The sequence below is a fragment of the Lepidochelys olivacea genome (assembly GCF_965140295.1).
Source record: "Lepidochelys olivacea isolate rLepOli2 genome assembly, chromosome: 21".
NCBI lineage: Eukaryota > Metazoa > Chordata > Testudines > Cheloniidae > Lepidochelys > Lepidochelys olivacea.
The window spans coordinates 13,761,099-14,025,269 of NC_140431.1; the positions used below are offsets into that span (position 1 = coordinate 13,761,099).

The window sequence follows — 264,171 nt, forward strand, 5'->3', positions numbered from 1 at the left end:
GCTTTTGTTCCCATTCAGAAGGAAACAAGTTCTAAAATACAGAAGTTTCCCACAAACCAGAAATCCTGAATTTTGGCCAGCTCTCATTCTAAGCCCCTCTAACGCTGACAAATCACAGCCAGTTTTCCCCAGAGCGCTGAAGGAGTCACTCGGAGGGGCTGGGATTGCTATGTGCTAGTTCACATCCAAACTACCGACACTCCACGCCAGCCGATGACAAAGCCGGAACGTATGGCCTGCTATCGATCTGCTGAAGATGTTAAGTTGAACTGAATTTATTTTACATACCTAATGCTAGGCCCATTTCTCTTATCCTCACTCCTGGCTGGGATAAGGCAAGTCCTCTCATTAAACACAGGGAGATATACCTGCCTCTGGGGAGACATGCAGCAGGACATCTCCATAAGGCAGCGTGTGTGTATGCATACATGTGCATTATACCTGGAAGATGGCTGACGGGTGCGTTCTCTGTGCTTTGCAGGGAGAGAGGAGAGCCTTGAGGCAATGGATTAGCTCCCTGCGGAAGGCAGTCTGGGTGCAGGCATAGAGATACATGTTCACAGCTGAGTTGGTCAGTTCCAGCATAGTACCAATGTCCACCGCAATGTTAATAGCCTTAGAGTAATCCTGTCTCTCTATGTCATAATGGCAGGTCCTGAGAATAATCTGCGTGACAAACCTGGTGGCGCCCAGATAAGCGAATGTCATCGAGACAGTCACAAGGAGGAGGATGGATTTCTTCTTCTGGTACCTGAATTGGGTCCCAGAGTTCACTCGGTGGAGCCCTCCGGCCATCACACAGTGCACTTTGTTGCTGAGGACGATCTGCCTGAGGGTCAGGCTGTTCAAGGTGAAGATGATGACATAAGGGACAATGTTGACGAGTGAGGTCTGAAACCAAACCAGCCCCTCAACGTAAGAGCTGGGAAGGTCAGGGTTAAATTTGCAGACCGCCCGCGCCGTCCCATTCACCCTTTCCGATCTGTTGGACCAATAATACGGGATAGCCACTAGGTAGCTGCAGACGTGAACCAGGGCGATAGTGTAGAGCGTGCGTCTCCGGGAGCACAGCTTTGCCTTCAGCTTAAAGGTGTTGATAGCCACGAAGCGCTCGACGGTGAAGGACACCACCAGCCAGACGGAGGCGTTGACTGCACCGTAATTGAAGACATCCCGGAGGGTGCACCAGGGGTCCCGGTACCAGAACGGCTCCGTGCTGTAGCATTTCAGGATCATCTCCACGAGAATGATGAGAACGAGAACCACGGTGTCAGCCAAGGACATCGCCATCAGGTGGTAGCGGCTGGAGGCAGAGATCAAGCAGTCCCTCCGCCAGAAGATCACGAAGGTCATGACGTTTGCTGAAAGAGACATTTCCACAGCTGTTTGAGTTGGAAGCAAACCCATCTTCCCCCCCACTCTGCTGCAGCTGAGCCCTAGGGCCAACAGAACAGCACAGCACAGACCTATGCTGTGACCCAAGATCCCCTCAATGCCACTTGGCAAGCGGGTTACAGGAATGTCCTGATTCCGGTGCATACATCCTGGTTCACCACAGAATGTCAGGGGGGGCTTAAATGAAAGCCAGGGTGGCCCTAGTCATTAATATTGCTGTGAAATGTGTGTATAGATACGACGTAAGGGGTTATGTACGTCGGCTGCAAATATTTTCACAGAGTCTTTATTAAGGCACGAGTCACCAACAGAGGTGAAGAACCAGGTTTTCGGTCAGACAAGAGATGTTTATTCGCCAGTCTCTCCGTTGGGATGGAAATTAAACAAACACAATGGATACTCAGGAAGTCAACAAAGAGATGCGAAGTCACCAGGTAAGACAAGCCACAGGTGGTTAGCCTGTCTCAGAACACAGGCAATCAAACTGGGTTGTAAACAGAGGCAAAGGAGACACCCCGTGACACTGCACCTAGGAAGTAAATGGACAGCGTGTCCATTCATGAAAACAGGATCTCAGCCAAGTTTGGCTGAAAAACTGCAGAAGCTGTTGGATGAGAAATTTCTTTAGACAGGAGGTTAACTTGTTAGTTAAGTTTGGTCTCTAGAAAGCATGTTATGATTTTGTTTGATATGAAATCATTTGTTTCCAAGATCCTCACTCGCTGTCACTTGAATGTTGAATCTTTGATCAGAAACTTATTCTTGTTCTCACTAGAAATAGATCTAAACGCTGTGGGATTAAGCAAAGTGCTGGACCAGAGCTGAATCTAGTCAGCAAGGAGCCTGGAAGCTCTGCGAACCCCGGCTTCTGAGCTATATCTGGAAGCCCTGGGGTCCCAGATTCGGGGTGGGGGGGAGGCTGCCCTGGAGCCACAGACCCTGCAAGCCATGGTGGGACAGCAGACCTGGTATTTCTCTGAGTAGCCAGTGGCAGGGGCTGGACATCACAGGGGAATGCGTCAAAGGGGGTTGGGGACTGCTGCACCTATTGTTAACTTGCAAGGCAGTACAAGGGCTGGTACAGCCCAGAGGAGAGTGCAGGAATGTCTGGCAGGCTGGTGGCGTCAGGGAGCTGTCACCCAGCTAAGCACAAGCAAGAGTCCTTCACGCTACAGGCTGAGGATACCAACATGACTGACAGTCCTGGGTACCCTGAGAACCATCACATATGTTGTGAAACAAGCTGACAGCTTATACCACCAGCCACGTGGGGTCCCAACACCCTTCACACCTCATTTACACACGGAAATTGACTAGCATAGCCAGAGCAAAGTAAGCTCCTCTTCATCCCCCTTCTAACCCATGTGGGCACTCATTCCCAGCTAGCTATTGCAGACCACCGTTTCACAGTAGCGATTCTGGTCAGTTTGCACACGTAGACATGCCCTGAGGCAAACAGGCCCAAGAGAGGGTGCTGCTGTTTGTCTGGAGAGAGATTCCTGCCCGGTTGTATTACAGATGACCGGCAAATGGGAAACCAATGTCTTAGCTTCATCCAGAAAGAAGCAAAAGAGGGAAGGAGAGAGGCTGCTTGTTTGTGCATTAAAAATTCAAGTTTTTGTCCATGCTGTAACTCCATAGGCAAATGGAAAACTGAGGAGATGATAATATCACAAGAGACAGGAGAAAGCAAGCTAAGTAACAGAGGGGAAGGGATTTTTAGCCAGACAGGCTAAGTGTTGTTATGGTTAATTAACCCTTTTTCAACTCCAATGCCTAACAAACATGTAGGAAAAGACAGTATACGTTAAAGATTCAACACCGCCTGCATTTAAATGGTAAGAAAGCACCCAATATACAGCTGAGATCCCACAGAGAAGTCCTCTAGCAAAATCAAGGGATTAACATTCTTGACATTTTAAAGGGCTTGTCTACACAGGGGAAACTGAGCAGCATAACAATTCTGTGATTTTAGCTGTTAGTTACTGTGGAATAACTATGCCGGTCAAGTTCTCACCCAGATAGACAAGATCTAATGCTTTAAAGAAGTTCCTTTTCATTATAAAGATTTAAAAGTTTATCTATAATAAAGAAGCAAAAAGAGACAAACCCAGTCGTTTAAAAATCCTTTTCAGGTCACATTTAACAGGGCAGCAGCAGCATTGATCTCTACATCACGTAATTCAAAAAGAGACAGAGGATGACTCCAACAAAGCGAGAATTTCAATGGGAATTTTGCTACTGACTTCAATGGAGCCAAGATTTCACCCAGAAATTTTTAAAGTTCTTATTAAAAATTGAGGATGGTGCAGAAAATGTTTGCAGCAAAAGAAATCAAGAGGTTCATATTTTTTTTTTGTGCCCCAGCTGTTCTCCTGTTCCCAGAGCATCTTCATCTCCTGTGGCACTTAGAAACCCGGGGTTCAGTCTGGAACATGCTCAGAAGTGATCTTCCATTCCATAGCTAGAGCTAGTCAGAAAAAAAACACTCCCCAAAATTCAAAGTTGTTTCCCCAGGTTTGAAATAGCGTGTCCAGGTGTCCACATTTCAAAAAGGAAGTTGAAACACCGGAAAGGGCTTAGAAAAGAGCTACTGCGAGTTAACTTAGATATGGGAAACTTGCCGTACAGGTAGAGATTTCAGAAGCACGGTCTATTTAGGGTAGCAGAGGGAAGATTAAGAAACCACTTGATCAGGGTCTACAAGTACCTATACATGAAAATGATTTCTGATAGTAGTGAGCTCTTTAACCTAGCAGACAAAGGCATGACAAAAATCTAGTGGCTCGAAGTTGAAGCTAGACAAATAGAGACTGAATATAAAATGCACCTTTTTGACAGCAAAAGTAACTCACCTAGGGAGTTGGTGGATTCTCCATCCCTAGAAGTCTTTAAGTCAAGACTGGGTGTGTCTCTCTAAAAGCCCTGTTCCAGGGCAACCAGAAGCTATGAGATGGATGCAGGATCACAATTTTTCCTTTCAGCTTTAAAACGTATGAAGATGACTATCCAGCCACACCCCTCCTGCCCCGCATACTCACATGGGATCCCGATTATGGCCAGAAGCGGGTAAAAAACTTTCTGTAGCGTTATCATCCAATGATCCTGAGTCATTTTCGAGGACAGCCCTGCTTTCCCGAGATCTCAAACAACTGCTAACTAGTTCACCAGCCCCAGGACAAGGAGCAGGTTGTCTGTCAGAGTTTTGTTCTCAGCTTATCTTTCTAATAAGCCCTCTTGAAACAAAATTACTGTCTTTTAATTTACAGCTGCGGCTAGAAACCCCATGTTAATGATTACCTGGCTGGACAAAGAAAGGGGAACGTGAAGAGGCAGATGGAACTGTTAGATCAGTACAAATTAAACAGGATCTGTTACAGAGCCAGGCACATGGGCAGCGGGTATAATAGGCCAGGGGAGGTTAAGCCACCACCGACCTGCCACTGGATGCCTGGGCCATGGTGGCCCCACCTAGGCTTCCCCTCTTCCGGTCCCTACTCTTCCCCTTCCCAAAGGCCCCCCCATCGCCCCCCACTGCCTGGCTGAGTCCCTCCTCTTCCCCCCTCCGCTCCCCACGTCCCTCCTCTCCTTCACCCCCTTTCCCCTGCAAGTCCCCCCCGCCTGCCTGCCACTCACCGCTCACCGCGTCCCTGTCGGGTCCCTGTCGGCGGTGGGGTTCTCACGGGGGTGGGGGTGGAGGAGAGGAGGGACATGGAGAGCACAAGCAGCGGGGCCTGAGGGGAAGGGGTGTGTGGAGGAGAGATGCGGGGAGTAGTGTGGTTCTCATGGGGGTGGGAAGAGGAGGAATGCAGCAAGTGGGGCGGGGGAGCAGCGAGCGGTGGCGGGGTCTGGGGCAGAGTGTGGGCATGGCTGTGGATGGAAGAGGAGGAACAGGGAACTGGCCTCCCCCAGGGGAAGCTTCACCAGCCACCCGTGGCCATGAATAAGTAACAGTTGGGGTCCAAAGCCATGCAGAAGCTTCTCCCTTGAACAGCAGCAGAGCAGGAAGTAGGCAGGCCATTCAGCCGGTTTTGAGGCGAACAATCTGCTTTTGAGGTGCATTGTGCCCTGGCCAGTACAGAGCCAAAACCGGACGCGGTCTTGTCCAGTACCAGCCAGGGAAGCCGTTTCGAAGAGTGCGTCGCTCCACTCCCGCCGGTGGGACCTGGCACGCATCGTGCATGAGGGCATGCTGGCGGGGGCGGAGCATGGCGCGCTTCAAAAGGGCATCCTGATGCAGCAAGCCCATGTGCCGGGAGGGGCAGGGTCACGCTGGCAGGGGTGGGCCCATAGTATTCCCAGCAGTACCGGACTGGCCAGTATTCTGGGAATGCGGGAGTGGCCCCCTAGCAGGCAGCATGGCCTTGTGCTGGAGAACTAGGGTGGGAGATGTGTGGGTTCAATGTGTGACCACACTGAAAATCTGGCCCTTTGCGTCTTGGCCAAAGGCATTTAGGCACCTAGTGGGATTTTCAAAACTGCCTCTGCAGGTCAGGTACCTAACTCCTATTGACTGCAGAAGGGATTTAGGCACCTAACCTGTTTAGCTGATTGTGAAGACCCCACTAGTCGCCTCTGGCCCTTTGTCTCTCCATCCCTAAAACAGGCTCAGGGGTGCTTCCTTCCTCAGCCCACCCCTTGTCTGCATGTGCTCTTGGGGCAGAAATCACCTCTTATCCTATGTTCATACCATGCTGACAGAATGCTAGCATTGTAATATTTACAGCAGCAAAGCTGGAAAGGGGCATCGTGGGCCTGGGGAGAGATGGACACCCCCTCTAAAGGGTTGTAGGCCTGGAATTCTTACTGATCTATTCCCCTTGCCGGAGGGGAGCAACTGCTAGGAGCATTTTCAGCTTCTCTTGCCTCCCACCATTACAGGGATTTTCAGGCAGGCAGGCAGCGGAGGACAGAGAAATGGAGAAGGGGAGTAGTGGTATAACACTTTGTATATCAGGAGGGGCCTGAGGTGCTAGGCACTGCATTCACTCAGAGGACAGCCCTGCCTGAGTGCTCACAATCCAAGCCCCCAGTTCTGCTCCAACAAGCTGCTCAGCACAAGCTTGCCTAGGGCTCCTTCTCCCCAGCGGCCAGTTCTCTGGCATGCACTGACCTCTGCAGGCCAGCACCATTACTGCCTTTGGGGTCTCAACACCTCTCCGCTCCCTGACGCACGGGGGGGGGGGGGTGGTGTCTCCCCCAGAACGACAGGAAGGGCAACGTCTCCCAGCACTGAGGGATCTACTCTCTGCAGCAGCAAATGGCTCAAGGTCACCAACAAATGCTGCATGATCGCATTGTGGGTGGGTGAGTGCAGAGAAGAGCCCCAAATGATGCTGCCCAGCTGTGCCTGCCGGGGAGGGGAGTGGTGGGTTTGATTGTCCCCCTAATGCAGTCCTGGCTGGTGGAGGGGGCAGGCTGGACTCCAGACTCTGCCCCCTGCTGTTCTACCCTAGCACTTCAGCTTAAAAACTAGGGCAGCTGCACGCACTGCTGATGCTTCTGTGCTCTTCACAATCCGTATGGACTATCCCCATGCACAAGCTGGGAACCGAACCTAGATCAAATCTCAGCCCCGCTGTCCCTCCTAAAGAACCTGCCATATCCGAGGACTCGGCTGTACGCACACACAGAAACCATGGGCGATCCATTACACACCCTCCTCCGGTAACCGGTCCAAAGGACAATAGGTGCTGGACCAGCCACTGCTCCCCCCTGCACCTCTTCCTGTTGCAGCAGTCACACAACGACGATACTGGGTTTTCCTTTTCTTGTGAGAAAAACGTAACGTTCCCATTTTAGGTGAACCCCAAACTAATGGGGGGGGGTGTCTGTGAGATTTTTTTGGTTCAACAACTGAACCCTCTTCGACTACCCAGCAGCACTCTGCCACTTTGTAACCGACTTCCTATTTGCCTCGCAACAGCCCCCAGCCTGCATTAGATGGGGATGCATCCCCAACTTAACGAGAGAGCTTCGGTCAGCAGGAAACATCTCATCAATCAGCACGCCCCCAGGGCTCTCTCCAGCTGGGAAGTTGCGATTTGTACACGGCTGGTCTGGCGCCAGCTCTCAGGGGATACAATAAAGGAGCTGACAGCTAATAGCCTTCCAGTAAGTAACATCTTGGACAAGTCTCATGGCTTTGGGCAGCACTAATAGAGAAACAGGAAGCATTATCCAGAGAGCTCTCAGAATGATAAAAGAGGGACGCTCCCCTTAGGAGAGAACGCAGGGTAAGTTTAAGGATTCAATTTAAATTTTTAATCCCTGGTAAACCTCAGTTTCTCCGACACACAGAAATTGATGAAAAGCTATCCAGTAATAACAGCTGGCAAGCGTTGTCTGCCCCGCTCGTAGCACCTGTAGTGAGCTGCTGTCACTGGACCCGGGGCTGCACGGGGAGCCCTCCGCAGCTCCACTGTCATGCCCCCCTCACCCACCGACTGGGAGCGTGATAGCCATCCCTGGGTGGGAACCATTCAGCAGTAGCTAGCCTCCCTCTCAGCTGGGGGCCCATCCTCCTCCTGGTGGCCCTGACCGGAGGTCTCTGCTCCACCAGGCCAGGCCCGCAGCCTCCCTTCCACCCTGCGCCTGTGTATCTTGGGCCCCTCGGTGTGGCCGGGAGCCCGCTATGGCGACTGCCCTAATTCAAGGCCCTATTAATTTCCCACGACTGTGAAAATTAAGTAGATAAAAAACAGAGGAAAAAAGCTTAAAAATCTATATTAAATTGCCAACATTAAAAAAAAAAAGAATCCAATTCTGCCAAGCCTAGATGACATTTTATGATGGGTCAGAGTGAGGTTCCATTGCCCCAGTTACTAGCCTTCGGAGAGTTGTTCTTGGAGACGTGCTGTACATGTGCAGTCCACTCTGAGCTGGCAGGTGCCCTGTGTACACTTATTGGAAATTTTCCCTCCCCGGTACTTGACAGGGGGGCGCAAAGGGGGGTGCGGAAGAGTGGTATGATTGGCTCCGATGCTGGGAATTGGGGAGCCAATCTCCAATTCAGAGGTGGATGAGTCACCCTGTGCACACCAAGGGGGTGTCTGAGAACAGCGCCGAGTCGGCGAAGTGTGTAGAGCAGCCAACTTGGCAGGCTTCCCCTTCAACAGGGCTGATGGGCATGAAGTCTGAAGCACAAGAGGTTGTCACAGCACCAAGTACTGCATCAACAACCCTGGTGCAAGACAACCTTGGGTTGCTGCACTACTGCAGATGTAGAAGGTGCAAGCTTTGGGCCCTGGACTTGACGGAGCCTAGCTCAGCGCTGCAGTCAATGGTGCCCATCGTGGCACCACCTGAGAAGAGGAGTGCTTGCATTTTGGAATCCACATGCTTATTAGATTTCGGTGTTGGTGATCTTCCTCCCTCGGGGCCCTGGAGAGGGTGAGCCGCGCTGGGTCTTAGGCAGCAGAGGAGGTGCACGCCTAACAGAAGCCCTTAGCGCTGAGTCAGGATGACTGGGTTCTTAAGAAAGTCTCAGGGTTGCATCCATAAGCAAAAGCTTCAGCCTGGCTTCAATCTTTTTTTAGTCCTTGGCTTAGAGTCTTTGCAATATTAGCAACGATCCCAAATATGAGCTTTCCCCAAACCCTTCAAGCAGTGTGAGGGTGGGTTGCTTGAGGGCATCAGCCTAGAAAAGAAACGCAGGGCTTGAAGCCCGGTGACCGAGACGTCCCTCGTACTGAAAACCAGAAACCCCAGATCTGGGGCCTGAAAAAGGAAAGTGCTACAGATGGGATTAGTTACTAGATACTAAGTAACTATAAAACTGGCTAACTATTTACAAGAAATTTACAAAGAGCCGTACACAGAGTACCTGCTAAGGCAAGCCAAGGAATTCCAGTGACTCTCATAGATGGTAAGAAGGAACTGAATGGGGCTTTGGGGCTGCTGGGTCCTTTATACCAGCTCACAGTGGCGTGTGAGAGCAAAGGGCTCTTAAGCTTCCCCAACGAGTACGACTGAGGGAAACGGGAGCATGCACAGGACGCACACGCACCAAGAGAGGAGTGCACACGTGCAATCAGCTGAAGAAAAACTACTGAGGTAAAGCTTAGAGCCAGGGCCATTGGAATGCAACTGGCCATCATGGCATATTTCATGAACCAACAGTTTAAACTACAAATGAACAGGGTAGATTGTCCAACGAGGGTGGAACCAAAATACTGAGCAGAGCATTTTGGTTTGAAAACAACTTTGCCCATTATCCTCTTAATTATAGACACACAGGAAAGGTGAAGAGGGAACGTCTGAGGTTTTGCCATGAATAGAATCAAATAGGGGATGCAATACCAGAGTGAATCTGGCACAGAAAGGTACTTGGGACAGATAAGCTAATCTGTGGTGATTTAAGTGACTTACAGAAACAAGCGAAAAACTCCAGCACTGGTACAGTTACATAGGACACATGCACCCGTTTGGGCATTTACATACTGGATTCAAGTTGGGAAGGGATAATCCCCATTCTTCCCCCGCCTCGACCCAACCTATCCCATTTGATCTATCCCAGCAGCCTCCTTCAAGGACAGGCTGTTGCATTCACTGTGGATCACACAGAGAAGTACTTCTTGCCTCTACCCTGCACAACACAAGATTTGGTTTGAAATAGGACAGATAAATTAACTGGGCTCACCTCCACTGATAAGCTACAAAGCAGAATACCCGGTTCCCATCAGTAGTTACTTCAGGCCATCAGCTCATCCTGCACCCAGCCCCCGTCACACACACTCATGCAGGTATACTTTGCAGTGAGACAGAACCGTCCCTATGGTCTGCAGGGCCAGGGAAGCTATTATCTCAAATCCCTTCAGGCTTAAAATCAGAGGATCGTAGGTGGAATTATGAAGCTCTTCTTCTTGTCATAAGATGCATGATACAGTAACTCACCACTTAACGTCCTCTCGCTTAACGTTGTTTCCATCTTACGTCCCTGCTCAATTACAGAACATGCTCCATTGAAAGTTCTGCAATGCTTCGCTATAACATCATTTGGCTGCCTTCTTTGTCCATAGCTGGCAGCCCCCCATCAGCTCCCTGATGCCCTCCCCTCGACAGCGCCTCCCGCCCGCCAGCAGACCCCGTGGATCAGTGCCCGCCCCCTCCTCCCGCCCACAGCTATCAGTTGGCTTGTGGCGTTCAGGAGGGAATGGGGAGGAGTGAGGACTCAGCATGCAGGCTCCCTCTCCTGCCTCCCAAATGCCGCAAACCAGCCGATTGCTGCGGGCAGGAGGCAGGGTAGGGAGGGGGGAGGAGCGAGGACACGGCGTGCAGAGTAAAGGGGGGGAAGAAGAGGCAGGTGAAGGGTGGGGGCTTGGGGGAAGGGGTGGAGTGGGCGGGCTGAGGGTTGAGTCCCCCACCCCTGGTGCTTGCAGAGTAGGGGAAGCTGCCGCTGCTTGTGCACAACGTGCTTCTCCCAGCCCACAGCACCTTCAGCCTCCTTGCCTGCCTCACTGTCCCCAGTGCCAGGGGCTGGGCCTGCATGGGGTAAGGTGGGGGCACCTCCCAACTATAGTACTGTACTGTTCGGCAAAAAAACCTATTTCCCTGGAACCTAACCTCCCCTTTACATACATTCTTACGGGAAATTGGATTCGCTTAACATTGTTTCACTTAAAGTCACATTTTTCAGGAACAAAACTATGTTAATTGAGGAGTTACTGTACTTGCCCACGGTTCTGCATAAAACTCACACTCCCATCCATTTTGGGTATTGTGGTGCTGCAACTCCAGATACGCTGAAGTAGACACAGTATCCTGCTTAGCCCTCTCACACCACCAAGTCGAGCCGGAAGGGTTGGGTTTATTTTTCCCAGGTAGTTAATTTGTCTGCTGGGAACTGGATACTTCCTCTTTGCTGCTAATAGCTTTCCCACAGTCACTAGCTCCAAACACTGTTCACTCAGCTCACAGACAATCTTATTCTTCTGATGCCCGAAGTCCGAGCACTTACTGACTGATGCGGTTAGTTTTTGTTTCATGCCCACATGCTATGAGAGCCTTTCCATTATGTGCGTTTTAGATTCTCTTTCTTAAAGAGAGCATCAGGATTCAAACTTTTGTAAGTGTTTCTTTGCCTTATCACCACACACACTTAATTTAAATGCAAGCTGTAAAGGCAATCTCTTTGTTTGATCATTTATGCCTTTATTGTGCTCAAGCAGATTAAAGAGTGAAGCATGATGGTCACTGCTATTTTCCTTGCTGCATCAGTATAGCATAATGCTGCTGCATTTGAGTTTGGTCAAGCTACAGTAAGACAAACACTGATTTCATTGACACGGTCTGAAAATCTCTGACCACACTGGATCTGGAAGCAAGCTTTCCGCTTCCTTTGTGCAACAGAACACAGGACGACTTTCGTTAACATCAAAAGGATTTTAAATGAACAGTTTCATGGTGCTCCTTTCAAATCATAAAATGTGAACTTTACATAAAAATGTGTTTACAAATCATTTCCATTTACACTCGATTCTGCTCATTACTGGCTGAAAATTATATACAGAGACTGGCATTGGAGCTTCACTCATTTGTAAGGAGATTGGAGAATTTATTCAGGAAATAAAAACAGGATTTCTCAGTTCCTAGACATTCTCTTCTGCCTGTCATGGCTACTCACAGATGCAGTAGGAGCATGCTAAGCTTTCAGGGAAAAGGGGTACTGCGGATGCCACCAATCCAAGAGACGGACACTGTGCACAGGGTCCAGGACAACTTGTACTCCTTGGTCAAGTCGGGGCTTCTTGCCATTCCGGACAGGAGAATCCTGGAACACCATCCTCACTCTGTGATGTCTCATGTCAGTGCTCACATTTATTGTGAACTGCAGGGAAGAAAATTGGCAATTTCCTTATTAGACATCTATGTATTACTTCCAGAAAATGCCTAGTTTCCCTTCAAATACTATCTACTACTGTGAATGCTGATCCCTGATTCTTATTGGACAAACATTTTCTTTGTGCTGTTTTACAATTAAACTTTATATTTTCAAATACTTTTTTTTTTTTTAATTGAGGGCCTCCAAAAAGCATGCTTTTTACAAAAAAGATACCAGAAAGATATCGTTAAAAACTGAAAGATCAACCAACTCTCTTCTAAAGTTAAAATAAATGTTATTTGGAGCTTTGATCTTATGGAAGTGCAAAGGCGAGAGAACTTGGACACTATTCTCCAGTTCTACCTTGAATACCCATAAGTCATCTAGGATGTTTTAGGTGCTGCTGATTAAGACTCCTAGGCACCATGGTAATACAAATCCTCATCCTTCCTTCCCCCAGGAATGGAGCACATTTCGTTGAACACAGTTGTCAGTCCCTTCTAGTTGGACCTTGAGGGCTGGTGCCATGAGTCTACACCAACCATGAGAGAGTTTAGTGACTTGCAGAAACTAAACTGAAGAAATCCTTGAGTGACGGCCTCAATGCACTACGGAAATGCATATTAGTCAGTCTGTTGGTGCAGCAAGATTTACGGACAAGCAGTAATGACCAGACCATTTTCTTAGCACATTTCTATGGCGCTTACGTGCGGATTTCTTAACACTTACCAAGGTAAATATCATACCCATGACTACTGGCAGGAAGATGAAGTTGAGGGTGGTGATCTGCAGCAGACAGCAGTCCTGATCAGGATTTGTGTGAACATCCTCATACTGAACAGGTGGCTGAAGACCTCTGCAACAGTTACTCTTCAATCTGGGAGGCTTGACAGAAAGAGACCGGTTCATTCAACTAAACTGAAGCCAACCAGAAATTTCACTTCATGCCTAGAGACCATCCTGGCTCAGCAGCGGATTCCTGCCTAACGCCCACCTGTTCAGGCAAAAGGGTTCCATGTTCAATGAAAACCCTGGGATGGAGGGTTTGCAAGACTGTCTCTTTGAAGACAGACTTCAGAGGTCCTGATAGGGTGCTCAGTATTATACGTTTATCCTGAGTCTGGCTAAAGGAGGGTTTCACAAAGATTACCGTCACCTCCTGATCATAGAATATCAGGGTTGGAAGGAACCTCAGGAGGTATCTAGTCCAACCCCCTGCTCAAAGCAGGACCAACCCCAACTAAATCATCCCAGCCAGGGCTTTGTCAAGCTGGGTGTTAAAAACCTCTAAGAAAGGAGATTCCAACTCCCCCCTAGGTAACCCATTCCAGTGCTTCACCACCTCCTAGTGAAAAAGTTTTTCCTAATATCCAAGGAAATTAAAAAGGGTTGGTTTTGTTAGCTTCAGAAAGGCTTTCCGTGTGAAGAGACGAAAGACATTTATGCAAAACATTTAGAACTTGGATCCCTAAATGCAGGCCACTAAATCAAAAGGGACTGGGGTCATCACAACCCCCCCACTGAAGGTATCTGGAGCTGCAGATACTCAGTAACTTGGGTCAGGGGAAGGCAAATCAACAACCTAAATATGGATGCAGGGATTGAATCCTTTAGACACTCAAGACTGAAAATGACTGCCTGTTTTAAAGTGGTAAGAATTGCCTCCTGCTCCGCGTTTCCTACTCAGCAGCTCCACCAGCGCCTTACCTGACCACCTCTGCATTTGGCAATATGTATTTCTTTTACTGTGAGATCGGATATTCCTTGATCTACTGCACCCATCAACAACAACTTCAGACGAAAAAGCATTACAGCTTCAAAACCTGGCCGCCCTGACATTTCAATGGCAAGTGGTTAGCTTTCATACCTGCTTTTTGAATTTGAAGTTAAATTCCCACATAGGTTCTCGTCTGTTCCCTTCAATCTTTCTGCACCAGAAAAGCACACACTGATATGGAAAAAAAAAATACAGGTTATGAGACCCTTAGAGTTAATTATTCCATTTTTTAGTGAATTTCAACACAGGCAAAGAACTCAAACTACAGACCACAGGAGCAGCTGAAGAGATGGGAGCAATCTGGTCCCATTACCTACATTAACGCATACCTGAGAGACAAGGTGGGTGAAGTAATATCTTTTACTGGACCACCCACCTTCTCTCTAAGATCCTGGGACCAACACAGCTACAACTACACTGCAAACCTGGCATTTTCCATTTGCCAGTCAGAAGGTGGCAACCTCACTCTACCAGAGGGTGACCCAGCACTTGGGCTCTTGCCAGATGAGCAGTACTTCCTGTTCCGCTCACCCATTCCATATAGAAGAGAAAAACAGAATGGACTTTGCTCCTCTACATACTACATGGAACAGCCAAATTGAATGGATAACATCTCAGGTCAATGTATGCATTCAGATCATTCGGAATAGAGCAGGAGTGAGGAAGAGCAAACAGCAGACTGGGGAAGGAGAAAGCAAAGAGGCAAATGTTAAAAGCGACTGGACAGAGCTGACAAAGCAGGGCAGGGGGGGAGAGGGCACATCCTATGGAGATGTGCATCTGTAGCACCCAGCGGTCATACTCCCCTCCATTAGGGCAATGTATTAGTATTTCAAAAACACAAAGCAAAGCTTTGGCTGTGCAGTTCAACCAGTGGCCCAGAACACTGCTTCTTTTCTAAAGGCGGATGAATACATGGGGTCCGATGCCTCATTGCCTCTATGCCAGAGGCAACCAAACCCTGGATCTCCTGGCAAAAGTATCTCAGGTATTCTATAGTGTAATCTCTGACTGTCACACCTTTATACAGCCGTAGAGCTGTGGGATTCTATGTCCCGGCATGCAATGCTCCAAGAAATAGGAGTGTCTTAGCAGAACTACTGTATTCAAGTGGGGGGAGGTTGAATAGAGCCCAATATCTATAAGCGGTCAGTGACTGGAAGCTGCAGTCATCTGACAGCCATTCAGTAGCCAGTAAGGAGACAGCCTGACAAATCTCAGTCCAGTTGCCAGAAAGCAAGTGTCCAAGTCACAAAAGATACCTTCCATAACAACTGACCTTAAGTGGGCCTGCTAACAGCCTCAGAAGGAAGGGAAAGAATGGCATGAGTCATGGAGAAAACTGCCCTCTCACTCAGAGATGGTCTTTCTGGGTCAGAGTTAAGGCCTCTTCTGGGTCAATGTGGGGAAACCTCTCTGCCAATGCTGTACCTGCTAGCTGCAGTCACTAACACTGTCAAATCTGAGAGGCCGCACCAGCACGAATTGCTTTCATGGACACAAAAAACAAGGGCTGATGCAATCTGCACCATTTTAAGGCAATTTAATTCTAGTTGGGGTGAGGGACTCATCTGACCCCTCTTGGCACCAAGCCTGGGTCACTCCTACTGTGTGGCTTTGCAGTGAGACAAGGCCTTTCACTTCATTGCTAGATCATATTCACAGGGGGCAGGAGTGCGAGAAAGATCTCTGCAGTGGTGAATCCCCGAGAGGTGAAGCACCAAGCTGCAGAGCAGTTAAGCTCAGGAGCACGGGCTGAATGATCTCCCCACCCGGGCAGCAGCAAACAGTTCTAACCAATTACAAGACTGACTGCTCCCTGGATCATGCTTAGCAGGGGGCAGGCAGCAGATACAGCTGGCCTTAATTCCATTCACAGCAGAGTTTGCCGTTCGCCTTCTGAGTACATCTACACTGCAGCGAGAGAAGTAATTCCCAGGGTGGGCAGACCTACATACGCTTGCTGGAGTTAAGCTAGCATGCTGAAAACAACAGCGTGGCCATGGTGGCAGCTTAGGCTAGCTGTCCAGGTACCTACCTACCACCTCTGACTGAGTTACACTCAGGGGGTTAGCCACTCCTGCCACATGACAACACAACCACTCTGCTATTTTAGCCTGCTAGTTTGATCAGAGCCAGTGTGTGTACGTCTAGAGACCCAGAGCCAGCGCGTGCCCTTACAGACACAGCTTCAACTAACAGCTCATGTGATCATGGCAAGTAGTTAAGCACAAAACAGTAAGTACCTCCTAAGGGGCAGAGGATGTCATCCACGTGTCAGCCGTCCTGCCCTTCAGATGTGCAACGTATGGCCTGCCGCTCCACCAAAAATAATGGGGGTGTCTTTAAAGGGCAAACACTTCTGCTGACACCACAACGGCTCCAGTGTCCCACACAAGCTACACTAGGGAAAGAAGAAAGGAAATTAAAGAGGAAAAGCTGGATTCAGTAATATAGGGGTCTGATTCTCCCTTCACTGCATGCACAGTTTACACGAGCATCACCCATCAGTGTTAACAGACCCCTAAGGGTCTAACCAAAACCCATGAAAGCAAGGAATCGCAGAGGAAACGTAAGGTCCCATTCAATGTACACCATTGTGCTTAGGCATTGCAGCACATGGAACAAAGAGGACACAGTCTGGAGTCTTGGAGGCCAGACGTACAAGGCCATTTTTATGCTTTGATGGATTGAAGTCAGACCTCTACTGTTATTCTAACAAAGGCTTATCACCATTTAATTTCCTTTTTTAAGTGAATGGTAATAAAAAAGTATTACATGCAAGGAATCTTTACAAAACTATTAGTATGGTAGAAGCACCAAGAGTGGGCACCAAAGCCGTTATGATGTGAACGTGAATGAATACCAGACACAGACCCTTCCACTGGGGGCGGAGGGGGGTCTCCTAATCAGACCTATAGATGGATGGGATGACAGGTGGTTAGATTCAGAAGGACTGAGACTAGACCAGGAGGTTAGTGGAACTGCAGGGTTTTTTCCTTCTTTTTAAGGAAGACATTGCCTGAATGGGATATTCGGGCAAAGAACTAATAGTTCAGGGAGCAAACAGGTGCAGAGGACTTGTGCACAAAAGGCTGCAAACGCTCCTTAACCCTGACCTGCAGCACGACCTACCTGTTGCTTCTGGCTGTTCTCAGTCTTATCTCAGGGCAACTTGCCACTTTGGCAGTGTCTTCATGTGGGGAGGGACAGAAGCAGCAGGGATGTCAGAAAGCAAAGAAATGGATTTGTTGTATTTTACATAGAGAAGTGATACTCAGACCTCAGGGGTTCAGGAGCCAAATTACCCATCAACATTACCCAAAAGAGCCACCACCGTGTGAATTCGTTATTTCATTTACTATTTACTCCCACAGCAAAATGACTGTGGGTATTCTACAGTTTGTTAACATAGGAAAAGCATCCTGATTGGTTAATAATTAAATGATACAGAGTTTTAACATCATGTACGGCAAGAGACACATTAAAGAACCACCCGTAGCTTGGCTCCCAAGCCCCAGTCTGAGTATCCCTGGTATAAAGCGTCCAACTGAAACTCCACCCTTTGAGACCGAAAACCACGTGTCAGCCAATAGTAAATTAAAGCCAGGCTAGAAACAGACAGAATGAGGGGTTCATGATAAACAGTGACTAAAGAGGGCAAGATACACAAATGCTCCAAGCAAGGACTGCAGTGTGGTTTTGCCCAAAGACACAGCAGACAATTCCTCCCCAGCTTCCCTGCCCACTGCACAGCCACACCCCAAAGCAGGCACTTGCTTCTCAGACTAACTCTCCATCTCACAACACTTCCCCCTTCAGAGAAACCGAGGACAATGGTCCGCAGGAGCGCGGTGTGAAAGGACTCTCCTTTTAGAGGCTGTCAGAGGCACTTGTGATGCTCTGCCACTGCCCCAGAAGAAACATTCCAAAATAATTACAAAATAGTTACAACAGTGCAAGTAGTAGACAAAAATGCCTACTTAGCTCAAACTCCTTTTGCAGCCTGGGTCGTGTACAGGCGGGAAGGGGACAATTGTGGATTGTGTCAGTGACAGGGCTTCCATCAGTGTAAAACGACATTTTCCTAATTTGTATTACTGGAGTGCTTAGGAGCCCGAGTAACACACCAGGACCTCATTGTGCTAGGGGCTGTACAAACACATGTAATTGATAAAGCTTCAGAAGTCAGACTCTTCCTAGCTTCCTATGTATGTCACTGATCCAGTGCATGTATTTCACTAGGGTCCAACTGAATGAGATTTATTTCTCTGAAAGGGGAACAACAAAAAGCAGAGAGAGTGTACCAGCTGAACACAGTTTAGTTCACTACCCCAAACACTGCTACTTACTTTGGAATTCTTTAAAGTGCTGGGGGTAGTCTCTGGAATAGCCGGATTCTTGGAGACACGAGAAGCAAAAGGTTCATACATGTGGTATAACGAACGGATGACACATGCACGGAGGCAGTGCAGCCTTTCCATCGATTCTGGCCGTAAACGGAGAGGCAGGTACGCATCCAGAGTGTAGTGCCTAAAGGGAACAGGGACAAACCCAACACCCCTTGAAAAGCCATAGCTGTACTGGATTTCAAGTAAATCTCAGGGCGCAACAAAATAAGTGTTAAAGAAGGTGACTGAACAAAGGGGTCAAACTCTGCTTTTATACCACATCACCCCCTGACATCTCTTGGCTGTCACACTGCCCCTTCACATACAGCTGGTGTCCAGAGCACCTGCAGCCATCTTCAGATTCTGCAAGGGCACCATACTGTTTCTGCATTAGATGGCTGCCAGCCTCAAAAGGTGACTTCGCACCATGATGTGCCAAGGCTGCAGAGTGAGACTTACCAAGGTCTCTAGTATCTTTACTGTGTGGCACAGAGAACAAAGAGGTTGAGAAGCAAGCACAGAAAACAAGGAAGAGTACAAATAGGGAAAGAACGCTGATTTTGTCTGACAAACAACATGCTTAGTAACAGGAATAAATGTCAATCTTCCCAGTGAAAAAGGAGAGTCAAGGATGTGAATGGAGGAAGGAGCTTGAACTTCTGCATCGTGAGTGGACACCTATATGCTCTCCATCCATTCCCTTCTCCTCCTTCTGTACCATCTCCCACTTCTACCATCTTTCTGGCTGCCCCTAAAACCCGGTTCAGTCAGATACAATGCTTTTATTTTCATTAAGTCCTGCTCCTTGTTAATTTATGGGCAGATCACCACAACTAATGCCTGAGACCAAGAGGCAAAACACCACCCAAAAAATTAACCCTTCAAAATCACGCAATGCCATCACTTTCCTGTATGCATTGTGAGAGCTTTGCACCCAAGACGTGCTCTTATGGGCATGACATTCTTTTGAGTGTTTAGGCCTTGGCAATTCGAGCTCACCATATTTTTAAACCTTGGATTAGACATAGAGGAAGATTACAAAATAGTCGTTATTTTCAGACTGCGAAACAGACCGGCTAGAGAGCAAATCTCTTAAGAAATACTATTTAAAGTTCTCCAAACAGCAACATTTAATAGAAACAGCCCAGATGAGGATATAGGATGCCAATCACCACCTGTTATAGAATGGCAAAGATTTCAGAGGTAAACATGCCGCAGCCACCTTCAAAAAGAACTATGTTCCAATGTCTAGCATGACTGACCCAATGAGGAGATAGATCCCTATTAATAACTCTGTAGCAAATTCTGCCCAGACACTGCTGGACATGCACAAACACCATAGAGTATGTTTACAAACTCTTCGTGGTCGCACCTTCTGTAGAGTCTGGTCCAAAAGGCAGCAGTGCAAGTGACAGTCCAGGCTTTTCTGCAAATCAGAGAAAATGTCACTGTATCTTCTGGACGTATGTAGGCGGCCAGCAACAGCCAGATGTCAATGGGATAATCCTCTCCAACAGCCTCATCAGGGTTTTCTAAGCGTAACAAACACACATTAGTGTAACATAGCTCAGGCATTATGAACCTTAAGGCAAGCAAATTGAGCTGATTGGCTCCTCTCTGTTTGGCACTATTCTGCAAGTGCGCCACAACCTGCCAGTTGCACTAGTTAGCGAGCAGCACGAACACACACACACACTGTAAACGACATGGCTGTGGGACAGCACAGAGGCCACGTTAGCCAAAGACAGGCTCAGTCCGTACGTTTTCAATGCAACCGCTCGTTTACAGTAGCTCATCATGAAGAAACTTAAGGTTAGGGCACCTGAACTTCCAAGATATTGTTACCCCATGGAGACTACCGCTCCCTTTGGGTCAGTTCTTTGTTTTTAAGAGGCATCAAAGCAGCATTATGGAGCACTGGTATCTGTTACAGCAAATCTCATACAACGTTAACTTTCCCAAACGACTGGGAAACAAGTGTCTGAGGATGGACCATTTTTACATACTAAGGCCAGGTCTAGACTCTACACTATGTAGGGTATATGTACGTTGTTCAGAGGTATGAAAAATCCACACCCCCGAGTGACTCAGTTATACTAATCTAACCCCTGGTGTAGACAGCACTATGGATGAGAGAACTTCTCACAGGCCTGGAGTACCTATGATGACAGGAGAAGCTCTCCCATCAGCTTGGCAGCATCTTCACTAAAAAGCTTTTTAAGTGTAGACCCACCTATAGGCCCCACTGGTGCTTCAGGGGACCTTTGGGATTTCACTGTCAGCATAAACAAAATGTAGAAAGAGAAAGAAATGCATTCGTTACTGGAGCCTCATTTGAAGTTTCCCTTTTTGACAGTCATTATCTCTTGTGTAACCCACCTTTAAAAGGTGCTTTGTTTTATCTACATTTCAATTACAACTTCCAAGAAAGCAAACGCTTCCAGGAAGAAGAAAAGGAGTACTTGTGGCACCTTAGAGACTAACCAATTTATTTGAGCATAAGCTTTCTGTAGCTCACGAAAGCTTATGCTCAAATAAATTGGTTAGTCTCTAAGGTGCCACAAGTCCTCCTTTTCTTTTTGCGAATACAGACTAACACGGCTGTTACTCCGCTTCCAGGAAGGCTTCTCTACTCATTAACAACCCATTTCCACTCACAGTGCTCCCAAAACTTTTCCACTGGACTAAAGTTTCACATACTTGTTTAATTCCAAATGCACCTAGAAATATCTGTGCACAAAGCACATATATTTTTCCAACAATCTAATACTATCAACGCTGATGGATTTTGCTCAAGTTTTAAAAGTTAAGACACAGATAGCTCAAATAGATTCTACAGGCCTTACTCAGCATTGAGAAATGTGGGAGAGAACTTTCATTTGGATGTAATAAGGGTAGGTAAAAACTGATGATTAATTTAATTTTAAAAATTCTATTTGGGGATTTAAAAAAGGAATAAATACAGGTTTTTGGTTTTTTTTTTTAAAAGATCCTATTTAAAATTAAATTTGAAATTGACAACCCGTGTTAAGGCCTAAACTTTTTAAAATATGTCAAAATTATTTAAATTAAACAAAAAATATTAAGCTGTACATATTTGCTACCAAGTTTTAAAGAATGTCAAGTCACTGGCTGAGCACCTGGAACCAAAGTTTGTTAAAATAAGAACAGAAGAATATAAGAATGACCATGTTGGGTCAGACCAAAGGTCCATCTAGCCCAGTATCCTGTCTTCCGACAGTGGCCAATGCCAGGTGCCCCAGAGGAAATGAACAGAACAGGTAATCATCAAGTGATCCATCCCCTGTCACTCATTCCCAGCTTCTGGCAAACGGAGGCTAAACCAGCTTTTGACATTGCAGGTGCCTTATTGCAGGTCCAGAGAGAGTATTTTCTTCATTTCAGTTTATTCAACCAGTTCAGTTCAATTATTAGTTCATTCAAAGTTGTGACATTGGTTGGGAGTTGAAAAAACTGGAGAGCTTGTTTTCTACTTCCCCTCTAGGAATAAAAAAAACTAGATGTGAGAGGGTATGATCTACTAGCTCTAAAACCCTGAAGGACATGACGACCAGAAACAATCAGTTCAATTCATTAACTACATTGTACTTCCTTGTTTAATAAATGAGTTTTAAATGTAGAATGTTTTGATAACCTTTTTAATCATTCACCATTTTCTACCATGATAAATGTAAAAATTAAGAATCAGAATAAATATAAGTTACGCTATATATTTGTTAAAAAAAATGCGTATATAGTGCATCTTCCCAGTAAGCAAAAAGCACCAAATTTAGTATAAAGTCTATACTTAGTTGCAAATGAACTTATTTTAATGTTTATCAACTAATAAGCATGAACTTTTTTTAGGAAAATAACTAAGAAGTACAAAGGCAAAACATGATTAAAAGCAATGATTAAAAAAATAAAATCTAGGCTTCTCCCGCTTGTTGATTTAAATCACAATTTAAATCTGTCCACCCTGGATGTAATGAACGCCCCGTTAGGTTGGGGCTAAAAAGGTATAGGGCCCAAAGATTTCAGACCTAATCTGTGGCTAATCCTCAAGGAGAGGTAGAAGTTGGGGAAGAATGACAGCCTTGAAATTCAAACTCATGTCTGAAAATCCAAGCGATCTTGGCTCTTTCATTGACTTATGTCACTTTGGGCTTCAGCATGTTTTTTCTTCTTTATGATGATAAAGGAGCATAGTAAAAAAAAGCTGCTTTTTTTACCTTAGAAGTTCAGGTCCTCTGTAGGCTAAAATACTGAGCGCCCCACAGTCGTTAAGATATTTATCCTCACTTACCCCTGGTGACACAGGGAGGTGCGACTATTCCCATCGTTAAGGCCATGAGAAAGCTGTTTGCATTTTTTGGTTCAAAAGTTGCGGCCACACTTTGTTAAAGTTGCAGTTACCTATCTGGAATATTTCCAGCACCTTTTCCCAAGGCATGCAGCCTACCTTCCAAAGCAGGGCAGCAGCACATAAATACACTGGCTGTCCCGCTTGGCTCCCAAAGGCAAGAATGACGAGGAGTGGCTGGTCTCTTGGCCTTAATTTTGTCATCTCTAAAACTGGGAACTGTTTCTTAGGTTACCGGAGTGCTGTAAAGCTAAATTCATTATTATTTGTAAAATGCTTTCAGATTCCCAGATGGAAAGAGCCACATAAGTCAATTTCTTTAAAATTAACTATGTTATTTTATAAAAACTTACAATTTTCCTCACAATTGTATGCAATTAAATTCTGATTGAATTTCAGCTAGGATATGACCCATTGCACTGTGAAGTTGCATAATCCTGCATCCACAGCATTGCAGCTATATAGCTTATCTACGCTGTGGTGCAACTTATATCCTACCGAGCTGCATAAAATAGAATTGCTGAAGCACTGCTTTACTCAGAAGTGACTGTTTAAAAAAAAAACAAAAAACCTGGGTCCTTTGCTCCAAATTTGCTCAGTTGACCCTCAAAAAAAATCATCCTAACATCTTTTAATGAACTGCTAACCTCGCAAACTCAGGCTCGGATCTGAGAGTCAAGCTGGGTTCTTTCAAGCTAGTGCATTGTTGCCAGCAATAAGGATTATGCAGAGCAAATGCTGCTCTCAGTTACAGGTATACAATTCTGTGTCTTCCATGGGGTTGCACAGATGTAATTGAAATTGTAATTTGAAGACAATGAAGTTGGACCTGATAATCAAACTTAGTTGATAGCTCTGCTGAAGATGAACGAGCCTGAGCTGTGTTAATTCTGTAAGGCTAACAAAAACTAAAAAAAAAGAAGTTAAAATATAACTTTAGCGGCAAATCAACATGACTAATTCCAATACACACTGGGGCTAGCCTGCTGGAAGGTAGTGTCAGTTTACAGTCACTTTTCTGGCTATAACTGCACTTGCAAGGATGGTGTCCCTAGCCTCTCTTTGCCAGAAGCTGGTAATGAATGACAGGGAATGGATCATTTGATGATTAACTGTTCTGTTCATTCCCCCTGGGGCACCTGGTACTGGCCACAGTCGGAAGACAGGATACTGGGCTAGATGGACCTTTGGTCAGACCCGGTATGGCCGTTCTTATGTTCTTAATATGAACATTAATCTCTCCACAATGCCCATTTATAGATTTCAATCATTGCTTAAACTGCTAAATATGTAGCTCAAGAACAAAAGTTGCAGAGTTAATGTTGCTAATGGAACCCCTCTCTTTTGCATTTCTGGAATGCTTTCGCATTTACAACATGACGGGTGATATCCAAACAGGGAAGACATTGGGCTTGTGCTTCGTGATATAAAAGCACCCAATTCTTCCACCAAGGGATAAGCGGTTTTGGCTTGCTTTGTACATTAGCAGGACGCAGTCTCCTGGAACACTGCTCAGAGCTAGGAGAACATCCCAAGAAACATGAGAATGGAATCTGTGCAAGTGACAAGGGCAGCAATTTTTAGCCCGACTGTTTAAGTCTGTTTTTGTTAACAGACTATTTAACTTACATTCCTAATAAACTGAAAGATAAGCTCTGTGTGAAAGATACAACACCCTATACCAGCTGTCAGAGCTCTCACTCCTGTTCTCTAGTCATTCAAGGAATCCTCTCACAAGAACAGGTAACACACTTTATACAAACAATTCACCAATCGCCACCCTTTATTTTTCTTTAGAAAAAAAAAGGGGGGGTGCTCTCCTGAGACATCAAAATAATAAATAAGGTACAACGTTTTTCTCTTTGCAGGTCTCCTTTCATGTGCCATAACTGTAGGATTTTATATAGCGTTTCAGGAGAGTTTGTATCTGCAGCACACACATGGTCAAAATCAACCAGTTAGGCATGATTCAATCAACTGCAACAGTCCACCTTCAGTAAGAAAGGGGAGATGACACTCAGGATTGTGGAACCACATCTCCTACCTAGCATTCCTTTGGTTAAGCTTTTGTGCAAATGACTGCATGCATGCACACATACCCAAACACACTCCACTGAACTCTTCGAAGAGACACATTGCTGATCTGTAAATAGCTTGGCAAATGCAGAAGATGATCCCAGGAAGGACCCTGCAGAGCTGACTGGGTGAGTGAAGGAGTCCTACCTTTGTGCCTCTTGCTTTTCTTTTTTCTAGAGGCAGTTCTCTCGTTGGTGCTTTCCTTAACATCCATTTCATCACTACTGTCACAGGATTCCCCAGTCACGGAGAGCACCTCCTCAGCAGGAACACATGAGGCTTCCAAACCACAGAGGGATTTTACTAGAACCAGAAGAAATAGATTTTACACACACACACACACTATGAGAAGTAACATGAGCTGATTAGGATCTACGAGGGCTGGCTGCAGTTGTCTGAGAGGCATCTACATGAGCAATTTTTGCTAATATACTAGAAAGGATATTTCTTCTGATGCTGTAAGAGTGGATGCTTAGTAACGATCCCAATGGCATACCTAAAGTAATGGGGAGTTATGAATGAATCCACCAGCTCCTCTGACAGATCTAACTGATCTTCCGCATATGACAGACTTTCCTGTCCTGTGGACCCCTTTCTGCCATTTTCAGTTTTGCAAGGACCATACATCATCTCTAAAATGCCTGAATTCATGTTCTATTTTCCTATATGACAACAGACAGGATGTACTGCCACTAAGAGAAGACAAAGGAGTGTGCATGGCTAAAGATGCAGGAGAGATTGTGATGGTATAAACTGTATTAAAGCTCTTGTAATTTATCAGCAATTTAATCCCACCAGGTTTCTTTCACCAGTACAGAAACCCATTATTATAACCCATGCCCATAATCAGAGTACATAACCCATGGAAGGCTCACTCTTCAGTAAGGGAGATCAATACCTGCAAGACTGGGACAGTCTAAAGAATTAAGATGATATGGAACTGTCAGAGTAATCCACCAGGACCCAAGTAAGGGATGCTGTTTAAATCCTAACAGGAAGGGGAGACAGAGAGAAAGGAGATTGTGCTGTCTTACAGCACAAAGGATGTGGAAGTGAGACGGATCATGCCTGGGGAGCTGTCACTCAAAGAGGGAGTTTTTAGAAGGGATCCCTTGGGGTTGGAAGAGGAGAGTCTCTCAAATATAAAAAGGGACTGGTTGGAGGAACAAATTACCTGATAATACATTTGTGTTTACTTCCTCAACTGTTTGGACAGTGGTTGTGACAGATACTGCAACCAGATGCAACATCTTTGAAGACCATATTGTATTAAATTTACGAATGTTCTATCTATCATTGTGGGCCAGGGATTCCATTCAACTTCATAGGAAGAAGGTTACCACAACTCCTCTACAAACTAACAAACCTGCCCCTAGGCTTCAGAGCCAGAGCTCCAGCCCAAGCCTCAACTTCAAAGCCCTGTCCACACAGCTATTTATAGACTGTAAGCTCACCTCTAGCCCAAGTCTGTTGACCCAGGCTGCGGGGCTCACTTCTATGAGCTGTGTAGAAATACCCAGTGAGTGCACAGGGACAGCAGCCTATCCCCCAGTTAGGAGGAGAGGGATGTGGGTCCCAGTCCATAGACAGGTGAAGACTAGAGACTTGAAACTTCTGTGGTTGTTCCTTATAGTTACCATGAAATTATGACAGTTGTAAAAAGATTTACCTTGCAGTCTATTTAGTAGGATGCCAGTAACTTTTAAAAAAAAAAAGTGGTCACATTTCTTTCTGAAATGTATGTTTGTTTGTAGAGGTATTTGTAGCACAAAGTTACTCTAACTGAAAAAAAAGAAAGAAAACAGCTCTCCTTTTTTCAATTTATTTTGTACATTTGACAGCACTTTGGATGCAGACAGTGCCATGGTTTCTTCTGTAGAGGGGGAAATTATTCTGACTACGTGTGGATCTTTCACAGCAACAGGGAGAGGGAAAAAAAGCTATATATAAAAAAGATAAATGTGATTGCTGGGGACTTGGGGGGCGGGGTCTAGCCCACATGAACTACACAGAACTCTCTTTTAAGAGTGGAAGTTTACATTTAATGCATCCCCATGCTGTCAGCTTTCACGTTTTCTTGTCTGTAGTCTATGTTTTAATGTTCCTGCATCTCTTTATTTTGATATCTGCTCCATGTCTCTTAGGGCTTATCTACATGAGGAAATTTTTTCAGCATTACTATATCAGAATAGCTCCCTGTGTGGACACTTATTACAGAATAAAAGTGCATTTTTGTGATTTAGCTTATGTCACACTGGAAGCGTATAACTACAGTGGTATAATTATATCGGTAAATTTCTCCATGTGAACAAGTCCTTAGTTTTTGTTATTAGTGTCAATAAATAGTCTCACTCTACATATGTGACCATTTACATTTAAGAATGGGAGGTTGACTCAGACAGGTTTTCAGCTACTCTGAGCAATGAAAACAAAGAGCAGATGTTGGCAGCATAGACTATTGATTGCAACAGCTCTCTGAGAAACTGCCTAACTAGACAAACAGATTCAGCAATCAAAAAGACATCAAAACACACCCTCAAAAAAGTAAGACATCACCTGTAACTCGGAAAAGGAATTTCAGCAGCATTAGCTTAAACACCCACACCCCACCCAGGATTTTTCACTATAAAATTTGATGTAAACTGGCAAAGCATTAGAGATTTCTTGAAACTATATTCTCAGCTTCAGTTAAGAGAGAAGTAGAGTTCTTCCAACACCAGACACAAGATGTTCCTTCCTGTCTAAGGAATCTGTAGATCTAGGTTTTATTTCCAACTCTGTCACAGATTTCCTGTGCAACCTCTTGAGTAAATTACTTAGACCTGGTCTACACTACAAAATTAAGTTAGCTTAACTACACCGCTCAGGGGTATGAAAAACCCACATCCCTGAGCAGCGTAGTTAAGCCAACCTAACCCCAGTATAGACAATGCTGTGTCAACAGAAGAATGTTTCCGTTGAGCTAGCTACGGCCTCTCAGGAAGGTGGATTACCTATGCCGACAGAAGCCCGTCCTTTGGCATAGGTGGCGTCTATGCTGCAGTGACATAGCTGTAGAGCGACAGTGTAGACAAGGCTTTACATCGCCAGCTGTGTGGGGCAGGGTCTGTCTTTTTGTTCTATGTTTGTACAGCACTTAGCACAAGGGGGCCGTGATCCATGCCTGGGCCGCCGAGGCTTTACTGCAACACAAATACTACAAAACTCAGGACCAAATTTTCCAAAGAAGCTCAGCTCCCATTGAGGCACCAAAATAAGTATCCAGATTTTCAGAGGGCTGCAGGTGCCGCCCCCACAACCCGCACGGTGCAGGCGTTTGACTGGCCAGCGGGAGCCAGAGGAGGGAGCAGTGCACAGCCCAGGTGGTGGGATCTCTGGACAGACTCACCTTCCTGCAGCACCGCGTTGGCCACCGCTTTTTTCATGCGTCCGGATTTGACGATGGCAGGGTCGGAGTTGGCGTAATCCGCCACGGTCACTAGCGGGGTGAGAGAAAGGAGAGGTGTCAGGGAACGGGAGGGGGCTGCCTGGCAACTGGGGTGAGGGGTCCCCAGAGACGGGGCTTTGAACACCACACGGGGAAAGGGGCCTGACGGGGTAGTGAGGGAGGGAGCTTGACCCAGTGAATGTGCACACCTCCTGCTGGGCCCATCAAGGTCCTGGCGCCCCCCCCGGGACAGGGAAAGGGTGGGGGGGCTCAGTCGGGGCCGGAAGTCAGGAGCCCCCCCCCCAGAACAGGAGAAGGGTGGGGGGGGTCAGTCAGGGGCCAGGCATCCCCCCCCTGACAAGGGAAGGGGGGGCTCAGTCGGGGCCGGAAGTCAGGAGCCCCCCCCCCGGAACAGGAGAAGGGTGGGGGGGGTCAGTCAGAGGCCAGGTGTCCCCCCCCGGACAAGGGAAGGGGGGGCTCAGTCGGGGCCAGAAGTCAGGAACCCCCCCCGGAACAGGAGAAGGGTGGGGGGGTCAGTCGCGGGCCGGGCGCCCCCCCCGGGACAGGAGAAGGGTGGGGGGGGGTCAGTCAGGGGCCAGGCGTCCCCCCCCCGGACAAGGGAAGGGGGGGCTCAGTCGGGGCCGGAAGTCAGGAGCCCCCCCCGGAACAGGAGAAGGGTGGGGGGGGTCAGTCGCGGGCCGGGACAGGGAAAGGCTGTGGGGGGGTCAGTCGGGGGCCGGGGAGGGCCGGAAGTCGGGCGCCGTCCCCCCCCCCAGGACAGGCGAAGGGGGGTCAGTCGGGAGCCGGGACAGGTGGCTCGGGGGGGGCGGGGGGGCGGCTGCCGGGGGGGGGGGGGCCCCGGGGCCCTCACCCCGCTCGGAGCAGACGTCATCGGCCCGGAACTGGGGGCGCTTGCGGGCCCCTCTCCTGCGCATGTCGGCGGCGCGCGGCGCGGGGGTCGCTGCGGGGCGGCTCCGCGGGGCCATGTCCCGGGCGGGAGCGGGGGCCGCGCGCTCCGCACCCCCCCCTGCGCCCGGCTCCGCGCCGCGGCCTGCTCCGGCCCCTCTCGCGAGAGCGGCCCGGCCCTCCGCGCGCTCTGACGTCCTCCGGCCGCCGGGGGCGTGGCAGCGCGTAGCCCCGCCCCTGCCCCGCCCCGCCCCCCGGTGCGGGCCCGGGCCCTGCTCCCGCGCCCGCTCCCCCTCGTGGAGACAGGGGGCAACTGTAGCCTGGAGTCTCTGCTCGGTGCCCCCGACCGGTTCCCTCCGCCTGACCCTCTGATTGAGGGGAAGAGCGAGAGACCCCAGCCCAGCCGCTGGCGCTGTGGGGACCATCATCACTGTCACCTGGGAGGGGTCCTATCACACGTGGGTGTAACCCCCCCCGCCCCGCACCACTGCCCGCCCGCCCCACACCGCCCCGCACCGCCCACCCCCGCCCACCCCCGCACCGCCCCGCACCGCCCACCCCCGCCCGCCCCGCAACACCCACCCCCCCGCCCACCCCGCACCGCCCGCCCCGCACCACCCACCCCCGCACCGCCCGCCCCGCAGCCGGGCCCATCTTGCCGGGCGCTCTCAGGAGAGGGCTAATCGGTGACTCTGGCCGCGGCACTAGGACACTCGAGGGGGTGGAAGACCTCGACTGTCCAGGAAGGTGTCCCCCCCCGGGCTCTGGGCCCAGGCTAGGCTGAACACTTCTCCCTCCTGAAGGCTGCTGTGTCGGACCTTCTGTTTGCTTTTGTTTTGTTGCACAGTTTTGCTTTATCCTCTTTGGTGATTCTTTGTAAGTGTTACACAAATAAAATTCTTTTCTGCTTCAAAAAAAAAAAAAACTGTACCGTGGAGAGCACGGGGGGGGGGGCACAGAGCCCCTGGCACGCGGGGGGGGACACGGAGCCCCTGGCATGGGGGGGAGACACAGAGCCCCTGGCATGGGAGAAGGTTTGGGGGGGGACACAGAGCCCCTGGCATGCGGGGGGGGAGGGGACACAGATCCCCTGGTGGGGGTGGGCGCGGGGACAGAGCCCCTGGCCTGGGGGAGGGGGATGGAGCCCCTGGCATGGGGAAAGGTCTGGGGGGGGGACACAGAGCCCCTGGCATGCGGGGGACACAGATCCCCTGGCGGGGGGGGGGGGCAGGGACAGAGCCCCTGGCCTGGGGGAGGGGGATGGAGCCCCTGGCATGGGGAAAGGTCTGGGGGGGGGGACACAGAGCCCCTGGCGGGGGGGGGCGCGGGGACGGAGCCCCTGGCATGGGGAAAGGTGTGGGGGGGACACAGAGCCCCTGGCATGCGGGGAGAGGGAGGGAAGCCACCTTGGTCAGCAGGGAAGATGCGATGTGAGCTGTCTACACTGAGCAAACAGGCCCTTCATACAGTTTCGGAACCCCAGTGTGGCTCTCAGGCCAAAAAGTTTGCCCACCCCGGCTGTAGTGTCACCGTAGCCTATGGGGTCTGTGATTTACTACTCTGACAGAAGACTCCTTTCTGTTGCTGTAGAGTCTCCACTCCAGCGCTGCCTCTCTAGTGTTTCTAGAGTGGATGTAGCCTTAGATTGGTTTAAATGGTGCAAGCTAAACAGATAGACCCAGTTTAGGCTGATACTAAACTATCCCGGCTATTTGTTTTAGGATTGAGTCCAATGCTGGGTGCTTTCGTGTGACAATCAAAGAAACGGTGCCACCTTGTGGTGAGCAAATTATTAAAACTTGTATTTTACAGGTGACGGGCAAAGGAAAAGAAAGGTTAGGGATAACATTTTCAAAAGGACCCAAATAGCCTGAGCCCCACTGGCTTCAGGAGGCGCTTATGGTCCTACCTGCCGAAGTCACTTTTTCAAATGGGACTTACGCTGCTAAGTGTCTTCGGTGTTGTTGACAATTTTTTGCCCTCGGACTGTGCCATTTACAGTAGTACCAAACCATTCTCAGGTTCAGGATCCCCTTGTCGTAGGTGTCTGCACAGTGGAGTCCTGGTCCATGACAAGGGCTCCTCAGTGCTATGGTAATACAAATAATAGGTAACAATAATAAGGTGTGACAGGTTGGTGTTTCTGTTTTTCTTACATATGAAATGCAGGTCTTGTCTACCCTGGAATACTCTGGCAAGTGAGAACTAGTGAAAATAGACAAAAGGCGGAAGTCTGAGCAACTGAGAGGGGAAGGCGTATTTTAGTCATATTGTTCAAATCCTGTTGTCTTGTATGGTTTTGGTGACACCAGTGTCCAATGGCCATTTTGGAGAAAGGCTATTCGACACCTCTGCCCCACCCCAGTTGAAGTGTGGGAGCACACAATACATAGCCTCTGAGACGCCAAGAAGTCCTTTAGCCCAGTGCTTCTCAAGCTATCTGATGTGGGGGACCGGCAGTTTTTTTTCCCAACGTGCGCGCAGACCGGCAGCTGATGGCTCGCAGACCGGCACCGGTCTGCGGACCACCACTTTGAGTAGCACTGCTCTAGCAGAATTAGGGAACAGAAGACTTGACAATCCTGATATGTACAAGGTAAAAAAGAGGGGGGAGGGAGAATGACCATGCTTTCTCTGTAAACCACTGTGTTCCATATGATTTCTTGTCTGCCCCTGTTTCTCAGGATGGTTTCTTTGTGATTGTCTAATATGTTGTTCCCTGCAAAGGAGAGAGAGACTCAACAGGAGCTATTGGCAGAGCTGGGGAAGGAAGGAAGTGCCATGCTTAGAGAAGCAGTATGGCCCAGTGGTTAGGGCACTGCTCTAGTTCTTGAAAGACTTGAATTCAGTTCCCTGCTCCACCACAGACTTTATGTGTGACCTTGGGTAAGTAATTTAGCCTCCCTGTGTTTTCCAGCTGTACAATGGGAATAATAGAGAGACAAGGTGGGTGAAGTAATCTCTTTTATTGGACCAGCTTCTGTTGGTGAGAGAGGCAAGAGGCTCTTTCTGAAACAGAGCTCTGTGTAGCTTGAAAGCTTGTCTCTCTCACCAGCAGAAGTTGATCTAATGAAAGGTTTTACTTCACCCACCTTGTCTTTTTAATATCCCGGGACTAACACGGCTACAACAGTGCATCCAGCAGTGGGAATAACAGCCCTTCCCTGCCACACACTTTAATGCATTGAAGTTTGTGAAGTGCTCAGATATTACGGTAATGGAGGCCAGCTAAGTACCCAAGATAGACAGTTCCTGGGGATTCAGTGTCCCTTGTTGCTAGGTCTCCCAGCAAAACGTGGCACATTAGAACTAGGGTATTTATGTAACATATTGTGGATGAATATGAATGTGCAGGGAAAGGGCGTGTCTGGGTGTTTGCAAATTACATTTCAACCCTGACAGACACTTGGAGAGGAGCCTGCAAGCGTGTCAGCCGGGGGTATCATACTTTGGGAAGGGCACAGCCCAGACCCATCGATCTAGGCCCAGACATTGGAATTTTACCTGTGACTGATGGCCTGATCCTCCATCCCTAAAGAGCTAATATGCTGCTGTGGTGGTGGTGGTGGTCCTCCCCTTCCTGGGGTCAGGCCACACGCACTGGGAGGAGGAGGATTGAAATGACCCAGCAGGCTGCACATTCAGCCAGGCTTCCCTTTAGCAGGTGAAGAGTGCAGTACAGAGGGAGGAAACACCCTCCCCATCAGCCCCCTCAGTGGCTCTCATCTGCCCTGGGTGTGGTGGAGACTGGGTGGGCCATAGGTCACCTCTGGCCTTCAGTGCTTTGTTCCCTTGGAAGGGAACAGGTAAGGTCTTTGCTTCCCTTCCTGGGGAGGGGCAAGACTCAAGCTCCCACTTAGACTTCTGGTGGAGCTCCTGGCCCCCCACACTGGCCCTTGCAAAGGGGAAGTAGGTGACCACTCCTCCTCTGGACTTTGCCTGTCCCTCTCCATGGGGCTGCCATCCCCCACAGCCCCAGTAGCCTGCTAGCTGGTAGGGAAGGGGGGGGGGGGCTGAGAAATCAGGAGATACTGTGTGAATTTTTAAATAGGAGTTTAAAAAATCACCAACAGGTTGGGTCCACAATCCATAACCCTGCCCCCCCAATCCCGGATAGAGGAATGGCGGGTCGCAAAGGGGATGGCCACATGGGGCATAGAAGGCTTGTTAACAGGAGTGGATCAGGGCCTGCCCTTCCCTGACTTGAGGCACACTTGGGACAAGTCCTCCGGCTGGGGCTTGAAGGCTGGGAGGGAGCCAGGGACCTACCCTGCCCCCCACTGGCTGGGGCCCTGTGCTGTCAAGAAGGGGGGCTAGTATACAAAGCCTCTATGGGACCTGGAAGGCAGAGGGGCTGGGGCAGGGGCGGGGCTACGCCTTGATGAAATGCAGGGGGCGGGGCTTGGGGAGCAGGGCGGGGCGGAGGGGAGTCAGGCAGGGGGCGTGGCTCGAGGCCGAGGGGGCGGGGCTCGGCTCGGCCGGCGCTGCGGCGAGGCGGAGGCAGGCGGGGAGCTGCTCAGCTGGCTCCTGCGTCCGCCGCATCTCCGGGAGCCGGTGAGTGATCGCGGGCGGGGGACCCTTTCTCTCGGGGGGCACCGCCCCGACCCCCGCGATCTCTGAGCCGGGGGGGGGCAGACTGCCCTGGGGGACCCTTTCGGGGGGCACACGGCTCCGAGGGAAGAAAAGGGTCTCTGAGCCCGGGCCCCCTCTTATCGGGGGAGGGGGCAGACTGCCCTGGGGGACCCTTTCTCTCGGGGGGCTCAGTGCTCCAGGGATCTCCGAGCCGGCCCCCACCGTGCTTTCGGGGGGAACACTGCTCTGGGGGGGCCCCTTTCTGTTGGGTGGAAGGACACATTGTCCTGGGGGGTCTCAGAGCCGGGGGGCTCCCTCTTACCGGGGGGGGGGGCTTTTCTCTGGGGCGGCACACTGCTCCAGTGCTTTCCGCACTGGGATGTCCTGTCATGTCCTCATCATGCCCCCCTTCCTACTAGCCTTCCTGCTGCCGGGAGCCCAGGGGGATACAGCCCCTCTCTGCAGTGAGTGAGCAGCGGTGTGGAGGCTCCATCTGGCCCTGAATTTTCCTGCCAGTTTTGGAGGCTTTTTCCACCCTCTTTTCCTGTACTGAGGTCAAGTGGGCTCTCTCCCACGTTGCTGTGTGAAACGCTCACACGGGCAAACAGGGAGCCAGGCTAGCTGCACCCCCACGAGGGTGAAACTGACTGGACATGCAGTGCTGGCGAAGGCAGGCGATAACACAAGACTAGAAGGGGAAAAATTATTCCCCACCCTCTCCCAGGTGGCATTAAATACAACATGAAACCATGGAGGTGAACTGCTTTCAGGCGGCAGTGTGACTCTTCAAGTGACACTGTCCCTTAGACTTGATTTGGGTGCTTTTAACCCCTGTCCCCTCGGGCACTGGGGCATCTCCGCTGGGGCATTGTCCGCATTTGATGGCAATGTTTCAGAGTCGCAGCCGTGTTAGCCTGTATTCGCAAAAAGAAAAGGAGGACTTGTGGCACCTTAGAGACTAACCAATTTATTTGAGCATGAGCTTTCGTGAGCTACAGCTCACTTCATCGGATGCATACCGTGGAAACTGCAGCAGACATTATATACGCACAGAGATCATGAAACAATACCTCCTCCCACCCCACTGTCCTAAATTGGTTAGTCTCTAAGGTGCCACAAGTCCTCCTTTTCTTTTTGCAAATTTATTAGAGCATAAGCTTCCGTGAGCTACAGCTCACTTCACTGGATGCATTCCGATGAAGCGAGCTGTAGCTCACGGAAGCTTATGCTCAAATAAATTGGTTAGTCTCTAAGGTGCCACAAGTCCTCCTGTTCTATTTGATGGAAATGAAACTGAGAGCCAGGGTCATCTGCGTAGGAACAGAGGCATTGCCATTCTAGGTCAGACCCAAGGTCCATCTTGTCCAAAGTCCCGTCTCTAGCAGTGATCCCATATCAGATGCTTCTGAGGAAGCTGTAAGAGTACCATAGTAGTCAGAGGTGATCCGTCATCAAAGCCTAAGTGTCTCGTAGTGAAGTAGGGCTAGGAACCAGGTGGGCTTGCTGTGGGTACCTCTCTCAAATCTTTGGGCTTTATCTGAGAAGAATGAGTGAAGCCAGCTTACCGTAACTCCATCATCCCTGTAGGTGAGCCCTCAGGGCTTCATGGTCAACAGTGTCTAATGTTAGCAACAGATCCAACAATCCTGGGAGATTTTCAGCTTTTGTGTCTACGAGGATGTCTCCTATCTGACCTGCCTCTGTACCTTATTCTGGTTTTGAGTCTAAATTGGGTGGGGGCTAGAGGATTGGTAGAGACCAGGTGCCACTGATGTGCCACCAGTTTCTCAATAATGGGTCTTTCAAAGGGACTGTTCAAGGCAGGAAGCTGACAAGATTGTTCACACCAAGAAATGGATTCTGGGGCAGCGGCTGCCCTGGTTTGTTCTCAGAGTGTTTGGGGCTAGTTTATCAAGGTGTGGATGGTAGTTGGCTGAAATTTGCTAAGATTTGCACAGGTTCCACAGTTGGATGGTGTCCTGGGAACTTACTGGGCCCAGGACATCTTAACTGAGACGGTCTTCACTAATCCCACTTTCCAGAGGGGAAGAAGTTGAGGGGGTGGAGATGATAGCAGCAAGGTTGCTATGCCTTTGATGAGTCTGCCTAGGCTGGACATGGAGTCTCAGGTGGCACCAAAGACCACATGAGAGAACTTTAAGGTTTTCATGATGGACGTGAGATCTTGTTATCTGCATGGGTATTATTGGAGACTCCAGTGCCAGACTGGACAGCAGCTCTTATTGTTCTGCTAAGGAAGCCAGTGAACTTCTTGGGATGGTCCTATTGCCACTCGCTTAGCAGGCGTGTGGGCTCAGATGGCTCTACCTCTTTGGTGGGGTACCTCCGTGTGGTGTGAGAGGAGGCCATATCATCTCATCTCATTGAGCAGCCCCTGGACTGAGCTGCTCTGGTCCTGTACTGGTGGTGGTTTCCCGCCAGGTCTCGGTGTGATACAGGCTAAGCTGTGTGTTTCCTGTGGATGCTGCTGCTTTTATTGACTGAACTTGTCTTGCTTTGCTTGTTCCTGAGAATCAGGCTGCTGATCCCGTTTTGCCACAGAGATCAGACAGGATAGTCTCGGGAGGGGTCTGGAGAAAGTGTCTGCCCTTGGTCCCTTGCTGGGATATTTGCCTCTGTCTACTGGGGGAGGAGGGAACAGGGTTGGCTTGGTGTGTCTGTTCTCAGGCTTTGTCCTTCTGCAATCTGTCAGAAGCCTGGGTTTCAGTGAACCTCCTGGCCCCTTGCTGGTACAGCGCTCTGGAGGAGTGTGGATGTGCCTGAGTACACAATGGCTGTGCGGGGGGGAAGTTGAGGAAGAGAGGATAAGTCCTGGGGAGAGCGGGGGTGGGTTCGTGGGTTATAAGGTCCCTGGTGGCTCATGTCACCATGGCATATTGCAAAAGAGATTGGCTTCCTTGCCAGAGTCCAGCCACAGAGATGGGAATTTTGGGAGGAGAGGAACAGAGATCGAGCCCTGGAGCCCGTGATCCTGTTTTAAGGCCACCTAACCCAGGTGTCTAGTGCATGGGGACTTTGATGCAGGTACTGCAGCTGTTGGAGATGGGGCAGGAGGAGATGTGTTTAAAAAAAAAATTATGAACAAATGTCTGGCACCACTGTCATCATCTGGCACAATTTACCCTGGTAAAGTTCTGGTTTAATCTTCTCCAGAGAAGAAATATTAGATTCTTCAGCACACAGTGAGAGCCTCAAATCTTGTCTTCTAAAAGAAGGGGTTTTCTACTTTGGAATATCTGATCTTCTCTCCCCTGCCACCGCCTCAGATAACTTGCAAACATGGACTGGGAAATCTCTGAGCCATTAATTGAAGGGGTGGCATGTTGAATCCTCAGCAGAGCTTTTCCTTCAAGTGTTTGAGCTAAATGTGTGAACAGAATCAGGGTTTAAATGGTCAGGGGGCTGCTGCGCGCACAGGCTTCCGCTGAGGTGACTAATGGCGTGAGTTAAAACCGATGTAGTTATTTTGGTGCAAGCTGTGTGGGTATTCGTGGAATAAAAGTAGCTACAGAGAACGGAGGCCTTGTCTGAACACGGAAGTTGCACTGGTAGAACAAAAACTGGTTTAAAATGTAGCTTGAGCCAAACAGGTGCAAACCCTTGTGTGTACTCTCTGATGTTGGTTTAACTAGTGCCTGTGAGGCTATACACAGAAATAGCGAAATGGGTTTTCATTCACACTTGTTATTTCAGTGCAATGTTGTGTGTGGACCAGTTCTATTTGTCCATCCTCCTCCCCCGTCACACACCCCTCTCGCTATCTAATCCATCATATTTATGGTGATGCGGGACATGGAATATATTGCAGATCGTGAGGTGCTCAGATACATCATTATGAGAGGCCGGGTGGTGCTGTTACCAACCCTGCCATGCGCAGACCAGCTCCAGCAAGGGGGCACTTTGAGCTGAGCGCGGTAATTGGACAGGCCGCTGTCATCGGCCCAACGCAGGGCCAGCTGATGGGCATGTGCTGTGGCAGGGTGACAAGATGCGAGAGCGGGGCTGGCTCCTGTGTGCTCTCATCTGCGGGGTGCTGCCGAAGCCGCTAGCTGACTGCGATCGTGATGCTACCCCAAGTGCTGCTGTGTAATGCTCTGTGCCCCTGCAGTGGCTGGTTGGGAAGTGGCTCCCCTGAGCGAGCGCCGGTGGGTGACGTTGATTGCTGCATTGGTGGAGCGCTTGGCTGCCCCCAGGTGAGTGCAATTTCAGGGCAGGAAATGCCAAACTGTGCACCCAGCTCTCTCTCTGGGGGAGGTGATCTTGTGCCCTGAGCAGATAACTGCCTCTGTCTGACGTCCTGAAATAGCAAGCCCTCTGCTGCGTGGCTGGGGAGGAGGCGAGGCTGCTGCTGGGATTGTGTGCTCCAGTTTCCCATGATAGAAAGGGTCAATCGCCTTGGCGGGGCTCACGTTGCGCAGCTCTGTAAGAGAAGCCGACCTCTGTTCAGAACTGCCGCCCGCCAGCCTGGTGCTGTGCGGAGAGAGGGCTCTGCTTTCATTCTTGGCTTGCAGTGAGCAAAGCCCAGACTTCTTTCCCCTCCCCGAAGCATAACTCAAGACATGGCTAATACATGGGGATGGGGCAAATCTGATCTGCTGGGGCCTTGACGTCCCTGTTATACCCATGGGATTTCTGTACCCCGTAACACATCCGAGAGATACGCTCACTTAAAGAGGAGTCCTCTTCATGGCCGGGGGGATGGGCTTGGGCATCAGATACACTGAGCCCTAGCTGCTGCTTTGAGCCTGCTGTGCCCCATCGGCGAATCTTGGCAGTCAGTGGCTTTTCCTGTCCGGAAGTTGCTAGTCAGATCCCATCTGCTGTGTGGGCACGGACACAGATTTCTACCTGTCGGTTAGTTTTCTGCATCAGGGAACAGCATCCCCTTGTCCGGGCTCTTCCTTCGTAAATCAGGGAAAGAGCTTGTAGTATTGCTGGGGAATGAGCATCGCGAGAGCTCCCCCGGGGGTACCTGAATTTCCAAACCATGCCCTAGTCTGACTCCCCATTCTTCTTACTGTTGTCCTAATGCCCAGAAGCCCCAGGCATGGACCAGGCCCCCCTTGTGCTAGTGCTCTACAGGCACAGATCAAAGACCGCCCCTGCTCCAAAGAGCTGACAATCCAAGTAATGCATCAGTCTTTTCTATAGCCCGGTGCTTGGCATCCGTAAGAGCTCTCTGTTTAGTACCTCCTGCTGCTTCTCTCCCCTGTGAAGAGTCAGAAAAGGCACCCGAGCTTTCTTGGCTGCGGCTGGTTCAAGCCGCCTGCTGATTTAGATCTAAGAGGGAGCGACTTGCTTTTCCTGAGCTGTTCAGGCCAGTGGTTCTCAGCCAGGGGTATGCATCAACTCATCGAGAGATTTGCCTAGTTTTACAACAGGTGACATAAACAGCACTAGTGAAGTCAGTACAAACTAAAAAAAGAACAGGAGGACTTGTGGCACCTTAGAGACTAACCAATTTATTTGAGCATAAGCTTTCGTGGGCTACAGCTCACTTCATCGGATGCATTCAGTGGAAAATACAGTGGGGAAATTTATATACACAGAGAACATGAAACAATGGGTGTTACCATACACACTGTAACCAGAGTGATCAGGTAAGGTGAACTATTACTAGCAGGTGAAAGGGGGTGGGTGGGGCGGGGAACCTTTTGGAGTGATAATCAAGGTGGGCCATTTCCAGCAGTTGACAAGAACGTCCGAGGAACAGTTGGGGGGAGGGGGGAATAAACAAGGGGAAATAGTTTTACTTTGTGTAATGACCCATCCACTCCCAGTCTCTATTCAAGCCTAAGTTAATTGTATCCAGTTTGCAAATTAATTCCAGTTCAGCAGTCTCTCCTTGGAGTCTGTTTTTGAATTTTTTTTATTGAGGAATTGCCACTTTTAGGTCTGTAATCGAGCGACCAAAGAGATTGAAGTGTTCTCCGACTGTTTTTTAAATGTTATAATGTTACAAACTAAAGTTTCACACAGATAACGACTTGTTTATACTGCTCTATGTATGATACACTGAAATGTAAGCACACTATTTATATTCCAGTTGATTTATTTTATACTTGTATGGTAAAAATGAGAAAGGAAGCAATTTTTCAGTAACAGTGGCTGTTACACTTTTGTATTTGTATGTCTGATTTTGTAAGCAAGTAGTTTTTAAGTGAGGTGAAACTTGTGTGTGTGTGTGTGGGGGGGGGGGGGTTAGCATGATGCTGGTCCAACTCCACACCACCTCTGCCTGGGTTAGGGATTCCCTGGAGGGTGGAGAAGGCGTCACATGCTGCAGGACCAGCTTCCTGCAGAATAGTGAGATGGGTTCAGGCAGCCTCGTTGTGGGGCATTGAGGTGCCATGAGAAAGGACCTGGGGATTACAGTGGATGAGAAGCTGGATATGAATCAGCAGTGTGCCCAAGAAGGCCAACAGCATATTGGGCTGTATTAGTAGGAGCATTGCCAGCAGATCAAGGGAAGTGATTCTTCCCCTCTATTCAGCACTGGTGAGTACTGTGTCTAGTTTTGGTACCCCCCACTACAGAAAGGATGTGGACAAATTGGAGAGAGTCCACTGGAGGGCAACAAAAATGATTAGGGGGCTGGGGCACATGACTTATGAGGAGAGGCTGAAGGAACTGGGCTTCTTCAGTCTGCAGAAGAAAAGAGTGAGAGGGGATTTGATAGCAGCCTTCAACTACCTGAAGGGGGGTCCAAACAGGATGGAGCTGGGCTGTTCTCAGTGGTGGCAGATGACAGAACAAGGAGCAGTGGTCTCAAGTTGCAGTGCGGGAGGTCTAGGTTGGGTATTAGGAAACACTATTTCACAAGGAGGGTAGTGAAGCACTGGAATGGGTTCCCTAGAGAGGTGGTGGAATCTCCATCCTTAGAGGTTTTTAAGGCCTGGCTTGACAAAGCCCTGGCTGGGATGATTTAGTTGGGATTGGTCCTGCTTTGAGCTAGACTAGATGGCCTCCTGAGGTCTCTTCCAACCCTAATCTTCTATGATTCTATGAGGCAAGTGGCTTGCTTCAGAAAAGGGTCCATGCTTGGGTGTGCTAGACCTTCAGGTGGGGAGAGTAGCTAGCCCTCCCCATGTCCTCAGTCAGGGAAGAGCCCACTAAAGAGCACTACGTTCGAGGAGCAGACGGCACGGGAACGGCAACATCCATCAGCAAGGCGGGGCGGGAAGCACAGGGCATCACTTTCCCCCTTCCAGCCCCAATGCTCCTTCTTTGAGGCAGGACCATTTCAAGAACTGCCTCAGTGCACCTCTTCCCACCCTGTCCTAATTGCCCTAGCACTGGTGATGGGTGCGGCTGGAGGCTCTTGGCTCTCCTTAGCCACCCTCTCTTCTCCTTGCTGCTGCAGTTGGGGCCCCTTCCTGCTTTCCTTGAGCACCTGTCTTTGTGTGTCTTCCAAAGATTTCTTTGCACTCCTCTCAGGCCCTGCACAACCTTCTCTTCCCAGCCCCTGCACACTCTGCTGCTGGTTTTGGTCGGCTACCTTGCAGGAGATGGTGTAGCTGAGGTGATGCTGAATATCTTGTCGCCTTGTTGGATTTTGATCCCCACCCGCCTCCCCGCATGCAATGCTGTGAAGTCGTTTTTGGTACCATCTCCGATGAGCTGCCTTCGCTCCCTTTCAGTTCTCCTACCCCTCGGGGAAAGGGAAGTGTTAAGTGTGAGAGCCACATGGACAGATCTTGCTTTTCTCTCCGGCTGGGTTGCTGCTAGAATTTCTTTCCCCTGAAACTTCCCACAGTTGCTACCATGGGCATGGTTCCGTCAGGGGAGCCCTGGTGCGGAGCGGTTGCTGGCAGTCTACCTGTTGTGGAATGAACAGCAATGGTGATCGCTGGTGCCTAGAGGCTGAATTCAGCACCTTCCTTTGGTACTCCTCCTCCGGAGACCTGCTGGAGCTGTGCCGTGTGTGAGGCTGCCTGGATGGGGCCAGCTTGGTCACCTTCCTGTGGACTGACTTGACTGCAGTGCAGTTCTTTGCAGTTCTCTTGGCTGGGTGCACAGTGCATGTCAGTAACATTTCCTGCCCCCACCTGAGGGTGGCATTGCTGTGTCAGTTAGGGCTCTGCCCCAGAGCGGCCTAACATGATGCAGTCAAATGGCTGCTGCCTTCTGGTATCTGCTTACTTGCTTATCTTGGTATTTTGTTAGCTGGGGTGTGGCGTAGGCTTGTCTACACTTTAAACTCTGCAGTGGCATAGCTGTAGGTACTCCACCTCCCCAAGAGGCGGTAGCTAGGTCGATAGAAGAATTCTTCGGTCAACCTAGCACTGTCTACGTGGGGACGTAGGTTGGCTTAACTATGCCCTGAACAATGTAGTTACACTGACCTAATTTTCTTGTGTAGACCAGGCCTTGCAAAGGCAACTGTCTACCCAGTGGAGAATAATAGATGGCCTACTGCCATTGCACACCTTGTAGTCAAAAGGGGATTGAATGCCTGCCCCTCCATCTGTGCTTCTCACTTCCCTCGCCCTCTTGTTGAGATGCAGTTGGCACACTTAGCTTTGCAAGGTGAAGGACTCTCACGTCTAGCCAGGCTTTGCAGACAGACGGGAGGGGAGGGCACGCAGGGCTGAAGGATGCTTTGCACCACACATGATCCTCTCCAGCTGAGCTCATTTTGGACCTCAAGATGTGTGGCTGGAAACACGGGTATAAAGCTGGCAGTAGACTGGATTTCCCCACGTACTGGTGCTCTGTGAACAGTTACAGTTGGCAAAGTGCTGCTCTGATCTGCAGTATGGCTCTGGGGATAGCACAGGGGATGGGTGAAATGGGGACCAGCTGAAGTTGGGAAGGAAGACTTGAAGAGGGGGAGGGCTAGGGGATGTGATGCCTGAGCCCCTGAATGACTCTATGGTGTTAAACAGAATTTTCGCTGTTGCTTAGCTGCCTTCTCCCGTCTCAGAGGATCTTGCAGCATTAAACAATGGTTGCGGAGAAGTCCTGGAGGTTCCTTCTGCTTAGAAACAGTTGTCTTCAATACTCTCTCCTTGACTGGGCTGCAAAGGGTGGTTCCAGGCTCTTGCTGGTATTGTCTGGCTTTTAATGTGGTGGTTTTGTGTTCAGAGTGAAGATGTGCAGAGAACAAAGCTCCCACTTCCCTGCTGATCCTAGCGACCCTGGACCTTTCCAGGGAGCGGGGCCCATCGTCCACCATGCACGTGTGGTACTTGTCGTCGTCCCCCCCCCCCCCGAGTCATCAGCGTTGGAGAGGAGGTGTAGTTGGCCTGTATGGCTTCGGAGGGGTGGGGGCAGGGGCAGGGAACTCCATGCTTTGAAAGGGCTCCTCCATTCTCGCCTCCCAGTTGGCGGTCAGTCTGCAAATGTCACCTGAGCTCGACGAACTCGCTGAAGAGTGAGGGAGTCCCTGGTGTGGCTTAGTTCTGAGATCTTCTCCTTGGAGGTAGGCTGCTGTGTTTATGACTTTCAAGATGAACCAGCTGCCCTGATCAACCTGGGGCCTTGTCTTCTCCAAAATGTAGAGACTTTGGCTCTTTAGTCAGTCATAAAAATTACCAGACCCTTCCCACCTCTAAGCTCTTCTCTGGACTTCCTCCAGAAGGTGTCCTCCTGCAAGGCAAGGTGCCCCAACTGGACTCAGTCTTCCAGGGTGCGGCGTCTCCCTGTTCTTCTGTAGCTGTAAAATACCTTCTCTCCTCTTGTTTATAATAATGGTTGTTTTGCCGCAGCCAAGTAACCTGTTACATCTCTGCCGCTACTGTGCAGGGGCAGGATGACCCAGTGGTTAAGATGCTAGCCTGCGGCTCAGGAGACTCTGGTGCAATTCCCTTCTTTGCCACAGACTCCTTGTGGGACTTGTGGGCCCGTCACTTAGCCTCCGTGCATCTGTAAAACAGCACTGCCCAGCTCGTAGGGGTGCGTGAGGGCACATATGCTAAAGACTGTGAAGTGCTCAGATCCTGCAGTCAGGGGGACCTCAGAGAGCAATGCATTCTTGCTCTTCATGGTGCTGAGAATCAGATTCTTACATCCTTCTGGTTGCCCAGAAATGCCAGTTTTTTTTTACCTACCAATGCAAAAGATTCCCTTGGGATTTTTTAGCTTAGTAAAAGGCATCACCTCTCCTATTTCCTGCCCTGCCATCCCCTGGCACCGGAATCTTTCCGACAACTATCCACTAATGATAACAGAGGTGTTAACGATATTTCTATCTTTAGTGTTCCTGACAAACTGAAAGTTGAGTCACAGCCCTGCTGTTGAAAGAACAGGAGGACTTGTGGCACCTTCGAGACTAACGAATTTATTTGAGCATAAGCTTTCGTGAGCTACAGCTCACTTCATTGGCTGCCCTGCTGTTGATAGCCATTGATAAACCAAGCAGAAAGTAACCTGCCTTGCCTCAGCCCCAGAGATTATCCCCAGTCCCCTGTGACTTCTTCATAGTACTGCTCTTATAACAAACTCTTGCTTTGGTTATTTAACCTGCCTGCTCCCCATAGACATGGTCTGAGACAGTCGATTCACGTGTTCGAGGGTGATGGTCGCCTTTCCCCTCTTACCTTTAAAGCTTTGGACAGAGAAAGTATTTCGCTCTCCGTTATTGTGATTCCTCTCAGGCTGTGTTGGGGGAAATAACTTGATCAACTGGGTTTTGTTTAACTTTAGTCACCGGGTTTTAAAAATGACCTGATTTAGAGCAAAGTGTGTCTTTTGTGCTTTGTAGCTTAGAAATGACTTGGCTCTCTCTCTCTTTGTTTATTTTTTTTTTTGCACTTTCTCTCGAAAGTAATTTTAAATCTTAAAAAAACAATCAAAAGTATTAGCGTTCGCAGTTACTTCATGTTCTCTGCGGGTGCTGGCATCTCTTCAGCACATGGCCAATAAATTGAATTCTAAGAGCCCTGCAGTGAGTGGCCCAGGCATGCACTCTGAAGCCTGTTCCACACACACGCACGCTCTCTCGAACCTGAAAATACCGGCACTTTAATTATCAAATGACTTGGCTCTTGCACAGCCACCATTTTGTGTTTTACTGTTGCCGTGAAGCTTAGCACGGTACATCTGCTACCGTGTGAAGGGCCATGTCAGGGGTGGGCAAACTTTTTGGCCCGAGGGCCACATCTGGGTGGGGAAATTGCTTGCAGGCCTGGGGCAGGGGATTGGGGCATGGGGGCGGAGTGCGGTGTGTGGGAGGGGGTGCGGTGTGTAGGAAGGGGCTCAGGGCAAGGGGTTGGGGCAGAGGAGCGGTGTGGGGTGTAGGAGGGGGCTCAGGGCAGGAGGTTGAGGTGCAGGAGGGGTGTGGGGTACAGGAGGGGGCTCAGGGCAGGGGGTTGGGGTACAGGAGGCATGCGGGATGCGGCAGGGTGCTCAGGGCAAGGAGTTGGGGTACAGGAGGGGGCTCAGGACAGGGGGTTGGGGTGCAGGAGGGGTGCGGGATGTGGCAGGGTGCTCAGGGCAGGGAGTTGGGGTGCAGGAGGGGGCTCAGGGCAGGGAGTTGGGGTGCAGGAAGGGCACAGGGTGCAGACGGGGGCTCAGGACAGGGAGTTGAGGTGCAGGAGGTGTGCAGGGTGCAGGCAGGGGGCTCAGGGCAGGGAGTTGGGGTGCAGGAGGGGTGTGGGGTGCAGGCAGGGGGCTCAGGGCAGGGAGTTGGGGTGCAGGAGGGGTGTGGGGTGCAGGCAGGGGGCTCAAGGCAGGGAGTTGGGGTGCAGGATGCAGCAGGGGGCTCAGGGCAGGGAATTGGGGTGCAGGAGGGGTGTGGGGTGCAGGCAGGGGGCTCAAGGCAGGGAGTTGGGGTGCAGGATGCGGCAGGGGGCTCAGGGCAGGGAGTTGGGGTGCAGGAGGGGGCTCAGGGCAGGGAGTTGGGGTGCAGGAGGGGCACAGGGTGCAGACGGGGGCTCAGGGCAGGGAGTTGAGGTGCAGGAGGTGTGCAAGGTGCAAGCAGGGGGCTCAGGGCAGGGAGTTGGGGTGCAGGAGGGGTGTGGGGTGCAGTTGGGGCTCAGGGCAGGGAGTTGGGGTGCAGGATGCGGCAGGGGGCTCAGGGCAGGGAGTTGGGGTGCAGGAGGGGTGTGGGGTGCAGGCAGGGGGCTCAAGGCAGGGAGTTGGGGTGCAGGATGCGGCAGGGGGCTCAGGGCAGGGAGTTGGGGTGCAGGAGGGGTGTGGGATGCAGGCAGGGGGCTCAGGGCAGGGAATTGGGGTGCAGGAGGGGTGTGGGGTGCAGGCAGGGGGCTCAAGGCAGGGAGTTGGGGTGCAGAATGCGGCAGGGGGCTCAGGGCAGGGAGTTGAGGTGCAGGAGGGGCACAGGGTGCAGACGGGGGCTCAGGGCAGGGAGTTGAGGTGCAGGAGGTGTGCAGGATGTGGCAGGGGGCTCAGGGCAGGGAGTTGGGGTGCAGGAGGGGTGTGGGGTGCAGGCAGGGGGCTCAGGGCAGGGAGTTGGGGTGCAGGAGGGGCACAGGGTGCAGACGGGGTCTCAGGGCAGGGAGTTGAGGTGCAGGAGGGGTGCAGGGTGCAGGCAGGGGGCTCAGGGCAGGGAGTTGGGGTGCAGGGTGCAGGCAGGGGGCTCAGGGCAGGGAGTTGGGGTGCAGGAGGGGTGTGGGGTGCAGGCAGGGGGCTCAGGGCAGGGAGTTGGGGTGCAGGAGGGGTGTGGGGTGCAGGCAGGGGGCTCAGGGCAGGGAGTTGGGGTGCAGGAGGGGTGTGGGGTGCAGGCAGGGGGCTCAGGGCAGGGAGTTGGGGTGCAGGATGCGGCAGGGGGCTCAGGGCAGGGAGTTGGGGTGCAGGAGGGGTGTGGGGTGCAGGCAGGGGGCTCAGGGCAGGGAGTTGGGGTGCAGGAGAGGTGTGGGGTGCAGGCAGGGGGCTCAGGGCAGGGAGTTGGGGTGCAGGAGGGGTGCGGGGTGCAGGCAGGGGGCTCAGGGCAGGGAGTTGGGGTGCAGGAGGGGTGTGGGGTGCAGGCAGGGGGCTCAGGGCAGGGAGTTGGGGTGCAGGGTGCAGGCAGGGGGCTCAGGGCAGGGAGTTGGGGTGCAGGAGGGGTGTGGGGTGCAGGCAGGGGGCTCAGGGCAGGGAGTTGGGGTGCAGGAGGGGTGCGGGGTGCAGGCAGGGGGCTCAGGGCAGGGAGTTGGGGTGCAGGAGGGGTGTGGGGTGCAGGCAGGGGGCTCAGGGCAGGGAGTTGGGGTGCAGGGTGGGTTCAGGCTCCAGCCCGGCGCTGCTGACCTAGAGCGGCCCCGGGGTGGTAGCTGCGTGCCCCGGCCCCAGCGCCGCACCACTCCGGGGAGCAGCCGGCACCACGTCCCTGTGTGGCCCCCTGGCGGGGGAAGGGGGGTGGCACAGAGCTCTGTGTGTTTCCCTCTCCTGTGGGTACCTCCCCCGAAGCTCCCATTGGCTGTGGTACCCTGTTCCTGGCCAATGGGAGCTTTGGGGGAGGTACCCGCAGGCAGGAGCCGTGTGCGGAGCTCTGTGCCCCCCCACTCCCAGGGGCTGCCGGGACATGGCGTGGTCGCTTCCCAGAGCAGTGCGGCCCCATGGGGGTGGCAATCCCACGAGCCGGATCCAAAGCCCCGAGAGGCCGTAGTTTGCCCACCCCTGGGCCACATCCTGCTCTCTGTATCTAGTACTTCAATAATGCACTAGCTCTAGCCATCAGCACAGACTGTTTATTATTTGTATGATCGTAGTACCTAGGAGCCCCAGTGCTGGCCCGCGATCCCATTGTGCTAGGCGCTGTACAAACACGGAGCAAGCAGACGGGCCCTGCCCCATGGGTCTGATTTGGTGCCGCGCCTCCAGGAGGTTCAGTCCACCAGGAGTGGGGAAAAGATCGCTTTGTGCCTTCTGGGCTGTACCATGAGCCAGTATGGCCCCGGCCTAAGTTTAGAGCAGCCCCCCAGTAATCCATCCTGTGCTGTGGCCCAGTCCAGAATCCCCACAGCGTGATGCTCTGAGCTTGTCCCCCACGCCAGAGCTTGTGAGGAGCAGTGGCATCTGCTGTGTCTGGAAATTCTGCCTTGGCTAGCTGCAGCCCAGTGCCAGCCCCCGTGTGCTGTGAGGGCACTGCGTAGGGGTTGGAGCAGGGGACAGAATCTGCTCCATGGCTCCAGCTCTATCCAGTGGGAAGAGCAAAGGCTGTAGCTCTCTTGAGCTCTGCAAGGCAGGGAAAATCAGGGCAGGGAGAGAGGAAGAGTTTACCGGAGGGCCTGGGTTGCGGGGGGATGAGTGGTGGTGGGGCAAAGCTGAGGGTCTTGTAAAGGTCAAGTTCCTAACTGGCTTTTCTTGAATAAGCAGACAAAACCATCACACACTTTAAAATGTTGTTCAAGGAACATCGCACTGAAAAACCCCAACCAAAATCCCATGCCTTTAAGCCACGTGCATGGAGAGTTCAGAGAAGGTAAATATTCACAGCTCATCCAGCCTCGACTCTGGCATCGCCTGTCCACCATCACCACCTGTTGCACGAGGATACGCTTGTGTCTGAGCTTTGGAAGTCACGGACTAAAAATGCCGTGTATCACATTCTATACGCATTGACTAGCTGGCCATTGTATCATGCGTGATACCATTGTAGTCTGACACCTTTCTCGCCATAGTAAATAAGTAATGTGCTAGCCTGGCTTGAGGTCTGTGGATTGGATGAAGGTGGATATGTGGTTGTATCTGGATGGCTGGTCTCCAGTGCTCAATGTAAGGGGAAGGTGAATGGTATACTGAGGTTTCCAGTTGGCAAACGGAGGATGGATGAGTGGATTGGGTCTCTTAGCTAATGGTGGATGAGTAGAAGGATATTGTCCTTGACCATGTGTGGAGAACTAGATGGGTTCTTGGCTGTAGCAGCTTGCTGTGGTGACAGGTTGAGAGTCTGGCATGTGACAGAAGTGCTGGGGTCTGTGGCCCAAGCCAAGTGGGTGTACTTGAGGGTGCTCTCTGGGCCATGTATGGTGGGTAATAACTTGAGGATTCATAGCCCATATTGGAACTACATGTGATGGCTGGAGTGAGCAGGTTTCTGGACAATGTTAAAAGCTGGGTGTGCATATGGGGCAAAGCTAAGATGACATGCATATGATATTGCAGATGGGTTCAGTTATTTTAGAGACTGTATGAACTGGGAGGATATTTGGCTGTTTCTCTGTTTGTTTCCATAGTGATAAATGTTTGGTGTTTAAAAATGGTAACATTCATCTTAACTTGACTATCAAGTATCAACCTTAAAGGGTTTTGCTGTTTGTACAGCGCCTAGCACGATGGGGGCCTGGGCCATGAATGGGGCTCATAGGTGCTACCACAACACAAATAGAAGAGGCACAAACTTTAACTGACATGATCTTGGGTCCCCTGGGTCCTGGGGATTGAAGGAGTCCACACAGTCCCCACGAGGCAAGGAAACTCCGGGTACTTCATCTTTTAATCTTTAACGGTGGGTAGCTGGCTGAAACATACCTGGCATCACAGTAACCCCTTGCTGTGTGCAGGTTCTTATCGTGGTGGGATCTGGATCCTGCCATCTGGGAGCAATTCTCCTGTGAAAGGAGAGGATCCAGTGGCTGGAAATTGAAGCTAGACACACTCAAACAGCGACTAAGGTGTAGCGAGGGTGACAAACCGTTGGTACAAGTTACCACGGATTCTCCATGAGTTGGGCACCTGGAAATGAGACTGGATGTCTTCCAAATGCTCTGCTCGCGCTCAGCCACAATTGAAGGCTTGATGCAGGAATCCGTGGGAGGAATTCTCTGGCCTGTGTTATGCAGGTGGCCAGACCAGATGATCACAAAGTCCCTTTTGGGCCTTAATTTATAGGGGTCCTATGTTGGCAGAGAGACAAGCTTGCTAGAAATAATGAGCATTTGCCCCACTCCCTGGCCTCTTCTGGGGTTCGTTGGCCTGCATGGACAGTAGTGGGCTGGGGGACAGAAAAGCCTGAATAGGTATGGAGCCCTCCTCATTCCAACTTTGATCACAAATGAGGCTGCAAAGAGGAGTGTGAAACCTGTCTGAGGGTTTCACTGGGTGGCTGTTGCATCCGGCAGGACTCAGATACTCCCTGGAATGCTAAATAGCTCTGAATGAGTTCAGACGAAGCGTGGCCACCCAAAATAGCTCTGGTGGAGGAAGCGGACGTGATTAGGAAGGTGAGGCTCACTGCGATAATTGTATCATGCAGCTTTTTTCCTTGACTCTACAGAATGAGCTGACAAGGGCTTTTATCTCACTTAGGTGCTTATCTGCCCCCTGTTACCGTAGTATCTGAGCAGCTCGCAGCCCTTACTGTATTTATCCACCCAGCACATCTGTGCGGTCGGGCTGTGATGTTATTCCCACTTTACAGGTGGGGAACTGTGCCACAGAGGGGGTAAGTGACTCACTCAAGGGCACAGAGGAAGTCTGTGGCAAAGCAAAGAATCTAACCTGGGTCTCAAGTCCCAGACGAGCACCCTAACCACTAGGCCATCCTTCTGCCCAAGCAATGTGCAATATACTATGGCCCTCGGCGCTGCTATCTGCCTTGAGCACCTCCATGGCGGATGTCCTGCATCAGTTTGGAGAAGGCCTCCTTTGTGGAGGCCTGAATTTCCAGGAACAGTAGGTTCCTCGGTGGTACCAATATCTTAGTAAAGAGGCTGGTCTGAGTCTGTTCCCCCAGTCCCTCCTGGGGCTAGCTCACATGAGACATTCCCTCTGGCTGCTTCCCCCAACCTCTTGGTGCCCAGGGCTGCAGATGCCAGCTCCCTGCTCAGTGGCTTCTCTAGACTCTTCTGTAACTTGGACCCTTTTCACCCCTCCCAGCCTTCCCTGCCGTGCGGCCATCCCCTCCACCTGGCCTGGTGTCAGTCTTCCTCGGCTGCTGGCTCTCGGGTGTGGGCAATGACGCGGCTTACCAGGGGCGCTGGAACAATGTGTACGGTGGGGGATGCTGCGAGCCATTGAACCAGACTGTCAACCCTGGATAGGATGGAAACCACGTCAAGCCCAGGGGTGCGGCAGCCCCCTTAGTTCCAGCACCTACTGCTTCCCTTTGGACAGGCTCCTGTTGCAGCTGCCAGGCAGCCTGTCCCCCTGCTGCACCCAGTAGCCTCTCTCCCCTGGCACCAGCTCCTTGTTCTCCAGCAGCACCCTTCCCCTAGCCTCCCTGTGTGGCTCGCTCTCTGGCTTGGGCATGTGGAATGTTTGTCACGGCAGTACTTAAACATAGGAGCTCGGAGGGCTCCTGCATGGTCTCTGGGGTGGCTCTGCCCAACCACTTCCTTCTCCTTGTCTCTGCCCCCCGCCCCATTATTTGCATTGCTGATAGTACCCGGGATCCCAGTCATGGATCTGCTGTGCCAGGCGCTGCACAAACACAGAAGAAAAAGGCAGTTGCCTGTGGAGCTTGGTCTCGTCGCACTGCCGTTTCCTCGAGCAGCTTCCCTTCCTGCCCCTTGAGGTCTCCGTACCTTGCTTCTCCTGCCATGGTCCTGCACCTCTAGCCCCACAGAGGCGACTGGGACCCAATTGTCACTCGCTGCCTCTGCCCTTGGCCTGCTGGGCCTTTCTTCAAGGTAAATTGGGAGTTTGCCCAGGGGTCGTGACTGGCTTCCTAAAGGGTCCGGCGTGGTCTGTTTGACCCCATTGGCCTTGGTGACCGGGGTCTGAGCTTTCAGAGCAAATCCTAGGGGAGAGGTTAGAAAATCCCTCTGCTCCTACAGATCCTCCACAGATTTGGATGAATGCTAGACTCTCCTTAAGGGAGGCTGCTGGGGGGAGAGCATCCGGCAGCCAGTCCTGCGGATCTGTGGTGTGCCAGATCTTTCCCTGTGAGTGTATGCTGGGTGTGTTGAGGGGGTGGATTTGCTAGCTGCAGTTTCTGGCTGGTATGAATCTGGCTAACAGCTAGCATGGACTGCGAGCCAGGGAGGAGAGGGGTGAGAAATGGGGGGGCTGGGGAAGGAGAATGAGGGGGCACGTCCGTGCAGGTGGCTGCGGCTCGCTGCGCTGTGATGGAAGCAGGCAGGCAGTCGGTTCTGGGTTCTAAAGGGCATGGCAGAGCCGCGGCTCAGCTGCTAGCTTGCCAAAGGGGCTCCGTGCTCGGGGCATCCCTGCCAACGGGGATAGTGGCGAGTGCTCTTCCTGACTGAGGGAAGGGCTCCTTCGCTGCATGGGGACCTGCCTGCGTCTTTGCGGGGCTGGGTTCACTTTGCCTGCCTCCGCTGAAGGGGAGAGTCCTGTGAGCCACAGAGGAGCTTCCAGCGAGGTCCTGCGGACGGGAAGTCGGCTCTGGGTACCGCTGTGGCTTTGGCTGGTTTGTTTTCCTTTGTACATTTTAACACTGTAAGATGGTGAAGTGGGTTATAAAGAGCCCTGCCACTGTGCAGCTGCGTCTCTCATCGCAGGGTTGCTCTGGCTGCCTTCACCTCGCGCTTGTCGAGATCTGTTAAAAAAAAAAAAATGCTCGTATTGTCGGATACAGTACAGAGCAAGATGGTCTGAACCCGGGGCGTGCTCTGAGAGTTTGAACAATGAGGCAACCCCACAGGCTGTGTCTGCCTCCAGTGCTGAGCTGATGGGAGGAGAGGGAGGGGTTGTGGGGTGTGTGTGTTTTTATGAAATCCCTTCAAGTCTCCCAGGCTGAGAATTGTATCCACAAATGCAGCTTGTGAGCATCTGGGGAAGAGGTGATGGAGATGCAACGGGGAAGGGAGCCGGCGATGGGAAATCTAAGCTGTTGCTGTGTGTAGCCACTGTTTGCAGCTTGGGCGGAGCTGGGTGTGTGTGTTTGTGTGGGGGGGAATCATCAGATTTAGTAAGAAAAACAGGAGGGTTTCTTGGTAAGAATGAGTAAAATGGGAGAGTAAATTGGCCAGGGTCTAATAATGTCTCTCTGTTTGTTTGTCTGCTGGGTAGGAGCTGGAATGAGGGTGGTCTGTGAGAACTCCTCCCTCCGGTGTGGGCACCTGCTGTACAGCATGCTGCTTGCCAGGGCCAGGTCAGATTTCACAGCATCAGCTGGGCTGCAGGGTTGTGGCAAACTGTCTTTCCTTTGTGCCTGTGGATTCACAGATAAACGTACTGTCTCTGTTTCTCTGCAAATCATGTTACAGGGAGGGACCATGGCCGGGGGGTAGGGGGGTTAGTCAGGAGCTTGTCGTGGTTGGGGGTCTCTTCCCAGCTCTGCTACTGTCTCCACACAAAAGTCTTAAAGGGCAATTGTTCCCTGAAAAGTGACCGTATAACGGGCCTCCCCAGGGTCTTGTCTCTCTCCCTGGGTATGTCTATGCAGCTCGTGAAGGTGTGGTCATAGTACAGATAAGCATACCCGTGCAAGCTTTAATCTAGATAAGGTGGCATGGGCTAGCAACCAGAGTCCAAGCCTGCCAGGGACCCTGGATATAAACTCCAGTTGCTAGTCCGTGCTGAAGCCCATCTTACCATAGCTACACTCCCTTTGTTATCTGTGCTAAGTAGAGGAGAGCTGGCATGGGTATGGCTACCTGTGCTTCAATCACACCTTCACTTGCAGTGTAGCCGTTACCCACTGAGAGAGAGAGAGAGAGAGAGAGAGACACACACAGTCTAGCTGCCAGCCCTACAGACTTCCCGGGATCGGAGACTCACGCTGGTGTACATTAGCTGAGAGGTGTACATTAGCTGTCCTCACTGCAACTCATGCATCCACTAACATGCTCCAATTTGGTGGGAAAAGATGGGATGAATCCAGTGATATAAGTTTCTGAAGTCTGCCCCTTGCACACTTAAACAAATCTGCGGTCCTGCTGAAGGGTGTCTACTTTAAATGCCCTCGGTAAAGCAAAAATCCCTCCATTCTTGTCTCCCTAAGTGACCGGATAAAACAGGTGGGCCTTATATCATGCCATGAAAGTCAAAGACTGAGACGGATGGGAGAACAAGGCTGAGGGCCCTTCACAAAGTACCCAGTCAAATGTGAAGACTGTTAGCAAATGCTCTCTGGTTTATATGGACCATTGTGGTGGTAGATTTGGAGAGAAGTGGCATGTGAACCGCTGGAATGCATGCCATTTGAGGCTTCATAGCTCTCAACCACCAACACTGTGTTTAGCATGGTTTCCTTTGTCCTCTAGACGTTAAGACTGTAATAGTCAGTATCACTCTTTTCTTTTTCCGAAGATCAGTACTACATTTGCTGATTTCCTGTCGTCTTGTTAGCACTTCAACAGGCTTGTCAGCCAGCTTGTCAGTTTTCGGATGGGCATTATCCAGTGTGGCTGACTTTAGATGTTCTGAGCTTCCCAGTTGTATCCTCTCTTCACTTGCTATTTTTAGATAGTCTGGACAAGTAGGGTTTAAGAAAAGTTATCTCTAGAAGAAGACTAGTTTGAAGGAGTTCAGTGGCCCAGCCATGTTCTCCCCCCTCCGCATTTATTAATGGTCCAGTTTTCTCCCTTGTGGTATCCTTTCCTTCATATCTTCTTGTCACTTAGCGAAAAGGCCCAAAAGTTTTCTTTTTCGGCTGCCTTAATTCAGTCTGCAGGGATGAAATACTTAATGATGGTCCTTGTCTGATTGTGTCACCCTTGTGTTTTAATTGCCAGGTTTTTTTTTTTTTTTTTTAAGAACCTTGTGTCTTTGAGGACGAATCATGAAGCCACACCAGGCTGGTCTGTCTATACTAAGGAAAATGCATTATGTGGCTGCTTTCCTAGTAATATTACCTAGCTCTCTAGGTGCTTTTCATCCGTAGATCTCAAAGCACTTTACAAAGAAGGTCCGTATCCTCATCCTCATTCTACATATGGCAAAACTGAGGCACTGATAGGGCAGTGATTTGCCCAGTTTCACCCAGCAGGCCTGTGGCAGAGCTGGGAATAGAAACCAGATCTTCTGAGTACTAGGTCAATGCTCTTTCTACTAGGCCACACTGCCTCAACTGTGTTCCCTCCCACCAAGCTAAATGCAGTCGTTTTTTTGGATCCTGGACTGTGACAGACATGGTGTGTTTTGAAATGTGCCAGCTGATCGTGGATCGGTGGCTATGTTTCAGCAATACATCTGCCATCTTCCGTACACATTACGTGTTTTAGTTACGTGATGCATTTTCCCTGTATAGCCAGGGCTGTTCGCTGCTGCTTGTTCTCTATTAGAATTCTCATTGTGCCCTAATTGAGACCCAGCCCATGTCATGGGATTTCCCTGGGCCTTTCCTCTACTGGAGGATTGTTCGTCTTCTTCCCATTGCACCTGACTCGCCAATGACATTTCCTGGTCTGATCCCCTTGAACTGTGCACAGTCAGGCATGGGACCAGAGCTGTGCAAGTAGCTGCAGACCTTGGAGCCAAGCTTCTCCGTTACTCACACTTGCATTGAGTTCTCACGATGGCTGGAAGCCAAGGTGGACCTTCCTTGGTCAGGACAACACCTCCTGGATCATGAGTCTGAAGAACCTTTTTCTGCATGAGCATAGAGCCCAATCTTCATCACCACTGGCTTTGGGTGCCCGATTCTGGAGACACCTTAAGGTGCCCAGGGTGGGCTCCAAAAAAAACCCAGAGGCTCCCAAACACACCTGGCTGCTTCTGAAAAATGTGGACTCTGTGTTCTGCCATTTAGGGTACACTTGGAGCTTTGCTTTCTGGTCTTCTCCAGACCCGTGTATGGGGCTTGGCCTACGCTTAAGTTAGGATGGCACAGCTACATAAGTGAGGGTAGCCCCTAGTGTAGATGCAGCTGTGTTGATGGAAGAATGCTTCCCTCGATGTAGCTACCGTCATTTGGGGCGCGGTGTTCCCACAGCAATGGAAAAACCCCTTCCATCAGTGTAGGCTGGCATCGCGAATCTGGGAGAGTCCCCACAGGGTAGACATACCCTGTGTCTGTCGGGGAGTTACACGCTGGGGAGAGCCATTGCCTGTCGCAGAATGAGGTATAACGAGCGCTGTGTGCATGGGCTCTCAGGGCGTACAGGGAGACTGTGTTCTCGTGGGAAAGAGCTTCGCACGGTGCAGGCCCACAAAATGATCCCAAGTCGCGTTTCTCTTGTTTGTCTCCTACTTGCACGTCCGCTCTTGCAGTGCAGCCCTGGCCGGCCGGTGCTCAGGGTGGCTGGATGGGAACGGGCAGGAAAGGTGGTATAGTGGGTAGGCTGCTGGTCCGTGACGCGAGAGACGTGGTTTCAATTCCTGACTTAGTCACAGGCCCTTGGGCAAGTCATTTAATCCGGCCTGTGCCTCTGTGCCCCATCTGTGAAAGGAGGGGAGCAGCCCTGCCCTGGCTCACGAGTTTCTACACCAAAGACGCCCAGGTGCTTGCTCACTACGGTGGTGGTGGCTGTCGCACTCCCTAGGTAGACGCCCCTCTCGCTTGCTGCCCTTGGAGCAAAGCACTGGATGGCATTGGTGCTGTACTGAGGGGGGTGGCATTAATCTGGGGGAAGAAGAGCTGGGGAGGGGGGGCACTGTGCACCCTGGCTGACTGATGGAAATCTAATACCTCCACCACCTCAGCAGAGGCTGAGTGGAGCCTGCCGTGTCACTGGTGCCTAACGAGCACGGCCGTGATGGAGACCACCCTGGTACATCCTGCTGTCACAGCACCAGGGGTTGGCAACCCCTAGCGTAATGGCTGTGCTGGCGTCTGTGTTACAACCTCCCCCATCCCGTTCAGGGAGGCTACCCCCCTGCCCCGTCCCTTCTGCCTGAAGCTCCGCCCCCACAGGGGCCAGAGGAAGCCTGAGCCCCCCCACCACGGCCAGAGGAGCCACCCCAAGCCCATGCACCGGCCCACCTGCCTGGAGGAGCTGCCCAGAGCTCTGGCTGCCCGGAGAAGCTGCCCCAATCCCTGCCACAGCCCCGCACCCCCAGAGTCACTGGTTCCCCGCCACCCGAGTTTCTTTCTAGGGGTGTCAGGACTATGTGCCTGGAGAGCTTTTCCTTGGGGTTTTGACCCCAGTGATCCGTTGCTTGTTAGCTTTGGTAGATGCAGATAGTCCAGGTGACTCATTGCTGACCCACGAGGGATCGAACAGGGACGTCCGCAGCTGAAAGCAAGAGTGGCTACAGCTTGAGCTACAGAGCCGAAGTGCTCTATCTGGGGGCTATAACCACTCACGCTTTGTGTGTCGGGCGCAGAAGGGGACCTTGTAACACACCCACCAATGGGTTCTCCTAGGACTAACTGCAGCCCCGGCTGCCTCTGCAGTGTTTCCTTCTCCAAAGTCTGCAGTTGTCTTCACTAGTCTGTGCAGCACGACAGTCTTGATTTGGCATCTAGACCTGAGGCTCGCTTTAGGACAGCAGTTCTGCCACCTTGGTCTACTCTGAACTCTTCGGTGCACCTTCCTGGGGGTTCTGTTCCTGCTAGAATCCCGGAAGTGGGGGCATGCAGATACCACTGTGAAGAGGGGTTGCCCACCTTAACTATGGCACACTTAGAGCATTGTCTCTTGCCTCTGTGTCGTCTCACTCCCCACCAGTCTTCCCTTCTCCTTGGAGTCCTGCTTTGATAGGAATTGGGGCTTCAGTGGCAGGAGCTGAGGCAGCTGGGGACCACCTGGCTTCTTAGAACCTCATGGTTCTGACTGGGATGTTCTTGTGGTCCCAATATCTTCTGCTGTTCTAGACGATGACACCAAGCTGGTGGGGAGAGGGGCTGCAAGCACTTTGGAGGACAGGGTTAGAATTCAGAACGGCCTCAACAAATTGGAGAATTGGTCTGAAATCAACAAGATGAAATTCAATAAAGAAAAGTGTAAAGTACTTCACTTTGGAAGGAAAAAATCAACTACACAAATACAACATGGGGAATAACTGGCTAGTACTAGTGAAAAGGAGCTGGGGGTTGCCATGGCTCACAAATTGAACGGGTCACCAGTGCGATGCTGTTGCGGAAAAGGCAAATGTAATTCCGGGATATGTTAATAGGAGTGTTGTATGTGGGACGCAGGAGGTAACCGTGCTGCTCCACTTGTCACTGGTGAGGCCCCAGCTGGAGTACTGTGTCCAGATGTGATTAGAAAGAGGTTAACAAATTGGAGAGAGTCCAGAGGAGAGCAACAAAAATTATCAGAGGTTTGGAAAATGTGACCTATGATGACAGGCTGACGGGACTGGGCATGTTTAGTCCTGAGACGAGAAGGCTGAAGGGGAACATATTTCTTCAACTATGTGAAAGGTTGTTATAAAAAGGACAGTGATCTATTGTTCGTGGCCACTGAGGGCAGGACAAGAAGGAATTAGCTTAGCTTGCAGCAAAGGCTAGTTAGATAGGATTTTCAGAAAAGCTTTCAAACTCCCAAGGTAGTTCAGTGCTGGAACAGGTGACCTAGGGAGGTCGTGAAATCCCCAGAACTGGAGTTTTTTAAGACCAGCCTGGACAAACCTCTGTCAGGGGTTTTGGCCCTGCCTCAGTGCAGGGGGCTGGACTTGATGACCTCTCAGGGTCCCTTGCAGCCCCACATCTGTGTTTCTAGGATTCTGTGAGTCTCCATACAGAACCCATCAAGGAAGAGCCCAACCTCACAATGCCACTTGTGACTGCAGACAGGTGCCTGAAGGAGCTCTGCACTGGCCCATGGCATAGGGAGTCAGGGATGGATGTGGCAGGGGAATGACACAATCTGAAGTGGAAGAGTATGAAAGCTGCAGCCGTCCTGCTAGCTGGTGACATTGTGTGTTGCTGGATGGGGCTGGAGTGATGGGGTCTCTGCCCTTGGAGTTTGGCATGGGAGGGGCATGGTAATGTTGAAGCTATTCTGAGCTGTCCTCTGTAGGCAGACCGACAGGCAGAGCTGAGCCGATGGGTAGTATAGCATGGACCAGGGCACAGCCGCTCTGGTGCCTCCAGATAGAGCCAGCCTCTAAGGGCTTTTTAGCTGGGGAGTGATGTGGACTCTGGATGACTGGCTAGAGGATCTGCTCAGGGCTGACCCCGGGGAGCGCTGGGCTTGGGAGATCACGGCCAGGCTGCAGAACTCACTGAATTAGTTTAGCTCTGTGGAGCTGACATTTTAGGAGGGAGCTGAATGGAAATTGAGCTGAGCTAATAGCCAGCGCTGCCTTTTGTGGTATGAACAGCTCTGAATCGCGCTCCTCCTGGGAAAGGGAAGGGGCCTCCTTTGAATCTCGGCAGCACGGCTGCAAACCATGCTGCTCTTCAGATTTTTGGAGTGTTTTCAAGTTGACCCCCTTCATCTCGCTGAAGGTCAGCGCTGCTCTTTCAAATCCTGGTGCCTCAAATCCTCCCTAAAAATAGGGAAACGATGCCAAATCGCAGCATTCCCATGAGCTGCTTGCGCTGCTCCCCTCTCCCTCTGCTCCGCTTCCTCTGGCTTCACGTGCCCGTTCAAGGGAACCCATGCAAAACACAATGAGAAGGCGATATTCAGCTTGCCCAGCTACATGCTCAAGCCGGGAATCAATGAGGCTAAAGTTGCATCCTTAACTCTGCCCTGTGCATCACCCTGCAGGCTTTAATGACATGCTTACAATTTCTCGATTGATGAGGGGAGTTTCTCCCGCAATCTTGGGCACTCCGTGTGTGTCTAGCAGCAATATGTATTCCAGGCAGGCTCTGTGGAAGTCAGTTAGGTACACGTACACGCTGCTGTTTACTTAAAAGCTTTTATCGGTTGCATCTCTAGGACATTGTTTGGGCCAGCGATACAGGGGCATCCTGTAAATTGCAGTGTGGCTACTGGTGCTGTTTCCCCTCCTCTGTTGGGTCTCCTGCTTGTCCCCAGGCCTTGATGCCTTTTTAGCCAGCCTTCTTTTGTGTATGGCACAGCTGGCAGTGATGCCAATATCACCTAGTGCTTTTCAGCCACAGACCTCCAAGCCCTCCACAAAGGAGGTAATGGCTGCAGCTCAGAATGGCAGAATGCATGCTCCAGATATCCAGGTTGAATTTCTTTTGATGACAAGCAGGTGCTTTCCAAGAGGGTGGATCTACAGAGGCAGCTTCTAAGCCTGCCGAACGAACGAAGTGTTCGTGTCATGTGGCTGCAGACAAGAGTGAGCGTCTCTTAGAATCATAGAATATCAGGGTTGGAAGGGACCTCAGGAGGTCATCTAGTCCTACCCCCTGCTCAAAGCAGGACCGATCCCCAATTAAATCACTCTTCAGTTGTCTCCTCCTGCCCCAGTGGCAATTCTGTGTCCCGATCACAGGGCTCTTATCCAAAGGCTGGTTGTCTCAGAGGAAACCTGGCTAGGAAGCGTGGCCCTGCCCCCGGCACGAGGGTTGAGGAGGGGTGCTGGGTATGCGTTCGTGCTGAGGAGTAAATTCTCCAGCAAGCTGGTGGTTAAGGGCTTGGAGGGAGAAGTCATTCTCTCTTCTGTACCTGGCTGCCTCTTGAAGACCAGAAGGCGTGTGTGAAGGCAGTGCTGTCTGTAGACGGTTCACCTCTCCAATGCCTTAGGCAGCACCTGGTGTTGGTTCCTGTTCATGCCGTCGGCTAATGCAGCTAAATCCCTGTGCTGGAAAGCTACTTTCTGCAGTCAGTGCTGCATCTCCTGTAAGGATACGGGCGTGTAGTGGGGGGAGTTGCCACTCCTGCCTAGCCCAGATACCGATCTATTCTTGACTCTTTACTGGGTTGTTGGTGTGTGAAGCAGCTGCCCATGGGTGCAGCATGCTGGAACAGGTCTGGCTTTGAGCTAGGGTCTGGCTGTCTGAACAGCCTTTGGAAAAGGCACCAACATGGGATGACCAGTGCCTCCAGGGGCTGTTTTTTCCCTCACTTGTGGCTGATGGCAACAAGTGCCTGTCTCCATTCTGTGACCCAAAAGGGGCCAGTGGACGACAAAAAACAGCATTTCAGAAGCCAGATTGAGGAACGCTCTTACGTAGGGTCTGAGAGTTTCCGTGGTGTCTGATTCGATGGACCCACGTAGTCCAACGGACTATGGTTCTGTCGAAACTTCTCTGCCCAGCTCTAGATTATCCCCCGTGTCTGGAGTTGCTGCAGAACCTGTCGAGGCTGCTTCGGTGTCTGCCAGCTTGAGAGATTTTCTCTGGGCCTTGCTCCTCCCTGGAATTTTTGCCCCCTTCGGCCCTATGGGTTAGTGGAAGTTGGGTGGCGGGGGGGAGAAGAGCACTGCATGGATCCTAGTGACCCCGTTCTGGGTCTGTGAGTTCTTGTGGATGTGGTACATCGGCCGGAGGGAAGATAGCGGGGAAAGCATCATAAAGCTGTCATGACTTAAGGGAGAGCTCCCTTCACTGGCTGGCTACCAGTTCACTCCTTTGGATTCGGAGAAGGCACCCATGATGCCTGTTACAGAATTATAACTATTGGAAATCCCAGTGGATCTGGGCTGCTGTTCTTGGGGCTGGGACACTTGGAAGTTAAAATGCAGTACAAAAACCTCCTCTCTTTTGGGAAATATTGTGAGCATGGCCTGTGTGCCTGCAGTCAGCAGTGCCATGGCAATGGTGTGTGTGTGCGTGTGAGTGTGTGGTGACAGCCTGCTAGTAGCAGGGCTCCGTGTGACCCAAGACCCCCTTCATGCCAACTGGCAAGTGGGTTGCAGGAATATCTCGATTCTGATATGTACATCCTGGTTCACCACAGACTGTCATGTGAGGTCTCCTGAACTGTGTACAGATGCTATGTGAGGAATGATGTACGTATACCGAAAGTATCTTCATGTCTGTGTCACAGCAGAGGTGGTGTCAGAGATGTTTATTCGCCAGTCTCTGTCAGAATGCAAACTAAGCATCATAAGCAAACACAATGGATACCCACTTACGTGCGGAGGCAGCGGAAAGAGATGTGAAGCCAACAGGGAATCAGCACACAGGAAAATAAGCCATGGGGGGCTATCCTGTCTGAGTACAGAGGGTGAACTTCGGTGAGCATAAGTAGAAGGTAAAGAAGACGACACCCCTGCACCTAGGAAGTAAACGGAAAGCATGTTTGCATTCATGAAAACAGGATCACAGCCAGCCTTGGCTGGAAACGCTGCAGAAGATTTTTGGTGAACGAAGACTTCTTTAGACAGAAAGCTAACTTGTTTGTTTAGTGTCCAGAAAGCTGTCACACTCTGGGGGTGTAGCTCACCACAGTAAGTGTCTATCTCAGGGCAGACTCTCAGGAAACAGGGCAGACACCCCAAATTGGTGGTGTGCTCTATAATCAGATTTCACCAAACCAGTAACAAATCTGAACTCCTGGATCATTATACCAGTCTTACCATGGAGTCACAGACGGTCCCCTTAGACTCTCCAGCCTGTCTTGCCACCCAGACAAACTGGACTTTTTGGTGAAATGGTCACTTATACCAAAAATCACACCACATTCAGGTTGCTTCAAGTCCCAAGAGACCAGTCACTTACCCCCAGATCAACTGAAACTCGAGATCTTACACCAAAAACAACACTGGTAGCCAGTTCTATAGTAAACTAACTAAAGGTTTATTAGCTAAGAAAAGGAAATGAGTTACTGGGAGGTTAAAGCAGGTAAAATATATACACAGGTGAGTCAGTCTATAACTCCAAATGGTAGCAGAGATGTAGTCATCTGCCAGCTTCTCAAAAGTCTCTCAGGGCTACCCAGAATAACTCTTTCTCATTCAGTTATTCTGCCCTGTAAGAATCCAGACAGTCCGGAGATGAAAGCTCTTTCCCTGAATTCATTCTCATAGCTGCTTCTCAGAGAAAACAAGCCGACAGGGTCACTACCCACGTGGGCTCTTCCTCTGATGACGGAGAGTGAGGAATGCACTTGGAGTCTTTGACCTCCGATCATCACACAGAATAATCATTTGCTTTGAAATTAGCACTTTTCTATTAAACTTCTTCAGTTGCCTTCCACAAGGCTTCTTTTTCATCTGGTGGGTTATTTAGTTACTTTGGTGTACACACAATGGAAATGTTTGCCATTACATTATACAGGTAAGTGAAAACAATGCCAGTAACATCCCATTAGTTTTCATGAAGTTTAAATACCAAATACACTCTTATACATTGAACAATCACTTTTATCTAAACTAATACACAAGTCAAGTGGCCTGGGGCTTTGGCATGAGCCAGCATCGCAAAAGCATGTGATGATTTTGTTTTATCTGTAACTGTTTGTTTCCGGTATCTGTGCTCACTGTCTCTTGAGTCTTTGGTAATGCATACATCCTTGTTTTCACTATCAGTGTATCTCAGTGCTGTGACGTTGAGCAAGGTGCTGATCGTGAATTGAATCAGACGACCTGGTGTGGGCACTGTTCCCTTAGGGACAGTAGACCTGCTATTTCTGTGAGTGTTCAGTGCATAAAGGGCTGGACACTACAGGGGATTGCTCCAAAGGGGCTCGGGAACTGGGGTGCACCTGTTGTTAACCTGCAAGACAAAGTAAAGGCTGGTCTAGCCCAGAGGGGAGTGTATGAGTGGCTAACAGGCTGGTGGCATCAGGGAGCTGACACCCAAATGAGCATGAGCAAGACTCCATCTTGCCGGAGGTGGGTGGGGGGAGGAGGGGTAACCAAGGTGACTCTCAGTCCTGGGTGCCCTGAGAACCATCACACTCTGAACTCTGTCCCAAGCTTTGTGCATTTTGTGACACTCCAGTGCAACAGAGATTGGGCGTGGTTTCTCATGAATTGCCGAAGAGAGTGAAGGGGAGTATTCTCCCCTTGTTTCTTGCTCTGCCTGCACTGCAGCCTTTCAGCCTGCTTCAGAATTTTGTGCTGAAAATGCCTGGTTTTGTGTACAGTAGTTGGTTGGGGGTGTGGGGGAGAGATGGAGGATTGGTGGCTGGGTAGGGGACAGTTGTGGTTTCTCATGTCTGCAAAAGCGTGGGAGGCTGCCTGGCCATGTGGGATCAGCATGTGAGCTGGATGCTAAAATGATCAGCAGTGAAATAATTACCAATGTTGATGCAAAAATTTGTATCCTCTCTCACCTCCTGGAGCTGAATGGGGCAGTTCACACCTCTCAGTTCACATGTGCTGCCTTTCGTTTGCATTTAAAAGGTTTCTCCTCAACCCTGGGACCCTTTTAGTGAAAGCTTCCATTGGGGCACAATCCTCTGGCAAAGAGTAGATTCTGTGTCAAATTCCATGCAGGGAAATTACCTTCTTTGTTTGTCTGAAGTGGTAAACACCGAGCAATTCACTCTCTCATAAAGGCACAACTGATTTGAATGTCAGTTTGAATGATATTCCACCATCTGTGTGCTTCCTGATGTCCAGTTCCTAGATCTGTTATCACAGAAAGGGCAAGGAGCAGAAGGTGGGACCGACTTGTGTTCTTTCCTGTCTCTGAACTATGTATTTTGTTGTTTTCTCTGCTGTAGGTCCTAAATCTGATGGTAGTGGGTTTGGGTATTATGATGGATTAGATCTTGCTTTGCTAACCTCTTTGACACATCTCTATAGAAGCTTTTAAAAGTGTGTCATCAGCCCTTTAAAGAATCTGAGTTCCATCTTGTGCAAGTGTGAGATCAGCTCTTTGAGTCTATTGCTATTAGAAAACCGGCCTTTTAGTGATAGACTCAAGTAGCTCAATCTATTTAGCTTAACAAAGAGACGGTTAAGGGGTGGCTTGATTCGCCTGTGAGTACCTACATGGGGAATGAATATTCAATAATGGGCTCTTCAGTCTAACAAAAGTATAATACGACCCAGTGGCTGGAAGTTGAAGCCAGACAAGTTCAGACTGGAAATAAAGCGAACATCTTTAATGGTGACAGTAATTAGCCATTGGAACAGTTTACCAAGGCTTGTGGCGGATTCTCCATCACTGGCCATTTTAGAATCCAGATGGGATGTTATTTTTCCTCAAAGATGGGCTCTAGGGATTACTTGGGGGCAGTTCTCTGGCCTGTTTTATACAGAAGGTCAGACTAGATGATCATAATGGCCCCTTCTGGTCTTGGAGTCTATGAATTCTGCCAAATGGCCACAAACAGCCCTCAAACTGGGAATTTGCCTGTAAAATTGGGGAAATGGGCTCCCTGATTCACTGATCCCCAGGGGGGTCAGACAGGGGGCCATTCTCCTCCATACCCAGGGTTGCACACCTGGCTGAGGGCAGTGTGGGGATCTCCTATCTTTTTTTGAAGCAGCCAAAATAGTAGCTGGCTGAGGCAACGTACCAGAGCAGACAGGGTCAATAGTCTAATCTGGCTCACGAGTGAGGCAGGCTAGTGGGCTGAAGGCCGAGGGGCCGTAGAGCCATGCAGGGTGACTCTGGTGTGGAGAGCTAGTGTCTGTTCCTTGCCCCCAGGTACCTTTTGAAATGTCACATTCCTAAGAAGTCCCTTTATGGCTGCTCGCTCGCTGTGTCACTTGTCATCAGCCGCAGAGCTGGGATAACTAGACCTGGCACCCAGCTGACTGGAATCTCCTCCCTGTCTGATAAGCCTGCTGGCACCGCTGGACGTTCGCAGGAAGTGACAGCACAGAATTGCTCCTGCTTGGTTATCAGGGCAGTTGGGGTCATGCCTGGTATTTCTCTCCATCATTGCCCTTTGTCCGCTTGGCATGTGGTGACATTGGCCCCACTCTCTGTCCTCTTCAGCAGAGCATTACGCTCACTGAGACCAGGTATCTGCTCTTCTCCTGCTGTCGCAGATCAGCACCTCTATTCGCCCCGTGGTCTCTCCAGGCTTCTCAGCCATCACCTCTCTTGGGCAGAGACCCGCATCCCTTCCCCCCCCCCCCCCCCGCGACTAGGCTGTTAAAGCTGTACAGCTCCCTGTTTTAGACTGTGATATCCCCAGGCTGCCTACACAGCTAGGGTCTGCCCTTTGCTTTCTCTCCAGAGGCTATGCCCTGTGTATTGCCAGCAGCTATATGTTGCCGCACGGCTCTTTCTGAGCAAGTACGTTTATTCTTAATGCAAAAAAAAAAATATTAAAAACAATGAGAGAACCTACAAGCATGCTAAAAAGATTTCCACCGCATGCTTATTGTCCCAAAAGTCCATTCTTGTCTAGCACACTGTCAGTAGAGTCCAGGGGTCAGCAACCTTTCAGAAGTGGTGTGCCGAGTCTTCATTTATTGACTCTAATTTAAGGTTTCGCGTGCCGGTCATACATTTTAACGTTTTTAGAGGGTCTCTCTCTATAAGTCTATCTTATGGAACTAAACTATTGTTGTATGTAAAGTAAACAAGGTCTCTAAAATGTTTAAGAAGCTTCATTTAAAATTAAATTAAAATGCAGATCTTATCAGTTTAGTGCAGTGGTTCTTAACCTGGGGTGCACGCAACCCCTGGGGGTGCGAGATGCCCTTTCTGGGGGTGCGAGACATGCGAGATTTTTTTTTTAGAAGGTAAATCATCAAAAACACAAATTAAGCGCAGGCACATAAATAGAACTACTTTCTTTCATCAAACCGATGTATTTATTAACATTATACATGTTTTAACAATTACTGTAGTATACAAAGTTTTCAAGTTTTTAAGCTAATTGTAGTGTAATTTTTGATGAGGCCTGCAGAGCACTGGGCCCAGGCCAGGAGCAGAGCCCTGGGCTGGCTGTCGGTACCCCAAGCCGGCAGGAGGGCTGAGCAGGGCCGGAGGCCCGGACCCCGGCTGGCAGGGGGCTGGGTGGCTGGAACCCCAGACCAGCAGCGAGATGAGTGGGGCCGGTGGCTGGTATCCCAGGCCAGCAGCAGGCTGAGCGGGGCAGATGGCTGGGACCCTGGCTGGCCAGGGGCCGGCGGCTGGAACCCCAGACTGTGAGCGGGCTGAGCTGAGTGGCAGACAGAACCCCAGACCGGCAGCAGCTCACCCGCTGCCAGTCTGGGGTTTTGCCGGCTCCTGCCAGCCGGGGTCCTGGCCGCCGGCCCCCCTCAGCCTGCTGCCAGCCGGGGGTTCCGTTCACTCCGGCCGGCAGGGGGCTGAGCGGGGCCGGCGGCCGAGATCCCAGCTGGCAAGGAGCCGGCGGCCGGAACTCCAGACCGTCAGCGGGCTGAGTGGGGCCGGCGGACAGAACCCCAGATCGGCGGCAGGCTGAGCGGCTCAGCCCGCTGCCGGTCTGGGATTCCGTCCACCGGCTCGTGCCAGCCGGGGTCCTGGCCGCCAGCCCCGCTCAGCCTGCTGCTGGCCAGGGGTTCCGTTCACCCAGGCAGGCAGCGGGCTGAGTGGGGCCGGCGGCTGGGACCCCGGCTGCCAGCAGCGTGCCATTAAAAATTGGCTCGCGTGCCGCAGGTTGCTGACCACTGGGCTAGTCCTTTGCATTCCCAGGCTTCACATCACATCTCATCCCTAGAGAGATTACATGCAATCCCTACTCACAATAATACACATTCTTAGAATGTAAGAACGGCCATACTGGGTCAGACCAATGGTCCATCTAGCTCAGTATCCGGTCTTCTGACAGTGGCCGGTGCCAGATATTTCAGAGAGAATGAACAGAACAGGGCAATCGTCAAGTGATCCATCTCCCATTGTTCAGTCCCCGCAGTCAAAGGTTTAGGGACACCCAGAGCATGGGGTTACATCCCTGATCACCTTGACTAATAGCCATTGATGGACCTGTCCTCTGTGAATTTGTCTAATTCTTCTTTGAACCCTGTTATACTTTTGGCTTTCATGCCATCCTCTGGCAACAAGTTTCCCGCAGTTGACTGTGTGTTGTGTGAAGTTCTTCCATATGTTTGTTTTCAACATACTGCCTATTCATTTCGTTGGGTGACCCCTGATTCTTGTGTTTACCCTTTCACATAACACTTCCCTAGTCACTTTCTCCACACCATCCACAATTTTATAGACCCGTATCATATCCCCACTTAGTCATCTCTTTTCTAAGTTGAACAGTCCCGGTCTTTCTAATCTTCCCTCATGCGGCAGCCGTTCCATACACCTAATCGTCTTTGTTGCCTGTCTCTGTAGCTTTTCCGATTCTAATATTTCTTTGTTGAAATGGGGGGACCAGAACTGCACGCAGTATTCAAGGGGTGGGCAGACAATGGATTTATATAGAGGCATTATGATATTTTCGGTCTTATTATCTATCCCTTTCCTAATGGTTCCTCACTTTCTGTTCGCTTGTTTGACGGCCGTTGAACATTGAGTGGATGTTTCCAGAGAACTATCCACAATAACTCCAAGATCTCTTGAGTGATTACAGCTAATTTAGACCCCCGTCATAGGATTATTTTCTCCAATGTCAATTATTTTGCTCTTATCAACGTTGAATTTCATCTGCCAGTTTAGTGAGGTCCCTTTGCAACTCTTTGCAGTCAGCTTTGGACTTGACTATCTTGAGTAATTTTGTATCTGCAAACTTTGCCACCTCCACTGTTCACCCCCTTTTCCAGATCATTTATGAATATGGCCAACAGTACAACAGATCTTTAAATGTACCAAAGGTAGATTGTGCCACACTACCCTGATTTCCTTCTTTGAGAAAACAATTTTTTTTTTTTTTTAAGAGAAGGGAAATGCAGTAGAATGCCAGTTCCCTTCTTCCATTGTAGAAATGCAACTGTTGGTTACTCACTAGATTATCTGATGCTTAGCCGGCAGGGCAGGAGGACTCACTGGGCTGGAAGGCTTTTAGCAGCCAACAAGGGATCCCCAATTAAAATCTCTACAGGGCAGGGATATTTCCTGATGCTGTTGGCACTTGGCTGGCAATTCCCCTCCTGTGATCTCTTTGGGGCAAGTAGTCTCTCCTTTTCAGAGTTAGCTTCCTCCCTGTGTCCTCCTCCTGCATTTGTGAAATTTCCTTCTGCTGACATCTCAGTAAATATCTGCCCAGGCTTTGTGCTCTGGGCAGGAAGAGCCCTGGGAACTGGGGTAGTCCCTGAGCGGGCCAGACCTTACACTGAGGGCAGTATGTGCATCGTAGGCTCCGAACTGCCTCCACGGCCTATTATCGCTGCTCACGTGATCACAGTTCTGTTGCTAGGGGACCCCATCCGTCTTGGCTGTGAAATCTTTCAATGACATTGAGACGTTAAATTCTTTGTGCATCTGAATAAATCCTCCTTGGGAGGCAGCGGTGGCTTTCTCCTCCCAGGACTGGAAACTGACTGTACCTTCTTCATCAGCATCTCCTCCTCCTCCTCATGTTGAAAGCACAGTCTGCCTAATTAAAGTGGATTTATCTCAGCCTTCAGCCTGTGCAGGTGTAGTGGTACCCTTGGGCTGGGGAATAGGTGCTGCACATAATATTAGAATGATGCATGCACAGTGCTTTAAAATCTGATGGGTAAGATGTGCTCTCTGCATTGAGGAGCACAGTTGGGGCCCTGTGGTGTCCACAGCTGTGGAATTGTGCTCTAGAGCTTCCGGACTGCTTATTTAAAGTGAAAGTCTTCCTGAATCTGTAATGTAATGTCTTCCTGAATCTGCAAACAGCTTGAAACTACACCTCTGAGAGGTGTGAATGACCCCATTTATCTCAATTGAGTGTTAACTCTGAAACTTAATGATGACACTGTACATGTCAACATTGTTGATCACTTCCATTTCTGCTCACTTTAAAAGAAAGACTCAAAGTTCTTAGCCAATAATTCCAAATGGTATCTGGTGCCAAAAGCCCTGATTGCCCCTTACCCAGCTGCCAAAGCCCCCAACTCCCCCGCTTCCGCTCCAGGCACCTTCTGTGGTACAGTTACTCACTGTCAATGTGAAAATCTATGGTCCACTAAACCTGTGTGGGGCTCTCACAGGTTTTCAGGGTATCTGCACCTGTATTCCCTTCTCCGTGGTCCACTCCAGGATTTCTAGTCAGGTCTCCTTCTCTCACCTGTGTCTGGGCTGGGAGTCTCATCTCACTCCCTTCTGACTTGGGGGGTTACAGCTGTACAGTTCCCAGCCTTACACTGTGTTATCCCCAGCAAGCCAGTCTGCCTAATGGCCCTGTGTTGCTTTCTCTCCAAGGGCTATGAACAGTGTCTTGCCAGCAGTTACTACCCAGCTCTTCCGCAGCAAGCACCTTTATTTGTAAAGCAATGGCATTCCAGTGAAAACGTATAAAGAAGAGTGAAACACACTAAACAAACCAGGAGTCACCCGTCCGTCTTACGGGACCTGAGCAGTTCAGTCTTTCCAACTCTTCCACAAGAGTGGGGCCCCTGGACAGAAAGTTCTGTCCATTTGCTGGATCAGGTAGAAGGTTCTGTCTTCCCTTCAAGCTCATCCATTGTACCAACAGCTCTTTCTTTGTCTCCTCATCTCTGGAGAGCTTGGCGTGGACCAGCACATGCAAACTACCCCGGGGGTGGCACCTCTCCAGAGGTGTTTAGTCTCAGTGACTCACCTTAATCACTCCCACTGTGTGTAGTTCCTGGAGGAGCTGTGCTAACCCTTCCTGCATGGAGCAGAACACAGTCTTACAGAAAGCGTTCATAAATTTAATACATGCAGTATCTTTGGGGACCATATTGTGATTGCAATATCTGTCACGGGGCCAAAGTTAAATGGAACTAGATATCAAAACAAATGCCCCGGGAGGGATGCTGTACCGGGTGTTACTTGACTCGAGTTCATAAAAGAATTTCCAGTTCTGAATTTAAATGAGGCTTGAGGGATTTCCAGCCTGTTTCTCAGAGTGGCACAGAACCCAGGCCTAGATCTTATCTAGCCTCTCACATGAGTCAATCTCGGGGAGCACCTGACAAAGGAAGTAAGAATCATTTGACTGCTGGGGAGAGGTCACTTACCCCAGGTTGCCCTGCAGGCCAGTGACAGAGCCAGGAGTAGAACTCACGTCTCCTGCATCTCTGGCCAGTGTTGTACTGACTAGGCCACGCTGCCTCCCTTAGGTCCAGCTTGCTACAGAGCATGAGGGCCTAGAGCATCGGCGCTCCTGCAATACGGACAAGAGAAGTGCCGCAGAGTCTGTGGGTTATTAATGCTGAGCAGGGATTGTATGCAGGTTTCTTCTCCAAGACAGCGGGAGAGAGCACTTGGTAGATGAGTCTGTCCCAGGCATGGGGGATGGCATGAGAGAAGGCACGAATCGTGGGTAGGAGCCTTGCTATGCAAAATCACTTCACCGTGCAGCCTTGTTGTGCAGTCCACCATCAGCATGCAACCTGCCAAGATGTTTTCTTGCAGCCTGTGGCCCCTTCTGTCTCCATGGGCCCTATGCACCAGTAACCCACCATGAGTGTCTCTTAGCTGATCTCCCCTCCACGGCCTGAGGATGCTCCTCTTGATGTAGTGGGTGCTTATGGCAGAGGAGGAGATGCAGGGGCAATGGTGGGCACATGGCTGGCTGTTCTGAATACTCAGCACCCAGTGTGCGCTGAGCGGTCCTGAAAACCTGGCCCTTGGGCTGTGTTCTGGAGGTGCTGAGGGGCAAATTGCAGGGGAGGGGAGAGGCAGTGGGCACAGGGAATTGGGATTACGGACAATGGAAGCTAGTGAGAGCGCAAGAGTTGTGTTTGAGGATGCTGGCTGCTGGACCGAGGCTTTGCACCTTGTAATCTATTGTCTGTTTTTGTTCTTCCCTGTTCAACTGGGAATATAACCGTCTCTGCTGTGGGTCTAAGGGCAGTGCAGCTGGGATCGCTGTGGGGCCATGCAGAGCCAGTGTGGGGGCATCTCCGCTCCCCACTGTCCACTTGCCAGAATGGCTGGGTGGCCGATTCCTTCCTTCATTTCTCTGCCTGTGTGAGATTGTAGCTTATTGTGACTCAAGTGCCAAGGCTGGGGGAGCGAGGCACGGAAGCTAGCGAGCAGTTGGGAGGAGGCATAATTATTTCTCTTGTCAAGGCTTTAGTGTGTCATTGGCACAGACTTCAGCAGCCCCCTTCGGTGCTGGCAACTCTCTTCCAATTTTACTGAATAAATTAGCACATGCGTCTTGTTGTCAGTGTCTGACTTAGGCAGAGCAGAAGCGGTCTATGTCAGAGCGAGTAGAAAAAGCAGGGACTGCCCCAGGCTCTGAGTTGGCAAGTTTCCCTGAACCGGGCTGGGAATTACTGGCTGCTCTTTAGACAAGTCCCTGGCGTGGCACTGGGAAGGTATGAGAGGCCTTCCTGTCTTGTAGGCGAATGGCAAATGTTTGCCAAGGAATCCTCAAACTAGACTTCAAAAAGAGAAGAGCGGCTAGCAGCCTTTAACTACCTGAAGGGGATTCCAAAGAGGATGGAGCTCGGCTGGTCTCAGTGGTGGTAGATGACAGAACAAGGAAAAATGGTCTCAAGTTGCAGTGGGGGAGGTCTAGGTCGGATATTAGGAAACACTGTTTCACTAGGAGGGTGGTGAAGCACTGGAATGCGTTACCTAGGGAGGTGGTGGAATCTCCATCCTTAGAGGTTTTTAAGGCCCAGCTTGACAAAGCCCTGGGTGGGATGATTTAGTTGGGGTTGGTTCTGCTTTGAGCAGGGGGTGGGACTAGATGACCTCCTGAGGTCCCTTCCAACCCTGAGATTCTCTGATTCTATGATAGTCACTGGGCTTTGCTCTGGCACCTGAGTGGCAGCTGCCTCGGCTCCTTGGCCAACATTACGACAGAGGCTGGAAAGTTTGTCAGTCGCCCGCTGTTTCAGAGCAGCGAGGACGGCAGCAGCTCAGGTTCTGCAGGATCCTAGGGGTAACTTCGTTAGTGTGGTATTAACGAGCTATGACTTCGCATGGGTACAGACCCTCAGGAATGAGCATTGCACCAGAGTCATGCGTGGGATGATTTCCACACACGTCCCATCTGAATGAATCCAGGTCTCTCCTCACCTCTTTGAAGCCGGTGTCTCAGGCTCTAGCTGAGGCCCCTATGGCTATAGCTTGAGGGCCCTATGGCTCCAGCCTTCACCATGGCTCTGCTTGCAGTGACGGTGCTGGTCTTCAGGAACACTAGCAGGGGTCCTTCTCCCCCAGCATGGGTGGCAGCAGGCACCCCAGAAGCCAGTGTAAGTACTTGAGGGGGCAACGTTATTAACTTGGGTGCCGGGCTGGGTCTGCTGCAGGCTTCTCTTCCTGCTGCACACAGTCCCTCTGCTGGGACTGCTCAGGATGGTGGGCCTCAGGATGAACACCCCATTAAGATGACTGGGGCCATCACTCTCACGGCACACCCGACGAGGCTGGCTGCTCCAGTCACTTTTTTTTAGCTTTTCTTCAGGCTGCAGACACTTCCATTAAAATTGAGATTGTGATCACGTGATTCTAAGAGCTGGTGCTCTAGGCATGGCCTATAGTATCTATGCCTTAATCCAGCCTCGCACATGTACGCTGTGGTCCATTCCTCTACTGTGCTTGAAGGCTGGGGGAGCTAGGGCTGCTGAAGCCAAGTGAGTAATTTTTTGCCTGCATTTGCACAGCCCTGCACTCAGCTCGATGGCATTGCTCGGTGTGTCTGTAACACGATAATGTTTAGATGCTGCATCCGATTGATTCCAGGGAATGCTCTCGGCCTTGAAAGGCAGAACCCTGTGGATTTTGGTTACAGATGGAAAATTGGAACAGGAAAAATGGGGGACCCAAAGAGCCCCTTTCCTTTGGTGGGCAGAGCCAAGCGTCTAGGCTCTGTCATTGTCTGTAGATCAAAGAACCAGCTAATGGTGCCATTAACACCTTCCAGGACAACACCCCTGTGCTGTCATCCGGTAGAATGATCTCCTAGATAGGAATTGGGAGCACACAGCTCCTGGTGGGGGGAGATTTGGGGACTCTAGTATGGGGGAAGTAGGAAGGGGGAGCGTATAGAGCCCCAAGCATGGAAGGGCAGGAGGACCCAGAACCCCTGGTTGGGGGGACCTTGGTATGGGGGAACAGGGGAGCACCCAGAGCCCCAGTCATGGAGGAGGAGAATGAAGGACCTACAGAACCACTGGCATGTAGTGGAGGGGGAATTGGGGGTTACAGAGCCCCAGTATAGGGGAGGGGTTGCCGGGAGCCCCTGAAAGGGAGCGGGCTGGGAGGGTGGCATTCAGGAAACTCGTAGGAGGGATGCAAGGAGCCCCAGGTGAGTGCAGTGAGCTTGGCCTGCCCAAGCTATGACGTGTCCCCCCCGAGACTAACATCTGTTTGTAGAGTATGTCATGACCAACATGCTGCCGCAGGCTGGCTCTCATGTGTAACTTCATATGAAGGGAACGCATCTCAAGGTTAATTTCCAGCTCATACCCTGCATCAATCTGAAGCAAGCTGCCGAGGAATGGGTGTTCTGCATGCACTTTGGGCTCTCCCAGGTGAGCTCTGGGTGGGTGCTAACAGGCATGTCTCGGGACCGGCTTCACTCCAGTGACTCTTTGAATCCTCTGCTTTAACCCCATTTCTCTGCTACGTGAAGGAAGTATCAAGTCCATTGTGTACCCTTTGCATCACTTGGACATCCGCCGCTCTGATGAGTGTCTCAAATAAATGGCATGAGAGAGGGGCAGCTTGTGCCCTGCTCGTTTCCAGTGCTCTCTGAGCAGTCCCATTGCTGGGAGCAGACCGAAGACCCATGATCTCGACGCAGCATGGACCGTGGGCTAGGTGCAGACAGGCCTGAGGGGTTCCTGGCCCTTCTCCTCTTGTCCCACTGAAAGCGGAGCATGCCGCATCGAGCCCATCTGCTGTCCTGCCACCTCCGCATCTCTCTGCTCCTTTTCCATGTAATTAGTTAGCCCTGTGTAAGAGCTGCTGCCCCAGTGAGAAGTAGCCAGCAGGCCGGGGATCGCTCCTCTCTTGTGGAGTTTGCCCTGGTGGCAGGTCTTAGATTGGAGAGCAGTGGGGCAGGGTGCTGGCCTCAATAACCCCAGCTTTCTAAAGATTAGAAACACTCTGCTTTCTCCCATGTGGAGCGGGAATAGTAACATGCCTACGGCCATCAGAACACCCAGTGTCCTCTGCATGTTGCAGTTATTTAAAGAGCAGAGAATCTCTCCAGTGCCCCTAGAAGGGAAAGCGGATGTCAGGTGTCAAGAGAAATCAAAGGGCCTGGATCTCTCTCTAAGCAAAGCAGGACTTAGCTTTGCAGCACAGGCCTGAGGGCTTTTTACTTCCAATAAGGAAGTACCTGCTGTACATCCAAAAGCTTGTGCCATGCAGCTGAGCGAGCGGGGCAGGATTCATACCGCAGCCTGGCTCTATCCCAAGGCCTGCTCTGGAGAGGTGGGGTTTGCTGACACACAAGCCTAGCGCTCTGCTGGCTGGTCTCCCTTCTGACTAGGATGAGTTGGCTGTTCCCAGGTAGTTTTCCTCCCACCCTTTGCGATGTGGATAAATCTGATGGTGAGGTGCTCAGATCCTCGGTAGGAGGAGAGGCGTAGAGAATAGACAGGGAAGCGGCCTGGCTGTAACCCCCATGAGGTGATGTAATGCCATGTGGATCATAATGAGCTTTAATATGACTAGTGTCTGTATAATAAATGGCAGAAACGCCATGGATGTGAGACAATGGCTCACGATGCTGCTACATGGTCTCTTTTAGCTCCGCATCATCTGTCAGTACAATGCTCCGGGAGCGGATTCCAATTTCCTGACTTGTGTGCATTTAAACTCTGGTAACCACAGCAACTGCAATGGTTTCCTTTACCCCCGTCTAGTTCTTTGTAGTATCTCGTATTCTGTTTGCTCTGACTTTCCATTTCCTGATATTTGCATGTGGCAGAGCACGTCGAGGCTGTGCCAGTCCCCAGTCCAGCAGGGGCCCGGATGAGAATTTGACTTTAGAGTGACATTTGGGCTGCGGTGTGTGGGACTGGACAACGGAGGTGCTGGGGCTGCAAGGGTGAGCTGGCTGTTGCACGCTGAGATGAAAATGCCGCAGGGGTGGGGCATTCACATCCCGCTCTCCAGAGCAGGCCACTTGTGGAGAGGGGGGTGCATCAAGAGTAGGGTGACCTGATAGCAACTGTGAAAAAACAGGACAGGGGGTGGAGTGTAATAGGCGCCTATAAAAGAAAAAGTCCCCAAAACCGGGACTGTGCCTTTAAAAACGGGACATCTGGTCACCCTAATCAAGAGGGTGGGAGGCTGGGGCCTTTCCAGCTCCCCCTAGCAGTGCACATGTGCAACCCGAGGGGGCTGGTGCGCACTTAAAACGTGGACCTTTTTTTCACAGCCCTGAGCACCATATGCTGACCTAGTCCCTGGCGTAGACACAGCTGGGCTTCCGGAAGAATACTTCTATCCACCTAGCTACTGTTGCTGGGGAAGGTGGTGTTCCTAGGGTGATGGAAAAACTCCTTCGGTTGCTGAGAATCATAGAATATCAGGGTTGGAAGGGACCTCAGGAGGTCATCTAGTCCAACCCCCTGCTCAAAGCAGGACCAATCCCCAATTTTTGCCCCAGACCCCTAAATGGCCCCCTCAAGGATTGAGCTCACAACCCTGAATTTAGTAGGCCAAGGCTCAAACCACTGAGCTATCCCTCCCCCCGTGAATGCATCTGTGTTATGTGGTCATGCCAGTCTAGCTATGGCAGCCTGTACTCTGAACGCGCGTGTCTGCATTTTGTATCATTTGGTTCTGCGTAACTTTGCGTCCCTGAAATCCAGGCCCCCTGCAATTTCAGAAAAAACTAATCTCTGAAACTGTGAAATGTCAAAGCTGTTTCCGTGAGAAATGATTTAAAAAAACAGAGCCAATTTTTAAAATGTTTGTTAAATTAGAAAACGTCAGGAAAACCTCGCCAGTCACAGGATCGTCACTTTGCCGAGCAAACCCAGCTCTGCTGGCTTCCCCCCGGAGTGAGAGATGTCCAAATCTTGAATTTGGCATCCATGCAGAATCGTCGTCGTATCTCTTGCCACTACTGCTGTGTCCTGAAACTGGAGCAGGTTTGAAAAAAGTATCCACAGGAAAGTAAGTGTGGGTGTGTGGGTGGGCGGGGATATTCCATGACCGTATTCGCTCCATTGTCTGACCAGCTCCTCTGGCAGAAGCACAGTCATTAAAAATGACAGTCCCCAGACCTGACATTCTAGCAGACACTGCATCTACCAAAGAGAGGGAGACGGGGGTGCTATGGTACCTGTCTGTCTTAAGTACTGAGTAATAACCATTAGGACTGTTACTGTAATAGCAGAGTGCTTCATACGCTGGATTTATCCTCATATACCCCAGTGCAGTAGGGCATGCTATCGCCTTGTACGCATTGGGAAACTGAGGCACAGAGACTAAGGGATTTCCCCAAGGTCACACAGGAAGTCTGTGGCAGAGCAGGGTATTGAACCCAGTCTCCAAGTGCTCTAGCCACTGGCCCATGGTTCTCTGCCTCTTCTGGACACCTCCACCCACCCCAAACAGACACTCACACTTCCTATTCTCTAGCCAATTAGCCCCTCTTATACGTCCATCTAGCCACCATACTTTGCATAGGATTATTGCTATGGGGTGTATTGTCCTGGGGCGAGGGGGAGAGACAGCACCACCTCCACCAAGCTGAGCCCTGGGAGGAAGCCTTGTTTCCTTTGCCTCTGCGGCAGTGGCTAAGCCAGTGGGTTTGGTTCCCAGGTGGACCTGGTTCACCTGCTTGCTAGGAATGACCCAACCTGCTGGATTTTCAGGTGAGGAGCCTCCAGAAGCAGCCAGGCAGCTGACAGGGAAGGAGATAAGCATAAACAGGGAAGGGGAAGATCATTCCAGTTCTGGTCTCACCCTATTTCCCTTCTCACTATCCCTGTTTCCCGTCTCTGTGACTCCCTACTTCTAACTCAATCAGTACCCTTCTTAATTGAATGTTCCTGACTCCCCACCCGCAATATGCTGTGCCCAGACCATACGGCACTAGCTAACCACTCTTCCAGCACCCTCTCCTCAAAGGCCGGATCTTCCAGAGAGCTCTGAGACCAGTGTGCTGAGCTCTTGAAGATCTGGCCTGGCATGACCTCTGTCCCATCAGTCAAGTCTCTTTGCAGACCTAGCATTAGGGTGACCAGATGTCCCGATTTTATAGGGACAGTCCCAATATTTGGGGCTTTTTCTTATGTAGGTGCCTATTTCCCCCCGCCCCCCGTCCCGATTTTTCACACTTTCTATCTGGTCACCCTACCTAGCATGCTAAAATGGAATAGATTTGAGTGTAGCTTACTAACACTGTGATCTGTAGGAATGTAGCCACAGTGGGGAGGGACAGACTCTGTAAATAACCAAGCAAAGTCACACTGGGCCTGACCCTACTTTCCTACCACACCCCAGCCTCTTCTGGACTTCTGTGGGAGCATGGGCACGAAGGGCAGATCCTGCCCTTGCCTCTACAGCCATGGAAGGAGGCTGGCAGTGGAGCTAGTGTGATTCCGATCCAGAAACCATGCTGGTAAATGGGTAGAAATTATGATTACAAAGTAGACACTTGGAAGATGATATGATAGTGTCTAACCAGCACGGCTTGTGCACTGGGCAACACAGCATGCAGAGTAGGTGAGCAGCCCTCAGTGGTGAAAGAGCAGGTTAAGGACTATTTAGAAAAGCTGGACATACACAAGTCTATGGGTCCAGAACTAATGCATCCGAGGGAGCTGGCTGATGCAGAGCCATTGGCCATTATCTTTGAAAATTTGCGGCGATCGGGGGAGGCAAAAAAGGCAAATACAGTGCCCATCTTTAAAAAAGGGAAGAAGGAGAACCCGGGGAACTACAGACTGGTCAGCCTCACTTCAGTCCCCAGCAAAATCATGGAGCAGGTCCTCAAGGAATCCATTTTGAAGCACTTGGAGGAGAGGAAGGTGATCAGGAACAGTCAGCATGGTAGATATGTCAGAGGGTAGGGGTAGGATACAGAGTGACCGAGACAAATTGGAAGATTGGGCCAAAAGAAATCTGATGAGATTCAACAAGGACAAGTGCAGAGTCCTGCACTTAGGACGGAAGAATCCCATGCACTGCTACAGGCTGGGGACCGATTGGCTAAGAAGCAATTCTGCAGAAGAGGACCTGGGGATTACCGTGGATGAGAAGCTGGATATGAGTCAACAGTGTGCCCTAGTTGCCAAGAAGGCCAATGGCATATTGGGCTGCATTAGTAGGAGCATTGCCAGCAGATCAAGGGAAGTGATTCTTCCCCTCTATTCAGCACTGGTGAGGCCACACCTGGAGTATTGCGTCCAGTTTTGGGCCCCACACTTTAGAAGGGATGTGGACAAATTGGAGAGAGTCCAGTGGAAGGCAACAAAAATAATTAGAGGGCTGGGGCACATGACTTAGGAGAAGAGGCTGAGGGAACTGGGGTTATTTAGTCTGCAGAAGAGAAGAATGAGGTGGGATTTGATACCTGAAGGTGGGTTCCAAAGAGGAAGGAGCTCAGCTGTTCTCAGTGGTGGCAGATGACAGAACAAGAAGCAATGGTCTCAAGTTGCAGTGGGGGAGGTCTAGGTTGGATATTAGGAAACACTATTTCACGAGGAGGGTGCTGAAGCACTGGAATGGGTTACCTAGGGCAATGGTGGAATTTCCATCCATAGGGTTTTTTAAGGCCTAGCTTGACAAAGCCCTGACTAGGATGATTTCATTGGGGTTGGTCCTGCTTTGAGCAGGGAATTGGACTAGATGACCTCCTGAGGTCTCTTCTAACCCTGATATTCTATGAAAGGAAAATTGTTCCTCACTAATCTATTAGAATTCTTTGAATGTGTCCGTAAAATAATGAATAAAGGAGGCCTCTTTGAAGTCATTCTATTTGGATTTACACAAAAGCCCTTTCAAAGTCCCTCACAAGAAGTTACTAAGGAAATGAACCAGTCTTGGAGCGAGTGGATCAGAACTGGTAAGAGACCCAACAAAGAGTAGGAATAAGTGATAAATTTTCATCATGGTAAAAGGCTGATAGTGGGTGAAAAAGATCCACATGAGTACCAGGGTGTTCCAGATCATTAATAAACGTATGAAAGGGGGTGAGAAATGAGGTGGCAAAATATGCAGATGGCACAAAAGTATTTGGCTTAGGCAGAGTGACCTAACCAAGCTGGACAAACAGACAACATGATGGTAAATAAAATTTGGTGTTGACAAAAGGAAAGTAATCCACATTGGAGGGAATAATGCCAGCGATGCATGCACCTTGTAGGGTTTTAAATTAATGGTATCAGCCCAAGAACGGGAATCAGTGAAGACCTCTGCTCCGTGAGCAGCACTGTTTATATATATAAAAAAAAAAGCCGACAAAACATTAGGATGCATAAGGGCCAGGATGGGGATTAATATGGACAATATGATGTTACAGAAATTGATAAGGAGCCCTCACCTGGAATACTGTGTCTAGTTCTGGTCTTCTCCTCTCAAAATGGGAATGACAAAAATAGAAGGGGTTTAGGAGGGGTAATGAGGATGACTAAGGGCATAGAAAAACTCTTCCAGGAAGAGAGACTGAAAAGATTAGGGCTGTTTAGCTTCGAGAGGGGATGGGTAAGAGGGGCCATGATAAAAGTATATGGAATAATAAATGGCTGGAGAAGGGAGGGCAGGAGCATCTGTTCTGCCCATCTCATAACACAAGAACAAGAGGACATTTGATGAAATTATAATTCACATTATATATAATTATAATTCACGTTCAGAGCCAGTTTTTTCACACAATATGTAATAGCCTGTGGAACTCGCTGCCACCCAATATTACTGAGGCCAAGAGTTCAGCGGGCTTGTGAAAAGGACTGGACCTTTTTACGCGGAAGGAGGATATGCAGAGTGAGAATAGTAAATGCTCCAAACAAAGGCTCAAGAGCCAGGAAGGGGTATGAGCCCTTGTGTTCAGGCCATGAGCTGACCTCTATCTCTTGAAGTTCAGAAGGAAACTCCTGGATGGCTGGTTATCCCATAACTGCAGAGTGGCTCAGATCCTTGTCTCACCGATGGCAGGCGGGCCAGGTCCTGGCTGCCCAGAGACAGGGGAGGTGAGGGGTGAGTTGTGGCTAGCTCATGCGGATGCTGCAGGGAACCTTCTCCCCTCTCCCACCCTATTGTGCCAATGCAGGGGGCAGTCAGAATTTGGCTGCCAGGTTCAGGCGCCTGGTGGGGGGCTGTCTGAGTGGGATGGGGTGTTCTGGGGTGCACAGCATGGCTGTAGTGAAGCAGACTGGGCTATGCCATTTATAAAAGGGGAGCCAGAGTTGCCTCCCACCCCTTGTGCTTTCCAGAGGGTGCAAGTGAACCCCCTGGCACCTTTTGGAGGGCACCAAGGAGGAAGAGCCAGCTGGAATATGGCTAGTGAGTTAGGAAGAAAACCTAGAGCAAAATGAAGGTGGTTTCCCTGCCCCCTTACCCAGCTCTGTGTTCAGCGGGGGAAGTGCACCTCTGTTCAGATGCTCATACCCTGTGCCGTGGGGTGGGCCCAGCTCTGCGCCCATCCTGTACCAGGCTGCGTAGAGCAAGAAGCATCCGCGAGTCAGAGCCGAGAAGGGGCCAACGCGGAACAGCGGAGGGGCTCCGCTTTAGCCTTGCATGAAGTCCTCCTATCCCTGCTGACCCTGTTCAAGGTCACTTCTGCAGCAGGGGTGCTCTCCACCAGAGCGCGGCTGCTGGCTGGGCTGTTGCGGCTGTGTGGTGATTGTGGGGAATCAGCAGAGGATAATACTGTTAACTATCATGTCAGTGTTGGTAGCGTTAGGTGCTGGAGAGGTGGTGTAAGATTAATCATATCGCCTGTCAGTTTCACTCTCTGTACAGCGCTGATGGTTTGAAGACAGTTTGGGTGGCTGAAAAGGAAAATCTCTGAGTGCAGAAGATAACTGACATTTTTAGAGGACAATACATCTATTAAACCTTGTTGCTGGTGTGTGTGTGAAACCCTCTGTGATCACCCTGAAGGAGTGGTGGAGAATTCGTTAAGGGCAAACAGAGTCAGAGTTTTTAAGACCAGAAAGGATCTTGGAGAATGGAGCTGTTCTGGGAACACCAGGAATCTCCCGTTCCTTCAGCACTCCAGCTGTTTTTTAATTTGTATAAATATTGGGGTGAATTTCTCGTGCTGGTAAAAAGTGCCGTTTTATTTAAATGCTGGGATTGGTGCACTGAGCTTACCAAAGTTATACAAGACTGCCCCCTCAAGCAGGGGGAGGGGCCCCAGGACTGAGACTTAGCGAAGTTCTGGGACAAAATATGAACCAGTAGGGATGGAGCTCAGGTCACAGGGAGGGGAGAGGGGGATGCCGAGCAGAGAACCTCAGACAACACCCACTGCCCTGCGGAGGAGTCCAAGGGCATGGAAAGTGCCAGTGTGGCTCCACTGGGTCCTGAAGCCTTGGCTATCTACAGGTCAGGCACGAGCACTGGGCCAAATGCCCCCTGAACTCATCCTGCCCTGATGAGACCACCTGTGGAAGTTTGGTTTCTGTTGCCCGCTGTGTCGTCCTTGATCTTTCTGCTGAGGATGGCCTCCGAGAGGGAGAGGTCAGTGGCTAGCCGGCACTAGCGGTGGTGGTATTTTGGTTTTGGCCGGGGTGTGCAATTGGCTTTCTGATGCCCTCGTGCCTGTTGTTTACTGTTTGTACTCCTGTAGGGCCAGGACGCCCGTTGTGCTGGGCGTGGCCCACACTTCTACAGAGTTTTTAGTGTATGGTTTAAGCCAGGGCATGAAAAGTGGGTGTGGCATAAAATGGAAGGGAGTGGTACCTTGAGGGTGATGGTCACATCAACGTGTGGGACAATGGACCGACTTTGGGGCACGTGGCAGGTTTCAAGTCCCAAGGAGGCTTTTATGAAATAAACCAACTAAGAATATTCATAATGGTGGCACTGGCCAACCTGCCTAGCCAGTGTGTAACCCACACCCACTTGGGTGCCACTCTGTTCCCTCTCACGCTAGCTGGCCCCATCTAGCGGTTGATGGGCCAGTTTCAGCCTAGGCTGGCAGAGCTGGGTCTTCTAATTGAGACAGGAAAGGTGCATCCTTTTAGCTCCCCAGGTTCCAGGTTCAGTCCCTGATGCTGATGACCCACCCAGGGGCCTGGCCAGCTAGCTGACCAGAGGCATTGTGGTAGAAACGGGCTTAAGGAGGCCAGGATGCTGGCTTTGTGCATTGACATTTTTGGGTTGTTGGGCTTAGTGTGCGGGTGGCCTGTGATTTACAGGTCAGACTGGATCAGCTGGGAGGTAGCTTCTGATCTCAAACTCTGATCTTGGTAGGGTGTTCTGTCCTGGGGGGCTGGCATGCCTGTACAAAGGGGACGGGAAGAAGTGGGGCACTGGTAAGGTGGGGGAAGGCACCGTAAGGAGGGGCTAAGTCATGAAGGACCCTAAAGGTGAGGGCAAGAAGTTTGTTGGAAAGGGGGAGCGGTGAGGGCTGTAATGGCAGGGCTGGTGGGCCCTCTTAGTTCCCAGAGTCTCTGCTGTTTTCCAGAGGTTTTGGGGTGGTTTGAGGTAAGAAGCTGATTATCGGGAACAGCTGGAATTTGGCCTCTGCCATCAAACCGAGGAGGAGAATTCTCACGGCGGTTTGAGCAGAGCAACATTCTCTGGTCATTCAGCTCCATTGGTACCCTACCGTTCAAGTATGAAAAGGAAATCTGTCACTCATCAGCCGCAAAGGACTGGATTGGATGCGGTTGTCACCGGCTGTAAACTGCCCTCTTGAAGCACTGGGGCAGCGTAACCAGTTTCTTGCTGTTGAAAATGGATGAGAGTTTTTGTTTTTCTTAAATAGCAAAGTGCGGAAGCTTTTTCACCAGTAACAAATCTGCTTCCAGCAACACGGCTCCTAGCAGCTCTGTGGAACTAAAAATACCCTGTAAAGGGGCTAGAGCAGCGTGATGTCTGTTTCCCCTGATTACCAGCTGTTTCCTTGCATTCTAGCTCCTCTAACCAGTTATTATCCGATCAGTAAGGCCCTTTAAAGCCAAACATTATCCTTTACGGAGTGCTACCATGTATAATTTTAAGGGTCAAGATAGGCAACAAAATGAAACCTGTTAATTATGGCAGAAGTCAAATCCGTCATATCTTTAGTGTACTGGTTTAGGGTCTGATGCTGCTCCCATTAAAGTCAACGGGTACCTTGCTGTTAACTTTAAAGAGTCAGATGTTCTGGGGCAAACATCTTTGAAGTTCTGGGGTACAATCCAGACCAGTTCCATGTGGCCCTGCAACCACAAATGTCTCTCAATGCTTTTGTCACCTTAGAGACTAACAAATTTATTGGAGCATAAGCTTTTGTGAGCTACAGCTCACTTCATCGGATGCATGCAGTGGAAAATACAGTGGGGAGATTTTATATACACAGAGAACATGAAACAATGGGTGTTACCGTACACACTGTAAGGAGAGTGATCAGGTAAGTTGAGCTATTACCAGCAGGGCGGGGCGGGGTGGGGGCGGGTGGCAGGGGAAAAACCTTTTGTAGTGATAATCAAGGTGGGCCATTTCCAGCAGTTGACAAGAACCTGTGAGGAACAGTATGTGTGTGTGGGGGGGAATAAACATGGGGAAATAGTTTTACTTTGTGTAATGACACATCCTAAGTAACTTAGGCTTGAATAAAGCCTGGGAGTGAATGTGTCATTACACAAAGTAAAACTATTTCCCCATGTTTATTTCCCGCCCCCCCTCCCCACATTCTTGTCAACTGCTGGAAATGGCCCACCTTGATTATCACTACAAAAGGTTTTTCCCCTGCCACCCCCCCGCCCCGCCCCGCCCCGCCCTGCTGGTAATAGCTCAACTTACCTGATCACTCTCCTTACAGTGTGTATGGTAACACTCATTGTTTCATGTTCTCTGCATATATAAAATCTCCCCACTGTATTTTCCACTGCATGCATCCAATGAAGTGAGCTGTAGCTCACGAAAGCTGATGCTCAAATAAATTGGTTAGTCTCTAAGGTGCCACAAGTCCTCCTGTTCTTTTTGCGGATACAGACTAACACGGCTGCTACTCTGAAACCTGTCACAATGCTTTGCTGTTGTAGCTTCCAACCTGGGCTGCTCACAAACAGCCTGTCAGCCGGCAGGTCACCCCCTGAGTGTCTGTGTCTACCCACAGCCCTGGTCCAGCAGCTCTGACCCCAGCAGCCTGCCAGCAGCACACCAGGCACACTCTGCTCTCCACCAGCCTTGCTTACTACTTGCTGGGGGATCCCAACGCACTCCCGGACCCAGTGTTTTCGCAGCCCTCTCCTGGATGGTTCATATGACACAGGTCTGTTGCCCCTGTCCAATAGTTTGCTACTTTAACTGGAGTTACCAACTCAATTCAGTTTCAACAATGCTGGCTTAGTTTAGATTAAAAATAAAGCAAGGTTATTTAACAACAAAGACAAAGGTGCAGAAATCCCACTGCTGACACCACGTGGCAAGATGGCCGATTTTAGTCTGGTGGGTCCTGCGCTTTTCTTGGCAAAGAGAGAGGGTTTAAGTACAAGTATAAGGTATTAAAGTCAGAAACAAAGATAAAAAGCTTTCTAGTAGCTAAAATGTAACAAGCTCGACTTGGTTCAAGGTAAAATATGGCTGGCCATATTCTCAAGTCAGGGTCTCCCCCTGAAGTCAAAGGGCTGGTTCCTTTGTTGTCTTAGATTAAAGAGAGAGATCATCTGGTGTGTGTTTGCCCCTCACTTTTATAGTCGAGTCACCCATTGAAATGCATTTTCCTGAGGGTCAACCCTAATTAAAGTTCATTCCAGCCAAGAGGATGGAGACCGAGTCTTATAGTGAAAAGGAGCCGTGTTGTTTGCTATAATGGAGATAGATCAGTACCTGCCCCCTTCCTTGCCAAAGAACGGCCACTTGACCGGTGATGGCCAATTAACTTTGACCCCTGGCTAGAGGTGCCAGCTTGTCCTTTGTCTTTGAGAAACTGGTCTACCCTGCTCCCCAGACTTGTCTGGTAAACACATTGTTGTCCTAATTTCATCTTATGTTCATAACCCTCGATACACATTTTGTACGTACATGGCACAAGACTAATCAGTGCGGTGTTCGTTTTCAAATGATCACTCACAAGGTGTGTTTTTTACAAAGATTATTACAGTAGCGTGTAGGGTGTGAATAAGGGGTACTTTTGGACACAGCCTTGTCTTTCCCTGTCAGATACAGGGACTAGTGCTCTCATGGCCAGTCCCGTCTCTACCAATTATGGTGCCCTACGCAGCCCGAGCACCTGCCCCTCTGCCCCTGCGGAGGGTCTGGGCTGCGCTCAAGGCCTGCGGGGCCGCAGAGGCAGGAGCTGTGGGGGGGGGGGTGCTTTGGGGGACCCCACAGGCCCAGAGCGGCCTGGGGGATTAGCGGGGGGGCCTGGCGCCGGCAGCAGGAAGTGGAGTGACATGGTGGGGAGCCAGCAGAGTGGACCAGGCTGGGGCTGGGTTGCTCTGCTTCCCCCCCCGCCAGTGAGTGCGGGGGTAGGCCTGAGCCCTGCTGCCAGCCCCCCCGCTAATCCCCTGGGCCGCGTCCATCGCTGGGGAAGGGGGCTTGGGAGAAGGGGCGGAAAATGGGGGCGGGAAGTGGCGGAGTGGGGCAGAGGGAGTTGTTCCGGACCCCTCAAGCCCTAGGACCGTCCCTGTCCCTTGCAGTGGGCGCACCCCACAGCACGGCCAGCTGGGGGATGGGGCTGGCCGCCGGCGATGCCGCATACAAAGCACTCAGCTGCTTAGGGCACCATGAAGTTTGGTGCCCCAAATTTTGTGGTGCCCTATGCAGCTGCGTATTCTGCGTATGCCTAAGGACAGCCCCGCTCGTGGCACATAGTAAATACTATGGAGCTGCAGTTCCATGTGGCCCACTGAATGGGGCCCTGGGTTCTGCTCCCAATCTACTGCATGGTCTTGTTTCCCCTCCCAGCTTGGGGCACAGGAACCATGTGTATCGTGGGGGTGCTGAGAGACATTGAACCAAACTGTAAACCCTTTGTATGCTGGAAACCACTACAAGCCAGGGGGTGTAGCTGCACCTCCAGCACCCCAAGTTCTAGCATCTATGCCCCCCAACCTTTGCCTGTCTTGTCTGTTTAGACCAGTGGTCCCCAAACTTCCCCTCCCCTTGTCCACACCCCTCCACCCTTCCCCCCCCTCCCCGAGCCGAGGCTGGGAGCGGGGTCGCGGCTCCGGGAGGGGGGGACACGGGCTGGGAGCGGGGCCAGGAATGGAGCCTTGTCAGGGGCTGAGGCTGGGGCTCCATGCCGTGGCTGGGGGCGGGGATGGAGAAGAGCTGGGAGCAGAGCAGGGCTGGGCAGCAGTCCCTCCCTGCCCCCCCCGTGGGGGCTGGCCCGGGCCCCGCCATGCCACCCTGAACCTTCCTCCACACCCCCCCTAGGGGGGTTCGCCCCCAGTTTGGGGACCTCTGGTTTAGACCAGAAGCTCTTGAGGGCAGAGATACTCTTACTGTGTGTATGTACCGTACCCCACTTAGTATAGGGGGCCGCTGATCCCGGCTGTAGCCTCCGGGTTCTACCATAGTACAAATAAGAGCATCAATCTCGGGTCTCAGAACTGTGCCCCCGGTGCTGACAGCTTATTAAAACGCAAGCCCCCAGGCTGGAGGCATACAGCTCAGCAGGAGCACCCAGAGCTACGCTGGGCACCCGTATTGTTCTTGGGGGCTACAGATGTTAATTTTCCACTCTGTGCCGCTGGGCTGTAAGACCACCTAGCTGCCCCCAGCCGCGCCACCCACGCCGGTGCCGGAAGATGGTTCAGACATGGGGGAAGTCTGTCAGTGGAGTGGATGGCTGTGCCAGGATCTTTGGTGGCTGCTGCATAAAAAACTTTGGCATCCAGTACCATGGTGTGGACGGGCATGACCTGAGGCTGGGGGATTTGAGCACTGGAAAGCCTGGCTGCTTGGTAGATGAGGCTTTGTAAACACCGTGATTACCCGGGGCTTGGGCCACACAGGTGCGGCCTGGATAATGGGCAAGGCAATGAATTTGGTTCTCCGGGGTCTCTGCTTCCCACCTAGTCAAAATCTCATTCTGGGCAGGGGGATTTTCACAGGTTCTCTGCAGGGGATCTGGGAACTCAAACAGTGAAGGGATTTTCGAAGCCGGTGCTGGCTGGTGCTTGTTCTTTGGGACCCTTCTCTTAGCACAGGATGCTCGTGCTCTCCCAATGCCCAGGCTCTGTTGGATCCTCAGCCACTGAGATTTTTCACAACCTCATTTCTGCATGACGCTCTGTTCTCTAGCCACTGCAGGTCTCCCAGGGTCTGCTTTCTCCTAATCCCTGATCGCTCAAGACACTTCAGCGCTCCTCTCCTGCGGCACCCGGGCTCTGGCCCCTTACCTTGATAGAAAAGCCTCGGAAAAAGATGGGGAGGGGGAAATTGGGTCATTTATTTTTAAAATTCATATGTGTATCTGCTTAGCACCTGCCCCGTTAGTGGGAAGAGCCTGCTTGCTGGGGCTGGAGCCTGCCTGATCCTAAAAATCAGTTATTGACACCCCCTCATGGCTGGAAAAAAGAACAGGAGTACTTGTGGCACCTTAGAGACTAACAAATGTATTTGACCATAAGCTTTCGTGAGCTACAGCTCACTTCCTCGGTTGCTGATGCTGACACCCCCTCATGGCCGGCTACTGCTCTTCCCTTTCACAGCCGCTGCAGTATTCCCTCCCTTCGCTCTCCCTCTCCGCCTGTCCCAGCCCCTACATCGGCTCCCTGGGATGTCTGCCCTCAGAGCTCACACCTGGCTGGGTGGATGATTGCACCGTTCCTCATTTGAGAAACGGAGTGGGTATTTTTAAAGGTATTTCCAAGAGCAGCATCTGATGGACTGTGATTTGCTGTTAACCCCCTCGTGAGTGATATGTCTCAACCTTAACTACAGCAGGGCGATTGCTTTGCTATAATTGGAGACCAGGCTTTCCGTGAAAGCTTGAATGTTGTAAGTGCTCTCAAATCCGTACCGTTAATCAGATTTCCTTGAAATTTGCCATGCTGCCTGGAGGATGCTCAGTGAGCCAGGGGGTGCCTGAGAGAGATTTTTTAAATGTTATTATTATTATTTATTTTTAAGATTTGACACAATCTGGCAACATTTTCTTGCCCGTGAATACGGATGAAACCAGGGCTCAGATCCTTGCACCATGATCTCAAAGGCTTGAGGGATACCCCAGCACCTGACACCCCCAAGCGCTTTGGGGGCAATAAAATTCAAGTGTTTGCTTCCCCAGTTAGGCCCGCTAAGGCTCACTTGCCTACATAACACTGAGCATGTGCAGACAGAGAGACTAACCATGTGGAAAACTACCTTCATATCAAGGGGTCTGGGTGGCTCTGCACAGGTTACGGAAAAGATATATTGGAATTGGAAAAGGTTCAGAAAAGGGCAACAAAAATGATTAGGGGTATGGAACGGCTTCCGTATGAGGAGAGATTAATAAGACTGGGACTTTTCAGCTTGGAAAAGAGACGGCTAAGGGGGGATATGATTGAGGTTGATAAAATAATGACTGGTGTAGAGAAAGTAGATAAGGAAGTGTTGTTTACTCCTTCTCATAACACAAGAAGTAGGGGTCACCCAATGAAATTAATAGGCAGCAGGTTTAAAACAAATAAAAGGAAGTATTTCTTCATACAATGCACAGTCAACCTGTGGAACTCCTTGCCAGAGGATGTTGTGAAGGCCAAGACCGTAACAGGGTTCAAAAAAGAACTAGATAAATTCATGGAGGATAGGCCCATCAGTGGCTATTAGCCAGGATGGGCAGGGATAGTGTCCCTAGCCTCTGTTTGCCAGAAGCTGGGAATGGGTGACAGGAGATGGACCAGTTGATGATTCTCTGTTCTGTTTGTTCCCTCTGGGGCACCTGGCACTGGCCACTGTGGGAAGACAGGATACTGGGCTAGATGGACCTTTCGTCTGACCCAGTATGGCCGTTCTTATGTCATCAAATTGAAGCAGCACCACCCCAGGCTCTGGGGATTTGAAGCCAACTAGGCAAAATTGTGCAGTACCTGGAGTGATATGCCTGCTTCCATCTGCCTCTAGCAAAGGGGAGTTTTGTTTTGGGGAAATGTAGGCTGAGGACAGCAGGATCTTCCCAAGGGGCTGAAGCGATCTCTTTGAAAAGAAGATGAACAGCACCAGCAAACGCTTGTTTGGACGGAACCCACAGGCGTCAACTTTTGGCTTTTTGCAGGGGCGCTGCGCCGCCACTCCACCCTGAGGCCCCGCCTCCACTCCACCCCCAAGACTCCACTCCCGCCCCACCCCCTCCCTCTCAGCGCCTCCCACCCACTGCTGAACAGCTGATCGGCGGCAGGCAGGAGGCACTGTCGGGGAGTGGGAGGAGCTGAGCGGCGGGTGCTTGGTGGGTGCTGAGCACCCACTATGGTTGTTTTTTTCCGTGGGTGCTCCAGCCCCAGAGCACCCAGGGAGTCAGCACCAATGGGTAGAAATAGTGGCTGGGGGAGTGGGAGGGGAGGGATGGGAAGGGTCACAGGAGTGAGCAACAGGGAGTGGGGGAGGATAGGAGCAGGGGTGCCCATCAGCACCACATTTCCTTACTGTGTGTGATATGATCTGGCCCACCAACAGGGGTCTGACCCTCTCCCCCCTTATGCGAGCTGGGTTCTGGAGGGGCTTGGCTATCTGGAGAGATCTGAGTCTCTCTCCTCCTCCCAGTGCGAGAACTGGGATCCCTGCTCCTCAGGGTGTGTGCACTGTCCTGTTGGTCGTCCTATGTGCGCCAGGTTCTGGGGGGCCCCTGCCCATCTATGGCAGTCTGTTCCCCCCATTCCCTGTCCACCCTCCTGTGAAGCAGGTTGGGGGAGGGGCTTCTTTTCTGAAGGAGTGTCTGTGAGCCTCTCTCTATCCCTATCCCCACTTCAAGCTGGGTTCTGGGGATCCCTGGGCCCCTGCCCATCTATGGGGCGGTGACCACGCCCTGCTGAGGGGAAGCCAGATTCTGGAGGTGGGGCTTGGCTTTCTGGGGGTATCTGGGGAAGCCCTGCCTCTGGGTGGGGAACTTAGAGCACGCTGCCAGGACGAGGGTGAGAAGCTGAGAACGGATATGCTTGACACCCATCAGAAACCCTAGCAGTGGGGAGTAGAGAAGGAGACACCCAGTGGCTTGAATGGAGCAGATCACAGGTCTCTGAGCTATTGTTTCATGCTGTATTCATTCTCCTGGAGAGAAATGGGCCACTTGACCCTTCTCTGAGCCTCCCGTGCTGCTGATTGATGTGTAAAGCCCCCCACCCCCTTTCATACAGTATTATCTGTCCTGGTGAAGACTGGGAAGCCCTTCCCCTTGAGAGGAGAACTCTTCTCAGGGTGCTCCAAGCGCTGGCTTACTCAGATTGTTGTGAAGGCCAAGACTACACCAGGGTTCAAAAAAGAACTAGATAAGTTCATGGAAGACAGGTCCATCAATGGCTATTAGCCAGGATGGGCGGGGATGGAGTCCCTAGCCTCTGTTTGCCAGAAGCTGGGAATAGGCCACAGGGGGTGGATCACTTGATGAGGCCCTGCTCTGTTCATTCCCTCTGGGGCACCTGGCACTGGCCACTGTCGGAAGACAGGATATGGGCTAGATGGTGCTTTGGTCTGACCCAGTCTGGCCATTCTTACGTTATATTCTGAAATTTGCTAACACTCGTTGGAGTGTCAGGTTAGCGATCCAAATATGGGTTCACTGGAGCAAGGGGATTTAAAGCTGCAGCTACCCTGAAAAAAAAATTATATCCTTAAATTCACTTGTTTCTAGCAACTTTGAAGTTGAAAACCCACCCAGGAGAGAAATGGGAGGGAGATCTGGAAGCATGTCTCCCCTTCCCACCATTAAAGCCACAGCCTGCTCCTCACTACTGACCATGCCCGGGTAAGTCCCCAGTGCTCTGCCCCCCACCCCAATTCAGAGTTGAAATGGTGCAGACTGGAAGCTCAGGATCCACTTGCACCTCTTTCCTCGGGTCAGACCCAGGTCTCCTCCTATCGCTACCCGAGATCTGACACTGCTCAAACTAATTCCCAGATCTCTTCATACCACATTCACAGCAGCTGCTCCCCCTTGTTCCTCCACCATTCAGTGCAGCTACCCCTAACCCAGGGAATGCAGCTGGGTGCATGGGGCTACTTCCCAGTGGCTATTGCCAGCTCCAGGGGGGCAGAGTTAAGGTGGTGTGGGCATTTACCTTCCCTCTGCGTTTGCTGGGTTTCAGCTGTTTGCGTTTGCTGAACTCGATGGAAAGGGCACGAGCTCTCACTGGGCAACCTTAACGTGGTGCAAGCGGCGTGTTTTGTCATTTAGTAAAGGTCACGGTTCAGAATCAGAACGCGTTACCAGTGTTTGCGGATAAGATTAAAGCTAGCCATAATACAGCAGCACTGAATAACCGACCGAAATCCAGCCCTCTGTTTCCCCTTATTCCTCTGTCAACACTAGTATGATTTAGGGCTTGTCTACATCTGAAATGCTACCACAGCACACCTGTAGTGCATCCGCATAGACCCTGCCGTGGCCGACGGGAGGGGTTCTCCCGTCTCTGGAGTTAATCCACCTCCCCGCGACGTGGTGGCTAGTCTGGCAGAAGAATTCTTCTGTCAACCTGGCGCGGTTTACACTGGAGGTGAGGTTGGCTTAACGACACCACTCACGGGTATGTGGATTTTTTCAAACCCGTGAGCAAAGTAGCTGGGTCGACCTAACCTTTCTACGTAGGCCAGGCCTTAGAACGTGCCAGGATTTGTTTAATGCACATATGAGCTGTAGCTGAATGGAGGTGTACGCCCAGAAAGCACAGAGCCACCTCTATAACGCTCACTGGCTAAGTCAGCTAAATCCTCTCCATGGGGCTGTGGTTGTGTAGCGGAGGGAGATTCGGAGGAGGATCCTCAGCAGGGAGGTGCCCAGCATTCACGGACATAAGCCGTGGAAGTCTGTAAATCCATGCTGGAAGAGCTTGAGCACCCTTATGAAGTTCAATGTGTACAGCGGCAGAGCCATCAAATCCCGCCTGGGCAGGGCAGCTCCTGTCTGGCAATCAGATCCCCTTCCGACACCATTAACCCCAAACTGCCCAGTGCATATGAACAGAGGAGTTGCCATGCCAGTGGTCAGCTAGTTGTGTCCCCCACTAGTACCTGCTGCTTTGAAGGAGAGGGGAAGAAACTTGCTGTTATCGGGAGGGCCCTACCTAATGCATGGCTGTGAAAAAACACATGGACAGTGACATCTGATCTCCCCCATGAAAGCTGGTCTTGTGTACTTTTACCCTATACTGTACACAGGGGAGGCCAGCGTTTCTCAAACTGGGGGTCCTGACCCAAAAGGGAGCTGCGGGGGGGGGGGGTGTTAATGGTATTGTCACCCTTTCTTCTACGCTGCCTTCAGAGCTGGGCAGCTGGAAAGTGGCAGCTGCTGGCTGAGGGCTCAGGTCTGAAGGCAGCAGCGCAGAAGTAAGGGTGACAATACTGTGACACCCCCCCCCTCCCCACAAGGATTCTCCCCCCCCCCCCCCCCCACAATCCCCTTTTGGGTCAGGGCCCCTACAGATACAACACTGAAATATCAGATTTAAAGAGCTGAAATCATGACATTTACAATTTTAAAAATCCTATGACCATGAAATTGACCAAAATGGATCATAAATTTGGTAGAGCCCTCGGGATAATCTGCACCTAGAGAACAGTGGTGCTGTAGTGTGTTGGTCCCAGGACATGAGAGATGCAAGGAGGGGGAGGGAATCTCTTATTGGACCAACTTCTGTTGGTGGAAGGGACAAACTTTCAAGCTACACAGAGCTCTGCTTCAGATCTGGGGAAGGTTTGGGCGAGTCATGTGTTCTCCCCTTTCTGCTAAACAATCTGTCCCACTTGTTTCAGAGTAACGGCCGTGTTAGTCTGTATTCGCAAAAAGAAAAGGAGAACTTGTAGCACCTTAGAGACTAACCAATTTATTGGAGCATGAGCTTTCGTGAGCTACAGCTCACTTCATCGGATGCATACCGTGGAAACTGCAGCAGACATTATATACACACACGGAGATCATGAAACAATACCTCCTCCCACCCCACTGTCCTGCTGGTAATCGCTTATCTAAAGTGATCATCAAGTTGGGCCATTTCCAGCACAAATCCAGGTTCTCTCCCTCCACCCCCCCCCACCCCCACACAAACTCACTCTCCTGATGGTAATAGCCCATCTAAAGTGACACTTTGGATGGGCTATTACCATCAGGAGAGTGAGTTTGTGTGTGTGTGGGGGGGGGGGGGGGGAAGTGGAGGATGAGAAAACCTGGATTTGTGCTGGAAATGGCCCAACTTGTTGATCACTTTAGATAAGCGATTACCAGCAGGACAGTGGGGTGGGAGGAGGTATTGTTTCATGATCTCTGTGTGTGTATATAATGTCTGCTGCAGTTTCCACGGTATGCATCCGATGAAGTGAGCTGTAGCTCACGAAAGCTCATGCTCAAATAAATTGGTTAGTCTCTAAGGTGCCACAAGTCCTCCTTTTCTTTTTGTCCCACTTGTGTTGAGCTGGGACACTCTGCATACCTTTCCAGACCTGAAGCAGAGCTCTGGGTAGCTCGAAAGCTTGTCTCTTCCACCAACAGAAATTGGGCCAATACAAGATATTGCTTTACCCACCTTGTTTCTCTCGGAGAGCGAGCATCCTCCTGACTCCCATGGTTAGAAGTAGGTGGCACAAGGCCTGAAGCAGGAGGGGTTACGCCTTGTCCTGCATTCTCAGGATGGGTTGGTTGGTTTTAAGCATTAGCAGTTCTTGTTCACCATGTGTCAAGATAGCAGATTTTAGTTTGGTGGGTCCTGCACTTTTCTGGGCGGGGAGCTAAGATGCCACCCTTTGCCCCTGCTCTTGGGTGTAGAGGGCCCTGCTACTAGCCCAGGAAGGTGGTAGAGGAGGGAAGCGGGGTAGGGGTCTGGGTTTGCTCCTCGCTCTGAGTCCCAGCCCCCCTCAACCCCTGCTGGTTTCTTACCATCATCCCCCTTAGGTGGGGTTACCCTCAGTCCTTAGATGTTGGGGGGAAGGGAGTCTTCCCTGTCCTGCTGGGCAGGGTCTCCCTTACTCCAGTTCTTGGGTCTTCCAAATCTCTCCAAGCTCTAGTCTATTCTCCTTCTTCCTCCTCCTCTGTCTGCCTGACTCAGGGGGTTTTATTAGGTTCCTAACAGGGCCTTAATTGACTGCAGGTGCTCCAATTAATCTGCAGCCACCTTCCCTAGTCTACAGGGATCTACGCCTTAATTAGCCTTGAGCTTATATATTTCCCCTCAGGCACTCTCCCACTGCTCTCTGGGCCTCCTGTGTCACTACAGAAATTTCTAAACCCTTTCTGAGTCTTGCCAAGCTTTGGGCCTTCATGGCATCTTGTGGCGGGGGGTTCCAAAGGCTTCCTGGGCGTGTGTGTGTGTGTGTGTGTGTGTGTGTGTGTGTGTGTGTGTGTGTGTGGACAAGTCTTTCCTTGGAGCAATGGAGTGGCATTTGCTGTGAGTATCACAGCGGCAGCTGAGGAAGCCCGTACCCTTCCCATGGCCCAGTTCAGGCCACACGCAGCAGCTGCAGTGTTCCTGGGGTTGCATCCATTCACACCAGGCCAGGATTGGCCATAAGCTGGCTGCCACTCTGTTGTGGCCCTGCCGTCCTTACTCCACCTCGCCATCTCTCACCGGCCTGGATTTGTGTACTGGAAGAAGGAATTTGTGGAGAGCTGAGGGAGAAGCGCCCCGTACGGGGAAGCAGAACTGGGCTGTAAGCGGGGAAAACTTTAGCAGCCTTCTCGTGAAATTGGAGGCTGGAAAGACAGATCCCAGGGTGAGGGGTGGGAGGCGTTGAATTCTTACATCTTTTTCCTTCCCCTGGAGGGGCCGCATCTGTCATCTCTGTCCCCTTCCACTCACACAAACAACCCCCCCCCCCTCCAGCCCTGCACCGGATCCTATATGGATCTCATTCTGTGGAATCCAGTCTTGACCAAAGCACCCCTCTCCTGCCCCTGTCAGAAGAGGCCAGGCTCTGGTAGGGTAATTCATCCAGGAAAGGCTAAACCGAAAGGTGGAGAGCGGTGCACTCAGCCCTGAGGATTGTAACAAGACTTCTCCTGTACAGACCCCCAAGTGAGACAGCCTCCTGGTCTCTTGCTAAGAACTGCGTGGGGCAGGAGAGGCCCAGCCAGCGGTTAGCAGCAAGGGCTGCAACAGAGAGCTAGGAGGGACCCAGGATTGGCACAAAGTGCTGCAGGTCTGGACTGAGGTGCATTAGAAGAACTGGGGAGGGTGTCCTCCGCCTGGTCACCTGATGCTCTCAGTCAGCCCGTAGCTCGCTGCTTATCCTGTAACTTTCCCGCTTAGCCAAGCGATTCTTCGCTTTGCAGTTGTGATAAATTTTGCCCTGAGTACAGCTCCAGTCAGATTTATGGCTGGGTCTCTCTTGGTAGCCTGCTTTCTTTTCCTTGGCCAGTGTGCATACCCTCCTGAAGCACCATTCCCATAGCCTTTGATGGATGCGTTGGGGTCAGGCACGAATTGGCTGGACTCCTGGGAGGAGGTGGGGGAGTAGCAGGCCCACCCAGATGCCTGCTTTCACCATTTAACGTGGCGTTAGGCTTGGGGCACTGTTAGCATAGAGTCCGGAAATAGTTCACTGATTTTTCAAATGATTTTAAACAATTTCATAGCAAATCCTTCCAACTGCAGTGGGCACATTTCGGGGGACAATCTCCTGGGCTTTTCCCCTGACTGGCAGCTGCCTTGAGAAAGGGTCAATCAGCCCAGATTGCTGCCATGGGAACATGTGGCTGCTTCTCTTTCTTACTTCTTTGCTTCAGGGACCGTAACTCATAGCTAAGGCTAAGATTTAGTCATGGGTATTTCTAATAAAAGTCACGGACAGGTCACGGGCAATAAACAAAAATTCACGGTCCGTGTCCTGTCCATGACTTGTACTATATACCCCTGGCTAAAACTTGAGTGTTCTGGAGTGGGGCTCCAGGCATGCCCTGGGTGCTTTGGGGTAGGGGGCAGCCCAGGTGCTGGGGGTGGGGTGGTGGCATGAGGCCCAGGCCTGCCGCTGGTGCTCGGGGGTGCAGCCCAAGGCTACCACTAGTGCTTGGGGGCAGGGGGAGGCGCGGGGTAGTATTTCTCAGATCTGCCCCAGCAGCAGCTGGTGTGGCTGTTCCAGGGGCTACCCGAGCTGCTCAGGTGGCCCCCGGGCCAGCTGCACCAGTTGCTGCAGAAGTCCCGGAAAGTCCCAGAATCCATGACCTCCTTGACAGACTCACCGCCTTACCCATAGCTCCCAGGGAAAGCTCGGACTCTCTCAAGGGCACAGGTCATTGGTGTCAGATGGGCAGGCGGGCATGACTCTTTTTATGTGGTGGAAGTCGGTGCATAGTGCTGGAGCTGCTTATTAGGAGTAGATGAACGTTAAAGAAACAACTGTCCTTTTGCTCCAGCCAAGATCTGGGAGAGCTGCCTGGCTCCATGTTCTCCTCTCCCATGTGTGACTAGATGGCCTGAGCATTCCCCGTTTAACTGGGACAGAAACAGCTGGCCTGCTCCTTGCTCATTGGCTTCCCCCCACCGCCCATGGGCATCTTACTCACAAGCAGTGCTATACGCTGGGGAACCTTGCAGTATAAACCAGAGGGTGCGGCTATGAGAGATAAAGCATCTGTGGGAATACAGACCCTATAGGAACAGTGGACGCAAAAAACCTAACTGGGTTCAAGGCTGAGCTTGATAAGTTTATGGAAGGGATGGTGTGATGAGACTGCGTACAAGGGCATGGAGACGGTCTTTGATAGCAGCAAATATCTCCAATTGCTGGAGACGGGACACTGGGGAGGGCTCTGAGTTACTACAGAGGATTCTTTCCCAGGTGTCTGGCTGGTGGGTCTTGCCCATATGCTCAGGGTCTAACTGATCGCCATATTTGGGGTTGGGAAGGAATTTTCCCCCAGGTCAGAGTGGCAGAGACCCTCGGCGTTTTTTTCCTTCCCCTGCAGCATGGGGCATAGGTCAGCTGAAGGTTTAAATGGTGGATTCTCTGTAACTTGACTTCTTTGAATCCTGATTTGAGGAGTTCAGTAACTCAGCCAGAGGTTAGGGGTCTGTTACAGGAGAGGGTGGGCGAGGTTCTGTGGCCTACAGGAGGTCAGACTAGATGATCATGATGGTCCCTTCTGGCCTTAAAGTCTATGAGTCTATTTCTTAAATGGATTTCATCTGAATGGGCTTTAAAGTAATTTTTCTCTATGAAGACGAAGATTCCAGAAAATAAGCCACTTAACCAATGGACTAGTTCCAAAATAGGAAAATGACTGTAAAATGCCTCATTTCTCAGAAGGAAGTGCACATGATGGAACTGAACCCAAGTTATTTTTAATTTTGCTCATGGATATTGAGTGACTGGTTTTTCCAGTCAGCTATTTCTGTAGGATTTTTGCGTCAAACTTTGTAAGTGTGAAAGTGGGGGTGGTCAGTTTGATTAATTCTCCGTGGGACAAGATAGATTTGTAAAGCTGAAATCTAACCAACTAGATTTGCAACTGTATAAGTGTTCCAGCCAATATTAGAATGGAATTGAATAGGAGAACTCCTTTTACTGAGTCCTGGGAGCGTTTGCTTTCTAAGTTGATGCTAGATTTATTTCAGGTCAGCTCTTACAATGATCTTGGACAAAAAGAAAAGGAGGACTTGTGGCACCTTAGAGACTAACACATTCATTTGAGCATAAGCTTTCGTGGGCTACAGCTCACTTCATCGGATGCATTCAGTGGAAAATACAGTGAGGAGATTTATATACATAAAGAACATGAAACAGTGGGTGTTACCGTACACACTGTAACCAGAGTGATCACTTAAGATGAGCTATTACCAGCAGGAGAGCGGGGTGGGGCGTGGGAGGCGGAGAAGAAAACCTTTTGTAGTGATAATCAAGGTGGGCCATTTCCAGCAGTTGACAAGAATGTCTGAGGAACAGTGGAGGTGGAATAAACATGGGGAAATGGTTTTACTTTGTGTAATGACCCATCCACTCCCAGTCTCTATTCAAGCCTAAGTTAACTGTATTTAGTTAACTATTTCCCCATGTTTATTCCCCTCCCCCGACTGTTCCTCATCTTCCTATTAGCTCATCTTAAGTGATCACTCTCCTTACAACGTGTATGGTAACACCCATTGTTTCATGTTCTCTGTGTATATAAATCTCCCCACTGTGTTTTCCACTGAATGCATCCGATGAAGTGAGCTGTAGCTCACAAAAGCTTATGCTCAAATAAATTTGTTAGTCTCTAAGGTGCCACAAGTCCTCCTGTTCTTTTTGCGAATACAGACTAACACGGCTGCTACTCTGATCTTGGACAGTATTTCTCAGATCTGGACACTTGATTACTCTTAACCTATCAACACTTTATTCATTTACCCAGGACCACGTCAGTATTCAGTCAACAGTTCATCGACTGTGTGTAGATGCAGCCGAAGATCTGGGCATGTACTGAACGCACCAATACAGGCCTGCAAGCAATTGTCATACGTGATGGGTGAGGCTTAGCAGTTACACCAAGGAACAATGCAAATCACCAAGATTTCTTTTTACGTTTACTTACGACATCAATCATCGCTGGATTAAAAACTGGTGAACTGCTAGGTCGCAAAATGTAATTGTAAATGGGGAATTGTCGCTGAGGAGGTCGGTCTGTTTCCAGTGTGGTCCCCGCAGGGATTGGTTCTTGGCCCTACACTATTAAATATTTTTGTCAGCGACCTGGAAGAAAACGTAAAATCATCACTGATAAAGTTTGCAGATGACACATCATTGGGGAGTGGTAAATAATGAAGAGAACGGGTCACTGGCACAGAACGATCTGGATCACTTAGTAAACTGAGTGCAAGCAAACAATATGTGTTTTAATATGGCTGGTGTGTGGTGGTAAAAAACTGGACCCCTGGCAACCCTTGTGTGTGTGTGTGTGTGAGCGCACCATGAACATATCGCTTTGTTCTGTGTTTAAAAGTTCTGAGAGATTTGAAATTGTCACCTGTCATTTCTGCTAAACAAAAGTTGTCAAACTTCTGCTTCTCATGGGTGCTCTGTTCACGTCTGCGTTATAATCTCTCTGTTGCGGGCGGAAAGGGTTAGCTGCTGCATGAGTTGAATTCTATGAAGGAAGCTTTATAATGGACTCTGAGGTTGTGCTCCAGGTATTCGATAAACAGTTGGTTTCCGTATTAAGCTACTTAACTGGATTCAAACTCTAGGTGTGATTGAATTCTTTAGTTGGAATGATAACCAAATGGAAAGCCACCACCTTCGAATCTGCTTTAGCATTTTGAAGGGTTGGCTATTTTTTGTAGTCATTTGATTTAACTAATTTGATGACTTGATGCCAAACCAGTATAGAGACTGACTGACTGATTTGCCCTTGATTCGCTGGTTGTATTGCTTGTTGGCAGTTTAGTTGAACGGTATTAATAATAGCTTAGTTTTGGTGCTATGCCGTCCTGGTTTCATTTCGAAGTGTTTTTAATAAGGGGTGTAAATAGACAGTCATGTCTTTCCATAAGCCAGGTGGGTTCAGGTGGACGCCAGCTGGTCAACCTAAAAGCCCAACCGGCTATCCCTTATGAGTCTTTGCTCCTGATACCCCTCATGGCCATAGGTGCTGGCTCTGGGGCTGCCGGCTTGAAGGGCTTTCCATTATACCCAGGGTTTGCAGTTTGATCGATGGCTCTCAGCACCCCCACTATACAAATTGTTCCAGCCCCCCTGCTCCCAGCCTTGCTCTGTGCTGCTGGCAGAGGGGGGAGTGATGCAGTTGTCGGTGCAGTGCGGAGGAGGCGGCCAGTGAGCTGGAACGGGGTGAGAGGCTGTTCCCTATAGGTGGAGGAGGCCGAGAGCCAGTGGCGCTGGAATGGGTTTTAGAGTGGGGGGGGGGGGGCTGAGCTGCGCCTCCCCCCGCTTACCTCTGTCTGCGCCCTCCGCCACCCCTAGAGCTGGGGCCGGGAGCAGGGCTGTGGTTTCGGGAGAGGGGACACGGATGGGGTGAGGGGGCCGAGGCTGGGTGTGGAGTCCCGGGCTGGGGCCAGCAGCCAGGACCCCACATGCAGGCCGGGAGCAGAGTCCTGGGCACGGGGCCAGCAGCCGGGACACCGCGCAAAACCCCCGCACCCTTAGTTCCCTCGCCTGAGTCGAGAGCAGCATCAGGAGGAAGGACAGAGCATTGGTGATGGCGGGGAAGCGTCAGTGTAGGACTGTTAGATTGGAACGGGCGGGCATAGGAGGCAGGGTCTTCTCTCTCGAATTGCTATTGATTTCAGGCTCCAGGGCACAGACAAGCTATTTACTCAGGGCTAAGTGCAGAGACCTGCCGGATACCTGATGTCATGGAGTGTTTCAGGCTCTCTGCCCCACTAAAGCCCCAGGCCTCTGCAGAGAGAGTGAGGCTAGGCTATGTTTTATCAACCATTTTTTTCCCCCTTGGGATCAATTTGCTGCTTTTTAGTTAATGTTGGTTCAGCTGATTTAGTATTTTGAAAAGAAGATTTGTAGCCGTGCCCAGAGTCATCAGAGCTGGAGGGGCAGAGCAGGGCATGTCCGCCTGCCAGGGGGAAGAAAGGGAGTCGCCAAAACCACCCTTGGCCCTCAGTCTCTGTCCTCCACCACTACTCATCTGCCTCTGCTTCTCTGCCCCTACCTCTGTCTCCTTGACTGTCCCTTTAAAAGGGCACCCGAAAGGAAATTAGCCATTGCAGAGCAGTGAGCAATATAAAGAGCTACACAGCCATACTGAGGTTAAAGCTCAAAATGGCCTTTGGTTGGCAAAGGGCCCAATGCAGCAGGGGGCTGAATGCACTGCCATGCACCTTCTCCTCCTACAAGAACAAGGGAATTCTCTATGAAATTGGAAAAACAGCGCACTTGACGCTGATGAATGGAAATACTTTTTCACGGAGCACATCACTAACCTGTGGAACTCATTGCCATAAGATATACTTAGAAGCGAAGAGTTTAGTAGGATTCAAAGCGGGGATTGGATGTTTCTGTGGATAATGAGAACACCCCAGCTACGTTAGGCAGGATACAAGAATCAGGAGAGATATCAATCCTCCTGCTTCAGGGCATAATCCAACCGTTAACTGCCAAGGATTAGGAAGTTCGTGGCAGGTTATTCCATAATTCTCTACAAGGGGGTTCCATGCACCTTTCTCTGAAACAAAGCTGTAGACTAGATGGACCCCTGGTCTCATCCTGCCAGGCAGTTCTGGTGTCCCATTGATCTCTCTTGTGCAAAGGGATCTGTTGGATGAAAGTAGCTGAGGCCCACTGTGCAGGACAGGGAGTGACTGAAAATCCAGGCTTTGGGCTGTAACTGCCTGTCTTGGGGTCCAGAGGGGAATTTACCCCATGTGCTGCATTAGGCGACATCATAGGTAATTGGCCCTCCCCCCACCCCCAAACCCTGGCAGGGATCCTGTCTCCACTCATCCCTTTCGAGAGTCTCCCCTCTTTTACCCACCCAGCGCACGGGCCCATGCTGCTAGGAATCAAGGTCTTGGTGACACGCCTGAGTGCCACGGGCCAGGAACAGATTTGTACATATCGGCCTGACTGCCCCTCTGGCAGGACAGAGGTGAGGCTGGGCCAGATCTCAGGGTGAGCTCGCAATGTCACACGCTGAAATATGGCCCGGCCGTCGCTTGGTGTGAACAGAGGGGCAACCGCTCAGATTTCAGTGGCGTTGTGACCAAGCAGCCCGAGTAACTCTCCGGACAGGACCGCTGCTTAACAGTGACCAGTCCACAGCCCCCCTGGCTCCGCAGAACATTGAGCAAATGCCAACACCTTGGGAGCAGGGGTGTTCGCCTTGCCCAGCACCACTGAAGCCCATCGGCAGGGTCCTGGGCTGGATGGGCCTTTGGTCTGAGCCGGGATGACGTATGTTGCCACCAGCTGGCAGATGCAGCTCTCTCTCCTCTGCCGATTTCCTGGCACTGGCTACAAGGGTTGCTACGGAAGGAGCAACTTCGCCTTCTCTCTTAGCCCTTTGCATGCCCAGGGCCAGACTCTGATCTCACTTTCCTGGCAATCCCACTGAAGCCAGGGGCAATGCTGTGGCTTTATTGCGGTCTGCGAGCCAGGAACCACCCCCTTCGTTTCAGAGCAGTGCACAGGGAGTGCATCCGAGAGGGGATCCCTCTGCACCTGGGTTTTCAGAGAAAGGAGGGGTTGGGTCTCAGATTCCCCAGGTGGGTGCCAACCTCCAGTTCTCCCAGCTGCTGTATGGTCGGGGGAGGCACCTGCCCCGAGCAGGGCTGGAGATGCTGCTCACCAAATCGCCCTTTGTGATTCATTGCTATATTTGGCCTGGCAGCCACGTGGCTGCAAGCCCCTGCCAGTGCACTCCTGACAGCTGCTGGGAGAGGCCGGGGGGAGGCAGGCAGGCGACAGGGAGAGAGTCCTGACAATCAGAGGAAATTATCTGGCTGATCACTGGGCCCGGAGCCCTGGCTTCCCAACGGCACCGAGCATGAGCACAGCCTGCCGCTGGAGCTAGAGACAACTGCCTTGGAGCAGCTCCAATTCTGCAGCCCCTGGGAGCCAGCGGTCCCTGGCCAGAGCTCCCACTGAGCTGGGATAGTCCAGCCAGCACGCAGACAGACACCGACAAGGCACATGCTGCATCCTGAAGATGGGGTCGGCAGCACCCTGCCTTCCAGCTCCTCTCTGGGATCCATTTTCCTCTGCTGCACTTCATCTGAGGGAGAAATGGGGTAATGTGGCCTGTTTCTCTGGGGAGATTCCCCCTCTCCCAGAGCCTGGTACTTTAGGGACTCAGACGCAGGTGGGGCTGGTGTGTGGGATGGTCCCATGATGCCTGTGTGCGTAAATTTGGTTTCACGCAATGTTCACATCCCCCTGGATGTTTGTGAGTACAGCCGCAGCGCGGGGGGGGGGGGGGGAGCAGCTGGTAGATGATGCTTCCCTGGGCCAGCACAGGAGAGCACGGAGCCATGCCGCTGGCCTCCTGTGGGCCAGCAGGTTCCTGAATCCTGACCTACCCTACAAGGCTTGCACTTAGATCCCATGGCGATAAGGACGCAGGCTAGAGACCTTGGAGGGAGGCTGCTGGGAGGGCGGTTCACTAGCACCCGTTTGTGGAGGCGGAGAAGCTTAATGTACAGCGCCTGGCGTAATGGGCTCCTGGTCTGGGACGGGGGCTCCTACGTGCTCCAGTACTATAAGGTGCCACAAGTACTCCTTTTCTTTTTGCGAGTACTATAAGCGAGAATCTAATCTGGCTCTCCCGCTGTCTGGAGGGGCTGATGCCGTGCCTCGGTGCTGGCTGGATGTTTGTGAAGGAGTGTGCTGGCAGATCCCAGCCCATGGGGCGGGTAGGAGCCTGGGGAAGCAGCCGCACGCAGGTGGGAAGTGTTTCACTGTGTCTCTTTTCCCGTAGGTCACAGACCTGGATCGCAAGCGCAGCTCCGTGGGGCAGAGGCTTGGGGAGTATCTCGCTCACTGCAAAGTGCATCGCTCAGCCTCCATTTCTTCCAACAGACTGATTCTCGTTCACCATGCCCAGGCAGGTGAAAAGTCCCCCAACCCCTCCTAGTACTACTGGCTTTGCGGGGTCCCTGAAGAGGTGCGTGCTGGAAGGGCGCCGCGTTCCTCTCTGAGCCCATGGCTTTGCTGTGCTCTGGCATCCATGCGCTGCGTCAGATGGGATCCACTCATCTGTGGGCTACGAAGCTGTCTGGGTGGCTGATTGGAATGAACCGCAGAGAGCCAGAGGCGGTCGTCTCTTCGGGGGCCTTATTGGTTTAAAGGACACCGTGTAGCCCATGGAGCAGGGGACGCTGATCTCAGCAGTGCAAGGTTCAGCTTAACCAATGATTCGGGGCTGCGAGGTGAGAGCAGGCATGGGGGAGCCTGCACCCTGTCCCAAGCTGCCGGTCTCTGACGCTCGCTGCAATGGGCCGCGGGCAGCTGTAGCGATGTGATCTGCTGTCCGACCGATCTACAGCCCAAGAGAGACCCCGAGGAGGTCGTCTAAGCAAACCCCTAGGCGAGGCAAATTGGCCTCTCTGGCGACTGGCGCGTGGCTGAAACGAGCCACCACCACCACCATGATGTGCGAGGTGATGCCCACCATCAACGAGGGCGACCCCCTGGGGTCCCAGCAGGGCCCCGACTCGGAGGCCAACTTCGAGCAGCTAATGGTGAACATGCTGGACGAGCGAGACAAGCTGCTGGAAACGCTGCGGGAGACCCGGGAGACTCTGGCCTTGACCCAAAGTCGGTTACAGGAGACTGGGCATGAGCGAGACCAGCTGCAGAGGCAACTCAATTCTGCCCTCCCGCAGGTAAGGAGAGCAGCTCCGGAGCTCTGCCGGGACGAGGGAGGGCCAGGGCTGGGGACCTTGGCAGGGCTGTGGGAATAGGGTAGATGTCTTCGGGATTTCTCCAGGCTCCTTGCTAGCACTGCTGTACAGCGAGCGTCCAGGCTAGCCCGGTTTGGGCTGCTGCAAACCTGACAGCCTGGTGCTTAAAGCCAGGATGGAGCCAGGAAATGCAGCTCTGCCAGAAGCGGCCTCTCATTCCGAGTGTCTGACTTCTGACCCCTTGGGCCTGATACTTCCAAAGTGCTGAGCACCCGCAGATCCCATTGTCTGCAGCTGTAGTGACGGTGGCTCAGCACCCCGGCAAATCACGTGTTAGGTGGGTGAGGTTGGACACCTGGGAATCGAGGCCCCTTTTGGACGTACTGGCCTCAACGGGGCTAAAGAGATGTCCCTGAAGGCGAAGGCCAGCTGCCCGCTCAGTGGGGCCGTTCACGTTCATTATAACCCTTCCTCAGACCCGCGCTGCCCGGCCTGTAAGTTCCCCAGCGCAGGTGGCTCCCCGCTGATGGCCTCCTGGAGACTCTGCGGGTGGGGAGGGCGGATTCTGCTGTCCTAGTCCCAACAGCTGGGTCCCAGCTTTGGGTCGTGTATCCCTGAACCGGAGCTACTGAGGTTTGGAGAGCAAACGTTCGTGTTCTCCTGCTCACAGCCTTTCCCATCCCGAGGGAGGCAGGATGGCCCAGTGGTTAGGGCGCTGACTTGGGAGAACTGGGTTCAAACCCCTGCTCTGCCGCAGACTCCCTGTGTGCCCTTGGGTGAGTCCCTTAGCCTCTCTGGCCTTAGCTCCCATCTGTACAATGGGGATAATAGCCCTGCCTCCCACAGCGGGAGTGTGAGGGTAAAGATTGGGAGGTGATCAGATACTACGGGCTCCTCAGAAGTGCCATTTATCGCTCCTCTGAACGGGGGAGGGGTGGGGCGGGGCGCTGGTGCTGAGCCTCAGAGGCACGTCACGCCCTCAGCACAGGGCAGCGAGGGGCGTGAGGGGCCAGCTGTGCTCACGAGCCCAGAGACTTGGCTGCCGTGACCCCCAGCTTTGCCCTCGCCGTTGGGCCAGCTCGGCCACTAGCTGAGGGTTTAGCCGCTTGGCAGGTGTCCCCGTTTTAATCAAATGCCCCAAAGAGCGTGAAGCCTGTGGGCTGGCTGGAACTGAGCATGGCCGGGCGGGAGCCCGGTGGTGCAGGGCTTCGTCACTACCCGCGGTCCCCGCCAGCCTGCAGGGGAGCTGTGTCTGCAGCACATTGCTGGAGCTGCTGGCACTGGTGGAACCAAAGTCTTCTGAGTCCCAGCCCAGTGCTCTGTCCACTAGGCCGCGCTGCCTCCATTGCGCTGGGACCTGAGCGCCGAATTCAGAGCGTTCTAACCAAATTCTCCCTGAGCCGCGGACTGATCAGACGTCCTCCCTGGGGTCTCACTCAGTTCATTAACATGGCTGGTTAAAAGGCAAGAGTCTCATAAAAACGCAGGCGTGTCAGGGAGATAAATATGGTTCGTGGATATTTTTGTAGGCCCCAAATATATATTTAATATCAACACCCAGCTCTTTTATTGCCCTTTCTGTTCATAGTTATCAAAGCGCTTTACAAATCAGGTTGGTATCGTTAATCTCCATTGTGCAAGTGGGGAAACCGAGGCACAGAGCGGTGACGTGACTTGCTCAAGGCCAACCAGCAGGCCAGTGACCGAGTTGGGAATAGAACCCAGGTCTCCGGATTGCCAGTCCAGTGGCCCTCTCCTTATGACCCGATAGCAATTGTTCTGCTGGGCACACCGCACATACAGTACACAGGGGGGCTGCTGGTCCAGGCAAAAGAAATTGGCCATCTGCCACCAGATGACTTTAAATCTTGGGGCATAATGAGGTGTGCGGTGCAGTGAGTCCTGGCTGCAGATCCTGGGTTATAGAAATGAGAAGATCAAGCAAAATGTTGGCAGGAGAGAACAGTGGTTAATATGCATGGTCTGAGGAGGAAGAAAATGAAGCTTGGTCCTTGGCTGATGGCCCCTCACGCAGCCTGCTGGTCTGGCTGGTGTTTGACTCCCCTGATGTCGGATGGTATGTTTGGCAGGGCTCTGGGGGTGGCTGGACAGGGACCTTTGGGGCTGGGTGAGGAACTTGTCACCCCTGACTGGGGATCTAACATGCTGGCTGACGCCTCAAGATGTTTAGGATAATCCTGAGAGGGCAGTTTGAACGGGCAATAGCGCTGCTTCGCCGGTGGAACCCAGGAGCACGTTCCCTGCCCTGGGAGCAGGATGGCCTCTGGGCCAGCGTGTTATAACTCCAAAGCATGGCCCGTTGCAAAGCGGGGTAGTTTTAAAGCGCACTAGGGAACTGCGGCTGCAGGGTCCACACGGACACTTAGCTCGCAGCAGGCTAGTGTGGGGGTAGATTTGCACCCCAGCTTGCTGCGAACTAAGCATATGTGTAGCCAAGCCCGTGGGCTAACCTTCCCCTACACTCCTGGGAGGGAGGTAGCAGCTGGTGGTCAAACTGAGGCACAGAGAACAATGTGGTTTGCCCTCGGTGGTCAGTGGCTGAATTGTCAGACTTCCTGGCTCCAGTCCCCTGCTCTAACCACTAGACCCCTTGGCGTCTCCCCGTCGGCTCAGGAGGGCACTGTCTCTGCTGGAGCCCAGGCACTGTGCCACAATGGACAGCCAAGGTGAGCCAAGCTAATGACGTAATGGCTGGATCTTTGCGGGGTCTGCCGTTCCCCCTGGCTTCAGAGGCAGCACCTCTGGAGCTTGGGGCATTAGGTCCATGGTTAGCCAGGTTAGAACATCCCGGGGCTCTGTCAGCTGGAAACGCCACTCCACACCTGGGGAAATGCTGTCAGGGTATCTTCCACCTAACAGCACAACTAGGGCTTAGGTCCTGGGTGATGTTTCGGGAACACTAGGGGGTTCCTGACCCCAGCTGTCCTGGCTCTGCTGGGTTCCAGGTGTGTGTCAGTCCGTACCTGGTTTCCAGATTATGGCTGTGCACCATGACAGGGTCCCAACAGCTTCTCCTCTTGGGCTCCTGCTCACCTGCTTCCCACCAGTGGCCCCCACACTTCTGCACTCCCTGGAAGAGGAAATGGGGACGTGGTTCTTCTTATCGTCCTTTTCACCAATAGAACTCAAAGCGCTCTCCAAAGGAGGCCAGCACTATTATCCCTGTTGTACAGATGGGGAAACTGAGGCACAGAGGGGCAATGACTGACCTGAGGTCACCCAGTAGGCCTTCCTTCCATGGCCCTGCGTTACCCGGGCGGGTGAATGAACACAAACCTTGCTCCCCCACCCCTGACCTCTCCACCTCCTGAACACATGCAATGGGGACAAGTGGTTTATTTTTCTTTATTTTGGGCCTGATCCTGAGACGTGACCTCAGTGGGAGGCACAGGTGCTGAGCACCCCTCACGATCAGACCCTGGGTGTGACTGAGAAACACAGACCGTGACACTGTCCCTCCGGCACCTGCATCTGTGTGGCAGCATCTCCTTGACAGTGCGTCAGGCCTGCTAGGCCTTGCCTGTGCTCTGGTGTAGATGGAGGTCTGGGGGGATGCCATGAGGTCCTGCTGTCCCTTTGCACGGGATGCCGTGCGATGTCCGTGGATCTATGGCTGTTCTGTTGGGCGGGAGAAGGCCCCCCTGGTTGTTCTCTCAGTTGCCAGTGCTGAGCTCTGCCCTGGGCCCCTCGTGCTAGGAGAGTTGAAGTTCAAATTGCTGGAAAGCCAGGCGTAGTGGCGTTAGGGGGGTGCTTCCCACACAGCGCAGCCGGGCAATCTGAACGGTGCTGCCGAGCGTGGGTGGCAACCTGCACTATCGGAGCCCAGCCCAGCTCCCGCTCCTGCCTGTCCAGCCCAGGGGGCCTGGCCGTGCCCTCTGCAGCACCCCCCGAGGCTGAGGGAGAGACTCCGCCCGGGATTCTCTGGGGCACTCGTAGGCAGGGCTCAGGGTTGGTTCGGGTGCTGGGATGGGGGTGCTGTTACGAAGCGTGTGGGGGTGTTAACCACCCTTGTCTCCTAATTGGGCCACAGCTCCAGGGTTCTGGGGATCCTGGCCTGCGGCCTCTCTGCTCCCTGGCTGGTCTCAGGGCTGTTCCCTGCCCGCTGCGGGGTTTCCGCGTGATTCTCTCTGCCCAGCCTGTCACTGGGAGCCTCTGCACCTCACCCTCCCCTGATCTCCAGTGGGGAGCAGAGCATCTCCTCCTTGGCTGGCCAGGGCACTGCTGCAGGGGGAGGGGGAGCCGTGCTCTGCATCCTTCGGGGGTGGCTTAGGCTCTGCCTAGACACACAAGAAAGTAGCCTCCCCTCCCATCCTAGAGCAGAGCAGGGGCCCTGGGCTTGGCCTTCTCCGGCTACCGAGGACTGTTCCTCTGTCACGCGGGATACAGAGCGGTGAAACTCAACCTTCTTTGGAGCCCAGCCCTTCACACTCGCTGACGGCTGTCTCCTGTCTGGTGGTCCACACTGCCCCTGAGGTGTCTGTCAGTGGGCCACTGAGGCATGGGGCCCTTGGCATGAGCTGGCATCTGGCCTGCCAGCACCGCACTGTTAATCCCTCCTCACCGCGCCCTCGGGCCACGTAAACTTGGGAGGGAAGGAGGGCATGGCAGGTTCTCAGGTGGTCCGGAAGCAGCAAGGACCAGTTCACAGCCTGGAAAACTGCACCCCCCACCCCTGCCTTCAGCAGGGATCACCCCTCAAAAACATCCAGCTCTGACTCCTGATCTCAGGGGGCTCCACCCTTCTTGTGGGTGCTGAGCGCTGCCCAAACTCCATCTCTGTGGCTGTTCGCCCTCGGGCGTGGCTGGCAGCTGCTCTAAAGCAGTGGGGTGATGATGCTCACGGAAAAGCCACGTAGCTGCATTCTGGATGCGGCCTGGGCTATTGCAATAGGCGGTTAATGCCGGTAGGTGGTGCTCCAGGCTAGTCAAGTTCCCGGAGGCGGCTGGCAGGTGCTGTGAAGGGTTGAACCGTTGCTCCACTGGTGAAGGGCACTGGCCTGCAGTCAGCTGGAGTCTGAGCTGCTCAGTCAGTTTGTCTGATTCCTTTGCTGCCTGCTGAGGGGAGCTGCTTAACCCTTTCCGAGCTGGGTTCCGCTCACCCGCTGACCACGTCCCAGCTGGGCTACTGTTGCTTGTTGTTATTTCATTTAAATTCACGGCGAGAAAGCTCATGCCCAGAGCTCTTGGCAGCACGGCGGCTGATCTACACGTGCTTTGAGCTGTACGCCAGATCAGCTGATACCCTGGCCAGCGTGGCAGGCCGGCTCTGCCGGGAGGTGTCCGGGCAAAGGGCAGCACCAAGGGTTGGTTGTTGCAGGACGTGTTGAGGACAGAGTGGCGGGTCGCACTGGGATTCACCCTGTGCTCTGGCATAGCCAGAGTCCTGGGCAGCGTGGCAGTGACGGGCAGTCTTTGCCAGCGTGGTGTGAGGGCGATAGTGGGCTGTGCGTGGGCCTTGGGGGGCATCGTGGGACATCATAAGCCTGATCTGGATGACACGGCAGGCAGGTGGGATTGGAACATGCCCACGCAGCATGGTGAGCTGTATAGAACATGCCTGTATCCCAGGGATGGGTGGGAGTTATTGGGATGGGGAGCCCCACAAACAAGCGCTGTTCGGGTGTGACTGGAGGGCACAGCTGGCAAGGGGTCCTGGGATGTGCCTGGCAGCTGGGTGCACAGTGGGCAGACAGCTCGCAGGCCGTGGGGAGCCTGGGCCGAACTGGGACCTTGTCACTTTCTAACCGTGGCCGGGTTTGAGTTCAGGTGTGTCCAATGGGTGTTAATGGACTGAGCTGCCCCAGGGAAGGTGAACGCCGGGCCATGTCCCTCATTCAGCCAGCTTGCTGCGCTGTCCAAACCAGTCACAAACAACGGGCCCAGCCACCCATGCGCATGGCGGGTCTCAAAGCACACGACCCTCGGCACCCCCGGGGGCCTGCTGCTAGCGTTGGCCAGGCCGGCTCTGGGAGATGCTGCAGTCAGCAGGGGCTGTGCGTGCTCAGCGCCTCCCAGCATTCGGCCCGGACCTGGTGCGGTACAGGAGGGGTTTCCTGTCTGTGAAGCCACAGGCCGTAAAAGCACCAGGGAGGGGCAGCAAGGTCTCTGCGCAGCTGTCTGGACACTGCTGGGCTTTGCAGAGTCACTAGCACTGGCTGGAGGGACGGCCCCTCCCCTGCAGGGATGTTTGGCTGGACCTTGCAGAGCCATGCCGGGGTCAGGGAGGAGTTTGCTTTCTGCTGTTCAGATCTCGGCCAGGGAGAGAGCCTAGCTGTGGCAGGGGGAGCCTGCTTGGGTCCCCTTTGCCTCCACGCTCCTGTCCCCTCCTGCCTCGCAGGCTCGGCTCTCTGGGTTGCAGAGCTGGGCGCAGGATGTTGTCATGGGCCCATCTGTTCTCTGGCCTGGAGCAGACACAGGGACTGGGCTGGACGCCTAGAAGCAGCCCCAGCCTGCGGGTCAGGGGAGGGGGTGCCAGCGGAGAACAGGGCTTGCTGCAGCGCTCGTGTGAGGGGGGATTGTTCTCTTTGCAGGGCACCTGGGGCTGTTCTACTCCCAGTTATTAAAGGTCTGGAGCCCTGGAAAGGAGCCCTGGCTCTGACCTCCTGCCTGCAGGGAGAGATGCTGACACCCCCTGGGCATCCTGGCCCATGCACACGGAGCAGGGCTGTCAGCGGCCCCGGTGGAGGGGCAGGCTTTGGCTCTGAGTCTCGCCTGTGTGAAGGCTCATGGGTCCTCTTCCACCAGTGCTCAGTGCATTGGGGAGAGTGGAGAGCGGAGCTTGGGGACCGACCCATTGGCCGCAAGGTGTAGGGCAGGGAGAGTGGGGCCAGAGGGCCCTGCATGGCTGGAGCTCACCGATCAGCCAGGGAGCCCGGGAGGCTTGAGACATTTTGGCCCCTCACTGGCTCTCTTTCAGCATCGGGATGCCTGACCCTCATGCTCCTCCCCCTCCTGCCCCCGAAGTCCCGGCGCCAGGGATTTGGCTCCGTCTCAGCAAAGACTTTAGATCCTGGGGAGGCAACTTGGCTGAACCTGGTGTGATTAAGCCAGGGCCACGCTGCCCCACAGGCTTGGGCCGGGGCTGGAGGCTGGCAGCTGGCTCACAGTTTGCAGAGACAGGGACCTCTCACCCTTCAGTGGGTACTGCATGCCCGGAAGAAACACAGGAAAATGCCTCTGGGGAAGGGCCCTGCTCCATGGTGCTGGACTGGTCCTGGATCCCGCAGGAGCCTGGAGCTTCATGCCAGGCTGGGGAGCGAGAGCTGGACTAGCTCACCACAGCCTCTGATTGCCTCCAGCTGACTGCCTGAGCTCAGCGCCCCATGGTCCTTTGTCTCCCCACCCTGGCAAACCTCCAGCTGGCCTGTGGGACCCAGCCCAGACAGATGCCCACTAGGCTGTGCCCCCATCCTCCGCTGAACAAAGTCCTGCCCCCAAACACGAGTGGGGTGATGCCCCATCACACTCCTCCTGGGCTCCGTGCCCTCTCCCCCAGCTGGGCAAGGGGCCGCTGCGTCCATCCATGGTGGGCAGCTGGAGCGAGAGCATCCCAGGTCACCCTGATGGCGAGGGCTGCCCACCCCACAGGCTGCTGCAACCACTCCCGGATTAAGGGGCTGTGCGGATTTACTTGCAGTTCTTGCTCCAATTCCGACTCCTCCATGTCTCCGCACAGGGAACATGCAAGCGAAGCAGAGCAAACTAGGTCACTGCAAAGGGCCTCTGTACATCTGTGCGCTCCTCCGGGTTCGTCCACTGGGTCCCCCCGCTGCGGGCGCCCGCTCGCGGCTCCCCGTCCGAGCCATGGGGCTGGCTCCCTCCGACCCTGGGAAGGGGAACGATTAGCGCACGCAGCAGATGGGGAATTTCTGCAAGCTCCAAATGCCTCCTCCTGCCGAGTGCATCGCTGATCCTTCCCCAGTGCCCCAGCGCTCCGTCCCTTGCACAGAGAGGCAGGCTTGACGCGAAGCAGCTCCCCGGCTGCCTTCGGCTCGGAGCGGTTCCTCGTGCCTGGACTTCCAGCACCCTGGGTCTCGCTAACCGAACCCCGCCCCCCCCCGGCCTCGGGGCTAGCACCTGCTCTCCCCCCCAGGCTGGCAGAGCCGTGGATTTACAGCTCCAGCGGGAGATGATTCCCTGGCATGAATGCAGGGAGCAAATCCATAACGATTCATCTGCCCAATGGGACTCATTTCAGCATGTACATGTACCAGGTAAGCGGGGCTCCCCACCCGGGAAAGGTGGAGTAGGGGGATTCTGGGCTCTTCGGGCCCAAATGGGACATCAGCCTCATCAACGGGCATCAGTTCTACTGGGTAAACTCGCCGATTTCCCCCGTGGTGCTCAGAGTTCCTTCTCTGCCAGGCTCCATGTCTGGAGGGGAGACAGGCTGCGAGAGAACCCCCCTCTTGGACCATCCTGGGCACAGATGACACCTTCGCAAATGCCAGGATGGCTGGAGCCCCCACCCCAGGGTCTCTGGCTGTGTTTGCAGCCTCGGTGCTTCTGCTGGCCGGGGAGCACCAGCCCCCAAGCCATTTCGGATACATTTAGAGAGGCCCTTGGCTTGTGACGTTTTTGGGGAAGGCCTTGGCTCTTGGCAGGTTTATGGTGGCCCTTGGCTGGTGCCATGTTCAGAGGGTGGCACCCTTGGCTGGCACCGCATTCAGGTCAGGGGGACCCTTTGCTCTTGCTGCATTCAGATGGGGGGGGCACCTGTGGCTCGCAGTGCAGTAAGGTGAGGGGGAGGCTCTGTCCTGCGCTGTGGTGAGGAGTGGGAGCCCTTGGCTCCCAGAGGGGTCAGGTGGGGGTTGCCCATGGCTTGCCATGGGGCTGGCTCTGCCTTGCTCTGTGGTCAGGTGAGGATGAGAGGGGGCAGGCTGGCTGCTTGAATTGACCCGCAGGGCCGGGGGAGTCTGCGTTTGTGGGTGCTCATTGAAGGCCACAGCCAGGACGTTAGGCTGGGGGTTCCCAGGTAGAGCAAACCCCTAAGGCCCTATATGCCCTTCCTAGCCAGCGGGTGTGCATGGCCCTGTCTCTCCCCGGGGCCCACTGCTGCTCCTCCCGGCTGTGACAGCGGCCACTCTCTGCGGGTGGGCATGCTGGGCACAGCGCCCGAGCTACCTGTGTTCCATACACCAGGATTGTGCTGGGAGTAGGAAATAAGGGGAATCCCCCCGATAGGGAATATTGATCTGGGACATGCTGCCCCCCAGCAGCAGGGCTGAGGCTCCGGGGCCGAGCTGCAGGCAACTAGCAGATCATGTCAGGAGATTGCCACGGCTTCAGCAGGAGGGTCAGAGATGCCTACGTGCCCGTGCCCTGCCCTGGCTGCTCTTACAACAACAAGGGCATGTGGGGCTGGCAGGAGACATGCTGCTATCCCTGAGCCAGAGCGGGGCAGCTGGGTTTTCTGCCCACTCCCAGGTGTGCGCTGTGAGGAACGAGCAGCCTGCCTTCCCACGCAGGAATTCACGGCTCTTGGCATTCATCCCTGCGGCTGGATTTCTTGTTTGGGGCTGGGGGTGGCCTCTTCGAGGAGTTTGTGTGTGTATAAGGTCAGGGTGTGTTTTCTGTTCATAGGGGGCAGGGCTGGGGTTGATGGGAGGATGCACCCCATGCAGACAGGGTCAGGATGGGGCGCAAGGGGACTGTTTAGGGGGGTGGGTGGGGCCCCTGTGTCCCCTGGCCCCTCCCAGGGGCTGAGATGCGATCCCTTTACATCTAGTCTCCCTGCGCTGCTGTGAGGTGCCTGCGATTGTCACTAACTGAGTGGCTGCCCCTTGCTTCGGGGCCGGCACCAGCATGAAGCTCCCAGGTGCCACGTGTCGGAGCCCGGGAAGCGATCTCTACCAAGGGGCCGCCAGAGCATTGGAGTCATTCTCCTAATCCTCGCTGGCATGCCATGGCCCCCGAAAGGCCGAATTGCTGTGTGATTTCCCAGGGAGACTAAGCTCCCTTAATGCTTCATACGTGATTTATTTATTCATGTGTGACTTCATCAGGCTGAAAACACTGTGTTCCAAGCTCTGGCCAGGCCTGCCTTTCCGTGCCTTCCTGGGGCTAATGACTGAGCGCTGATGGCCGCCCCTCTCTGCTCCTGCGGCCTGCACCGCTGGCTTCCAGGCAGGGTCCGTTCTCTGCGTGCTTTTGTAGCGAGGACCTCTCCCTGTGTCAGTCTGCTCCCAAATCCCTTGGGTTCCCCTTTCCTGTGTCTGCAGACCCTTGCAGGCTGTCAGACTTGCTCTCTGCATGTGTCTGCAGCAGGGTCCCTCACGTACTAGCAGGCTCCTGGTTGAGCCCATTTGCTGCATATACGTGCAGTGGGGCATTCAGCTTCCTGCCGGAGCCTTCTCCCCACAAGCAGTGACATCGGGGCCCAGCATGGGCTTGTAGGTCCTGCCCGAGCTGAGCCTGCTCCCCCAGCTAGCTGCACCTGGGCCCTCTTTGTGCTTCGTTCCTGGGTCCAGAGTTTATTCCCAGGGGCCGATCTGCCATCTGGAAGTGGACCTATGCTCCTGCAGGCACCCCACGTACAGCCCAGAGTCAGGCCTTTGTGTGGGAATTAAAGGGCAAGTTGAAAAGACTGCATCACCTGTTGTTTTGTTCTGTGCCCCTAGCACAGTGGGGCCCGGGTCCATGACTGGGTTCCTAGGGGCTGCTGCAATCCAAATGATAAATAATCCTGATCGGCCAAAAGTCCCAATCTGCAGTTGTTTTATGGTAGATTTTCAGTATCAGATGGGGCCACTGGTGCACCTAGTCCTAGGGCTGGGTGAAAACTTGGTTGCAAACAGTGTCGTATTTAAGACACTGGTGAGGTCTCAGCTGGAGTCCTGTGTCCAGTGCTGGGTGTCACACGTTAGGGAAGATGTGGACACGTTGGAGAGAGTCCAGAGGAGAGCAACAAAATTGACAAAAGGTTTAGAAAACCTGTCTTACGGCTACAGGGAAAGGTTAAAAACACCGTGTAGTGCTGAGAAAAGAAGACGGAGCAGATAGTCTCCAAATATGTGAAGGGCTGTTAGAAAGAGGACAGGGATCAATTGTTCTCCACGTCTCCTGAAGGTAGGACAAAAGGAATGGGCTTAAATTGCAGCCAGGGAGATTGAGGTTAGATATTAGGGAAAACTGTCTAACTCTCAGGGGAGTTGAGTGCTGGAGCAGGCTCCCAAGGGAGGTTGTGGAATCCCCGTCACTGGAGGTTTTTAAGAGCAGGTTGGATACACACCTATCAGGGACAGTCTAGGTTTACTTGGTCCTGCCTCAGCACAGGGGGCTGGACTTGATGACCTCCCGAGGTGCCATCCAGCCCCACATTTCTATGATTCTGGGCAAGTGCTTGAAGTTGCTTGAAATCTCCTCTTGTAAGGTGTGTGGGCTCATGTGAAAATGCAGCGTTTCTTGTTTGTTTGTTTTTGAAAAATGGCATTTGGGTCTGAAATTTGTTCTGGCGTTGGTGTGCCTTTCCGGGATGCCGCTCAGGGTCATTTCAAGCAGGGTTTCGTTATGTGGTTGAAGTCGCGTGGTATTTCTCTGCTTCTGCGACTGGCTGAGCTTCTCCCATCACTGGAGAGGCTCAGCAGAAACTTTGATTCCCTCTGTAGTCCTAGCAATGAGGAGAGAGTTTTAGCAAAGGGGACAAGCCATAGGCACTGACTCTGTGGGTGCTCCGGGGCCGGAGCACCCATGGGGAAAAATTAGTGGGTGCTCAGCCAAGCTCCCCTGCCCCTCCCCCTGAGCACATTGTGTCCCCGCTCCTCCGCCTACCTCCCAGCGCTTCCTGCCCGCCAAACAGCTGTTTGGCAGCGCTTAGGACTTTCCAGGAGGGAGGGGGAAGAGCGGGGACACAGCGTGCTCAGGGGAGGGGGCGGGGACTTAGGGGAAGGGTATGCAATGGGGGCGGGAAGGGGGTGGGGACTTCAGGGAAGGGGCGGAATGGGGGCAGGGCGAGGGCTGTGCAGGGGTGGGAGTGGGATTGGGGTCGAACAGCCACCGGGAACAGTGGAAGTCGGCGCCTATGGGACAGGCGCGTGTTATTTCAGTGTCCGAATCACACCTGAGCAGGGGAACTTTGGAAAGTTTAAAATACTCCCTGTTCCTATAGGCCCTGAATCAATATCCAGACTCTTCTCGCTTCCTCATTTCCTCTCTAGTTTTCATGTAGCTGATCTGTAGCAGCATCACCAACCCCAAGCGTTCAAAAAATCATGAGTCAGGCCCCACCAATCATGAGATTGGCTTAAGAAAATCACTGTTGATCTTTTTCTTTGCCATCTGGTTTGTGAGCCCTCAGGTCATGTTTTCAAGCTTTTCTCTGCAACCAGGACTAGGAAGAACGCAAGATGAGACACTCGGGTCAACGCCGGCCTGCAGGAGTTGGGGTTTGAAGAAAAAACACCAACGACAGTAGAACCTCAGAGTTACGGACGCCTCGGGCCTGGGGGTTGTTCCGAACTCTGAACAAAACCTTACGGTTGTTCTTTCAAACGTTTACAACTGAACATTGGCTTCATCCAGCTTTGAAACTTTACTGGGCAGAAGAAAAATGCTGCTTTTAACCATATTAATTTAAATGAGACAAGCAAAGAAACCGTTTCCTTAGCTTGTCAAACCATTTTTTAAACTTGTATATTTTTAGTAGTTGACGTTTGCCACAGCACTGCACTGAATTTGTTTCGGTATTTTTGTCTCTGCTGCTGCCTGATTGCGTATGTCCAGTTCCGGAGGAGGTGTGCGTTGACCGGTCAGTTCGTAACTCTGGTGTTTGTAACTCCGAGGTTCTCCTATATAGTGAGAGACAGGCAATGCTACACCGCTGGCCGCGTCTCTTTGACCTTGTTTCTCAGTCTAGCCTCCTGGTTTTTAGCTCCGACCAGCCAGCAGAAAGAGCCAGCCTAAGTCTCCTGTACAAAAGGGTTGAAGCTGGCTCTGAGAGTGCAGGGTGTTCTGTCTGCAGCAGCTCCCGTGGATCTAGGTCTCTTAGAATTAGGAGCAAGCAAGCAAAGTACTGAGGCCCAGGTCCTCCGGTGCCTAAATCCCTTTAACAGGGGTGTTAGATACCTAAATCCCTTCAGGGATTTGGGCCTGAGCCTCCAGTCCCTTTGGCCCACATTCAGTGAACAATCCATAGCAGGCCTGAGCCCCACTCAGCTGAGTATTGTGGGGAAGCTCTGACTCTGGGGATCCCCAAGGGCAGGTAAGCCAGCTATCCGGGACCCCAGTGAACTGATGGCTTACAGAGAGCTGCCCCCCCCTCCCCAGTTAGGGTTGCCAGGTGTCCGATTTTCGACTGGAATGCCCGGTCGAAAAGGGACCCTGGCGTCTCTGGTCAGCACCGCTTACCGGGCTGTTAAAAGTCCGGTTGGCGGTGCTGTGGTGCTAAGGCAGGCTACTCCTGGCTCCCGCTGTGCCTCGAAGCAGCCAGCATGTCCGGCTCCTAGGCAGGGGGGCCCACGGGGCTCTGTGCACTGCCCGCGCCCCGAGCACCAGCTCTGCACTCCTATTGGTCGGGAACTGCGGCCAGTGGGAGTTGCGGGGGCTGTGCCTGCGGGCCAGAGCACCACGTGGAGCCTCCTGGTCCCCCCGCTTAGGAGCTGGACCTGGTGGCTGCTTCGGGGCGCAGCACAGAGCCTGCCTTAACCCCACTGCGCCACTGACCAGGACTGCCCAAGGTAAGCCTGCACCCCAACCCCGAGCCCCAACCTCCTGCCCCAGCCCTGTTCCCCACCCAAACCTGGAGCCCCGTCTTGCACCCCAAACCCCTCATCCCGGCCCCAGCCCAGAGCCTGCACCCCCAGCTGGAGCCCTCACTCCCTCCTGCACTCCAACCCCTGCCTCAACCCACAGCCCCCTCCCGCACTCCAAATCCCTCGGCCCCCCCCCACAGCCTGGAGCCCCCTCCTGCACCCCCAGCCCCACCCTGCAGCCCACACCACCAGACAGAGTCCTCACCCCCATGCCCCAACCCAGAGCTCCCCCTCCACTTGCACCCCTCATTTCTGGCCCCTCCAGAGCCCGCACCCCTGCCTCAGCCCAGTGAAAATGAGTGAGGGTGGGGAAGAGCGAGCCACTGAGGGAGGGGGAATGTAATGAGCAGGGGCATGGCCTCTGGGAAGGGGTGGGGCTCGGGTGTTCGGTTTTATGCAGTTAGAAAGTTGGCAACCCTACCCGCAGTGGGCCACCTTCTCTCCCAGGTGGGACTGCCACCTCTGAGGTACAAGGAACTGGGCTGTCCAGGATGCTCCTGAGCCCAGCTGGCAGACGTCCCCGGACAGCGACCTCAACAAAGGCTCGATTCTGGGGAAAACCTGGACGGGGGCAGCCCTGCTCCCAGGGTCAGTTCTACGCCCCGTGCCAGCGGGGAAAGCAAGCACAGCCCTGCCTCCGCCCTCTGCCAGCAGCCAGGTCTCTGGGCAGCGAGGGGCCTGAGGGACAGTGTCGGTGTGGAGCAGCTTGGGAGAGGAGTTACCCAGTGCCCTGTACTGCCAGCTCAGCCACGTGAGTGTAATCTGGCCCCCTCTGGCCCCCATCCCAGCGGTGGCTGGGCCACGTACAGAGGCTGAGGCTCCTGCTGCAGCCTTGGCTGACAGCGCTGGGCCCAGCTCAGGCAGGAGAGACTTGTGCTTTAAGAACCACAGGTTGGTCCTGGGTTCACGCCCCACGGCCGACGATCCACATAGGGGCATGAGGAAGGCTTGCTCCGTCAGTAGCAGCTCCCCAGAGGCCAGGACCCTGGGTCCCGCACGGCAGTGAAGGGGCTCCCAGAGAGCGCAATGCCATCCACCCCCAGGGAGGAGCCACGTGGGGATCTGGTGCTGCAGGGCGTGGTTCTCTCTTCTGAGCAAGGCGGCAGCAGGACCCAGCGGTGCAAATCCAGCCTTGCGGGATGGCACAGGCCCGGGGCCCCTTCCAGCCCAGGAGATGGACCGGCACATGTCCTCCAGTGCTCACTTGAGGGTTACAACCCTCACCTGTCGTGTACTGAACGGGCGGCAGTGCCTGGGAGTCAGGGAGTAAGTCCTGTATCTCTGCAGAGAGCAGGCTCATAGGCGAGTGTTCTGGGCATGAACAGAGGACCTTTGGCAGTGTATCCTCTTACCACGTCTACCACGTTCCCTTCTTCCATCACTGTTATTACGACTCTTGTATTACCGCAGTGCCAGGTGAGATCAGGGCCCCATTGTGCTAGGCAGGGTAGAAGACAGTCCCTGCCTTATATAGCTGTGTGTCTACACAAGGCACACAGTGGGTGGGAGGGGAAACTGAGGCACAGCAGAGGGCCATGACCTGCCTATGGTCACCCAGCTGGTCAGTGGCAGAGCCAGGAAGAGAACCCAGGTCTCCTGGTTTGTCTGGGAAGATTCACTCTTCATAATTCCATGCCTCGTATTGCTCGGGGTTGCGTTATCCCCTGGATGTGTTTAGTTTTCTCTTAACGTTTATTCTGCTGTGTTACTGGGCCTGGGTGTTAGATTTAAGTGATGAAAAGCACCGGAGCCGAGTCTTTCTTTTGTTCGAGATTGGCTCCTCCTTGAACCTCATAAGGGGATGGGAGAATAGACTGCCCCAGACCCGCAGGGCTCCCGTGGAAGAATGAGGATGCCTTAGAGAATGTCTGAGGCTTAGAACTGAATGGAAGTGTCAAAGCCACGGTACAGATGGCTTTGGACAGATTCCTTTTCTAACCGTTCTGTTCCCCCCTATAATGCCAAGTCAGTAGCACTGATTTCCCAGCATAAACAGCCTTCCTGCCTCTCCTTCTCTTCACAACGCAGGCCTGTCAGAAACAATCATTCCAATTAGGGGCCTGAAATGAAATTAATCACGCAGATGGATCCAATTTATTCCTTGAGTTCCATTACGGTAGTCAAGTCAAAGCGCTCCTGCCACGAAGGGACGACGGATATTAGCTTTGCTTCAGAAACACCGTGCCACGTTCTCCTTCTTGCTGCAGGAGACGCTTGGAGACAGAGAGGATGGCTCTTGTCTAATTGACGCCTTCCTAAATTTAAAACTGCAAGTTGTATCCTTTCCCGAGGGCCTCTCCTGTGTTCTCAGGAATCTGACTAGGGGTTTCGGCACTTTAAATTCACCCCTGACGTCAGCAGACCCTCAGACCAGGGGCCCAGAGCGCTCTCAGAGGAGCTGTAAGCCCATCTTTCCACACCGACTAAGGTCCGAGTCCATCGCAGAGGGACAGGACAAGCTGTGACATGCAGAGCCCTTACTGCTGGTCCATGGAGAGCTGCCAGCTCTCATGGTTCAGGCTGCTGCTCCTTGCAAAGAAAGATCTTGGGACAGCGGTAAAAGCAGCTGGAATAAGACAGAGCTGCCAGCCCACTAGAGGCTGCTGCCCCCTTTGAGAGGGAGGAGAAGAGACGAGATTGGAGATCACAAGTAACAGGAATGGAACCACTAGTGGGGCTGGAGTTGCCCCAGCCACCACTGGGCTGGGCTGCCGAGTGAGAGGAATATCTGGGACAGAAGGAGACCTGGCAGCTGGAGCAAGGGATGAGAAGGATCAGGCAGGAAGGCAGCATGTGCAGGGGGAAGGGAACCGTAGAAGCTTATGCACAGGAGCCGGGGGGACAAAGAAAGTAGCACAGATAAGGGGGAATGAAATTAATTTTATTCAAACAGGACAACACACATATTGCTTTGGAGGCACTGAACAACCCCCCCGGGGCTTCCCTAATATCCCTTCCCTCAGCCATCAAGTGCTGAGATTGCCCGGGGGTGCGGCCAGCTGGAGAACGGGATCGCGGGTGGGAAGCGTCCACCAGACGATCTCTCTGTTAAGACAGGGTCCGTGCTGGAATGGTTGAGGTGCTCGCTGGAGAACTGGAGCCCCGGGGCCTGATGCTCACCCTGCCCTGCACCTCGTTACGGACACCTGTGCAGTGCGGGTGGGAATCCGAATGGGCCTGCTTTGCCCGGGTGTCCGTGACAGACAACGTGTGGAATTGTTGGACCCAGGGCCTTTGCACCACCGTGAGTTACTGTAGGATGTGCGGCATTACAGGGCTGCCGTTACAGGGAATACAGAGAAATGGGCTGGCGTGAGAAGATCCGTCACCCATATCCATCCATTGTTCAGTTAGAGCTAAGGAGCGTTTCCCTGTCCCCTGGGACTCTGGTCCCAGGATGATTGGGCAAGTGGGGGAGAAGTGTAGTACAAAAAAGCAGATCAGTTGTTACACTGTAAACCAAGACTTAACCCATGTTCAGTGGGCGCCTGCTTAGTTCGTTACACACCACCCAGCCTGTCTGCGGGGGGCCCGGATTCTCTCTTAGCTACATTGGTGTAAATCTGGATTTACTGCAGACTCAAATTTGAGACTGAGCTGGGCCAAAAACAAGGCCCATATGTATGAGAGCTCTGGCTAATTCAGCCACTGCAAACCACTGACTGAGGCAAGGGACCTGGGGGAAAGATGGAACATGCTTGTGTAGCTAAGGACCATTGGGCCAGAACCTCAGCATTGACTTCAGCGTAGCTACACCGATTTATAGCATCTCGAGATATAGCTATATTGGAAAGCATATGCCCAAAGGGGCAGAGTTAGGGTTATGCGGGCAGCCTTAACTTTGGCATTCCCTGATTTGGGAGTACTTTCACTTTGCTTTCTTAATGTTCTTGTCTGGATTAAAAGTTAAGACCATACGGCTGTAAGGAATCCTTCAGGCAATCCCACCCTATCAGCCCGTTCATCAACGCATCATCCTCCATCTTATACCCAGATATGTGTTTGCCCCCACGACTCGTGTTGGGAGGCAGTTCCAGAACCTCCCTGGTTAGAAACCCTCTTCTCATTTCCAGCTTATATGTATTTGTGGCCAGTTTATCCCCATTTGTTCTGGTGCCAATGATCTCCGTTAGCTTCAGATAGCTTCAGACGTGCTTCTGCCTTGCTGGTGTTTGCCCCCCACCCCCAATGTATTTATAGAGAGCAACTGGGTCCTCCCTCAGCCTTCCTCTTGCCATCTGTTCTCATCAAACAGGCTCTCCATCCCTAGCAGCCCTTCTCTGTACTTGCTCCAATTTGACTTTAAATTGGTTTAAAAAGCAATTTAAACTGGTGCAAAACCCCTTTGTGAACACTGTTAATTAGATTTAAACAGGCCTTATAGTGCTACAGTGTAACTCAGTAAGGAATCGAGTTAAAGTACCGTGCTGAGAACCAGGTGGAAACCAAATTAGGTGGAGCAGCCCAGGTTGCACCAGTTCCATAATGTCACAGATTTTAAGGCCAGAAGGGACCATTGTGCCTGCGTAATGCACACGTCCTGCAGCTCACTGGACAGAGAACTTCACCTGGGATTCCTGCGTCCAACCTAGAGCTTGTGGTCAAGCTGGAGATGTAGAAAAGAGATGTTCAATCTTGATTTATAAACTTCAAGTCACGATGAATCCAACACATCTCTTGTAAGGTTTTTCAAGGTTAGTTACAGGGCTCCCAAGCGATTAAAACAATTAATCGCAATTAATCACACTGTTAAACAATAAGAGAATACTGTGTATTTAAATAGTTTTGGATATTTTCTATATTTTCAAATATATTGATTTCAATTACAACACAGAATACAAAGTGTACAGTGCTCACTTTCTATTATTATTTTTGATGACAAATATTTGCACTGTGAAAAAGAAAAGAAATAGTATTTTTCAATTCACCTCATACAAGTACTGTAGTGCAATCTCTAACATGAAAGCTGAACTTACAAATGTAGAATTATGTACAAAAAATAACTCCACTTAAAAATAAAACAATGTAAAACTGTAGGGCCCACAAGTCCACTCAGTCCTACTTCTTGTTCAGCAATTGCTTAAACAAATTTGTTTACATTTGCAGGAGATAATGCTGCCTACTTCTTATTTAAAATGTCACCTGAAAGTGAGAACAGGCATTCTCCTGGCACTGTTGTAGTCGGTATCACAAGATATTTACATGCCAGATGCGCTAAAGGTTCATATGTCCCTTCATGCTTCAACCACCATCCCAGAGGACGTGATCCATGCCGATGACGGGTTCTCCTCATTAACGATCCAAAGCGGTGCGGACCGATACACATTCAATTTCATTATCTGAGTCAGATGGCACTAGCAGAAGGTTGATTTTTCTTTTTTGGTGGTTCGGGTTCTGTAGTTTCCGCATTAGAGTGTTGCTCTTTTAACTCTTCTGAAAGCATGCACCACACCTCCTCCCTGTCAGATTTTGAAAGGCACTTCAGATTCTTAAACCTTGGGTCGAGTGCTGTAGCTATCTTTAGAAATCTCACATTGGTGCCTTCTTTGTGTTTTATCAAATCTGCAGTGAAAGTGCTCTTAAAATGAACAACGTGCTGGGTCGTCATCTGAGAATGCTATCACATGAAATATATGGCAGAATGCTGGTAAAACAGCAGGAGACATGCAATTTCCCCCCAAGGAATTCAGTCACAAATTTAATTAGCACGTTTTTTTAATGAGCATCATCAGCATGGAAGCAGAGGTTCATCCATGGGCCTGGCTCAACTGTGTCCCACTGAACGGAGCCGTCCACAGTGGGAATCGGGACAAGCGATGCAGGAAGTGCGGCTATGCCAACAAGACCCTACTTCATGTCCTGTGTAGCTGCAAGCCCCATTCCAGAGCCTGGCAGCTGCAACACAATGCCATCCAAGATCGCCTGGCCAGAGCCATCCCGCACCCATGGGGAAGGTTGCCGTAAACTCCGCTATCCCCGGAACCGACAGCCAACTGTGACTGGACATTGTCATCACCAACGAGGACTGGAAGAAGATCATCATGGTGGATGTCACAGTGCCCTTTGAGAACAGGACCCCGGCCTTCCACGATGCCCGAGCTCAAAAGGTAGAGAAATACGCTTCTCTGGCCAAAACCTTGAGAAATAAGGGTTACCAGGTCCAGACACACGTGCCTTAGGCACATGGGACCCCAGTAACAAACGAGTGCTGAGAGAATGCGGAATTGGTCAACGCTACGCTCAGCTGATGCAGCAACTCACGGTGTCGGATGTCATCAGGTGGTCGAGGGACATCTACATAGAACACATCACCGGACATCGGCTATATCAAGAGGGAGGAGTTAGAGTACCGATGAGAAGTGTAGTCAGGAAAGTAACAAATACTGTCCTCACGGATTGTATTTTCTAAATGGACAACCAACTTAATTCTCAATTACTGAGGGACAATCTCCACTCATTGATATAATTTGCTTTCTACAACCAAATCTCTGTACAACTTTTCATGAGTGTTGTACCTGAGTATTCGGATTCTGATATTTAAAGTGTATTGTTAAATCTATTCACCTAAATTTGGGTTATTGCTGATTCTGTACTCTACGTATCATATGACTTTAAAAACAAACTTTGTATTTGTGGATAATCTAAGCATTATACCCAGACGTACAGTCACTCTTTTCCCAACCTGTGTATTATATAATTTTTTAACATTTGCTTTAATAAATTTTTTATATCTCGCACGTAAATACCTTGCAATGCTGGCTACAAAAGTGCCATGCGAATGTCTGTTCTCACTTTCAGGTGACACTGTAAATAAGAAGTGGACAGCATTATCTCCCATAAATGTAAACAAACTTGTTCGTCTGAGCGATTGGCTGAACAAGGAGGAGGACTGAGTGGACTTGTAGGCTCTAAAGTTTTACATTGTTTTGTTTTGAGCGCAGTTATATAGCAAAAAAAAATCTACATTTGTAATTTGCACTTTCATGCTAAAAAGATTGCACCACAGTACTTGTATGAGGTGAATTGAAAATGACTTCCTTTTGTTTACATATATTTGCACTGTTAAAATGATCTAAAATAATAATATAAAGTGAGCAGTGTATATTTTGTATTCTGTGTTGTAATTGAAATCAATATATTTGAAAATGTAGAAAAACATCCACAAATATTTAATAAATTTCAGTTGGTATTCTATTGTTTAACTGTACGATTAAAAATGAGATTAATCGCAATTAATTTTTTTAATCATGATTAATTTTTTGGAGTTAATCGCATGAGTTAACTGTGATTAATCGACAGCCCTAGTTAGTTATCCTCAGAAGTAAACTTGTGCCCTTTATTTCCCGTCTCACTTCGTTTAGCTTCGTCGTCCATGATCTTGTGCTTAAGTTGCCTCTTAGCCCCGCTAGTCTAAAAGACTGAATGTCGTGGGTCTCTCACGGGTTTTCCAGCCCTGGGATCATTCTTGTAGCTCTTTTCTTGCACGCTTTCCATTTTTTCAACATCTTTTTTGCAAATGTGGACCCCAGAACTGGGCACAGTTCCCGTACTGGTCTCACCAGTGTCATATATGGAGGTAATACCAGTTCTGTGAGGCACAGGAATAATCCTTAGCTTTTCTATCGCACTTTTCATCAGTAGATCTCCAAGCACTTCACATTATCCTCACTGGGCGGAGAGGGAAACAACGAACCATGGGACGGGGTCCTTCGGGCTCGCAACTCTGTCTGCCTAGTTATACTGACCTACACTTTGGGTTTTAATACGAGCCCTGAAGATTTGGAATGTCTGGAGCTGCCTTTTTCCGGGAGGTCCCCTCCTTGGGCCCTTTTGGTTAGTTTCCAGCTCTGTTTATAAATCATTTTTAATTTGAGCCACTATTAGGCCTCCCTGTTTCACTTTCTAATCCACTTATAGGTATCCCTGCTTAGACTGGAAAGCTTATGATAGTCCAGCCTTCTCTGCACGTGCTGAGATCTACAGTCAGGCAAGATCTGCCACGCGGTTCTCTCATCTGCAAGGGCTCTTGGTCAGCGACGGAGGGAAGGAGACACTTACTCTTAACTCTACCTTCAAAGGGGAAAAGAAAGGAAAGATCTTTTTATATGAGGCCCCCAGGAAAATCTATGCTGCAACTTGACCACCTTATCGTTATTCCCAAGAGTCAGTCGCGGGATGGGCGTAAAGGGCCAAGTTCACCGCAGAATCTGGCTCCAATGAAGTCATGTACGTTATGCTAACGTAGACACCCCTAGCCTTGCATCCCCTTGCGATCACCTTACCTGCCCCCTCTGAATTTGGCCCCCTGAATCTCAGCCCCAGGGAGTCTCGATGGGTGTAACTTGCCTGCCGAGGGGCCAGAAGAGGAGTGCGGCAAGTAAAGGGACTAACTGGAAGGTGTAAATCGGTGCATGCTAAAGTAGCCCCCACCTTATTCTGATTTCCACCTTCTCACATCCTCAGTGGGTCAGATTTGGAGGTGATCTGTATATGAGGATAATACACGTTAATATAACCTGCCCTTTCCTCCCTGGGTTACTGGGGGCAGGCGACGCTTACCTGGATGCCCGGGCGCCTGATGATGTCAACAGTAAAGGAAATCCGGAGTACCCTGGGATGACGTTGGCTGGATGGGAATCCTCTCTCCACGCCTCTGCTGCAGTCCTCTGACTTGCAAAGGAAATTAAAACCAGCCGTGCCTCCACCTGGCTGGGCCCTGTTCACTCTCAAGGGCGTGCCTGGGGAGCCTCCAGGAATGAACCTGAGCTCCTCTTTGCAATGGGTCTAAATCAAAAACCCCAACTCCGAACAATCTGCGCTTATACTGGCGTGAGCACATCTTTCCTTAACCATTTAAGAAAACGCTACGCCAGACTGCGATTAAATGTCACCGCTCATTTAAATCAGCAGGGGGCAGTTCGATAAATCAATTAACAAATACAGTTTACAGTAGTCAATGAAACTTCTCGAACTTGCATTTACACGGCCCCCATTTGCCCCACCCCTGAGTGTGTGCATGCTTCTGGGTTTTCAGTGCTCGTGTGGGCCCTTTGTTGGTCCAGTGAATCCGTCTAGCCAGGGCAACAAGGGGCAGTAACAACTCTCATTCGGAATTAGGGTTAGACTGGAGTTGTTTGAAGCAGAGGTCAACAACCACTTTGGAGAAGAGGTGGCGTGGTCTTTCCCAAGCCAAGGTGCAGGCCCACCTCAGTCAGCTCCGGGCACAGCAACAGCCTCTGAGGCTCCCTGTTTGGTCAAAGCCCCAGCGGGCTCGCAGCGGCAGCTTCTGGCTTCCTCACAGCGGCGTGGCCGCAGGTCTTGGCTTGGACAGAGCTCCATCAAGCCGTCTCCGCTCCTCTCCCAAAATGGAGCCCCACTGCATGCTCTCCTCACGTCCCCTGGAAGTCTCTCTTCCCCAAGGCCTCCCGGGAGTTGTCGTCTCCAAGGCTGGATCGCAGCGCTCAGGGTCTTCTGCTCCGGAGCTCTCCCAGTTAAATCCAGAGGCCCCTCTAGTAAAGGGCGCCTACGTTAGCAAGGGACTCCAATGTGTTCGCTAGACACTCAGAGGCAGTCCCTGCGCCAGAGTCGACAGGAGTCTAACTGGTGTCACTTACACCTGGAGGAGCTGGAAGAAGCTGTGAGTTGCACCAGCTTAGACTCACCCCTGAGTTTGGCCCAGGGCCTTGAGTAGATGCACCTATCCCTGGGGAGATACACTGCTGTACTGCCAAGTTCCTTTCCCTCAGCCTCCAGGCTCTACACTAGGGAGGGATGCTAGAGGAGAGACAGTGGTAAGCATCCGATCCAGCAGGCGTGGGTCAGCCTCTCTCTACCGGTGGGGGGTAGGGGGGGAGAACTAGGGTGAGCATGCTGGCCAGGGAGGGATAGGAACTGACTGAGCTTCTCCCTCGGAGGCGGGAACGGGATGGGGATGGTCGAGGAGACGCCAAGAACAGAACGGACTTTTTCCAGCCAGCCCGTCTCCAGCCTCGCAGGATTCCCAGCTGGCGCTAGGGCTGCAGCCGGGCCCTGCCCCAGCTGTGTCCTAGGCCCGCTCTGGGGAGAAGCAGTGCCCCAAGTTTGGAGCCAGCGAGTGCCACGACAGGCACTGATTATGCCTCTGCAAGGGGTGCTCGTACCTTCCCGGGCCCTGTGGGGCAGTTCCGGGGAGAGATGCTGTCTCTAGATCGCCGAAAGCATTGTCCCGCCCTCCCGCTCTGCAGAGCACGGTGGCAACGCTTGCATTTTCAGCCACGCTGTGACAGGGAGTGATTGGCCGGCGCAAATGAGGAGTAAGACTTGGATGATGGCTCCTGCAGCCTCGGCTGTGTTCCGGGTAGGGGGCTTGCTTTCCTCCTGTGTGATCAAGTGTGAGCCCTGTTTTCGGAGCACCCCTAATGGGTCCTGCTGTGAGTGGTGCATGTTAATTTTACTGGGGGCAGGAGCTGTCTGGGTGTCACACCGAATTTTTTTTAATCTCTTTGCTGTTTGGGATGAAGGATTGGTTTGTTAGAGCAAGCGGTCCAGTCTCTTCAGGCCGTCAGCATCGCGTAGCCTAGGGCTGCTCTGTAAGCGGCATTCTCCCTTCCCCTGCTTGCAACAGCACAGACCAGGATACCTGGAGCCTTCTCTGTGCGGATCACTCAATAGACAGCATGTGACAACTTCTGTTCTGCTTGGGGGTCAGCCAGGTGCCCCGGTTCAACTGCAGCTAGCATCACTTTCTGCATGGTTACGGCCCGTATCCAGCATGAGGAGCTGTAATGGTGATGGGCAGTCATTCTGCCTGACAAGGGTGTGGCTCGGGTATGCAATGTTTGGAGTTTGTACAGCACCGAGCACAACAAGGCCCTGGTGTATGACGAGGACTTCTAGGCACCACCGTCATGCAAATAATAATACTAATTGGAAATGTGCCACCACATTCGCCATATTTCCAACGGGTTCATCAGGTGGGGATGGTTTGGGGGAAAATTTGCACATCTCCCTTTGCAAATTTCCCCAGTGAAATCTGCAGCAGGTGACTCTTCCCTGCCCAATTAGCCATTCCGGGAATTGCCAAAGGTGCGCAGTTCTATTTGCCATTCGCGGGACTCTCACTTGGACAGGGCCAACCGTAGCCTTTTGCGTCGGCTCACAGAACAATTTTTCAGGCCTCTTCATGCTTCAGCGATTGCTGTGCGTCGTGTTCAGGTCCCTGTGCCCAGAGTTGGCCTTGACATTTTTGGGAAGGCCAGCGATGGAGAGTCACCCTGATATTTTTTGCTAGGGCTCCCAAAATCCGGGGTGCTGTGGGCTGTCTATAGTGATGCTTGTGGTTTGCGTCTAAACTCTTCTCAAGATGCGTTCCAGCCTATGAAGGGACTTTGTAAACATATCCCTAAATATGAAATAGCCATCAATGTGCCAACCTCATCTGGATGCTTAGGAACCTCGGAACATACTTGGCGTGTCTCACAGCCATGCTTTCTGTTTGTTGGCTTTCACAGAGCCCCTGCGTAATCCCTAGGGAGTAACACACGTGCTGTTGGCTCTCTGAGCTCTTGCATAACACAGAGATAGAGACACACACACGTGCTGTCAGCCTTTGCGGTGTCTCACTTAAACCATAGGGGATATACAGAGTGAGAGGCTGGGGAAGCGTCTGCCGGGAGGGGCTCTATGTTGGATGGATATGGGCTCTGGCTCAGCTCCCAGAGAAAGACTGGCTAATTTTTTGGGTCTGCTAGTAAATGGGGATTGTTGATGAATTCGCCCAGTTCGGCTTCATGTTGAAAAGCAGGCAGGTCCAGGGAGTACTTGCGTTCTCGTTGATTGGACCTCTTTCTCCAAAACACTGACGTGTCCCAAATGGCATGTACGATACCAGGGAGTCAGAGTTCACCATTCCTATGGCACTTGGTTTAAAAAAACCAATGGCATTATCGGTTATATAAAAGCCATTTGGTATACCCCAGGAAGCAACTGAGACTGGCTTGGAACCTGTTGCAGTAAAACACCCAATTAGCACAGAGTCCTTGTCAGGAAGAAGAGGTAGGAAAAGCAGAAAATCTGTTGCATAAACAGTCAAGTTTTATACTGAGGTTGGTGTGCCACAGAACTCCCGATATCAACAGGTGGATGCAAAATAAAGATTTAGACAGGACTTGACAGGCACCAACAGGTTCCCACAAACTGGACTCATTATGTGTGCTCAGCCTTCATAAGAACATAAGAAAGACCATCCAGCCTGTATCCTGTCTACCGACAGTGGCCAATGCCAGGTGCCCCAAAGGGAATGAACCTAACAGGTAATGATCTAGGGATCTCTCTCCTGCCATCGATCTCCACCTTCTAACAGACAGAAGCTAGGGACACCATTCCTTACCCTTCCTGGCTAATAACCATTAATGAACTTAACCTCCATGAATTTATCCATTTCTCTTTTAAACCCTGATATAGTCCTAGCCTTCACAACCTCCTCAGGCAAGGAGTTCCACAGGTTGACTGTGTGCTGAGTGAAGAACTTCCTTTCGTTTGTTTTAAACCTGCTACCCATTAATTTCATTTGGTGACCCCCAGTTCTTATATTCTGGGAACAAGTAAATAACTTTTTATAGTTATTTGATCATAATGGTCCCTTCTGACCTTCGTATCTTTGAAAAACAACCAAAACTTTTCCTTATTCACTTTCTCCACACCACTCATGATTTTATAGACCTCAATCATATCCCCCCTTAGTCTTCTCTTTTCCAAGCTGAAAAATCCTAGCCTCTTTAATCTCTCCTCGTATGGGGCCCGTTCCAAACCCCTAATTATTTTAGTTGCCCTTTTCTGAACCTTTTCTAATGCCAGTATATCTTTTTTGAGATGAGGGGACCACATCTGTATGCAGCATTCAAGATGTGGGCGTACCATGGATTTAAATAAGGGCAATAAGATATTCTCCATCTTATTCTCTATCCCTTTTTTAATGATTCCTAACATCCCTGTTTGCTTTTTTGACTGCTGCTGCACACTGCATGGACGTCTTCAGAGAACTATCCACAATGACTCCAAGCTCTTTCTCCTGATTTGTTATAGATAAATTAGCCCCCATCATATTGTATGTATATGGCTCCATGTCTAGTTGGCAGCCGGTATCAAGTGGAGTGCCCCAAGGGTCGGTCCTGGGGCCGGTTTTATTCAATATCTTCATAAATGATCTGGAGGATGGTGTGGATTGCACTCTCAGCAAATTTGCGGATGATACTAAACTGGGAGGAGTGGTAGATACGCTGGAGGGGAGGGATAGGATACAGAAGGACCTAGACCAATTGGAAGATTGGGCCAAAAGGAATCTGATGAGGTTCAATAAGGATAAGTGCAGGGTCCTGCACTTAGGACGGAAGAACCCAATGCACAGCTACAGACTAGGGACCGAATGGCTAGGCAGCAGTTCTGCAGAAAAGGACCTAGGGGTGACAGTGGACGAGAAGCTGGATATGAGTCAGCAGTGTGCCCTTGTTGCCAAGAAGGCCAATGGCATTTTGGGATGTATAAGTAGGGGCATAGCGAGCAGATCGAGGGACGTGATCGTTCCCCTCTATTCGACATTGGTGAGGCCTCATCTGGAGTACTGTGTCCAGTTTTGGGCCCCACACTTCAAGAAGGATGTGGATAAATTGGAGAGAGTCCAGCGAAGGGCAACAAAAATGATTAGGGGACTGGAACACATGAGTTATGAGGAGAGGCTGAGGGAGCTGGGATTGTTTAGCCTGCAGAAGAGAAGAATGAGGGGGGATTTGATAGCTGCTTTCAACTACCTGAAAGGGGGTTCCAAAGAGGATGGCTCTAGACTGTTCTCAATGGTAGCAGATGACAGAACGAGGAGTAATGGTCTCAAGTTGCAGTGGGGGAGGTTTAGATTGGATATTAGGAAAAACTTTTTCACTAAGAGGGTGGTGAAACACTGGAATGCGTTACCTAGGGAGGTGGTAGAATCTCCTTCCTTAGAGGTTTTTAAGGTCAGGCTTGACAAAGCCCTGGCTGGGATGATTTAACTGGGAATTGGTCCTGCTTTGAGCAGGGGGTTGGACTAGATGACCTTCTGGGGTCCCTTCCAACCCTGATATTCTATGATTCTATGATTCTATAATTGGGGTTATTTTTTTCCAATGTGCTTTACTTTACATTTATCCACATTACATTTCATTTGCCATTTTGTTGCCTAATCACTTAATTTTGAGAGATCTTTCTGAAGTTCTTCACAGTCTGCTTTGGTCTTAACGATCTTGAGCAGTTTAGTATCATCTGCAAATTTTGTCACCTCACTGTTTACCCCTTTCTCCAGATCATTTATGAATAAGTTGAAGAGGATGGGTCCTAGGACTGACCCTTGGGGAACACCACTAGTTACCCCTCTCCATTCTGAAAATTTACCATTTATTCCTACCCTTTGCTCCCTGTCTTTTAACCAGTTCTCAATCCATGAGATTGAGATTTCCTACAGATTTCCCTCCCGAGCTTGAGTGATACAAAAAAAGCATCTGAAACATTAAACAAGACACAGACAGAGGGATCCAATCGCCTGATTTACATTCCACCTCATCAACTGTTCTTAGTTTAAAAGGGGCTCGAGCCTTAATCAGATTCTGAGCAGAGGAAAAAAACAAGATTAAAAAGTCCCTATGGGAATAGTATCCACGTGGGGAAAGTCGCCTTCTCCAGGGTCAGGGGTTGGGGCATCAGCGGAGAGATAAAAGCATAATCCCATCTAGTCATGCCCTGCACATCAGGGAGGCCAACGTGCTTCCCGTTTTGACAATTTGCCTGATGGCTGGAAGGATTCACACCTTGTTGGAAGGGAGCCCTCGGGCTGGGCCATCTCGAATGGTCACCTGCGCTGTTATGTCCCCTCTGCATTGTCCTGTGTCTGTGCACTGCCCCATCTCAAAGGGGCTGTCTTCTGCAGACTCCCTCCACCCTGTGCTCTCCTGCAGACCTGCTGATGGGCACTGGTCCTCGCTCTGCCTGCCTTTTAGTAATCAGTATTTCTAGGACTGTAGTGCCCCAGTCCAGAGCAGAGTACCACTGGCCAGGTGCTGTGCAAAGCCAGGGTCCCTGTTCCAAGGAGCTCCCAATTCCATGTGTCTCCTTTAGCCTGTCGACAAGTGCAACACATGAAGAGGAGCAGTGGCGTGATGGGATCCTCTGGGCCTGTGATCAGAGCGGTCAGTACCCCGGGAGTGTTATAAATTCTGTATAGAGTGGAATAGAAACTCCGGAGAGAGGAGCAATGGGCAGCGTTCGTCTGGGCTAAGCTGTGGATAGCTGATCTTTATTTCCAAGGAGAAAATCTTCTCACCCAAGCCCCTGTGAGGTTAAAAACAGGTGTGTCTTTTCCCTTCCTGTCCAGCAAGATCATACGTACGATTGCACTGTTCGCAAAGAAGCTGCCGTAGGAACACACACGGACTAATTTTGTATTATACAGAGGAGAAAAAGTGCCTTTTCCACGTACTTTTGAGAAACACTCCTTGTTAATAATACACTTCCCACCCCCGCCAGTAACCAAGAGAAATACCCCTCCCCCATCAAACACCCACCCCAGAAGCCCGAGTGAATGGATGGTCTTTGCAGGATGTTCTAAAGGGCAACTCATCTGGGCTACTTTGGACCAAGCTGGGGCTCAAGGGCCAAAGTCAGACCCCTCTTGCAAACCGCGAGGGCTCGAACTGGAGTGCCTGTGGTGACTGAAGCCGGTGGAGTGGGGAGAGAGACGGTCTCTGGAGCAGGTGCCGGGCTGGTTAGGGCTCCGTAGCTCCAAGTCCACATCTCAAACTGCACCCAGAGAGCCCTCGGCAGCCAGCGCAGAGCCTGGGGCCCGGGGGCAATGTGCTCACGACGGGGCGTGCTGCTCAGGTTAGTATTTCTCTCCCCTGGTTCGGTTCTTGTGCAAAGCTGCCAAGCAGACCCACTGAGAGCTGCCTGGGCAAATGCCGTTCTCCTGGGTGCATACTGCAGCTAAGGAACTATGGAGACAGCCCCTGCTCAGTGCGTTCCAAGCTGTTTCTAAATGCTCGGCTAGTGTTTAGACCCCCGGTAAAAGCCCCCAGACTCTGCCCTGTCTGAGGACGCCTGATTTACTGTGATGTTCTGATGGGCGCTCAGCGCAGTTCGGACTTTCTTGCGCTTTTGATCCGCTGCTTCCAGCCCTTAGACCGGACGTGGTCATTTCTCCCTGGTCTCTCCAAAATGCTGCTGCTCTCGAGGCAGACACCCAGATTGTCAAATGCAACATAGGGAGCAGGGGTGGCTCAGAGGTCAGTGTGGGAATCTGGGACTTGGGAGACCCAGGTTCAGCTCTCTACTGTGCCACAGCCTCCCTGTGTGACCTTGGGTGAGTCACTTCCCCTCTCTGGGCCTCAGTTTCCCATCTGTATAATGGGGATACAGCACTGCCCTGCCACATGGGGTAAAGGTTGCAAGGGGCTCGGATTCTACAGCGATGGAGGCCATAGAAGTACCTTAGACCAGACATCCTGCGTGGCACAGACAGGTGTAGGAGGCTGGTGGGCTGGGTTGAGTGGGGCTGCTGTGAACAACATGCTCCAGCACCAGATGCCCTAGGAGCCCTGGAGCTGCTTCCTGTCTAGGCAGCAAATGGGGCTGCCTGCATGTCTCTCGGGGTGAGCAACGTGAGGGCCGATTGGGCCCTGCCAGGAGAGGGCAGTTCCTTCAGGGGAGCCAGGGAGACAGATGAAGAAACTGGAGATGTTGGAATCTGAACCAAGAGGAGCTTGTGGAGGTTCCATTAGCTTCGGAGAATTGTCCTCCACTGTTGGTAGGAGAGGGAGGCTGGACAGGGCAGGGGAATCCCCCATTAACTCTTTCTCTGTGTGACGGGTTGGACCCCTTGGGAAGCCACCGGAGGTGCTGAGATACCACTGAGTCTACCTGTTCTGCCAGCGTGGGCCCCCTTTAACCTGTCTTGCTGAGCCAGGCTCTGGAAACCGCCTCCAACACACACACAGGTAGGGCCACAGCCAGCTGCAGATCAACTCTGGGAAGACTCAGCTTAAGGGACTTGCTCCAGCACTCAGATGTCCACCTCCCTTGGAGTGCAGACCCAAAGGTATATTATGAAATCCACCTCCTCCCTCAATGTGGAGGAAGGTATGCACACCTTCTCACCCCCCTCCCCCCGCCCCTCAGTTAGAAATTACAGAAACTGGGTTATACTAGACATAAAACAAATTTTATTAACTACAAAAGACAGATTTTAAGTGGTAAAATGGGTAGCAAACAGAACAAAGCAGATTACTAAGCAAATGAAATCAAACACGCAAACTAAGCTAGTTTCACTAAAGCAATTGGTTACAAATAATATTTCTCACCCTTGATATCGTTGCAGGCAGTTTGCAAAGTTTCTGTGGTTCAGAGTTCCAGCTATATTCCTTTTCAGACTGGACCCGTCTCAGTCTGGACTCCCCCCTTGCCTTCCCTTTTGCAGTCTTTCTTCTTGGGCAGACAGGCCAGGGAGAGGAGGAGTCCTGTTTGCCTTCCTCCCCACCCTTAAATAGGATTTACATAAGATGGGAATCTTTTGTTTCCCAAACTTGACCCCCCGCTTCCCTTACAGTGGAAAGTTACAAGAAGTCCCAGGTAATGTTTTAGTATCAGGTGACAAGACCAGCTGACTCTGTAGGCTAACGGCGTCCATGAGTCAGGAGCAGTATGGAGGGTCCACAGGAAGGCCAAGCTTTTCACAGTCTCTCGTCCTCGTGGAGGGGCCATCCCCTGTCTGGCTTTTCCATGGTTGTACCTGAAGTGTTAGCAGTAGGCATCACTCAAAGTAGCAAAGTTGAAATACAGATTCATAGTCAATATTCCTAACTTCAGATACGGAAATGATACGGGCACACAGATTGTATAATCGCATTCAGTAAATCACACCCTTTTCAATGATATCTCACATGAGCCATCTGGCATAAAGTATCTCTCAGTTATGTCATTCATATCATAAGCATATTTTCATAAGGAATATGGAGTGCAACGTCACCCTCTGGGTAACCTGAGCCCGCAGGCCAGCTCAGTTGTAAATTCTGGCCAGAGCACGTACAACGAGCCCTGGAACTCAGGCTGATCCAAACGGCAGGGGCTCGCCTTACAGGGAGCATGTGCTCTGGGGCTGTCTTAGCTGCTGGTTGGTTAGTGGGTCAAATTTAAGGTGGTGGTTTTAGCCTAAAAAGTGCTACCTGGTTGGAGATGGATAGCCGGCTTCTCTCCCTGAGCAACACTGCTGCAGTCACGATGAGTGGGGTGGAGATCTAGGAGCCCCCGTGGTGTAATGGGGGGGTGGTGGTGGCAGGGCGTCCCTCTGAAACCACCAGGCTTAGCAGCCAGGGTACCCAGCAAGGCCCATTTCCCCCCTGGGAGCCTAAAGGCAGTGGAATCCGTCAGAGGCAGTCGTTTCTGGAGGAGGCGAAGTTTTGCTTGGGAAGAGGCTGTCTGTCCGGTTGAGCTGAGGATGGTGTTTGGCATCATTCTGGCTGTATCGTGGTTTTAAACAGTGCCAGAGGCCCCTGAAGTAGCAGATCGGGACCTCGCTTGTGTCCTCATCAGACATCAGTCTGAACAGATACGCACCAGGACAGTCCATTTCCTCTCGGGGGCTTGTAAAGCCTCCCAGCACGCAGGACAGCGTGCGGCCTCTCTGCGATCTCCGCTCGCTGTAGCGTTGTGACCTTTTGCAGGAGTTTGCCACGCTGACGAGAGAACTCAATGCCTGTCGAGAGCAGCTGCTGGAGCGGGAAGAGGAGATTTCGGAGCTGAAAGCCGAGCGGAATAACACCAGGGTAAGTCATGGGGAATAATGTCTGTTCCTAGCCCTGATACCTGGCTGCTTCTAAGGCTCTGTGAGCAGAGGTTCTTATTAAAAACCCCAGTGGTTCCCAACTCTGGGACTAACGATACCAGCTAGAGCTGGGCAGAGCGGGAGCAATTGCTATACAAGCCCTGTGCTGTCTTCCCCCTTGCATGGACGCTCTGGTTTGTCGCGTTCTGGGCAAGCTGGCGATAGAGTCTCTGGAGTTTGTCCCCTAGGGACCTGCCTCGGCGGGATCTCATTCTGTACTGAGTTCTGTACGGCTTGGGAACAGAACCCCCCATCATTTCTCTACAACCCCGTTGAATTCATACTTACTACACTGCAGTGTATGGACTGTCATACGGGCTGTTCTGACTGTCCTGGATCCCCACACAGCACTAAAGAGGAACCTCAGTCCTAGACTATAGAAATCCATGCTGGTCCAGCCCTGCCCCAGGCCCTAAGCTTTGCTAAGGAAGTTCACACTGCAGTAGCCCCTCAGCTCAAACTACGCTTCCCCTCTCAACACGGCCAATCCGCTGCAGTGTGCCGGGGCCTGAGCCTGGGGGAGCAAAGATGCCGTGCAGCAGGGATCTGCGTAGTGTGGCCTTTAGCCGCACGGTGTTTATTTTCAATGGCCAGGGCGAGGTGAGCGTGCGATGGAGATTTTGTGGCTGTGTTTGCTGGCCGTTCATCATATGTTTTCCCCAGGTCTGAGCATAAGGGAGGGTGGGTTCTCCATGCTTCGTGGGAGAGATCTCCAAAGGCTTCCTGGTCTTTGCAGCTAGGTGAGGAGGGGTCTCCAGATCTCCCTCCCCAGTAATAAGAGGTTTCACATTTGTAGCCCCCTCTGTCTGCTGGGCAGGCGGTAAAGCATGTGCCCAGGTCTGGGCTGTGGAGCTGGGTTGGTCGCCCAGATGGGGGCTGCCGTGCATTGTGCCACCGTGGCCTTTGCTCTGGAACTGGGGAGGAGAGAAGTGCCCTGTTCAGCCCCCCGGGCTGAGACCGGAGAGCAGGGCCATGGGAGGCGGTGAAGGCTTCTCCCTCCCTCTCTTGCAGCTCTTGCTGGAGCACCTGGAGTGCCTGGTCTCGAGACACGAGCGCTCGCTGAGGATGACGGTGGTGAAGCGGCAGGCTCAGTCCCCATCCGGCGTCTCCAGCGAAGTGGAAGTCCTCAAAGCGCTGAAGTCATTGTTCGAACATCACAAAGCGCTGGATGAAAAGGTGAGCTGCCTGCAGAGGGGCCTGGAGCCAGCTGGGGCCCTGCCCCCTTACCATCGCCAGCTGCCCCGCACCTGGGACACTCTGTATCCAGCGCTCTCACTGGCCCTGCCTGGCTAGCATCCAGCCCCCTCCCTCTCTGTGTTCATGGATGGAGAAGGCTGGACTTGAGGCCCATGGGAAGGCAGCTCCCAGAAATAACCCTCAAGCCATTCCTTTCTCCACCTCCTTTTTTCTCCTGTGCAAAGCAGAATCTCCTTGTCTCTAAGCAGCAGGACGTCTTTCCCTGAGCGGGACCGCAGGGCTCTCTGCAGTCCTCTGGGGCATTATGGCAGCGAGATCACCCTCCCCCTGGATTTTTATCCAGAGCTCTCCTGGCAGAAGTGGGTCAGCCAGAGAGCTGCAGGCGTTGGCTTGCTGAACACTGCTTCCCGGCATGCGGCCTGCGCGAGGGACGGACGGGCCTGTCTCAGCATTGTCAGCGGCTGTGGGGAAGCAGAGGAGCAGTTTGGCCCCTGGGGCAGAGGAGTTGGGAGGGTTCAGATAGTTACGGGGGCTCAGAGGCATGGCAGGGCTCGGCAGTGAGGGGGGATCAGTCATCTGGAAGGAGCTGGCTCATATGCGAGCCCTGGTGTCCTGTCCCTGCAGGCTGAAAGTCAAGGGGCCTTCATCAGTGCTCGGGGGCAGATCCTCTGCCTTGTGCCGCTCCCACTGGGGATCTCTGCCAGCTGGGATAAGGTGGAACAGCCCCTAGGCTGCTCTAACCTGGCCTGGGGCAGAGACTCAGAGACATAATTGGTGGCTGGTTCTTGGCTTCTCCTCTTCTGGCCTGGAGCACCAGCACCCCTCCTGCTCTCCCAGGGGCTCCCCTGGCCCAGCAGGGAAGCAGGCAAAGGAGCCGTTTGAGCGATGATGCAGCAGGCCCCAGGCACTCCTGGCTCCCCCCAGAGCCCAGGGGAGCTGGCAGGGAGACAGTGACCCTATTACTCTGTAGCCACAGGCCTGGTTCAGGTTCTTCAGGGCACAGCTCCATGGCGTAGTCACCGTCCAGACTCGCGTGTAAACTTCCCTGGGACACGCCGCTGGCTGGCTGCCCTGGCGGAGCGCATGGCTGTTGGGAGGTAGATGGGATTAGGCTGGGGTGCCTGTCGCTGGTGGTGGGATGCTGACCCCTCCCCCAGTGATACCTGGCCTCAGGCCCCTCTCTGCTCGGCCCTCGGGCTGCCCCGGCCCCACACTGCTGCATGCTGCGGACGGACGGCTGGGGGTGCTGGGGCTGGCCGTGCGGCTCTCTCCGGAAAGCCAACCCGGGGAGCCTGGAGGTGGAGAGAGGAGGAGAGTTAGCAGAGGGGGAGGGCTGGAGCCAAGTGTGACGGGAGTAGCCCACTTATATAGACAGGGGAGCAAAATCCTGGGCCCTGTCTCAGCAGCTGGGGCTCCAGGGCAGCCTGGTGATGAGACGCCTTGTATGCAGCTCACACGGCGCAGGGGTGGGGGGTCCGATCTGATGCCCATGCTCAGCCCTCAGTGGAAAGGCATCGTGGGAGTAGCACAAACTTGAATCTCTCAGTGACCCCCGGGCTTTCCTCCTGCAGCCCCTCCCGGCTCTGGCCCCTGGCTGATGATCGGGCAGTACCATGCTGCTCGGGTGTGATCCTGGGTCCCAGCACGTGCTGGGTCCGGGCAAGGAGTCGGGCCAAGTCGAGGAGTCAGCAGTGCCCACCCAGCAGCTAAGTAACTGCCTTTTCCGTTGTCTCGGATGCCTGCAGGTCAGAGAGCGCTTGCGAGCGGCGTTAGAGCGAGTGGCAAGCTTAGAAGAGCAGCTGGCGAGTGCCCATCAGCAGGTAAGAGGGGGCTTTGGGATCCTCCCGTGGGGCCTCATCTGCTACGGACATCGTGCTGGGCCGCCGTGTGCTTCCTGGGGGGCTGCGGCCGAAAAAAACACTGACGCTCCCCCAGGCCTCCTTGGTCTGGCCCGGAGCAGCAGGCACCTAATCCGGCAGTGAACCCGTCCGCCCGGTGGCAGAGGCTCGACTCCTGCCTTAACCCCATTTGATCTGTGAACTCCAGGAGAGAGACCAGCCCTCATCCCCTTGAAGGAAGACGCTCCTGGTCCTTTGGCCTGTGTGTCTACACTGCGCCCCGAGCTGTAACGACAGCACCGGTCGACCTGCCCGAGCCAGCTGTGGCCTAGCTAGCTCGGGAACCAACGGCAGCGAAGCCCCGGCAGCCCGGGCTTCCGTACGGGCTGTAAAAGCGCAGCCTGGGCTCTGGGTACGTACGTGAGGGACGAGTCTGTGCTGCCGCAGCATCGCTGCTATTGGGATTGGCACTAGCTGGGTCCGAGCTAGCCGGCTCTGTCTGCGTGTGCTTTCGTCACGTCTCTGATTGCAGTGGGGGCATCCCCGGGCAATGAATCCAGGGCTCGAGATGGGATCTTAGGCCACATCTGAGAGCGGAGAATGGGGCTTTCTCGCCTCCTCCGGACTTGCGGCTCTTTCCCTCGTTCGCCCCAATGGACAGCCGCCCACCTTTGGCCCTCTCTCTCCTGCGGGGAGAGACCCATTCCTGGGACTTGGCCACCCTGGGCCACCATCCCGCCCCAACAGAGCAGGATGAGGCCTCTGCCCTGTGTGACTCATGCGCGTGGGCTTGTGCTGTGTGGCACCGGTTTGGGCTCTCACTAGAACCACGTGTGCCTCTGCGCCCCCTTCTCGTGCATTGCACAATAGAGTGTGCACGGGCAGCGCCGGCCTGGGCTCCTGAGGCTTGTGCAAAGGAAAGTGCTGGCACAAAATCGGAGAGTGTCAGGGGTGTCTTCCTAAAGGCGGTGCCCGGGGGATGCAACCGGGACGTGGGTGATCGTGCCCCGTGATCAGAGCCGGAGTAGCTGAGGGTCAGAGCCAGGTTACTGGAGGGAGGCCAGGCAGGAGCTATCGTAGCCAGGGGCGAATGTTGTGAGCAACGGCTGGGCTGCTGGCTGTTCCCACTCATCGGGAAGCCTTCTACAGGGCAGCTGTGCTCATTAGGTTGCCTGGAGCCTGACTCTGCTGTAGTCCCTGCTTGCTGACAGGTGGAGTGTGGGGAAATGGGGGAGAGCAGAAGGTACGGGGAGCTGGGCGATGGGGTGGGTTGATTATGATCTTCCTCTCTCTGGCCTTTCACCCCAGTTCCCTCCCTCCCTTCAGAAATGAACCAGCCCAGCCACATGAATGCAGTGCCCTGGCACTGCCAGGGGGTATGATGGGGACCCCATGCCAGTGCAGGGTGCAGGTGGGGGTGCATGTCAGCAGCTGGGCAGAGAGCAGGGGGCATGGTGGATCTTGCTCTTTAGGAGTTTTTCTCCTCTTCAGCCTGATTTTCCTGTCTCGGGTCTATCCCGTTTCTCCGAGCCCGACACCCATGTGCCAGCCCAATTCCTCCCACCCGTGGGTCCGCACGTTAGAGTGTTGGTAGGTGGGGATCAAGGGGCAGATCCTCAGCTGGTGCGAATTGTTATCACTCCGTTGCTGTCATGAAACCCATAGCTCGACGGGCAAGGACAGCTTACACTAGCTCAGGATCTACCTCTTGTTACCTATCTACACGTACACAGTCCATTCTCACCCCTCCCTTGTATCTGGGCTAATGCTACCGATCAGCTGGGCTTTCCAGGCCCTCCTTTGGGCACAGATTTGCTCTAGCTCGGCCAGAAGTGATGGGCTGGATGCAGAAGTCCCTCGGAAGGTTCTCTGGCCTGTGCGGTGCAGGTCAGGCTAGATGATCTCAATGGTTCCTTTAAATCTCTGACTCTGTGAACAAAGATCTCAGTTATTGCAGTGCAGGGGCCCGCAGCCCTGGCAGGGAGCGAAGAGCCTGGGGCACTAAAAGTAGGGCTGGGAGCTTATGCCTAAACGTGGTTGCATTTTACAGGTAACTGTTTTGCAGCAGGGCCCTGCACAGAGGGAAGCCTCAGTCGGAGAAGATGAGAAAAGGGTGGAGGGCAAGGAACCAGGGCAAAAGATTCTCTGGAAGGTGAGAGCTCTTTCCGAGGGGCAGAGAGGGACTGCGCTATTCCATGCCTGCCATCTGAGTGGCAGCTGTGCGTAGCTGCAGGTGACCTCAGAGCTTTCTGGGGTGGCTTTGTCATCCTCTTTCCCCCAGTGCCCGAGCACAGAGCTGGTTCCCTGACATTTCCTGATCCTTTTCCTTGCCTCGTGATCTCGGGACATGCCAGGCAAATCGGGTTTCCCCCCTTCTGGGAGAGGGAAGTGGTGTGAGGCCGTGGTGAGAGGAGAGGACTGGGCCCTGAGGTTTGGGGACTGGGCTGGAGGATGTTGTGGGCCGTGCTTTCCAAGAGAGGCACCTGTGGGGCACTCCTAACCAGGGCATCGAGCACTTCACTGGGCCCATGATTAAACAGGGAGCAGATAAAATGTACTGTGAGCCCAAATCCGCCTGCTTAAGTGGAGACCATCTGCTTCAAACAGTCCCCACCCCAGACAGAAGGCTCCACATCCCTCCTCTGCACCCTCCAGCAGCTCTCCACTAGCCAGCTTGGCCGGCTGCCCTGCAGGCAATTCTCTGGGCCCTCTGTAAGACGCTGCTCCACCCCAGCGCTAAAGCTTTGTGTCCTGTGGTTCTGCAGAGACTTCCCAATGGTTCCATCCACCCCAACGACGAGGCGAGTCAGGTGGTGGAGCTGCAGGAGCTCCTGGAGAAGCAGAACTTCGAGCTTGCGCAAGCTAAAGAGCGGCTGGCGGGGCTGGTGGCCAGTGTTGCTGAGCTGGAAGAGGATCTAGGCACCGCCAGGAAGGATCTTATAAAATCAGAAGAGCTAAGCAGCAAGTACCAAAGGGATCTGCGAGAGGTCAGATGCTTGTGCTCCAGCCGTGCTAACAGTCCCTGTGCTCTTAACAGCACGGGGCAGCGTCAAAGCGCCGGGCAGATATTGACCAATTCGGCTTCCAGGCGCTCTGCTGCAGGCAGGATCTTTGCCGTGTAGGCGGCGGGCGTAAATAGGCCAGGGGTGGCCGTGGTGTCCTCGCCTGCACTCCACCTCTTCCCCTCCCTCCTCTACCCCTCTCCCCCGCTGCTCCCCGCATCCCTGCGAGCAGTGGGCCCTCACGTGGTGGGGCGGGGGGAGAGGAGGGACGGGGAGAGCACGAGTGGTGGGGGCCTCAGGGGACGGGGTGTGTGGAGGAGAGCAGGGACACGGCCTCGCGGGGGCGCAGGAGAGGAGGAGGCCAAGCAGGGAGGGGGCTGAGTGGCGGTGGGGCCCGGGGCCGAGCAGGGATGGAATATGGAGGGGGCCATGCACAGAAGAGGCGGGGCAGGGTGCTAGCCTCCCCCAGGGGAAGCTTCCCGCGCCGCCCATGGACCTTGCTCCTGTTTTAGACCGGGGGAAACAAAGGCAGAGAGGTGAAAGGGCCACATTTTTAATTTTTTTCCCCAAACGAGGCCATCGCTTCTGGAGGCCTGTTTTGGGGGATCTCTGCCCCTTTGCCTGCTCAGTCCCCAAACATGCTGCTGACCCATGGCAGCAAGACATGTTGGTGCCGGCGGCTGTGGCTTCTCCAGGGCTTTACACTTGGATAGGGGTTTTCAGCTTACTCTGCACAGGAGGGTCTGTTGCCATGACAGTGACCCCTGATTGCTGTCAAGCCCTGTCCTATTAGCTCCTACTGCTCTAAACCCCTCTCTGGCATGTGCCAGGGCTCCCCCTTCCGTGCTCAGGCTTGGGGGTAGTGGCCTGTGGGCTTGTGGATCGCTGTGACTCTAATGGTGCCCTGTCCCCGCAGGCTCTGGCTCAGAAGGACGACATGGAGGAGAGGATCACCACGCTGGAGAAGCGCTACCTGGCAGCCCAGAGAGAAGCCACCTCCATCCACGACCTCAACGACAAGCTGGAGAATGAGCTGGCCAACAAGGAGTCTCTGCATCGCCAGGTACTGGGCCCTCCCCGGCATTGCAGGAGCAGTGTACATACAGGAAACAGCTTGAGGGGTTGCAGACTCAGTAGCTGCCTGGAAGCCCCCCTCTGTCCCCTCAGCTGAGCATCCTGTCTGGAGATGCCTGCCTGCCCCGTCGGGAGTCAACCCCCCCTGCTGATCAGCCGTCGGTCTTCCTTGGAAGCCCTTTGTCAGGGCTCCAGAGCTAGCTGCACCTTACACTCTCGCAGGGTGCAACCCCACGGTTCTTCCACCCTCCGACCAGGTCCCTGCTCCATAACACCTTGGGTACTCGCCAGGGTCGCTCAGCTCGGCTGAGGCAGGGGCTAACTTTGTCCCAGACGCCTCAGCCTCTGGGGACTGGAGTGCAGCCTGCCTTCCAGCAGTCTTTGCCTCAGTGTCTGCCCAGTCCTCCATGGACTTCCCTTGTATCCTTCAAAGTTCTTTGCTCCAATTTTTCCTGCCTGGAAACTGTGGTTACCAGCCCTCCCGTGGTCAGAGTTAAAACATCAAAAGCAAATGACACCTGCATTATCTTTTTAAGTTCTGGTAAATGGGGCTGTCTGAACCTATTGTCCTCTTTCTTGCAAGTAACCTCTGCTTGAATTAACCCCTTGTAACCAGATCTTAAACAACACAGGCCAAACAGATGGGACAGAGGATCCCATCCTTCACGCCCTCCCTCTGCAGGGTCAGGTGCTGTGCCGGGCTCGGCCCGCTCCAGTTAATTAGACGCAGCCATTGCTACTGTTCAGAAAGGGACTGAAGTCGGGGAAATCTCAGCAGGGGTGTCACTGCAGAGGTCCTAGCTTTAGACCCAACTGCCAGCCCAGCTGATACCTAGAGCTAGCCAAAATGTATTGTGTGAGGGGTAGTTTTTCCATCCTGCATAATTAACCAGGGGAACTAACCACCCCAAGAGATTATTAGAGTCAAGAACTCTGCAGGATTCAGGATGGAGTTATCCCTTTCTATGGATAGTGAAAACATCCACAGCTATGTTAAGGAGGGTAAAAAAATTAATAAGTAATAAAACCCTCCTGCTTCAGGGCATGAGCCAATCACAACTACCAGAGGTCAGGAAGAAACTTCCCACATGGGCAGGTAATTCCACAGTTGCCCACTAGGGGGACCCTTGCACTTTCTTCTGCAGCAGGTGCGGTGGAGCCAGGAGACTGGTCGATGGGTGTGACCCAGGCTGGCAATATCTGTCGGGGGGAGACTAAACGAGTTTGGTGCTTTTCTTGAACCCCCAGTCTCTGAAATTCACCCAGCCAAGGAGGGCAGATTCCCCTGGTCCTTCCTGTTTGCTTGTGATGTGGGGTATAGAGGGCTCCGGGTTAAGTGTGTCTCCTCTGCGTTGTCCTGCAGTGCGAGGAGAAGGCTCGGCACCTCCAGGAGCTGCTGGAGCTGGCCGAGCAGAAACTGCAGCAAACGATGAGGAAGGCAGAGACGCTGCCGGAGGTAGAAGCAGAGCTTGCCCAGAGGATAGCAGCCCTTACCAAGGTAAGTGGGCAGTGGGAGTAGCCAGGACCCTCCCCAGAGAACATCCCCCGCCCCCCATTATTCATAGATTCTCAGGCCAGAAGGACCTGTTAATCCCCTTGTCTGACCGCCTGTCTAACCCAGGCCATTCAGCCCTAGCACTGAGCCGAGAGGAGCCCCTGCCCGCGCAGGGGTTGCCTGGACAGTGCATGGCTGTCACTGATGCCGAACCCCAAGGCCTTTGACAGCATTAAGTGAAGGGGCATTCTGGATGTGCGTGCCAGAGCGGAGCCGCTTGTGTTACTCTGCTAGAGAGAGGAGCAGAGAGGCTCCTCCAGGGGCTGTGCCGTGCGAAGTTGCTGGAGGATGGGCTCCATTGAGGGGCTCGGCGAAGGGTGGGGCCAAATAACCCCATGGCGGTGGTGGGGAGCTGGGTGTTGCTTGCGGGGCTGTAGCCTGAACTAACGTGGGTGGTGCTGGGGATGAGGTGTGGGGAGTGCGGGCAGAGAAGAGGCGTGACTTAGGCGGCCAGGGCCACGCCCACCCTTCCCGCTACCTGAGCTGCGGCTCTGGGACGTGTGGGTGTCCAGGTCCCTCCGCCCGGTGCCTCCAGTCCATCTGCCACGTTTCAGTTTAATTCTGGCACCTGCTGCCTGCCAGGCTGTGCACCAGCCCAGACACCCAGCGGGCACCGCCGGGGCACTCGGCCTCTAGCAACCCTTAACGGGGCAGAAGTGTGTCTGAGACGCCCACGATAGGCAGAGCTGGGGCTGCCCTGGGGATGGGAGGGGTGCAGAAGCCACTGTGGCCTGTGTCTTTACAACCTCCTTTGTGCCTCATCATCAGCCTCCTCTGTGTCCCTGCTCCTGCCCGGCTGCCTGATCCTTGCCAGCACATGCTGCCAGCCTCTGCTGGCCTTGGTTGAGGGTGCTCAGTCGGCTGTCCCCAGCCTCCGTGCCTGGGGGAGTATGGGGCACCCAGGAGCTGGGGAGAGAGGGAGCCCGTGCCAAGCGGGGAGAAGGGTTCCCCTACCTGTTGCAGAGCAGTTTACTGGAAATGTGTGGGACAGGGACTGATGGAGGGCAGGGGGAACCCCAAGTCGCCGAGAGGCAGGAGTTACCTGCCTGGTCTCATCATTGCTTGGTGCAGAGCAGCACAGTGAGCCACGAACATCTGTCATGTTGTGTTTGAACAAGGGTTCTCTCAGCACCCGAATGCCAGGCCCGAGAGCCAGTGCGCAAGGCCCAGCTGAGCCCTCTGCCAGGGCCGCCCAGTCCCCAAGCCCCCCCATGGAGAGCTGTCACTGCCCACTCAGTGAGCGAGGCCAGCTGATGTGCCTGGGGACACCACGGGGGTCCCGTCGAGTCCAGTGCTGGAGTGCACTGAAGTCCCATTGCCCTCTCTGGTGGGTCAATGCGGTTCCCAGGCAGGACGGCTGCTCTCTGGAGCCTCACATGCGGGCTTCTCCTAGAAGCTTTCTTGGATTTTCCTAGGCGGAGGAGAGGCACGGGAGCATAGAGGAGCATCTGCGGCAGCTGGAGAGTCAGCTGGAGGAGAAGAACCAGGAGCTGGCGAGGGTAAGGTCCACCAATGCAGGAGTCACATGCCTGCTGTGGACACGAGCTGGGCTGCTGCTCCTCCGCTCCCATTTGTGGCATCTCTGCATGGGAATGCGAAGCGGCGGAAGAGACGCGGGTGGCTCTGTGTGGGGCTGGGGAAGGAGGTGCTTGTGGGGCGTTCTGGGAGGAGCTCTGGGTGAGGGGATGGGGAATCTCCCATGCCATGTTTGCTTTATCTCTGTGGCTTTATCTAGGCTACCCATTAAGGTTACTCAGATGTACAGGTGTTAAACTGCACCTACTCCTGGTGCTAAGAAGAATGTCAAAGGCGCTGAGCTCCCTTCATTTATAACTCCTCTCCCACCACACACACCCATTTTTCCCTAGTCTAAACAAGGCCTGTCTCTGGGAGGACTGAATTCTACTTAGCATATGCGCAACATCTCTCAGGCGCCGCGTGACCAGGGTTCATCACTGAATTTGGTCCTCTGGTGGGATCATTAACAGCACTGACTGGGAGCACAACATGAATGCCGATCCATGCCCCTGGGGGACTGAAAGATGGTGGGTACTGCCGTATTCGCCACATCCTTTGCACGGCTCTAGCTAGCACCTTCCATCTGAGGTTCTCAAAGTCCTTCCCGTGTGGACATGTCACCCCCGCCGCAGCCCTGTGAGGTTGGAAGGAATGATCATCCCCGGTTTACAGATGAGAAAACCGAGGCCCAGCAAGAGGAAATGGCTTTCCCGAGCCCCAGCACTGAGCCACTAGCACAGCTGGGAATATGACCCACATCTCCTGACTCCCAGTCGTGTGCTTGAACACCCAGAGAATGCTGCCTCCCATACCAGGGGGAAAGCCCTGATAATCTCCGTCTCTGAAGCCGTGCGGTGTAAACAGAGGGCTGCTCTCCTGCTCCTGGGTTGCTCACCATCTAGTCTTTAGGGCTTTGCCCCATCATGCTAGTTGCATGGTAATCTCGCTCCATCTGTTTGATCCAGCGATGTACCACCTTAGAGTCCTGGGCCTGCTTCTCCGCTCTCACAGCTGTAACGCTCTTGGAGTCAGGGCAGTGACACTGGTCCAGAAGAGAGGAGAAGAGGCCCAGAGGCTGTGGAGTGGGGTGGCTATTCACTTGCAGGAAGCACTGGTTAAATTGCTGAGCATCTTCTCTGCATCAGCAGAGCCGAACTCCCCTCCCTCTCACTGGCCTGCTTCGTCCCCGCAGGGAGCTTGAATTGACTGTAAAGGGTCAGGCCCTAAGCTAGTATCTTGTACCCAGTTTACTGGGGTCCAGCCCCAGAAGTAGACTTGTGCTGTGCACACAGTGATCTCAGGCTGGCTGGTGGGGTCACTCCCAGACCATCTTAACCCAGCTCAGCAGTGCATGGCTGGTCTAAGCAGAGGGGCTCCCTTACCTGGCAGAAGCAATGAGTGGCAGAGAAACGGGGACTGGATACGGCTGCTTTTCCGCACCCCTGACTGGCTCTGGGTCATGGGCAAAACTAGAACAAGAAGCCTTGGGAAACCATGTTCTAGATTTCCTGCCAGATGTGTGTTACGTGGTTAGAACCTCCAGCCACTGTCAAACCAGCCAGCCAAGCACATGTTCCAGCAATATGCCGGGTGAACTGTATGGAGAGACAGGGTGGGGCCAGGATCATGGGAGAGCTGTGCAGAGAGCTCGGCAGGGCTCCCAGGCATGGCAGGAGCTGCAGGAGGATAAGGTAGCTGTGTGGAGAAGCCCCGAGGATGGCAGGGAGAGCTCTCGGCTGGGAGCTCACCAGCTCCAGCTGCCCCTGGCCAGGTGACCCTCTACACCGACTTACAAAGAGTCCACTTCTCCAGGAATGAACGGCCTGAGACACTTGTTTATGGCCTCAGACCCAATGAGCCTCCCGCCTCTGGGCCCCAGGTGGGGATCAGGACCCCGCCCCGCCTTTCTAAAGCATGTGGAGTGGTGAGCTGCTCTCCTTGGGTTGTCCTCGTGATCCTCTGATGTTCGTGATAATCTCCTGGTGCGCCTCGGCTCTGCCCCTTGTTATTTTCGAAGAACCCAGTCAGCTCTCGCATGTTTGAAAGCCTGGAAACGCAGGCACTTCTGCACGCCCCAAGAGCTAAAGCATACTAATAAATAAATTCTCTGCTCTGGTAACTCAAAACTGGCTGACTCCAGCCCAGCAGAGTCCTGTGTGAATCCTGCTCTTGGGCCTGGAAGAATTTCAACCTGAATCTTCACCTATTTCCGACGGTTAGTGAGAGTCTGAAAACTGGGGCTTGGAATGACCATGTGAATGTGGCCCCCTAGCCGAGCCGTGCCCACAGCACTGTTCAGGAGGGTCACTGGCACCCAGGCAGGTTTGCTTACTTGAGTGCTCAGGGGAGGCTGGCAATTTGGGGAGAAGGCAGCAGGGGCATTTTGACAGCCAGGAACTGAGAGGCTTTGGACCAGGTGTACATGGGGTGCATCTCCTCTTTCATTCCCCGTGGTGGGTAAGGCTGGAAGTCATTAGAAATTTTGGGGGGGTCTCTTGAACTCCTAGGTCCGCACCCCTTGACAGCAACCAGCTCCCCCAATATCCACCACTGCATCCAACACCAGTGGGGAAGCCGGGCGCTTGTGCTTAATTCACCAGCAGTGAAATAGCTAACAGTGTTGGCATGTTGTGTGACATGTCATCATTAGGGTTCAGAGTCAGCCCCCATTGAAATCAGTGGGACAGGTAATGCCTGGTCATGCTCTCTGCAGGCTCAGGGAGACCATATGGCAGCAGTTTCAACCAGGTTCACATTCAATAGGTTCTTTTCGCTAAATCCTACAGGCACCAAATGATGGCCTGGAAGCAGTCCCAGTGCTGGGTAGGGGCCTGTGGTGGCCAGGAGATGGGCTAGGCCTTTCCCAACTCGGATAAAGAACTATTTGAAAAGCATCCTACCAGCGCTCCCAGCTCCAGGGGCTCAGACTGCTGATTGCCATTTGCCGTTGCAGGCCCGGCAGCGAGAGAAGATGAACGAGGAGCATAACAAGCGGCTGTCTGACACGGTGGATCGGCTGCTGAGCGAGTCCAATGAGCGCCTGCAGCTTCACTTGAAGGAGCGGATGGCAGCCTTGGAGGAAAAGGTACCAGGTTGCAGGGTGAGGGGCAAGAGGAGACCATGACGGCTCTGTGGAGAGCACAGCTTTGCAGCCTCTGCACAGGGGAGAGATGGGCGGAAGGGCTGGAAAAACCAGGACTCGGATTTCCAACCCCACTGTGGGATTGGTCGTCCCTTTCTACTGGGAATTGGGCAGTGCTGCAAATCTCTGCAAATCTCACCTGCTGCCTCCCAGGCTGGTCACAAGCAGTCCCGATTCAGTGTTACTCGCTATTGTCCATATTGCGGTAACATCTGCAGGCCACTGTACAGGACGCTGCCAGGGAGCAGAAGGTCCCTGCCCCAAAGAGCTTACAGGCTAGCTAGGCGAGACTCCCACAGTGTGGGGAGCAGGGATGAGGCACATGGTGTGCGTGTGTGTGTATGTGGGGGGTGGTCTGTGGCGCATGCCGGATTGCTCGCCCTTCGCTTCAGGACTGGGGGATATTTCTCCTGTAGGAGCAGTGGGGGAAGGAACCTCACTGGTGTGAAGATGGAGCTTGGTAAATTTATGAAGGGGATGATATGACAGGCCTGTGATAGTGGGGCCTGGACTCGATGGCCTCAGAGGTCCCTTCCCATCAGATGTTCTTCTCATGGCTTGGGGCAGGCCTTGGGCAGGGCTGCGAAGTTTGCAGATATTGTTTATTCACATTCCATTTTGCGGCAGCTGCGGGTACCCGAGGAAGGGATTTTAAAGCAGATGGTTGATGCCACAGCTAGTTATTGCCAAGGTGGATCTGTCCGTGCGATGGCTCCCACTGCCAATCACTGCCAGCTGAGAGTCTGGAAAACGTCACCTTCTGTTCTGACGGGTGTCCATCAGCCTGGCCCCCTCTGAGGCTCATCGACCATGTGGGCACATGTCCACTGATTGAGCTAAACGGACTCTCTCTCTCTCTCTCTTTTTATGTTTAAGAATACATTGTTGCAAGAGCTGGAAAGCACCCAAAAGCAGATAGAGGCACAGCAGCATGACAAGGTACGTGCCGCTCCGGGGGGCTGCCTCACTCCCAGTCCCGTGCCCGTGGCAGCCACATCTATTGAAAACACCCTGGTTATGGGTTCAAGAGCCAGGATCCCAAAACGCCCAGCAGCACGAGTCCCATAAATAATGCCATGCCGTGGCGTGGGTGAAAGCTGCGAGTCCCACCAGCCCCTGGTATTATTTAACAGGCACATTCTCTCCAGTCTGAGCTGTCTCAAGATTTATCCTGCGCTCGTCCCCAGGGTAACCATGCCCCTTCCAAAGGGAGCATAAAGTTGGCCAGCTGATTCTTGCTCCCTGCCCCTTCCTCCTAGTTTATATGAGGGGGATTTGCAGAATAACTCGCGGGCTCTGGGGAAAGCCCTGCTAAGCAGGTGAAGTTTCCATAGAGTGAGTCTCCTGGACTATCTTGGTGCTTGCTGAAGGTGGTTCCACACTCAGGGCTGCCTGCCAGGGAAGCAGCTTGCCTGGTCCCTAGGAGCTCGCTCCATCTTGGAGTGACAATTGATCTCAGCCCGGCCTGCAGAAGGCCTTGAAGATGAGGAGCAGGACTTTGCCTCTCCCTTGCAGCTTGCTGAGAAGCCAGTGCGGGGTCTAAGCAGCCCTGCTTTCATCCCCGGGCCTCGCTCATAACTATCCTTGGGCTGCTCTCAGCTAGCCCTTCCTCTTTTATGCTGTCTGCTGCGCCCTGACCCTTCGGGATGTGTGAGCATGGCCTTAGCTGTCGGCATCTCCCGCTAGCAGGGCTATGGCTGCTCAGGGCGGTGCAGGGAACCAGATGTTTGGGAACTGACATGGTGCTCTGTGCTTGGCGGAAGGAGCATTTGGAGAAACCCAAGTTTTGATCCGTTTGCACACGGGACTGGAGCCTGGTGCGATGGTGTCACCTGGTCCTCGTCCATTTACACTAGCCCCCCGTCAAGTCATTGCTGATGCATCTAGTCTCATGAGCAGTGACTTGATGGGATGTGGCTGCCGCCTTCTGGGAAGGCAGGAGTTTGCCAGGCGGCGATAATGGTTTCCTGGCTCCAGTCCAGTCTGTGATGCCTCCTTGCCTAGCTGTGGCCTCTCCATTGGCAGCTATTAATTTATAATGGGGCCACTTAGTGCAGATGCAAGTTTCTGATTAGGAGAGAGCTGCTGGCTAGCTGGCAGTGGGAGGAGCTGGGCTAGAGGCAGATTTGGCTGCCAGGGCAGATTCCTTGCTGTCAGCCCTTTCGCTGGGATAAGTGCAAACCTTCACATGGCAAGGCGTGGAGCGAAAGCTGGAGATCCAAGTGGGGTCAGTTCTCCTTCGTGTAACAAACCAGCAACAGACTCCCATCATTTCCCTGTGTACGCATCTGTCTGTTCCCCCTGTAACACACCTAGCGGGCCCTGCAGAGGCCCTAGCAGCAGCATCACCGTTGCCTGCATTCCCCGTGGCTTTCCAGACACATTAAGACCGCCCAGAGCCTGGGACGGGTGTGATATTTTAAAACAGGTTTAACTGTAGAGAAACTAGATTCCCCAAAAGATGAGCTGCTCAGTACAAACTAACCTCCCGTCCCGTCTCTCTCTGAACAGAGAAGGTTGTCAGATGAAATTGACAAACTGAGGTCGGAGGTTGACCAGCTAAAGACAAGAAGCGGGACATTTGCGGACAGCGTACATACGAGGTAAGGACCTCGGGCTTGGCCACAGACTGTCTTGCTGCCCCGTGTGCACTGCATGCCAGCTTCCTGGGTGTGACGGGATCTATCAGGCCTTCTCTGCCCCCCTGCAGGAGCCATCGGTTTCCTCCCTGGCTCCGGGAAAATCCACTCAGACCAGGCTACCAGCGAGACAGCCAGCAGACTGGCCAGCAAGGCTGGCCTGCTTCTTCTCAGTGGCAGAGCTGGGGGAACTGGGAAGAGGAGGAGTTCCTCAGTGCTAGCCCAGAATCTCAGGGACAGGTCAGGCCTTTACCCTCAAGTACTACAATTAAGTGCTTGCATTTGAGGGATTTTTTTCCCCCATACTTAAAAATGCAGACAGCCGAATCCTGAGTTCATGATGCTGTTCAACTGTTGAGAGAGACCCGCAGCGCTTAGGTCACCCTGCTCCAAGCCGGTGGCCACAACTTACAGAGTAAGGCAGCGAACACCTGCAATCCCGCACAAGGTCCCTTAGGGGGCGCTGCAGAGCAGCCCCGCCTGCCACACTGGGCCATAGACCTGAACCGTGGGCGTGCTCAGGTTACTGCTCTCTCGGATTCTCTCCCTGCACCGTGAGCGGTGATTTAGGAGCGGCGCCGGTGTCTTTGGGGCTGGCAGGATCGAGCTGCAGATTGAGCTGAGACTAGCGCTGGGCTGCGGGAGTGGGAGGGGAAGCCCTGAAGTTTGCTGAGTCAGACCCAACGGCATTTGGATTCCCTTTCCGTGGCGGTAGCTTGAATGGGGTGTCAGGCGTTTCCAAAATGAAAATGCGTAGGGCGGAAGTCCCGCCGGGGTCCCATGGAACGTGGTGGGGAGAGTGGCTCAAACATATGCTATCCAAAAGGGTTTTTCCAATGAAATGAATAAAACCTGTCCATTTGTGGGAACCTCCCTGCCCCGAATGGTTGGTTTTAAACTGAAATTTTTCAGCTTTTCGATGAACCCCACAAAAAGGCTGAAGGAAAAAAAATTGACAAAAAGGAAACAGTTTTGGTTTTGTTGAACTTTTTGGTGGTGGTGCTGGGGGTTGGGTGGGCAGATGACTTCCCGGCCAGCTCTAGTGGCAGATCTTCACCACGGGGATGGGCTGAAGTGAACTATGGAGAAGAGAAGGCTGCAGGAGGATCTTGGGGGGCTTGAGTCCTGTCGGGAGGATCACAAGAGTTCGGATGAGAACTGTGTGAACTCAGGGGCTCACAGGGGAATGAGTAAACACACTGCAGGGCTTTTTCTTAGTGGCTCGGTTCTCTTAGCCAGGTGGTTGGTACCTGTACTGCCTAGCACATGGAGGTGCAAGAAAACATGGGCCATTACTTGGGTCCAGATCCTGATCTGTGTGGGAGTTAGATTCCTAAATATTTTTGAGGAGCGGGGCCTTGGGTACCAGTTGCATCACAGGTTGGCTGGTTACCTGCACTAGTTCTTGCTCACACCCACCAGGTGGAACTGCCTCTCCAGAGTCAGGGGTGGGGAGAAATTTCCCTGGGATCTAGAGACGGTGAGGTAGGGGCTTCACTTTCTTCCAGAGCCCTGAGCAGGCACTGTCAGTTCAGATCAGGTGGTCACAGCCCCGGGAGCTCAGACTTCCTCGTCTCCATCTCTTCTTCCCTTCAGTGCAAACCCGGGCCGGACACGGAGCGCACCGGCTCGGCCTGTGGGGTGGGGGACGGGTTTAGCAGCCTGCCGCATGAGCCAGCTCGTCCCGGGCAGGAGGGGATGCGCCTGTGCTGTCCTAACCGCAGCATTTCACACCGTGGCTCTTCTCCCTCGTTCTCGTAGGTCCCACGTGGGCAGCGCCACGGACCTCAGGTACCCCCTGAGCACTGGGGTTCATGCCCCCGCCGAGACCTTCGGGACGCCTCCTGGACTGCACCGGCCACAGAAGGGTCGGTTTGCAGCTCTGCGGGAAGAAGCCCCCAAGGTAAAATTCCCCAGGGTCGGCCTTGCTCCGAGTGCGGCTCGTGGCTGATCTCCAGCCAGCGGCTCCGAGGGCAGTGGCCGGCCTGCATGCAGGCTCCAGTTACGCCGGCGGCTTAGAGTGTGTTACGGATCTTTTGCAACTGAAACAGCTGTGGCAGCTGCCTGTGTCCTTTCGAATGAGGGGGGCTTTGCTGGGGTCATTAGGCAGGGACAGCTGCAGGGCTACTGCCCTAAACCCCCTTCTTAGCCAAGAGGTTCCTTATTGTGTGGGGAAGTGACTGGACCGTGGCCAGGCCAGCACTTACTCCCTGGTTTAAAGTGCAGGGTGAAGTGGGTGCACAGTGCCATTACACTACAGCACACGCACGTGGCGCGGGGCTGGCATGGGGGGTCGAGGGTCAGCGGAGCCGGCCGGTGTGCACTTACGGCCCTTGGTGAATAGAGAGCACTGCCCTGAGCAGAGTGTCTCTGTTCCTGCATTTCCCTGGGGAATGGGGAGGGCCTGGATCCTCTCACCAGGATCAGGCTTTGGGGCACCTGGGGGCCCTGTTCCATGGGACTTAGCACTGAGGGGCGGGGCTTTCCCTTCAGCTTGGCTTAAGGGGGCGTCCCCTCTCCCTGGGACCCAAGTTGAGAGGGAAGGGTCTCCCCGGGGCCCAGCTCTAGGGTGCGTGTGGGGGCCCCCTGCCCTGGGACCCAAATCTGGGGGCCCCTCTTCCCAGGAACCAGGTTGAGAGGGAAGGCTCTCCCCAGGGTCTGGGGGTCATATGGGGGGCCGTCTCCCCGGGGCCCAGCTCTGAGATTGCTGCAGGGCAGTGTGTTGGTGCCTTTGTGTACAAGAGTCTCCTGGCACAGTTGTGAGAGGGGGGCTCACACAGGAATGAGGGGCACTCGGCGACGCCTCGCCAGGGAGCAGACCCTGCCCCTACTCAAGGGGAGCCGTTGCTGGCTGCTTCACCTTGATGGCTTGGCCCAGCTGCTCAAAGTTAGGAGCCTAACTCCCATGGGTTGGGCCCTGGCCTCTGCTGCTTGGTGGGGAAGTAGTGACCTGTGTGGGGTCTGCCGTCTCTCAGGACTGGGAGCAGGCCCAGCCAGGCGGCGTCCTGGCCACCGTGTCTCACACCTTCGACAGCGACCTGGAAATCTCGGACGTGGAGGAGGATGATCGCGAGGCGCTCTTCAGCTCCATGGACGTGCTGTCCCCCAGTGGGCACTCCGACGCCCAGACCCTGGCCATCATGCTGCAGGAGCAGCTGGACGCCATCAATGAGGAGATCAGGTAGAATCTGCGGAGTGTCTGGTTCTGAGTGCAGCCGTGAGGGGCAGGAGGGCCGGGGATATGGGTGCAGGGGCAGGAGGAATTTGGGGAGGGGCAGGAGGGAAAGGGGAATTTGGGAGCCTGCAGGGGAATGTGGGGAGGGGCAGGAGGGAAGGGGGAATTTGGGGGCATGCAGGGGAATGTGGGAAGGGGCAGGAGGGAAGGGGGAATTTGGGGGCATGCAGGGGAATGTCGGGAGGGGCAGGAGGGAAGGGGGAATTTGGGAGCATGCAGGGGAATGTGGGAAGGGGCAGGAGGGAAGTGGGAATTTGGGAGCCTGCAGGGGAATGTGGGGAGGGGCAGGAGGGAAGGGGGAATTTGCGGGCATGCAGGGGAATGTGGGAAGGGGCAGGAGGGAAGGGGGAATTTGAGGGCATGCAGGGGAATGTGGGAAGGGGCAGGAGGGAAGGGGGAATTTGGGGGCGTGCAGGGGAATGTCGGGAGGGGCAGGAGGGAAGGGGAAATTTGGGGGCATGCAGGGGAATGTTGGGAAGGGGATTCTGGAGGACGGGGTGGGAATTTACCTGTACCCTCTGGCTGCTTTGCCCTGCTCTGGTGACCGAGATCCGCTGCAAACCCAGCAGACCGCGTCACTCAGCTCAGGGTACTTGTGCGGCCCAGAGTGGACGAAAGCAGCTGGAGCTTCCTCAGGACCATGGCGTGGGCATTCCAGCGGGCGGGAAGGATGGAAGGCTGAGATCCGGAATGATTTGGAGAGACGAAGCATCGTGGGGCAGCATCCTCTAGGGGCTCCTTGGGGCGTGTTCTCGTGTGACATTTTTAACTTAGAAAAGCCCTGGGAGCCTGCAGACGAAGCCCCGCTGTGCTGGAGTTATAGGGAAGGGTTCATATCAAAATACACTGCAGGGGCTCCTGAACAACCTTCCTTCCGCCTGGTCTTTGGGGGGGCCCCAGGGCCATCCCTTTTGCTCCTGAGGGACAGGGCCCGGCTGCCGCTGCTGGAGTGGAGAAGGGGGCCCCATGCAGCCTCCCTGAGAGGGGACAGGGGCCTCCTGGCACTGCAGTTGGGGGGCAGAGCCCTGTGGTGCCATCCCGTTTGGCCGCTGGAATCTGGCAGCCGCGGAGGCAGGAGGCGGGCCGGGGGACCCCCAGGAATGGCGACCGGGCCGTCGGCGGGGAAGCGGGAATTCTGCCACGCCTCACCCCGTCTGCAATTCCTCAGGATGATTCAAGAGGAGAAGGAATCCACGGAGCTGCGCGCTGAGGAGCTGGAGACCCGCGTCACGAGTGGCAGCATGGAGGGCCTGAACCTGATGCAGCTCCGCAAACGGGCTTCCATCCCCACCTCCCTGACAGCCCTGTCCCTGGCCAGCTCCTCGCCCCCGGTCAGCGGGCGCTCCACCCCGAAGCTGTCCTCTCGCAGCGCCGCTCAGGACCTGGACCGCATGGGGATCATGACGCTGGTGAGCCGGGCGGGGTGCGCTGGTGCCAGCCAAGGCCGCTGAACCCACAGGGGCCCGCGGGCGCCGCTCTGGGATCTCCCCACATAGCACCTGCCTGCCTGCCTGAGGGGGGGGGCGCAGAGCAGGGTGTCTCTGAGCCCTCAGGTGGCACCTCTGGATGCTGCTCACTGGAACTTCATGGCCCGTTGTGCGTTCATTCGCACGCCTGCTCCTGGCCGGCGCAACTCTGCTGTGCTGTTCCCAGTGGAAAGGGGGGCACGAGGAGGCCTGGAGGAGGCGGGGGCTGATGCAGGGGGCGAATGCAGGGTCAGTTACGAGGGCACAAGGGTGATGTGTGAATGAAGGTGGGGCGGGTGGGGGGCTGGATGGAAAGGTGGGTGTACCAAGCGTGGGAGTGTACGTGGCGGGTGCGGGGGAGGTGTACCCAGGCAGGGATGTGTGTGAGGGGTGTGGATGGAGGTGTAGTGTTGGCTGGGCAGGTGGACAGGGACCTGAGGGGGGGTGTAGTTGGGTTGGGTGTGAGGATGGCATTGTGTGTAGAACTGGGCAGGGGCTGGGTGTATGAGGGCGGTGTGGGGGTCTGAGAGCTGTCGGGGGCGTATGGGAGGGTAGCCGGGTGTGTGAGTGCGGGGGGTGTTGAAAGCCCAGTGTGTTTGTTGCCGTTTCCTTGCGTTGATTTGCCCAGCCCTAGGGAAAGCCGTGCATAGCGGGGTTCTCACCAGGGCCCGCACCTGGCTCTGTGGGCTGTCTGGGGTGGGCGTTTTGCAGTCAGCACCTCTGTCGCTTTGCTCTGCCCGCAGGGGAATTCTCAGCTAACTGCCTCCCTTTCTGTGTCTCTTTCTGTTTGCCTCTTGCAACCAGCCCAGTGACTTACGGAAGCACCGGAGGAAGCTGCTTGTGAGTCACTCTCTAATTCCTCTGGCTCTTGGACTCTCTCTCTTGCTCCCGTCCCAGGCCCCGCAGCGGTGCCTGTCGACTTGTTGAACTGCACGCGGGAGCTGCTCCTGTGTGTTTGTATGCTGAGGAATGAAAACTGGTCAGGGGGAAGGATTGTGAGCAATATGGGGCTGGGGCTGTGCCCTGGGATGTACATACGTTTGTACGGCACCTGGAACAGTAGGCTCTGATCCTGATGGGTGCTGCTGCAATATCTGTACATGGTCAGACAGAGGGGTGTGCTGAAAGTGGTCGGAACCCACTCTGCCTCTCCACGTTTTCCAGCATGGAGCTCCTAACGGAAAGGCCAAATCCCATCAGGCTGGGCCCAGGGTCTGTCCGTGGGACACAGGAGTGACCCTCAGCCATTCTCAGACACGTCCGCAGGAGACAGCAGAATGACTCGCCTGCAGCTCCGATCACCGCTGTCCAGCGCTGCCCCTTTCACTCCACACATCACTGCGGCACAGAAACGAGTGTCCTGCGGGCAGCCCAGGTGTGTGGGGAGAAACGGGGGCCAGGTGCTGCCTGGGATGCGAGCCAAGAGCTGTGTCACGTAACACGTACGCAGACAGGGCCCCTGCCGTCCCCTCTGTGTGAAGAGAGGCACTGTGCAGTACCGCTTACCCGGGAGAAATCCCTGGGGACCGGGGTTCTGGATTGCTGTCCCGGACAGTTCATGGCCTCGGATACGTGTGTACGCCAACTTTCATCGCATGTGCACAGCTCCTACGCTACGCCGAGGAGCTGGCTGTCTCCCTGGGCTCGCTTGGAGCCACCCCCAGGACTCTCCGGGCAGACGCCTGGGCCCATGGGGTCTTGGCATGCTTTGAATGCTGCTTGACAGGTCAGTGACGGCCAGGACTAGGATAACGAGCAGCACCTGTCGATGGATCCAGCCCGTGGGGGCGTTCGGTGGCGGGGAGTGGCCTTGGGAGCCCGCTGGCGTCTGTGGGACTGTGGCTGGGCGGTGTTGTTTTAGGGCCAGCTCAAGGACAGCAGCGTAGAAATCAGCCTTCATTCCCCGCTCTTCCGTAGGGTAGGGCCTGCTGGACAGAGCACAGCAGTGTGGTTGATCTGCGAACAGATCTTCGTTGCTGTGGAGAAAATGTCCTGCACAGCCCAGCCTGGTGCTATGTTCAAACTCCCCTCCCTCGGACACGGACGGGGTGCTTGCCTGTCTCTCAGACCCTTCCTGGTTGGCTTTGCCTGTGGGCCTCGTCCCACGAGCCGTTCCTGCTGCAGCAGCTGGTGCATGGGGTTCCCCAGAGGGCAGTGTGGAGGAGGAGGGCACTTTATCCCAGTCTAGGTGCCGACAGCTCGGGAGAGCTCCGAGTGCGTGGATGGAACCAGCTCGAGGCTGGGATGGGTTTTGAAGGGAAAACCCTGAGCGATGGCCGGTGAGAGGCGCTCGGGCCCAAAAGTTAAAACGGACATGGCGGGAAGAAGGAAGAGATAATAAGCAACGGGCCAGAGCAACGCCGGTGACTTTCAGAGCACAGCGAGGAAGGTCCCGAGTCAAGGAGCCAGCTGGAGCGTGAGCACAGCCTGGCTAGTGCATTAGCCCTTATTACTGCCCTGCCCGGGTATTTGAACAACAGTGTCCCAGGCATTTGACGGACAGGCCCAGGGTGTCTCTGCCCTGCAGCTGGTGTGCACACGCCTGCCTGCAGCCCTGGGTAATTACTCACAGGGCTCGCCCCTGGTGCTGCTCCCGTACCAGAGCTGGCTCCATCAAAGCTAGCCCAGGCGAGCTGCAGTGACACCCCGTGATTGCAGTGTAGACACACCCCGAGAGACCAGATCCCCTGCCCCAAGAAACAGTGTAGCGGGGCCACGTACAAGTCAGGAGCACGGATGGCAGAGGTGAGGCCCGGAGGTGCTGATATACACAGTAGCAGACTCCTGTCCGGGGCAGGCAGCAAGGCAGAGCTTAGGCTCCTGGACAGAGAGGGGCTATTCTGCCCTTGTCTAGGTGCAGTGCAGAATCACACTGGCTTGCCTGTTCCATCTGCTAGCCCATATTTGCCCTCTGTCACAGGCTAGCCCCAGTCCTGCTCTCTGGATGGATAGCCAGGTGTTGTGCATGGGCATAACTGCTGGACCCCCACATGTTGCGAAGCCCCCTGGCTCTGGGAGGAGACTGGTCACTGTTCTGGGCTTACTCACTCCGCATCCAGACCCCGTGTCCACTGCCATTCTGGGACAGTGGGATCCTGCAGTCACAGATGGGGAGAGAATCTGAGTGACTAGCCCAAAGTCACAGAGAGGGTCTGTGGCAGAGCAGGGATTTGAACCCAGGTCTCCCAGGTGCTGGGGTCATGCATTGCCCACCAGACCAGCCTTCCTCTGGGAACTATGCACCGCCTGCCTTCTTCCTGTTTTTATTAAGAGCAGGTAGACAAACCCGTCAGGGATGGTCTAGACAAGACTAGTCCTGCCATGAGTGCAGAAGACAGGATTTATGACCTCTTGCGGTCCCTTCCAGTCCTACGATTGTGTGATTCAACTAATGAGGCTCTCCTTCCAGGGATGCTCTGACGTCCTGCCCTGTGCACAGACTCTAGAATAACTTCCAGAAAAATCTCAGTTTGTGTTTGGAGAGAATCCAAGGAAAGGCAGCAACAGCGAGAGGAGCCTGAGGGCCTGACCTGTGGAGAGAGACTAGCCGAGCGTGCGGGCAACGGGAACCATGAGGGGATGATACCGGGGTCTCCGTTGCCAGAGGCTATCGCACAAGAGAGGAAGCACCATTAGATTCAGAGATTCCAGGAGAGCAGCCTGTAGCTCTGACAGACACATCTCACAACCAGAGCACCTGGACAGTTCATCGTCTTGCTGAGGGAAGTCAAGCCCCCCGGACTAGGGTCATCAGCGAGGAGAAAGGAAAAAGCCCTTCAGTGTGAGAGAACGGTCCTGCACTGGGGCAGGGAATGGGCGGGAGGACACAGGAGCTCTCTCCCAACCTTGGCATCTATGGTCCTGCTGCCGCTCCTGCATTCATTAGTGCAGCTGCCATGCCTGCCTGCGCGTTCCCTCCTGCTGCTGGTTGTGCAGGCAGCCCGTCTGGCTGCACGCATCCCCGTCACACCTGCATGCATCGGCCCACAGGCTGCAACCACCTGTGCCTGTGTTCCATTGTGCGGCCTGCCCCAGACTTTGCCGTCTGAGCAAAGATGTGTAGAAAGAATAGTCAATATGGCAGGCGACCAGCTTGGCTTAACAGTGACATCCTTGCTGATCTTAAACACAAAAAAGAAGCTTACAAGAAGTGGAAGATTGGACAAATGACCAGGGAAGAGTATAAAAATATTGCTCGGGCATGTAGGAGTGAAATCAGGAAGGCCAAATCACACCTGGAGTTGCAGCTAGCAAGAGATGTTAAAAGTAACAAGAAGGGTTTCTTCAGGTATGTTAGCAACAAGAAGAAAGTCAAGGAAAGTGTGGGCCCCTTACTGAATGAGGGAGGCTACCTAGTGACAGAGGATGAGGGAAAAGCTAATGTACTCAATGCTTTTTTTGCCTCTGTCTTCATGAACAAGGTCAGCTCCCAGACTGCTGCACTGGGCAGCACAGCATGGGGAGGAGGTGACCAGCACTCCATGGAGAAAGAAGTGTTTCGGGACTATTTAGAAAAGCTGGACAAGCACAAGTCCATGGGGCAAGACGCACTGCATCTGAGAGTGCTAAAGGAGTTGGTGGATGTGATTGCAGAGCCATTGGCCATTATCTTTGAAAACTCATGGTGATTGGGGGACGTCCCGGATGACTGGAAAAAAAGCTAATGTAGTGCCCATCTTTAAAAAAAGGAAGGAGGAGGATCCAGGGAACTACAGGCCAGTCAGCCTCACCTCAGTCCCTGGAAAAATCATGGAGCAGGTCCTCAAGGAATCAATTCTGAAGCACTTAGAGAAGAGGAAAATGATCAGGAACAGTCAGCATGGATTCACCAAGGGCAAGTCATGCCTGACTAATCTAATTGCCTTCTATGATGAGATAACTGGCCCTGTGGATGATGGGAAAGCAGTGGACGTGTTATTCCTTGACTTTAGCAAAGCTTTTGACATGGTCTCCCACAGTATTCTTGCCAGCAAGTTAAAGTAGTATGGGCTGGATGAATGGACGATAAGGTGGATAGAAAGCTGGTTAGATCATCAGGCTCAACGGGTAGTGATCAATGGCTCCATGTCTAGTTGGCAGCCGGTATCAAGTGGAGTGCCCCAAGGGTCGGTCCTGGGGCCGGTTTTGTTCAGTATCTTCATTAATGATCTGGAGGATGGTGTGGATTACACCCTCAGCAAGTTTGCAGATGACACTAAACTGGGAGGAGAGGTAGATACGCTGGAGGGTAGGGATAGGATACAGAGGGCCCTAGACAAATTAGAGGATTGGGCCAAAAGAAATCTGATGAGGTTCAGCAAGGACAAGGGCAGAGTCCTGCACTTAGGACGGAAGAATCCCATGCACCGCTACAGACTAGGGACCGAATGGCTAGGCAGCAGTTCTGCAGAAAAGGACCTAGGGGTTACAGTGGGCGAGAAGCTGGATATGAGTCAACAGTGTGCCCTTGTTGCCAAGAAGACCAATGGCATTTTGGGCTGTATAAGTAGGGGCATTGCCAGCAGATCGAGGGACGTGATTGTTCCCCTCTATTCGACATTGATGAGGCCTCATCTGGATTACTGGGTCCAGTTTTGGGCCCCACACTACAAGAAGGATGTGGAAAAATTGGAAAGCGTCCCGTGGAGGGCAACAAAAATGATTAGGGGACTGGAACACGACTTATGAGGAGAGGCTGAGGGAACTGGGATTGTTTAGTCTCTGGAAGAGAAGAATGAGGGGGGTTTGATAGGTGCTTTCAACTACCTGAAAGGGGGTTCCAAAGAGGATGGATCTAGACTGTTCTCAGTGGCAGCAGATGACAGAACGAGGAGTAATGGTCTCAAGTTGCAGTGGGGGAGGTTTAGGTTGGATATTAGGAAAAACTTTTTCACTAGGAGGGTGGTGAAGCACTGGAGTGCGTTACCTAGGGAGGTGGTGGAATCTCCTTCCTTTGAAGTTTTTAAGGTCAGGCTTGACAAAGCCCTGGCTGGGATGATTTAGTTGGGGATTGGTCCTGCTTTGAGCAGGGGGTTGGACTAGATGACCTCCTGAGGTCCCTTCCAACCCTGATATTCTATGATGTCTGCCAGCATCCGTGGCCATCTCCCTGCTCCAGAGCCAAGTCTTTTGTATGGTGCAGGGAAGCCCGTTTGCCATCTCTGCCGTGGTCCTTCAGGTGCCCCAGTGTCAGGCTCAGTGCCAGCAGGGATCTGTGCCGAGGGGAGAGCATTCCACCTGGCATGGATACGGGGGCAGACTCAGGAGCTGTGTTTTCCTCTCGACTCACACCAAGAGCTCTATGCAAGCAGGGTGGAGTCCTTGCTAATGCCTCCTAGGAAGCAGCCACAGGAGGATTTCAAATGTGCCAGCTGCGGATGTTGCTGCTCTGCCTCGACCGTGGCCCCAACCCAGATCCCGGCACCAACGGTGTCACTTGTCCACACACTCCACTCCCACGTGTAGCTTCTTTCCCATTTGATGCCCACTCATGCAGTCCCTCTAGCCCCGGAGCGTGTGGGGCCAGAGGCCTGCATACAGATCGGCCAGCCAGAAAAGCCATCGCTGCATTAGTCAAGGAGGGAACGACCTCCCTTCCCCCTCAACACCCCGACCTCACCATGGAGGACAGGCACCCAACCAAAACTGGGGCAGTTTCGCCCAGATCCACGAAGGGACTCAGGCTCCGAATTTCCATTGATGTCAGTGGAAGTTAGAAGCCCAAACACCTTTGTGGATTTGGGCCGTCGTGCCATGGGGTGGGAGGGTGTCCGGGCCAGTGCGAGGTTATTGCCTGGGCCCAGTGGGGAGCTGCAAAGATGTCGGGCCGACTCATCTAACTGGTGCCCACCGCTTGTAGGATCCCTGCAGCGGATGTCTGCTCCTTTAGCCCACGGGGCCTCCGGGGGACTGGGTGCAGGCTGAATCCAAGGCTAGGACATGGGCATGTTTCCGTTGGAATTTAGGGAGACTGCTCATTCCCGCACAGCATTGTGGGACCCAAAAGGGCACCTCCTTTCTCTGCCACGCCCCACTCTTATCAGGTTCTCTCTCTGCCCTTTATGGGCACGTCGCCCCCTGCTGGTCTGGGAACAGGCCCTCACCTGGGCTCTGGTTCGGGGCATGCTGTGAGAAGAGGCTGTCGTGGCGCACAAAAACCACTGAGGCCCTGTTCTCACTTCATTTTTAAAGGCACTGGCTGGCTAGCTGCTCCTGGGGCTGGGCGTGTCTGTTAGAGGCGGGTTAGCTCTGGAGGCAGGGATCTTTGCTGTTTAACCTCACCGCTCCACTGTTTGTTTAGTCGCCAGCCGCTCGGGATGAGAACCGAGAAGATAAAACCACCATAAAATGTGAGACTTCCCCTCCTTCCTCACCCAGGACACTGCGGCTGGAGAAGCTGGGGCATCCTGCCCTCAGTCAGGAGGATGGCAAAAGGTACGGGGGGCAGGAGGGGGCCTGGCAAGCGGATGCACTCTGCCAGCGCCACCTCTCATGGTGTGTGGTGGAGCAGGGAAACCCTCCTACAAGCCATGGGGATGGAAATAATAAAGGCACCAGATGCTTTAAACACCAGACCTGATGTCATAGGTGAGCAGGGATCTGGCAGGACTAAGGCTGTGGATGGTGGCCTTTGGGCTTCTGGGCTAGACGACTGGGCCCATACTGGTGACTCAGGGCTCTCCCTCACAGCCTAGAGAGGCTGGGAGTGGTGCGTACCCTATGATAATTCCCAAGTAGTAGGGCTCAGCGACTTGACCTCATCCACTCTGCTTGGAACCCGGGGTTCGCCAGGCATCACGTTCCGAGGCGAGGGTGGTTGGGAATGAGAAGACGGACGATGGCTCCCAACTTGTATCCCTCCGGCCGAACACAGATCGCCGGAGAAACCGTGTCAGATGAGGCTCGGTTCACCGCCTCCGTTGAGTTAGCCCGGAACGGAGGTGAACAGCGAGGATATGTTCTCTTCTAGCCAGGGCGGATGGTAAAGGTGGCCAAGCGCTAGGTGTGAGGGACCTACCCCCTCTGGAACCAAAGGCTCTTTGTCTTCCCACGGCACATAACCGTGGGACCCGGGCGGTTTGCTGTGTGCGTCCTTGGCCAGCATCTCTTTTCCCCCACTGCTCGGCAGTGCCAGAGGCTGGCCGTGCATGGCTACTGCTCAGTTCCTGTGTGTGCAGTCTGGAGTGCGTGGTGTGTAAACACAAAGAAGGTTTACTGCTCCCTTGGGGGAGTAGCAGGCTCTGGGGGGGACGTCTGGGTTTCCCTGCTCATTGCTCCGGGTGCTGCTACTTGGTGCTGCTCCAAATAAAGAACAATCTGAAGGTTTTGCCTGTTCTCTCTTCCCCCCTGCCCCCTTTCTTAGCTCTTTGGAGGAGCAGACAAGCAACCTGAGCAGCAGTACCAGCAGCCAGGACTCCCTGCACAAAGGCTCCAAGAGAAAAGGAATCAAATCTTCCATTGGGCGCTTGTTCGGCAAGAAAGAGAAAGGCCGTCTGATTCAGCTGAGCCGAGACGGAGCCACCGGCCACGGTCTGAGTCTCTTCCTTCCCCTGTAAAGAAGGGCAGGGTGTGATGTGGGGTGACAGGCCCTGGGAAGCACCTTCCGAGTGGCTGTCTCTCTTGCTTGGGATTCAGCATGAGAGACTGGGGGGAGAGGGGGGCTGCTGTCTGTGCGGCAGGTGCAGAGTGGGGAACCAAGCCTTGTTCTAGGCAGGGTTAGGTCTCTGTTAAACAGTTAGCCCTGCTCTGAAGGACTGTGTCCTTACAGTCTCTGGGCATGCACGGCCATGCTACAGCTGCTGACTTTGGCTTGGCCTCTATGCAGGGGCAGCGACGTCTGTCAGGGTGGGTGATTCTTTAGTGTTCTAGCAGGACCGGTATAACCCCTCATGTGGGTACAGTTATACTGATATAAAGGTGCATTGCTTATTCCCCTTTCCATGCTAGAGTGTAGACGTAGCCTCACGCACATTCATAGCAGGATAACTGCAGCCACAAGAGTGGAGCTGTCCGGCTAGAACCATACCCGCCGAATTGACGGGGCCCAACGGTTGGGTGTAGGTCAGAGCTTAACGCTACCTCCTATTGCTCCTCGCTCATTCGATGCCTTAATTCCCTCAAATTTGCTTTCCTGAAATCTTACCCTGCTGCCGGGCTAGATACATTCTGCAAAGCCCTCTGAAATGCAGAGCATGTCGGAAGTGCTAAGTACGATATTGTTGTAATTATAAAGCTCTTGACGTCAAAGGGAATGGGACATCTGGAAGAACTGGATGGAAAAAAAAAACCCTTGGTTGGCCTCACCAAAGGGTCCAGAGACTGTGGGGTGGGTAGCATCTGTTGTACTGTAAATGGGTCGGAGTGGGCGTGTCGCCCTCTCTGTCATGGGTCCCACGTGGCACAGCACTAGGCAGGTGGCCGTGACTGCTTGGGGGCAGGAGCTGGGGACTAGACGATGGCTAGTCTAATCTTCGAAACGGTTTGACTCCTTTCCTAGTTCTGATGTCCGATCCTGAGCTCAGCATACAAGATTCGCTGGGACTTGGCAAACTGGGAGCCCAAGCAGAGAGGGACCGGCGGCTGAGGAAGAAGTAAGCATGCCTGTTTCTCTGCTCCTGTGTGAGGCAGGGAGGGGGAGTCCTGCAAGCTGGCAGCAAGGCTTGGCCGATCTGGGAATCCTGAATCCCGAGTCTCTCTCTCTCCACCCAGGTCCTGCTGAGCCGAGACATCTGGTCACCACTCCCTTTCCTGAGTCAGCCATACCTCTATTATTGTGTTGCTAAGTACAGTGTCCTACTGCCTGTAGCGATTGCTTCTGTGCCCATTGTACTTCTGCTGGGTTTGTCCATATGTACCTGTGTCTTGCAGATAACTGTCTTCAGCATCCTCTTCTTAGCTCCCACCACGTTGACTGAAGGTGTGGGAGGTAGTGAGCCTGCAGCACTTGGTAGAGGCAGTGTGTGTGTGCGTGGAGAACCTGGCCCTCAGTGCCTAACTCTTCCCTCACCGTTTCCTTCCAGGCATGAGCTTTTGGAAGATGCTCGAAGGAAAGGCATGCCCTTTGCTCAGTGGGATGGACCGACGGTGGTCTCTTGGCTGGAGGTGAGGCTGGGCATTTTAGTGGAGAGGTTGACACTGTCGCAAATAGAGCTGGGCGAAAAATTTTGGACGGATAGTTTATTTGCTGAAAAGTGCAGGTTTTGGTCAACCGAAATGATTTGCGGATTTGGGTTGAATTCAGTGGATAGTTTTGGCAGGAGGAAGAAGCTGTAACCTTTCATTTTGACATTGTCTAATTGAACAGCTTCATTTTGTTGAGCTAGATTTGTGAAAATGAACATAAAAAGGGGTAAAAAACAAACCCAACCCTGAACACGAAACCAAAAAAAACACCCCAAATTCATTCCAGGTTGAACAAAATGTTTTGTTTGACCCAACTTTAATTTTTTGTTTGTTGTTTTGTTTTTCATTTCAACCTGAAATGGATTTTTGTTTTTTTGTGTTTTTTTTTGGTTCATCCACCAAACTGGGAAATTGTTTATTCGCTCAGCTCGAGACAGGAACATATCCATTGTGCGACTCACAATAGACCTTGTGTTCGTGCTATTCCTCTCCCCTCTTCTGCGGTACATAAATCGGACCTAAAAATACAAAAGTGGCACATCACACTACTTTTTAAAGCGAGGTGAAACTTGGGGGTACGCAGGACAAATCAAACTCCTGAAAGGGGGACAGTATTCTGGAAAGGTTGAGAGCCACTGGTCTCGGGACCGCAGCCGGGGATGGGGGGCACTTGGGTACAGCCCCTGGGCACTACAGTATTGAAACATGGCTGACTTTCTCATTTTTGTCATAGGATTATAAAATAAAGCAGTTGGAAAATAAATATTGTACTTACATTTCCGTGTATAGTATATGGCCCAGTATAAAGAAGTCATTCTCTGTATGAAATTTTAGTTTGTACTGACTTTGCTAGTGCTGTTTATGTCGCCTGTTGTAAAACTAGGCAAATCTCTAGATGAGTTGATGTACCCCCGGAAGACCTCTGAGTACCCCCAGGGGTATGCGTACCCCTGGTTGAGAACCACTGTCCTAGAGTATCAGGAGCATAGAACGACTCCAGCTCTATGCTGATGGAGCCAGGCTCCTTAGCCTGTCATTGCAATGGGAATTGTCTGGGGATATGTGGACATAGCTTTAATGAAATGATTCAAAAAGATCAATCATAGAAGCATAGAATATCAGTGTTGGAAGGGACCTCAGGAGGTCATCTAGTCCAACCCCCTGCTCAACGCAGGACCAATCTCCAATTTTTGCCCCAGATCCCTAAATGGCCCCCTCAAGGATTGAACTCACAACCCTGGGTTTAGCAGGCCAGTGCTCAAACCACTGAGCTGAACCCTCAGTCTCGGCGGTTGTGTCCCTTGTTAGCACGTGTGTGTCTAGGTGGAGATGGGCACATAGAATATCAGGGTTGGAAGGGACCTCTGGAGGCCATCTAGTCCAACTCCCTGCCCAGAGCAGGACCAATCCCAACTAAATCATCCCAGCCAGGGCTTTGTCAAGCCTGACCTTGATATGAAACCCTCTGCTTTCCTCTGTGTTGCCAGCTGTGGGTGGGCATGCCCGCCTGGTATGTTGCAGCCTGCAGAGCCAACGTGAAGAGCGGTGCCATCATGTCTGCCTTGTCCGATACAGAGATCCAGAGAGAGATCGGCATCAGCAACCCCCTTCACCGGCTGAAATTGCGTCTGGCCATTCAGGAAATGGTGTCGTTAACAAGTCCTTCGGCTCCGCCCACCTCGAGGACGGTAAGTGCTTCACGGCTGCAGAGATTCTTGTATATAACATGGCGGAGACCCTGACCCTGTTTATGGGGTGCCATCCATCCTCCTGTCAGAGAAAGACGATATGGAGGACAGTGTACCCTGCCAGCTTTTCCAAAGGAAAAAGCAGTTTTTCTTCCATATTTGATACCAGAGATGATCCAGTGGAGCCGGCTGTGAAGGGAGCAGAGTTTCATTTTTCTTGCTCACTTGCAGGTGAGCAGGAATTCACAAGACCATTGCTTCAGCTTGAAACAGCCTGACGATGGGAGTGGGAGCTATAACAGACTGCTTCCTCCCAGTGAAAGATAAAGTGGTTTGTGCTAATCATAGAATCGTAGACTATCGGTGTTGGAAGGGACCTCAGGAGGTTACCCCCTGCTCAAAGCAGGACCAATCCCCAACTAAATCATCCCAGCCAGGGCTTTGTCAAGCCTGACCTTAAAAACCTCACAGGTTCCACCACCTCCCTAGGAAACCCATTCCAATGCTTCACCACCCTCCTAGTGAATGTCATCTTCTCACTGGATCTGCTGTTTGGATTTCATTCAGCCTCTGAAAAGCTGAAGTACTAGAAGTCTGGGAATCTACGTTCAAGCAGTGCTCATGTTCCAGGATGAATTAATGCTTTGTAAGGAACATATATGCCTTGCCATGTTGCAACAAACTGTCTGGTCCATCCAGTATCCTGTCTCCATCTCCGGTCAATGCCAGAAGCTTCAGAGGAAGACCTAAAACCCTCATGATGTACCTGGCCAATTGCCCGATACTTTCCATAAGGGTGAAATTCCTTCCTGATCCAGGCCTCCTGACCTCTGGAATATGAGGAATGATATATGCTTCAGCCTACGTAGTGTAACAGTGGTGCTATTCTTGCTCCTTTGTTGACTTTGTTTTGTGCTACTTAGGTGTGTGCATGCCCAGCGCACCAGAGCCGGAGAACTTTGCCCAGCAGTGCCCAAAGGGGCGGCACTCACGCTTCGTGCCCCGGGCAGGGCAGCACCACTCCAGCCCCCTCAGTTCCTTCTCACCGGGTGTGGCTACAGTCAGAGCTCCATGCGATGTTTCACCCCCTGCTCATTGGTCTGTTTTTGAGAATTTTTTTCTTACGTATAGCCGTTCGTAGTACCTCTGGGTAAGTTTATGTTAGTTCAGTTATAGTGGCTGTCTACTCTCTCACCAGGGTTCAACCACTGTCTGTCCTGTGGGGCGGCCATCCCCAGCAGTGACCCCCACACGAGGTGAGAGGTGCGCCATCTGCAAGTCATTCACAAAGAGAACTTGGGCGATGAGACTCATAGAATCATAGAATACCAGGGTTGGAAGGGACCTCAGGAGGTCATCTAGTCCAACCCCCTGCTCAAAGCAGGACCAATCCCCAACTAAATCATCCCAGCCAGGGCTTTGTCAAGCAGCGCCTTAAAAACCTCTAAGGATGGAGATTCCACCACCTCCCTAGGGAACCCATTCCAGTGCTTCACCACCCTTGTAGTGAAATAATGTTTCCTAATATCCAAACTAGACCTCCCGCACTGCCACTTGAGACCATGGCTCCTTGTTCTGTCATCTGCCACAACTGAGAACAGCTGAGCTCCATCCTCTTTGGAACCCCCTTCAGGTAGTTGAAGGCTGCTATCAAATCCCCCCTCACTCTTCTCTTCTGCAGACTAAACAAGCCCAATTCCCTCAGCCTCTCCTCGTAAGTCATGTGCCCCAGCCCCCTAATCATTTTCATTGCCCTCTCCTAGACTCTCCAATTTGTCCACATCCTTTCGGTAGTGGGGGGCCGAAAACTGGATGCAGTACTCCAGATGTGGCCTCTCCAGTGCCGAACAGAGGGAAATAATCACTTCCCTCAATCTGGTGGCAATGCTCCTACTAATGCAGCCCAATATGCCGTGAGCCTTCTTGGCAACACAGGCATATGGTTGACTCATATCCAGCTTCTCATCCGTTGTAATTCCCAGGTCCTTTTCAACAGAACTGCCACTTAGCCAGTCGGTCCCTAGTCTGTAGCAGTGCGTGGGATTCTTCCGTCCTAAGTGCAGGACTCTGCCCTTGTCCTTGCTGAACCTCATCAGATTTCTTTTGGCCCAATCCTCTAACTTGTCTAGGTCCCTCTGTATCATATCCCTACCCTCCAGCATATCTACCTCTCTCCCCATCTTAGTGTAATCCGTGAATTTGCTGAGGGTGCAGTCCACACCATCCTCCAGATCATTAATGAAGATGTTGAATAAAACCGGCCCCAGGACCAACCCTCTGGGGCACTCCACTTGATAACGGCTGCCAGCTAGAAATTGGGCCATTGATCACTACCCATTGAATCTGACAATATAGCCAGCTTTCTGTCCACCTTATAGTCCATTCAAGCAATCCACACTTTTTTAACTTGCTGGATAGAGTACTGTGGGAGACCGTACCAAAAGCTTTGCTAAGGTCAAGGTATATCACGTCCACCGCTTTCCCCATATCCAGAGAGCCAGTTATCTCCTCATAGAAAGCAATCAGGTTGGTCAGGCATGACTTGCCCTTGGTGAATCCATGTTGACTGTTCCTGATCACTTTCCCCTCTTCCAGGTGCTTCAAAATGGATTCCTTGAGGACCTGCTCCATGATTTTTCCAGGGACTGAGGTGAAGCTGGCCAGTCTGTAGTTCTCCTTTTTCCTTTTTTAAAAGATGGGCACTATATTTTCCTTTTTCCAATCTTCTGGGACCTCCCCTGATCACCATGAGTTCTCAGAGATAATGGCCAATGGCTCTGCAATCACATCCGCCAGCTCCCTCAGCACCCTCAGATGCATTGCATCCAGCCCCATGGACTTGTGCATGTCCAGCTTTTCTAAATCGTCCTTAACCTGTTCTTTCACCACTGAGGGCTGCTCACCTCCTCCCCATACTCTGGGAGCTGACCTTGTCTGTGAAGACCGAGGCAAAAAAAGCATTGAGTACTTCAGCTTTTTCCACATCCTCTGTCACTAGGTTGCCTCCTAATTCAGTAAGGGGACCACACTTTCCCTGACCACTTTCTTGTTGCTAACATACCTGTAGAAACCCTTCTTGTTACCCTTCACATCCCTTGCTAGCTGCAGCTCCAATTTTGCTTTGGTCTTCCTGATTTCACTGCTGCATGCTCAAGCAATATTTTTATAGTCCTCCCTAGTCATCTGTCCAAGTTTCCGCTTCTTATAAGGTCACCAAAGATTTCTCCGTTAAGCCAAGCTGGTCGCCTGCTATATTTGCTATTCTTTCTGCACGTCAGGATGGTTTGTTCCTGCGCCCTCAGTAAGGATTCTTTAAAATACAGCCAGCTCTCCTGGACTCCTTTTCCCCTTATATTAGCCTCCCAGGGGATCCTACCCATCAGTTCCCTGAAGGAATCAAAGTCTGGTTTTCTGAAGTCCAGGATCCGTATCCTACTGCTCTCCTTTCTTCATTTTGTCAGGGTCCTGAACTCGACCATCTCATGGTCACTGCTGCCCAGGTTGTCACCCACTTCTACTTCCGCTACCAATTCTTCCCTGTTAGTGAGCAGCAGGTCAAGAGGATGACGGCCCCTAGTTGGTTCCTCCGGCACTTGCTCCAGGAAGTTGTCCCCAACTCTCTCCAAAAACTTCCTGGATTATCAGTGCACTGTTGTATTGCTCTCCCAGCAGATGTCAGGGCGATTGAAGTCCCCCATGAGAACCAGGGACTGTGCTCTGGAAACTTCTGTTAGTTGTCCAAAGAAAGCCTCGTCTACCTCATCCCCCTGGTCTGGTGGTCTGTAGCAGACGCCCACCACGACATCACCCTTGTTGCTCTCGCCTCTAAACTTAACCCAAAGACTCTCAACAGGCTTTTCTCCAGTTTCTTCCTGGAGCTCTGAGCAATCCTACTCTCCCTTACATACAGTGCAACTCCCCCATCTTTTCTCCCCCGCCTGTCCTTCATGAACAGTTGACACCCATCCATGAGAATGCTTCAGTCATCTGAGTTACCCCACCAAGTCTCTGTTGTTCCAATCACATTATAGTTCCTTGACTGTGCCAGGACTTCCAATTCTTTCTGCTTCTTTCCCAGGCTTCTTTTGTTCGTGTACAGGCACCTAAGCTAGCCGATTGCCCTGCTTTCTCAGTATGAATCAGGAGGCCTCCCCTGTTGCACCCTCCTCCCGGTATCCCACTTCCCCACTTACCTCAGGGCTTAGGTCTCCATCCTCCAGTGAACCTAGTTTAAAGCCCTCCTCACTAGGTTAGCAAGGCCGCTTCCAAAGATGCTCTTCCCTCTCTTCGTTAGGTGCATCCCATCTCTTCCTAGCAATCCTCCTTCCTGGAACAACATCCCATGGTCGAAGAATCCAAAGCCCTCTCTCCGACACCACCTGTGTAACCATTTACCTCCACAATTCGATGGTCCCTACCTGGGCCTTTTCCTTCAACAGGGAGGATGGACGAGAACACGACTTGTACCTCAAACTCCTTTATCCTTCTTCCCAGAGCCACATAGTCTGCAGTGACCCACTGAAGGCCCACGTGGAGAAGTAGGAAGGGCTAGTGGTCTGAGGGCTTGATCAGTCTCGGCAAATGCTCCATCACATCCTGAATTCTAGCTCCAGGCAAGCAGCACACTTCTCGAGTTTCCCAATCTGGACTGCAGATGGATGACTCCGTCCCACTTAGGAGGGAGTCCCCGACCACCACCACCCGTCTCCTCCTCTTGGGAGTGGTGGTCATGGAACCCCCATCCCTAGGACAATGCATCCCATGCCTTCTGGTCGATGGGGTCTCCTTCTGATCCCTTCCCTCAGATAACTCTTCCAAACCATTCTCCACTGCAGTACCTGTGCAGAGAGCCTGAAAACAATTTCGCACCTCTATCTGTGTTGGGGGGCACACAGGTTCTCCTCTTTCTTCTTCTGGAGGTCACATGCTGCCAATTTTCTTCCCCGTTCTGCGCTTCCCTCTCTGATTCTTCAGCATGCTGTGCCCGCAGTACCAAATGCTGACTTCCATCCAGAAAGTCTTCGTTTTCTCTGACGCAACGCAGGGTTGACACTTGGGTCTCTAGTCCTTTAACCTTCTCTTCCAATACAGAGACCAGCTTGCGCTTCGTACAGACGAAGTCACTTCTACCCTCTGGGAGAAAGACCAACATGGCACATCCTGGGCAGGTCACAACAGCTGATGGGTCACTATCCCTATTGTCTTCCTTCTAAGAGCGTCTTCAGATGTTGTATTTACTGCTCACAGAAGCCTGAAAGGCAAAAACTCTGCGGGAACTCCCCTCAGGCGAACTCCCAGGCTAACTCCTTCCAGTCAACCACTCAAGGCCCACCTGGAACGAAGCACTCCCAATTCACACTTTTCAAACCAACAACCACCCAGTTAAATAGTCACCCTGTTGGAGCAGGCCATGAGGCTCGCTTCGGCATCGCGGCCTCGCCTGATCGGCAGTCGCATTCGGAGCCAGCAAGCGATGCCGCCCCGCACTCGGGCATTGATGTTTCCCACAAGAGGAAGAGAGGTCGTTCTCCCTCCTTTGGTACGGTGAGGAAAAGGTCCTGTAAAATGAGCTGGGACCATTCCAGGGCTCAGGAAGACTCCTCTTCTTCTTCCAAGAGGAGCGCTGACCGGCACCGTACTCCCTCTGGCACACAGGATGGAGCAGGTCTGTCTAACTGCTCCCCAGTACCATGCCGAGAGTCCCTACCATCAATCCCAGTTCCTCCACTCCACTCATGAGGCATCCATTGAGTCCGGTACCAATTAACATCAGCACCAGCACTGACTGTCTCCATGCCAACAGCTACCTGGTGGCATCTGACCTGCTTTGCCTCTCAGTCCTGGATTCTCCACTTGTTCCGGAGTTCTCTGATGCCATGGTTTCTACCGCCTCATCCCAACTCTGCCCTTGGCACGTCACAGAGCCGCCAGGTTCATCAGCACCAGAGCTCGTACCACCCGGGCCTCAGACTGTGGAGCATCTTTGGTACGCCCTTAGCCTAGGTACCAGCACCTCTTCTGGTACCATGTGGGTGTGCCTCACTCAGGGCCACTGGTACCAATCCCCCATTCCTCTTCAGCACTGATGCTGCCCCCGTATGGGGCTTCAGATGTCTGACTATTTGTTTTCCCTGTCAACGCTGGCTCCCCTGTTGTCACTAGAGACCCTCTGGGACTCCCCATTATCCAGGTCAGGGTCATCTTCTCCCTCGTCATCAAACAGACACCAGAGATTGCCTGCGGATCACCATTGGTACCGAGATTGGCATCTGTACTGCAGTCAAGACGGGGCTCTTGGCCTAGTGCCTACTGGCCACCAATGCTTTATCCAGATGCCCAGTGGCCTCTTTAGACTCCTTGGGATGTTCCTCGGTCCCTAAGGTCCCGCTCTTCGACGCGCTCCAGAGTGAGATCACCAGTCCCGATGGTGGCTCCCTCGGTCAAACCATCTCAGCGGCCGGTGACTGCTGAGCCCATCCTCCTGGACTCGGGTTATTCCAACCAGATCTTACGGCGCCAGAACAGGACCTGTTGCTGATGCAGTGAACTGCCTTGGTCGACTCTCCCCTGCCGGAATCTTCCCCTCCCTCGGGACCCAAGGCCTTTCAGGTGTATCAGGACCTCCGGAGGTAGATGGGTGCCACCTCGGGCAGGCTTCCCTCAGGAGAATACGCATAAGCTGCTGTCTGATGGCCAGGTTTTATTTTCAGAAAAGAAGACGAAACTCTGCACTCTTTTAAAGACCCCCCCGCCCCCTGAGCTACTTTACGTTCTTTGGGAGTATACACCCCGGCCATGAAGAGATGCCACTGTGGCGGTCAGTAGCTGCAGCAGCCATGTCTTCTACTTAGGTGACTCCCGAGCGGTGTGCATGGGAGGTAGAGCTCGGAGTCTGTTTAAACAAGGGCTGCAGGATTGCCTTCCCCAAGTTTGCATCTGATTTGGGCGCAGCAGTGATTGGTAGATGCATGCCCAGAGGACCAAGTGGCAGCCCTGCCAATGTCCAATATCGGGATGTCACTTAGAAATGTCATCTACTCGAAGAAGTAAAAACACTCACCTACCTGTACCTGTTGTTCTTCAAGGTGTGATGCGGACGTGTATTCCACGGCCCACCCTCCGTCCCCTCTGCATCGGAGTCTGTGCTTATGACATTTGGTGCAAAGGAACTGAGAGGGTCAGGGTGGTGCTGGCCTTCTGTGGCCAGGGGAGGGGCTGAGTGCTGTCCTGTGGGTACTGCGAGGCAAAGTTCTCCGACTCGAGTGCTCTGGGAACGCACACATCTAAGTAGCAGACACATCTGCATCACATCTCAAAGAACAACAGTTACGAGTAGAGACTAACAAATTTATTTGCCGCATCAGCTTTCGTGAGCTACGGCTCACTTCATCGGATGCAAGCTTATGCTCAAATAAATTGGTTAGTCTCTAAGGTGCCACAAGTCCTCCTTTTCTTTTTGCGAATACAGACTAACCCAGCTGCTACTCTGTAACCAGTTACAAGTAGGTAACCATCTTTTCCTCGCACTGGTATTCCGGAGCAACAAATTCCACTAATTAAATACGCACTGTGTGAAATACTACTGCATTTTATCCATTTTAAATGTGCTCTTTGTTCTTGGAATGGGGTGGCTGGGCGCACCCTTCTCAGCACGGCTCATCGTTCTGTCCTGTCACACGTCTTGTCTCTTTTACTAAGGTAAGGAGTCCTAGGTAAATTTCATGGAAGCTGAAAGTGTGTTTCTTGACAAGAATGCGAGGAATCCACCAGTGTCCTTTCGATTTAGATAAACAGAACCAGATTCTGATCTCAATCTGGTGTAAATGAGCAGTAATTCCTGGTGTGAAACCAGTGGGAGAGAAGAATCCAACCATAAAGCCTGTATGTGTGTCATTGTAATCCACTGTAGAACCTGAAATACCGTTTCTAGTTGAACTTGCTTCACTAAGAATTTTGACAGGTTTCAGAGTAGCAGCCGTGTTCGTCTGTATTCGCAAAAAGAAAAGGAGGACTTGTGGCACCTTAGAGACTAACCAATTTATTTGAGCATAAGCTGCTGTAGCTCACGAAAGCTCATGCTCAAATAAATTGGTTAGTCTCTAAGGTGCCACAAGTCCCCCTTTTCTTTTTAAGAATTTTGAGCAGACCGCTGTGCTCCTGTTGTAACATGCTGTTGATCTTTCTCTGATTGACCTTTCTGACCTTTTCCCTCTAGTCCTCTGGAAATGTCTGGCTCACACACGAGGAGATGGAGAACATGGCAACTTCCACCAAAACGGTTAGTTTCTTGTCTAATCCCATCTCCCATCTGAACAGCATGTCAGTTACCAAGCTGAAGGCGTGTTTGTGCTGAAATCTCAGTCCAGTTGAATGGAAAGAGATCTGTATCTCATGCAGTCATAGCAAGGTGCCTTTTGGAAAATGGTTTGTGCATGCTTAGAAGCTGCTTTTCAGCTTTTAATAACTTGGCAGTTTCTACAGCTGCCTTTTTGTTCCCCCAAATAAGAAATATTTTCTCCTTTTTCAAGGTCCTGTTGGTTTTGCTGAGACCATGATGACTGTGTCTCTCTGTCCACCTGTAGTAAAAAAGAAAAAGACCCACTGAACTCAAGAAGGTTCAGAGAAACCAGCCCAGAATGTGAAATCCTGACACCCTCCCCCACCCCTGTCCCCAAAGTCATGGGCCAAACTTCCATTTATTTCAATGGGGCCAGGACTTTAGGGGTCTCAGTCTCTTTCTTAGTGGCCAGGTGTCCGCATCACAAAACCTGCCGTCACAAGGGATGTTAATCGGCCTGCGTTGGCCCTGCAGGTGTTGAGTATGGGTCACTGGCATAGTGTCCAGGTCAGGGATGGCGCAAGCTGGCCGGGCGATGCGGTGGAAGTTTGCACTGCCGCTGTCTGACTTGTGTCTGTACTTTGGGAAATGGAGGCTGTCAGCCTGGCATCTCTGCCCAGTGCTACACCCGCTTGTCACAACGAGCGTGTGCTCTAGAGGCGTCTGTGCCCGAAGTAAATGCTGGGGAGAACAGGACTCCTGGAGCGTAGCAGCACTGTTGATGGTATCCAGGGTGAACACCTGGCCGCATTGAAGCCAGTGGCAAAACTCCCTTTGATTCACGCAGGATCAGGATTGCACCAGGGCTCATTTGCAGTCTAGCTGAGAGACACATGTTCCTGAGTTGCATATGAAGTGAGCATTCCCATTTCCTGTCTGGCTGACTCAGGTCAGGACTCTCGCAAAGGACCCCGAGTCTCTCTCGTACCTTTCCTCTGACCGCAATGTATCACCTTTCAGATCTGTGTTCTGTTCTATTCATGTTCGAAGGGCGTGATCCCCCCGGGGCAGAGGTACTGACTTTACCTGTTGTTTTTGTTGACATGCTACATTTGTTACAATTAGGACACAGAGGAGGGCAGCTGGGCACAGGTGAGACCTCTATGTCATCTCTTTCCATGTCTGTTAGCTAGGCGAACCGGGGTCAGGAGCAGGGCCGTCGCCCAGAGAATCTCACACAACCCTCTTGCGAATTGAACGCCCTAGTGACACTGTGTGTGTCCAATCACATCACTCCGTTTCCACTCCCTCGGACAATTATTCAGCATTTAGCCCCGCCCTTTTGCCCCTTAAACCCTGCCCCCAAAGGGACGTCACTGGAAGGTCGGTGAAGGCAGCACAGAGAATGCTCAAAGGCAGGGGAAAAACACTTCTTCTTTTCTCTTGTGGTTTGTTGACTCTTCCTTTGTGTCATTGTATAGCGGGGATAGTGTTCCCGGGGCTGGAGCTTCATCTCTTAGCTCTCACCAACCAATAACATGTATTAGCCCGTACGCTCCCGCACCAGGAACATGGCCCTTTCATTGCTGGTTGCGGTGGAATGCCATGTTTCTTTTGACTCCCGTTTTAGCTGTCCCAGGAACTAACACAGCACACCATTTCTGGGTTTGTGTACTGCAGGTGACAGACTAGGCTGAGATTTGGCGTGTCAGGGCAGGGGCCTTCGCCATTTCCGAGGCATGAAAAATACATGGCTAAAAGCGCTGTGTGACTGTGTTAACTCTCAGCCCTGGGTTCCCTGCTGCCTGGAAATGGTTTTCTAAAATTGGGGACCCATGTCGAGTAAAAATGCTTGTGATCTCATCTCCCCATACATGGCATGCCCTGTGGTCACCGGTCATCGTCCATCCACTCCATAGTCTGTTAGTAAAGCTGGCAAATGGCTGGATGAATGAATGAGCTGGTTGGGCCCAAACCATTCCCCCAATCCCAGTTTCTGGGGAGCTCTGATTTTGAGACCAGATCTGGATTCCAGTTCTGATCATCTGGGCACCTCTAGAGCATGTTAGCCAGGACTTTCCTTCCCGGGACTTGGTAAAAACCATAGGGCAGGCAGTGTAGCAGTGTTCCAGCAGCGATGCAATCCCTCCTCTCTCCCCACCACCCTTAGTAACCTAGCCCCTCGCCTGTTCTGTTTGATCAGCCATGCCTGTCAAATGCATCACTGGCTTTGTAGCTAAAGACAAGACATCTCTGTTCTGTTCGGCGCGTGACTGTCCTTTGCAGGAGAAAAGAGGAAAGCCCTCCATTAGCAACAGTAATAAAGATCCTGAGAACAGCTGCAGCGCTGCACATCTGGCAGCATTGGCTGACCTCCTCATTCCCCCGGGAGGGAAGGAAATATCCATTTATAGAGGGGTGGGGGCAGGGAATGAAGAAATACTGAAGTGATGTCAAGCAAATTGCCTTTCCTGGTAGGAAGACAACACTGCCCCCCTCCCGGTATTGGAACAGGGTCTGTTTTAGGGATACGTAGAGGTGGGAGAGTGCTTCCTGCCAAGGATTAAAAAACAGGGGTTGATAAACCACGTGTAGTCCTCCAGGGCATACCCACCCATGTGAGTCCTGCTCACTTGCCGATGTGGTCGGAGTTAACGATAGTATCATTTGGGCCTGATCCTTGATTGCCCTGCACCTGGTGCAAAGTGGGTGCTGAACTGCTGTGTGGATGGGGTGGCATTTTAAACTGACTTGAGACTGGCTTCAGTAACCGCACCAGGGGGCAGGGCAGTGGAGCAGGAGGCCCTTTCTCTCCTCCTTCCTGATTTACATTTAACTGTCTACATTTCTGCCTTACTTCCAGAAGTGGGGCTTAAACCGGAGAAGTGCTGAGCAGTCCCCGGGCATCGGAGAATGCTGAGCCGCTGAGCTTTTCTCAGCAAATGTTCTACGAGTTGCCCTGTTACCAGCATAACATTTACATTATGAAATTTAAGTAGCAAAATATTGAGAGGGGAAAATTTTTGGCCCCTGGTTTTAATTTTGATTTATAGAACATCATTCATCCAACCATTGCAAAATGCCTTGCAAAAGTTAATTAAGCCTCACAACGTCTGTGTGAGATACTGTAGGCAAGTATCCAACTGGTTACACTTAATAAGAACAATGTAGCCCATGCCCACGCAACATGGCGCTCTGTCACCCTTTAATGGTGGCTGGGGCATATATAGAGGTTGAAGAGTTTGCTGCAGCTAGAATTAGTCAGGAATTTTTCGACAAAATATTTTTTTAATCTGAAAATGCCACTTTATCAAAACCTAACTGTTTGCAGGAAAGGGTGGATGCCACTGAATTTCCTGTTCTGAAAAACTAATTGGAAAAAAAAAGTTTTGAAATTGCTGGAACGTCTCGTTTTGACTTTTTAGAGAGGCACAAGTGCCATTTTTGTTTTGAAATTTAAGTTAATTTAAGGTTTAAAAAGTAAAAAAAAAATTAAACAGGTCAAAATTGAAACAAAATGTTTTGAGATTATCAGAACAAAGCGTTCAATAGACTCGATCTGAAAATTTTTTTGGATTTTTCAGTTTGTGGAAGTTTTCAAGACTTTAAATTTTTTGTCCCAGTTTGAGAGAGAGAATTTTCAGAGTCTCATGGGAAAGCCATTTCCTGCCCAACGCTAGCTTCAGCCTTGGCTAACAGAGCTGGGTCCCTTAGCTCAGACAAGGGAGGGTCATGCTTTGGGATCCAAGGGTCCCTTCTTCCATCAATCCATCCAGGGTTGGGGCATTTTATACTGGCTTTTCATCTGTATTTCTCTAATCTGTGACATGTCTGCTCAGACAGAGAAGCACTGACTCAAGTTATTAACTTATTAAAACACAATTTATTAGTAACTGGACAGACATTTGCCAAAGCAAAATTCCCAGTAAAACCAATTCAGCTGAAAATGACCCACCTTCTTCTAAATGCAAGAGCTTTGGAAAAAACATCTTGCACCAACATGTCCTAAAGTGCCACCAACGAGTCCCCTGGAAAGTTGTGTCTGCAGGGCTGCTGAGAGCCGGCATGTATGCACGCTTTTCCCTTTGCTTTCACAGACGCTGGCCTATGGGGACATGAACCATGAATGGATTGGGAATGAATGGCTGCCTAGTCTGGGGCTCCCGCAGTATCGCAGCTACTTCATGGAGTGTCTCGTTGATGCTCGGATGCTGGACCACCTGACTAAGAAAGATCTCAGAGTGCACCTAAAGATGGTCGACAGCTTCCATCGGTGAGCTGGGCTCCCTTGGAAGGTGTCAAGAGTATTAAGTCCCTTCCTGAGCAGTAAAGGAGAAGGTCTGTGGTCGGTCTTGTGATTTCAAGGGTTCCTAAGTGGGATTCTCCACAGATTTTAGCCAGATCCAGCTGGTGTGGCTGACCATGCTCAGACACCAGCTTTGGAGGAAGAATTATTCAGGTTCAAACTGGATGGTCTGGAACAACTTAGAAAGGCTGATGTTCTCCTTCATGAAATTCCCTGTGCAGATCCCCAGTGTAGGTGGTTGCGTGGCACAGAACCATTCAATCCAGGTCAACCACAAGGGGTGGAGCAATTTCTGACCCAGGAGTAGAACATCCCAAAGCACAAAGGTAAAAGGCCTCCCCCTGCTCATCTGTCTGTCCCTCCCTTTGTTCACCTTCTGGAGCAGTCATGGAAGCAGCTCATCCATTTCTCTGACGTTGCATTGGAGGGGCGGGGGGGGGGGGGGTTTAAGAACACTGGGGTCGTGGTTGGGGTTATTAGTGTCAGCTGTCGAGTGAACTAGAGTTTGCTATCACTGCTGCAATGGGATCAGCTTGCAGGCCACATGAGAGGAGATCCTGAAGCCCTGGAGGATTGAGAGGCTTTGTGAGACAGCCAGTTGTCCATAATGGATCGTTACATCCAGTGCCCAAGGGGCCTCGGTGAGGGCCTCTCTTCTGGTGGCTGGTGCATCTTTTGCTCTCCGAGTAACGAGTGAATGTGGTGCCCTCAAATTGGCTCACTTCTCCCAACCCACAGCCCTTTGCAGAGCCAGGCAATCCCCTCAGGGGATCCACCTCCCCAAAGCCCCTGAGTCATGAGAAGCTAACTTGAATCTGAATCTGCAGCCCATGGATCCATCAGCAGATGGCTCCGTCCCGGAGATGTACAGTCTAGCACCACGAGGTGTCAAGGCCTCAGCCAGCTGTGGGGAAACAGTAAAAGCAAAGCAGGCTCTTGAGTGGAGCTGAGGCAAAGAGCCAGGACTAGACAGGCAGAGCTGGTCTCTGCTCCCCAGGAGGGGATCCAGGTCGGGCACAAACCCAGACAGCTTCCTTCCTCTGCTCCCATCTCTTAGTGAAGCACTATTTAAGGGATGGTCACACTTGCACTGTGAACCCTTGAGGTTAAATGCAGGTCCAGGTCCCTGGGCTCAGCCAGGTGATGCCTGGCGCAGTCTGGGAGGAGGGTTGAAGGGGGCTGACTGTGAGGCCATTGGACAGCAAGCCAGTACCAAGGGGCACCTCGGAACAGCGCCGGAGCCAGAGTCCCAGTGCCAAAAGGACTGACTGCTCGTTGTCCCCTGGGAACAGCTGCCAGTGTCTGTCCCTAGCAAGTGTGAGCTGGACGTGCTTCTCTCGATTCTGGAACCCGGCCAGCTCCCAGAGGGCCGTCTCCATATTTCTGTTTGGTTTGTGCTCCTTGGCGTCCCCCTGGAGATTGCTTCTTCGGGCGGGGATCTGCAGGGGGTTTCTCCAGACACAGAAGAGATTCCTGAATCTTTTGGCTTTACATCCACATGACCCCTCCCTCCCTCTCGTTGGAGCCTTTGTAGAGATCTCAGTGAGGCAGGGAGCCTTTCAGACCTGGGGTTTGGACCGCTCCGATCCCTATGCAATACACACATGTATAGACGACTTGCAGCTGCTCTGTAGCTCACCAGCCAATGCTGGTCCCTCCTCCTGTTTGGAGCTGCAGAAAATCCTAGCTCCTAGGAGGTGATCTTCTGACTCCTACCCAATCACGCTTCTGAGTCCCCCGCCCCGTTCCAGCATCCCTCCCTGCCTCACAAAGTCAGACAGAGCGTGACGGCCAGCGCATCGCGAAGAATGCAGCCCGTTTCCTTTACAAAGACACCGCTGAAATGAAGCCTCTGTTCAGCTCAAGGGGGGACTGCATCCTGCTGCAGCTGTTCCTTCAGCCCAGGAGGTCAGTGATTTCACTGAGGGAAGCAGGGGGACTCCCAGCCTGGAATGGCTTTCCAGATCTGTCCCCTGGTCTGTGCGGTGCGTCCTGCTTTGCTTTGCAAGCCGTACTCCACTCTGCGTGGATCGGCAGCGGCCAGACCTGCCTGTGGCATTCCTCCCTCTGCCCTCCCCGAGCACGTCACCAGGGGGTTGCTACCGCGGGCAGAGCACCGGTGCCCGGGGAGCCGGAGAAGAGCTCCAGGGCCTTGCACCTGGGCGTAAGAGGTTGCATATGGGTCCCAAAGGCTTCACTGGGGACCTGCAGCTGGGGTGCCCTGGTAGGAGCTTAACCACAAGTGTGTTGGGAGCAGGACGCACAGGGCGCATCACCCCTCCCCCACGTGGGGGCTGTCACAGTGCCGGCCTGGCTCCCTTCGTGCACCGCTGAGGGTGAGGAGGAGGCAAGGCCATGACCTCCCCTCCCTAACGCCAGCCTGTTATGGCATGTGGGGGCAGGACAGTGTGCTGCAGCCCCTGACGGTGTGTCACAAGGGGCGTGCTCCCCGACCCATTGAGGCACTGTGGGAGGAATTCTTGCTCTCTGGGGCTGCATTCCCCCTGGTCGGCCCCCTGGGGTGCAGCTCTGCAGTGCGCTGACTGAGAGCTGGATCGCATCCCCTGCTCCCAGGAATGGAAGTTGGGTGCATGGTGGGTCTTCAGAAAGTCCCACCGCAACTTCCTCAGCAAGGACAGTACGACATCTCTCGATCCTTGCCGGTGACTGGAATGCAGGTTCCTGGGCCCTGTGCAGCATCGGGACTGATCGCAGAGCTCCCTGGCACTTCCAGAACCCCCACTCCAGCTAGCAACCCGGAAGCCCGAGGCTCTCGAATTCCCGGGCAAGAGAGTTCTGACCTGTCAAAGGGGCTGTGGGTCGGTGAGTTTGGATCCATGCCCTCCCGTGCAGGTAGAATGGGTGGAGGCTGAATGCCCCAGTACAGCTGATCGTGCATATGAATACAGGACTGAATGGCACAGACACATCCCAGCCTAGGGACAGCAAACCCCTAGGCCCAGATCCAAAGTATTTAGGTTCCTAAGTGCCATTAAAATCAATGGCTGTTAGGTGCCTACATACCTTTAAGGATCTGGGCTCTAGAGCTGGCCCTGTCGAGTACCAGGGACCCTGGCAGGTGAGCTAGCTGGAAGGGTTTCTCTCAGTGCTGATGTCTTTGACCTTCTCCACTATGGTGTTCTTGGGTTGAGAGTTTCCCTCTAGGGAGTGTCGATAATAAGACTCAACCGTTTCTAAGAGCATCCCTCCGCCGAGTTGTGAACCTTGCTGAGAAGCAAACGCCTCCCTCTCTTGTCTTAGTGTATCCTATCCTGAGCGTTGAGTGATGTGTTGTTTTCCCAGCACCAGCCTACAGTATGGCATCATGTGCCTGAAGAGGTTAAATTATGACCGCAAGGAGCTTCAGAGGAGGCGAGAGGAAAGCCAGCACGAAATCAAAGGTCAGTAACCATTTAAAAGAGCTGTTTGCGTCTCAGGGGAAATGACAGCAGAAGAGACCCCGCCGCCTTCTATTTCCATTTCGGTTTTTAATACAAAAGGCAACACTTCCCAACCAATGTCATACAGTCACTAGCCCTTCCCCCCTCTAAATATCGAGGAAATTGGCTTTTCACATATTCATGGAGTAGCTGCAGGCAAATTGTGACTTATTAATAAGTTCTGCTCACTACAGAATACTTGCTTGGAAGCAAAGTCATTTCTACGGGCTCCTTCTCGGTCCCCTTTGAAGTCCTGATCCTGTTTGTCAGATCACGTTCGTTTGAACCAACACGGGATTCTGACGGCAGGCGGGAGATGAATGGCAAGAGCAGAGAAACCCTGAGGATCTAAAGAGCCCCCGCTAGCAGCTCTATTGCAATTGGACTCAAATGAAGAATTGGTTGAACTTAACTGGAGAGCCCACTTGATGACAGCATTTGACTTAAAGACTGTCTGCCCTGAAAGTGAATTTAGTTTCCACAGAGAATTGGAGGTTTCTGTGTCAAGTGGGTCAGTATTTTCAACTCTCTTGAACAGAACTGGGAAAATTAAACTATTGTGATCACCACTGAGAGATCTCAAGTAGGTAATATAATATGCACCAATATTCCTGCTTGCATCAGCGGATCTACCCAGGCTTATAGATAGCAAGGTAAATATATCATTTAAACAAAAAAAGGGTGAAATCCTGACCCTGTTGAAGTTGGGGTTGGGACGGGGAAGTTGCCAGGTTTTCAGCCAGAGAACTTGACTCTCTGAGTAGCATTGTTTCTAATCTGAGTGGGGTTTCCAACTGCTCCCCAAGCACCTGCACCTCTCTGCTTTCACTGCTAAAGACGGCGGGCTGGAATTGTACAGGGAGGTCACAGTACACCATGTGCAGAGAATCACAGAAGATTAGGGTTGGAAGAGACCTCAGGAGGTCACCTAGTCCAACCCCCTGCTCAAAGCAGGACCAACCCCAACTAAATCAGCCCAGCCAGGGCTTTGTCAAGCCTGACCTTACAAACCTCTAAGGCTGGAGATTCCACCACCTCCCGAGTTAACCCATTCCAATACTTCACTATGTCACATGGCAATGTCAGAGGGAGAGAAATCTGGTCACTGCAGCCTCTTGGTGATAGCAGACGGTCTCACCGCTGCCTCGTGATGCGAGACCCAAAGACACATACAATGTGTTGATCGTGTCTCTAGCAGAGGTAGATGGGGAGTAGAGACGGGGAATTAAATGGGCAAGATGCAGAGAGACAGCGTCAGGGCAGCTCCTTCGGGGACCAGGATCTTGTGGGGGGAGATGGAGAGATGCAAGGAGCCTGTGGTATGTGCAATAGGATTGGCCAGCAGAACCTGCAGGGTGTGCACCCTCCTAGTATAAGTGTCTATTGCTTAGGTTCTCTCTTTATCTATCCTCCCTTATCAGGATAACAACAGTAAAGGTCCCAGGAGTAATCCACTCAATTTCCTTCCTGGTTTGGGTTTTTTTTGTAAACGTCAGTGAGAATACGATCACAGCACCTGAGCTGCTACTGGTCGATGGGCAGGAGGGATAGTGGCCCCAGGGCCAGGCCTAGCCAAACCCCTTCGTTTCGTCTGAGAAGACAGGTGATCAGCTTCCTCTGTAGCTCCTGGCAATGTGGCTACTCCAATAAGCTGTGAGGAAATATATATACCGGCAACACACTGTGTTCTGTCATATTGTCACCCTGCCACGGGGACAGGCAGGGATCAAGGCTCAGCAGGGATCAAGAGATTCCTGAAAATTGATCTAACTCAAGGTTTGGTATGTACTGACTGTCTGACCCTGCTGTCTTCCAGATGTTTTGGTCTGGACCAATGATCAGGTCATTCACTGGATCCAGTCCATTGGGCTTAGGGAGTATGCAAATAACCTCATCGAGAGTGGAGTCCATGGAGCACTCCTAGCTTTGGATGAAAATTTTGACCATAATAGTCTGGCACTTGTCCTACAAATACCCACGCAGAATACCCAGGTAAGGAGAACATTTCCACCATGGGCTTGCCAGAGATTATTGCATATTATCCGTCTGTCTATCTGTCTCCATTCTCTCATCCGCTTAAGTATTTCTAAGGCATCCATCTCCTTGGTGTCGAGGTGGTGGTGTGTACTCCTTGGGGTTTCACAGAACATGGAGAGAGAGTCATCCAAAATACTCTGCCTTGAAAATGCAATGGTTTTCCTCCTGACTGGACTCTGCCATTCCCATTGATACTGGAGGATTTGATATTGTTCTCACCGTGTCAAGGATCTGTTTTAGAGTAGCAAGATCCAGCCAGCCAGCTTCAGCTCTGTGTGTCACAAGGCAGCCCAGCAGCGTTTGGAGGGACCTGTCCTTTCCTCACAGCTGCTGCACTGGTAGTTGGATCTGTCCGAGCGCATGACGATCCTATGTTAGTGTCAGTCATTCCCCAGGGACAGGGTGTTACTGTTACTCATTTGATCTTATTTTCAGGCACGGCAGGTGATGGAGAGAGAATTCAACAATCTGCTTGCCTTGGGCACGGACAGAAGGCTGGACGATGTGAGTACAAAGTACTATCTTGTGACTGAGTCGTGCTGGGTATTTGAAAAGATGAGGGTCCCTGCTGTAGGATGAGAAATAGACAACACGGCAGCGGGTTGGAGGGGAGACGACAGCTAGGTTGCCCTTGTAAGCATTGATTTTGTCACCCCCTATGGGAGAGGACTTCAATGCTCAAACCCCTGCACGGCCTGAACGACCTTGGTTACACTCTGGGGGGGTGTGCTGGTCGAGGAAATGGATATACAGAGCCATGGGCATGGATGGCTGCTCACAAGCAGCGGGGAGGATCCATTTCTGCCCTAGGAAAACCGGCATGTTTTGTAAGGTACCAAGGCTCTGGCGTTATTTCTGTAGGCACAGGTGTCAGCACCAGCCGCACCTTGGCTCTTCGCTTTGTTAAAGGCTCACCAATTAGCAAGTGTACAGGTTGTGGGGTCAGCCCTCTAGGGAAAGCGGGGGGAGCAGTAAGACTTGAATAATTTTAGCCTGTACTAGCCATAGCCCTGTGCTGTTGGGGACGGTCTGGCATTCAGGAATAGACTTGATGGAATCTAATGGGTCTTTTCAGCCTTCATTTTCTGTGGGCCAAATCCCAAGAGGCTGACTACGCTGGCTCTCCTCTGGTTTTAGAGCAGAATTAGCTTTAGTGTTATCTTTTACTGGCCATCTAAGGCTGGTAGGAGCCAGGTGGCTGCAGAAGCTGGCTAACAAGGGGCTCAGCTGTAAGTGTGTTTCTGATGTTCTGTAATTTGAAGAGGTTTCCACGCTGAGTCTGCCCGTTCGCTCCCTGACGTGTAACTTTGTACCTATTGTGAGTCACTGTCCCAGCTGGTTCATGTACCATGATCAGTGTATGATTCTGTCAATAAATACAAACTTGTGTTCAAAGAATGTGCAAGGTCTCTTTAAATGCTGCAGGTCTGGTGACGTTCTGGGGCAGCGGCAGTCGCTCTGAAGATCTCTCTAACATGCAAGGCAAAAACTGACACACATTTCTACTGGGGGTGGGAGGGGACCAAGAACTAGTTGGACGTCAGCGACACAGTGCTGGAGATTTTGTTTCCATCCTGTGCCCGGCGTCATGCAGCACCAGCTGCTCTCCAGGCCAGGCTGAGCGTTGTACTCGGACACAGGATGTCACCGTGCTACCAGTGCTGCCTGAATTCTCCGTGCTCGGGATGGGACCGGAGGCTGGTGACCGAGTGGGGCACTTTCCGAGTTCAGAAGTTTGAGCCATCAAGCCTCGTGGCGCGTGACGAAATCCCACCAAGTCTGTCAGCCACTCACTGCCTGCACGGTGTCCCTTTCTATCCGCCGGTAGGCTAGGGTGGTGCATCGTAACGCTTTGCACGTCCGCCAACGCGTTCGATTTTCAGGACGTTAATTACTGCTCATAACATTTGAGAGAGGCAGGTGGGTCACTGTCGTTATCACAGGCATGCAGCCCCTGGGTCTCTTTGCACTTTCTCTTTCTGTTCTTGGCAGTGAGGGCCAGATTTTCCAAAGATCTCAGCACCCAACATGCCCCCCTCCCCCTCCCGCCCCTTGCTGAGCCCTTCTGAAAATCTGACTGCTTATATAGGTGCCTCAATGGGAGAGAGACTGTCCTAAAAATTTTGGTCTCGGCCTCCTCTGCTTTAATCAGTGATGAAAAAGCAAAGCAGCAGCTTTCAAGCAGTGGCTCAGGTGGAACCCAGAGACATCCAGTATGGACTGGCCTGATCAGCCTATCTGCTGCCTCAGGACAGGTGAGGATGTAGCTGGATGCGGAGTCTGTTTAAGAAAATCTCACAGTCTGCGAGAGCTGGCTGGTCCTGTGGGGTTGGCTCATCCTTGCATCTCGCTGCTTCCATCAGGGTGTGTGCCCTGCATTGCAGTGAAGACAATTGAAAGCGCAGGAGTTCTTTGCCAGCGCGGCTCATCGAGCCAGCATTCACTGCAGAGATGTTACGGAATCCCGAACGGCCGCGGGGATGGGAACAGGCAATTGCAAATGTGAGGGAGGTGGCCGTGAGACTGTCTCCTCAAAGAGGTGACCTCCACCCCTTACGGAACAGCCTGAAAATGCCGATCTCTTGGTACACACCAATTGCCAGACGTTTCTCAGGCTCTTACTGAGGGAGCAGCCCTGCCGTGGCAAAGTGCTGCCCTTATGGGCAAGAGTTGGTACCATCTCCTTGTAGCAAACACTTGTATTTGGAGCAGCGCAGTTGTGTGAATTGGGCATATTCCCCCATGAGAACAATATATGTCCCCACTGGCTTTGGAAGGGATCTAGGCGGGTCTGTCCTTCCCACCAGCAGGGTGGTGGAGTTACAAGGTTCCTAGTAAATTACACAAAGTGGCTGCTTGTTCCCAAGAAACAGCTGGAACATATGGGGTATCCTGCTAGGGATGGGTCAGCTGGAAGTCTTCCTCCACAGAAAGTGAGCCGCGCCATGGCCGTGGCAGGAAGGGTACGGCACAGCAAGGACTGGGCGGCAGACTTGAGATATGATAGCCACAGTAGCAGCCCCAGCACCTCCACCACAGGCACCCTCAGTGATTATCCTCATTTATTATTTGTATTATGGTAGCGCCGAGGAGCCCCAGCCATGGACCAGAACCCCACTGTGCTAGGCACTGTACAGACACCCAACAGAAAGATAGCCCCTGCCCCACAGAGCTGACAGTCTAAGTAAGTCACAGCCATTTGGCACTGCACCTGTTTGACAGATGACTTCCAAGGTGACCAGGCTTAGCGGCAGCCCAGGGACAATGGGAAATCGTCTATGTATTTATGTAGATTGATATGGAATAAAAAAAGCAGGCATCCCTCCGCTCCGGGAAGATTTCTGGAGGCACAGATGGCCGTCGGGTGCTTAACTCTCAAAGTCAAGGGGAGTTAGGTGTCTAAATGCAATCTGTGCTTTTGAAAATCAGCCCTTCGGTGACCAGGATGTAACTTAAAACCCCAATATGAAAAGCCCACGCCATTATAAACGAACATCCACCGTTCTAGCCAGCGACCAGGCACACCGAGAGCTGGAACAAGCCTCTCTCTCCAGCAGCTCGCCGCCGCACTGGCCCCTCCATTTCACGTGCTCAGGAAAAGGCGCACGCTTCGGCACGCTCCGTCCCTGAAGCCGAGATTACAGTTAGCACCAAGACATGCAGGCCGGGATGGGAGCCCATGCTCAGGGGACTTGGTCCCTTCAGGGAACTCGCCTGGCCAGCCCTACCTTAGAAATGGGCATGGGCCTGTCTGGGCTTTGGGCCTCCACTACCCTGACAGACCAGAGCTGGGTCTGATTTAAGACCGTCAGGTCCCATGTTCTACCTCATTAAGCTGGGAAGGACAAGCCTTACCCGTATGCCAGGAAGCCCTCAAACAGTTTCTGTGGTGTCAGGGGCCTGAGCAGCCCCTCTGGAACCAGGTTCCTCAGCTTTCCCCACACAGCATCCTAAAGCCACCTACTTTTGCCTCATGCCATCCCCTTTCCCAGAGCCCTTTATACAAAAACCGGATAATAAGTGCAGGTCCCTCACTGCCAAGGCCAGTCTCTTTACTGAGTAGCTACAGTATGAAGTCATTGCTTAGCTTTGGACAAGCCTTTCGTGCGCCAGCAACCGCCAATGGGAGAGTGAATCAGAAGCGTGGAAGGGACCAACGTGACACAAACAAGTCAACAGGTGGTTACAAAAATTAAATTAGAGCCAGCCCCTGTGGAAAATTTCGGTTTTTCGGGGAAAATTTGAATACCGAAATATTTGGATTTGGAAATGCTGCAGTGCCCCATGGAGCGGAATGGAGACATGAGGCAACTCCACTGCAATTCCCATGAGGCACTGCGGCACCAGAGCCAAATAAAAATGTTTCCGTTTTCAGAGGAATTGTTTCAGTTTTGAGGCGTTGAGTTTTTCAGCTGAAATTCAGATGTTTCCACGGAGAGCAGACACTTGTTGCAAAAAAAACCAATCACCCAGTTTTTCATCAAAAAACGGTTTTGACGTCAAATTTTTGACCAGGCCTACATCTGTGCTATTTCAAGTTAATTAACTCTTAGTGGCAATCCCAGTGCAGGATGGACAAACCTCCTAGGGCAACGAGACCTGAGAGAAAAGAAGCCCCGGTATCTGGGTAGGTTCTTTGGACAGAAAGGGCCTTGTTGGCGTGGATGCCAGCTGCATAGACCTTTGCCCTTGCACGTTCTTTGTGCCCAGTGCCGCATGAGAGCGTGTGAATTCTGTGACACCCATCATTGTACAAGCACATCTGTACTCCCTGATGGAGGGAGATACATGCGAGGGGATGTGAGGGAATGATCACTGGGAGATAAGCCGCTGACTTCCACACCTGGTTCAATTGTCTCTCTCTTGTCCATGGCGGTAGCTGCTTGGGAAAGTCAAACCCTCATGAGCTTATAGCGTTAGGACATGTCTACATGAGGAAATTGGCTGGCTAGAAGAGGTATTCTGGAATAGCGCCACATGTGGATTCTCTGTTTTGGAATAAAAGGGATTTTATTCCAGGATAATTACTCCACTATGGAAGTACATTAAATTAAACTGAATTAAGGGCTTGCCTACGTGAAAAATTAATTTTTAAAGTGGATTAGTTCAATCACACTAACCCCTATGTGGATGCTCTCATTCAGAATTAAAGTGACCTTAATTCTCTTTCATTTAATTCAGTTCCAAGGCCACTTTACTTCTGAATGAGAGTGTCCACAGAGAGGTTTAATGCCATTAACTAATGTACTTTTAAAAGTTAATTAGGATTCACTTTTCTGAGTGTCCCTGTTTGTGTAGGCAATCCCTAAAACCACTTTTATTCTGCGTGGGAGTGTCCACATGGGCTTGATCATGTTTAAATTCACATGTTTAATTAATCTGGAATAATTTTCCTTGTAGACAAACCCTTTGTTGTCCAGGAGTCATGGCTGGGCCGGGTTGGTGTCACACGCCGCCACGTGGCAGTTTGTGGCCCTTTCGTTCCGCGTGGCTGAGCCCACGGGGATGGTCGTTCACCTGCCCCATGAGGGGGCCATTCAGTTTGGGCTAGTGACAGGGAAGGGCCAGCCGGCCGGAGAACCTCCCAGGGGGCTGTGAATGGAGGATGCGGGGGAAGCGGGTGCCACTGACGGAAGGGCGGTGGCGTTACCTGAGCTGCATGGCTGAGCCCTCCCCGTCATCTCGTCCGTCCCCCCCCGCCGTGCCGCAGGGGTGTCTGAGTCCATCTCTGGTGCTGCAGGCAGTGTCTGATCCTCCCCCCCATACACACACACACTGTCCCACCGGCGTGCGTCACCCCGTTCACACACCGCCCCCCGCCAGCCCCGACTGGTGTGAGAGCCCGCTGTTCCCGGTGCTGCTGGCTGTGAAAGGCGTAACCAGCCGTTCCCTTGCAGGGTGAGGACAAGGCCTTCCGGCGAACCCCGTCCTGGAGAAAGCGCTTTCGCCCTCGAGACGTTCACAGCATCGACATGCTCAGCGGCTCGGCCGAGACGCTCCCCGCCGGATTCCGAGCCACCGCCTTGGTGCCCTTGCCACCCCCCTCAGCCCCGCTGAAGAAAATGCCACCAGAAGGTAGGACATGGGCCCTCCAGCCCCAGCTCCCCAGGGGCTTCTTTGCAGAGCAGACGCCTCTCAAACCAGCATCTGCTGTCCTGGGCGAGCAGTTAGCATCATGCTCTAGTGCCTGGTGAGCCAGAAGTCATTGCCCCAGTGATTCTCCAGGGTGAAAGCTGGCCTCCAAAATGGAAATCCAGCCTAAGGGAGTCTGAGAGGGGAGCTAGTCATAGTTGGGCTAAACTTGGAGACTAGGCTGAGATACAGAGAGAATAAATCCTTCAGATCCATGAGAAGTAGGAGGCCCTGGGGCCACGTCCGGGGGAAAAGGGGGCAATCAAGGAGGATGAGGAGATTGCAGAGAAGCGAAATGATGATTGCACATCTGCACCCACCATGGAGGGTGCTGGGGGAACACCTCCTAGGCAGTGAATGGGAGGCCGCGCAGTCTCTTCCCTGAGCACCTTAATGAAAGGGCAAAGTGGAGGTGAAACACCAAGCTCCCTAGCTGTCTGTCTGTCACCATAACATCAAAACATAAGTCACCAGGGCCAGACATCCCCAGGAAGCCTGGCTGAGCCACAGAGCTACAATCAAAGCTCTGACGTATCCATTAGCCCGGCTGCTGTCCGAGAGAGACAGAGGGGGACAGTGCGGCACCTCTCTGTATCCCATTTTCTGTTCACTCCACGTTGCTGCTATTTCTAGTTTTCAGTTCAGCGTCGACGTCCCTGCTGCTGACGCCCAGGTCCCGGGTGGCATCAGGGGCTATTTGCCGTAGGGCAGTAGCAGGTCCCACAGCATCAGCAGCGTTTCATTGATTCGTAGACACGAAGGTCAGAAAGGACCATTCTGATCATCCACTCTGAGCTCCCGCATCACACAGGCCAGAGAGCTTCCCCCCGGGATTCCAGCATCCAGCCCGTCCATTTCAGGTGACAGAACTGGGAGAGATGGCACCCAATCCCCAGGGCCCATCCTAACTCTGTTCTCTCCTCTGGATTGCGAAGCTGTGGTCAGCCGGAAGCTTAGAGCAGGCGAGCAATGATCCACTCTCCCCTGGTTACTCTTTGGGGATGGCTAGACTGCAATCGCGGACTGCCACTGCGGCTCCGGTGGACCTAGATGCGCGAGCATTGACCTAGCTAGCTCCAGAACCGGAAGCAGCAAAGCCGTGGCAGCGAGCACTTCGCGGCACGGAGCGGCTGGCCCATGCTGCAGCACTCCATCAAAGCTAGCTCGGGCGTGTCTGCTCGAGCTGCCGTCGTGTCCTGGGACTGAAGCCTGGACGTACGCTGAGCCCCGCCTCCCAAGCAGGGTGCCCCTGTTGCCATTCCCAGCTATTCCAAAATCGTGAGTCGGCCCCCTTCAGCCCCCCGAAAAGCAGGAGATTGGCCTAAAAAGTCACAAGGTTGATTTAAAAAAAAAAGAAAAGAAAAGAAAAGAAAAAGAAAAGGCCATTGGGCTCGTTGCCTTTGACGTCTGGTTTCTGAGCCTTTGGGCTGCGCTCACACACCCGAGCAGAGGCGCCGAGTTTGTAATCTGCTGGGGGCGGGAGGGGTGTTCTGCCCGCTGGCCCCTTCCCTGCTCCACTCCCCAATGTCCCGCCCTGCTTCTTCCCACCCCGGCCCCACCTGTTCCCGCCCCCGCCCCGCTTCTTCCACACCCAGTGCCGCCCCCTCCCCTGAACGTGCTGCACCCTCGCTCCTCCCCCCAGCACCTCCTGATGCCTCGAAACAGCTGCCTGTGGCAGGCGGGAGGCGCTGGGAGGGAGCGGGAGGCACTGATCGGCGGCTGCCAGTGGGTGCCAGTGGGAGAGGCGTTGATAGGGGGCTGCCAGTGAGTGCTCAGTATCCACCATTTTTTTCCCCATGGGTGCTCCAGCCCCGGTGCCTATACATCCAAGCATTTCTCCTCAACCACGTGGGCTAGAAACTTACTTAGGAGTCGCAGAGCCTCTTACCTAATCACGGGACTCCAGGAGTTGGGGCTTTCAGAAAACCACCTAGTAGTGGTAGACTCCGGATAAGATTGCGAGAGTTGGTGACACAGGAATGCACCCTGCAGGGGGAATAAAGCCCAAGAGAAGCATTCCTCAGGGCAGGCTTCACAAAGGAGAAAATGAGATGATGTCCCAAGAGGTGGAATAGTTCAAACATCCTGGGTCAGATTCAGAGAAGAGTCTACACAAGCACAGGGAAGGCTGAAGGGAATCTGAGCTGGTGTAACGTACTCCTTCCCCCCTCCAAGTAGGAGTTACACCAAATCAGTCTGCTTCTGGCCTCCCTGTGACATCGCCGGGGAACTTGCTCTCGTTGTGTGACAGCAATGCACGCACCCTACTGTACAGAACCAGCCACTCATTTAGGCTTATTAACTGAAATAATGCAGTCCTTTCAAGTCCAAACAACTAACTCCTGTCCCTTCCGAATAACAGCCCAGCTGGAGCCATGTCCGTGGGCAGCTGAGAGTTAATTCTGAGCTAGGCCCGGGCACCCCTAATCGCATGCTTTGTGTTTTACTCTGACCGGCTTGCAGTTGGTGCATCTGGGCCGCAAAGATTGGAGACCTCCACAGTTCGAACGTATTCCTGCTGAGGGTCATTCTCTAAGGGGAATCAGCCCAGACTGTGGGTAAGTTTAAGGAAGACCAAGGTACAGTAGCTGAAATGGCAATAATCCAAGCAGCCGCCAGGGGGTCTACTCGTCGAGCCCAAGGAAAGACCCAGTACAGCCTTCTACTGCTGGATTCCTCTCGCTGGCATGGCTATGCCTCTGTCCTCCTCTCCGCCTCTCTCCCCGGGAAGGAGCTCTGAGCCAGCTCACCTAGAGATGTTCCAGAGGAGATGAGGTCATTAGCATATCAACGGGGTTTCCTGATTTCCCCAGGACTTTCCTTTGGAGCTTCAGAAGTAAACAGCTTCTCATTGTTATTGCAGGGCTTAAAGACCCCGGTTGGGGATCCCTTGCTGCACTAGGCCCCGTAGATACAAATGCTGCAAAGGCAGCCCATGGCCCAGAGAGCTCGTAGTCTGGTATTCACAGAGGATAAGAGTGAAGACAAAGTGGGTGAGGAAATATCTTTCATTGGACCAGCTTCTGTTGGTGGAAGGGACAAGCTTTTGAGTGACACAGAGCTCATCTTCAGCTGTTGCTTCTGTTGCTAGCACCTTTTGGAGACCATCACTGTGACCTTCCCCAGGGTACGATCTGGGCTGTTGAACAGCTGTGTCCCCTTAACTCTCCAACCTGGGGTGCCTTTTACACGGCTTCGCTGTGAGAACCACCGCTCCTGGCCTGCTCTCAAATAGCCTCCAGCATGCAAAATCACTTCCAGCTGAATTATGTGAGTGTGGCTAGCCACTCCTGAATTGTATTGCAGAGTGACACCAGCAAATTCTTAGACCCAGACTTGTCCCCAGAAATGTGTGTCTTGTACTGCCCAGCTCTTTCCTTCTGGACAATACAAACCCATAGAAAGGCCACCATTTCATTAATAGAAAATGATATGAAATGATGTGATATGAAATGATGAAATGGAGGTTCCCAAACACTTCAATCCAAACACATGCTGGTTTAGATAAAACAATAAAACAAGCTTATCAAGTACAGAAAGATGGATTTTAAGTGATTACAAGTAATGAGGCATATTAGTCAGAGTTGGTTACAAAGAAATAAAAGGTAAACCACAAACTAATACCTACCTTGACAAGCTTAGTGAATTCAAAGCAAAAGGTTTTTCTCACCATTTGCTTACACCAGTCTGGCTGGATCTTTCAGCCAGCACTAGTTCCCCAGTTCAGTGATGTGTCCTTTGCCTTTCAAACGTTGTTGATGCCATGAGGGGAAAGAGGTAATTTGGGGCCTCTGTTCCTCATTTTTATATCTTTTTCTCTGCTCTGAGAATCCTCTCCAGCTGGGGATCAGACAACAACAAGTCTGTTCCTTTGCCAATTTTTGTAAATTTTTCACTCACACCCTTTTTCCTGCCAGGGAGTGGCCATTTAACGAGCTGATAGTCCATTTGATTATATTGGCACCTAGCAGAAGTGCAGGCTATCCTTTTGTCTCTGGGGAACTGGTCTGAGGCTGTTTCCCCAGATTTAGCACATGCCTTATACAGTAGAGTTTTATAACTTTACATACAATGTTGCTGCATATATTTTACCAGGACAATAATGTTCAGCAGATTATGAGTTTTCAAATGATGCCCTACAGGCATACTTTGTACAGAATTTATCCTAAACTTGTAAAAAGGGTGACTATAAGAGTACAAACTGTCACAGCGTCACCAAGCGCTGTCTCCTGTTCATTAGTGAGTTTGCATGTGGCAGGTTAGTGTCCTGACTTGGCCTCCCTTCGACACTCCTACCTAGCTAACTCCAGACCTGAGGAAGAGCTCAGTGAAGCGTGTCCCTTCTACCCACAGAAGTTGGTCCAAGAGAAAATATTCCCTCACCCTCCTTGTCCCAGTCTAGTGTTTGGACGGTATGCAGCAGGGAAAGATGAGACAAGTGGGGAGGGCGCTGGCTAAGAGGAGGGACCAGTACCTCTGCAGTCGGTTTTAATGGGATGCTGCTTTCTGAACATTTAATTCTAACTAAGGATTCTCTTCTGATGTGTTGTGGATGGATGTAGAGATACAGCCCCACAGTGCTTGCAGAGACACGCCAATGTAATTGCAGGAAAGATGTTTCATAACCGTCTACGGCCTATCATCTGCTGATGTAAATCAGCTCCATGGCAATCAATGGTCTGTGCTGGTTTACCCCAGCCAAGTGTACGGCCCTGGACATCAAAGGAGGTCACTTTCCACCCTCGTCTTCATGGGGATTTGACAGAGTAACGCACAGGGTACGTCCCAGTGGTTGGAGCTTGAGCTTGGAGTCAGGACTGTCGGGCTTTGTCCCGGGCAATGTCTTTGTTGTGTGACTCGGGGCTGGTCACTTCGCCCGCTTGCACGGAGCACTGGCATCAACCCGCCGTGGAGCAGTTCTGTTCATCAGCACGTCCCCGCTCCAGAGCAGGTTAGCCTCAGTAAGACACTCCCCTGCTGCATGCGAGTTCATTAATGAGCGGGTGACCGTGCTTTGCAGTGCTGGCCAGAAGGCTCTAGAACGGGCCTGGTATGTGGAACTGGAGCACAGGGGCCTGGCGGGCCTGCAGCAGGGGGACGAGTACAGAGGGGGGCCGACACAGCTGACGTGAAGGACATGCAGCCTGGAGCCTGGGGAGGAGGATGTTCAGTGTGAGACTATGGAGGGCCATTGAGGGTGGCACAGAGCAACTAAGCCAGCGTTGGGCCTGCATCGGGTGCATTGGCCTCGGGGACCTGTCTGCCCCTGAGGCAATTACTCAAACCTGCATGTCTAGAGTGCACCCCATTCCCATTAACTCCCAGGTCGCTGCTCCCCTCTGCTCACTTGCTTGCTGGATTGGTCCAGGTGATCTTCACTGAGAGCTGGTGACTGGGGAGGGGCTGAGCAGGGGGCAAGGGCAGGCCCAGAGCTCTCCTCTTGGGGCTCATGGAGATGTGCTGCCAGTCACGAAGGGAATGGATCACAGGGGTCTTGCATTTGCCTGCATCACACCCTGTGAGAACATCGGACTCTCCCTGCTCCTGCTCCAGGTGCTGATCAATGCATTGTACAGCAGGGGCAGCTCTGGCTGATGGAAACACTGCGCCCCCTGAGAGGATGCTCCCATTGCCCTCCCAGCTGGTTGTTATTAGTTGTTACTATCTGTACTGCAGTGGTACCTACAGACCAGGGTCCTTCTGTGCTAGGGGCTGTCCAGAGACCTAGGCAGATCTGGTCCCTGCCCCCAGGGGACTGTCCCTGACAAGCCCAACCTTCTGGTGTTGCGCAAACAGCCGGCCTGGTCTCTGTCCTGGAGCTGCCTCCACCTCCTGATTTGGGAGGGCCCCACTGGAATGGAAAAAGTGCAGCCTAGTGGTGAGGGTGTTAGCCAGAGACCCAGGTTCAATTCCTGGCTCTGCCACAGATTCCCTGTGTGACCTTGGGCAAGTTACCTAGCCTCTCTGGGCCTCAGTCCCCGTCTGTGCAATGGAGCAAAAGCCCGGCCCTACCTCCCAGAAGAATGTGAGGGTAAAGATTGTACTACCCTTGTAAAGATTGCAAGGAATGCTTAGACCCTATGGCAATGGGGGCTATGGAAGTCCCTGAGATAGATAAGCCAGGGGGGTTGCTAACCCCCTGCCCTGCTCCACGGCAAGCCCCAGCTGCTTGAGCCCCTGGAGGAAGGCAAGTGGAAGCTGCTGCAGCTCAGTGTCACGTCCTCTCATGCTCACAGGGCCTCTCGCACTTTGTCTTGCAGCACATTCCCACTACCTGTATGGCTACCTGCTGGCTGCCTTCCGGGACTAGGCCGGAATCCCAGACCACGTCTGCGCCTCTGCTCCAAAGACCAGACGCTACAGGCCACGTGGACCGAAAAGGACGCTCGCCGCCTCCCGCTTGTACACAACCCCACCCCCTCCCGGTCTCCTCTTGGGTCCCCCTAGGTCCCGGTAACCTCTGTGGCTTTGCAGCCATCCTCCCTCCTCACCTGCCTCACGGATACAGGCTCCTCTGAGAGCGGCACGGGGCACCTCTCTGCTGCAGGCGTGGTCAGCTGGCCGCGCTGTGTTTCCGTCCGAAAGGTCCGGCCCCATGTGCGGGGCGGAGACGCCTTGAGGCCGGCCTGCAAGATTTGTCCACTTTGTTTCTGTGTCTGTTTCGTTTTGCCGATATAGCTGAGGGCAGCCGCGCTGGCGTCTCCTCACCGCGGGCACCAGGGAGCCAAGGAGCCCTCTGCCAAGAGAACAAGAGGGAATCCCCCTTCTCTATAATACACAAGCCGTGGTGCCAGGCCTCACGGCTAGGAGCTTCTGCCAGGACAGCCCACGGGCTGGGGAAGACACCAGGCTTCAGCACCAAGCCACAGGGCTTATGGGCTGCTGCAGAGAGGGGGCTGCCCTCGGGGGCGGGGTGAGAGGGGTCTGTGCTGGTGCAGGGCGGGGGCTGCCCCTCACGGAGAGGTGAGCTTAGTGACTAGGCCGGCTTACGCAGTATTTTCGCATGCCGTGTGTACACTGAGCAGTATCTGTGTGTGTGTGAACTGAGCTGATGCTGAGAGCACTCTGAGGATTCGAGGCACCAAACCGATCTGCAATGGGCAGTGAGGGGGAGGCCGGGAGCTGCCCCCACGCCTCCCTCTCCAGCCACATAGGCTCTAGAAGTGCACAGGACACATTAGACGTTCAAACAGCAGATGATCTCCCCACCCCTCCCTTTCCCGCTTGGTCACCCAGGAAATGACCACACCTGCCCCAGCCGTGGGTGCAGCGGGAGCTCCCACCACCCGCCCCTCTGAGGTTAGGTAGCAACTGGTGCAGGAGACTCTTGACTCTTTCCATTTCTTCCCTGTAGGGTAGGATCTCTTTGTCTCCTCATGCCACTTTTGCCTTGTGTGGCCCCTGTTTCTAGTGTGGTATTTATAGATGGCTGGAATGACCTATACTCATCATGTGTGTTTGGAAGTGCAATATCAGAGAGACTGTACAGTTGCAATGTCTTTTGGTGTATTACTTGCCTAATACAGTATTAAATATTTTTTTAATTTGAAGAGTAAGTGGCCCCTTTATATCAATACCCTGTTTCTTTGTCATATTATTGGTACTGCATGGATTCCAAGCCCTGAAAAGGGGTGGGGAAGGATGTGTGTGTGTTCCAATAAACAGGATTTTAAAGCAACACGTGGCTTGTGCTTTATTCTCCTCTGTATCCATGCCCATTGGAAGACCACCACAGCTCAGCCTTAACTTCACTGGGGGTCACTGAGAAGAGCCACTAGATGAAGTGGGCTGTAGCCCACGAAAGCTGATGCTCAAATAAATGGGTTCATCAATCAGGTGCCACAAGTCCTCCTGTTCTTTTTGCGGATACAGACTAACACGGCTGCCCCTCTGAAACCTAGATAAAGGTGATGGCTCTACCGCCATCAGTAGCTGTCTTCTGCCAACGGGAGGCCGATGAGCGTGTCCTGGAATGAAAACATCCCGGCTGGGCTCTTGGGCAGGTCCGGCCGAGAAAATCTGCCGTGCATGCACATGAAGAGCTCCCTTGCCCCTACTACGCCAGGGAAGGAGCAATGGTCTCAAGTTGCAGTGGGGAAAGTCTAGATTGGATATTAGGAAAAACTTTTTTACTAGGAGGGTGGTGAAGCACTGGAATGGGTTCCCTAGGGAGGTGGTGGAATCTCCAGCCTTAGAGGTTTTTAAGGTCAGGCTTGACAAAGCCCTGGCTGGGATGATTTAGTTGGGGTTGGTCCTGCTTTGAGCAGGGGGTTGGACTAGGTGACCTCCTGAGGTCCCTTCCAACCCTGATATTCTATGATTTTGCAGGATGCCTTCCCACCAACGCCTGTTCTTGAATCTCTGCCATGCTGATGCCACTCTTGGGAATCTACTCCCCAAAATGATTGGTCTTTGCTGCATAACAGGGCTCTCTGCTCCCCCATGGGACTTGGCACTTCAAAGCACCAGACTCAAATGTTAGCAAACCGAGAAATGCGGAGTTAAGCCTACCCACAAATCCCTGCAAAGAATATTAGGGTGGCAAGAACAAACAACCCATAAACTTGGAAATTTCACAGGGCTGTGGTCAGTACAGCTTCACACACAATTCATCCTCAACTGTGCCCCCTTTAGGGTGCCAACACCTTTCTGTATAGCCTCTTTGGGAGTGAACAATATTTGACTGACCTGCAGGAACCTAATTGTAGGAACACCCCCAATGCATTGTTAGCTTCTTTACTTGTGATTGTACAACTGGAAACGAACCAGAAAGGCAGCACAGTGTGACATGTCAACCAGCAGCAATTACTCCTCCTATTCATGCAGCTCAGAGGCCACAGTGAAGGACTGGATGAGCAGGAGTCTTGATTTGGTATTGTAGAGAAACCAAGAAAAAGGACATTTTTGTTAGGGAAAGGCCCGAAGTTCCTGTGGTGTCCCTCCGGGGGCAAAGCTGAGGTTGTGTTGTGTGCGAAGTAGCATCTTAATGCTTCATTTCCAAGTTTTCAGGTTCTCATGCTGTTGAGCCCCAAGGGAAAGAATGAGAGGGTTCAGAAGAGCGCGACAAGACCGATTCCTAGCCAGGAACGCGTTTATCCGAGAGACTGTTAAGAGGTGATTTGATCATGTTCCAAAAGTACCTAAGGGGGGAGAAGATTTCTGATACTAGACAACTCTTTAAAATAGCAGACAAAGCTTGTTTATGCCACGGCTCTGTGGTTGGAAGTTGAAGCTAGATAAATTCAGGATAGAAATAAGGTGCAACTTTTTAGCAGTGAGGGTAATTAACTGTTGGAACAACTTCTGGTGGCTTTCCCACTGTGCAAATGATTTGCTCTTGCTCAGACACTAACTATTGGTCTCCAAGCAGGAATCGCCGGGTGAAATGCCCTGGCCTGTGTTATGCAGGGGGTCAGACCAGAGGATCACAAAGATCTGTTCTGACCTTAAAAATCTATGAATCTTTTAATTGGAGCACATGATGCATCTGGAGCTTCCTGCGCCGGCCAGTGTCTAGCACAAGGTGCTGCGGAGTGGGAGATCCCCATTTAAAGGGACAGGGGGGCTTGCACGGCTAGGGAGGCAGGACATTCTCTCCTGTTCCTCTGCAGGTAGAAGGGGCATTCATCCCCCTTCCACCACAGGGAACCTGGCATTCTTGGAGCTAAGGTGGATGAGGACAGGCAGATCAAAGGAGAGGTGTGGTCCAATTCTCTGAGCATGGGGCTAAGATCCAGGGACTGCTGCGTACAGTCTCCAGAACTAAGTTCTGACAGGTGCCTTACCTAGTTCACAGGGGTGTTACTTTATTGTTACTTTTTGTACTGAGGTAGCAGCTATCAGCCCCAGCCATGGACCTCACCCCCATTGCAAGCTAGGGGTTGTACAAACACAGCACAAAAAGCATGTTTAAGATCTGTTGTGACTATCAGTTGTAAGGGAGCTCCTGGTACGAAAACGCTGGGAATTACATGAGTGACTAGAAGGGGAATGTTCTCCTGCGTAGCACTGATCTAAATTAGTGCCCCAGCCAGCTCCTGTTGAAATTAGCACTGGAACTCCCAGTGACTTCAATTGGGTTGAGCTCTTGCATCCTCCTCTCCTCTGTGTTTGCTTCCTGGACTCCTAATGGAAGCAGATCCACAAGGCTGGCAAGAAGCAGCCAGTCTCCCACAGCGAGCCATGCCTGAGAGAGGGACAGTGACCCTCAGGCAACACAGAGACCCAGAAGCCATTTCAAACGAGACTGCCTTTATTTAAAAAAAAGTCCAAATAAGTTAGCAAAAATAACAATAAAAAACCCCACCCCGGCAACTCCACACAGCGCTCAGTAGAAAAGACCCTGACGGCAGCATTTACACGGCTCCCGCGCCTGCAAAACACCAGCTGGCAAAGGAAGTTGGTCAAACAGCATCTTTTAAAAACAAAACAAAAAACAAAAAAAAAAAACCACACACAAACATTGGCCCCCAAAGAAACAAACTTCCACAAACAGGGAACGAAACACAAAGCCCACGCTGGAATCCTTCCTTCTCACACGGAAGTTGTGTCGCTTCTGCCCCCCTCCCTTGAGTACCAGTTACAATAAATCATGTCAAAATGCTTTGATCAGTTTTTTCAGAGAGGCCAAGAACCCGTAACTCCTATTGAAGTGGGGACTCAGCACCCCTGAAAATCAGGTCACTAGCTTGTGTATTAATGTAGGCTTCATTTTAAACAGCCGGTTTATCCTTTGTCTCTTAGCTGACCAAGTGGAAACACTCTGCTATGATTAGGGAATTGGATAAGGGGCTTCACCAGTTACAGTCTATGACTTTGGACAGGTAAATACATTTTCCAGTGTCTGAAGAGTTCTGGTGCCAAATTACCACCTCATTACCAGCCGGGGAAGACTCTAAAAAGCCCCAGAGGCTTCTGCCCGCCTCAGTTTTGAACCCTCTCTTCTTGGAACGTGACAGCCACATCCTCCACCGCGATGCTTTCAACGATCGAGGACAGGGAGTGAAGGTTGTGGTCTTCAGAGGATTCGTCATTTAACAAATGATCTACAGAGAGCAAGAGAGGAAACCATATGAAGGTGATTTTGGGGACCAAACTGCCAATGAAGGTGACTGAGGGAGACCTAAGAGGAATGACCAGGATCCCTGCAGCTGAAAGGGAAGGAACTAATCTGTTCAGGGCCGTTGTGCTGTCCAGAAAGTGTTTGCCTTGATCACCAAAGTGTTTCTAGCTCTGCCAGGCCATGGAAGATCAGCACTTAGGGTGTGGCTCTCCCATCATTCCTTCAGATACGTGGGTGTTACAGGGAGTGAAACTTGCCCAGCTTCACTGACCTGCTAGGAAAGGTGACAATTGTTCCCTGCTGTGATCCCCTGACTGCAGCCCTGAACGAGGGGTGAGAGAAATGCCAAGCTGTGGTGGACACCTTAAGCAGTTTCTGTTCCCAAATGTAAGGGCCCTTCTAGGGTAAGTGATGAAATGTCAGAGATGGGAAAACACACTCGTTGGGTCATGTGCACCACGTCTTAACAGAGCTGAGTCATGAGAACAATCAGAGACTGGAAAACACTGAAAAGATTAGGACTGTTTCCTCATGTCCCCTCTTATTCATCGCCTCTCAGAGGTAAAGTGTACAAAATAATTGATGATGTAGTAAAGGGAGATAACGTCTATTCACAAAAAGTTACATGAGAGCAGGGGGATGTTCAATGAAACTGAAAGGCAGCAGATTCAAAACTGCTAAAGGGAAATCCTTCTCACACTCCATGAGTGCCCGGTAGAACTCACTGCCACAAGAGCTCACTGACTCATGGGCTGGGGCACATGACTTACAAGGAGAGGCTGGGGGAACTGGGATCGTTTAGCCTGCAGAAGAGAAGAATGAGGGGGGTTTGACAGCTGCTTTCAACTACCTGAAAGGGGGTTCCAAAGAGGATGAATCTAGACTGTTCTCAGTGGTAGCAGATGACAGAATAAGGAGCAATGGTCTCAAGTTGCAGTGGGGGAGGTTTAGTTTGGATATTAGGAAAAACTTTTTCACCAGGAGGGTGATGAAGCACTGGAATGGGTTCCCTAGGGAGGTGGTGGAATCTCCTTCCTTAGAAGTTTTGGTCAGGCTTGACAAAGCCCTGGGTGGGATGATTTAGTTGGGGATTGGTCCTGCTTTGAACAGGGGCTTGGACTAGATGACCTCCTGAGGTCCCTTCCAACCCTGATATTCTATGATTCTTTGATTCCAAAAGAGTGGCAGGATTCAGAAAAGAGTGAGACATTTATAACAAGGTTAGCATAAGCTGACCTGTAACTCTGGGGTCAGGAGGAAGCTGTCCATGAGGGCAAGTTATCCCAGAACTGCTAGTGCAGGTTTCTCCCTCTGAAGCAGCTGGCACTGGCCACTGTTGGAAACAAGATACTGGAGTAGCTGGACCCTTGGTCTGATCAGTCTGGCAATTCCTAATTTCCTATTGTCTCATGGACACCTCCTCTCTTGTTAGCAATTACTCCACCCCCCTCTCTCTTCCCACTCAACACTGTGGGAATATCAGCACTTGCTGACATGGGGAAGGCCTTTCAGGAAGCAAGGAATATGTCTGGTTGAAAATTTTCCCTTAAATCTTCTTTCCAACAGTAAATTAGGTTTTTTATTAAATGAAAAATGTTTGGGGAAAGTGTCTGCTTTCTGTGGGAAATTTACCATTTTTTGTTGGAAAACCAAAAAAATCCCCCAAACTGAAGATTTGCAGCAGAAAATGTTTTTTTGCTGGACATTCTTCAGTTTTCAGCGTTTTTGTTTTGGTTGGTTTTTTTCCCCCAAACCAAAAGTCCAAATTTCCCCTGGAATAAAGCATGCATTTTTCCAGTCAGCCCCAGTCCTGAATGTATTTCGAGATGATGTGAGTTAGCAGCTGGAACTAAGGAGGAACCAAAACCAGCTGAGCAGCTGCTTTCTCCATTTCCAGCTGCAAGTGGGTCTCCTACAGCCTACGTCTTAAAGCTATGTTGCGTCTACCCTGAATCAGTGCAGCCAGAATCATCCAGCGTGATGGCCTGACAGACAGGAACCAGGCAGAAAAGAGCAGGGATCCTCCAGCCATCTCCCACCTAATCAATTCTGTGCCACGGCTGGGGCCTCAGGTGTGGGGGGTAGCCCCATCTCTCCTGTTTGCTGCCTGTAGGACACAGGTTAGCCTCCTGAGGCCTGAAATGCTTTAGTCTGAATGCAGTCTCAGTACAAGGGTATCTGGGAGAAATGTGCTGGCCGGCATTATGCAGAAGCTCAGTCTAGGGCGTTCCCTTCGGAAAGGATGAGTATCAGCTGAGGTGTTACAACTGGGGTGAAAATAGCCTGCTGTGTCCAAAAGGGGAAACCTGCAACACAGTGATGGTGAACAAGGCTTAGGGTACGACTCACAGCAAAAAAAGACCCGTGGCAGGGCGTCTCAGGGTCCGTTGGCTTGGGCTCGTGCTGCAGGGCTAAAAATAGCCATGTAGCCATTTGGGCTCAGGCTGGAGCCTGGCTTTGAGACCTAGTGAAGGGGGAGGGACTCAGAGCCCAGCTCGAGCTAGTTGACCTGGCTCTGAGATTCACTGCCACGGCGGGGAGGGGGCGGGGGCATTGTGCTGTGGAGACATATCCTTAGTGGGGCGAGGGGACATCAAGACTGACATGAGTTTGCAATGTCTGGATCCTTTTGCAGTGCAGAAGAAAGGCTAGTGTTATTCTAGGCATGTGCGGAGGCTTCTGCTCCTGATTCTCAAGTCGCTGAAAAGGCAGCAAAGGGGCAGGCTAGCTCCAGAGGTAATATCCCTTCAGAACAGAAGTAAATCCTGGATTCTCCTGAACTCAGAGGGAGAAAAGAGCTCATCGGTTTAGGAGCATCTGGAGTCTCATCTCTCAGAATAACAAAAGCCTGAAGGACGAGAAAATAGGAACCAAGCAACCCTTTTCCCTTTCCTAGAGAAAAATTCCTCTGGGGTCTGGAAAAAGCAAAAAATGGGGATTGGTCCTGCTTTGAGCAGGGGGTTGGACTAGATGACCTCCTGAGGTTCCTTCCAACACTGATATTCTATGAAAAATTTCTATGAAAACCACCCCTGGGTGCCCTCCTTCCACCTGGGAACATCCCCCACCACCACAACACTCCTCAGTTCCTCCCATCCTATCTGCTGTGGCTTCTGGAGGAGGTGGTCCAGCACCAGGCCCACTCCCTCCCTCAATCACCGTAGCAACAAGTTCTGGGAGGTGGCAGCCAGGACTTGAAATGCTGCCACCTGGGCCATTCTCACGCCCTGGCCAGGTGGGCAGGGCTTGCTGAAATTTGAGGAGGCTCTGGGGAGATGAGCTGTTGGGTACACAACCTATCGGTGGCTAAAGGGACAGTCTGGGTCCCGCTGCGGGTGGATGGTCAGTAACTGCCCTTGGCTCAGAAGATGCTGCCATGGGGCTCTGAGGACTAGCTGAACAGCCACCTGTCTCCTGGATATCTGGAAGGACCATCTGGACACCCCTTGAAAACAGTGGATTGGGGATGATGGTCTCTGGGCCTACCAAAAAGACAAGGCAAAGGGGAGACTGGGCCTGTAGGGAGGAGAGGACGTTATGTGAGAAGGGAATTAGGAAGGCCTTTTGGAGGGAGCAATGTCCCCAAAGCTCAGAGAATTTGGATAAACATCCAGTTCTCTGAGCTGAACTGTCCAGTTTTTTGTCCTTCATCCCAAAAGCACTGGGAGAAAGAGGCCAGTCTGAGGTATGTGCTCTGCTTACCCCCAGGGTTACTGCTGAATTCCAGCTGGGAGCTCCACTCTGGGCTGCACGAGGCGCTGTTGGACCCACACTCACTGGCCACCTGTAATTAGGAGGAGATAATCACTGTTAGGGTTACTCATGCCAAGAGCTCTACCCTCACACTGGGTCATCTCCCAGGTGTGCTCTGAAATGCTCCACTCAGTTGGCCCAGATGGCCCTAGCTCTCCTCTCCCTCAATCCCAGTGAGAAAAGCAAACCTCTTTTAAAAATCACGTTCAGTCCATGTGGAAGCACACTACCACTGTATCCAACCTGCTCAGAGTGAGAAGTCCTATGTTTTCAATATTAATTAAGAATTAAAACAATGATCTCCCAAGGTGGATTCTGTGAGACCCATGGGCAAGGATTGGACCTTGAGGAGAGTGTCCAGATCTTATAAGTGGCAGATCAGATCATTAATGGCTGTTTTGTGCTCATGGGAACTGAGAGTGTGTGAGCAGATTAGGGTATTGTTCTACCTTAACAGGTCCCATGATGGTCTAGCTCAATCCTTAGGAATATTTTCGTCCCCTGGAGCTCAGGGCAGAATCTCCATTCCTGGGATTCAAGAAAGAAAGGGACAGTAAACTGAACCCCAATGGGATCAGCTGCTGTGAAGGACAATAGGGGCTTTAACTCTGGTGAGTCTTTCTACACATCTGTGTAGGGTCAATTGCTAACAAGCCTGGGGTTGGGAATTTCTCTCCTGGGGAGGAGGCAGAGACCCCAGCAGATGGACCAAAGACGAGGGGGGGCAAAGAGAAGGTTTTAGGAGCATGAATTGGTATGAGAAGAAATAGGGACACTGGAGAGAAAAGCAGTTGGGGGAAAGCTCCTGAGAAGACATGTGAGAAGGGAAAAACACCTTGGCCCGTGGTGGGGAGAAGTGTGAAGTGAGATATTGAACATAGCAGAAACTGGAATGGAAGCAAGAGCAAATGAAGGGAGAGGGGAGGGACTGGCCACCCTCACTGGAGCTGGGAAGCACACAGCGGCGTCTGTTCTCCAACCGTTCCCTGGTCACACCTGCACCCCGCCAGGTGGCTTCTCAGCTCCTCTCTGAAACCACAGTGCAGAGCAACCGTGCTGAGATCAAAATGGGGCCATATTGGGGACAACTGCTCCAATAAGAGTTCTAGTTTGGAGTCATTATACCTGCTCCTGGTAAACAGTCCTTGCATATAAACAGTCCTGTCACCTACATGCCTAGATGCTATCGGAGGGGGAACGGGGGGTTAACAGAAGATGCCATTGGGTAGGGCTACACTGCAGTCGGAGGTCATGCAACAGCAATCCCCACTCCTTAGCCCCTCTTGGGCCGGTCTTCACTAGAGTTTTTTACCTGGAATTAACTGGGTGCTAATTGACTTGTAGTACTTAACACAGTTGTAAAGGCTGGTATGGACCAAATACATGTTTGATCAAGTCTACAAACATCACAGGGATTAGCCTAGGGTTGCTTCTCCACCCGGTAGATCGTGACCCCTGGGATGGTGGGGGGCAAGTCAGAAAAGGCAGTCAGGGGCCCAGGGGGGTAGTAAAAATGTTATTATAATCTCTAAGCAAAGAAAATCTTGCTCCCTCACTGCTGATGTTTCAAGGTCGAGTACTGTCTGCCATCCTCTCAAGGGTCCCACACAAATACATTCTATAGGCATAGCATTGACCACATTATTTACTCTCGCGTTGCAAACATAAGGGGGTCGGAAATATTTCACTTCAAAGAACGGGTCACCAACCTGACCAGGTTGAGAAACGCTGGCCTAGGGTTCAGAGTAACAGCCGTGTTAGTCTGTATTCGCTAAAAGAAAAGGAGGACTTGTGGCACCTTAGAGACTAACCAATTTATTTGAGCATGAGCTTTCGTGAGCTACAGCTGGGTGAAGATCAAATGTAGCCTGGCCCAAATGTGGCGGTGGGGACGGTGTTATGTTATGTATCTTGAGTTACCTGGCAATTCTTTAACTCCAGGTAAAAAGTCTAGTGAAGACATATACCCCTTGTCTCTTCTCACACATTAAACAGGGAACCAGTGCGCAAAATCACTGGGATTTATACAGACTGATCTGCTCCCTTGCGTTGTGAGATGCTGTCTTCACTGCAAAAAGAGGTATGTTTTTCTGTCAAGATAACTAACTTGAGAGAGTGATCTTGATGTAAAATCCTGGTGTACGTAGGACATTGTAGTTTTCACTTTGATGAAGCAAGTTGTGGTAAACCCCAGGAAGGGGAGAAAGGCTATAGGATTGATCTCATCTAGCTCTATGGAGCTACTTTTGCCTTGTCTCCACAATGTTTTCACATCAGTGTAATCATCTTGAAATAAAAATGCACCAATTCTTTGCAGTGAAGGTATCTTTGCAGGGTATGACTGCATTTGGAAAAAAGTTATTGTTTAACAGAATCAAAGGCATTAGTGAATCAGAATTCATCTTCTCTTGTATTTTGTTTTTTTGTGGTGATTTACATTGTTCCAATTATCCAGTAAGTTAACCCACAAGCGTGATCTGGTTGAAAAACGGTAAGTATTTTCCAGGAAAAAAATTCCAATTTTTCCATGGATTTTTAAAATCACTTTCCAGCTAAGTGAATTGAAATGTACAATGTTTGTTTTGTTTCAGAGAGAAAAGGTGGGTGACATAACAGATTTTATTGGCCCAACTTCAGCTGGTGAAAGAGGCAAGCTTTCGAGCCACACACAGCTCTTCTTCAGTTCTTCATGTTTTATTGAATATGTCCATTTTGTTTGGCTTTTCATTTCCTTGGTTTTTGTTTGTTTTATCCCCATGGAAAAGGGAGAGAAATGAAAAATATGGAGAAAAAACTAAAAAACCCAGAACACAATTTAAAATGTCAGTTCATAACAAAACAAATGTGCATTTTTCATTTTGACTTTTGTCCAAAAATAGAAAAACGTAATGGAAATGAATTTGTTTCACAAAAAGGTTAGATTTTACATTATACACTTAAAGTAAACACCTTTGATCAGTCCTACCTAGGAGTTGGGAGGAGGAGAAGAGGTAAGGAGGCTAAAATGGGTTGAAGAAAAGTTGTTAGCCCTGACAGTTTAACATAGCACTTGCCTGGTTTGGGTTGTTTTGGTAAGCAGTTTGCATTGATTTATTTCCATACTGCAGGAGAAATCCATATAAATCAATTCCAATTGAGCATACTTTCTAGTTTTCACACCTTTGTTCCTATAGATTTGCCTCATCTGGTTGTTTGCTTGTGGAGATTTTTCTTAATTCTGATCATTATCGTGAAAGAAAATGAATGAAAAGTAATGAAACAAGAAAGAAAAAAATATTTCACAGCCAGATCTGCGCCTCGGGAACTGTGATCCATAGAGCATGGGCAGCGAGATATTGCAAACAAAGAGCTCCTCCGGTGAGGTCCTGAACACTTTCAACTCCTGTTGACCACAATAGGAATGTGCAGTGTGCTGAGCACCCCACAGGATTGAGCCCAGAATGCATTGCAGTCTTTCACATTTCTTAAAATGTGCAAAAATGTTATGGAAGTTTTGTGGTATCGACAACTCTTATATTTTTCTCAGGAGTCTTATAATAGTCAGAGATTTTTCTTAAATCTCCAGCTCCTGAAGTCAAGTGACTACTGGCTATATCAGCTGTCTTTTTTTGTTGTTGTTTTAAAGTAAGTTTCTAGCCCCAGGGGTTTTAGAGAAAAGCTTGACTGGAGTGTAACTCTAGTGGTTGAGAAACCAGGGGGCAAATAAAAAGAACCCAATGTGTATTATCTTTTAAAAATCTCATAATTTTTAAGACAGTCTTGTGGCGGTGGTGAGTACTGACCAGAACTGGGCAAAGAATGGATTTTTCAGCTCACTGGCAATTCCAAAACATTTAAAATATAAAACTGTCTTCGGTCAAACTGAAAACAAATTTTTAATTTTTTTTTTTTTAGGAGAATTGAAAAGTACAAAAAAAAATTCAACGTGAAACCAAAAAATGGACCCAGCTCTAGCCCTGACTCATGAGTTTTGAATACGTATGGTTGGCAGTTCTGGTTCTGAGACTCTGGGTGGGGCCCCAATGCCCTTGTGTGGCACTTGGATGGGCACACTGAATAAAACAAATGTGCTAAACAGGTGGCCTTGTTCCCAGCCCCAGCCACACCCACACCCTCTTGCCCTCTCCTCTGCATATGCGCGAGGGCTTGCCACTCAAGTGCCGTCTGCTGCAAAGACCGTTCCAGGTGCCAGTCGCATTTGCTGTAAGGATGTGCAGACATTTGCTCTTAGCGTGCCTGGCTCAGGGGCCTTTCTATGAGACTAGCTCAGGAAGTTAACTTTTTTTTATTGCCTAGAGCATTTACTGCCCAAATATTATGATCCAGTATATACAGCATGTACCAGATTCTCCACTACACGGCAGCTGTTCTAGCAACACTGAATCCAGGCACAAGGCTGTTTTGCCAGAGCAGAGCAGAGCAGCGAGAACATATTGGCAAATCTGCCCTGACGCATCCCCCTGCAGGAACGCATCCTAGGCACAAAATATTGACTCTTTCCTGGGCAATGCCACCTTGCAGGGACTGTGTCTTGTTACATTCTAAGCCTTTGTGAAAGGAGAAAGGACGGCGCTTGCCCACGCAGAGAGGAGAATTTCAAGATCCCTCTTCGTTTGCTTGTTGGCGTTATCAGCAGCCACGAGTTGTACCTGAGCTTGGCCTAAGGAGGAGACTGGGGGGTTATTGTGGAAGGGGTTATAGGGCATATCAGGCATTTAATGCTGACGATCAAAACCGCTTTGCAACCTGTGCCCCTGTGGCTGCTCACACTGACCAGGGGATCGTCACCTGCTTTCTTGACTGGTCTCCATGTGCCCCTTTCTGGGTCACTTTTGTCAGCCCATTTTCAGATGTCACCAGCCTCGACTCTCAGCCCTTCTAGGCCACCTTCCCCTGGACTGGGAGGCAGGGGGTGTACATGCACTCTCCATGGCTGGGAAGTGGTGGTCGCTGTGCTCCCTCTCTCTATGGGCGGGGGCCGGCTGTGGAAGCTGCAGTCTCCCTGGGCGGAGGCCGGCTATGGAAGCTGCGGTCTCTCTATGGGTGGGGGCCGGCTGTGGAAGCTGCGGTCTCTCTATGGCTGGGGGCCGGCTATGGAAGCTGTGGTCTCCCTGGGCGGGGGCCGGCTATGGAAGCTGCAGTCTCCCTGGGCGGGGGCCGGCTATGGAAGCTGCGGTCTCTCTATGGGCGGGGGCCGGCTATGGAAGCTGCGGTCTCCCTGGGCGGGGGCCGGCTATGGAAGCTGCTGTCTCCCTGGGCGGGGGCCGGCTATGGAAGCTGCGGTCTCTCTATGGGCGGGGGCCGGCTATGGAAGCTGCGGTCTCTCTATGGGCGGAGGCCGGCTATGGAAGCTGCGGTCTCCCTGGGCGGAGGCCGGCTATGGAAGCTGCGGTCTCCCTGGGCGGAGGCCGGCTATGGAAGCTGCGGTCTCCCTGGGCGGAGGCCGGCTATGGAAGCTGCAGTCTCCCTGGGCGGGGGCCGGCTATGGAAGCTGCGGTCTCCCTGGGTGGGGGCTGGCTGTGGAAGCTGCGGTCTCCCTGGGCGGAGGCCGGCTATGGAAGCTGCAGTCTCCCTGGGTGGGGGCCGGCTGTGGAAGCTGCGGTCTCCCTGGGCGGAGGCCGGCTATGGAAGCTGCGGTCTCCCTGGGCGGAGGCCGGCTGTGGAAGCTGCGGTCTCTCTATGGGCGGGGGCCGGCTATGGAAGCTGCGGTCTCCCTGGGCGGGGGCTGGCTATGCAAGCTGCAGTCTCCCTGGGTGGGGGCCGGCTGTGGAAGCTGCGGTCTCCCTGGGTGGGGGCCGGCTTTGGAAGCTGCGGTCTCCCTGGGCGGGGCGCTGGGCACTTACCCCTGGCTGGGAGGCGCTGCTGCGGTAACGCAGGTCCCTCTGCTCCCGCTCCTGCTGGTTGAGGGTGCTGAGCAGGGTCTGCAGGCGCTCGATGTACTGGATGGCACTTCGCAGGATCTCCACCTTGGGCAGCCGCTGGTTGGGGTTCAGTAACGTGCTCCGTTTCAGGGCCTCAAAGGCCTCGTTCACCTTTTTTAACCTCCGCTTCTCCCGCAGGGTGGCGGCACGGCGCCGGTCGATGGAGACCGTTTTCCTCTTGCAGATCTTGCACGCCCAGGGCAGACACTGGCCGGGGCAGTGCTCAGGCAGGGGCGAGCCCTTCTCCTCCAGCCCCGTCCTGCCCTCAGGACACAGCCCCAGGCCCGGCCGCTCCTGGTATGCCCCCTGCTCGTAGCCCTGCAAACGGGAGCTCAAATAGTTTTCGCCATCGTAAAACCTCTGGTCTGGAAAGAAGTAAGGGTTGGTCTCAAAGAGCTCCATGGGCAAGCGGCTGGCGGGGAGCAGCCTGCTCAGAGTGTGCGGCTGCTCTGTCTCCTAACACCAACTGTTTGGTGGCATTTAAACCCTGGCGCTGGCATTAAATCACAGAGATAAATATAGAAAAACCTAAAGGAAACCTGAGCCTGCCCTAAGCTGCTGCCTCACATCAAAACTTGTCCATCTGATTTCATGTGCTCTCCCTGTGGGGATTAGGCTGCCCGGGGCTGCGCTGTATCTGGGGGGCGGGGGGACGGGGGAGCTGGCATGTGTTGGACAGCGGCTCAGCCACCTCGCAAACAACGGCCTTGTTTGAGTCCTTCTCATTTCTTCTCTTTCCAGCGCTGTTGATGATCAGGCTGCTCCCGGGGCTGGCAGCTCCACGCTGCATTCCTGCATCATCTGCTGCCTTCAGTTACTGCTCCCGGCCAGGGCCAGGGCCAGGGCCTCACAGCACGGCCTGCACTGAGGAGAAAGGCCAGCTCAGTTCCCGGCTCCGACAGGGGCAGGCCCTTGGGGTGCCCCCCACACACCAAGCCCTGCCCGCACTGCCCCACACCACAGCCTTGCGCTACCCCTCCCCTCACAGCCTTGCGCTACCCGTCCCCTCACACCCTGCTCTGCCCCGAATTGCAGGCCTGCTCTGCCTGGAGCCTCACAAGCTCTGCCCCTCCCTTCACACCCTGCCCCACTCTGCCTGGAGCTGCCCATGCACTGCCCCTCCCCTCACTGCCTGCCCCACGCCGCCCCTCCCCTCATGCCCTGCCCCACTCCTCCCTTCCCCTCACACCCTGCTCTGCCCCGAACTGCAGGCCTGCTCTGCCTGGAGCCTCACAAGCTCTGCCCCTCCCTTCACACCCTGCCCCACTCTGCCTGGAGCTGCCCATGCACTGCCCCTCCCCTCACTGCCTGCCCCACGCCGCCCCTCCCCTCATGCCCTGCCCCACTCCTCCCTTCCCCTCACACCCTGCTCTGCCCCGAACTGCAGGCCTGCTCTGCCTGGAGCCTCACAAGCTCTGCCCCTCCCTTCACACCCTGCCCCACTCCACCCCTCTGGTCATGCCCCACTCTCCTCCTCCCCTCACACCCCACTCTGCCCCTCTGGATATGCCCCAGCCTGCCCCTCATTTCAAACCTCACTCTGCCTTGAGCCTCACACTCTGCCCTGCCCCTCACACCCCACCTTGCTCAGCCCCTCCCCGCCATACCTCTCCCATCCTGCTCTACTCACCACCTCCCCACTGCTCTGCTCCTCCTCTTCTCCCCTCATGCACTCTGCCCATCCCCTCGCCCACTTGCCTATTGGATTGCCCACTCTGACACATTGGTCACTGTGCCCCTCGTCCCACCAGTCTCTGCCTGTCACATGCCCCTCAGCCTGGCCCACCTCTCTGTCTCTGCCCCCTGGTCCCCCACCATTCCACCTGCACTTTCTCTGACTCACTGCTGGGTCTGACACTCCAGCTATTCACTCCAGCCCACCATCTCACCAGCCTGGCTGGTCTCTTGACTTTGGGCCTCGTCCTGCAGTTCCGCCCACACCCAGAACTCCCAATGCAGCCAGAAGGTGTGGCAGGAACGTACATGGGGGATCGAGCCTTTGGTTTGTACCAAACACTGCACATGCTCTGATCTCTGCGCGTCCCCGCTCCTTCTCGGAGTATCACCTCTCATGGTGCCAGGCTGGTACCCTCTCTGGTGCTCGTACTCTTCTCCTTCCCTCTGTGTCACTGCTACCCATCCACACTGCTACATACCCATCTATCCATCCATCCCTGCCAATCTTCATCCATCCCTCCATCCCCACACACCTATCCAGCCAGCCCCCTACACACCCATCCCTCCCTCCTCACAGTCATCCATCCATCCATCCATCCCCCTACACACCCATCCATCCATCCCTCCCTCCTCACACTCACCCATCTATCCCTCCATCCCCATACACACCTATCCAGCCAGCCCCCTACACACCCATCCCTCCCTCCTCACACTCATCCATCCATCAGTCCATCCATCCCACTACACACCCATCCATCCATCCCTCCCTCCTCACACTCACCCATCTATCCCTCCATCCCCATACCTCCTCACACTCACCCATCTATCCCTCCATCCCCATACACACTTATCCAGCCAGCCCCCTACACACCCATCCCTCCCTCCTCACACTTATCCAGGCAGCCCCCTACACACCCATCCATCCACTCCTCCCTCCTCATACTCACCCATCATCAGTCCATCCATCCATCTATCCCCACACACCTATCCAGCCAGCCCCCTACACACCCATCCCTCCCTCCTCACACTCATCCATCCATCCCCCTACACACCCATCCATCCCTCCCTCCTCACACTCACCCATCTATCCCTCCATCCCCATACACACTTATCCAGCCATCCCCCTACACACCCATCCCTCCCTCCTCACACTCATCCAGGCAGCCCCCTACACACCCATCCATCCAACCCTCCCTCCTCATACTCACCCATCATCAGTCCATCCATCCATCTATCCCCACACACCTATCCAGCCAGCCCCCTACACACCCATCCCTCCCTCCTCACAGTCATCCATCCATCCATCCATCCCCCTACACACCCATCCCTCCCTCCCTCCCTCCTCACACTCACCCATCCATCCATCTATCCATCCATCCCTCCTCACACTCACCCATCTATCCATCCATCCTTGCCAATCCTCATCCATCCATCCCCTTCCACACTCATCCATCCATTGACCCCCCTACACACCCATCCCTCCCTCCTCACACTCATCCATCCATTAGTCCATCCATCCCACTACACACCCATCCATCCCTCCCCATACTCATCCATCTATCCACCTCCATACACATCTATCCATCCATCCCTGCCAATACTCATCCATCCCTCCATATGCTTATCCAGCCAGCCCCCTACACATCCATTCATCCCCTTCCACACTCGTCCATCCCCATAATTGCCCAGCCCTTCCTCCAGTGGTCCCCAAATTCTCCATCCTCCCCATTATATTGCTCCCAGCAGAAACCTTAGGAAACAGGCCAGTCCCCAAGGTGCTGGAGATTAGCCAGTGTCCTATGCTTTATTATTAAACAATTTGTATTTTGGTAGCACCTAAAGTCCACAACCAAGTTGGGCCTCTCTGTGCTAGGTGCTGTACAAACATATAATAAACAATGGACTGTGCCCAAGTCAGCGTCCATGCAGAGCAGCCAGGAGTCCAGCTTTAAGGCTAGATTTTCCAAAGAGCTCAGCTGGCTGGGTACAGAGCTCTTTTGGGAATCTGGCCCCACATCAGGGCACAATGATCAGTGTATCCCCTGGGAAGGATGAAAGGCAAAGCAGACAGTTGTTCCAAGGAGGGTAGAGATTTTGCGCTGGATGTTTACGGTGGTAACCCGTCCCCTCCAACAGAGATGAGCATCTTATTGATACTAACACTTCCCCCTCCTCTACCATCTCAAACAACTGGGCAGCCATTAACTAAGGGAGCTTCTCCGCTCCCCTGTGTGTCCCTAATTTGCAAACTGGGAAACGGAGTCACTGGGAAACTGAGTCACTGTGCAAATGGCAGTGCCAGGATTTTAACCCGCATCCTAGCTCCTAGCCACCTGCTCTGGCCACAAAGCCACATCCCTCCATCTTTGTCTTTAGTTTAGTTTAGTGTTGATTATTTTTGCATTAGGAACGTAAGAAACTTCCAACCACCTCCTCCCATTCGGGGAGAGCCTTTCTCCTGCTCCAGGCCAAATACCAGCAGCGGGATTGGTCAGTGGAAAGAATGTCAGCGAAGGGAAGGGCAAAATGTGATAATATTTTCCTTCCCCAAATCCCCACCCGCAGTGGGAGGAACTTGCAGTTTAACATTCACTTCTTAACCCCCATGCTTAAACTCTCAGTGACTTCAGGCTGACCTCAAGCATATTTAGAATCTGCTGCTGGTACAGGCAGAAATCAAAGCTGCCAGCAGTTTGTCTCTAAGGACTGGCTTCTTTCTGGTGTCCCCCACTGATCTGCGACCACTGGAAAAGTGGCACCCATTCAACTTCTAAAAGGAGGCAGAGTGTCATGAGCTCGGGGATGGGATTGTGGCCTTTCCCAGTTCAGATACTCCCCATCAGCATGTGAGATTTTTCCATTACCAGATAGTCACAAAGGCCACAGAAGGCACCCATAGGCTGTAAGGTCCGCCCCTCCCCAACTCCATGAGTGTGTTCTGAGCCCTGAAGTGTACTTACCCACTACCCAACCCGACCCCAAGTGTGTTCTCCACTGGGCCATCCCCTCCATAGGATTGGAGAACCCTATGGGATTTAGGACAATTTGGTCTGATCCCTTCCAGGCTCACTGCCCCAGCGGCTGCAGTCCATTTGAGTCTTGCCTGAGTCTGACCCAGAACAAGCCCTCTGCCAGCATGACCCCCGATGGTGATCGCTGTGGGTGGGAGCCTTTAAAACTTTGCTCACAGCAGTATGGGGAACTGACAGAAACACAAAGGCCTTTAGATAAGGTGCTGAAAACTGTCTGGACGATTCGTAATCTAATCCCCCTTGCTCTGAGGGCTAAACCTCCATCTGCCAAGGAAGCGTGGAAGTGTCAGAGCATCTGAGGTTTCATAGCAAATAGTTATACAAACTATAAAACTGTTGGCAGAATAATAGTGACACAAAGCATGGGCATCACACTCCTCGTAGCTCTGGCGTCATTTCTGGCCTGGTCGGGTTAAGGATGAGAATTCTTTAAATATATCAGGAACAAAAGCAATCCCAGCCGCGGTGTAGGTCCATTTCGAGATAGAAGCGATACAATGGACAGGAATGACTACGAAAAGGCAGACGTGTTCTGCAAATGCTTCTGTGCTGTGTTTGGAAAGAAGCTGATGGTGTATTCGCAGCTTCCAGTGATAATGAAATACTCTCCAGTCCAACACTAACTGGGGAAGATGCTAAGCAATCTCTACTGACGTTAAACATTTTTAATCTGCAGGGCCAGATAATTTGCACTCAAATGCAAGAAGAATTAGCAAGAATTTAGGCTGCTAGGAAAGAGACTGAAATGCAGGATCCCTAGGGTGGCATTCTCAGAAATGCTTCCAGTTCCAGGCGCAGGGCCAGGTGGGCAGGCAGAGCTTCAGAGTCGCAATGCGTGGATGAGACGATGGTGTAGAGAGGAGGGTATTAGATTTGTTAGGAACTGGGGAAACTTTTGGGATCGGGGAGCCTATACAGGAAGGATGGGCTCCACCTAAACCAAAGTGGATCCAGATGACTGGCACTAAACATTAAAAAAAAGTTGAAGAGCAGGTTTTAAACTAAGAGATGGGGAAAGCCGATGGCTGCAGAGGCGCACATGGATCAGACAGAGACGTCTCTTAGGGGAGAGTCTATCGACAGAGATTCTCTAGGTTTTAGTCAGGAGGAGGGGATGGAAGAGGATAAAGTATGGGCCAGATCAGCCGAGAAACATTCACATAAAGAATCTGACACATCAGAAAAGGGCAAACAAATAAACAGTGACAAGTTTTTAAAGTGCTTATACACAAATGCTAGAAGTCTAAATAATAAGATGGGTGAACTAGAGTGCCTCGTGTTAAAGGAGGATATTGATGTAATAGGCATCACAGAAACCTGGTGGAGTGAGGACAATCAATGGGACACAATCATTCCGGGGTACAAAATGTATCGGAAGGACAGAACAGTCGTGCGGTGGGGGGAGTGGCACTATATGTGAAAGAAAATGTAGAATCAAATGAAATAAAAATCTTAAATGAATCCACATGTTTCATAGAATCCCTGTGGATAGTAATTCCAGGCTCTAATAAGAATATAACCTATTGTCCGTGAGCCATGCTGTGTGGCCCGCCCATCGCATCTTGTTATGTCTGCTTTCCACGACAATATCTTTCACACCACTGCGTTCTCTGATCATTTCATTTGGGATGCGATCCAGAAGGGAAATTCCCAACATGGCTCATTCCATTGCCCTTTCAGCTACTTACAGCCGCTGTTCTTCTCTCTTTGTCAGTGTCCATGTTTCACTGCCATACAGCATGGCTGGCAGCACTGTTGAATTGAAGATATTTGCATGTGTGGTCTTGTCAATTTTTCCTTTGAGGACATCCTTGATGGAATTAAATGCACACCATTCTGCCCGAATCCTTTGCGAGAGTTCTCCATTCAGGTCTTGGTGCATATTAACTTCTTGGCCCAAATATATGTACTGTTCCACTTTTTTGATTTCTTCTCCTATTACCATTATTCAGGCTTTTCGTAAGACATCTGATCACATGTATTTCGTTTTGCAGCTGTTCATTTTCAGGCCGACCTGACTGCTTTTCTTGTCAAGTCTTCGTAGCATGCTCTGCAGATGGTTGGGGCTTTCGGCAATTAGTACGATGTTGTCCGTGAATCTGAGATGGGATAATCTTACTCCATTTATGTTGACACCACTCCTCCAATTGATCTTGTTCATAACCATTTCCAGACAGGCGGTGAATAGTTTCGGTGAAATCGTATCTCTTTGATTTACGCCTTTCTCGATTTGGATGTGGAGGGGAGTTTTGAGGAGAGTAATGTCTGTTATACATCCAGTATTCGCTTCCTTCAACAAACTGATGTACTGCATGTTAATGCCCTGCTCTGCGAGCACCTTTAATATTGTGTTAAACTCGACGCTATCAAAGGCCTTTTCATAGTCGATGAAAGCAATGCACAGCGGGAGTTCGTATTCCCTTGTTCTTTCTAGGAGCTGGCTAAAGGTAAATATATGGTCAGTCGCGTTGAAATTTCTTCAAAACCCTGCCTGCTCTCTCAGCTGTTGTTCATCCAGACTCTGCGAGAGTCGGTTCATTATCATCTTTGTAAAGAGATTGTAGATGTGAGAGAGCAGGTGTATAGGGAAGTAGTTCTTAAGATTTTCTCAATTGCCCTTCTTGTGCAGCAAGATGGTATTCGACTCCTTCCAGCTTGATGGTATTTTTCCTTCTTCAAGATGTCGACTAAATCTTAAAGCTAGGGCCTTCCAAAGTTTTTCACCTCCTGCAGAAATAATTTCTGACATTATTCCATCTTTGCCTGGAGCTTTCCCCTTCTTCATCTGGTGTAGTGCGCTTTGGACTTCACTGACGATCATTGATGGGATGCGTTCTTCTGACTCTTGGAGCGTTGGGAGAGGGACGTTGATTCTTGATTTGAACAGTTCTGTATAGAAGCCCTTGCAGACGTCCTCCATCCCTGCTCCATTGATTACTGTCTCTCCGTCCTTGTTCTTCAGTGCTGTTACGCTCAGTCTATACTGTGTCAATTCCTGCTTGCATGTCCTGAGGCTCTTGCGTGATTCAGCTGTTTTGAGGAGCTTTTCTTTCTGGAAGTTCTCAAAGTCATACTTCAGTTTTCACCGTATAAGCTTGCACAGAATAGAGTACTCAAGGTTGTTATCCAAACTCCTTTTCATGTTTCTCCGCTTCTCCAACAAGTTTTTTGTTTCATTCGAGATTCTTCCCTTCGCCTTCTTCGGCTTTTCAAATTTAGCTGCTTTTATGCAATGTCTCAGCTTGTCAACAAAGATAGTATAGTCCTCATCACACTTTTCCATCTGGCTCCAGTCAAACCCAGAAATCACTTTCTTCAGCTTTGCTTCATTGAATGTCTTTGGCCGCTGTTTCCTGTTTGCCATCTGTAACGTCTTCTTTTCCACCACTTAGTAGAAAATCAACTTCACTCTAAGCAGGCGATGGTCACTGCCGGTGTTAGAAAGGCTGCACCACAGAGACGTCTTGAACAATGCACCTTTTATTGACTAAAATATAGTCTATTTCATTCTTGCTCTTCGCATTGGTAAACTGATGGCATCGTAAATAATGACAAGGACCAGTCAGTAATACAGACCAAATTTGGATTATTTGGTAAACTGGGCTCATCTGAACAGTATGAATCCTAATATTGCCAAATGCAAAGTCATGCATCTAGGAATAGCCTTGTCTCTGTAGATCACACTTACAGAATGGGGAACTGAGAAGAACTTAAGAGGGCATGGTGGAAACCAATTGAACATGAGCTCGCGGTGCAATGCTATGGTTACTAGAGCTAATATGACCCTTGGATATATAAGCAGATGAATATCAAAGAGGATTAAGGAAATGGTATTCACTATATATAGTATTGAAGAGACCATTACTAGTCTACTGTGTTCAGTTCTGGTGTCTACATTTTTTAAAAGGGTATTGAAAAATTGGAGAGGCTTCAGAAAAGATTTACAAGAATGATTCAAGGTCTTGTAGCAAGAGACTAAAGAAGCTCAATTTATTTACTTACTCAAAGGGAAGGTTAAGAGGTGATATGATCGTGCTCTATAAGATCCTACATGGGTAGAAGATTTCCAGAGGTCTCTTTAATTGAGCAGACAATAACAAAATAGAGAAGCTGAAGACTTCTTGGACAACCAGATTTGGGAAGCATACTATCCCGGATTCAAGTAAGACATGAACTGGCCACCAAGGAATCTGACAGACATAAGAACGGCCATACTGGGTCAGAACAATGGTCCATCTAGCCCAGTATCCTGTCTTCTGACAGTGGCCAATGCCAGGTGTCCCAGAGGTAATGAACAGAATAGGTAATCATCAAGTGATCCATTCCCTGTCGCTCATTCCCAGCTTCTGACAAACAGAGGCTAGGGACACCATCCTAATAGCCATTGATGGACCTATCCTCCATGAACTTATCTAGTTTTTTTTTTTTTGAACTTTGTTATAGTCTTGGCCTTCACAACATCCTTTGGCAAGGCATTCCAGAGGTTGACTGTGTGTTGTGCGAGAAAATGCTTCCTTTTGTTTGTTTTAAACCTGCTGCCTATTAATTTCATTTGGTCACTCCCTAGTTCTTGTGTTATGAGGAGTAAATAACACTTCCTTATTTACTTTCTCCATACCAGTCATGATTTTATAGACCTCTATCATATCCCCTCATAGTCATCTATTTTCCAAGCTGAAAAGTCCCAGTCTTATTAATTGCTCCTCATACGGCAGCCATTCCATACCCCAAATCATTTTTGTTGCCCTTTTCTGAACCTTTTCCAATCCAATATATCTTTTTTGAGATGGGGTGACCACATCTGCATGCAATATTAAAGATGTGGGCGTACCATGGATTTATATAGAGGCAACATGATATTTTCTGTCTTACTATCTATTCCTTTCTTAATGATTCCCAACATTCTGTTTGCTTTTTTGATTGCCGTCGCACATTGAGTGGATGTTTTCAGAGAACTACCCACAATGACTCCAAGATCTCTTTCTTGAGTGGTAACAGCTAATTTAGACCCCATCATTTTATATGTATAGTTGGGATTATGTTTTCCAATGTTCATTACTTTGCATTTATCAACATTGAATTTCATCTACCATTTTGTTGTCCAGTCACCCAGTTTGGGACTTAACTAGCTTGAGTAGTTTTGAATCATCTGAAAATTTGGCCACCTCACTGTTTATCCCTTTTTTCAGATCGTTTATGAATATGTTGAACAGGACTGATCCCATTACAGACCCCTGTGGGACACCACTATTTACCATTCTGAAAACTACCCATTTATTCATACCCTTTGTTTCCTATATTTTAACCAGTTACCAATCCATAAGAGGAACTTTCCCCTTATCCCATGACAGCTTACTTTGCTTAAGAGCCTTTGTTGAGAGACCTTGTCAAAGGCTTTCTGAAAATCTAAGTACACTGTATCCACTGGATTCCCCTTGTCCACATGCTTGTTGACCCCCTCAAAGAATTCTAGTAGATTGAATCATAGAATCATAGAATATCAGGGTTGGAAGGGACCTCAGGAGGTCATCTAGTCCAATCCCCTGCTCAAAGCAGGACCAATCCCCAACTAAATCATCCCAGGCAGGGCTTTGTCAAGCCAGGCCTTAAAAACCTCTAAGGATGGAGATTCTACCACCTCCCTAGGGAACCCATTCCAGTGTTTCACCACCCTCCTAGTGAAAAAGTGTTTCCTAATATCCAACCTAAACCTCCCCCACTGCAACTTGAGACCATTACTCCTTGTTCTGTTATCTGCTACCACAGAGAATAGTCTAGAGCCATCCTCTTTGGAACCCCCTTTCAGGTAGTTGGCATTGGTGAGGCATGATTTCCCTTTACAAAAACCATGTTGACTCTTCCCCAACAAATTATATTCATCTATGTGTCTGACAATTTTGTTCTTTACTATAGTTTCAATCAGTTTGCCTGATACTGAAGTCAGACTTACTGGCCTGTAATTGCTGGGATCATCTCTGGAGCCCTTTTAAAAAATTGGTGTCACATTAGCTGTCCTCCAGTCATTTGGCACAGAAGCTTATTTAAATGATAGGTTACAAACTACAGTTAGTAGTTTTGCAATTTCACATTTGAGTTCTTTCAGAACTCTTGGGTGAATATCATCTGGTCCTGGTGATTTATTACTGTTTAGTTTATCAATTTGTTCCAAAACCTCCTCTAAAGACATCTCAGTCTGGGACAGTTCCCAGATTTGTCATCTAAAAAGAATGGTTTGGGAATTTCTCTCACATTCTCAGCTGTGAAGACCAATGCAAACAATTCATTTAGTTTCTCCGCAATGACCTTATCATCCTTGAGTGCTCCTTTAGCATCTCGATCATGCAGTGGCCCCACTGGTTGTTTAGCAGGCTTCCTGCTTCTGATGTACTTAAAAAAAAATCGCTATTACTTTTTGAGTCTTTTTGGCTAATTGTTCTTCAAATTCTTTTTTGGCCTTCCTAATTATATTTTTACACTTCATTTGCCAGTGTTTTTGCTCCTTTCTATTTTCCTCACTAGGATTTAACTTCCACTTTTTAAAGGATGCCTTTTTGTCTCTCACTGCTTCTTTTACTTTGTTGTTTAGCCACAGTGGCACTTTTTTGGTTCTCTTACTATGTTTTTTAATGTGGGCTATACATTGAGCCTCTATTATGGTGTCTTTAAAAAGTTTCCATGCAGCTTGCAGGGATTTCACTTTTGGCACTGCACCTTTTAATTTCTGTTTAGCTAACGTCCTCATTTTTGTGTAGTTCCCCTTTCTGAAATTAAATGGTACAGTGTTGGGTTGCTGTGGTGTTTTCCCCATCACAGGGATGTTAAATTTAATTATATGATTGTCACTATTACCAAGCGGTCCCGCTATATTCACCTCTTGGACCAGATCCTTTACTGCACTTAGGACTAAATTAAGAATTGCCTCTTGTCTCAAGGGTTGCAGGACTAACTGCTCCAAGAAGCAGTCATTTAAGGTGTCAAGAAGCTTTATTTCTGCATCCTGTCCTGAGGTGACATGTACCCAGTCAATATGGGGATAGTTGAAATCTCCCCATTATTATTGAGTTTTTTAATTTTTATAGCCTCTAATCTCCCTGAGCATTTCACAATCACTATCACCATCCTGGCCAGGCGGTCAGTAATATATCCCTACCGCTATATTCTTATTATTAGAGCATGGAATTACTATCCATAGAGATTCTGTGCTACAGTTTGCTTCATTTAAGATTTTTACTTCATTTGACTCTACGCTTTCTTTCACATAGAGTCCCACTCCCCCACCAGCATGACCTGTTCTGTCCTTCCGATATATTTTATACCCTGGTATTACTGTGTCCCATTGATTATCCTCATTCCACCAAGTTTCTGTGTTGCCTCTTATATCAATATCCTCATGTAATACGAGGCACTCTAGTTCACCCATCTTATTATTTAGACTTCCAGCATTTGTATATAAGCACTTTAAAAACTTGTCACTTCTTAGCTGTCTGCCATTACATGATGTAATTGAAAGGGACACTTTTTCATCTGACTGTTGATGAGATCAGAGAGGAGGCCTGTGCAAAAGCACCTAATTAGCCCCTGCCCAGTCAGCTCCAATCAGGGGAAACAGATTGGGGCTGAGGGAAAGGGCCTGATGCTGGCCTGAGGATTGGCAACACCTGCTGGCCTGACAAGCCAAGGGCTATAAAGGCTGGGAGGGAGCCAGAAGGCAGGGGCGGGGGGCAGCCTGGGAGAAGCCAGGGAGGGGACTCCTAGCTGAAGGCTGACTCTGCCCATGAAAGAGGTGACTAATCCTGTAAAGTTTATATATAGTTAGACACTAGTGGTGGGATAACCTTAAGTAAATAAAGACATGGGTGTTGCACAACGCTGAAGCTTCTCTGAGCCTTACTGGGGGCAGCAAGCGGGCCCCAGGAAGAGGGGCGGGTCGTGAACCCTGTCACAGCCTGGTGGTTCATAATAATCAGAGGCAAGAGGATAAGGAGGCGTTCTACACAGCTGGAGGCAGGTGAAGATGGGCAGGCTGTGACCACTAGAGAGAAGAGGACCAGTGTGCATTCCACACAGCTAGAGGTTTCCAGTTGGTACCAGGTTCTCAGTATGGAAACTGCAGAAGAAATCTCTGAAGATCCAGTTGGTCGAATGAAATGGAGAGGTGCATGGGGACACACCTGTGGGCAGCCTTTCTGCCTGACCTATCAGAAAATCAAGCTTACCCTTAAAGAGATTTTCAACCATCCAAGGAAGACAGATGATCCTCGTTGGAGATTCAATACTATGAAGAATAGAAGGAACATTCTGCAAGTGATAGGTGGACAACAGGACAGTGTGCTGCCTTCCCAGGCCCAAGACAGAAGATGTCACTCTATGCTTGGATAGGCTTCTGAAGTCAACAAAGATCCACTGGTGATTATGTATATCAGCACTAATGACATTGTGTCATGGGCTATCGCTCAGATGATAGTTTACTTTGGGGAACTTGGAAAGAAGCTGAGGGAGAAGTGATCTTCTTGGAGATCATTCCAGTTCCAGGAGCAAAGGAAAATAGAGGGCAGAAGATTCTGGAAATGAACCACTGGCTAGTAGTGTAAGGTAGAGGGGTTTGGTTTTGTGCAACACAGGTCCACTTTCAATGGGGAGAGGGAGCTGTATAGTTTGGATGACCTCCATCCCAGGAGAAGGGGAACCAATTTCCAAGGGGACAGGCTGGCTAGAGTAGTCAGGGGGAGCTTTAACGAATTACAAAAGGGGAGTGCGAAAAGGGAAGATATGGGAACTCAGCACAAAGTTGAGATGTTGGGAACAAAATTAATAGAAGAACAAAAGGACACGGAGAGAAGAAATCCTTTAGTTGCCTATACACCAATGCTAGGAGCCTAGGTAATAAACAAGAGCAATTGGAATTGCTGATTTATGAACATCAGTTCATCCTAGCTGCTATTACTGAAACTCGATGGGATTCATGTGACTGGAATGTTAAAATCAAGGTAGAACCCCTTTAGGACAGGTCAAGTTGGCAAATGTGAAGGACACTCTGTGCAAAAGGGCATTACCTGTTTCTAAGTCCTGAAGCAAATTATTTTTATACTTTATGGATCAATGTTCAAACAAATAAAGCACAAGATCGGGAACTAGTTGGCGTCTGCTGCAGACCACCAGCCATGCTAGAGAACAGGACAACTTTTCGTTCCTTAAACCCCTGTCTACAACGTGTAGGGAAAAGAGCTGTGTGATCGTGGGGAAACTTTTTTTCAAATCAAAATGGCTTGTTTCAGAAATTTTGAAACAAAGTTTTGATTTTTGTTTGTTTGTTTTGAAACCGTGTTTCCATTAGAAATCTAGCTGCGCACACGCACACAGACACACACACGGGTGGAAAACAACCAGAAACAAAACAAAAAACACCACCACCAGAACTATTCATTTCAGCTTGAACAAAACATTTTGTGTGACCCAAAACTTTTCAGCCTTTCATGTTGTTTGGCTCCTGACCTGAAATGTCTATTATTCGCTCAGCTGTCGCGGTAACACATCAGGGGTACGTCTCCACCTGCGGCGGTATGTAGAGTACAAACACTGCACGCCCAGCTAGATGGGGATAAATAGCCGTGTAGACGGTGAGGCACAGTTTAGGGGAGCAGAGTGAACCCCCAGGCATGGACCCTACCCAGCTCTCGACACGCCCAAGCAGTGCCCCCCATGTCTACTCTGCTATTCTTTGCAGCGTCGTGTCTTGCTGCCTCCCTGTTGCTCGAGCCTTTTGCCGCGGCGTCTAGCTCCCCAGGGAGTGCTTGTTCTCTACACGCTGCCATAAATGGAGACGTCGCCTAGGAGAGCACATCTGGGTGGGGGCCGTGTAGCCTTAGCTAGCTTTCACGCTTGGCCATTGGGACCCTCTTGTGTCTGATAAGCCAGGGGATCTGAGGGGTGAGGGCTGCGGGAGAGGGGGAGCCCCTTCCCCCGTAGCCCCTTTTTGCGCCTTGAGGGTGAGGGCTGAGGCTCGTTCCTGGGCAGCCAGGCAGCAGGCCGGGCGAGTGTGTAGAGGCGGTTTATGTCCCTCTCTAATTCCGAGCTGGCTGGGGGATTAGGGCTCTGCTGCCTGCTGTCAGGTTAGACTGTGATGGATGGTCACTGATGGTAACAACACAAAGGCGACATTGTGTGTTTGTGTAAGAGGCGAACGTGTTCCGATCCGTCACGGGGTGACCTTACTGTGTTAAAAGGAGGAGGGAGGCTGGAAGGCCCTGGCAGGGCCTGCTCACATGTTCACAGCCAGGGAGGAAAATTCGCCGCAAGCCAGGGCTGAGCCCAGTCTAAAAATACCAGTCCATTGAGAAAACCACAGAGATCAACATTTGCCCTTGGTCCCCAGGGTCTGTACCAGAGGCACAACCCTCTGAGACTGCTTCCGAGAACAGGATTCAAATCCATGTCTGTGTTTTGATAAAGACAAAAAGAGCTGCAGACATTCTCTGAAGTATGCTGTGTTATCATGGGAAATCCCACTTCTCCCAGAAAAGCAGCTTCTCCTAACACGGGAGGACATGATTCAGATAACCATCTCTCTGATACAGCTCTGATGAGACACATTAGGGACCCGCAGGGGCTTGACTCATTCAGAAATATCCCTTTGTTTTGGATTCTTCCTTTTGTATTGTCTGAAAACCTCAAACGTTTAAAACAGACACATCATAGCGCCAGCTAAGCCGCTTTGCCTTTAGAATACTAGAATCATAGAATATTAGGGTTGGAAGGGACCTTAGGAGGTCATCTAGTCCAAACCCCTGCTCAAAGCAGGACCCATCCCCAACTAAATCATCCCAGCCAGGGCTTTTTCAAGCCTGACCTTACAAACCTCTAAGGAAGGAGATTCCACCACCTCCCTAGGGAACCCATTCCAGTGCTTCGCCACCCTCCTAGTGAAAAAGTTTTTCCTAATATCCAACCTAAACCTCCCCCACTGCAACTTGAGACCATTTAGACCAACCGGCTGTGGCTTCTTTCATCTGTGATCTCCTTCTGGGTAACGACATAGATCCAACTGCAGCAAAAACCAAACAGGTAACATGTGGAGTAACAAACACCTTATGCTGTAGGGTAAAAAGAAATAACATAACCTATGTAACAGCCAGAGTGTGAGCCTGGAGGCTGCTAGCACAGACTCCTGCTAGCAAAGATATCAGCATGCTGGGGTGAGAACACAAGAATGTATTCAACCTAACTTACTGACCTGTGTTTGGGCAGTAGTGGGGTGGAGATGTAAGGAATTCTTCTATCTTTGGGGCAGTTGGATCACTTGATGATTACCTGTTTTGCTCATTCCCTCTGAAGCACCTGGCATTGGCAGACAGGATACTGGACTAGATGGACCATTGGTCTGACCCAGTAGGGCCATTCTTATGTTCAGTTCACCCTCTTTGGATGCTGCTTGATAGTCCCTGCTGGACTGTCTTGTATTTCGCTCAGGAGGAAACCTCAAAGGGACAAGTTTGGGATCTTTTTGGCAGGCATTTTCAAAACAATTCCCCAGGGAAGTGGCCCCCTGGCCACCAGAGGGAATGATTTGCAAAGCACAATGGGTGAAATCCACAAGCCCCATTGAGGTCAATGGGAGTTTTGACTTCAGTGGTGCTAGGATTTCACTTAATATTTTTGAGAATTTTGTCTGAGCTGCTTGATCCTCTCAGTATATGGCTGGGGGCCAGAAGAAAGGAGAGAGTTAATCTTAGCAATTGCTGGCTTTGTCTATGCACAAAAGTTGTACCCATTTAACAAAACCATTTTACAATCAGTTTCCTTAACTGGTGCAGACCCCTAAGGTGACACTCTTCAATTGGCTCCCGCCAATTATCTTATCTCCAAGGAGCTTAAATGGATAACCAAAATCACTGGAACTACTCAGCTGCTGACGATAAAGTGCTTTGCTAGAACTGAGGCCTTAATGTCTTCGTCAGTGAGCTGGAGAGGGGTGAGTTGGAAAGGGGAGTGTGGGCCCATGATCAGTGATCCCCAGTGACTCAGTCGTTACCCTCAGAACTCTTCTGGCACAAGATCAGTCACATTTCCCTCCTTTAGGTTAATGCCCTGCCTGAAATAAACAGGGGCTCCCAACAAGCTAATTTGGCCACCAGTTTCCATATTGGAAATGGATGTATTGAGCAAGAAGTTATGTACAAAAGAGGAATACAGAAAAGGCAAGATATTAAGTGCTGCACCATGGGGCTGAGTTCTCTTGGAATACAATGCTGGATGGGATTCAGTGTAGGAGCTAATGTGGGGTGGGGGGTGACCCCCCCGGTGGCCTTTGGGGGGGTATGTGTGATGTCTTTTTGGAAAGGAAGTCTGCCCCACACTCATTTGGCAGTGGTGGCTCCTGTCCCATGGGGCAGGGCCTGGCTTCCTGCTCCGGGCATTGCAACATGGCACACAGGGTCGCGTGGCACTGCGGCCCCATGTCACAACGCCCAGTGCAGTGAGCCTGTCCCGTGGGACAGGAGCTGCTGCTGCCCAGTGAGTGTGCAGTGGGTTCACTCACTCTCCAGCCCCCCACGCCGGGCCTCCCCTCCGCACTGGGCTAGGATTAGGATTGAGGTGCAGGTGTGAAGGGTGCTTCTGGGGGGTGGTTAATGCCCCTTCAGCCGTCACCCCTACCCCCACCCCGCTGCATTGCAAAACCTGGCTCCACCACTGATGGGATCCACTTGAAATATGGCTTACAAATTAAGCTGGGGCTAAATAGTAGAGACTCGGGGCTCAGATAGTATTTCCCTTCACTTCATGGGATCTTTCCCTAAGGAGCAGGGTTGGATCACCTTCCTCATTCCACTGCCAGAGTCTCAGGACAGTATCTTGACCACACCCATTCTCTTAGCCATAATGGCTAGTCCTCTCTGCTCTGTGGTCTCAGTGGACACGGAAAAAAGCTCCTTCTTGTCTTTCTATGCTGGAGCTTCTTGGCTTGTGAGTTCTCCAGGGCAAGGGGTTCTGGCCATTACAGTAGTTGTCAACGTTGTCATCTCCGAAATACAGCACAATCTTCCAAGACACAACTTTCCTGATTACTCCAAACACTTGGGCCTGGTCTACACTTGGAAACTACGTCACTCACTGCAATGAACAAGCCACACCCCCAAGCGATGCAGTGAAATTGACCTAAGCCCTGGTCTGGACGGCTCTAAGTCAATGGAAGAATTTGCCTAATGACATAGCTAGGGCCTCTCGGGGAGGTGGATTACCCACGCTGGCAGGAGAAGCTCTCCCACTGGCATAGGTAGCATCTTCACGGAAGTGATGCCATGGCACTGCTGTAGCCTTCTAAGTGTGGACCTGCCCTTGATTTGGTTTTCTCATGAAAACACATCATGGTTCAGATTGGGAGGGGACTTCCAGATTCCTTTTGGTCTGGATGGGCTGCAAACTGGCTAGAAGACCACAGCCGAAGGTGAGGTATTGAGTTGTGGGGAGCTGCAGGCATGGAGGTTGGGGCTGGTTTGATTTGGAAGGGACCAAGGGAGGAGTGTGGGAAGACTGGCATAAAGGTCAGGGAAAGTGTGGGCCCCTTACTGAATGGGGGAGGCAACCTAGTGACAGATGATGTGGAAAAAGCTGAAGTACTCCATGCTTTTTTAGCCTCGGTCTTCACAAACAAGGTCAGCTTCCACACTGCTGTGCTGGGCAACACAGAATGGGGAGAAGGTGAACAGCCCTCAATGGGCTGATTTCTACCAGCTTAGTTTAAAAACTTCCCCAAGGCACAAATTCTTCCTTGTCCTTGGAACGGTATCGCTGCCACCACCAAGTGAATTAGACAAAGACTTAGGAAAAGGACCACCTGGAGTTCCTGTTTCCCCACAATATACCCCCCAAGCCCCTTCCCCCCCTCTCCTGGGGAGGCTTGAGAGTAAACAAGGTGAGCACAGACCAGACCCTTGGGTTTTTAGGACACTAAAAACCCCAATCAGATTCTTAAAAACAGAACTTTTGCTCTTACTTACTATTTCTGTAATTTTAGATGTATCATTCAGAAGGAGCTGGATTACTTGCTTGGTCTCTCTCTTCGTCTCCGGAGAGAACACACAGAAATACAAAACAAAAACCTTCACCCACCGATTTGAAAGTATCTTCTCCCCTTATTGGTCCTTTTGATCAGGTGCCAACCAGCTTGTCACGGAGTCCCTGGGCGATTCTCTGGAACTGCTCCCCATGAAGCCAGTCAGGACTCTGGGGCAGTCGCCTTTCTGTGAGCAGCCTGTCTTCAGGACACACAGCTCACACAGCTTCCACCTTCCTGGGTCTGACCTTGGAGCATTCAGCATCCTCTGCCCCTCCGTGCGCTTCCCCCAGTGAGTCCGCTCAGGCGGGGCTCCTGGGGAAGCCAGAGGGTCCTGCACCCCAACTCCACAGTCAGACGTGACTCTCAGCCAGCCAGTAAAACAGAGGTTTATTAGATGACAGGAACATGGTCTAAAACAGAGTTTGCAGGTGCAGAGAACAGGACCCCTCAGCTGGGTCCATTTTGGGGGGCAGTGAGCCAGACAACCATGTCTGCCTTTCACTCCATGTCTCCAGCCAGCCCCAAACCGAAACTCCCTCCAGCCCCTCCTCCTCTGGGCTTTGTCCCTTTCCCGGTCCAGGAGGTCACCTGATTCCTTTGTTCTCCAACCCTTTAGCTCTCACCTTGCAGGGGGGAAGGGCCAGGCCATCAGTTGCCAGGAAACAGGGTGTCGGCCATTCTCTGTGTCCAGACCCCTGCACACACCTGCCCTCTAGGGCTCTGCAACGATCATACACCCTTACCCCACCACCTAGATACTTAAGAACTGCATAGGGGAAACTGAGGCACCCCCACAATATTCAGAGGAAACATTAAGAACAGTCCCACTTCATTACACAGGTTATCTGAGCTTCTTAACCCTTTACAGGTAAAGGAGAGATTTTATGCTACCCTTAGCTGTATGTTTATGACAGGGGCAAACCTGGCTGTTGGGGGAGATGGAGGAGGGGAACTGAAGAGGAAATGGAGGCCATTACCATGAGCCCTGGGGAGGATACTGGCATCAGTCTCCGTGATGGAGAAGGGAAGCTGTTGAGAGAAGATAAGGTTTAGTCGTGTGGAGCTTGGCCTGGCAGCAGGACATCCAGGAAGTGAATTCCCATAATAATAATAATAACACCTAGCACTTAAATAGCAGTGTGCACCATTAGATCTAAAAGCGGTTTACAAAGGACATCAGTGTCTTCATCCTCATTTTGCAGATGGGGAAACTGAGGCACAGAAAAGGGAAGTGACTAGCCCAAGGTTACTCTGCAGGCCAGTAGCAGAGATGGGAATAGAATCCAGATCTCCTAGGTCTCAGTCCAATGCTTTGTCCACGAGGCCACACCATAATGACAGAGAGAGCTTGGTGTTGGCACACAACAAATGAGCTATGAGTTTGCTGTGTGATATATCTGCACTGAATGATTACACGGCTAGAGGCCAGTGGTGTGAGCTGTGAGTGCAGAGATACCATGTCGCACAGCAGAGAGGTAGCAGCTTCTCCCTCTGTATCGCTGGTGTCACCAATAATGTGCTCCGTTCAAGTCACCGCTTTACAGGAAAGAAACTAAGGGCAGTTTGGGTGAAGAGCAACAGAAATGATCCAGGGGCTTGTGGGAAAAGGTGCAAAGAGCTACGTCTGGCTCAGGGCTTGTCTACTTAAGAAACTTTCACTGGATGAATGTGACTTTGAACTGATTTAGTTGAACCAGCAGAAAAGGCTGTGTGGGACCCTCTTTATGGTTTAAAAATGGGCTCATTTCAGTTCAGCACAAGACAACTAGGAATCAGCAGAAGCTAACCCAAAATAAGTCCCCTGTGATTGGCTCCGGAAGCTGCCTGGATTTGGTCCTTTCCTCTCTCCCTGCTGGACTGTGGGCCCGCAGGCCTGGGAACAAGGTGCTGCTCCCATGGTCTGTTTACAAGGGAGAGTTTGGGGAGTCTCAGATGCAGTAGGTTCGCCCATTAAGGTCACTGGAAATTGTATATGTTGGATAAAGAGGAGGCCAGAAGTCAATGAGGAGATGCAGGGCTAATTAGTCAATGCTATCTGGGACCTGCCTATCCTAGCTGTGAATGTGGTCAGCTCTTGTTATTAGGGTGTATTTGTATTGCAGTATCACTTAGGAGCCTTGGTGATGGCCCAGGACCCCATTGTGCCAGGTGCTGTACAAAAACAGAACAAGAAGAGCTGACAGTCTGTTATAGGTTTCTGGTTGCACAGGTCCTGGGGAAAGGGAGAATAAAGAACTTTTCATCTTTACCTAACTATCCAGAGAGCCAGTGTGAGCTTACCAGCCAGCCCGCCCCTTTGGAGGCATCCGGAATCAAAGTGGCACACAGGGCTTTGCACCACTTTACCAGAAATCAGTTTAAAAACATTTCGAAGGGCTGGTCTACACTTCAGAGCTAGGTCAGCTTAACGACATTGCTCAGGGCTGGGGAAAATTTCATACCCTGCGCGCTGTAGTTAAGCTGCCCTAAGCCCCAGTGTAGACACCATTCCTGCCTCTGGGAGTGATGGATTTCCTACAGTGAGGGAGGAACCCCTTCCCTCGCTGTTCCCTCTTGTCTACACCGTTGCACATCAGGGTGAGGTGGCTGGTGGCTCAGGGGATCACAGTCCAAGGGGGTGAGCCCCATGCATGGAGGGGGATGGGTGAGGATGGCACTGGAGCTGTAACCATGAGTTGGGATTCAGAAAAGAGACAGTTAAACTGAATGTGAGGGATGAATGTCTGGACATGGGATGAATCGAATGGAGGAAACAACACCCCAGTGAAAGCCTCTGAGCTTGGAACAGTTAAAACTACACTAGAAAAAGTGCTCTAGGGAACAACCCAGGGAGTCACGGCCCCTTGGATCCAGGCCCGCTCCTCAGGTACCCAGCCCCCTCCAGGAACTCAGGCCCCTCCAGCTTCCCTCAGGGATCCAGACCCTCTCCTCCCTGAATACCCAGCTCCCTCCTCGCTCCCCTCAGGGACCCAAGCCCTCTCCCCAGATACACAGCCCTCTCCAGCTCCCCTCAGGGACCCAAGCCCTCTCCCCAGAGAGTTAACCCCCCCTCCCTCTCCTCTCAGGGACCCCATGCCTCTGCCTGCCCCCAACCCCCAAGTCCCCTCTGCTTTCCAGGCTGCCCGACATCTATTCCTGCTGCTCTGACAATGACAAGTTGTAACAAATTTGGGAGCAGCTGCTCCTTGCGCCAAGATGCCAGGCCCGCTCCCTCCACCCCCGCGCCCCTGCCCTGGAATGCGGAGCAGCCCCTCTCCCTATGCTCTGAAACACAGGATTTCCGACATGCCTGCTCAGTAGAGCTTCGGCCTGTAGTGATGGGAACAGGTGCTCGGCAGAGATGGGGCAGCAGCAGCAGCCAGTGCCCCTCGTTCAGAGACCACTTTGCCCCCAAGAGGCAATGTCCCAAGCGTGCATGGACCTGGAAAGCTGGGATCTGGGGTAACTGCCATGTAACCCACAGCCTGGGCTGTGCCTGGCCTGTGACTTGGCAATGAGTTGTGGGGAGGCTCTTCCCTTTCTCTAGGACAGTGAGGTCCTGGATGGGGCCCCTGGGAGCCACTGATTAAAATCCTACCAGCAGATCAGTATGGGTTGTCTGTCTTGCTCTCCAGGTTCTTGTGCAGTGGCTGCCTCTGTAATATCTGGGCACCTGCAAATGATCAAACAGCAATGTCAGAAATGCTGCCATGCAGTTCCTTCCCCGCAGCTAGGAGCTGTCAGTAACTGGGAGACTTGATCTGTGTGCTTTGTGTGTGACTCATGGTTGTGTGTGTGTCTGTATTCAGGTGCCCGCATGTATCTGTCGGCTGGAGTTATTGAGGGAAAGCCACGCCTAAATGGTGAGGGTTGCCCTTAGTTCTCAAAGCAGTAAGGCCCATGGTCATTCTGAAGATAGCTGCACAGTCTGGATCTGACTCCCAGAAATTGTCTGTTGCACTAACAAGTCACCCCCTGCTTGTTGGCCGTGTTACGGCTCCCAGGGGTTGTAGCTGATGTGAGGTGATGACCACAATGAGAGAGGTGTCTCTCATGAGGCAGAGGCCTGTCCTCTGGAGGAATCTGAACACTAGGCCAGAGACCTTGCACTGAACTCGGTATTGGGCAGGGCGTCGGTGCAGAGAGCGGAGCACTGGGGTGACTTGTTGACCGTGGCTTGAGCTGCTGTGTTTCATAGCTGGAGCAGTTCCAGGTATCGCTGTTACAATACGCAGGTCTGGAGGTCAGCACCATCCAGGTTCCTGCCTTAGCCAGGTTTTTGGTGGGATCAGGGTGTGATCCTCAGGTGGAAGTTGGTGTATTTACTGTCAGGGCCTTTGAGGCACCTAGTAACTTTGTGGCACCCAGAAGGGAGGTAATAACCTCAAGGCAGATCCCCCTTTCTGATACCTGCCCCCATCCTCAAGGGATCAAGGTGTGGTGGCTGCGTGGTTAAGGCTCTTGACCACAGTCCTGAATGACGTGGGTTTGTGTCTTGCTCACTCTCACACTGAAAGGCCACCTTCAGTTCAAACCAGCTGCAAGCTGGGTACTTGATCCCTTGGGTTATGGCAGTCACAGGTGGTCAGACATGATGCTGGCCACGTCACTCCCTGAGCACCGCTGGCTATGTTGCTGACATGCCGTAACCCAACGGGAAAATGCCCAGCAACCTGCCAATCTGCTATTCGCACCAGGGTCTTAACATCAGAGCCACTGGGGTGGAGAGATACCAAAACAAAACCCAGCGATGTGCCAGAGCTCTGATTCTGGAGGATGTCCAGGACGCTCCTGCTGATGCTTGTGCATGGAGAGAGAGAGCATACCGACCCCCAGAAACACCAGGGCAGCACAGTTGCTCCAGGCAATGCATCTGACTGGGCCACTGCAGAAGAAACTGTTTTCTAACAAGGAGCATCTGCAGGGTCAGAAAATCAGTGAGAGTCAGAGGTCGCTGTTCCGTAACAGATGGCAGATGGGGGCCGAGTAACCGCCGCATCGGTCAGGGGTAGAGCTGGCTGGGAAATTGAAATCTCTTCCTGCAAAACCGTCCACGGGTTTGAAATGTTTTTGTTCTGAAATGTGACAAAAAGTCAAAAATGTGATTGGTTCCCCCCTGTTTCTGGGGAGTGGAAATAGAATGTTTTGGTTTGCTGGCTGCCTGCCTGGCAGGTGGCGGACCGCCTGGGAGATGGCCAGGTGGGCTGCTGGGTAGCCAGTGCAACCAGGAACCTGAGGAGCACTGGCTCCCAAGCTCCCCACCGGACAGGCCACTGGGAAGCATGAGACCCATGCTGGGGGAGCTGGGGACCCCAGCTGCCAAGCTCCCTGCCAGGCAGGTGGCTGAGCAGCTGGGGAGCATAGGCACCTCGGGTCCATAATGTATCAATGATAACAATGCTCAGCCTATATCTCACGTTTGTGTGGGTGCTGGGAGAGGCTGGCGGAGACCACTGGAGCTCGAAGAGTGTGTGGGGGGCATGAATTTTTCTTTTGTCAGTGCCTCCTGACCCCGCGGGGCTCACAACCTTCTTGCTGACCTAGTGGATAGTGCCCTGGGCTGGGACTCAGGAGTGTGATCTATTCCCAGCTCTGCCACTGGCCTGCTGGGTGACTTCAGGCAAGTCACTGCCTCACTCCGTGCCTCAGTTTCCCCATCTGTAGAATGGAGCTAATGATCCTGACCTCCTTTGTAAAGCACGTTGCGCTCTCCTGATGCAAAGTGCTACATAAGAGTTATGGATTATTTTTCCCTAGCTGCTCAAACTGTGTCTCACTCACACACACACACACACCCTGGGGTGGTGCAGAATGAACTCCGGCAGTAGACAGCGTGAGAGGCTGGATGAGGAAGTGTGTCCATGGTAGGATCTGTCTCTGATAAAGTCACCGGCACACAAAAAGTGGGCTGGAGAATCCCATGTTTAACAGCAGAAGAGCTAGAATGAAACAACCCTTCCCCCCACCCAAGAAAGCTGCTTTTCCATTGGCCTACATGGGGACAGGAAAAATCCAAACGATCCCATGTACAGAACCAGTTAACTAAGGCTGACATGAGGGCACCTCCAGGTCCCAGGCTGAGCTGGTAACTACTTACTACCCAGCTGTGGTGTAGCACGGACACAAGTGACTCGCACAGCAAAGAAGAAACTGCCATGTTGCCCTCTGCTGGTCGCAAAGCTGATACTTCCTCCCTGGTCTGCCAACCGCTTCAGCATGTCGGTAACTTCGTCAGAGCAGCCCTCTTGGAGTCAAAGGACCCACCAGTGTGCATAAAGTTATGCATGTGCGTAAGCATTTACAGAGCCAGGGCCTTGCAAATTCTTCCTGGAACTTGCTGGCTCAAGGAGAATTTGTCATCAGCATCAATTTCTATCTCAGATGAGCCAGCGGAAGCATATTCCTGTACGCGGCCAAAACGAGAGACACATTGTTGTGAAACCTCCATGCACCAGCTGCACCTGAGTTAGGGTGGCTTGGGGAATGCATCCATTGTACGGTTTTTCCTCCAATGGCAGCAAAAAGAGATGATTACTATTAATCACACAGCAGGGCCAGAATGATAGCGGAGACGGTATATGCCAGAAGATGCAAGTCAAACACACACAATGTCAAAAAGAACCCTCCTCAGAATTTGCCACAAAGTACAGCTCATCACCTTCCAGGTGTGTCTTTAGGGCTGCAAAGCTGCCTAATAGTGAGTCAAACTGCGATGGCCGCCATTTTGGTTTACACTGGGGACTGAACCAGTGACCTCCAGAGCTATGAAGCATGAGCAGCTCCAGCTGAGGGCTCTTACAGCACCTGTTCGCTATACAGTGGCACAGAGGGGAACCTTTAACACATACTCCCCCATGGGTAACAAAGACATTGGGATGTAAATAGTAGTTAGCATCCAAAGCTCTCAAAGTCCTAAACAATGTTAGACAATATTATCTCCATTGTTACCAAGGAGGCAAAATGACATGCCCAGGGTCACACAACAAGTGAATGGTGGTACCAGAGCTAGAACTCGGGTCTACTTTTTTGTCCATGCTGGAGCAAGAGACTTCGGAAATGGGAAAGCCCAGGCCATTTGTGGTCCCAAGACTCATTGTGCCCCTGTGTGTTGGCGCAAGAAGCCAAATGACACCTGTTGTCACTTTCAGACATTTCCACCACAGCCAATCCAGAGTGACTCCAGTGGAGATGCTGACGACATGATTGGGATGGAATGCAGTGAAGGAAGATGTAGGCTACCTATCAGAAATAAATGGCATGACAATGATGTATATTGGACTGAGGGATTTATTTACTGGGGGGGGGGGTTTCAGAGTAGCAGCCGTGTTTGTCTGTATTCGCAAAAAGAAAAGGAGTACTTGTGGCACCTTAGAGACTAACAAATTTATTTGAGCATAAGCTGGGGTTGCCAACACTTTGAAGGAAAGAGCTAAAATTCAGAGGGATCTTGATGAATTGGAGAACTGGGCTATAGAAAACAAAATGAAATTCAACAAAGACAATTGGGAGGTGCTACACTTAGAGAAGAAAAAGCAAATGCATAAATACAGACCGGGGGATAACTGGCTTGGCAACAGCACGGCTGAGAAGGATCTGGGAACTGTGGTGGATCACAACCTCAGCATGAGTCAGCGATGCCATGCCGTTGCAAAAGAAGCAGATGCAATTTTAGGTTGCATTGAGAGAGAATACCGCTCTGCTCGGCACTGGTTAGGCCTCAGCTGGAGGACGGTGTCCAGTTTTGGTTGCCATCTAGAAAGGGGGTGGAGAAACTGGAAAGGATCCAGAGGCGAGTGACAAAGATGATCAGAGGGTTGGAACACAAGCCCTACGAGCAAAGGCTGAAGGAACTGGCTGTTTAGTTTGGAAAAGAGGAGATTAAGGGGGGACATGATAGCGGTTTCAGATACTTGAAAGGTTGCCATGAAAAAGATGGAGAAAAGCTGTTCTCTTTTGCCACAGAGGGCAAGGCAAGAGGCGATGGGGTCAAACTACAGCACAGCCGATTTAGATTTAATCTCCAGAAAAGCTGCCTGTCAGAACAGCAGGACAATGGGACAGACGCCTCTGGAGTTAGTGGAAGCTCCTTCACTGGAGGGTTTCAAAAGGAGGCTGGAGCCCTCTGTTTGAGATGGGTTAGACACAACAACCCCTGCATCTTGGCAGGGGGTTAGACTAGATCAGTGGTTCTCAAACTGTGGGTCAGGACCCCAAAGGGGGTCACAGCCCTGTTTTAATGGAGTTGCCAGGGCTGGCTTAGACTTGCTGGGGCCCAGGGCCAAAGCCTGAGCCTCACTGCCTGCGATCGAAGTCCGAGGGCTTCAGCCCTGGGTGGCGGGGTTCAGGTTACAGGCCCCCTGCTTGGGGCTGAAGCCCTTGGGCTTCGGCTTTGCCCCCCTCCACCCGGTGTGGTGGGGCTCAGGCTTTGGCTCCCCCCCCCCGACCCATGTGGGGCTCAGGCAGTCTCAGGCTTCGGTCCTTGCTCCTGGGGTCATGTCGTAATTTTTGTTGTCAGAACGGGGACACGACGCAATGAAGTTTGAGAACCCCTGGACTAGATGATCCTTGTGGTCCCTTCTAACCCTGTGGTTCTGAGCACATGCAGGCATGTCAGCAGAAAAATCCCAAACCTAGCAAGACCCATCAGAAATAAGGATCTGTTCTCTGCAGAAGAGTTCAGGTTGGGCCCAGCACCCACTGCAGACAGCATGCTGGACCCCATTGCTAGCAAACCCTCTGAACGGGTGTCGAAAACAGCCAGGCTCCAGCTCCAATTGCTGTTTTCAAGTCAAGCTGTTTTCAATACCAGCTGAGGAAGGACCCAGTGGTGATTCCGATTGTCAACAATGGGCCATTTTCCTAGTGTTAGGAGGATCCGGAGAGTCTGGCTGTCAGAACGGGACAACAGGTGGGTATGGGGAGGAAGAGCCATGAATGTGAGGGATTCATGAGCCACAGACACATGGTGGCTGTTAGATTCTGAGGGGAGACAGCTGTTTGGGCACCAAGGCAATATAAGGGCCAGCAAAGGGAGGTGGGACATACGGGTTCAGCACCATTTGGCTCTCTGAAGGAAGTTAGGAGATGGGAGTGGGCACCTGAGAGATGGGATACAGGGAGTTACGGTTGAAGAAATGAGCCCTGGAGACTTAGCGTGGGGCTGGGAGAGAGGTTAGCCTGCAAGCGTTTAAGGTGGAAGTGCTATCCCAGGGCATGGGGGGCTAGTGAAGGAATTGGTGGGGGGGGCAAGGCAGCTGCAGTGAAAGATCACGCAAAACTTCTAAGGCAGAGTCATCCCAGGCTAAGTCCTGGACAAGTGCCATGTGTGCAGCCCAGCCCAACATCCCCTGACCTCAACAGGAGCTTGAGCAGGCCCAGTGGTAGATACGCTGGAGGGTAGGGATAGGATACAGAGGGACCTAGACAAAGTAGAAGATTGGGCCAAAAGAAATCTGATGAGGTTCAACAAGGACAAGTGCAGAGTTCTGCACTTAGGACGGAAGAATCCCATGCACCGCTCCAGACTAGGGACCGAGGAGCTCGGCAGCAGTTCTGCAGAAAAGGACCTAGGGGTTACAGTGGACGAGAAGCTGGATATGAGTCAACAGTGTGCCCTTGTTGCCAAGAAGGCCAATGGCATTTGGGCTGTATAAGTAGGGGCATCGCCAGCAGATCGAGGGACGTGATCGTTTCCCTCTATTCGACATCGGTGAGGCCTCATCTGGAGTACTGTGTCCAGTTTTGGGCCCCACACTACAAGAAGGATGTGGAAAAATTGGAAAGCGTCCAGCGAAGGGCAACAAAAATGATTAGGGGCCTGGAACACATGATTTATGAGGAGAGGCTGGGGGAACTGGGATTGCTGAGTCTGCGGAAGAGAAGAAGGAGGGGGGATTTGATAGCTGCTTTCAACTCCCTGAAAGGGGGTTCCAAAGAGGATGGATCTAGACTGTTCTCAGTGGTAGCAGATGACAGAACGAGGAGTGATGGTCTCAAGTTGCAGTGGGGGAGGTTTAGGTTGGATATTAGGAAAAACTTTTTCACTAGGAGGGTGGTGAAGCACTGGAATGTGTTACCTAAGGAGGTGGTGGAATCTCCTTCCTTTGAGGTTTTTAAGGCCCGGCTTGACAAAGCCCTGGCTGGGATGATTTAGTTGGGGTTGGTCCTGCTTTGAGCAGGGGGTTGGACTAGATGACCTCCTGAGGTCCCTTCCAACCCTGATATTCTATAATTCTATGATTCTAACGGAGCCCAGACCTCGAGGGGCCAAGCCCTGAATGAATTAAAAGAGCTGGGGGCTCAGCAAGAGTCTGGCAGCCACGAGACCCTGCTGAGAGCTGGCCAGAGTGACCAGAACCATCACAATAGGCCTTGCCCTGCCCAGCCCCAATGGCCACAACTGGCCATGCCCTGTCCTCCACCCATCCCCTCTCCTCATCCCACAGGGTGGGGCAACCACACTCTCTGCTTCACCCAGCACCTTGCCTCTTCCCCAGACATTTAAATTCCTTCCTTTCCCCAGGCCCCCACCCTTGCTCCAAGCCCTGGGTCGATTGGGGGATATCTGAGTTCCTGGAGCGGAGCCAGCCCTGTCTCTCATAGCACGGAGCATTACAAACACACTGAGTCATGTTTGAATGCTCAGCTGTTGCGTGTTTCTGCATGTGGTGTCAGGCCCGGTCAAGTGGCTGCAAACCTGTGTCTGACCCTATAATCCTGGCCAAGCAACAATACTGTGGCCTGTGTGTGCAGGGAAGAGTCCTGCCCCCTTGGCACCACTCTGGCATTTCTGTCAGGGCCCAATGCAGGGGAATCCCAGTCACTCCCAGCTCATCCCCTGCTCCCTTGGAATCGGCCATTCCCCCCACACCTCACCCTTTTCAGCCTCCTCCACTCCCACTCTCCCAGCTCTGGCTTCAAACCTTCACCATAACTGGTTTTGTGCCCCACTCCTCCCTTCAGGGTCCCTGGGCAGACTCAGGGACAGGGCCCACCCCATCACATTCCCTGGCTTCCACTAGGCCCCATCTTCTGTGTCTGGGGCCACACAGCGTCCCCTCTTCCACTCTCCATGGCCTGGATCCTCTCCCCAGATGTAGCCACGACAGAACTGAGGACAAAGGGACAATGATAACCCAGACCAACTGTTTGGAAAACAAATGCGAAGGTGACTGAAAGCTGTCAAGCAGCCAGTGACTAATAAACCAGCTCCTGCCTGGATCCAAGGGGAAGGAAGGACAACCTCTCAGTGCTGAGGACAACAGCGGCTGGACTGCCTCATTCTGCCAGAGACACTGGCCAGCTCAGCACGGAGAGGACCTCTGGAAATCAGGGGTGCTCCTGGTTCACACAGGCCCCACACAATGGAACCTCTTACTTGGGTCAGGCAGGCTGGGGCTAGTGACAGAAATCTGGCAGATCAGGGCGAGGCCCCTTCCAGTTGTTGCGGTGGTGTTAGAATATGTCTCTTGGGTGTTCCCCTCAGGACTAATTCCCCGTGCGGTAGAGCGCGCTCAGCAGGTATGTTGAACTCATGCGAAAGTCCTATAGCCGGCGCTATGCAGGAGGTCAGAGATGATCACAATGGTTCCTTCTGGCCTCAGAATCATGAATCTGTCTGAAAACAGGGCAAGGGGGTGTTTACGGAAGGGTAAAGTAATGGCACTCTGATCTCCAACACGACCTCTGTCCCTGGCTTCATCCCATGGCCAGAAGCATTCAGCGTAGGAGACCATACGGGTTGTTGGGGTTCACCTGAGGCCTCTTCCACTTGGCACCTACGTTCCTACACAGGTGAGGCCTGAGGCCCTGAGCTCCTAGGAGAACAATTCAGACAGCAAGTCCATCAGTGCTACTAAATAGCTGAAGGTACATCGGTGAAACCAAGAGAGCTGTGGAGAACCTGAAGTGGCCCAAACACCCAGCCATACAGTCGCTCCCCTTCCTGCTCTAGGAGCTGCTCACCACTTCTCATTCAGCCCAGCTTGTGGCTAGGTGCCACCCTCTGCTCCCACGTCATCCATTGCTTCTCTCCTGGTGTCTAACCTCCTGAGGGCCGTTGGTTTATTTCTCGGCCCTCACTGGCCGGTGTGACTTCCCCCAGTCTGCGAATGCCCCCAACACGCTGCCTCGTTCAGAGAGAGATCTATGGCCGACCCTGGCTAGATTAGACACCCTCACACAACCTGCCCCTCTGCTGGTGACTGTGGTCGCAGGGGTTTGCCCTGGTTTCAATAATCCAGTGGCCTAGGGATGAATGGCTGCTGATACAGCCTGTTTGCTGGAAGAAACGCCAGCCTCTTGCCACCATGGGGGGCTGTGCAGAGCAGATTAAGAGCAAAGGAGGGCAGCCGATGTCTGGCTCCTCCCCACCCCTTCCTCAGCTGCTCCTAGGTGTGAGAGTGCAGAGTGGACCAGCTCAGAGGAAGGGAGGTGTACTGCCTGCTTTAACCCTCCCTGGGGGGGCTGAGGATGTGCATGACCCATCTCACCGCACCCCACCCTGCCCTCAGGCCCAGGAGGGACAGAGACACCGTGTGGGGGGCAGGCAGGATCCATGGGATACTGGGGGGCAGGTACAGCAGGGGCAGACCTCGGGGAGAGAAACTGGGGGATCTCCCTGAGTTGATGGAAGCTGGGGTTTCCTGGGGGAAAAGCCAAGCCCCTTCTAAGGAAGTGCAGAAGCCTCATGCTGCCATGGGGCAGATGGGCAGTGAGGGGGTACAGGCCCTCCCCCAACAAGAAGACAGCCACAGCATGGGGAGGGAGCAGAGGATTGGGTCTTCCCCAGGTTCTGGTAAAAGACTTCTCCAAAACCTCTGACTACGGGCAATCACCGACAGTGATTCTGTGCTAACACCAGAGGGCAGCTGCAGCCTAATTATAGGGCTATTGGTCAGTATCTCTGCATTTCAGCCCAATTCATGATTGTCCCAGAGAATCAACCTCCCAGGTTGGGTGTAGTTCTAGCCATGTTGGTCCCAGGATATCAGAGAGACAAGGCGGGTGAGACACTACCAGTCTGGGGGCATTTCCCGCCCACTGGGAGCTGGTGTAAATGAACTCCAGGTGCAGGGCAGGGAGAATCAGGCCCTTCTCTTGCCAAGAACTCACTAAGCCCTGTTCAGTCCTGGTGTAAGTGGCTGCACTGGGATCTCCAATAGCCTCGCTGCATCCAGGCCCATTTACACCCTGTTTGGAGAACTGTCAGTGCTGCTACTTCTGAGTTCTCCAGGGTAAAACCATCCCTGGGGTAACCCTGCGTGAATCCATTGATGTCACAACAGGGATGCATCCGGCCTCGAGGTTTTCAAACCCGAAGGGCTAAACCTTAGTCCCAGCTCGTTGTCCATCTCTAGCGCCGACTGACGTGGTGGGATGCTTTTGCTGATTGAGGGCGGAGTACCAGCTGAGATCAGTTTCCGGGGCGTGACTCTCTATAATTAGCATTGCTGTGATCCTTCCATTCCACTCCCCCATGCCCATATTGTCTCTCAAATTTCTTTGGGGGTGGGGGTGTCCCCTGAGGCAGGAGAGGCATTCCGGGATGGGGAGAAGAGGATTTCCAGGAGATCCTTTTCTCTGTGTTTCAGCTCTTGGCAGCAGATGGGCCATTCTCATTTTTTGGACTCAGCACTAGCTCAGAATCAGTTGTCTGGTCAAACCTTCCTTGTGGGGACCAGAATACAGGACAGGGAGAATGGCATACCAGAGCCTGTCTTCTCCCTGCATTCTCCTGGTGAGCTGGTTTTGCAGGAGTGTCTCGCCGGTGGGGAAAGGCGGAGCGATAACAATGTTTGAAGGGTTTGAAAATGCACCAAGTGGTCTGAGGAGCAAAACTCTCTAGCTACACCTCAAAGTAGTGCAGCCTGCCCCAAAGTGTGCTGTGAGCACAGTCCTGGGGCGGGGGGAAGGGAGCTGTGCACATCTCTGGGGTCAGGGCCAGGAGGATGAAAGTGGGGTGAGGGTGGGCCCTAGGGCTGTGGGAGGTGGGTGACTTGTTTCTTTCTCTACCAACCCCGGTGCCCTGCCCAATCTAGTGTAAGCAGGGTCTGAATGAACTCACCCCCTGACTCATCCCACTAGCTGGGATGGGGATAGACTTCAGGAGCAAACTGTATTTACATGAACATACCTACTCTGCCTAGATATCCAGCAGATAGTGTTGCTCAAAGTGATGAAGTGCTCAAAGGCGGGTGTTGGGTTACAAATCACTGTAGTACTCAATGCAGGGGGAGTGAAATACTGTTATCAGTGTTGTTGCCTTTATTGTATGAATAAAGGGGAGCAGAACTGTGCTTAACCAGTCCCAAATGAGGGGGCCACCCTCAGCTTGAAAGGACCCCATTAAGCCAGGGGCTCAAATGCCAGACCCTGTGAAAGTGAGAGGGGTGGGGACAGGTGTCCCTGCCAGGTGGTGTGGACACTCCCTAAGGGTCCCCGGTCTGGTTTAACCTGTTCCTCCCCACTGTTCAAAGATAGAGCTAAACAGGCTTCATTAGGAGCCTTTTTTTATTTTAAACGCTGAAATCACTTCTGGTGGGGCCGTGTTTCTGCTGAGAGCTAAAAATCACAAAAGGACTGACCTATAGAGGTCACAGCAGAGAGGCAGGTGGCAGCAGAAGGTAACTGATGGGTTGCCTGTGGGAGCGGCCAGCAAAAGTGGCGAGCAGTCAGCCAGCGGGAGGAAAGGAACCGCAGCTGGTGGGGCGCCCAGGCAGTGAGGAACAGCGGCTGACAGAGTGGCCAGCCAGAGAAAGTGCTCAGATGATGGAGCAAGCCAGGTGTCGTCTTCTTCCCCGGGTGGGAGGTGAACTCACACAGCTGCACCTCTGAACCCTGGGTCCTCACTGACCAAGCACAGCCACCGTGAGTGGGGTGGGATGAGGGGGGATGCCCTACTCCCACAGAACAGGGGTTGAAAGCAGCCCTGGAGAGGAGAAAAAGAGTGAAAGCAGTTGAGGGAGTAGCTGACCACAGCTGTGGCCAGCTCAATTAGGGCCCAGCTGGCCCTGATAAGAGGGCTGTGGGCCAGGAGCGGGAGGAGTCTCACTCTAGCCCTGGAATAGGAAGGGCTAGCTCCCTGAAAGCAAGGTACCTGAAGCAGAGCGGTGCTGGGGAAGGGTAAAGGGGGCTGGGGAGCTCCAGCCTGGTAAACCCCCAGGCTGCAGGCCTTGCTAAAGGCCAGGAAAGATACTGAGGCTACAGAGGTGTAGCCTGGGAGTAGGCAGAGGCAGCAGGTCCTAACCCCCTTGCCAATGATGAGTGGCCATTACAGACTGTAGCCTGCCCCAGGGAAAGGGGGCTAGATGATGACTGGCAGTAGCCACTGAGGCAAGATGGGTTTAGAGAGTTGGGGGTTCCCCTGGGAGGGGAGACCCAGAGCGTGGGAGTACTGCTGGGGGCAGAGCCCTGAGGTAAAGAGGCACTGGGGTCCAGGAGGGACACCGGCTTGCAGAGGACGCTCCGTACGCTGGAAAAGCGCTAATTCCCAGATGACCAGCAGGGGGTGCCGCCTCGGTGAGTCGTCCCTTTGCTACAGGCACAGAAAAGGAACTGTTGGCTCTAGAACACGCGGCAGAAGGCTTCTGCCCCACACGCTGTGGCGGGGACGTCCCCCTCACGGTTTTACGATTATGAATCCTGCGCGTGGCGTTTTCCCTAGTTAATGTCAGGTGACTTCCCTCCTTTCGTTAAATGTTTCTTTTCTACCCTCTGTGCTTGTGAGGGGGGGGGGGGGAGTATGGCCTCTCAGAGGCGCCCGGGTGGTGTGTAATTTTCCCAGGTTACTGGGTGGGGGCTGAGGCCGGTTCTATGTTATATTGTTGAAAAGGAGCCCTGAGATATTGAACCGGGCCCTGGTTGGTGTTGGCTCCGCCTGGCAGAAGGTTACACTAAGGAAAGGGCAAGTTGCTCTCGGCAGCTCCTAGCCCCACAGCTCAGCTGTCAGCCCTCTGCGCCTCGCCCTACACTGGCTGGTGCAGAGAGGGGCAGGAGCCACTGAGTGATGCCCAGAGCCAGCCGGCATAGTTGGGGCTCACACAGGCTCCCCCTGTGATGCGGGAGGAAGACTAAGGAGAGAGAAAGTGGATGAGAATAAGGGTGAGGGGAGGGCTGAGGAGAGAGGCTGCTGGACACAGCCAGAGCCTGAGGTGCTCCCAGGTTCACAGTTTCCCCCCTCTAAATCCTGGTCTGCCCCTAGCCCTCGTGGGCTGGAGGGCTGAGTGGCTGGGGCAGCTGGGAGCGAGGGGTGGGTGGGACGTCCCTCGCAGTTGGACGTGGGAGGAGGAGGCCGTGGGTAAGAGGCTGAGGATGAATCCAGTCTCGGACAGCAGTTGCTTCTGAGTGCCAGGTGCACTGGCCAGGACTCTGCCTTCAAAGCCGACTCTTTTCTAAAGCCTCAGGAGCTGTTTTAAAATAGTGGCCTGGCAGCGCCGGAAATGCCCTGTGTATTCATAGTATCGGCACTGCACAAGCATCCATCCTGCCCCAGTGGGAGCAGCACCTTTGGGACCCGTGGAGGGGGTGGGTGTTAGCCCTCACGCCCCACCCAACCTCCGCCTCCCTGCTGGGAATGTTACTGAAGATCTGTGCATTGAGATCCCTGCTCCCATGACAGGGTGCAGGTCACTAAAGAACCATCGAGGTGGCCTAGAGATGAACGATGCCGTCTCCCATTACTGATCCTCTCCGCTCGCCTGTCCCCAAGATGATGAGAACTTCAGCCTGGCTGGGCACTGGAGACAGGAGCTCAGGCAGACGGCTTACGGGAAGGACAGCAGCCCCCGCCGTCCCTGCGCTGCTGTATTCCATGAGCCCAAGCTGTGGGATGTGATTCCAGTCTATAGAGATTGTTACCCCTGAATGATGGGCTATGTACCTTTAGCATCCTGTGGGCAAGGTAGAGCATCACCAACCAAGCCATGCTGATGTAGTGGGCACTGCGTGCTCCTCCCCCCGTTGGCACTTCCGGTTTCCCCTGGTTACAAAGGCCAGAGAGTTTCTCAGAGAAACATGCCAAAATTTTTGTTTCCCCTCTATAATCCCCCCCCCCCCAGTGCAAAAAATTTCCCTAATTATCTTCCAAGCTAGCGGTTTCTCAGCATGAGTGCAGAAGAGACCCAGTTAGCAAGGTTCTGGGAAATGAGCATGTTCCCAGGACGCTCTTGCCCAGTGCTTGTGTCACAGCTGGTCACTTTTGAGTCATTTAGTTAATCGTTGCTTGTGAAGAAACAGCTGATGTGAGCAGAATTTCTTGGCAGCTGAAGGCTCTGTCTCTCAAGACGTCTCGGGGTGAGTTCAGAACCTTGCGCTCAGTATGTGCCAGGAACCATTTCCTACACCCAGCCCGCTCGGCAATGTAGTACTTCAGACTGAAACAGGTAACTAACATGCATGTGTTTCGGTAAAGGCCTTCAGGCCACCTCCGTTCGGTAAGACAGAGGCTCACGGTTCATTATCTGGTTTATTGGTAAACGTTCCTTGGAGAGTAAAATCCGGGAATCCGAGGCTCCGGTGGTTGCTCTGCTAATCCCCTGTGGTGCATTGTTAGGCTAAGATAGGACTTGGGCGTTACTGCAGCCACCAGAGTGCAGCTGGGTTTGCCTTTTTTGGCAAGGTTAATTCCGTGGAGACGTTCAGCCCAAGTTCCCCCGTTGAAACAGACGCGTCTGGGGTAAGCAGGAGAGCGGCAGGGTTATTGGTCCTTTGGGGTCTACTCTGAGCAAATATAGTTGTGGGGAGAAGTTCAGGACTGACGCTGGCAAGGCTAAAGCTCCTTTTTGTCTGTAGAGTCAGCAGCAGAGCAAACGCCCTCCATCCCCTGCCCGGCCTCTAGGCCTCTGCCCTGAGCTGGAGGGACTGTTTCTGGCAAAGACTAAGCAGTTCTATCTCCTGGGAAGGAGCGCTTTGATGGGGCCTAGCCTAGCCTAATGTACAGCTGTCTGCTAGGGAGTGGGTTGAGACCATCCAGGTTTTGTTCACAGTTCTCCTCCACACAGCCAGACATGGGCTACTGCAGAGCTGAGGGAGTTAGCTGGTGATCTACAGGAGAGAGGCCCTGGATGAAGCTTAACTAGCAACCCCTGGGCCATCACATACACCCCTGCATTGGGCAATGGACACACAGAGCATTCTGTGGTATGCTAGTGTGTATATACACACACACACACAGAGCACAAAGTAGTACACAGGCAGACGTGCGCACACACAGCATTTGGTGGTTCTCCTCTTAATCAGACCCCTCCAAGATGCATTTTGAGTAACGGTCCCAGGGCTCCAATGTTGAGACTGAGAATCCCTGGTGCAATGGCCCTGGCCCCAGGCCACACTCAGCCCAAAGACAGTCCCCACCCTCAGAGCAAGGCAACCCACATCCCTCCCTCTCAGCTTTCGCTTTTCCTCAGGGCAATACCGCATCCATAAGCCTGAACAAACTGCCAGCCCCTAACCTGGAGAGGAATGCTGAGGAAGCAGCCCAGGGCAGCAGGTAGGGGAGAGGTGACGTAGGAAAGATGGAGAGCATTGACCTGGCTCTCCCATAGTCTCTGTTCAGTTCGCAACTCTGCCACAGCCCTGCTGCACGACCATGGGCAAGTCACTTAAGGTATGTCAACACTGCAAAAAAATCCCGAGGCAGTGAGTCTCAGAGCCTGAGTCAACTGACTCCGGCTCCCGCTACGGGGCTCAAACTAGCAGTGTAGACATTCCTGCTTCAGGTTTTGTCTGGCCTGTTGAAGACGGGGAGTCTCTCAAGCGCAGCGTCACGTGCAATGGGGCCCTGGTCCTGTTTGTGTGCCTGGCTCGGGGACCCGCAGGCAGAGGAATACCCTGCAGAGGAGAGCTGTGATGCAGGAACTGCCCAAACTACAGCACCTATTAAAGGGAGGCAGTCCTAAAGCTGTGTGAAAGAGCCATTCAGCCCAGGAACCTGGCTGCGGAGAATGCTGGCAAATAGCTAAAGAAATGAAATGGGCCAAACCGAGCAAAACAAAGCTGCTCTCTAATCTCCTTCTGGCTGAGTGACCCCGGGTGCCCTCCAGAACCACAGGAGGTAGAAATGTTCTCAGAGAAGAGAGTTTTAAGCCACCGAATCCTTCTTGAGTTGCCTTTATGGCCTGTCCGTCGTGTGTGCCTGGCTTGGGAACATTGATACGTGGGGCGAGGATCTGGCTTCCTCCACGGGAGCGAGGGCAGCTGAACAATGCACACTTGTGATATAGGCTTACAACAAAATGGACGGATCTTTCGTGACGATCTTTGCAAGAAACGTGATCCAGTTTTCATCCCTCTCTCTCTGTCATCAACTCCCCTCCAGGGGTGTGCTGTGGAGGCAAGCGCTGTAGTACTCCCAGGCCAGGACTGGGGTCTACGGGCCCCCAGAGACGCTCACATATTCTGGGTAACAGAGGATTCCTCTACTGGGTGCCAGCCACTACAAGCTGTGAATGCCCCCCACACAAGGGCTTTGTTACAATAAAACAGCACAACTGTCCCTAGCCCAGCCCAGTGCCCGGCTATAAGGGAACCATATCATAGAATATCAGGGTTGGAAGGGACCTCGGGAGGTCATCCAGTCCAACCCCCTGCTCAAAGCAGGACCAACCCCAACTAAATCATTCCAGCCAGGGCTTTGTCAAGCCAGGCCTTAAAAACCTCTAAGGAGGGAGATTCCACCACCTCCCTAGGGAACCCATTCCAGTGCTTCACCACCCTCCTCATAAAATAGTGTTTCCTAATATCCAGCCTCGACCTCCCCCACTGCAACTTGAAACCATTGCTCCTTGTTCTGTCATCTGCCACCACTGAGAACAGCCGAGCGCCGTCCTCTTTGGAACCCCCTTTCTGGTATCAAATCCCCCCCTCACTCTTCTTTTCTGCAGACTAAATAAGCGCAGTTCCCTCAGCCTCCCCTCATAAGTCATGTGCCCCAGCCCCCTAATCATTTTTGTTGCCCTCCGCTGGACTCTCTCCAATTTGTCCACGTCCCTTCTGCAGTGGGGGGACCAAAACTGGACACAGTACTCCAGATGTGGCCTCACCAGTGCCGAATAGAGGGGAAGAATCACTTCCCTCAACCTGCTGGCAATGCTCCTACTAATGCAGCCCAATATGGTGTTAGCCTTCTTGGCAACAAGGGCACACTGCTGACTCATATCCAGCTTCTTGTCCACTGAAATCCCCTGGTCCTTTTCTGCAGAACTGCTGCTTAGCCAGTCAGTCCAAAGCCTGTAGCGGTGCATGGGATTCTTCCATCCTAGGTGCAGGAATTTGCACTTGTCCTCGTTGAACCTCATCAGATTTCTTTTGGCCTAATCTCCCAATTTCTCTAGGTCCCTCTGTATCCTATCCCTACCCCACAGCTTATCTACCTCTCCCCTCAGCTTAGTGTCCTCTTCAAACTTGCTGAGGGTGCAATCCACACCATCCTCCAGATCATTAATGAAGATGTTGAAAAAAACCAGCCCTAGGACCGACCCCTGGGGCACTCTGCCTGATACCGGCTGCCAACTAGACATTGAGCCTTTGATCACTACCTGTTGAGCCCAATGATCTAGCCTGCTTTCTATCCACTTTATAATCCATTCATTCAGCCCATACTTCTTTAACTTGCTGGCAAGAATACTGTCGGAGACCGTATCAAAAGCTTTGCTAAAGTCAAGGTATATGATGTCCACTGCTTTCCCCTCATCCACAGAGCCAGTTATCTCCTCATAGAAGGCAATCAGGTTGGTCAGGCATGACTTGCCCTTGGTGAATCCATGTTGACTGTTCCTGATCTCCTTCCTCTCCTCCAAGTGCTTCAAAATGGATCCCTTGAGGACCTGCTTCATGATTTTTCTGGGGACTGAGGTGAGGCTGACCTGTCCGCACTTCCCTGGTTTCTCCTTCTTCCCTTTTTTAAAGATGGGCACTATATTTGCCTTTTTCCAACTGTCTGGGACCTCCCCCAATGGCCACGAGTTTTCAAAAATAATGGCCAATGGCTCTGCAATCACATCAGCCAACTCCCTCAGCACCCTCTGATGCATTCGATCTGGACCCATCGACTTGTGCATGTCCAGCTTTTCTAAATAGTCCTTCACCTGTTCTTTCACCACTGAGGCCTGCTCACCTCGTCCCCATGCTATGCTGCCCAGTGCAGTAGTCTGGGAGCTGACCTCGTCTGTGAAGACTGAGGCAAAAACAGCGCTGAGTACTCCAGCTTTTTCCACCTCCTCTGTCACTAGGTTGCCTCCCCCATTCAGTAAGGGGCCCACCCTTTCCCTGACCACCTTCTTGTTGCTAACATACCTGTAGAAACCCTTCTTGTTACCCTTCACATCCCTTGCTAGCTGCAACTCCAATTGTGTATCCCCACGTAACCTCTCCATAATCGCCCCACCAGTTGGCCACTGCCCTGTTTTGTCCTGCCAGCCACAGGTAATGGGCTGCTTCCTTGTCCAGTTCCCAGCCTGCTGCTCCTGCTCACACAGCTTCTGTCCCTGCCCTGAGTCTGGTCCCCTCGGATCCTCCGGATGCTACCACCTGTTCCCATACACTGCGGGCTGTGGATGGATGCTCGGTTTGGTAGCACAACACCCTCTACTGGCCAGATCCTTTCCCTCCAGCTTAGCCCGGGCACAGGGAGATATCCAGGAGAAGCCAGCAAGTTTATTCCACTATGCAGCATTTTGTATCATTGCTGGTAAGTTCTGGAGCCCGGCCATTTGCAGGAGCATACACAAGGGACAAAGTTAATGTACTGTGGGAACTTCAGCGCTGAGTGTCTCTGGCTTTTGTGTCCTAAAAATGTCCTGTCTTGGAATCCATAACCTCTCAAAACTGCATGACTGCAGCAGAGCTCAGAGTCCTAGCTCTGGAGAAGCTGGCTCTGTAGGGGAAAGGCTAGAGTACCCTTTGGAGCTGGAATCCACTGTTTCAGGTAACTTTGATTCCGAGACATTTTTAGATGCGAAAAGCATCAAAAGCTGAACGTCGACAGCATAAGAAAGGAGGCTCTGCGCAAGGGGAGGTTCCTCTGGAAACAACCAGTTCACTCATACCTTTCACTATGCAGCCAGGGTTTGGAAATACCCCGTGATTGTAATAAGGGGAATTAGCCAGGGCCAATGAGAGACTCCATCCCAGACTCAACTTCTTGGCTGTGCAGATATTGCAGAGCTTAGAGGGATTCACAGAGAGCTCTGTTATTAACAACAGCGTCTCTTTGCTGCAGAATGTCAGTGTGTGAGGACTGGAGAAAGTGCCTTACAGGGAGCGAACGAATGAGCTCAGTCGGTTTCATTTATCAAAAAGCTAATAGGGCTTTTGAGGGAAACGGATCTGTGTCCTCCTCACGCCACCCACCAGTACCTGACAGCAGTCAAGGAAGCTAATGATCCAACCGGCGAGACGAATTCCACGAGCTCAGTGAAGCCCAGCACTGTCGTCACCAACAACCCCAACGTGCAGCCCGGTGACTTCTATGTCGTTGGTCCAGCTCTACGCTTGTTCCAGCTCAATGTGGAGGGTTTGTCAGCTGCCAAGCGTGATTTACTCAGCGTTCTTGCTCATTGACATACTATTGACATCATTTGCTTGCAAGAGAGACACATGATAACTGCCGAAGCCGGGCATTCTAGTATCGATGGCTTCAACCTGTTGTGCCATGTGGCACACCCAAAGCACGGCCAAGTCACATACATTCAGTCTGATATTGCAGATACATCAGCTGAATGGTCTACTGAATTCCGTGATAGCATCTGGGTTGGCGATTTCTGGCTAGCAAATGTTCACAAGCCTCCAAGCATCAGCTGGAGCCAACAGGTTCTACCAAGCCTGCCACATCCAGCTGTCTACGTCGGACTTCAACAGCCATCACACAGACTGGGGGTATGAGGCGGTTGACACCAATGGTGAACAACTTGCAGACCGGGCATCTCGAAATGACCTCGCCCTTATCCATGATGCTAAGCAGTAAGGCACATTCCATTCTTCTAGATGGGATTGTGACTACTCTCCTGACTTGTGCTGGGTCAGTTCAGTTCATGGCCCTCCTCAGCCAGCAACATGCCAAGTCTTGGACAACTTTCCACACAGTCAACACAAACCGTCGCTGATCCATATCGGGCTACAGCTCCCAGTTGTCAAGAGTTCCAAAAAGAAGCAGTGAAATTTCTGAAAGGCCGACCAGGAAAAATTCCAGGAAGTGCTGGAGAAGAGTGTGGTGACAATGCCAGCCCGGCGTCTCTCTGTAAATGAGACCTACTGTCGCTTCTGTGGTGCTATCTACAAAGCAGCCTGCAGAGCCATCCCACGTGGTTGCCACCCCTCCTACATCCCCTGTCTCGACGGGGAGAGCGCTGCCTTGCTCAAGCAGTATGAGGCATCTGCTGTCCCAGATGTCACCGACCATCTGACAGAATCACTGAACACTACTCCCCATGCCAGATGGGAGGAGACGACCGAGAGGATGAGCTTTGCCTGCTCCAGCCGCACGTGTTGGAGTCTGTGCAGCAGCAACCTGCACTCTGCCGACCCTCAGTGACACCCAGCCAGGTAGCTGGACACCTATTTAAAGTGGTCAGAGCACTTTTGGAGAAACGGGTGCAAAGACAAGTGAGGAACGACTGGCGTGCGTTTAAACACGTACACCAGATCGGAAGCTGCCCAGAACCATTCACTGGAACAGACACTGGGTAGCATCAAGTGTGGAACAGCTGTGGGCTATAACACATTTCCTGAAAACCTTGGCCCCTGTGCTCGGCTTTGGCTTGCAAAATTCTTCACCAGGGTCATCAGTGAAGGGAGGCTACCAAAGATATGGCGCATTGCAAAAGTCATTGGCCTCCTAAAGCCCGGAAAGGACCCAAGTCAACCATCAAGCTATCGTCCCATATAATTATTGTCGGTGTGCTTCAAGGCACTAGAGCGCGTGATCCTACAGCACATATCACCCGACATGGAGAGAATTTTGAGCCCTGACCAAGCCGGCTTTCGCTGAGGCCATAGCACATGCGACCAAGTACTCGCGTGACCACATTTGTTGAAAATGGCTTCCAGAGACGCTTGAAAACAGGAGATGTTTTCATCGATCTAACAGCGGCACACGACACGGCATGGCACACTGGCCTGCTTGTGAAGGTATCACGGGTCCTGCAACCTTGGGTCACAGGCGTTCTTGAACTGTTCCTCCGCGATAGGCAGTCTAGAGTCCATATGGGGGAGAAGACGAGTGCTTGGAGACGACGGAGCAACAGGTTACCCCAGGGCTCTGTTCTTTCTCCCACCCTCTTCAACCTTTACACCAGTGACCTGCCAACAACGGAGTCATGATAGTTCACTTATGCAGATGACATCTGTTGTGGTACCTAGGCCTGGACGTTCCACGAGCTCGATGCCACCTTAAACCAGGACATGGTAAAGTTACCTGATGACTATAAGACTTGGCTCCTCCAGCCAAACGCCATAAAAACAGTCTCCAGTTTGTTCTATCTTCATCACGCCAGCGCAACCCGAGAACTGAATGAATGTTTATCTGAATGGTCAGAAGGCGAAGCTTGAAGTAGAATCGGTCTATCTAGGTGTGATCTTAGACTGCACACAGAGTTACCATGCCCACCTGAAGAAGACAGTAGCTAAAGTGAAAACGTGCAACCATCTTCTTAGCAAACTGGCAGGTTCGTCATGGGGTGTTCGCACTCCAACTCTGCGGACGTCCGCTCTTGCCACCTCGTATTCGGTGGTGGAGTCCTGTGCACCAGTGTGGAGTCGATTGTCACACACCAAACTGGTGGATATGCAGTTACCTGCCGCCATGCGCATAATCTCCGGCACCCTGGGTCCGACTCCACTCCCATGGCTCCCAGTTCTGAGCACTATCGCTCCTCCCCATATCAGATGAGAGGGTGCCACTGGCAAGTTACTGGAGAAAGTACGCGCCAACCCAAGCCTGCCACGGCACAATGACCTTTTTCTAAACCACCAGCTGCATGTTTGCCGTCACGTCGCCCATTATGGTCTCATCTGCCACGCCAGGATGGTAGGGCGGAAACACTCTGGCGAGAGGAATGGATATCTGTTATAATCCCCAACCAGTCCCTTGTCACCGACCCCACAGTCTGCCCGCCTGGTTTTGACCTGCCCCATTGCCAATGGTCCCTGTTGAACAGGTTCCGGACCAGGCAAGGTCTCTGTGCAGCCAACCAGTGTCACTGGGGCCTTCGGGACAGCCCTTTGTGCAGCTGCGGGGTGACACAGACCATGACGCACATTGTCGAGGAATGCCTGCTGACTAGGTTCAGCGGTGGCCTAAAAGAACTGCATCCCACCACTGAAGAGGCCATTGCTTGGCTAGACGACTCTGCACACTCTAAATCAAATAAAATCAAAAAGCTTTCAAGATGACCTGATGATGGTGTGTAGGCACCCTCTTGGGGAGAAAACACCATGTGCTAAAAGGCTCTTTAAACTAGTGGAGAAAGGCAGAGCAGAGCAAGAACCAACGGCTGAAAATTTAAAGGCAGATCAATTCAAATTAGAAATGAGGCACATCTTCAACAGGGAGGGTGATTAACAAATTCCCCAGGGAAGCGGTGTATCCTCCATCTCTTGGTGTCTCCAGATCAGGGTTGGAAGCGATGGTGCAGCTTTAGCCAAACCCAGCACGGTGCAGGGGTAATTGGATTAAATTCTCTGGCCTGTGGTATACAGAAGGTCAGACTAGATGATCGAATGGTCCCACCTGGCTTTAAAAGCGGTGAGCCCTGACAAACGTGAAGAGGTCAGTGTGCGTGGAGGACATCAAGGAGAAGCTGCAGAGCACTGGGATGCAACACGCCCTGCTGTAGCAATCCGTTGCAGGAGCTTGTGCGGCTTCCATTACTGTAATATCCGCACACTGTATTTATTCTCACACTCCTCTGTCAGGTGGGGCCGGGCTATTATCCCCATTGGACAGATGGGCAAATGAGGCATGGGGGGGACTAAGTGACTCACCCAAAAAATCTGTAGATGAGTGGGGACTTCACCTCATGTCTCAAGTCCTAAGCTAGTGCCTCCCCGCTAGCCCATCCTTCCTCTCTAGCTACACTGTCCTCCTCTCTGCCCAGATCCCCTCCATGTCCTGTACAGAGCACAAAGACCTTTCTGAACCCAAAGAAGTCACCAGTTTCCTCCAATTCACAGCTCTGGCCCCACACAAAGTTGCCTTTGAAGATGCTGGACAAATTTATGAGTGTGGCTGCCTGCCGGGGTCATAGGTGCCGGAGATGGGGGTGGGGTGCTGCAGCACCCCCTGGCTTGACGTGGTTTCCATCATATCCAGGGTTGACAGTTGGGTTCGGTGGCTCTCAGCACCCCTGTTGTACACATGGTTCCAGTGCCCCTGGCCGGGGTTGCTTGAGACAGTGGGGAGCAGGGCTCGGCTGCCCTGGGGCTCACTTCCAGTTTGTCTTGCATTCCTAAAAGCTCATGCTTCAGGGTTTCAGATGGCTACTGGCAGGAGGCAGGATGGGATTTTTCCCTCTCTAATGTATTCTAGGTTGTTGTTGGTTGTTTCGTTTTTTTGGTCTCTTTCCTCTGAAGCATGAGAGATGGCCATGGCTGGAGATGGGATATTGTTCAAGTTGGGCCAGAGCTTTGAGGTGGCACTCAGCATTTGCTCTCTCAGGTGCTTGGCTTGGCGAGCTCACATGCCATATGTGGGGTCAGGAAGGATTTTCCTCCAGATCAGATTAAGAGGGACTTTGGGGCTTTCTTGCTTTTCTCTGCAACAGAGGGGGTGACTTGCCAGGATTATCTGGGTATATCACACTTAATCATTTCCCTGCCATTAGGAAGACTTCACACACTGGTGCACCTCAGTCCCTAGCCTATTCTCTACCTGCGGCACACAATAGGCACTATTATGTGCCACAGGCGAAAATAGACTAGGGACCTAGGTGCACCAGTGTGTGAAGCCTTCATAATATTTGGATACTTCATAATACTGTGATACTTGGGTCTGATTTCAGTTATTGGGCTCAGTGAGCAGGTGCTGGGAGGGACTGGTGGCCTGTGACATACAAGAGATCAGACTGGATGACCTTGTCCCTTCTGACCTTACACTCTATGACTCTATGCCGGTGGAGAATGGTTCCTTTGAAAATCAGGTCACAGAGGAATCCTGCCTTCAGTGTTTTACCTGGCTCCACTCACTGCCCAGAACACAATCAGCCCTTTCAATGAGCTAAACAAATGTGTCACCGGTATGATGAGGATCCTTTGTTCTCTAGACAATAGCCATAATGGAGCCCTGTGTTCTGTTCAGTGTGTTACCGAAAACAGAGCATGGGAACTGGAAAAGTGCAAAGGAGAAAGGGTGTTTTAAATCCACCTGTCTGGATGGCTAGCAGGGTCCTGGCAACGTCACCCGACACCAGATGGCCTGTGTTATGCAGGAGATCAAACTCGATGCTCATTCGTGTTCTCTTCTGCCCTTAAACCCGGTAAAATCTGCAAGCCTCCCAGTCCCGCAAATAACAAACAATGTTGCAATAGGTCGAATATTCCGCCCTGTGTCTGGACTGGGTTCTTTTAAATGTTTGGGGTTTTTTTCCCTTCTCCTCTGCTGTTTTCAGTTGCAGTTCTCTTCCATCCCTGCCCTTTCTACCCTGCATCTTCTCTCTTCGCGTCAGCCTGCTCTCTGCCTTGCCCTGCAAAACTCCCCTCTTCCTTTGCGCTTTTCTTGTGCCGCTCTCCAAGTGCTCTGCAAACGTATCGTTTTCCCCATGTGATAAACGCAGAAGCTGAGGCACAGAGGAGGGGCAGTAGCTTGCCCAAGGTCACACAGCAGGGCAATGGCAAAGGTAGGCTCTCTGGGGTCTCCAGATATGTCTACGCTGGAGGTGAGTGGCAGAAGAGGCTGGCTGCCCTGAGAATGATCCCCTCTGAAACCCTGGATACATACTCAGGCTCCTAGACCCTGGCACCACTGCTCTATACTGCCTCTTTAATGTGCTCACTTCATTGGATATTGGGTACGTCTACATAAGCTGGGAATTGAACCTTTCAGCCAATGCAGACATACCCTCAGTCCAGTGTGGTGCCCACTAGGCCACACTGCCATGCACAGGGGTGATGAAGGTACGGGTAGAAGACCACCATCATCCATCACCCCCGTACACCAAAGCAACCTGCCCACTCTGTAATTCCCACTGACCTTTTGCTCCTACTTAGCTCCTCTCTTTCTTCCTCTTCCACATGCTCTTATTTAATGATCTTCAAAACACTTAAACAGGCTCTTGGGTCCATTAAGGAAAAAGGTTTTTGCCTATTATGAATCTTCCCTAATAAACATCACGTCATGCGGGCACTCATGCAAAGCCTTTAGTGAGATTTTTTTTTTATTATTATTTTTTTTTTTTTCTTGACGTGATTGGTTCACCTGGGCCTCTTGCACCAGGAAAATTCATCCTTTTCTGGAGTCAAAATCTAGAAGATCCAGAGGCCTCGTCTACACTAGAAAATTAGGTTGGCTTAACGACAGTGCTCAGGGGTGTGAAAAATCCACCCCCCCCACCCTGAAGGACATAATTAAGCTAACCTATCCCCCCTCCCTTGGGGAAGTAGATTACCGATGCCAACAGGAGAACCCCTCCCCAAGGGAGGGGGATGGGTCCTCTTGACTAAGCGGCTCGGGTATCTACACTCAAGCCCAACAGCTGTGCAGATGCAGCGGTTCCGCTATAGCATTTCAAGCGTAGACCAGCACTTCCCTTTACAGAATCGCCTCCCCTGGGGCATGGTGTCTGAACCCGCAGATCTGTCAGCCGCAGCGGGGTGACCAGTTTTATGTTCTGTGTTTCTGCAGCTCTCTCCTGCTGGAAGAGACGGGCATAGTCGGGGGGGGGGGGGGAAATGATCTTATTTTGTCCTACAAACACCAATGTGCTGTTTTTTTTTTCCCAGTGGAAACATTTGGCCTGCTCCTGCAATGCCCTGAACATAACTTCATTATAAATGGTTATTGGGAATTGCCCTTGGATTAGTTCCCAGATTGATAGTATTAATGTTAACTCTTTGCAGCGCTGGCTTGGGATTAAAATAGGCTCTGTCCATGGAAAAAGTGTTCATGAATGAAAAGAAAAGAAACTCTGTATCTGGATCCTAATGACAAAGTGCTGATGTTCGCTTGTTTCAGGAGACACGCCCGCTCATCTGGAGCCTGCCAAGCTCAGGGGCGGGTCAGGAATTTGTTCCTTCAGGCAAATCAGATGTGCCCGGTACAGCTACTGAGCCTGCCAAAGCTGGCAGAGATGTCATTTCTGGAGCTTTGGAATGCTCCCCTCTTTTCCCTTCCATCAAGTGATGTTTCAGACGTCCTAGGGTGCATCGCGAACAGCTTCTCAGGGGGCACCTTGTAACCTCCTGTTTCTCCCCACTTGGCAGGTACGGTGGTTGAGGCTTGGATTTCTATAAACAAAGCATAAATCCTTGCAAGTCCATGCTCGCTGTGGTATGTTTTGGTACTGTCACTTTAAAATTACAGAGACAAGGTGGGTGAGGGAATATCAACAAGCATGCGGACAAAGGAGATCCAAGTGGATAGAGTGTACTTAGATTTTCAGAAAGCCTTTGACAAGGTGTCTCTCACCAAAGGCTCTTAAGCAAAATAAGCAGTCATGGGATAAGAGGGAAGGTTCTCTCATAGATTGGTAACTGGTTAAAAGACAGGAAACAAAGGGTAGGAATAAATGGTCAGTTTTCAGAATGGAGAGAGGTAAATAGTGGTGTCCCCCAGGGATCTGTACTGGGCCCAGTCCTCTTTACCTTTTTTTCCAGATCGTTTATGAATATGTTAAACAGTGAGGTGGCAAAATTTGCAGATGATACAAAACTACTCAAGATAATTAAGTCCCAGGCAGGCTGCGAAGAGCTACAAAAGGATCTCACAAAACTGGGTGACTGGGCAACAAAATGGCAGATGAAATTTAATGTTGATAAATGCAAAGTAATGCACATTGGAAAACCATAATCCCAACTATACATATACAATGATGGGGTCTAAATTAGCTGTTACCACTCAAGGAAGAGATCTTGGAGTCATTGTGGCTAGTTCTCTGAAATCATCCACTCAATGCGCAGCGGCAGCCAAAAAAGTGAACAGAATATTGGGAATCGTCAAGAAAGGGGTAGATAATAAGACAGAAAATATCATATTGCCTCTATATAAATTCATGGTATGCCCACATCTTGAATACTGTGTGCAGATGTGGTTGCCCCATCTCAAAAAAGATATATTAGAATTGGAAAAGGTTCAGGAAAGGACAACAAAAATGATAGGGGTATAGAACGGTTTCTGTATGAGGAGAGAGTACTAAGACTGGGACTTTTCAGCTTGGAAAAGAGGCAACTAAGGGGGGGATATGCTAGAGGTCTATAAAATCATGAGTGGTATAGAGAAAATAAATAAGGAAGTGTTATTTATTCCTTCTCATAATACAAGAACAAGGGGCCACCAGAAGAAATTAATAGGTAGCAGGTTTAAAACAAACACAAGAAAGTATGTTTTCATGCAATGCACTGTTAACCTCGAACTCCTTGCCAGAGGGTGTTGTGAAGGCCAATACTATAATGGGGTTCAAAAGGGAGCTAGATAGATTCATGGAGGATAGATCCATCA

At 52.0% G+C, this 264,171-nt stretch overlaps 4 protein-coding genes across 13 annotated transcripts; 1 reads left to right on the forward strand and 3 right to left on the reverse strand.

Moving 5' to 3' along the window:
• Nucleotides 1-275: 275 nt before the first annotated feature.
• Nucleotides 276-10,359, reverse strand: LOC311510918 (putative G-protein coupled receptor 139). Its single transcript, XM_084611033.1, has 2 exons — nt 10,291-10,359; nt 276-1,361 (listed from the first exon to the last, which is right to left on the reverse strand). Exons 1-2 carry the CDS (start codon nt 10,322-10,324, stop codon nt 436-438), a joined length of 960 nt encoding a protein of 319 aa, XP_084467159.1. The 5' UTR covers nt 10,325-10,359; the 3' UTR covers nt 276-435.
• Nucleotides 10,360-11,526: 1,167 nt separating this feature from the next.
• TMEM183A (transmembrane protein 183A) lies at nt 11,527-29,322 on the reverse strand. The gene is made up of 8 exons (XM_084611060.1): nt 29,123-29,322; nt 28,213-28,302; nt 24,972-25,127; nt 19,758-19,917; nt 18,347-18,527; nt 14,085-14,165; nt 12,947-13,102; nt 11,527-12,223 (listed from the first exon to the last, which is right to left on the reverse strand). The coding sequence occupies exons 1-8, from the start codon at nt 29,235-29,237 to the stop codon at nt 12,038-12,040; spliced, it is 1,125 nt and encodes a 374-aa protein (XP_084467186.1). The 5' UTR covers nt 29,238-29,322; the 3' UTR covers nt 11,527-12,037.
• A 4,301-nt stretch (nt 29,323-33,623) lies between these two features.
• PPFIA4 (PTPRF interacting protein alpha 4) lies at nt 33,624-201,729 on the forward strand. Of its 10 annotated transcripts, none has more exons than XM_084610904.1 (31): nt 33,624-33,711; nt 103,833-104,739; nt 137,243-137,344; nt 138,415-138,579; nt 140,346-140,420; nt 142,489-142,590; nt 143,204-143,425; nt 144,357-144,503; nt 145,878-146,012; nt 147,485-147,568; nt 150,541-150,672; nt 151,606-151,668; nt 153,241-153,332; nt 155,130-155,271; nt 156,344-156,549; nt 157,772-158,012; nt 158,874-158,909; nt 165,349-165,482; nt 166,411-166,577; nt 167,545-167,638; nt 168,068-168,149; nt 169,658-169,858; nt 178,074-178,136; nt 179,262-179,288; nt 182,234-182,409; nt 185,746-185,843; nt 187,699-187,874; nt 188,355-188,423; nt 193,817-193,994; nt 196,515-196,609; nt 200,312-201,729. In XM_084610904.1, exons 2-30 carry the CDS (start codon nt 104,503-104,505, stop codon nt 196,571-196,573), a joined length of 3,705 nt encoding a protein of 1,234 aa, XP_084467030.1. In that variant the 5' UTR covers nt 33,624-33,711; nt 103,833-104,502; the 3' UTR covers nt 196,574-196,609; nt 200,312-201,729. The 10 variants fall into 10 exon arrangements, with proteins under 10 accessions (XP_084467030.1, XP_084467035.1, XP_084467036.1 ...); XM_084610909.1 differs by having other exon boundaries at nt 142,504-142,590; XM_084610910.1 differs by having other exon boundaries at nt 142,507-142,590.
• A 2,580-nt stretch (nt 201,730-204,309) lies between these two features.
• Nucleotides 204,310-215,267, reverse strand: MYOG (myogenin; the record flags this gene model as incomplete). Its single annotated transcript, XM_084611506.1, is given in 4 exon segments — nt 204,310-205,096; nt 208,816-208,897; nt 214,710-215,243; nt 215,247-215,267. Coding segments are annotated over 4 exon segments (759 nt in total). The 3' UTR covers nt 204,310-204,974.
• Nucleotides 215,268-264,171: the final 48,904 nt, after the last annotated feature.

Excerpts from the sequence above, each read along its gene's own strand:
- LOC311510918 (XM_084611033.1), bottom strand. The coding sequence starts at position 10,324 with ATGGAAACAACGTTAAGCGAGAGGACGTTAAGTG. Across the intron at positions 1,362-10,290 it reads AAGCGAGAGGACGTTAAGTG|CAAACGTCATGACCTTCGTG; the intron begins GTGAGTTACTGT and ends TGTCTCTTTCAG.
- TMEM183A (XM_084611060.1), bottom strand. The coding sequence starts at position 29,237 with ATGGCCCCGCGGAGCCGCCCCGCAGCGACCCCCGCGCCGCGCGCCGCC. Across the intron at positions 18,528-19,757 it reads TGGACCAGACTCTACAGAAG|GCACTACACTCTGGATGCGT; the intron begins GTGCGACCACGA and ends TGTTCCCTTTAG. Across the intron at positions 12,224-12,946 it reads TGGGTATGATATTTACCTTG|TTCACAATAAATGTGAGCAC; the intron begins GTAAGTGTTAAG and ends TCTTCCCTGCAG.
- PPFIA4 (XM_084610904.1), top strand. The coding sequence starts at position 104,503 with ATGATGTGCGAGGTGATGCCCACCATCAACGAGGGCGACCCCCTGGGG. Across the intron at positions 167,639-168,067 it reads GACCGGCGGCTGAGGAAGAA|GCATGAGCTTTTGGAAGATG; the intron begins GTAAGCATGCCT and ends GTTTCCTTCCAG. Across the intron at positions 178,137-179,261 it reads TGGCAACTTCCACCAAAACG|GACACAGAGGAGGGCAGCTG; the intron begins GTTAGTTTCTTG and ends TGTTACAATTAG.